Source organism: Lonchura striata, chromosome 12 (assembly GCF_050655825.1).
Source record: "Lonchura striata isolate lonStrDom1 chromosome 12, ASM5065582v1, whole genome shotgun sequence".
In the NCBI taxonomy this organism is placed as follows: Eukaryota; Metazoa; Chordata; class Aves; order Passeriformes; family Estrildidae; genus Lonchura; species Lonchura striata.
This window is the reverse complement of record NC_140714.1, coordinates 3,077,523-3,336,576: the sequence shown is the minus strand read 5'-3', so window position 1 is coordinate 3,336,576 and position 259,054 is coordinate 3,077,523. Positions and strand designations below refer to the sequence as shown.

At 43.4% G+C, this 259,054-nt stretch overlaps 1 protein-coding gene and 3 long non-coding RNA genes across 12 annotated transcripts; 2 read left to right on the top strand and 2 right to left on the bottom strand.

Moving 5' to 3' along the window:
* The first annotated feature begins 52,793 nt into the window (after window positions 1-52,793).
* Window positions 52,794-140,626, top strand: LOC146766221 (uncharacterized). Of its 3 annotated transcripts, XR_014958098.1 has the most exons (6): window positions 125,038-125,458; window positions 127,155-127,245; window positions 127,627-127,718; window positions 133,958-134,053; window positions 135,165-138,441; window positions 138,690-140,626. It is a non-coding gene; the product is annotated as an uncharacterized LOC146766221 (long non-coding RNA). The 3 variants fall into 3 exon arrangements; XR_014958099.1 differs by lacking the exon at window positions 125,038-125,458 and adding an exon at window positions 52,794-56,609 and having other exon boundaries at window positions 135,165-140,626; XR_014958097.1 differs by having other exon boundaries at window positions 125,039-125,458; window positions 135,165-140,626.
* Window positions 79,151-95,396, bottom strand: LOC146766222 (uncharacterized). Its single transcript, XR_014958096.1, has 3 exons — window positions 90,859-95,396; window positions 86,996-87,043; window positions 79,151-79,825 (listed from the first exon to the last, which is right to left on the bottom strand). It is a non-coding gene; the product is annotated as an uncharacterized LOC146766222 (long non-coding RNA).
* On the bottom strand, window positions 138,863-242,550 carry LOC110475079 (contactin-3). 5 transcript variants are annotated; one of them, XM_085590291.1, is made up of 22 exons: window positions 242,115-242,221; window positions 221,655-221,702; window positions 217,361-217,497; window positions 192,458-192,553; window positions 179,383-179,586; window positions 176,681-176,783; window positions 175,539-175,723; window positions 167,837-167,973; window positions 165,729-165,858; window positions 164,533-164,683; window positions 155,706-155,833; window positions 154,242-154,417; window positions 151,882-151,999; window positions 150,598-150,756; window positions 150,364-150,513; window positions 149,465-149,535; window positions 148,444-148,678; window positions 147,713-147,828; window positions 146,890-147,076; window positions 143,043-143,155; window positions 141,275-141,443; window positions 138,863-140,747 (listed from the first exon to the last, which is right to left on the bottom strand). In XM_085590291.1, exons 3-22 carry the CDS (start codon window positions 217,416-217,418, stop codon window positions 140,644-140,646), a joined length of 2,790 nt encoding a protein of 929 aa, XP_085446417.1. In that variant the 5' UTR covers window positions 217,419-217,497; window positions 221,655-221,702; window positions 242,115-242,221; the 3' UTR covers window positions 138,863-140,643. The 5 variants fall into 5 exon arrangements, with proteins under 5 accessions (XP_085446417.1, XP_085446416.1, XP_077642313.2 ...); XM_085590290.1 differs by lacking the exon at window positions 221,655-221,702 and adding an exon at window positions 239,729-239,807 and having other exon boundaries at window positions 242,115-242,220; XM_077786187.2 differs by lacking the exons at window positions 221,655-221,702; window positions 242,115-242,221 and adding an exon at window positions 242,438-242,550.
* LOC110475080 (uncharacterized) lies at window positions 155,829-175,543 on the top strand. 3 transcript variants are annotated; one of them, XR_002466211.4, is made up of 3 exons: window positions 155,829-156,740; window positions 169,925-170,822; window positions 171,645-175,543. It is a non-coding gene; the product is annotated as an uncharacterized LOC110475080 (long non-coding RNA). The 3 variants fall into 3 exon arrangements; XR_014958100.1 differs by having other exon boundaries at window positions 167,686-170,822; XR_014958101.1 differs by having other exon boundaries at window positions 164,160-170,822.
* Window positions 242,551-259,054: the final 16,504 nt, after the last annotated feature.

Here is a 259,054-nt window from a genome sequence, read left to right as displayed (position 1 = left end):
TGGCATTAGAATATTTCCTACAATTAACCCTCTAGCATTGCCATCTAGCTATCATAGCCATAAATCTACACTTTATAAGGATTTCAGACCAGCTGGATTCTTCCCCACTGTACATTTTGCTCCAGTTTGAATTTAAGCAAAGCCACACAGCCGTGTTGGAACAGAGGGTTCCATTTCACAGGAGTTCACTGTGCTTGCAGATCACTTTCTGTTCCAAAATGAGAGTGTAACACACTTTTGGATTCTTGTGGCATGAGATTTTGGGGGTAGGTATTATTTTAATACAGCAGCAAGTTTTCAGTTTAATATAATTTTGGTCTGAAATGGATTTTTCTCTTTTATATTGTGTAACATGAGATTAAAAGGATTGAAAACGTGCATTTCAAAGCAGAAAAGTTCCACTCAAAGGAAGTCTGAGCGTTCAATCTCAACCTAAGCCCTAGTCCAGCATTTTTCAAAACACAGTGTCACTGAAATGGACACATTTCTGCAAACATTTTGGATTCAAGGAAACCAAATTTCCTCCTGGAAGAATGTCCTGCTGGAAAACTCCTCACCATCTCCATCTCATATTACTTGGCAGATTTCACATTAGGCACTGCTTGTTTCCTTAGCCTTATTTAATACTTTTCTTGGAAGCACTGCCAATTTTTCAACCCAAATGTGGGGAACCTTAATATGTGAGGAAATTCACATCAATAAAAGCCTCCTGCCTGCAGTGAGTTTGCCTGTGGCAAGGCACAGCTGAAAGCTTGGAGCCCTGTGTGAGGATGCTGAAGGCAGAGGGCTCTTTGCATCCACCCAAGGTGTGAGCTCCTGGCACAGCAGTGTGTGCCCCAATTTATTTGGGGCACATTGGGCAAGTAGTTATTTCCAATTCGTGTGTGCAAGGACTTTTACAGGACATTTAGATTGGCATTAAACTCTGGAAAGCGCTTAGAGAAGGTTTTATTCATGTGGCTACTTCAGCTCAGGGGGTTGTAATGTGGCTGCGCTCACCCTGCAATAGCAGCAGGCTGCTGCTTGTTCCCTTCACCTGGGTTTTTTCCCTATTTCCCTTTGTCACACACAGCAATTCCCCTTCTGCCTTCCCAGTCAGGCACCAGCACAGGTGAGGCTGATCCCCATCCTTGCAGGGGAGACTTTTCTCTGCAGAGACACCCGTGCTGAAGGCAGAAATCCTCCCTCCCCATTCCTGGCACGCTGGAGGTGTGGGATGAGCTGAGGTGAAGAGGAAAACATCTCCCTGCTCTGGGACAAACCCAGCCTGCAGAAGAGATCATCCCACCCGTGTGATGGTGTCAGGACCATCCACACCCCCCTGGTCCCCTCTGCCCCAGCTCCTGTGGCCACTCTCTCCTCACAAGAATGGATCTTCTCTCACTTTGGGGCTCCCTGCCTGTCCCTTGCAAAAATCAAATCAGCTGGCACACTTCAAGCTTGCTGTTAACACACACAGGCCGTGAGAGATTAAAGGGCACTCAGTTCCTCCTCTCCACATGAAAAGGGTTTGAAAACTCTTTCAGTGCCTTTTTTTTTCTTAATACTTTTGCTAAGGAAATAAAGCTGAACCAAATCATTTTGCAAGATCCAAGGCAGAGGGCTCGAGGTTGTTTTGCACCCAGCCTGGGGTAACATAGCTAATAACTCAGATTTCACAATGCACAGGGTTGTGAGAGAGGCACAGAGAGCTGTTGCCAGGGAAGTGCAAAGAAATGCAGGAGACTTCAAGAGACACCTCAGAGCAGAACTGTGAGCTTCTCAGCTGCTTCTTAGCTGGGCTGGAAGTGGAATTCCGCTGTGAGTGTTAATGTCATCACCTCCACAGACTGTGGTATTGTAAAGTGACACTTCCTGCAGCACTGGAGGAAGTTTTCTGCCTCCATTTGGGCTTTTAGATGTTTGCTTACTCTTTTTTCTTCAGCTTTGAAGTGGTGGTTTTGATAGCTGGTACATTTTGGGGGTCTTTGGGTGAGTGGGACCGGGCAAGAAGAGCAGACCTTGTAAAGCCTCTGTAAACCCCTGGATATAAAAGAGACTCCAGTGAGGGATGTGATGGGTTTGGATGAGCATCTCTGGGGCAGACAGGCAGCAGCATCCTCTGTGCTGGGTGCTGAATGCTCCCCAGCCCACACCAGTGAGCTCTCCCCTCCAAATTAATGTGCAAATTAATGCCACAGCATCAATGCAAATGCCACCCTGGGAATCTGAAAACACCCAGAGCAGCTTTGGGGTGTGGTAATAACTTGTGCTTCTTCACTGTGACTTTCCTTATGGGCCGTGGCACACACAGGGATTTGTGGCTGAAGGGTGTCTGTTGTGAATCCTCCTCCACAGGCAAAGCTCAGGTGGGGATGTGCTCCCCAAAACTCTCTTTAGAGTCCAGCTGGAGCAAACATCTGACTTCAAAGCTAAATGTGCTCTGTCTTGTCTAAATGAAACTTTTCGAGCTGATCATTAAGCAGCATTAATCCCCCCACTTTGTCTTTCTGTGAGTTGAAACCAAAGGCTCTTGCAGCAAAAGGCTGCAGGTTTTAATCCCTTCTTAGAAAAGTAACTTTTGCAGACCAAATAAACAAAGGGAGAGGAAATGTAAGATGATTAAACAGGATTCCTCTCTGTTCCCCTATGTTCAGCATTTGCTGTTTCTCTTAGGTCATCAGCCACCATGAAACCAACATTTCAGTCACAGACTGATTGCAGCAGCTGCCTGAAGCCCTGCTCATAACCTCAAAAACCAAACTCCAAAAAATATCCAGATGAACTCAGTTTAATTTGCTCAATATATTTGTAACGGGACATGGTATTGCAGATTGGCATTGAAGTTCAACATTTCATCTGCATTAGATAAGGAAGGGAAGTGCTACTTTATACAACAGAAACTACTCTGGGTTTAATTCAATAAATTGTAATCATGTGCAGTGCACTCGTGTTCACAACAAATGTCCCACATATCCTGGAGAGAAAAACATGAAAGGCTCCATGTCTTTTAGCTTTGGAGTTGTTAATCTTTTTGAATTCATTTGTTTGGTTTCCCTTGGTGGAGCACTTAGTGCATGTAGAGCATGACAGTGGTTCAGTGAGCATGACTGGTGGGTCAGAGCACACAGTTTTAAGAACATTCCCATCTGTCTGTGGAATACAGGTTCTGCCTGGTGGAGAAGGAAAAAATCCATTTTCTTCCAGCTTGTGTTGCAAGTCTCCTACATCAGCACGTGTGTCTGCAGTGGAGTCATTCTCACTGCAGCACCTCTGTGTTTATTTGAATAAACAAATGAAAGCACTGATGGAGCAGGCAGTGGAGGGGCACTGAGGTGGAGGGGGATGTTGTGACCCACTGAGGATGTAAATCAGCCTGAGCTACTGCTCACACTGCTGGACCATTCTGTCCCTTGTGGCTGGGCAAAATCAGGTGGTGATGGGTTGTTCCTCATCTTGGAAGGGGATCAGAGCTGGAGGAGACAGATGGGAAATTTTCTCTGTATTATTCCCAGAGTATACAGGCTCTGTGTGCTGGCTGTTGGGCAAGGGCCACCAAAAAAGTCCTTAAAATGTGTCCCCGTTTTCCCAGGATTCCCAGCTAGTGAAATCAACCTTTGCCACTCAAAATCACAGAATACTTAAGACTGGAAAAGACCTCAGAGATCATCAAGTCCAACCATAACCCAGCACCACCACCATGTTCACCACTAAGCCATGCCCCCAGCTGCCACACCCACACGTTTTTTTGAACACTTCCAGAGATGGTGACTCCTCCACTTCCCTGGGCAGCCTTTACAACACTATTTGTGATTTTTTTTTTTTTTTCCCTGGTGCAACCACTTCCTCTCATCCTGCCAAACCATGCAGTGGGTGATGCTGCAGTCAGTCTGATGATGCTGCAGTCATGCTGCACGTGGGTTTTGGGAGCTGGGCAGTGCTCTGGGTCTTGCTAAAGCCAGGAATGTCCCTCTGGGGTGGTCAGAGCTGGGTGCCTGGTCCCTACTGGGACAAACAGGAGCTGCTGTGGTGCTGTCCAGTGGATCAGAGTGCATGAGAAGAGTTCCCCAAGCTCTGCTACCGAGGCTCAGCCTCCAGCAGCTGCTGCTGAAAGAGCTGCTCATTGTGAACACCCCAAATCTCTGGCAGAGAGGTGTAAGAGCTAAGCTGCTTTGGAAATCTCCTCCTAAGACTTCCTGCCCTGGCTCTGGTACAGACTGAGGTCATTGCTGGGCTGCTGGACTCTCTGGCTCTTTCCATACAGGGAAGATTTCTGTAATTAGGATGATTCCAAATATTTCTATTTGCCTCATGCGCTTTTCATTATTTGTTGTTTATTTTCCCGCATGAAATCGTTAAGCTGCTCATGGCAGGAAACATTTGCATGAACAAATATTTTGCTAGTTGTGCTCAGATCAGGCAATCCCCCAGCAGGGATAGTGCATTTAGTTGCTCTCACTCTCTCTTTTAAAAAACTAATTCAGAGCCCCATTACCCAGCATGGGGCAGCAGTCATTGGCATTTCAGTGAGAAATTTCTAATGATAACCGAGGAGCAGTTGGCTCTCCATTGAAAGTCATTGAAACGCCCCACCTGTCACAGCAAATTTACACATTCATATGCTAAAAAGCCCTGAATCAGCTGGCGTTGTGTTTCCTGTCTGAGGCAGATTGTTTGCCTGTCACCCAGGAGCAGATATTTCCTGCAGGATTTCCACTGGGCTGGAGAGCAGAGGGTGAGCTTTGGTCTGTCTGCTGTGCTGGGAGGCACAAGTTCCCCACCTGGATGTCCTGGGGTGGGAGGGAAAATTCTCAGGTTCTGAGCAAACCCTGGATCCTGTGTGGATTTTGGGACTGAGTGTGCCAAGTCAGTCTGGGCTCGGGGTTTTGGGAATACCTAAACACAGCTCAATTTGCAGTTACCAGGCTTTATTCACTCAGGAACTTGCCTCTCATTTGCTAAAGATGCTCCTGAATCTGCTGCACCCTCCACCTCGTGCGAAGGTATCTGAAGTGGTTGGGGCAGGTAGATTTTCAGTTGTGGCCAAAATAATGCATTTGGGCTAATTCCCCAATGTGGCAAGCACATTTCTCTCCCTCTCAGGATTCTTCATAGAGGTGCACAGAGAGAAATGAAAGAGAAAATAATTTCTATTTCTGCTCCTTGTATTTCCTATGTGGAATGTGTTTGGAGAATTGTTTGGATGGCTTGGTTGGATTTTGGTGAGGATTGTTTGAGCTGGTGGCCAATCCAACCCACCTGGGGCTGGACTCTCAGAGAGAGTCACCAGTTGTGTTAGAGTCAGAGAAAGTAGTATGTAGTTTTAGGATCCTCCTTTTATATAGCATATTAATGTATTTTAGCATAGTTATAATAAAGAAATCATTCAGCCTTCTGAATTGAGCCAGACATCGTCATTTCTTCCCATTGGGTTTGCCTGCATTTACAATACCCCAAGGTGAGGCCCTTTGCAGTGCTCACAAACTTCCCAGGCTCGAACTGGCGCCCAGGCAGAGCACACACACATCTGTCTGCACCCTGCAGTGTAACCAAAACTTGTCTGAGCCCTCGAGAGGCTGCAGCACTTTTGCTGTGACTGAAATTCTTCATAACTGTGAGCCCATCAGCCCTCCTCCTCCTCCTCCTGGTGCTTGGCACTCGCAGGGTCCAACACGGCATCTCCCATTTTCCACAATGTGTCCCAGGGCTGAAAACGTCCCTCTGAACATGGGCTGGGGTGGTTGTCCTGTGATTCATCAGAGTTATGCTGGAAAATCTCCACCCAGCCCAGCAGAGAGCCCGATGATGCCCAGGGCATGGGCTTTGGCACGAGCCTGTGTGTCCCTGAGTCCCCAGCTCTGCATTTGGGTACTTCCAGCAGAGCAGATTTAGGTGTTTCCAGCAAAGCAGCTATTTCTGTGGGAAGGATTTTGGCTGCAGCCACCTGACGGGCTCCCGACATGAATGATGACTAATTGAGCGGCGGATGTGTAATTTGTCTTTATTGAGGCTGCATTTGTGCTGGCAGCTGCTGCTTGGGGAGGCTGGGCTGGGGCTGGAGGCGATGGTGGATCCAACACTGCCACCTTCTGCTAAAGTGTGGGCAAGGAGAGGGTGCTCCTGCTCCTCCTGCACCTTCTGCTAAAGTGTGGGCAAGGAGAGGGTGCTCCAGCTCCTCCTGCACCTTCTGCTAAAGTGTGGGCAAGGAGAGGATGCTCCAGCTCCTCCTGCCCCTTCTGCTAAAGTGTGGGCAAGGAGAGGGTGTTCCAGCTCCTCCTGCACCTTCTGCTAAAGTGTGGGCAAGGAGAGGGTGCTCCAGCTCCTCCTGCCCCTTCTGCTAAAGTGTGGGCAAGGAGAGGATGCTCCAGCTCCTCCTGCCCCTTCTGCTAAAGTGTGGGCAAGGAGAGGATGCTCCAGCTCCTCCTGCCCCTTCTGCTAAAGTGTGGGCAAGGAGAGGATGCTCCAGCTCCTCCTGCTGTGCCAGACCCCACAGATCCATCCCATGCCAGGACATTCAAGGTCACCCTCCAACCCTGCACTCATTAGGGGAGAATTCAGTCCTCCTGCAGCTCCCCAGCTCACCTTTCCAAAGTCCTGTAGGGTGGCAGTATGTGCAGGCATTTGGGGTTAATTTGGAAATAAAAATATTAGATTTAAGCTCTAATGTAATAGGAATAGGTGTAACTTGTAATGTTGCCGTTGATGAATTGTATCAGGAGATATTACTGATAAACTAAAGTTAGTTCCACATACAAATCAGCTTGTATTGCTTGGGGAAGTCACTGAATAAAGTAAAGCAGCTCTAATGAAAATGTAATAGTTTGAAGTGGGAAGTTTTCATCAGCCTGTTGAGATAAACTGCTCTGTTATTCTAGGATGGACCGGGCAATGGCTGATACTTCTTAGGGGTGAATTTTGGCATCAAATAAAAAGACCAGATGAGAAAGATTTGTGCCTTAATAGATAATACAGCCTGGAAAGTGTTCTTGTTGCACCCAAGGTGATGTACCCCGATAAAGGGAAGAATTTTGTACTCGGTGCTGACAGGGCCTCAGAGGAGATGTCAATGATGGGATGGAGTAGGGAGCTTCTGATCTGAGCCTGACCTGGGTAAAACTGATCTCAGAGGTGTTAAGCTGCACTGGCTCCTCAGAGCTGTTTGCACAAATGTGCTTTTGCACATGCACCCAGTGCCCTAAAGACCCCAGTGCAAGTGTTAGCATTGAGAGTGTGTGTAAATTCATGACATTCCTCCAAGGATTTGGGTTCTGTAAATTTAAAATACTGCCAGGCTGGGACAAATGTAATTCCACTTCCATATGCTTCTTGCTGCATACAAAAGAAATAAAGCATATTTACTTCATGCTCACACAATGGAAACTCAAGCCATTAAAATATTTCTTTTCCATTTGAGACCAGCAGTTTGTTTGATACCTTCTGTTACCACCAGGCTTCTGGGATGAGCAGAGCCAGTACAGCATTAATTAATCCTTAAGATTGCAAGCAAGATGAGACCAGTGTGTGGCACAGGGGAGAAGAGGGGTGGTTATCTCTGTGTTGCATTGATACATTTCCAGATTTCTCTTTGCTGTGATCAAAGGATGATGCTTCCTTTCTTCCTGAGGAGAGTCCTCTTCCATGGAGTCCTTTCTTTGATTTCTCCCCTCCCTTCCTGCTCTGGGTCAGCTCCAGACCTGCTCTCATTGCACAAGGGATGGGTCCAGTCTTTTCCACTGTTGTTGTTGAGTCTAATATCCAAATATTTTACTGAGGCACAGCTTGGCTGGATGATCAGAGTTACCTTGACTGCCCTGCTGGCTTGCCTGTGTCCCTAAATTGTCTCTCATCTTGGTTTAATTGCAGCCTGCCTCGGGCTGGGTCGTGTCTTCATGTCTTTGCACAGTAGATCAAAGCACTTGACCAAAGCTCACAGGTCCTGCAGTAGCAGGATTAATGAGAACATTCTGGAGGTCTGACAGTATTCAAAAGGGTCTCTTTGGACACAAAACATCTCTAAAATTGTCTTCAGAACAGCAGGGTTTTGTCTGTCATGTTTGATTTTGTATCATTCAGTCCTTTGGAAATATTTACTGCGTTTGGGAGTGATTAAGAGAAAAGGATTTTGTTGAAGTCTGTGCTATTAAGGCCAGGTTTTGCCACAGAGGAAGGCAGTGCCAAGCCCAATTAACCCAGCAGAGCCCTCACACATCACACCTGAGCTACTCTGCAGGTGAATTTGAAGCTGGAGAACTGCTCTTGTCTTTGAGTTTTACAAAACTACCAATGGTTCACCCTCGTGGTTCCAAAAGGGCTCAGCTCCATTTCCCCACCCTGCAAAGCCTGGCTGCAGTGCCTTCCCATAAATACAGCCTGCAAAGTTTGCACAACATGAGGCAATGTTAGCAAAGCCAACGTGGTGTCCACGCTGTAATCTTGTCAGGGTTGAATTCCCCATATTGTCTGGTGTCCTGATGCTCAGAAATAGGCACTTAATGACTCTGTGGGTGTGTTGGGAGGGCTGTGGGGGCAAGAGGATGAAATGTTTATTCTAAGCTGGCTGTTTGCTGGTTTCTCTGCCATGAATTGCCCAAGCACAGGGGCTGCTCTGGTCTCTACCCAGTGGGCAGTGGCCTCAGAAGTCCTGTCTGTCTGCAGCTGCAGGGGTCTGTTGATTTTGGCTGTCGAGGTCCAGCCGTGTCACAGGGGAGCTGCTTACTGGGAGAGCATCCCTGCTTGTCTCTGTCTCCTGCCATCAGTGCTCTGAAAAGCTCCCAGGAAATTCCAGGTCTCTGAGGATGTTTCTGGTACACACAATCCTTATGAATAATTATTCCATATTTACACCACCACACTTTTTTATTTTTTTTTCTCCCCATAAGCCAAACATTTGTTCTCTTTGTGTGGAATTTTTAAGGCCTCAGTGAAGGTGCAGGCTACTGTAATCTGCTTTGCTGAGCAAGACTCCCCTGCTTCCCAGGGAGTGCAGTTAGCAGGGATCACACCACAATATTTGCAGCACAGTTCTGCCCAGCCACCCGCCGAGGGCTGCCCTCCAGCTCCTCCACAGATTTGAAATTCAAATAAATCCCTTGGAAGGCCCTTACTGCTGTTATTCATCCCCAAACCTCAAAAGCCCCAGCCAACATCTATCCATCTTTGAAAGTTTGAAGGGTCTCTGGGTGTGAGAAGGGGACAGGAACACCCTGAAACAGAGCAGAGGGGAGCTGCTACGTGCACTGGGCAGAGCCAGGATTTTTGCTGCTCACTTTCTGTCCTCAGCTCACCTCCCATCCAGGGCTCTGGACCATCATTCATGGGAAGAGGCAGCACATTTTTGAAATTATTGTGTTTTTCTGCATTGCATTTCCTAGGCCTGCTGCTCATCAGATGAGCTGCTGTGGAGAGGCACAGTATACCTATAAAAAATTTAAGATGTTTGTGTAGCTACAGCCCAAAGCACTTGCTGGTCTAAGCCAAATGCAAAAAGATATTTAAAGGCATGAGGCTTAAGCACTGAAATAGGGCCTAAATGCTGCTTTGGGACTTTGAAAATTTGACTTAATTTCTAGGGCACTTGGGAATTGTTGAAGACATTCCCTTGGAGCTATATGAATCCTGTTTCTGGCCAGCTTTGTATTTAATTTTCTGATGGTGGTTGGAGCATGTATTACTGTGACCTGGAAAAAGAGAATTGTATTAAATAATGATGGGGGCACTGGGGCTATTTTTCTTGCTGTATGCCAGAAGGTGTTTGAATAAATTGACAGTGTATTTTCTTTTTGCTCTTCATCTTGATTTATTTCCATTCTTGAACTTTCCCCCTTTGGAGAATCCAGTTATAGGTTTTCCTCCTGAGCTGTACACAGAGCCAGCCTTCTCTGAGAAGTCTCTAAACATATGTCAAGAAATTAAATCACTGGCTTTTTCCATTTGTGTGGAACAGATAAGACAAATAGGGGTTACTCTGAAACACTGGATTTTGGAAAGAGAAGGGGAGTGAATTCAGAACAAAGACCACCCAAAATATTTTCAAGCTCAAGACTCCAGCGAAAACAAACACAACAAAAACAATGTGCTTCTGATTAGCTACATAAATTAGCTGGTATTGTTCTTCTTCCCAGGGCAAATGATTTACTGGTTTATCCCACCCAACATTAAATGTAAATTGGAAATGTGTAAATGACATTTGACTGTGGAGCACACAGTGGGTGAGCAAGGCCAGCCCCACATGTTCTGTACAGGGACACAGTTCCTGAGTTGTGGCATGAGCTGCCAGCTGCTGGGCCATGGCAGGAATGATCTGCTGTCACAAGTATCAGTCTGGGACAACTGGAAAATGAACTTATTGAAGACGTGGTGACATTGCTGGACCAGCTGTGGGGTGCCCAGCTGCTCAGTGTTCCCATTTGCTGCATCATAAAAGGAAGCTGTATTCTTGAATTCGGAAAGAGCAGGGCAAGATTGAAACGTAAATTTTAAGGAATTTAGAGATTTTAGAAGAGCTAAGATTTTAGTTAGAAATAAGCCTTACTAGAGTTAATTAAAATAAATGTGTAGGCCTTGATGAAGTTAAGAGTTAGTAGTTAACTAATAATTGATTGTTTGTCAGCACAATGTTTAGTTAGCTGGGTTTATAATGAAGAATACACAAACTGACAAAGAGCTTTTAGGAACATCAGACAATTATGGGCTTGCTCTGTTCTGAAACCAACTGAAGACAAGGAATGGGAGTTCTACCAAGAGTTAATTTGTCACATTTGCATTGAAAAGGTAGAAAGGTCAGAATGAGGAAGACTTCATTGACTTCCTCATTTTGGGACCCCTCCCCATGACAGGGACACCGACCCATTTCAAGGAACAAACCACGCATGCTGAATGGCTTTTGGAATGATTAGCATATGAAGCAAGGAATGGGATGTACCAAAATGATGAATATGTATTTGTATTTTGGGTGTTCAATACTTGTATGGATAAAAAGACTCTGTAATCACCTGGAAGGCACAGTGTGGATTTGGGAGTGATCCCACACACAATAAACACACACTTCCTAACTTTACACTGTTAGAGAGCTTTTCTCCGTCACAGTTGGATATCAGTACTTAGATCAATATCCATATTTTTAATAAATCAAGATGGACCAAGGAAGGAAAACTTCTGGGATTTGGGGAACAAAATCCAAAGGGGGACCCAAAAGTGTTCACGGGCAGCCCCTCCTGCTCACCTGAGCAGCCCCAGCTTTGGCAGCTCCTCCTGCCCTGGGCTCCTGGTTCAAGGATGATCAATGCCAGCTCCTTCCCCATGCTGGGTGTGCTGGGCAGGGGTGAGAGAACAGCTCTGAGAACTGCTTGGCCAAGATAAGCCTTTTGCTGCTTGTTTTGTGAGTCCAGACTGGCCTTAGGATGCAGGGAACTTTGCCTTCAGGAGTCAGGATGTAGCCCAGCTCACGAGTTCGTGTCCCTCCCCATGTGGAACTGGATGGTCTTTAAGGTCCCTTCCTAGCCAAGCCATTCTCTGATTTTATGAGAGGCTTCAGCCAGTTCCTACTAGGGTGAAACAGGCTCTGGTATGACAGAGACCTTCACACACTACTTGAAATTACTCAAAGAGGCTTCTAGAAAAGTGCTATTCATTGCTCAGCATAATGCCATCCTGTCACACCCTTCTGGTTTAAGCTCATTTTCATTTCATATTTTAACACAAAACGCTGCCACTATGCTGGAGGAAGTCTCTTTATTCTCTTTATTTATCTCTGAGCACCAAGAGTTTGTGGTGTGCTGGCCTGTGTGTGTGTATATTCACACCTACACGTGTCCATGGGGGTGTACATTTGTCAGGGGCAGCTGAACAAGCCCTGCTTTTTTACACACCTGCCTTTATGCTGCATGTTTATTGACTGATGGAGGTTTTCAAAACATTCCTCTTTCCCATGTATTGAATTTGTGCTGGTTTTATTTATTTATTTATTTATTTGTTGTTTGATTTGTGCCTCTTCTGACTCGTTCTGCCTCGTGTTTTCCTTATCGGTGTCTGTTGTAGTCAAGTACTCTGAGTGAAAAGATTGAGGACCTAATTTATGGCATGATGACACACAGTAGATACACTGTTCCCATTAGAACCTGATGAAACCTCTCTATTAATTTTCTCAGTGTGCCAAGCTGAGTCACAGAGGGTAGACCTTTGATGAATAAAGCATATTTTCTTACTTAGCTCCATTCCTAACTAGCTCAACTTCTAGAAATAACATCGGTTGGCCAATGAAAACACTTCTTTGATAGTGGCAGGAATTTAAGATAAAAAACAGCTGGGTGAGGTTTTTTTAGACGAAAGGAAACAACTTTGAACTCTGCAGACAATGTAGTTTAAACCCAAACAGATGTGGTTTAATCTTGTTTTTGATCCTCTTGTAGATTTTCTTTTAAAATGCATGCATGTGCACAGAAATGATGACTTTCAGATGGCTGGACATAATTTGTTAGAGTATCACCTTGGTGCATAAATCTTCTCTGCCAAAGGCTCCCCGTCTTTGAACGTGGCCTGAAAGGTACCAGAGGGAATTGATGTTGTTCTTTTGGTGCTATCCTGCAACTGTGTAATAGGAAGGTAAAGTCTGTAAAATGAGAAACTCAGATGTGCTTTTGTGGTTCCCAATAAATCTTTTAACCACGAGGGCCTAAAGTAACTCCGAGACAGAGGAGACAGTGTGAGACTGACTCCAAATCAGCAGAACCCTTTGATCTGAGCCCAGCCCTATCTCACTTTGAGAGCTGTTAGTCACATCTGGCATTTTCATATGCTAATTCCCCTCTCCTTTCCCTGTGTATCAACACAAGTGGAAGTAAACATATAAACAGACTTCCCTTCAATAGAAAATCAGCTTTCCATATAAACATGGTAGTGGCACTTTCAGCACATGTTCCAGTCACCATCAAACTTCAAAGCTCTGTGCAATCAAGACCTGCTTCTTCCCCACAGCCAAATCAGAGGATTGAATACAGGAGGGCTGGCTACAGATGTGCCTCTGCACAGATGTGAGCCTTTCTTTCTCCCCATCTCTTATCTTGACTAAAATCAGGGAGGTGGGGTGAAAACCAGCATAAAGAACAACCTCTTTTCTTCTTGGCAGAGGTAAAGAGCGTTCTGGAAATAAAAAAGATGATGCATTGAGGTTTGAGAGCTGCAGCAAGGAGAGCTGGGCAGAAGAGCAGCTCACAGACAGTTTGGAAAATGGGTGCATGTTTTTGGCGAATCACATATTTAGCCCCCAGGTCTCAAACATATTTAGGCCTTCATATACTTTGAAACCAAGGGGAATTAGTAATTCAAATAAATTTTGGATGTCTGAGCCTTGCCACAGTTTTCCTAAAGTGTCTGTTTCTCAGATACTACATGAGGCTCAGTAAGGGAAAAATTGTTTTTGTAGACTTCATAGTGGAAGGTAAAACACTGAAGATGTCTTTAAAGAACAAAACAAACCAGAAAAATAATCAAGATCATTATCTTCAAACAAACAAATTAATAAGATTTCTGATTTCTGACCGTTCTCTTTGGCTGGTTGGTTGGTGATTTCAGAACAGAATGCAAGTGCTTGTTGGCTGGGATGTGTTGGTGCTGTCCTGCCAGCCCAGCTGTGAAACGAGCCAGGCTTTTCCTGCCTCACCTCCTCTGGGACAGTCACTCCAAGGCAGGGACCTGGAAGTAGATCTTTTTCAAGCTAAAGGTAAAACCATCACATGATTTCTAACAAGATTAAAAACAGAGCTTCTAGCAGAATAAACACAGCAGATATCTTGGCTTTTTACCATGACCTAAGCAGTTGTTATTTTAGCAGATAGCAGGAAATTATTAGGAACCCATTCTCAGAGCCTGGTGGAAATGGGGCTGAAGCTGCTGCAGATTTGACTCTTAAAACCTTATCTGGTCTTATCTAGACCTTGCCAGAGGAGGCATCTACTACTTCTCCATTTCTCTCCAAATCTTAAGGGTGGCACTGTATTTTATCATTATTTTCTTTTTCGTCCATCAGCAATAAAGGGTTATTTTTTATATACAAAATAGATTTATTTTACGTGACCTTTTAAGGACCATCTTGTTCCAAACCCCCTGCCATGAAAGGGACAACTTCCACTGTCTCAGGCTGCTCCAAACCCTGTCCAACCTGGCCTTGGGCATTGCCAGGGATCCAGGGGTAGGCACAGCTGCTCTGGGCACCTGTGCCAGGGCCTCAGCAACCTCACAGGGAGGAATTTCTGCCTAATATTTAGTCTAAACTTGCTTTGTGTCAGTTTGAACCCATTCCTGTGTCCTGTCCCTCCATCCCTTGGTAATTGCCTCTCTCCATGTTCCTTGCAGCCCCTTCAGGTTCTGGAAAGCCACACTGGGGTCACCCCAAAGCTTCTCCTGCCCAGGTGAACAATCCCAGCTGTGCCAGCCTTTCCTGCCAGCAGAGCTGCTCCATCCTCTGATCCCCTGGAGCCTCCTCTGGGCTCCTCCAGCAGCTCCAGTTCCTCCTTTGTTGGAATCCATGGTATTGATGATTCTGAGATTGTAGAAAGTCTCTGTCTGTCAGCCCCCTGCCAAAGCAGAAGCCAGAATTGGTCTGTGCTGGTTTCCAGGTTGTTTATTCTGTTGATCTCTCACATGTTCTGCTGCCCTGCCCAGCTCTGTCCTGCAGGGCAGCGTGTGGGGCTCTGCCCTCAGTGGGATGTGACAAACATTAAATACCAGAAACTCCCTGGGCTGCATTTACAAGAACGTGCCAATATCTGTCACCTACGTTGGACAGTGTGTCCCCAGCCTGAACCAACAGAAAAATGCCAACCCCACAGTGAGACATGGAGGGCATGAAGAAGGAGAAAAAGGACAAGGCACACCAAATTTCCTCCAGCTTGTCCCCTTTGGACCCCTCATCTAGAATCCTAAAATTTTACTTTTGCACCCATGCCACACTTAATCATTACTCGTATCAAACACTCAGAGCTTGAAATTCATCCTGTAAGACTGAAAACTCTTTTCCATGGCCAGAGATCACAGACAGTGTCTCTGGGGGCTCTGTCCAGGGGGGTTCCTGAGCCGTGCCAGGGTCCCAGACCTGCCAGGGCAGCCAGAGGGATTCCCACACTCCCTGAGCTGGGATTCATTCTTGTTTCTGACAGTCCCCGCTGGTCCTGCACAGCAGCTTCAGGTTGTGCTCCACTTTTTTCATAGCATCTCCCAAAAGTGCCCCAGCCCAGGGATGATCACACATCCCAAATATCAGCATCCTCTCCCTGGGAGCCCCTGGGCCCTCGTGGGGATTCTGCTGCCCTGGGAGCTCCATCCCTCCCCAGAGAGCAGAACACTGAAATGGGAGCTGGCATCCCCACGGGGCTGACAGACACACAGGTGGGGAAGGAGGCAGCAGTGAATGGCAAGAGCAGTCATTTGCACAGATGACTACAGCAAACCTGTAATCAATTAATGATTTGCATGTTCAGAACGGAGACGAGCTGAGCAGTAAATTATTATCTGCACTCTAATAGCTCCAGCTCGATGATAGCAGATAATTTGCTGTGCTTACATTAGCAAATAACTGAGGCAGGCAGGATACAGCAAAACCCAAAGCTGTGGAGTGGAATCAAAAACACATCTTGAACAAAATTTCCCTATTGCCATGTCTTTTGAAGAAAAAGGATGTTTTTTTTTTTCCATTAAAGAAAGCTTTAACTGATTATCTTTTACAAAAAGTTTTTTTTCTTTTTATAAAAAGGAAGAGAAGCTTGAAATCTTCAGCCTTCCTCTCTCATCTCCACTCCCTCCAAAGTAAAAAAAAAAAAAAAAAAAAAAATTGGAATTTTGATAACCCCTCTGAAATTTTATGAATAAGTTCTTTAAATCTGCATTTAGATGTTTCATCTGCATGGACATGTACAGTAAAGTGCCACTACACTCCCAGCTGCATCTGTGAAACATCCTGCCATATCCACCTGAAATTCTGAATAAACCTGCTGTGGACACCAGTGAGGCTATGCCCAGACCTCTCATTTTCTCAGAGGTGGCCAAGTTTTCAATGATCTGCACCAAATATTGTCTAGCAACACAAACACAGCCTTTGTTTGTTTGGTTTTTAAAATTTAAAGCCATGTATACATTGCAGGATGTCTAATTTCATGGCAAGTATGAGAATCAATTAAAAATATTTTCATTAAGTAAGGAATGAGATTTCAAGTAATGGATTTTCTCTTTTTATTTTACATTTCAGGACCATTTCCCTTATTCTGCTGCTTTGGGAGTAATTCAGTTTTTTAAAGCATACTGTAAAAGCATAAAAACTGGGATTGATGAAATAATGGGAAATATTTAGCTATGAAACACCTGACTCTGTGTAGCAGCATTAAGTACATGAAGGGAGCCTCTTGGTCAGTATTATGATATAAAGATTTGCTTATGGCTTGTAATTAATGTATGACTTAAAATTGGTGCTTTAAAACTTGTCCCCTCGACTGCTGGCAGCTCTTACCTTGTCCTAAAGCTTCTTAATGGCTACACAAAGTTATGTCAGTGATATTCTGAAATATTTGAGCAGCCAAATGATGAATAAAATCCTGGGACTGGGATGCAATGATCTTTTCTGATAACATGGATTTATCCTGCCTTTTTTTCCCTTTTAATTCAGCTCTTCCCTGCCAGCTGATCAGAACATGATTTCTCAGGTATAAAGGGCATCAGGAATTGCATTTCACAGGTGAAAATTTCTCTAGAGGACTTTCCAGCCCCTGCCATGCCCTCAGGAATTTTGCTGCTGCACCATGTTGTCCATACATCCTGTTGGAGCCACCTTAGGATAATTCTTGGCTTCAGGCAGAGCTGAGCAGACCTTGCTGGTTAAAAAGAGTGTGTGTGTGTATATAGGCATATCTACATCCTCATTTTCAGCTGGGTGATCATGTTCCAGAGCTCCTCCTTGCCTGTTGGAGTCCAGGGCTTCCCTCTGGCTGCCCTGGGACCCTGGCGGGGTCAGGAACACCCCTGGACAGAGCCCCAGAGACACTGGCTGTGATCTCTGGCCATGGAAAAGAGTTTTCAATCTTACAGGATGAATTACCAGCTCTGAGTGTTTGATATGAGTAATAATTAAGTGTGGCATGGGTGCAAAAGTAAAATTTTAGGATTCTAGATTAGGAGCCCAAAGGGGACAAGATGGAGGAAATTGGGTGTGCCTTGTCCTTTTTCTCCTTCTTCATGCCCTCCATGTGTCACTGTGGTGTTGGCATTTTTCTGTTGGTTCAGGCTGGGGACACACTGTCCAACGTAGGTGACAGATATTGGCACGTTCTTGTAAATGCAGCCCAGGGAGTTTCTGGTATTGAATGTTTGTCACATCCCACTGAAGGCAGAGCCCCACACGCTGCCCTGCAGGACAGAGCTGGGCAGGGCAGCAGAACATGTGAGAGATAAACAGAATAAACAACCTGGAAACCAGCACAGACCAATTATGGCTTCTGCTTTGGCAGCGGGGTGACAGACAGAGACTTTCTACAATCTCAGAATCATCTCAATACCATGGATTCTGATGGGAACAACCTTTAAATGCCAACATTTGCTACAGAACAGAAAGTTCTGACTCTCACTGCCTTAGAAGAGCCAACACCTCCATGCCATGGAGCACTGTGCCCGTGGATGAGGCTCCTGGTGTTAGCTTTGAGGAACACATAATCACAGAATATGATTATATGCAGGTGCTGTTATTGATGAAGAGCTCTGGGAATTGGGTACAGACCCAAATCTGACTCCAACATGGCTTTTGAGCTGAACGTATTTTATATTCTATTGTTCTGTAACTTACATATTAATTATTAAACTTATATTGTTCTATCGTATACATTGACTTTATTCAAGCAGGAGTTTCTTGTGATCTTTCTTAGGCCCCTTACCACAGTTTCTCATGATTATCCTTACAATTAAACAGTAATTATGTTTAATTACTAAACAATCATCACATATAAGAATTATATCATTTATCATGTACTAGCTACACAGGTGCTGTTCTAGCAAGGTACAAGGCCTTCATGTACTTAGGGTATTTATTTATTTTTTTTCAGGGCCTACTAAGCTTAATTTTCCTTTTAACCCTAAATCCCCATGATTTAAAAGCCCTTTTACTATCACTGGGGTGCCCTGGGGGCTCCATGAGATGCTTTCCACCAGGACATGCCATGATTTGGGCCAGTCTGGGGACAGGGACGTGCCCTGGGAGTGGGAAGGGTGAGATGGGGGCACAGGGGGGTGGTGGGTGATGGGGTGGTGCTGCAGGGAATAATGAAAACCTGACTGGGCAGCACCTGGGGCTCCTCTGGGCTGAGCTGCTCAGGAGTTTCTGTGTCCTTCTGAGCGCTCTGCAAGTTTAATACTTGTTTTTGCTTCCATTGTGGAAGGATTTCCTTTTTCCCTGGATGCTGGTGTCATTCTTGCCCTCCTGGCTGGTTGAGTGCAAGACATCAGCTGTGTCTTTGTTTTAAGAGAAAAAAAAAATAATCCTCAAAGGGCTACAAGTGCTAATTCTTCTGGAAACCCAGCTTTGATTCTGGCTGCACAGAGTAAAGTTTTGTGGATCTGGGAGTGAGAGAGAAGCTCAATGATCAGTGTTTAAATGCCACAAGAAGTATGAAATTGTTCTTTCAGCATGGAGAAAAGGAATAATTCCAGGATTTGATGTCTGAAGGTCTCTCAGCTCTAGGAGTAATACCAATAGGAACTATTTCCTATTCAGAGGTTTTTAAAGGGGGAAATTCCTGAGTTTAGTGCTGAGAATCTCTTATTGGTACAGGCCTGAGATCTGCTGTTGTTGGTCTTAAGCCAAGGCATTTTTTGGGGGGGAAATACCTTTTCTGTGCAATGTAAGCTAACAATTTTCTCTGGGGAAAGCAGGAATAATTTCCTTTCTGTGCTGAGCTGAACTGGAGAATTTGAGCACTAAATAAAATCAGAAAGCATTTAAAAATCTAATTTCTGTAGAACTATAATGGTCAGCTTCATAGTGGTACTTCTTACGCAGGTGGATGGGGATGGAAGTGGAAAGGACTGGTCCAGAAGAAGGGTAGATTTACTTCAGATAGTTTTAGACTTTTATGTGCTTCTGCATGACCACATAAGCTATTCTGTCACTAAAAAACTGAGTGTGGAGCAGAAACACAGGGAGTCCTACACCTGTGCTGTGATTTCTGGGGGCAGCACCTACATGAACACGGCAGGCAGAGCACAAGGAACCTTTTCCACCTGGAACAGCACAAGACTTGTTGGCTGTGTCCAGCTCAGGAGGAGGCTGCTGTGCCTGCTTTAAGCCTGAGACTGAGCTTTGCAGGTGACCTGAGCTCAGGCCAGCAGAGGAGCAGCTGGGCTGCAGGAAGGCTCTTGCAGAGGGCAGTGCCTGGTGTGGCTGGCACTGTGGGAGTCAGGGCTCTGGAGAGGTTTGGGAGAGGATTTCCTGATGTTTCCAGCTCTCACTCTGGCTGCAGCATTGCTTTCCAGCTGTGTTGCTGTTATTCTGCTCTTTCCTCCCCGTGGCAGAACTTTTGTTCTTGCAGCTCCTCAGCGTGGGAACCCTTCTCGTGGCAGGGATGTGCTCAGCACCGTTTGCTCTTTGGCTGAGCTCCCTCAAAAAGCAGCACCTGAAATGTGGTAAAAAGTCATAGAAAGCTTTTAAAGGTGGGGAGGAGCTTTCCCCTTCCTTCACAAGCTAGACTTGCTCCCTGGTAGCTCCTGTGCAAGCGATGGTTTGGTTTTTGTTCCAGAGTTCTCCCACTCTCTGCTAGGTCTGCCCTTTTCCTTGCACTGCAAGCTGCTGACTCTCCCCACTTTCTGCGCTGCTTTTTTCTTGCTTTGCTCCCTTTTTAGCATGAGAGTCCTGCCAGTGTGGAGGAGTTAACAGCACTGTGCAGCTGCCAGGAGGTTTGGGTTCTTGTGTCCTGGTTAAAGTGGAGACACTGGCTTCTAACTATTCCACCCTGAGCTATGATTATGCCTTAGACCAGGGGCTACAGACATCTTCCTGCAATATATTTTGGCAGGGCTGAGTTGATTAATGAAGCTTGAAGCATGAGAAGGCAAACCCTGGGAAACTCCTATGCAGCACTTTAAATATCTCATGTAAATTAATATTTGTGAAACATGTTGTCTGCTTTAAACTTAGACCCAGGGGAGAAAAAGTGCTGATACATATGAGAGCTCTGATTTCCTTCCCAAGCTCAATAAGAGTCTGTGCCAGTAAAGGGCAGCAAGGAGCTCCGAGCAGGGAAAATGGAAGTTTAATGTTTCTAGCTGTTGACTGAAAGAATTGGGCCGTTGTGGAGATGACAGAAGGCTGGAGCAGCAGCATCTGAAAAGCCCCTCAGCATTGTCTGATGCTGTCCCTTTAAAAAAATGCTGTATTAAAAAATGGTACTTGAGGTAATGACTTTTTAATGTATTTAAGGGAAACAAGACCACCCTGATTAACTGGAGTTTTATTTTCAGAAGAGTTGTGATTACAGAAATGCTGTCATGCCATGAATCACTTGATTCTGTGGCTGAGGTACTGCAGGCTTGCTGCAAAACCATCAATTTTAGGGGCTGGGCCCCATAATTTCTTTCCCATTTTGTGGCAGTTTGGCAGCTGAACTAAGTCTGACTATATTGATGCATTTTTTCCTATTGGAATAAATGAGCAGATAGCTTGAATGTAAAGACAGTGAGATTTTTGTGTTGGATTGTGACAGTAGGGCTGGGAAAGAGATGCTGTGAGCACTGTGGAGTGTAAAATATTTGTGGGGAAACTTATCTCTGCCTCCACAGAAGTGCAGTAGAACAGATTCTCTGTCAATTCCCTTGAGCAAGCCTGTAAAAGTTTGGACAAAAAGGTTTTTCCACTGGACAAGGATGTTCCAGGAGTTGTACTGTGCCTTGGAAAAGCTGCTGGTGAGCTTCACTGCAGGTGGAAATCCTTCATGGCTGAGCTGTAGCCTTTCAAGGCTTAAAGAAAGGTTGTCCTTTTGGTTTAGTCCTGTTTTTATGTTTGTACAACAGGCTAAAGGCAGGGAGGGGTCAGCTGAGTGTGTGTCAATGTGTAAAAAGTGTCAAAGCAGCTGTGGAAGAGTCAGCAATGCCAACACATGGATATGGGACAACAGCCCCTCCACGCTGGACTAAGCTTCAAGTGACCTGCAGAAGGCCATGATATAAATTCTGATTTTTCAGTGTGGATAAATTATTTTAAAGGTTGTTTCAAGCTGAACAAACTCAATTTAAATCCCCATAAATATTAATTTTCAGTGTGTTCCACCTGGAGGGATGACAAAAGTGACTATACCTGCATTATGTGGCAGCCTGGAAGAGGGGGTAAAATACCCTCTTAGGAGTTAAAAAAGATTATTCACTGCAAAAACTTGTCAGTGAAAGGCTATCAAGCTAAAAATGCTGGGTGGACTTTAATTCCCAGGATGGGCATTGCTTTGCTGTTTTTAGGTGTTTGCTGCTACTGTGATCAATATGAGTTGTACTTTTCATGAGTCTTCATATTCTGCAGTTCTGAGCGCAGTGCTGGTTGTGTATTTCATTGTCAGTCTCCTGTAACTCATTTTATGTTCTCCAGCATTAATCTTTCCTTGTCAATGTTTTCTAAATCTAATCCAGCACAGCCTCAGGAAAATAAAGCAATTGTTTAAATTGATGGCTTTGAACAAAATAAATCATAAATCAGTCTATGATCTTTGAAACCTCTCTTCATCTAGAAAGTGTGGGCTTTTTTTTTTGTTTGTTTGTTTTTTCTTTCTTTTTTTTTTTTTTTTCCTTGTTTTTCCCTTCTGGAATGTGATTATGGAGCATGGGTTAGAGATGTGCAGGAAGGCCATGCCACCTGCAGGTGCTGGGGAGAGGATGCAATTCTCAGCAGCATCCAGGGCTGGCTGAGCTGCCCCTGCACAGCCCTGCAGGTGACCAAAACAAACACACTCCCTTTTCCTCCCCACCCCTGCAAAGAAACAAGCTCCTATCATATTCCATGTCTTCTGAATATGATAGAAATATTCTTTTCTGAATAGAATATTTCTATTCTATCTGATAAAATATTTCTATCGTGTTCAGAAAACATGAAATATTATAGAAATATTCTATACTGAATAGATTGAAACAACAGTTTCTATCATATTCTATGTTTTCTGAATATGATAGAAATATTCTATTCTGAATAGAGTATTTCTATCCTATAAGATAAAATCTAACTATCACATTCAGAAAACATGAAACACAATAGAAATATTCTATTCTGAATAGAATATTTTTATCCTATAAGATAAAATCTTCCTATCACATTCATAAAACATGAAATATGATAGAAATACTGTATTCTGAAAAGAATATTTCTATCCTATATGATAGAATCTTCCTATCACATTCAGAAAACCTGAAATACGATAGAAATATTCTATTCTGAATAGAATATTTCTATCCTATATGATAAAATCTTCCTATCACATTCAGAAAACGCAAAATATGATAGAAATATTGTATTCTGAACAGAATATTTCTATCCTATATGATAGAATCTTCCTATCACATTCAGAAAACATGAAATACGATAGAAATATTCTATTCTGGATAGAATCGGGTAATAATATGCAATAGTTATTGTATGTGTTGAATGCTCAAAAATTATGTTTTGGCTGAAATTTATACCCAGCCAGACCCCTGGAGGGCACCAACAGCCAACGTTAGGATTTTTCACTCCCTTTTAGCTCTTGCCCACCGACATGCAGCACTGTGAAGATGGCAAATATATCCCCACGTATTGATTAAAGTGAACTTGCTTTGCCTCGCATAATTTGAAAATTCAAAAGACCAATTTCTTAGTGTAATTGAAAACGGCTACATTTCAGGCTTATTCATTGAATCAGTATTTCCAGTTAGAATTCAAATTAATCTCCCTACCTTTAAACAAGATAACGAGGGTGTAGTTATATTTACTCAGCCTTTCAACAATCAGGTTCAGCGTAGCTGCCTATGATCAGCTGCACACACACAATTGCAGGAGGTGAGTGCTCCTGCCTCGAGCCAGGAGGGGAATTCATCTCTAAAGGCTGAAAATCTGAACTGACAGTCCAACACTCAGCCTAATGCCTGAGTCCCTCTGGAAGGGAAAAAAGGAAGGAAGGTGAAATGACCAACCCAACAGAAGAGCCATGTCAGCTTCTCCAGGGTTCCCCACGGAGTTTTTTATTTTTTATTTAGCCCAGGGGCCTCTTGCTTTAAAGTTGCCTTAATGCAACTTTGCTGAATTACTTCCAACACTTGTCAGGGAGATGTGACATCCAAGAGAGCATCTGGGTGCTGGAAACACAACTCTGAGGCTTGTGCACTCCCTGCTCTGCACCACAGGACTGATGTGGGAGATAAATTGGGGGATAAAAATCCTTAATGCCTTGAAATAACAACAGATGGGTTTTAGGAGCTCAGCTCTCTAAAGAGAAGCCTAAGGGATAACTTGACCAGTCTCATCCTGAGACTTTGTGGACCTGTTTGGTCTTTGAAGGGGCTTGGACCACAGCCTTGGTGTTTCCAGCAGCATCATTCCTCTGCTGGCTGCTGATGTCAGGTGGGACTTGGCACCTTCACTGCAGTGCGTGGGTCCATCAAGGGAAATCTGACTTTTAGACGTGAGAAGATGAGGGTTGAGTTTGTTTGGGCACCCCCACAAGCAGTCCCTGTGCTACTTTTAACTTGTAGGGAGTCCCCTGTTCATAATATTTCCCCTGAATTGCTCAGCATAAACTGGAAAGAAGTTGTGCCCCAATCCATTAGTTTTGAAAGGCTGGATGTTGATCCTGCTGTGTGAAATCCTCTGTTCAGCTACCAGGGGGTTTTTATTCTGGATGGCACCTTGCATATGTTTTTCAGTCACAGACTGGAATAATTCCAAGGAAGCTATTCTGTTCTGTTGCCTAATTAATAATACATCCTTTTAAAGAATAAATAATAAAATAAATCAATGCATATTTAGCTGATAAGCTAGAGTAACTTCAAAAGCACTGGTTTGGGCCATGAGCTGCATAAAACAGTGCTGTGCTACACTGAAAACCCTGACTAGACCAAAACTTGGGATGTGTGAGTTTGCATTGTGCTTTTAAGTACTTGGATGGTTTAATGTGTTGAATGTCATGGCTTTTTTCTTCCTTCTCTTAGAGAGAAAGGATGAAAAACACAGTGTAGTGAGCTAAGTGAAGTCGTGGAGGTAAAATTGTTACTTTTCCAAAAGGGATTTGTAGCTGAGATGAAATCTGCAGCCCAAGGTGAAGTCGTAAAGCATCACCTTATCCCCAACCAGCTGTTAGTCAGCAAACTGCCCTGGAAAGCAGCTTATGATCATTCCCTTCTGGTGAGGAATGCAGGGTAAAATATGGAGTAAAACCTGGATTTGGGAGAGGATTTTTACCTACTGCTGTCACTGTCCCTGTGCAAGGCTGACCAATGCTTTTCTTTGTGCAGTTTCTTATAACAATGTGGGAGCTGAGCTTTTTGCATGAACTTTTGCCACTGTCACTTCTGCTGATCCTTGTAGCAGCCACTGACACTGGGTTTTGTGATAATTTTACTGAGGGAGAAGAAAAAGTTGTTTTTGCAAAGATTTCAAATAATTGTGAAGGTACAAGTGGGTTTTTTTTGTTTTATTCTTTAATGGCACTTATTCCTCACCAACACAGACTGGCATGGGGAGAGGAAATGAATGTGAGTCCCAGTGGGAACTTCCCCAACAGACCAAGTCTGCTTGTGCAAAAATCTTTTGGTTTGTTTCCTTCTGGAAATATGTTTCCATACTCAGAGATTTCCTTGGATTCTAGAAGAGTCTTTGGCAGAGGTGATGGGCAAACAAGCAGAACCTCTCCATCTCTGCTGTGCCCTCCTGCTCTGTGTGCATCCCCTAACGTCCTTTTCCAGAGGTTTACTCCAAAATTCCCAGGGCACAGGGCACCTCCCACTCTCTCTGTCTTTCACATGATTCAAGGAGCAGCAACCAAGACCAAAAAAAGGCAATAATTGCATTTTGTGATGCTTCAGGAGCTGCCTGCACATGGGTGAGCAACACCAGTGGCATTAGGCATTCAAGGCTGGAGCTTGCACAGGATCAAACTGCACATCCTGCAGCACAAACCAGGATTGCCTGGATGAAAGCTGAGGCTCTAATTTAGTTTGCATGGGCTGCAGATGAATGGCCTGAGTGATGAAAAGGGATGGTGCTGTCAATAGGTTGGGAGAGAGACGGGCACTGCGAGGGAAGGGAGCTCGCTCTGGGGGCTGGGGGCAGGAGCTCGTCCTGGCCTGAGCTGGGAGTGATGCTGGCAGCTTTTCCTCTCCTGCCTGTCACTCAGCAGCTCTGACAGCCAGCTCAGCTCTGGGAGAGTTCTGCTGGAGGGCAGAGGCAGTGCTGAGGTCACTTGCAGATGCAGGAATATCCTGCTGTGCCCTGTGTGCCTCTGGAGCCCCAGCACTGCTTCCATTTACAGTGCTAGGGGTGCATTTTACCCCCCAGTCAACAACCAAAACTCAGTCAGCTCGGTGGTGTTCAAAATGTGTCCTAACAGTCACAGAGGCCATTGATTTAGGAAACTTTAAGCCCCATTTCCTTCCAGTGTCTGAAAGATTCACTGGGGGAGCTCAGGCTGGAGATGGTCAGGAGAACATCTCAGGTGGTCAGTTCTGTACAAGGATCATTACAGGACAGATTCTTTAAAGTTATCACCAGCATTTCATTAAATATTTTTCTTTTGACAAATGACTTCTACAAGTGGAGATCACCTTTATTTAAAAGATGTCTTATGTTGTCTTACAGCTCTGAAATTGATCTCAGAAAGGCCAAAGATTCCATTTTTCAGTCATCTGGTTCCTGGGAACCATCTGGCTGCATTAAAGGTGAGAATTAACTTACTTAGCTAGTAAGTTAATTGATCCTAATGGGTCCCTTCCAACTTTGAGATAGTCTATATTAAGCAAGAATGATTTGGGAGCCTCGCCAGTGAATGACTTGGAGGAGATCTTGCATTTTAATTCTCAAAAATGGTGTTTAAACTCTTTATTTGTTTCCCCAATATCTCCCAGGCTGGATATCAAGCCATGTTAGTTAAACCTTTATCACTTCTGCAAAAATTAAGTCTTTCAAAGGGAAAGCTTTAAAGATTTAAAGGTCTCTGCCTTTCAAGGGTGCTTTTAACAGATGTATCTTTGCTGAAATGTTCCTTAGCACAATTGCAGTGCAGTTAATTTACCACCCTTTGGAACTGACTTCTGAACTGGATAATGGAAATTACCCCAACTTCTGTGCCTGCTCCCAGCTGCTTAAAGATGGTGATTGCAACAGCAGGGAAACAAACAGCTCTGTGCTCCCTGAAAATGAGATTTATCTTGTACCACTCCTGTCCTCCTGAGGAATCCTGGAAATTACTTTCAGTTCTCAAATCCAGCTCCTGATTTTCAGAGCAACTGTTACGAGAGAAATTCAGTGGAATAACCTGGAAGGATGTTGGGAGGTCATGTAACTCATCCATCAGCCCCAAGGCAGGATGAGCTGTGTATTAATCCTGACAGATATTTATTCAATGTGTTCTGAAAGATCTCCAATGGTCGAGAGATGCTCAGCTAATCCATTCTGTCTCCTCATCCCTGCTGTTAGAAAGGTTTTCTTGACATTTACCCTGGATGTTTCTTCTTGTAATTAGTCAGGAAAACGGAGAGGCTTGTCTTATCTGTCCTAGGTATGGAAAAAGATGATATTCTGCTCTGTGTGTGTGAAGACTTTGAGGTCCCCCATGAGTTGTCAGTTCTTCAGGGCAAACAGACCATAATGTTTTTAATCTTCCATCATGTCACATTTGCAGATCTCTGATTAGTCTCGTTGCACTCCTGGTGCTCTCTGCAGTCAGGTTGTATCTCTCCTGATCTAGAATATATTTCTCAAGTGTCTAAAATAGCCTCCATCACCCACTTTTCATTCTGGAGCAGTGTTTGGAATATGTATGCTATCAGCATTAAAGTAAATAAGTGCTATTATTTAAATATTATTTCCTCTAACTGGATCAGTCTTCCATAGTAACAGTAGTCCTGGTAAAATTAAGCATAATACCAATTATTAGTTTGGAGAGAAATATACATGTTAAGGTGAAATTGGAGTTCTGAAACAGGATTTAGCAGTGGCAAACTCAGTATTTTTGCCCGGTGATTTGGATCCACACAGCTTTTTGTCTTTTCCAAACTGATATTTCCCTCTCTTCTTTACCTGTTTGCTCAGCTCTGAACACCCAGGGTTTCACTGAATTTTGTGTGTGTTTTTATGCCTTATATCACGTTCTAGATCTCTCTTACTGTATTACTCCTCATTTGCACACGTTCCATGGTGTGACAACTTATTTAATAGCAGATGACACTTGTTGCTGATTCTGTCACATGAAACTTCTTCGGAGCCTTTTTTCTTCCTGCAATTAAATCCTGCATCTTAGTAGCTGCCTTTTGTTTCCTTTGAACTCATCAGGGGAGGAATATAATCAGATATTTGAAATTACAATCTTGGCTAAGAGGCAACATGAAGGTGATGAGTGCTTCACATCTTTGTTGAGCATTCCAAAGCTGGGAAGGAGACAGGCCAAATAATCTGCACTCATTTCTGAGCAACAATTTAGCATTTTGGGGACTTGGACGCTGCCCTAAGAAGCTTTGAGGAAATAAGATTCAGATGATCAAGGTGGGGGACTAAAGCTGCAAGAGCAGAAGCTGGAGAGATTTAATAGTCACCCCCAGCTTGGGGTGCATCTATTCTTCACCCTGCTGCAAGTTAGAGCTGTGCAGAGGTAGAGATGGCAGGGATAACATGCAGCTAAAAAATTGGGATCAGAGAAGTCAATTTGATCCCTTTAAACCAGCCCAGAAGCTCCACAGAACCTCTGGCTCTCCCCAGTGAACCTCTCCACGTCCCCATGTGGGTGCAGCAATGAACTCCAGACCCTCGGCACCAAAGTGGAAAAAGTTGTTACGTGCCAAGGGGAAATCAAGAAATAAGAAACTCTCACTGGTGCCTTGAACTAGTGAATTAGCAGCAAATTTGCTAGCTAAAAGAAGTCCAGCTGGTGCTCAGAAACGAGTTGCTTTCCCAACTTCAAAGCCTCCACCAGGCTGTCCAGGGAGGATAATTCCTTCTAGGAGCAGCTCATTTAACTCCTGAGCGCGTGAGCCAAGTGAGCTCCTGATAGAGGTTTTCTTTTTTATTATGTCTTGCAAAGAAGTGTTGAGCAGTTTGGGCTTAAGGTGAGAGAACACCTCTTTTGAAAGGTTTTTATGGAAATTGCTTCTGGAACAGAGGCAGGGAGAAACCTTTCTGCTCCAGGATTGCAGGAGAAAAGGACCCATCTGAGTTACAGCTGAGGGAAATTTCCTTTATTTTTGAAGCTGTGGTGATTTTCTTAGAAACTCAGTTTTTCAGGAAGTGTGCCAGGGGAGTTTAGGAGAGTTTTTAACTCTGAGCATTACTTGGGTTTTCCTTGTCAGATCCTTTCTGTCCTGTTGTGAGGGGGCAGTGGGGTTTAAGTGGATTATTAAAGTGTTGGTCAGTTTGGATGCTCCAGAGCAGGCAAGGAGAGGATAATTTATAGGGAGACTTTAGGCTCAGTCTGGTGTTTATTCTCCTTTTTGAATGCAATTTTTACCAATGCAGTTGATAAAATTTGGCCTAATTTTTGTAACAGTGAAACTTCCAAAATTGCTTTATCTTTATGTGAGCTGGCTTTGAGAAATGTTGGCTTCCCCTGCCATTCTGCACACTGTGCTGAACTCAGAAGGGCTTTTTTCTGTGCTGAAGTGGAGCTACAATAATTTCTGAGCTCTGTGCCTTGTTTCAATTATTTACCTCTGCAAAAGAGATTTTTATAAATCCCCCCTTCTCTTTCATATTATTAACTTTCTTGTCAAACTTTTATTTAAACCACAGAGACAAAGACGGATCTTTTCTTTATAGCTCTGCAAAGTTAGATTTACTTCTCTGACCTGTTTCAGCGTGATTGAAAGCTAATCTGTCTCCTTTTTATTGGCTTTTGGTAAAGCATGTATTTCTTTGTTTCCCTTTCTCATTTTGTATTGTCTTGTGGAAATATGTAACTTCACTTCGGGCTGTAAAAAATTATTCTCCTATGGGAAAGCAAAAAAAAAAATGACAACCCTTAATCCAGTCCATGAGAAGCTTTATGTCTTTAATTAGCTTGTTGGATTGCATTTGTGGATGATTCAAGTCAAATGAACTCTGAGCAATAATAAAGGTCCTGTGGCCACCTCTGACCTCGCAGAGACGAGTGTTAAAACCAGAAAGCTTTTTTGGCTCGACACCAGTGACAACTGCTTGAGTTTCTCTTATTTTTCCTAGGAGTTAATTCTGCCATAAAAGCCTGTGCAGTGCTCTCACTGCAGTTAACTTGCTTGGCCAAGGGCGTGATATGGCTTGTGGGCTGCTAACTGCAAAGAATGATATTTTTAATTGTTCTTCTCCCCTTTGTAATTAGTCCGTTTTATAATCAGTCCTTTAGGTGCTCTAATCCTGCAATATCTGTTTCTAACCCCTCTGCAGGTGTTATTTCCCTTTTTTTTTAAATGCACTTGAGGGTATAAAATTCCCTCGGTGTTATGTTAGAGTTTTAAAGATTATATTCCACTTCCTAGAGGCTGTTCATGTTTTGCCTCGCCCAGGTGGGTTAAATTGTGATTATACACAGCGTTCTATCAGGCAGAGAAGATTCTGCCCCAGATATTTGCAATTCCTTTTGTTTCTAAAGAGCTGAATGAGCACAAGGGTAATACCCAGGGATGTTGATCCTGGGACTTATTTTGCTGGAAGGTGCTGACTCACAGCAGCCACCCAAAACTGATCAGTTTTCCTCCTGTCCATGGTGAAGCATCTCTGTGGTGTCTCCAACACATTCCTGACCCTCTACAGCAGGGCCAGCACTTCAAAGTCATCTTGGCAGACTTAAAATCTTGCTATTTGCAAGGTGTCTGCAGAACTGGGAACGCCAATAAATTCTGCACGCTTGCAACCTGCAGTAGTTTAAATTTATCAGAGTATTTCACTTCTTTTTCTATTCAGAGGCTTCCACTGTCAGTGTGTCTATAAGTGTAAATAATACCATATATGTGCAAATAAGTGCTGTATCTAAGTGTAAATAAGTGCTATGGCTGCTTTTTCTTGTTTTTGGGGATGAAATAGCATTTTACTGGCATCCAAGGGCAGGTTCAGGTGCCTGAGAGCAGTGTAAGTATCATAGGGATAGTATATAGATAAACAGATATATTTGTGTAGCTACTGTTCACTGCTGCTCTGTTGCTGAATGTGTGAAAGCACATTAAACCCAACAAAACCCCAAACAAAGTAGAATAAATGCTGCTAAAATTAAGAGCTGTTCAACCTGCCAGTTACAGATATAAAAATCTTCAAAAGAGCTGTGCTGTGAACAGGACTGACACATTCTATGGTTTGTGTTTTTGGGCTGAAAGAGTGTGAATACAGGTTTTCATTGATGTTCCTGTTCATTCTTCAGGCATATTTTGTTCTGGTGTCCCCGAGTTATTTAATAATGCACCCTGACATTCATTAAATTTGTGCCCTTTTTATATATAGACATTAAAAAATAGTTGTAAAATGCAAGTTAATACTGCTTTTTTAGTTCTTTCACATTAATTATGAACAAATTATTTATGCTGGTAAATAATTTTGGTGCTGTTTACCTGTAGGATCTGTATTTCAGTCCCAATTCAAATACCCTACCAACAAAAAGTCTCCAGAACCAACCAAAGAACCCCAAAGCCCTTGTTTAAACCAGAAATATTGATATAGAAGGCATTTAAGTACTACAGGAACCTCCTCCCTGAAATCAGATGGGTGGATAATATAACCTGGGAAAGCTGGAGAGTGTTCTGAGCACAGATGCACATTCCTGAGGGAGAACTTGGGCTCAGGAAGGAGCTTTGACAAAGTTCAGCACCCAAAATTAATTCCTGAATATTGAGACAATTGTGGGGGAAGTGGAAGCCTCAGCTTTGTGAAGTAGAAGGCTCAGGAAATAAAGAGGAGAGGGGAACTGCTCAGAATTGGATGAGAGAGGAACACAGGTATTAAAAACTTAGAATGTGTATGGGTTAAAGTGCTGCAAAGAGAATTCAATGTTTTACTGGCTAAAAAAACCAACAGAGAATTATTTTCTACAGTCCTTGTTTAGCTCTGGAATAATGGTGGTCATCCCCGTTTTAGTCCAGGTGGTAAATTATGATCTGCCTTTCCTCAGATTTCCACCCAAAGGAAAATCTCTATGGAAAAAAATTCCCTGATTAGAAATCTGGAGAAGAAGCACCAGTGCAGAACTGGGTGTGCTGAGGAAATTTCAGCATCTGAGCATCTCCTTCCCTGGCACAGGAGTTTTGAGGAGGGGTTTGAGTTCAGGGGTTGTGTGGGGGAAGCTCTGCCCAAGCATTCAAGGCAGAGTGGAAGGAAATCCAAATAAAGGACATCACCAGTGTGACTGGGTGTGGCCTTGGCTTTCTGATTTGATGGCTTTTTTTTTTTTGGTAGGAAAACTAAATAGAAATAAAAATGTCTGACTAGGAAGGGGGAAGAAAGGAAATGAATGCAGCCAGATAGAACAAGTCTTTGATCATAGATTAGAAAGATTATTTCAGTGCATATCAATGCAAAGAGTAATGATGTCTTTGAAGAGTTTTTAACACAAAAGTCCATGTACCAAATATAAAGAATGGAGGGGGGCAAAGGATAAAGCAAGGATAAGAATTTATGCATCTCTGACTGATGAGGAATAGAAAGACAAATTAAAAACATCACTGCAGAGAATGACAACTTTGATTCGTTTACTGAGCTTAACACAAGGATTTAAAGAAGTAAAAGAGGAAAAAAAGCACAAAACTCCAGTCTGTGCATCAGAGTGTGTGGGGAGATGGTAGCAACCATTCTCCTCCAGAGAAGGAGCCAAGAGCCAATTAAGAAGTGATGCTCTGGAGGGAGCTGTGGCTAATTTGAGCAGGTGAAGCCCAGGGCACCTTGCCCAGGGGAAGGGCACAGGGGAGTCCAGGCTGGGTCTGTGCTGGCACAGCTGCCAGCTGGGCTCTTCCCAGCTTGGGAATGTGCTGGGAAGAGGATTGCTGGCAAGGTGTGAGAGGGGGAGCTCCTGGCTTCTAGAAAAATCCAATGTGTGGAGCTGGGAGCTGCTGCCAGAGCTCACCTGGTCCTGCTCCAAGGCCAGCCTTTCCCTGTTCCCATGGCACTGCATTCCCTGCCAGGAAGTTTCTAGGCAGAGTTATCTCTCCTTGTTTTCCTGCTTCCTGTAGGACTGTCAAAAGCAACAGCAAAAAATTCAAAGGCAGCAGGTCTGCCTCGTGGTTTATTAATTCAGGATATTCCCAGCACACTGGATGTTTCTACCTTGTCCTGTGATTATTTAGCCGTGCTAGGGGGATCTTCTACCATACATGATGTGCTGCCTTAGAAATATAGTTAATTTCCAGTTGTCTCAGCTGGTACTTTCCCCTCTCTGGGGCAGCTTTGTAAGCCAAGATTCAATCCATTTGCTGCCTATTTATTTCCCCCTCTCACCTTTTCTCTGAGGAGCTTTACTGTTCCTGTTGGAGCCTGGCGATGGGAGAAGCCTCTTTTAATCTCCAGCCTGTGAATCACTGGTGGGATCAATAGAGTGTAATCCCAAACTTGTGCTGAAGGTTTTAAGGAGTCTATAAAACAGGCAGGAAAATGCAGCAGGACCCCTCTGGCTGCCCGAGATGTGAACAAGGCTGGGCTGGCAGCTCCACCTGAGCTCAGGCTGCTCCAGAGTGGAGCTGAGGTGGATTTTGGGGCATCCTCCGGCTCTCCTGGACCAGAGGGAGCTGCAGCAGGGCTGTGTGAGTAACTCTGCACCCATCAGCACCTCCCAGCACGGGGAGAGGGGAGGGCAGGGCTGAGCACAGCCTGGTCCGGGCTGCTGGCAGCTTTTGGGGCTGTGTGTGAGCATCAGAGCTCCCCTTCCCACAGGCTGGGGTGCACAGCATCACAGGGGACAGCTAAAGGATTGCTTGCTGCTGTTGGTACCCAGCACCCCGAAATGTAACTCCACAGCAATGTGAGATTTCTACAGAGATCTTGAAACGTGGATGAAAAATGAAACTTCATAATTTTAATAAAGATTTGTAGGGAATGGGTATGTATGGGCACCTCTGAGAACTCTTGATTTTTTTAAATTATTCTTACTAATTTTTAAATGCATAGAATTTCACAATAGGTTCATGCATATTTATTATGCTGATTTTGCATTACACTTACAGCTAGTTACAATTGTACTCAGTTTTTGTCAGAAAATACAGAAAGAACTCCTGTGTCACTCTGCCCTGTCTGTTTCAAGGTCCGAGGAGTCTTTTTCATCTCTATCTTTTAGTGTGGGAATTTGCATTTTTTTTTCTTAGCTGAGGTAGTTTTGCTAGAGCTAGACTAAATAGCATATTTAGTAAGCTCAAAGTAGCACATTTCACTTAAATCTAAACAGATTTCTACTCTGTTAAATTTTTACTCTGTCTCATTCTCATGAATTTTAGGGATGTGAATGGCTTGTCTGTAGGCACTGAGATAAAGGGGTTGTGAAATGCCATCTGCCTGCTTGTGCTGTGTGTGCTGAGACAGCAAAGAGCTCGGGTTTGTTCAGGTTTATTTCTTGTTTGATTTTATTTATTTATTTTTTTTATTCCAGTAAGTTTTTCCAGCTTTGCTCTTGGTTGTATCTAAATGCAAACACTGAGGATTTGTGGACAAGACACAGCCAGTGTGTTGTCTATTCACACTGTATTCTTCAGAGTCCACAGTTTGAGAATAGCTCTAAATACAAAATGTAACAAGGGTTTTACTGTGAAACGTGACCAAAAATTACTCATCTTTGCACAGAAACTTTTTCTAAGTGGTACAAAAGCCTGACAACTGTGCTGCACTGCATCAGCACATATGTTTTGGTAATTAAAAAGCATTCTTTCTGTGATGCTCTCCCATCTGCTGCTACCTCTGATAAATTGAATGCTGCTTTTGAGCACTGAAGCACGGGGATTCTTTGTTCTGGCATGTGCTGGGCAAGGAGATCTTGAATCTCACAGGCTGCCTCTCTTGTGATGAAATATATAAACAATAGGAGGTTTGGTGAAGTTAAACTAGTAAAAGGAATCACGGTTTATCTATAGGTTTAAAAAAAAATCAAACCCATCAAAACAACCCAACCCTTTTCTGCTGGCCTGTGTATGAATTTTTTAGCAGTGTCATAGGCAGGTGATAAAGTTTATACTGAGTGAAGAGACCTGGCTTTTCCATTTGCTTTTAAATCACTGCAGAGCCTTCACCTACAACTGCTGAGCCCACCTGGTGAGGAAAATCTGCTCTGTGCTGCTTTCTGGGTGTCTGGTCCAGCTCCTGGTGCAGGGCTGAGAGGAGGGAAGGATGGACTGGCAAATCCCTGTGTCTCCCAGTACAGGCAAAAATTATAATCAACCCCCCCCTCCCCCCAAAAGTCAGTTGTTATTTTGAATATATAGCTTTAAAATAGTATTGTTTAGTTTTTTCCTCATTCTTAAAATGGTTAGATTGGATTCCCTTAGCTAATCCCAGCCTGCAGAAGCCCTATTGCCTTCTTTATTTTGTTTTACAGAATCTGGAATAATTCCATAGGATATATGTACAAGTTCAATCTCAGCCTGGCTTTGGATCATTAAGTAGCTTCTGCTTTGGGTTTTGCTTTGGCTGAAGTTGTGAAATGAAAAATCTGAAGCATTTTGCTGGTGGCAGAGGAGCTGCTCCAGCATTTCTCTCGCTGGGATTGGAGTGTTCTGGGGAGATTGGTGCCTCCAATCTGGGCAATGCTTCAGCCAAGAGCAGCAACTCTCCTAAAATGTCTCTGATGATCTATGAGGCCAGAAAAAAAACCCAGTGATGTTTTTCATTTGTGAAAGCTCAGCCTTTCATTCCTGCACAAGTGGTGGTGGATGGAAAAGGATGGGAAAAGGAAAAGGATAAAAGGATGGTGCTCAGGACACAGCTGGATCAAGGAGATGATTTTGCTGTTGCCTTTCTCCACTGGCATGCACTTTTGCAGTCATTTAACACCTCCTAGGCTGATTGTGGAGTGATTGCAAAATAGAACAAGCAGGTGGCTTGGAGCTCATTTTGAACTCTCTTCTTGCAGCAGCAAATGAACACAAAGCAGAGCTGAATCAGGACCCCAAACAGGTTTTATTAGAAGAGTTTATTTTTAATGTGCACCAGATGAAAAGCAATATATTCGTATTGTCATATCACTGCAAATCCCTGTAAGGAACAGCTCAGTGGCTTCTTCAGGAAGGTTCAAGATATTTGAAACCTCCCTTTTATTGTCCTGTGGCACCTTTTCTCCTCAAAATGCCTCACAGAAATACATCCAGAGGGTCTGTGCTGGCACTGGCAGACAAGTCAGAGCTAAAAAGGAATTAAATGTAATGATAGTGACAAAAAAAAACATGAGAAAAGAAGTTTTGCTATCAAATATTCCACTTGGTGTGCCTGGAAGAGGTGAAGTAGGACCTGGAGGATCAGTATGGCTCATCAGCACAAACACATGGTTCTTTTCTTGCTGCTTGGAGATGGTGGCTGGAAAAACGGGGCTGGGCAAGGCCTTAAAAGTTACTAAAATATCCAGTGGTCTTTGTTTGGTTTTGTTTTGGAAATAATTATGTTTATTTGGCAGGACTAAGCAGAGAATAAAAAGGTTCCCTTTAATCTTTCAACATATATTAACTGGAAATCATCAAGTTAAGGAAATTCCCATGAACAAGTGATGTCCTGCCTATGTCAATATCTCCAGACTGCTACAGTCCATAATTATTTGATTTGATGTGGATGCAGCAGCAGTGCAGATACCCCTGGGTGCAGAAGATTCCTTTATCTCCAGCAGCTCCAAAATCAGTAAACAGAAAATGTTAATTTGGGAACTACAGGTAAAGTGAGGCTATTGAACACGTGTGGCAAATAATTTCCAAAGGAGCTGAACACCAGGAAAGCTCTGAAGTGCCTTCCTTTCCTGAAAGTTGTGATTAGCTTAGGGCAAGCATAGAGTTAAGGGAAATTCACCTGAAGGAAGTTGTAATCCTTGGCAGCCATCAACAAAATCAGGAATTCCATGTGCTTTAAAGGAGTGAATTTAAAAAATAAATCCTCCTAATGAGCTTGTCTTGCCGTGGGATGCATTGGGCAGAGGAGACAAAGGTGTGGCTGGGGCAGGGTGGGAATGCACTTTGCTGCCTTGCAGAAGATTTGGGCTGGGCAGTTTGTGCTGCTGCATCTCCCTGCTGCGTGCCACCACAGCCACCTGATTGTCACAGCTTTCAGAGCCCGGACCAGGCTGCTGCAAAAGATGAGAAGGGAACTCAGAAAAGGTGCTGTCAGCCAGCTGTGACTGTGCCAGGGTGCCCCTGCAGTGTCTGAGCTGGTGTTAGGAGGATGGAGCAGCTCAGCCCCAGTGACCTGTGTGGGGCAGTGCCATGAACACATCTGGGACAGACACGTTCCCTATTCCCTATTCCCTACCCAAATAACGTTTCTGTGTCTTCAGTTCCCAAATAAACCCTGCAGCTGGTGACAATTACCCAGTCTTAGCAGGTGAAAATGCCCCAGATGGTTTCTGGATGCTCAGAAGAGCTGCTGGAGATGAGCTAAAAAAACGTGTTACAAATAGGATTTCAAATAAAACAAAAACTGAAAGTCCTATTAGGGAAAAAAAAAATAAAGGTGATTCTGGGTAGCCCCATGGATCATCCACCGTGGCTGGCACGGGCTGGTGTGACTGCCCAGACATGAGACATTGGGAGAGCTGGAAAGGGGCAATTATTTTAATTGAAAGGGCTTAGAAATACCTCTTGACTCAGGGGGTACCATTAGTATTACCTTTCACCACCCAAACACGTCTGGTTTCACAGATTGCACCGTTCCCTTTTCTCCCAGCCACTAATATAAGAAAAGTGAAATCTATTTTAGAAAGGCAGCCAGGAGAACTGGATGTTAATGCTAAAATGTTCTGTTACAAGTTGGTTTTCAACTGCTGCAGCACCTGCAAGAGGCTTTTAAAGGAGAGAAAAAGGAGAAAACCCCTCTGATAATTTTACTGCAAAATGGATACTTCATCTCTATAGAGAATAAAAGTGTCATTGATCTCTATGATAAATTGTATCTTGGTGTCTGAAAATATAGACCTTGTTTTTTTTTCATTATAAGGATGACCTTGCTTCTATTGTAAATCAAAAGTAACCAGGGATTTGTGGCTCTTACAAGAGCTACAGGAGGGGGGGAAAAATGACTCTGAAGCTGCAGCGCATTTTGGAGCTGGGGGAAGGTGAGGGCAGAGCTCCCAGTTCCATCAGGGATGGATTTCACTCCCTGCTGGAGGGATGCTGAGTGCTGCCCGCCTTCCAAAGCCTGGGATGAAAGCAGCAGCATGGGAGGCTTTGGGCTCTGGCCAGGAGAGGGTAGGGAAATGCTGATTCTCCCTTAATCAGAAGAATTTCCAGCAAGTTTTTCCAGTTGAGGTTCATGTGCCAGCTGTGTCCTGCTAAGGGACTCTCTGTTTATTCATAAATACTGCAGTGGTGCTGAAAGCTTGATAATTTAAAGCATTTCTCACGCTGCTCCTTTTAGAGTTTGAATTAAAAACGGAATGGCAGCACCTAGTTTTGTTTTATAAAAGTGGGGAAAAAACAATTATTTAAATATTAAATGGTTTTAAATTGTAGCAAATTCCAGAGCACAACCTCTTTTGGAGGAACCCAGAACTGGTACAGGAGAGGTCCGTGGAGATGACCTTCAAAATGGGAACCCAAATTGGAAAATCAGCCTATTATGTCTTAAATGAAATTACCTATTTTGCTTATCTCTTTCCAATTTATTTCAGATCTGAACCAAAAATGTTTTGCCTGCCCTAGAGGTGGATAATGTTAGAGCTGGGATTAAAGGCCAGTTGGTTTTGGGATGAGCTGCAGATCAATCAGACCTCCTGACTGGGGCTTGGGTTGCATGGACACTTTAGGCCTGGCTTGGAGACCCAAGGTACAGTGAGGAGTGAAAATCTTGGAAACAGTTTGCACCATTGGAAAAATTCCTCTGGTCTCAGAAAACACTGATTTTACTGACAGTAAAATCTTCACCAGTGTCAACCAGAACGTCACCCTCATTAAACTGATCATTTCCAATGGATAAGCATCAGAGCTGGGGCTTTGTTCGAGCCTGACCTTGGCATTAAATGTGTCTGTGGGGAGTTTGGGAAATGCAGATGCATGGTTTTTGTCAGGGGTACCAGAGGAATGTCTGTTCTGTGAGTCTTATGATTGTGGAGGTGAAAAAGGCTTTAATTCCCTTCTCAGGTTGAGGAGCATCTTTGCCACAAGCAGATAATCCATTTTCCTGCTTTAATGTTGCCTGCTGTGTAATCCTACAGACCTCACTCCTCAGCCCTGTGCTGATTGAGGCAGGATCTTAAAACTGGAGATGGTGTTCAGGTAATTAAAGCCCACCTCATTATGCACAGGCATGAGGGGCAAACTGAGGTTGCACAGCCAGTCTCAAGGCTGACATTTCCAGCTTGGAAGTGGTTGACTTTGCATCTCCACCACTGGCAGAGAATGTGAAAAGTTAGTTTTCTTTAATGAAATCTGAAATGGAAGTGTTTTGTAGGGAAGTTTTGTGGTAACTTTGTGACATAATGTTCATTGGAAAGAACCCTTTTCTGCTTACTTTGGGAGTTCAGTTCCAGACAGCTGGAACTGCCCCACAGTGGGACACATGCACACAGTTTACAAATCTTGCCTTTCAAACAGCACCAGCTACTTTGGTTCAATTATTTAAAATACACTTCCTGCCCGTGCCACTCTCGTTTCCCTGGAAGTTATTTTCGTGTCTCAGTGTTCTTCACAGCTACCAAAAATACTTCTGTGTAGTTTGAGTCAGAGAAGAGTGAAGATGCAGTGAACCTTGATTTATGTAACTCTCAATCAGGAACTGACAAAATGCTTCACTTAAAGGGCAAAAATACACCCCGAGCTACCCTGGAAAGCACAGAGAGCTCTGCAAGCAATTGAAGTGGTGATACTATTATTGTTATGATATTGATTCAGAGCCTGCCCTGTGCCCACAAAGGAAATGGGGTTTGCCCACTCTGGTGGTGGCAGCAGAGGGGACAATGGGCACAGGGGCATTTGGGCACTGACCATGGGACAGGGACAGGCCATCCCTCCTGCTCCAGGCACATCCTGCATTTGGTTTGGGCACAGACCTGGAATGCAAGATGTCATAAAGAGGAAGAAAAACCTCTGCAATAGGTGGTTTTATTTCTTTTTCAATTTGTTTCTGAGCTGGAAGGATGGGCTGTACCAAAAACCATGGTGAAGACCTAAAGGCAGGAATGGCTCCTTGTTTTATGGAGCCTGAGAGCAGCAAGGGTGGGAGAAGTGCTGTTAAAGGAGCTCCAATCAATAACTCTATTTACAAAGAAAGATAAATCACTGTTCGTTGAGAGTGGTGTCATGTATCATAATAAAAAGAATAACAGTCCAAGAAGAAGTCCCTTTCTAGACAGTTAATGGTGTGTTCTGGGAAAGTGGACGTGTTCATCCCTAGATTCCACTAGAGAGGCTGGATTTTTCCTGCAGGAGCTGGTCTGTTACTGAGCTGAGTGATGTTAACAAGACATTCAGGCACAGGTCACAGGCTCTTGTGCTGAACGAGAAGACAATCAGCCAATTCTCCTCTGCTCTTCTCATATTTCAAGGACCCTTGGCTCCTCGGGAATGATCCAGGTTCTTTCACCCGCAGTTGACTCTGAACAGAGTGACTTCCCTGCTCCAGCCAGGATGCAGCACTGGGGGATTGAGTGCATCTTTTTTTGTTTAGTGTTTCTGAGGTGCTGAAATTGGTGGAAAATGCAAAGCTCTTTGAAGTTTCTCCCTGAACCTGTTCTGACAGAGCATCCAGACATGGAGGGGAGTTTCCCTGACACCCTTGTGCCTGGCTGAGGAAATGAGTCGTGTTTAGGGCTTGAGCACTAAAGAAATGTCAGGAGGCCAACACAGATGAAACACTTTAAGAAGATAATTCCAGCAGTTCAGCGCTAGTTTGCATTTATGATGACATCGTGTCAAAACCTACTTTGAAAATTTATTAACTCATGGCTAAGCAAATGAATATTTTACAAGGCTTGCTTTTAACACTTTTGTTTTTTAGAGGAGGATTTTTTGTTGTTGAATAGCAGTGTTTCTTCTGACTTGTTCCTGAAATGTTGGTGGTTTAAACAATTTCTTTGAAAAATGCAGCAAAGAAACAGGGTTCCTCTTCTTACTGGGAAAAATACCTTAGTGGGTGTTGGAAAATTTATCTGTATAAGCTAATCAGTTAGGCATTGTAAATTTGGTTGATGATTATGGCAGCTTCATCATAATATAATTTTATTACTTTTTTTTTTTTTATCTGAGGGATTATATGCTTGAGTAGCTGTCTTTGAAATACCTGTCACACGGAGCAGCCACTGCACCTGTGACAGTTTGTTGTTCAGAGCCTTTGAGGAATATCAGCATGGATTTTTAGAAGCCAATTGAATAGCCAAACCCCAGAGTACAGTGAAATAACTTTATTAGGCACTCTAAGTAGTGTCATTGAGTTTGTTTTGTGTCTCTTATTAAATCAGCTCGGTTAGCTGTTGTCCCTGTAGCTATTAAGTTGTCATTCTAGAGCAGAACCCATCTTGGATTAGCAAGGCTGATGAAGTTCCAGGGGTCTGTTGGCTGAGCCAAGGGATAATCAGGCTCCTTTGGGGTCTGGTTTGCTGTCCTGGAGGGATGCAGAGAATTCCTGTTCCAGCCCTGATCCTGGCACCATCCACTGCTGCCTGCACAGGCTGGGGTGGGCTGAGGGGGCCAGTAGGAGATTTCTGAAATGATCCAGGTAATCATCAGCAGCAACGCCCTTCAGAACAGGGATAGACCCTTTTAAACTCCAAAGACTCACCAGGTGAACAGCCCGGGGTGTCTCTGCTGTTCTTCACCTATGAGACACCTTCTGGGGACTCCTGCATGTGACTTGCAATCCAAATTTTGGGCATCTCGACTGAGAACTTTGGTTTGGGCCTGTTCTTTGCTGGGGTCCGAGCTTGGTTTGAGGTGGGTGGTGGGAAATGAGGGAAGGGAGCAGGCTGGAGGATCCCAGATCAATCCATCAGGAGCTCCCTCCAGCCCCTCTCCTGCACTGCAGGTGATTTCACATGTGGGATGCTTGTGCAGTGGATGTGGGGATGCTGAAGGGTTTTGAATATTCAGAACATCCCTTTAATGAGGCAGTAACATTATGAAGCTTGGACCAGTTATTTCTTCCATTTTTCAGAATAACTTTAAATTCCATGTTTTTTAGGAAAGTATTATAGAGCGAATTGAATTTCCTTTATTGAATGAAATAATTTTTTCCCTTGAAAACCAAATGTAACAAGAATTTAATAATTCATGAATTGAGCTTCAACATCTTTTAAATAATAGATGGACTGTCATGCCAAGTTCAGCTGAAAACTTACAGAGCATACGTTTTTATGTTTTTATTTGACATTTCGAGGAATTACAGAACTGCAAACATTTATTTTGTATTTTTGCTCATTGCAATATTTTATTCCTTTCAGGTTGATTTAAGAAATAAAAACAACACTTTTAAAAAAAAAAGTAACTAGCTTCAGGCTCTAATGGGAAAAGAGAATAGAAGGGAAAGAAGCTCTAGGTACACATTCATAAATGATTCACTGGACTTTTGGCTGACAGATAGAGAGCTTTCATAATAACTTTGTTTATTATTTTTCTTATCAGTGGAATCAAATGTTAAATAGCTCCACTGGAAAGTGCTGTAAGGTTGACTAACAATTACACCTCTGTCACCTTTGCTGTCTTTGTCCTTTTCAAAATAATCAGACTGGATTTATTTTATTGGTTATTTCTCCCCCCTCCATGAAACAGAAATGATTTTCAGATGTGGCGAGCTGCAGGAGCAGTCTGTCTTTTTCTGGTATTTTTGGAGAGGAGGAGGATGGGGCAGCCTTTTGCTTAAAGCAATAGGAACCCAAAAGTTGCTGTGCTGTGCCACAGCCCTGGGTGTGAGGTGTCCAGGAGAGGTGGAGCTGAGGCTGTCCCTGTGCCCTGTGTCCCAGCTCTGTGCTGGCCCTGCTTTCAGGGACCCAGTCAGGCTCTTTGGGGTGCCAGGGCATCACAGTGTGTGACCAGTGGGTGCTCTGCTCCTGACCAGCTCTGAGCCCCAGGGTCAGCTCTGGCCAGCAGGAGCAGGACACGGAGCTCTGAGACAACGCAAGTTCCTCCAGCTTTTCAGCAATTAGGATTTTAAGTTGTTGGTGTTTAAGATTTCCCTGCTCTTGCCCATCCCAGTCAGACAGAACCCCGACTCAGCCTGTTAAACAACAAATAATCTACAGCTGTAAATGTCCCAGTGTTGGAATCCAGAGCATCCCTCTGGTGTCCTGGCAGGTCTGGGACCCTGGCGGGGTCAGGAACCCCCCTGGACAGAGCCCCCAGAGACACTGGTTGTGATCTCTGGCCATGAAAAAGAGTTTGCAATCTTACAGGATCAATTACCAGGTCTCACTGTTTGATATAAGTAAGAATTGAATGTGGCATGGGTGCAAAAGTAAAATTTTAGGATTCTAGATGAGGGGTCCAAAGGGGACAAGCTGGAGGAAATTGGGTGTGCCTTGTCCTTTTTCTCCTTCTTCATGCCCTCCATGTCTCACTGTGGTGTTGGCATTTTTCTGTTGGTTCAGGCTGGGGACACACTGTCCAACGTAGGTGACAGATATTGGCACGTTCTTGTAAATCCAGCCCAGGGAGTTTCTGGTATTTAATGTTTGTCACATCCCACTGAGGGCAGAGCCCCACACGCTGCCCTGCAGGACAGAGCTGGGCAGGGCAGCAGAACATGTGAGAGATAAACAGAATAAACAACCTGGAAACCAGCACAGACCAATTATGGCTTCTGCTTTGGCAGGGGGCTGACAGACAGAGACTTTCCACAATCTCAGGATCATCAATAGCTCAATTCTGACATCCCAGGAGCTGCAATCCCAAGCCCAACCCAGATCACAGCACTCGTTAGGAGCACCCAAGGCCATGTCCCAAACCCTCTGCTGCTCCTGCCATTCGTGTCCCTCCTTGTAATATCAATTCCAGAGAGCAGCCACTGGCTCTGAGGTGATGGATTGCCTCATCTGTCTTGGCAAGACCTTTCTGAAAGCCACAGAATACTCCTGCAGATTTCATGAATAGGTAGCCTGTTCTCTGTTGGTTTGGAAAGTTCTTCAAGGGCTGGAAGTGAAAAGAATATTTTCTTCTTTTATTCCCATGAAAGTGCATATTTCTTTCCAACTCCTCCTCCTTCTGTGCAGTGGAACTTGAGGCTGCAGTTGGTGAAAATGAAAAGATGTTATTTTTGCAGGTATTTTTTAGTGTGTCCTATTGTGAGCAGGGCCCAGTTAGAGGTTTGAAGATTTTGAAATTAATGATGTTGCTCTGCTCCCTTGCACCAAATGAGGCAAGGGCAGCTTGTTTGAACAGATGTAGTTGCCCTTCTGTCTGTAAGAGACTTTCGATATCTCTAGTAACAATTTGGGTTGATTATTTCAGCATTACTGTTTCAATTGTCCTGCTCTGCAGAACAGAGGAGCAGAGGGGGATGAAGTATTTAAGAACCTGGTGCAGATGATTTAAGTGGCAGCACTGTGCCTGTGCCTTTGTCTCATACTATTTACAAACTACAAACTTCTCTTATTAGTCAAAGGGGAACAATCAATTTTACAGGAATCATTATCTTTCCACCAGATATTACAAGCATTGAAAGAGAACATTGGCACTTACAGGGTATTAACAGGCAAAAATAATTCACAGCTTCTCTGTGATAAATGTTCCCACTTGTGAAATTACAGGGAATCTGTATTCAGTTCCAGCTTGTTCTACCCCAAGGAAATACTTTGGTAATTTAGGTGGTTACTTACAATAACTCATCAAGCTGATAATAGTGTTTATTGCACCATATGTTATCACTTAAGACTTGAACTGTAACTTTTACAATTCCATTGAAGGGGAACTAGGTGAATATGGAAATCAGAGGAGCTTGGGGTTCCTTTCTTTTCTTTTAGATTCCTATTTCTAGGAGCCTCCAAATATGTAAAAGTATTAGGAGAAATCCTATTAGCTGCTTTTTGCACCAAGCTGAGCTGATTTCACTTAGGTCGTTTTGTAGAGAAAGGACAGAAAAATTGATTTTGATTTCTTTTAAATTTGGAGTTAATAAATAAGACTTTTCTTTCCATGGCTCATAGGCTGGAGCCCTGAGAGAAGAGACAGCTCAGTTTAGTTTCCAGCTCCATCCCAGCTGGGGCTCTTATTCCCTGGAGAACCTCACATAGGGAAGAAGACGGAGTTTGCCCTGGCTGGGTATTTTCAGAACAGATTCACCCAAATGTTCAGATTTTCATTGATGGGCTTGTAGCATGAGTATAATTTCCAGCAATGATTCCTTGAACAAGAAGCCATACAAGTTGCTTAGTAAAAGGTGGTCTCTGTCCCAAAACTTTTCTAGCTGTGTCGTTTGAGAAGCAAATTGTGCTATCTGGCATGAAACCATTTTATTCTTTGTAATACCATTTAAAGCTGTGCCCCTGTGTCCACTTCTGATCAGGGTTTTTTGGTTCTTTTTTTGGTAAGAAAACTTGTTAAAATTAAAGTTTTTCCTTACTCAATCTTTTACCGAGCACCTTTTCACCCAGGATGTTTCTTTTTTCTCTTTGGGAACATTGCAAGCAACTCCATCCCAAGGGGAAGAGAGTGCTAATATGCAGTGGGGGAAGAAAATAATTTGAGTGCGAGCAGGAACATTTTTATTAAAAATGCAAGAATATTCAATCATTCTATCTCGCAGACCATATGTACATGAAAAGCCTATCTTCATTCTGATCATTTGGGTGCTTGTTCTCAACAGGATGATTGATTGGTAAGATTCCTATTCCTACACCTTTCATCTATCTTCAGTACTTTCATAAATGTTGAATTAAGCAGTTTTTATGGAACTTATCATAAAATGGAGTGTTCATTGAAAGTGACTGTGACAAAGTGGATTCCCTTACTCTTGAACTTGAGCAGCAATGTTACACAATACATTTATTTCTGGCTGCTTAAAAGCACAGGGTGTATTTTTTTTTTTATTTAAGCATCTTTCACCCTGATGAAAATTATAGAGAGTGGAAGACTGAAGGGCTTTTGAGAAGAGCAACAGTGTCTTGGAATAAAAATGTTGCTCTTTCTGTCAGCACTTGGAAAGCAAGACCATTGACTCTGTGGAGCTGACCTCTTTCTTTTGTTCTTAGCAAAGTTTTGTTTTGGTGTGTGATTGCCTTTTTGGGGAGGTGATACCTTGAAGCCTCTGTCTGTCTTGGATTATTTCATGTCCTTGGAATGGGTACAGCCTTCTGATTCATGCAGATTTTCTCTGATTAAAAGTAAATTATGTTATATTAACTCTTGCCTTGCAGGTATCCTGTATCAACACAAAACAATTGCTGAATCAAGTTAATTTTTTTTGTTACTGGCATCAGATTTTGGGCTTTAGGAAGGGAAGATATTCTGAGGAGATTTGTAGCTGAACAGATCCGCTGACAACTTACTGCAGCTGACAAATTTCCTCTTGGGTGACCCTCATGAGTCTTCCCAAGTTAGAACTGGATAGGATAAATTTCCCACTCCCCCTACAATGATGCAAATCCAGTCATGTTCAAATGCCCAGTGTTTTTGGGAGTTTTTTTCCTCTGGAGATGTCAGAGCTGCATCACATCTGCTGGTACTTCTGGTACTCTGATGTTCCATTAAGTACCTTCCAAATTGGGTTTATGGTTTTCCCAGAAAAAAAAATAAAAGAGATATAAATACTTGATTTATGGGAACACATGGCATTTGCAGATGTGTCAGTGTCACGGTTTCCCCCAGTAACTGAATTAAATGGCTGGAAAAGGACAGTCAAGGTGGCTGTCACATGCCATTGCATGGAAGTTAGCACAACATCTGCTTTGCCTGCTGTTTCAGGAATCACTGGTGCATGGCAGAATCGGGAGCAGAATCTCGAGCACTTTTTTCCTTGTTGGTGCAGACCATGCATGGGAAATGTTTTCAGTTCTGCTGAGAGGAGCCTTTTGTGAGTTTGTGGCTGCAAGTTGATATTTTTATCCAGTTCAGCACTAAAGTTACAAGAAGCTCAGAAAAAAGAGCATTTCTGTCTTTCTGTGCTCTCTCTTTTATCTTTCCATCACCTTCTCTTCAGATCTTGCCCCTGGGAGTGCCTCCATTCATTGAGACCCAATGAGGATTTTTTTATTCATACAGCAAATTAATTGTAGCTCTAATCACTGGCAGCGGTTGATGTTTTGCTGTTCCAATTTGGTATTTTCCCCCGGAACCATTAGAGGAGGATGTGATATAAAGTGCTGGTTAAAAGCTCTGTGATTCATGGCCTTTCTGGAGGCAGGAGGGAAAACGAGCTGTTGGTAGCAGAACCTCCAGTTAGAAACATTTATGGGGCTTCCCTTGGGGACTATGATGGGAGAGTAAAACTTTTATACTCTCAGATGCTTGTAAGCAATTCTCCATCTGGGACTTTAGATTGGAATAGCTCCATTATTCATTTGTACCCCAGAACTCCTTGGGTAATAATCTGCATCATCTTCTAGCTGTGAGTGGCCACAGTCCCACGTGCTGCTGGGGGAAGCACAAATGAAATGCTGCTTGCTGGCCTTGGAAACCACAAACTGTATTTCTTGCACTACCAGATGCTTCCTGCAGCATCTTGGGCAGTCTCTTGCTGATAAAATCACTTTAGATGCAATTAACTCTCTGCACACATCACGAATATTTAAGTGACTCGTTATTGAGGTGATTTCTGTACCTGACTCTGCACCTGTGATTTGGGACGTGACTGAGGTGGAGGGAAGGTGTCAGACCTCATTGCCCCTGCTCTGGATGTAGAGCTCTGAAATTAAATTATGGTGTAGAAGCAGGAGCACAATTCCCATCTCTTTTTTCCATGGTTGTGCATGAACTGGTGTGTGAAGGCACCTGGTGTGTGCATTTTCCAGCCTGCCCTGCCTTCAGCTGGGGTTTAGCACCCAAATGATGAGAATGAAGATAGGCTTTTCATGTACGTATGGTCTGCGAGATAGAATGATTGAATATTCTTGCATTTTTAATAAAAATGTTCCTGCTCACACTCAAATTATTTTCTTCCCCTATTGCATATTATCACTCTCTTCCCCTTGGGATGGAGTTGCTTGCAATGTTCCCAAAGAGAAAAAAAACATCCTGGGTGAAAAAGGTGCTTAGTAAAAGATTGAGTGAGGAAAAACTTTAATTTTAACAAGTTTTCTTACCAAAAAAAGAACCAAAAAACCCTGATCAGAAGTGGACACAGAGGCACAGCTTTAAATGGCATTACAGGAGAGGAGGTTCATGGAGAGTTTCAGGGCCAAATCCCGCTGCACAAGAGAAAACATACTTGAAGGGGAGTTTATGGTGTGTATTGTAAATGCAGGCGAACCCAATGGGAAGAAATGATGATGTCTGACTCAATTCAGAAGGCTGAATTATTTCTTTATTATAACTATGCTAAAATACATTAATATACTATATAAAAGGAGGATACTAAAACTACATACTACTTTCTCTGACTCTAACACAACTCATGGCCCTCTCTGAGAGTCCAGCCCCAGTGGGTTGGATTGGCCACCAGCTCAAACAATCCTCACCAGAACACAACCAAGCCATCACCCCAGGTAAACAATTCTCCAAACACATTCCACATGGGAAAACAAGGAGCAGAAATAGAAATTGTTTTCTCTTTCATTTCCCTCTGTGCACCTCTATGAAAAATCCTGAGAAGGAGAGAAACGTGCTTGCCACAGTTGTGTTCCATAGTTTGAGCAGCAAGGCAGTGAAGGAATAGGCACAGAGCATTTTTGGCTCCAGGAGCACCAGAAATCCTGCTGTTAGTGAGTGCATCTATTTACCAGCTCTTGGCTGTGACCTACTGCAGCCTGGCTGGCTGTTTGCTCATTACCCCAAATTGGATTAACAGATCAAGGAGCAGCTACTGGAAAAAGCAGCAGGATTCAGGGTTGGGTTTGGCAGCTCTGACCACCCCGAGGCTCCAGCCATGGGGACAGAGGTCTGGGTGTGGCCACAAGGTCCCCAAATTGTCAGCCAGGCCAAGGGGACATCAAAGAGCCACATCCACTCTCGCTGGGGAGAGCTGACTCCAACAAACCAGAGACTGAGGACCCCAAGGGTTTGAGAAAAAGGAGTTTTGGGAGATTTAAACTGTGCTCAGCTGGTCAGTGCCACAATTTCTGGTTTTCTGAGGGCATTGCTCGTGACTGCACATAAGGTCTGTCGCAGCAAACACCTCTGAATTATTCATAAGTGACTCGATTTTGCAGTCCTAGAAAATGAGTGTTTTCCCACCTAAAGCCTGTCTCTCATGGGGTCTTTCCTGGTTATTAGAAGCTGTTGCTGATCACCAGTCCCAGGGGATTATCCAGGGGCTGCTACAGCTTCTCCAACTCCCCCAAACTCAGCACACCTCGCTGCAGGCTCCCAAATTCTGTCCAGTTTCGTGCTGGGGGTTGGAATGAGATGATCTTGAAGGTCCCTTCCAAGCCAAGCCATCCTGGGATCTATTTACTGCTCTGGTGGATTGCACTGGGCTGGAGAGGGTCCTTGAATGCACCAAAAAAAAGAAAAAAAAAAGAAATTTTTTGTGTTGAACAATTGGTTTACTCCAGAAGCACCGACTCAATTGAAATTTTTACTTACCTCGTGGTTGAGGAGGCATCTCTGAACCTGTTAGCGTAGGAACTGAAATTAATTTGTGAGTTTATCTTTTAATGAGTTTAGTGCAGCAACATCAAATAATTTCTCTCACAATTTAGCTCAACATTGATTCCTCATTTAGTTAAAAATTCAGAATCTTACAGGCTACACAAGAAATTAGGTTCTTAATGACTGTTTTATTCAATTATTACAGAGATACTCGTCCTATCACGGTTAATGTTCCATTGTGAAATTGGTTTGAGAGCCACTGTAAAATGTTACTTTTCTCCCCAATATCCTCATGAGTAATATCCTCACGTGACAATTTAATGAACTTTTCAACCATAGTGGATCTCCTTTGTGTGGTTCTGTTTCAGAATTTTAACCAAGATATTATTGAAATGCAGTTTCAATTGCAATTTAAAAGCTTTTTGTCTCAACAAAGATTATTTCTTACCAAGTTTTTATCACTTTTTCCAAAAATTCATTTAAAATAACCCATTCAGTGCTGCTTGTCTTAGGATAAAAGTCTCCCAATTCTTTATTTCTCAAGTAGCACTAACTTTCTTTTTCTTTTTCCTGCTTGATTTTATTTTGGATGGAAGTTGAGTGATTCTGTCCACCTCTTCCTCTGTTATTTCTTTGCCATGCATCATAGGTATCCCTTTGAAGGGAAAGATAATGCAGGAGTTGGCTACTGCCTGCAAATACCCAGCAGAAATGTACATGCATATTTGATTATGTATTTCTTCCCATCTCTACAGGGCAAAATAGAGGTAATAAATGTCAGAACTGCAAGAAAGCAGAGTTCTATTTTAAGAAGAGGTGTTGGGTTGCTTCTCTGGATGAGATGTGGCACAGGGAAAAGGTGGAGAAGAGGTGGGAATGGCTGTGGAAGTGAAAAACACCTCCAGAGTAAACACTGAACATCTGCCAGATGTGATCATCAGGGGAAGTCACGATTCTTTTAGTGACAATGATTCTTGGTGGTTTATATCCATTTCCCAAATCTTAACACAGAAACAGCAGCTGCATTTCGTGAGTGCTGGGGCTGCTCCATGGACCTGCCCCTTCTGAGCTCCTTGCAGCTGGCTTTGGGTGACCTGGCAGAGCACTGGAGAAACTCTTTGTTCAGATTCGTGTGGTTCCTCTGCTGCTCTGAGTAAATCAGAATAAATCAGCTTAGTGGGAGTTCACTCTTTTGTACCCAGAGCTCTCAGGCTGGCAGATGAGTTTAAATATGAGGCCTGAAATTAATCTGAGTGCTCTGCTCTGTGTCCTGTGAAGAGTAATAAGATGCTTATAGATTTGCCAGCACCAAACATGGTACACAAGAATACAATAATCAATATGTGCTGTAGGAATACCAACTCTTTAATTTACTACTTATTACATTGAATTGGATTACAGTCTGCTTTGTCTTTTCCTTTGCTTTAGCGCAATAACCTTTAAACCCTGGCTTATTTGTTCAAAATAAACCCAAATCTCCCTTTCTTTATTTTTTTCCCCCCTCAGTAACCTGCTTTATTTTGCAGACACTTCCCATTTCTATCTCTTTTCTGGCATTTATCTGCTTGCAGATGGATTTATCATGGAATAATCCCAGTTTTGAACAAAATGTGGTTTGCTATCTCAAAGCCCCAGGCTCTACTCTGTTTGCTGGGCTCCGAATTAAGTCGAGTGAGTCAATGAGAGCCTTTTCCAGAGCATCACCCAAGGAGGTTGTGCAGAAGGAAATCCTCATGGCTGCTCTGGAGCTGAAGCAGGTGCTGCACACAGGGGTTGGGAGAGGCAGGGAGGATGGATAGTTCTGGCAGCAGATTCCTTAATTCTTCCTGCCTCTTTTCCAAGGAGCTATTCCATGCCATGCATGTCTGGAGTGCTGCAGTGAAGGATTTCTGAAAATGAGGGGGAAATGTAATAGCCAGCTGAAGCAGACCCAGGGCCACCATGATGCCATCACCACTGTGGCAGCACAGAAAATGGTGTTTGCTTTCTGTGTTCCCATTCAGAAAGGGGAAAATGTCTTAAATGCGGTAATAAAACATGAATAAAATGGTTTTTTATAGGTATGATAGGGAGTTCTGTGGTTAGTATGCTCTGGCAAAGGAAAGGGGATGGGGATTACTGGAGAGGGGAGTGCCAGGGCTGCCCTTTTCAGCAGTAACCTCATCTTAGTTTAGCTTAATCCAAGAAAATTGCTATGGTGAATTTGCATTTTTTTGTCAGTGGCTCTGTTTTATGACACGTCTGCAAGTCCTGCTTTGTGTTTCTGTGCTGGGAAGTGTTTCAGGTCCCTGTGATTAGGGCAGGGCTTGGACCCAGTCCCTGCCACAGTGGAAAAAAAGTTCTGCTGACTTCACTGCATGGTGCACTGGGCAATGTTAAGACTGTAGGGACTTTAATTTTGCCTTTCACATTTAACTGTGGCCTTCTTCAGCCACACAGGATCCATCACTATTCACAGAGATGAAAGTGTCCCACCTCCACAACAACATCCTTCCCCATGTAGGAGGTGTTGATATTTACACTACAAATTGCTGTAACAACTGAATTATTGTAAACAGGAGGAAGCAGATAAGAAAGCTGCCAGCCATTTATTCAGACACTGGTCAAAGGAACTGCATTTTATCCCAGGATAATTGCAAAAGTAATCCCATCCTGATAACTCTGATACTGCAGGTCTTTCTGTTTAAGGGTTTGGAGCAAGGGACAGAGGATAAACTCATCTGTAATCCTCAAATTTAACAAAAATCCAAGACCCCTAGGAGAATCTCTACTTATACTCCAGTTTTAGCAAACCTGGACTAATATTTGTCTTGGCGAGGATGGTGAGAGGACTTTCACCACATTAAAGAGAGAAATTTGAAACCAATGAGAGAACCCCACACTAATCTAGGGCCAGCAGCTTCGAGATCACCACAGGTATAGGGGGAAGACAAATGTGCAGTAAGCACAGCTGAATTTGGGTCTGTTCATTGGGAATGAAAGCAGGTAAAGCCCAACTTATCTCTGCCCTGCAGTGCTGTGAGCACACTCATTTCCCAGCACAATCAATTTCCATAGGGTGAGAAGCCCTTGTCACATGGAGGGATGCAAGGAAGGTGTGTCCAGGAGGTGTTTGGGATCCTGCAGAGCAGTGATCAATAATCTGGAGCCCTTGTGCCACAATCTGCTGCTGCAGCAGATGCTGGGTCGGTGTCACAGCTCCAGGCAGCACAGCCCCTGCAGAGGGCTCAGGGTGGCTCTGCAGCAGTTCTGGGTGACCCTGCCTTGGGAGGGTTTGTTTTCAGTGGGGTCTGGGGACTGCCCAAACCTGCAGTGAAATGTGGTGCTGCCCATCGAGGAGTTCTGTGGCTCTGGAGCTGGGAAGGTGCCCAGTGACAGCAATTTCAGAGAGCAGCTGATGGCCCCATGTGGGAACCCAAAATGTCCCTCAGACATTTTTGGAGGTTCCAGGCCCAGGTCAGAAGCATTTGAGACCCTGGCAGGCAGCTGCAAACAGCTGTGATTTTGGGTTTGAACCATGGAATGATTTACCAGCCTTGCAGGAAGAACAAGAAGTCACAAAAGTTTAGATATTAGAGTAGAAGTAGTCACAAAGTAGAGGGAAGAATTTTTGAGTGCTGTACAGGGGGTTTTAGTTTTGTACATGGGGGTCAGAGGTTTTAAGATGGATTTGGGATTTGGGCTTGCCCTGTCCTCCCTCTTTCTCCTTCCTTACCTCCATGTTCTTGGTGATGTTGGCACTCCCAGATTGGTTTAGAGTGGAAAATCATAATTTAATATAGGTAATAGGCATTGGGGAAAAACTGTGAACATGTAACACGTAATGTACCATATAAAAGACAGCAGCAGCCCTGGGTGGGAGAGAAGAAGCAGTTGGGGTCAGAGAGGATGTCAGGGTGTGTGTGTGCCTCTGCCTGAGCTGTGAGCAAACCACAGCAGCCCCAGAAGAAAATCTTTTAGATAACTTGCAATAAACAACTTTGAGACCAAGCAACAAAAGACTTCTGAGCTTTTTTTTTGAAAGCTCAGGTTGGAGGAGAGACTTTTCCACCACACAGAGCCACCCCTGACCCAGGGTGAGCTCCGGCAGCCCCAGGGAACCCCCAGGGCCGCCTCACTCCTGCTGCTCCTCGCCCAGGCTGAGCTGTGCCCCTGCACAGCTGAGAGCTTTCCAGTAGTCTCAGTCAAAATTCCTGAACAAATCCCAGCCCAGTAAGATCACATAATGAGCTGTAAGAGGTGATGACTTGGATGACATTGTGCTCCTGAAGTCAGAGGAGGGGTGGGAAGGAGAGGATGCTTCTGGCATCTCCTCACACCCCTGCAACCCAGCCAGACCAAATCCAGCAGCACTTAAATAGCTCTGAAAAAATCTCCCTGCTCTGTAGTGCAGGAGGAGAAGTCAGATGAGGGGATGCAGGCTGGAAGGATCTGCCAAAAAAGTAGCAGGTGGGGCAATAAAGAAGAGGGGATGAGGTCAGAGTGCTGGTCCAGGGCCTGGAGAATTACCTGATGAGGAGAGAAATGAATATTTTATCACTACTCATCACCATTATGGCAGCATGAAAAGGCAAAGAAAGAAGTGGGGAGAGGTAGGCTGGGCCACAAAATGTTCCTTTAGTGGTGCTGTGGGCTTGCTCTGACAAATGTGCCTCGTGTCTCACCCAGGGAAAAGGAGCTGGCTAACGATGTGCTCTGCAGATGGATCCCTGCTGGCACAGAAACCCTTCCACAGCCCGAGCACAGGTGCTGGATTTTGTTTTTGTTAACGAGCCAGTCGCAGGCAGATCCAGGGAAAATGGACCTCAGTTACTGCGCAGAGACAGCGTTTCTGTGGCTGCTTGGAATCCAGCTCCACCATATGTTCAGTGGGAGCCCAAGCCACGTCCTCCAGTGGGGCACCACCCCTGCATCTGCTGAGGGACAGGGATGGAGCTGCACCTCCCCGTGTTCTTCTTCACCCTCCATGTCCTGCCTCTGACGAGCCTCCCTGATTGTTTGTCTTGTCACAGACTCCTCTGGCTTTTTGTTGTTGCTTGCATCCCTTCCAGAAATCACTTCACAGCAGATGTTGGCTAATGCAGGAAGTGCTGGAGGAATACTTGTGAAAAGTAGATTTCAAGGGTTTTTTTATATATACGTACGCCAGGTGCAGTTATTCAATAAGGATGAAGTAAAGTTGCTAGAACTGGCAAAGTCTTCAAGTCTATTTGAAATTAACTGTGAATTTTCTCTAAGAAAATGAGGGAATCAAGACAGTCTGCCCACAAACCTAACAGAGGAAATGCAAGGAATGGTCCTGATGGACAATTGAAGAAACATATAGGTGCTCCACTGGATCAAGAATATATAAACTCAGAAATCTTTGCTGAAACATCCATGAGACTTAAGGAGGGATATTGGTAAAAACTCTTGTGCCTTTTAAGGTTAGTTTGTGAAGAGAACAGGAAAACAAAGTGAAAAATGTAATACGAAATGAGTAGTAGGTAAAATGTCCTCTCCCATACCTATGGATACTTGCAGGTAGAATTGGTTAAAATTATCACAGTGACATTGAGTTTTCCCAACCATAATCCAGATCATGGTGAACTGCATGTTCTCTTTACAGGAACTTTTTATGTCACAGCAAAAATTATTGCTGGAGAGAAGACAGGGAGCCATCCTTGCTACTCACCCTCCTCTTCTCAGGTTCTCTTTTATTTTATAAAAAAAACTTCCTGCCTTCCCCCCACCTTTTTTTTTTTTTTTTTTCTTTTTAATTTTAGTTGTTTGCCCTTTAGAAGGAAAGGCTCTTTCTCGGTCAGTTTGTCACAACTGGAAATGAAACCATGGCAATACCCTTTATCTGCAGTGTTACAGAGACTGTTCCAGAGTTGATGGGAGTCACTCCTTGCTTTGCTTGTTATCTTCCATCCCTGACTGATTTAGAATGCAGCTAATGCCTCTCCCCGGGCTGCTGACTCACTATTAAAGTACATGCTAAACCCCACACATGCAGCTTGAGTCACAGGGGAATATATTGTCAGAAAATAGTGCTTTGATTCTTTTCTTTGCTGGTGTAAACAGGGTGAACAAATAAATCTGGGTACTTTGAAGTCACACAGTGCTCCAGGGAGAATGGAGAGGGGGTGCAGTAACATGTCTGGGTAAAGTCTTTTAAGGATGACCAAAATACCCTGAGAAATTCAGAATTCAACAGTTCTTCAACTCTCACTTTTAACTCGCTACCATCATTTTATCTTGGATCATCACAGTTTATTGTGAAAATATTGTAGTGTGGCAGTCAAGGAATGTGTGGTCTGTATTAATCATATTTATGATCATGTTGTGAACTAATACCTTAAATTTTTATGGCACAAAGTGGCATTTATGAATAATTCATTGATGATATGGTAAACTGAACTGTAGCAATTCCTTCACATGGGTTATTTGGAAGAGCTATTGACAGTAAGGAAAACAGGCACTTGAAATCCTTCTGAAAACTCTCTGGAAGTGTTGAAATGGGATGTGCAGGCTGTGCCTGGGCTGACCTTGAGCTGGAAGAGCTGCCTGTGGATCTAGCCAGGAATAGGGAAAGGGCTTTGCCAGGTGCTGGTGCCACTCAGGGTTGGGAGGGGGAAAAAAAGATTTTATTTTCTCTCTTTTCTCTATAAACACAAATTCACATTATTCTTAGCCAGCCTGCTGACAGGAACTTGCTTTGCCCACTCTCTGCACTGCATCTGCTGCAAACCCTGCACGAGCAGCCTTGCAGGGGCAGGGGGAGGAAGCTGTGCTGGAAATCCCTGTTTCCCTGCATGGGAGCAGAGCCAGGCTCCTGCCAGCCCTGTAAATAACCCCTGGGATATTGTAAATGCAGGCGAACCCAATGGAAAGAAATGACAATGTCTGACTCAGTTCAGAAGGCTGAATTATTTCTTTATTATAACTATGCTAAAATACATTAATGTACTATATAAAATGAGGATACTAAAACTACATACTACTTTTTCTATCTCTAACTCTAACACAACTCGTGACCTTTTCTCAAGAGTCTAGACACAGGTGGGTTGGATTGGCCACCAGCTCAAACAATCCTCACCAGAACCCAACCAAGCATCACCCCAGGTAAACAATTCTCCAAACACATTCCACATGGGAAAAACAAGGAGCAGGAATAGAAATTGTTTTCTCTTTCATTTCTCTCTGTGCACCTCTATGAAAAATCCTGAGAGGGAGAGAAATGTGCTGCCACACTGGGAGGCAGAGCAGGCGCTGTCACCCTGCATTTCCCTGCCACCCGCTTCCCCCGTGCTGAACACGCTCCAAATCCTGCCCCAGTGTTTTCCTTCTGCTCGACAGTTGTTTCCTTCACTGTGTGGCTGCTCACGAGGGAGCTGTTTCATGGGGATTTCAAATGTGCTCCTTGTAAAATCTGCAACTCCTCCCGCGTGCAGCAGATCGGGCGTTTTATTCCTCTCGCGCCGGTTCGTTTTTCCTAAACTAAGCACTTTGCTTCAGAAGGGTGTCCTTGTAAATCTTTGTCCTTTTAAATCCAAAGGTCAATGATACTTTCTATATGCAAATTCAGTTGTTAAATGTATTGCACATTACTACTCCTGGCAGATGGGGGAAAACTGCAAATTTATCATGGTGATGGCTTCAGGAACAAAGTAAGTAATTATAGACACAGTATGACAACTAACAACAGTGTCTTTTATTCTCTAGTGTTCTCAGTAGCCTCTCAAATGAAAGAAGAGAATTGGAAGGTTACCCTAGCTATGTGCTTGAATCTAGGACTGTATTACCAGAAACTGCAGTGTATTGCCTTTATTATTACCCATTCGAATGCAATTTAACTTCTGGCCCCTTAATAAAACCCTTCCCATAGATACATTAATAAACAGAAGTTTATTTGGTGTTCAGCTTTGCTTTTGTTTCTTGTGCAGCATAAGGAGGTCTAGGCAGTTGGAAGGAGACTATTCTGCTAAGAGGTTTTTTTTTTTTCCCTAGTTATATTTTATGTTTGGATAATCCAGGCTAATACTCAAAAATATGAGAACTTTTGTAGAGTAGCTGCTTTGTTTTTATGATGGTGATGGTGGCCGTGAGTTCTGTGTGACCACAGGTGTCAGCTCAGGTGTCACTGGAAGTGCAGCACCCAAAATCCAAAATACAGGTGGCTGTAAGGAAGGGAAATGCAGGCTTGTGAGCCTCTTGGTGCAGGTGGGATTTTGGAAGAGCTGCTCCCCATTTCTGGGGGAACAGAGAGGGGCAGCACAGCCAAACTGCCCCTTGGGAATGTGGGATTCCTGTCTGGCCAGGCTGGGTCCCCTGGCACCCCAGGGCTGAGCTGGGCTGGGCTGGGATGGGCTGGGTTTGGCTGGGCTGGGCTGGGATGGGTTTGGCCGGGCTGGGTTTGGCTGGGCTGGGCTGGGCTGGGCTGGGCTGGGTTTGGCCGGGCTGGGTTTGGCTGGGCTGGGCTGGGCTGGGCTGGGTTTGGCTGGGATGGGCTGGGCTGACCTGACCTGACCTTACCTGGGCTGGGTTTGACTGGGCTGGGCTGGCTGCCTCCCCTCGAGCCAGCAGCAGATGCCTGGGGGCAGATCATGTTCCCATGTCTGCCATCTGCACCCTCTCAGCTTAGATTTAGGCTTTGTCTATCCTGATAAACTCAACCATATTTCCTTACCAGCTTGCTGTCAGTTGCTATATATTGATCCTCAGTGAATGCAGTGATCTGCACTCCAAATGACTAATTAAATATGCCATAAATCTGCAAGAGAATGAGTGCTTCAAGCACCAGAAGTCCTTTTTTGTGTAATAAAAAAAAAAAAAACTCGTTAAAAAATCATGCTATCCACAAGTGATTAAAACCTAGTTTGAAGTTATTTTACCAGAGACAGAACTTTATAGATTATTGCACAATGATGTTTACAGAGCTGCAGACATTGCACAGAAATCCAGAGGTCAAAAGTCCAGTGGATAATAGCCATAAAAGTAAAAAGGAAAAGATGTAATCAGGCTAGCATCTTGTGTACCTCAGATGTCACTTCTCTGATGTTTTGGGAAAACCAAATTAATTCCCTTGGTACTGATGGTTTTGGAGAAGACATCAGTTTGTGATTTCTTGGATGTAGCTGAACAGCCCAATCCAAATAGGAATTTTTGGCATAAAGACCTGCGGGTGCTGTGTTACCTTGTGCTGACAGGTGCAGCAGTCACAGGGAAATATCAGTGTGCTGTGACCTGTCCTGGCACAGAGAATTCGGGTGTTTCACCTCCTCCCCTGTAACCCTGCACCAGTTTAATTATCACTGGCAAGCAAAATGCCTTGTCCCTCCCCAGACAGAGGGAAGGATTTTCATGGGAATAAATTTGATGGCTGCAGGTTGCCAAAATATCCACTGCAAGCCAGAGACTCCTTTAGTGCTGATCTAGGTCTGATTTTTTTGCATGGTCTGTATCTTGTGTCTGCAGTGAGCGTTTTCTTAAAAAAAACCCAAAATACTGCTCTCATCACATGGAGTTAGCTTGGATTCTCCTCCTCCTCCTTTTCCTCCTCCTGACCTCTGGCAGCAGAATAATGTGTGTCTTGACTGAAACAAAATTCAATTCTTGTGCTTAAACAGATGCTCTTACAGTGCTGACTCCCTGTCTCTTCCATGTGAATCTCCATCTATAAAATGATACTGATCATTCTAAAACTCTTTGAACATTGCTGTCAATCAGCAGGAACATTTAAGAAAACAAAATGTGTGTTTATAAGGAATAATTTAATAATCTTTATACAACTTCGTAGATAAGAAAATGGCTAAAAATTGAAATTCACTGGTTCTGCAAAAGTGCAGGCCTGGAAGAACTTGTATATGGAAAAATTTATTAAAGTTTTGTTGCGGCAATGTAACAGTAACTGCAACAGAATTTTAGTCAAAACCAGTTGGCTTTAGTTTGCAGAGGTTGTTGTGGGCTCTGCAGATACAGCTCTGTTGTATCTGTCAGCAAATACATTCAGAAATGTCTTTAAATAGTACAGGTAAATGAATTCTAACAAATATAATAAATGTACAGGAAATAATATAAATTATGCAAAATATGCATTTGTAAGTATGTGGCAAACACAGATGTATGAGATAAATAATTAAAGCAGTTATGAATACATATTTATTTTGTATTTTTTTTAATATTTGAGACAGTCCCTGATATTCCCTGACGTTTTGGCTATTCTATTCCCTTCATTACACTGTGGTGTTTTTATCCAGGTTGAAGGGCAGTAGAGTTGAGACCAAAATATTTCTGCTGCAATATCAATTGTTAAAATCTGTGATCTTTTTGCTGTCCTCTTTTGGCTTGGGATCTTGAGGAAAAGATTTCTGTTTTTTCAGTGATATTTCAGGGCCCATTTCTGTTCATCAAAAACGAGGAATTCCCAGTGATTGACAAACTTTTGTTCCAAAATGCCACAGCTTCAGTGGGAGTTTGCTGAGTATCGACCACAGGATTGGGATTTCTAAAGCCTAACACATTCCCATAAATATTTACTGCACAGTGGAGACTCCTGGGGTGCAGGATGTGGATGCCAGCACTGCTGAATAGAAGCGTCATGTCATGGAAAATGTCCTACAAATGCAGAATTATAGAACCCCAGAGTTAAGGCTGGAAAAGATCTCCAAGATAACGTTGAGTCCCACCATGACCCAGCACCACCGAGTCACATCCCCAGGTGCCACATCCACACATTTTTTGGTCACTTCTAGGAATTGTGACTCCACAACTGCCCTGGGAATCTGTTCCAATGCTTGAACACCCTTTCAGTGTCGGAACTCAAAATGTCCCTCAGACATTTTTGGAGGTTCCGGGCCCAGGTCAGAAGCATTTGAGACCCTGGCAGGCAGCTGGAAACAGCTGTGATTTTGGGTTTGAGCCATGGAATGATTTAGCAACCTTGCAGGAAGAACAAGAAGTCACAAAAGTTTAGATATTAGACTAAAAGTAGTCACAAAGTAGAGGGAAGAATTTTTGAGTGCTGTACAGGGGGTTTTGGTTTTGTACATGGGGGTCAGAGGTTTTAAGATGGATTTGGGATTTGGGCCTGCCCTGTCCTCCCTCTTTCTTCTTCCTTACCTCCATGTTCTTGGTGATGTTGGCACTCACAGATTGGTTTAGAGTAGAAAAGCACCATTTAATATAGGTAATAGGCATTGGGGAAAAACTGTAACCATGTAACACGTAATGTACCATATAAAAGATAGAAAAGCACCATTTAATATAGGTAATAGGCATTAGGAAAAACTGTAACCATGTAACACGTAATGTACCATATAAAAGATAGAAAATCACCATTTAATATAGGTAATGGGCATTGGGAAAAACTGTAACCATGTCACACGTAATGTACCATATAAAAGACAGCAGCAGCCCTGGGTGGGAGAGAAGAAGCAGTCGGGGTCAGAGAGGATGTCAGGGTGTGTGTGTGCCTCTGCCTGAGCTCTGAGCAAACCACAGCAGCCCCAGGAGAAAATCTTTGAGATAACTTGCAATAAACTGCCTTGAGACCAACAGCAGAGACTGCTGAGCCTTTCCTTGGAAGCTCGGGTTGGAGGAGAGACTTTTCCACCACACGGAGCCACCCTGACCCAGGGTGAGCTCTGGCATTTCAGTGAAGGAATTTTCTCTAATATCCAACCTAAACCTCCCTGGCACGACCTGGGGCCACATTCTCTCATCCTGGCAGTTATTAACTGGAGAAGAGCCCATTCCCCAGAATTTGAAGCCTTGGCTGTCAATACAGAGGTTGCAAAGCTGTGAACAGGCCCTCGCTTCCTACTTGGAATTCCTTTGGCAAGTGAAATAATGGTGGAAGGAAGTGTCACATTTTAAAAAGTGAAATTCAGATGCTGCGCAGCCACAGCGGCTTTGATTTGAATCACAAAGATTCTCAGATGAAAACAGAGCTTTGAAGTTTCAGGGAAATGTTAAAATTTTTTCTCCTGTTTCTCTACCAGCGTGACTTTGTCTGGATGTCCAGACTTAAAAGCTGTTATTGACACACACAAATCTCCTTTCAAGTGGGTGATCAGCACTGGAGCTGTGCTCTTGTGCTAAGCAGATTGGAATATCGCTTTTAAAAAATGACCATACATGAAAGGCTGTTTTCCCCCTTCAAACCCATCCTGAACAAAGTGAAGTTGTTCCATCTCATAAAGACAGATGATTGACATTATATAGTGCATGAAATTTTCCTTTTCAGAATCATGACATTTTTTAATAGAAGTGGAGATAATGCTGGGAGCTAGTAATTACACTATATCCACCCCCAACAAAAAAAGATCCATCGGGGGAAGAAATGAAACAATATGTCTTTACAGAGAATGCAATTAAGTAAAGCCAGATTAGAGTAAGCACTGAGGGTAAGCGACATGCCTTATTATCTCCAATGTGTAAATTTAATTTTCTTTTTTCCTCATAATTCTTCTTTCCCCAGCAATTTTTCCTCACTCCACGGAGATCAACTTGCAACAGCTTCATTTTCCTATTGATCTATTTAATATTTTTCCATTGTGCATAATAAAACACCAAACAGGATTTGCTATCAATGCCTGAGCAGCCTTTCTGTCTCAGAAAAGAAAGAGATAATATTGTTGCAAAACTGTTCTCCCTGAGGTAGATGATGACATTAACATTTTTGTTAGGGAAGGAGTGGCTCAAAATTAAATCTTGAAGTTGTCAATGTTTATCAGAGCTACTCACAGAAGAGGAGGGGAAAGGTAAAATGGCTGAGTAAATATCATCTTCTCTGCATCTCTGAAGGCGATGCTAAAAAGGCTTTAAAATAAGGATAGAAAGACTTCCCTCAGGAATATTTATCAGAGGTGCTTCATCTTGATGACAAATCTAAGACATGACGTGCATGGCAATGTCTGTTGGTGTGAAGAGTTTGTTAACAGCAGGTTTGGTTTTCTAAAAGTGAGATTTTTGTCCCCGGGACAAAGAAAATCTGGTTTTGTAAAGGCCAGGATGTGTTGTAGATTAGTTCTGCACAACTGGACAAGGAAAGGAGTGGCACCATCTGCTGAAGAAACCACTTGGAGGTTAGAATTCTGTGAATGCCTTCTCCTTGATAAAAAGGAACTTGTGTGAAAATTTGGTTTGTGTAAGTGGGGATGTGTAAGGAATTATGGTCACACCTGATAGTAGGAAGGTTGGAAGATTCTGTCCCATTTTATTCAAAGATCTGCATGTGTGTTATAATTTCTGAGCTCTCACAAACACAAATAAAACATTGACTGTAAGCATTTGTAATTTAAAATTTATCAGTGGATCAAAACTCACTGTTGCCGAAATAACGAAATATTTTGAATGATGAGTCCCTCTGAGACTGTGGCAACCTGAGCGTGGGCAATTTGTGAGCAGGAAAGGGGAAATTACTGGTTGTGAGTTCCTCCCTGATTGGTATTTGATATTATTGTCCTTGAAAAAGCTCCTGCCCTGAAGCAGTGATGATGAAAGGTGATGACTTCTTGCCATTAATGTCCTTTTATCGTAAAAATGTCCGAGTTCATTGCCACGGAGTGGATAATGGCAGCAAAACAACACAAATTTCATCCCTGCCGTGAGCTCCAACTGCTCAAGGTGCATTTCCCTGCTGCTCAGTTGGTGTAGGAATTGTTCTGGTGTGGGGAGTTGTGCTAATTATGGATGCTGCACACTGAGGCGTGCCAGTCGTGAATCTTGGCTTGGAGAGGAGAAGACAAGACTTTATAAATGAGATTCGTTTAGGCAGCATGTCATCAAATGACCTGATAAGTAGGGCCTCATCTGGGTAATGATTAGGTTTTATGTACTATTACAAGGATTGATTTCCTAGAAAGGCAATGAGCAAAAAAAAAACCCCGTATCTACAGCAGATTTTATCTGGCTCAGCAAATTACCTGACAAGATAGGCAGACCCAAACCAGGCTTTTAATTCCTGAAAGGGCAGGATTTTGACACCTTATCCAAAATACTCTGTGTTCTTTATTGTGGATCAGTAGATTTATTTGGAATAAGTTATTTTGAGAGGAAAATAATATCAGTTTCCACAGAAGTATCTAACTGCCTTCAGTGCCCAGCTGAAGGGATTTCTTCCACACTGGCACAAATGTGGAAATGGTCTTGGAGTGGCTTTATTGAATGTTTTTAGAGTACAATCTGATGCTTGTGAAAGTCAAAAATTTCGCTGGTAGATAGAGAGAGATAATAGATCTATCATAGATTCTTTGTGGTGTGGACTTTCACCTACAACCTCAGGAAAGTTTCCATGAAAGTATGAATTGAGTGTTATCATAATGCAGGTGTTTTGGATGAAAAGTTTATTTCAGTGTAGGAGAGGCACAGAGTTGTTGCTAATCATCTTTCACTTGCTTCAACTCCGTAACAGAGTAAGTAGAAATTTCCCTGTTTTTTTTTTTTTGTTTTTTTTTTTTGTTTTTTTGTTTTTTTTTTTTTTTTTTTTTTTTTGGTGGATTTAAATTTTTGTTCCAGAGCCAGAGAAAAACAGGCAATGATTCCTTTAAATTGACTTTGACAAAGTTTATAAACTTTTTTCTTTCATGTTGGCCCCTCCATTATGCAAAAAAAATACTGAAATATGACTGTAAAAAAGAGCTGAGTGAGACTCAACTACTTTTTGTGTTTGAGATTAGTAAAAATAAAAGGAAACACCCATAAATTTTAATTCAGCTCAAATTAGAGCAAAATGGCACATCCTTCAGATTCCCCTCTTTAATGGTTGTTAATGGACAGCTGGACCATGGTTTTGTCTTCAGGAATCCTGAAGAAAAAAATTCAGTTGGATATAAATATGAATCCCATGCAGGAAACCCCATATAACCCTCTGCAAATATTCAACTGGCTGCTGCATGGCTGCTCTCTGATCCAAAAATAAGGAGTATTTTATTGAACCAGCTCCTAGAAATCCAGAGTTCCTTTTTACATTGTTTTATTTTGGAAGATATGGATACATGAGCTCTGGGATTTGTAGATTTATGGTTGGGCTTGGCAGAATTACACAAGGCATTATTTCAGCAGTGGAGATGTTGTGATGAATCATATTCCTAAAAACTTCTGGGCAGTCTCTTTAAAACAGAAGCCAGATCTGAGGCTGGAGGTTGTCTTTCAATTCATCCATGTAAATAGAAGTTAGAAATTAAATCTTCTGAATTATTCACATAGGATAGAGGACTTCTATTTCCACTGCTGCTGACCTCTCCATCTTGCTCTCCCTTTTTAATTTCCTGCTTTTCTCCCTAAATTTACCCAACTAACAGGACTCTTTGCAGGCAGGGTGATTTCCTCCCCATTTCCCACACCAGGTCTGGAGCTGGAGTGCATCACAAGCAGCCCAGCTGTGTGACACATTTTATGGTCCTGGGCATCCCCCCTGCAGGCAGAGGGATTTCTCATCACACTCAGGGATTCCTGAGCAGTTTTATGGGGTTTTTCTGGCTGCTGAGGCTGTGGAATGTGCTGACACAGAAGAAGGAAGCTCCCTGTTGTGAGTGCTTTCCCTCAGCTACTGGTGTTTTCTTCAATCCTCCCAGCAGGAAGGAAACCCTGAGGGATGAAAACAGGACTGTGCTCCCTGGGCTACAGAGGTGGGGTAAAGGTTTCAACTGGGGCTGGAGGAAAAGGGGGAGCAAAGTTTTAGGCTTGAAAATCATTGTGTTTTGTTATTTTTTAAAATTTATTTTATTATTTATTGTTTAATTTTTTTTTTATTCTAACCCAAGATTTGAACTTTTTTGTGGTAGTGAGGGCCATTCAGTAACATTTTATCCATGTTAAAAGCCTTAATTCAATAAATACAAATTGAAATGGTTGGTAATGAAGTTTTTCAAAAGCTCCAGAATAGGAGCTCAGTGCCTGAATTTCTCTTTCTGTTGGATTCAGTATTGATTTGCTATCTCATTTGCCTCAGTTCAACTTGAGTTCTGGAAAGGCTGCCTTGTGTTATGATAGTGTTCTTTTGCCTCTTTTTATTTTTTTCCTTGCAAAAAGCTGAAACGAGCATGATTAATTTGAAAGGATGAGATTTATTTCAACTTAGCAGATGTATTTGAGACCACTTGTAAAATAACTTCGAAGCCTTGAACATAAATGGCTGTTACAAAGATTCTTTGTATTTAAAATAGAAGACTAGACACATATTAATAATGAAAAAGGCCAATAAATGACCTTTTCTTCACTTTTATAGAGTAAATGCAGTATTGAATTTTTCATCTGTTGTTTTCTTTTGAAATGTGAAAGATCACAAGAATGAAAGCAGGTGAATTAGATTGTATTCTCCACAGATACAACCTTGATGCTGTAGCAGTATTTGGATACAAAAGAATAATTTTTTTCATTTATTCTGTATATTTTCTTGATCTCCATGCAGTATTACTGTTCCACATTTTCATGATCTAATTTTATTCATTTTTACAAATTTAATAGCATTTCTTTTGTTGTTTTCTCTGAGCTTTTTGTGTTGTCACCCTTCAACTCTGAGCAAGTTTATTCCTCAGGTAGTCAATGGGGCATTGTTCTCTGAGATAAATCAGGACAACCCTGAGCAACCCTAGAAGAGAAATAAGTTTATGGCTAGCAAAGAATGGCTTCTATTATGCTATCACCTTATAGTTAAAAATCCTGACTCTGTGCATTAGGAGTGGTGAAATGTGAAATGTGGAATGTCAGTGCTGGGAGATGCGGGCTGGGATCCTGAGCAGGATGAGAAGGAACAGGCAGAAGGGAAAAGGATTTGCCTGGGTCAAACCCCAGAGTGGTTTGGGTTGGAAGGGACCTTAAATCCCATCCAGTGCCACCCTGCCACGGCAGGGACACCTTTCATTATCCCAGGCTGCTCCAAGCCCTGTCCAGCCTGGCCTTGGCACTGCCAGGGATCCAGGGGCAGCCACAGCTGCTCTGGGCACCCATGCCAGGGCTGCCCACCCTCACTCTAAGCAATTTCTTCCTTAAATGTCATTTGAATCTCCCTTCTTTTAGATATCCACGGGGCTCCTTTTGGTCAGGCAGCTTTACACTTCCTTGAATTGTTGGCCTTGGTGATTTATTTCTGGAAGTTGCATTGTTGCTGCTGCTCCCAAACCCCCAGCACTGCTTTGGAGCATCCTTGGGAGCAGCCCCAGCCAGGAGGGGCTCATCTCTGAGGCACTGCTGAGGAGGAATGAATGCAGAGGAGTGCCAGAGCTCACCCTGGGTCAGGGTGGCTCCGTGTGGTGGAAAAGTCTCTCCTCCAGCCCGAGCTTCCACAGAAAGGCTCAGCAGTCTCTGTTGTTCAGTCTCAAGGTAGTTTATTGCAAGTTATCTAAAAGATTTTCTTCTGGGGCTGCTGTGGTTTGCTCACAGCTCAGGCAGAGGCACACACACACCCTGACATCCTGAACAACAGGAGCATTGTGGCCCATGTTTAGGAATGCAGTGATGCACAGTGGTGGCCCCAGGAGCAGCAACTCAGCCCGGAGAGCTGGGCTTGGGCAGAGCAGTGGTGCTCAGGAGGTACCAGCACCATTGCAGGAATGTGGACTAGCATGAGGGGACAATTTCTTGTTTATTTGAAATTTAAACCTTGTGTCTGTAGTGCTGTCTGGGTTGGGGAAGTGGAAAGTAGCAGAGAAATTTAACAGGAAAAATGTCAGGGAGAAGCAACAGAACCTTCAAGTCTTGTGCATCTTGTAGGACTTGGCTTGGCTCTCAGATGGGTGTGAGGGACTCTGCACTTGATTTATTCTGCACTCAAAGAAAACAAGCCTCTAGTCATGGATGGGAAAATCCTTAGAAAGATATACAATCCAAATAACAGGATGCAAAGTACTTATTGCAGTTGAATATGCATGTTCATGAATCCAAACCCAAATGAAGCCAATGAAATTATTCCCTAAGCTTTTGGGTTTTTTTATTTTTGGTTGATTTTTTTCCATACCTAAGACTACATAGTAGCTTCCCAGATTTTAATGGATGGATTCCAGTATCTCTGTTTACAGCAGCTGATTACATTCCCTGCTGCAAGCTCCACTGTCAGGGATAAGTCTGCAGAGACCTGCATTTGCAAATTTATTGCCTCTCTTTTTATTTGTAGGTAAAATATTCTCCAGTGATTCATCTCATCACTGGAGAATGCTTTTCCAAACAAATTGCATTGCTTCCTAAAATTTAATTCCTGTTTCATATGCCTATTGTTTGCTTAGTTTATATCCTTTATCAAATGGCTTTGGGCAGGTTTCTTACAGCTTTATAACTCTGACGGCTCTGATTTCACTCCTGCATTTCCATCAGGGTGAGTGTTTTGTATTTCCTGTGCTTCTCTGTGGGTTGAATCCAAGGATGGGGTTCCATGTGCTGCCATGCACATTGCATTTTTTGGAAGATGCTCTCAGAAAGCCAAGGCTTGAACATTGCAAGTGGTACTGAGATAGAAGCAGAGTCGATAGATCTGGTTTTGTGTTAAACCTCGCTCCCAGCACAACTTGAACTCGTTGGAATTCAGCTGATTCAGCTCATTTACAGCATCTGGGAGATGCTGGAAGACAAGAGGTTTCCTCTTAAAAGTTGTGGTTTTATTTGTATTACTGTGGTATTTGGAGTTCCAGTCACAGACCTTTCGTTCTAAGGCACTTCAAAGAGAGACCAAAATAGACCTTCTTGCTTCAGAAAGTTTGAAGTTTTTATCAGAAGACAGAAGAGTGTACAGATTACAGTGCACAGGGGGCCCCATGAAGTAATTCCAGTCAGCATGAGCTCTGCAGCTTCACAACTGTGAAGTATTTTAATGAAAGCTCTGTATGCACACAGATATGTTGTGCTTAGAGAATGGCTTTTGTTTCTTTACAACTTAAACCAGACTTCTTCCTTGGAAAGGAGGTAGATTAAAAAAAAAAAAAAAATTAATTTTGGGGTTATTAGCTTGAAAGGAGAGCTCATTTCTCATGGTTGTGCTTAAAATTTCTCTAGCCAAGAAATAAAGTGTTTCTATTGCATTATGCTTTATCAAATCTCCATTTTATGTGATTACAAATGCTGTGCACGATTCTGAATATCAGCAAAGTACTGTTGTGATATTTATCCTGGGGTAACAGCCCAAACCTGCTGCTGGAGTGTAACCCAGAGGTGGGGGAGGCTCAGCCCTGCAGCAGCTCCAAGAGTTTGCCTGTTCCAAGTGAAGCCCTCCTCCCCCTGCCATCAGAAATAAATTGCCAGACCCCATAGAGAACTCCTGGCACCTCAGTGGAAAAGCAAAGCTCTCCATTGTCCATTAGTTCCTACTGCTTTGAACTTTAAAAAAGATGTAAGCAAGTCCATCCCGGTGATAAACGACCTCGTGCCTGCTTTTATGATGACTAAATTATTGGAGGAGAACAAAATGCTGGGAGGATTCCCAGCAGACCTTGTCCAAACGACTGCCCTTCTGTTTTCCTGTGGTATTCCTATTTGCTGTGGGTGGGAGCTGCCCCTCCTAATTAAAAATTATGAGTAGAAGAACTTCTGTTATTTCAGAATATGGGAAGTGGTTTTTTTTGTGAAGCCAAGACCTCCTCTTAATCGAAGGGATTGGATAATGATTTGCAAAAGTATTCAAGAATTCATTGAGAATATATTGCCCAGGTCTAGTGGAAAGGTTAGTGCACATAAAACACATTAATGCCCCCGGTGTTTATTTGGCTTTCTGTACCAGGATTAATCCCATTAGCTCTGGTGAGGTAAGTGGGAAAGCATATGGAGAATCGGTGTCTCAGCTGGAATCAAATGAGTTTATGAGTGTTTGTGGTCTCAGCAATGGGACTTGACTTTTAGTTTTGCTGTGCCTTATTTATACTGTCCCATCTGTAAAGAGAAAGCAGAGACAGAGAGGGAGCCTTTGCCTGTCTGTGGTACAGCTGCTGTGAGTTCCTGCTGCTGTCCCCTGGACCCTGAGTTTGAGTTGGCTGTTCGGAATGTTTGTGGTGAGTTAAAAACTTTCACGACTCTCACCAAAAAGAGAGAATAAAAAAAAGATCTTTAAGCTCGTAGCAGCCAATTCTGTCTCTCTTTCCTCCATTCACTTAATGCTGCAAGATAAAAGTGTGCTTTAACAGCAGCATTAGCATACTCCTCCACGCTCTGTTATCTCATACATAATCAATCCACTTAGGCACCAATAGCAGAAATGAAAAAGCAAAAGCTTTGACTTCAGTGAGCTCCAGCCCCAGCTGTAATCACATCAAGGCACTGATTGGTGCCAATAATGGTATTCCCCACCTTGCCCAGAGCAAACTCCCTTCACTTGGAATCACACTCTCCCTGCTCCACCAGCAGTAATTGAATGTCCAAATGTTTTGTCAGCAGTACAGCTGCAAAGAGACCGACTGGAAAGGGCTGGGAGTGTTTCCCCCTCTGATGGAACTTCATCAACCATCAGAAAAATAAACCCAAAACACAACCCCCACCCCTTCTGGACGTGCAGCTGCTGTGTCACAGAGACAAAAGCAGGCTTGGGGGACGTTGTGCCTCTTGGCAGGATATCCCTGGGAGGACACAACTGTCTGGGGACACCAGCCAACATTGTGACATTTCCTTTCACTGGGAGCATCTGCTCTCGAGGTGGTACCCAGCCTGCATGTGTTGTTTTCTGTGTGGCTTGGAGTGGCTCAGCAGATTCTTGGGATCTGAGCCAAGTTTTTCAAAGTTTAAATCAGGTAAGTTAAGAGTCCAAGGCTAAAATGTTGACATCAATTTCTCACGCAACACCTTTGATATTATTATGCTTGCTGGAGTGTGGAATGGCAGTGGGAGAAAAGGGCTCTGCATATTTTCGTTGTTACTAGAGTTAAGCTGAACACAGAGGGTCCAAAGTGTCTTTTCTGGGATTACTTCTAAGAAGAGAAGACTGAAATGAACAAAATTGGTAGCTGTTTACAGCTTTTCATGTTATTATGGTCATTTTGATGCCTAAGAAAATGGTGATGTTGTTTATTCACAGCATTTGTCTTCAAGTATTCATGTTTTTTGATGAGATATCCCAATGGGGAACTAATACTCTTATGAGGAGCAATTTAAAACCTCAAGAATAACTAGAAGTTGAGCCCCACAGTACAGATGTGTTGCTACACTTTAGTAGGAATAGGAAATAGCTCCAAGGATCTTTATTGTGATCCAGCTGGAAGCAAGCCAGTGACTTGTGTGCTGGGTAATTGAACCTGCCAGTCACAGCATCCAAACCAGGGTGCCTGACCCAAATGCAGCTCTGGTCTTGGTGGGGTGGAAAAGGTTCTGTATTCTGAGAAGATTTTGAGCTAATAAAGCCCTTACCTCAGCATTTTGGTTTGCAGCTCTTCTTTTCCGTAGGAAATGCATTTCTCAAAAATTACACTGCAGCATCCATGCTCCAAGATCTGTTGGGGATGAAAAGATGCTGGGGTGTCTGTGGTTCCAGGTGCAGGAGCTGTTTGCTGTCTAACAAGAAGCTGGGAGAAGGGGGGGAACAGAAGGATGCTGATAGCACCCTGCTATTCTTTCACTCTGTGTTCTTGTGAGATTGTCTCCAAGGAGGAAGGAGCTGCAGGAAGGCCAAAGGACTGATTTGTTACTGCCCTCCTCACACTGCCATCTGTTGCTGTCTTTTTCCAGCATGAAAGGGAAGCATTCACAGTTCTTTTTCCATATAAAAACTGCAGTACATCTACCAAGAGAATAATTCAGGTGTCTGGATATGCTGCCTGCATACTGCAGAGTGAGACCACTCTGCAAACAAAGCAGGCAGAACTCTCCTGCTTGAGGTGCAAGATGAAACCACTCCTGGGGTTTCTACTGGAATGAAAATTTGGATAAGGACTCACAGCTGCTGCTAATTCTTGATAGTTTCTCAATATTGTATTGTGGAGAGAGCCATGGGGCATGAGGCATTTTGCATAAAGGAGAATTTATTGTGTCTTATTGCTGATGCTGTCATACCTGCTCTGTGTCCAGTTGCTTCTGGCACAGTGGCCCCTCAGAGTCCCTGCAATGCTCCTGTTTGTCCTGGCACAGGAGTCACTTGGTGTTGCTTATCTCCCTTGGCTGAGTGTCCTGAGCCATAACAGCAAACAATCCTGTGTGGCATAAACGTGTCTGCCCTGGCCTCGTTTGCAGGTGGAGCTGCTAATTGCAGAGAAGTCCTTCAGGGCTGGTTTGATTCCAGTTGTGCTCACCCCAGCCCTTCTTAATTTTTCAAGGCAAACAAAGAACAGGGGCTGAAAGTATTTTACATTTATTTTTTACACTTGTTAATCTAAATGGCATTAGGGAAGTGCTTCATCTGATGCTGTTCTCCTTCTGGTAGAGCAGCTTCCATGTGTGCTTTTGGCAGGCAAAGCTGCTCCAGCTATCAGGAAAACTGCAGGTGCTATCAGAGAATGTTTTTATCCAACTGTTGACTGACATCCAGGGGTTTCATGCAGAGATCCTTCCCTGTGCACCGTGTGGTTGTGGCTCTGAGGGAGAGTGCACTGCCAGGGGTGAGAGGCTGAAGGGAGAAGGTTCTGTGTTTATTGTACACCCTCATCCTCATTTCAGCATTCAGCAGGGCCACAGAGGGGGCACTGGCCTAAAGAAAATCTTCAGAGTTATCATTAAATTGTGAGGTGGGTGTTCTCTCCAGCCTGCACCTCCCTACGACTTAACAACAGCCTTTCCTTTTCCAGGGATCTTCTCTTCTCCTTGGTGCTCGTCGTGTTGAAAATGAGCAATATTTTTGTGCAACAATAAAACCAAGTGTAGGACTGAACAACAACATTGGCAAGTAGCACTGCTGGATGTAGAACTCCTGAATAAAGCCTCACATGTTATCATGTTTTCCATGGGGATGGAAAACAGGGAAGGAGCTGTTTGCCTGCCACAGGTCTTTGTCCTTCCCAAGCAAATTGGATTTTTCCCAGCAGGAGCTGTGCCTGGACAGGGAGTGCAGCATCCAGGCACAAGGGCAAGGCTACAAAAGCTGCAGCTGCCTCTCGCCACAGCACACAAACACACAATAGCTGCTCCTGTGTGCTTTAATTTAGTTTGTTCATAATTGAACAACACTTTATGGTAGCTCCAAACACTTCAAATCTCCCCATCGTGTGAAATGCCCAAGTTCCCTGAGTTGGGGTTGAAATTGGTGGTGTGGGGAGAGCACAGCTGCATTTGGCACAGCTCTCCTGGTAGAATCCTTGGAAAATACAGTGTGGCTGGACAGTGCCCAGGCAGAAAGGGACCTGGGGTGCTGTTGACAGCCGGTTGGATATGAGCCAGCATTGTGCCTTGATGTCCAAGAAGTCCAGTGGCATCCTGGCCTGGATCAGGAATGGTGTGGCCAGCAGGAGCAGGGAGGTCATTGTCCCCCTGTGCTCGGTGCTGGTGAGGTCAGACCTCGAGTGTCGTGTCCAGTTCTGGCCCCTCAGTTTGGGAAGGACCTTGAGATGCTTGAGGACATCCAGAGTAGGCAACGAGGCTGGAGAGGGGCTGGGAGCACAAACCCTGTGAGGAATGTCTGAAGGAACTGGGGTTGTTCAGCCTGGAGAAGAGAAGGCTCAGGGGTGCCCTCATTGCTCTCCAAAGCTCCTGAAGGGAGGCTGCAGACAGGTGGGGTTGATCTCTTCCACCAGGCAGCACTGACAGAACAAGAGGGCACAGCCTCAGCTATGTCAGAAAAGGTACAGGTTGGGTATTAGGGAAAAAATTTTCACCCAAAGAATAATAAAGTACTGGAATTGTCTTCCCAGGGAGGTGGTGGAATCACCATCCCTGGATGTGTTTAAATAAAGACTGGACATGGCACTTGGTGCTATGGTCTAGTTGAGGTGTGAGGGCATGGGTTGGACTTGATGATCTCAGAGGTCTCTTCCAACCTCATTATTCTGTGATTCTGTGAAAATCACCCTTCAGGACGGCCTGTGGCTTTAGACAGCTCAGGCTGTGCCAAGCAGGCTGTGCTGGAGCAGCCCCCGTGTCAGAGCTGGTGGGTGTGCCCAGGGCAGGGGGGGGACGCTCTGCCTTCCCTGCTGAGATCCTCGCCCTGGGACACCCTGCTCCTGCTGCTTTGACAGATGAGGAGGTTTCCAGAATGATCCTGCACAAGGCCAGGTTGGACAGGGCTTGGGGAAGGGGTCCCTGCCCATGGCAGGGGGCTGGAGCTGTAGGTTCCTTAATGTCCTTTCCAACACAAACCATTCTGGGATTCTGTGGCTGCTCTTTATCAGGCTGTGCCAAACAGGCATGACAAGAATTGCATAATAAATGTGATGACAACAGTTCCATGGACAAGTGGTCATAACCTGATCTGCCCATAATTTCTTTACAGCACTTATGCCCTGGGTTTTGCATACATTTTGTAATCAGATAATAATTTGAGCTCTACAAAGCTGATTCTGATATACCTGAAAAGTCTGGCAGTTGGTGATTTCCCACAGCATTAAACCATAGAAACAAATTGGTGTTTAATGTAGATTTTAGTTTTATTAGCTTCCTTCCACACTTCAAGAAACAAGTGTATTGACTACCATAAATCAGGAGTTTGAGACCTAAAATATATCTGTTCTCTGGTGAGACGAAAGAAATAAAAGACAATTTCTTGCAAAGAAGAGCTGGTAGAAAATGAGGGAAATAAATGTGAGGATCTTCAAGTCTGTGGGAAAGGTTCACAGCATTAATGATGCTGTTCTTCCTGGAGACACCCTGGTGGTATCCCCCTCTCCTTCTGCACAGTGTCCACTGCAGCTGTTAAATGTTGTCTGTGCTCTCCATCCCAAAGGGTTTCCAGGGGTGGAGCTTTCTGTACCAATGATAACATCATTCATCTTCCTGATTTTTGGGAAAAGTTGAGCAAAAAACCTTTGTGCAACAGCCCTGGATTGGTATCATTAATCAGTGATCATTTCAAGGTGTTAATTAAAGCACTGGGCTTTTCGCCTAGAAAACAAACTTCAAGGCAGTTTTTTGCACCAATGAAGTAAGTGGTTTTCATTAAATGCAATTAGCAGAGATACAAAGGCAGGGAACTGCTCCATCTGATTCAACAACCCCATGAACAAGGTGCTGCCACCAGATCTTCAGCCTTAGATGAAAAAAAAAAAGGCTTATGAATGTCTCTATTATCTGTATCATCAGTTATGGAAATCTGGAGATGCTTTTCCTGTTGTAGTTTAGATATTTGCTGTTTTTTTTTTCCTGTATTCCAGTTGCATGCCATAAGAAAAAAAGCCCTTTGTGTTGTTTATTCAGAGTTTCTAAAAACACTTTAATGATGTGAATAGAGAGGGGGTTTTAAGGAAATGCAGAGTTCACAGTTAAACAATCCCACTGAAGTCTCTTTGGTGCTATTAGAGAGGAACTGCTGTTCATTTTAATGGTGTTCACCAAACTAACAAACCTGGCTTTCTTCTAAAGCAAGTCGTGGCAGCACTTTTTGTCAGCCAAGCCTCCAAAGGCCTTTAGAGATCTGTTTGAATTCAATTATTTTCTTCTGGATTAGGAAGAACTAACACCCAATAGCTCAGAGGCCTCAGAGGTTGTTTCAAACAGAATTTTATTTGGTTTCTAAGTGTTTGTCGAGTTTGTCCTGGATAAAATAGATATTCCAGCTTTAAAAAAAAAAAAAAAAAAAAGGCAGAAACTTGAGAGATGGGGAAAACCAGGGGTGAGGATGATGTTTCTGTTCTCCCACCCTGTTCCCTGATGGTGCATCTCAATCCTCCATGGAAACCTAGGCACAGAGGGACAGCACTGCATTGCAGAACCATTTTATCCACTCTGTTTTATCCAGGTTTTTTGGCAGCTGAGAAGGTGTTCATTTGAGCCTGACGTTTCTCTGCTCCTCAGGTGACTCCCCTCAGGCTGACTCAGTTTGTTGTTAGGTAGACATTGAGCTGCACTCAATGTCAGCAAAAAAGCCAGGCAGGAAGGGAGGGTGGTGTGGGTTTATGGGTTGTTTTTTACCTTTGGGAAGCCCTGTGCATGAGCTACTTCAGGATAACTTATATTAAAAAGCAAATTAACTGTGCTGAGAAGTGAACAGGATCTTCAGCCTGGGCTGGAACTCAGCATTTCCCCCAAGGACAGGGGCAGGTCTGGAGCAGGGGTGAAACAGGCTCCTCAGCACTGGGATTTATCTGGGGAGCTTTGGTGCACAGGAGCAGCCAAATTCTACAGGTGCCCTGGTTTTGGTCTGTAATCTCCTGCTTTTCTTCTTGAGCATCAGCTTCTCTGCATGTGTTGGAAGTGCTTCTACCTAGACAGGGTTGAATTGGCCAGTGCTGGCTCCCTGACACTCCTAATTAGATCTAAATTAGCGTGGCTGTGATTTAGCACTCTGCTCCTTCTCAGTGGCTGCCTATTGATTTACTGGATTTGATTCTGCAGCTCCTCACTCTGACTCTGCAGTGGGTGAAGAGCCTGGCTCTAAAGCAGCACTGGGAATCACTCCCTGGAAACCAAGCAGTGTCCAAGGGTGTGGGAATCCAGAGCTTCCTTCTGGCTGCCCTGGCAGGTCTGGGACCCTGGCAGGGGTCAGGAACCTCCCTGGACAGAGCCCCCAGAGACACTGGCTGTGATCTCTGCCCATGGAAAAGAGTTTTCAATCTTACAGGATGAATTACCAGCTCTGAGTTTTTGATATCAGTAATAATTAAGTGTGGCATGGGTGCAAAAGTAAAATTTTAGGATTCTAGATGAGGGGTCCAAAGGGGACAAGCTGGAGGAAATTGGGTGTGCCTTGTCCTTTTTCTCCTTCTTCATGCCCTCCATGTTTCACTGTGGTGTTGGCATTTTTCTGTTGGTTCAGGCTGGGGACACACTGTCCAACGTAGGTGACAGATATTGGCACGTTCTTGTAAATCCAGCCCAGGGAGTTTCTGGTATTTAATGTTTGTCACATCCCACTGAGGGCAGAGCCCCACACGCTGCCCTGCAGGACAGAGCTGGGCAGGGCAGCAGAACATGTGAGAGATAAACAGAATAAACAACCTGGAAACCAGCACAGACCAATGATGGCTTCTGCTTTGGCAGTGGGGCTGAATTGCAGACTTTCTACAATCTCAGAATCATCAATACCATGGATTCTGACACAAGGGGTCCTTTTTGGCTGTTCAGGTTTTGCCCTAGTCCAAAAGGGAGCAGGAAAGCCCTTGTGAAGATCTTTGGACAGTCCCCACATGCTGTGGTTGGCTCACGTTGCACAGCTTTTTGCAAGTGCCAAACCTCTGGGTTCCTTGAAGCAAAGCCAGAACTTTAACTCTGGGGCTGTGGGATCACACTGGGAACAGCTCCTGATGCACTGTCCCTGCAGCTGGGGATGAGGGGCATGCAGCCCCTGAGACCCTGACAAGAACCCTTTTCTAGGGGGTGTGACAGAGCACTGAGTGTCCCCTGAGGAACTGGGGACAGCAGTTTAGATGTGAGACTGAATTAGACCTGGTTTAGTGGTGAATTAGACCTGGCAGTGCTGGCTTAATGCTGGACTCAACCAAAGGATTCTGATTCACTGAACACAAACGAAGAGTTCATGCTTTGTGCCATGGGCCCAGAGCAGACTCAAATCCTCTGTTTGGTGGCACGAGTGTCATTCTGCATGATGGCAGCACCTCACAGCAACCCCAGGTGTGGTTTCAAGCCCTGCTAGCCCAGAAAAAAACCCTCAGACCTCTCTGCAGCCCTCAGGGAGCTGCAGCAGCACCAAAGCTCCGTGGTGCATGTTCTTAAGGGATCATTTTTCTTCTAACAAGATTTACTTCCCACAGAATGAAGCTGGGTATTTCTCATTACTGGAAAATGACTGCTGTGTTTGGGATGAATCATCTTGGCTGTTATCTGACAGGTGCCAATCATTTATTTGTCCTTGTTCACATGAAGTAGAGAGGGAGCCGAGGCAGTGATTTGTCTCTTTCAAAAGAGGAAACGTCTGCCTGAACCTCATTTCCCTCAGAGCCAGGGGCTGTTGGGGTGATCATCCCGAGGAGGCTGGGGGAATATTTGGGTCCCTCTTCCCCGAACTCAAAGCAATTTTCATCCCTCATCTATTTTACTCAATTTTACATGTTCAAATCTCAGCCCATGGAACTGAGGGGAGGAAGGGCAGGTTAAGGAGTGACAGAGCTGCTGGGACTCTGAATGGCCTGAAAGATGCATTAGAATGTTGAGGATTTCCCCTAATTTATCACAGTCCCCCTCATACTGTTTGCTCAGCGTAATTAAGGTTGTGATTATTCAATCAGGCTCATGGCAGCTTTCTTCTTTTACAGAATAAAATTGATGGGAGGGTTTTCTTGTCTTCAGGAGAAAAAAAAAATGGTTGGATACAGCATGTCATATTGATTCCATAATGCATGGTTTGCCTCGTAGTCATTTTTTCCCCCTCTTGATCTCCAGTACATGCTGCAAGGATCTGATGTCAGTAAAATTGGCTGTCTGTCATACAAGAGTTATTAGAGGGGGCAAAAAAAGTAATTTTCTGATAATAAGATTAAATTTTAATGGAGAAAAGAAAATGGAGTCATGGGTAACAATATAGGACATTTTTAGGGAAAAAAAAACTGTTCAAAAATATTTAATAATAAATAACAGTATAAAGAGGTACATAGGCTACTTCTCAGAGAGAGCAAATTCACTGAAATTATGTGTGGCAGGAGGGAAGGGGGATCACATAGCCAGAAACCCACCTGAACATCTCCCAGTGAATCGAATTTTCTCCTCCATCCCATTCCATTGACATTTCTGGAAGTACCTTTCCAATAGGCAGAGAAGTTTTATCCAGCAGGAAGTCTCGGGGTGTTTAATGGCAGCAAACCAGAGTTGGGAGTTTTGTACCGCGAGTCGGAGCTTTGACAAACATCAGCTTTATTTATAAATGGTTCTCTGGGACAATAATGATGGCCCCTGCTTGGAAAAGTGTCTGAAATTGCCAGGATGTGCAGTGGTGAGCAGTGCAGAGCACGGCGCTTTCTGCAAGATCCTTCTCCAGATAAAGCTGCGGCAGACAATGGATCACTGCGGCTCTTCCCCAAAGGGCCCGGGATTTGCTCTCTAATCTCTTCCTCCAGGACTATTTTCTAGATGCTTCCTCACAAAATAGATTAATAAGTCCACAGCAGAGCTGCCTTTTGTGCCTGTGTCCCGTATTCAAAATACATTCGCTAACATGGGTGAGAAAATTGATGTTAAATCATCCCCGTGCTACCATTCAGACTACCGCTGCATTTTGGGCATTTTTAAAGCATCCCTCCTGTTCTTCTTTCCTCATCCCTGCTGGAAGTTTTTTTTTTTTTGTTAAACTAAGGTTTTGCAATCTGTCTCAGGGCTTTAGAAAGCTGTAGATTACTTGCTGTCGGGATGTGAAGGCTGTGGCTGCAGAAGGAATTGCTTTTTTAGGCGAACACAAATACCGGCCCTGTTTTCTGTTCTTTGTAGGAATTGTGTAGAATAGACAGAAGCAGGGAGAGGAGCTCAGCGTGTCAGGAAGGTGACAGTGAAGGCAGCCAAAATGCAAATGGATGGGAAGAAATGGAAGTGAGATGCCCAAAATCACGCTGAGAGATCAAACAGGGACTGAAGCGGGCATGAGAAAGTGAAGTTTAGCCGCAGAACAAACAAACTGATTGGCAACAAGGCATTGCTTAGAAACACAAAGAAAATAACCCAGCCAAGAGCAGCGAGCCCTGATCCAGTGAAAGGCTCTTAAGGGCTGCTTTTTGCATGAATGAGAGGGGAAGTTGTACAGTGGCTGCGTGGGTGGCTGGAGCTGGTGTGCAATGGTCCCTGCTGGCTGGAGCAGATAGAGGAAATTATTGATTGTTGTTTTGGTCTGCGGAGCTGGCAGAAATCCCTTTCCCTGTGAGAAGCATCTTTGCTGAGTGAAAGGTGGTCTCTGTCTCCAGGGCACTGCTCTGTGTGTTCTGTGGGGGTGAAAGGTGGTCTCTGTCTCCAGGGCACTGCTCTGTGTGTTCTGTGGGGGTGAAAGGTGGTCTCTGTCTCCAGGGCACTGCTCTGTGTGTTCTGTGGGGTGGGTGAGGGGGCTGGCTTTGCACAGGGGTCACGTAAATACAGAGTCTGGGTGAAATTCAGGCATCCATCATTCCATCCATCATGCACGTCCTGCAGACCGCTCCAGGAGAATCCAAACCTATTCCTTAAAGCCGGGGACCTCGTAAAACGGGAAAGCTGGACAGGACAGAATGCACATCCAACCAACATGGTTAATGCAACGTTTTCTCTTTATTCCAGAGAAGATGGCAGTTTTTATACACTTCCATATAGTTTACAGTTTACAAGGCACTCTGATTGGCACACTAACATTGTTTACCTTTGCCTTAAGGTGGTCAGGCTTTTCACACTGCAGCTCTACTCTAATTCACACTCAGCTTATTACTTTGTATTTACCTTAACATAATTTCTGACTGCGCCACTACTGAATTCTCACTGCATCAAAGGCTTCAAGGCCCCATCAAGGCACTTATCAGGGGTAGCTCAATTCTCACTCCAGACATAAATCCTGCCCTCTCTCTCTCAGAAATTCTCTAACAGTTCCTGATGGGTGTGTGCAAGTCCTTAGCTTGGGCAGGGGCTGCTGCTGCTGTGTTGATTGAGATATGGCTGGGCTGATGCTTGGAATGGAAATTAATTCCTTATCTCTCCCCACTGACTCCTTACAGAATTCCCAGTCCAGCCCCCTGGATTAGGGTGTGTATGGAAGTGGGTACCACCAGACAGAACTTTGCACTTCAGAAGTGTTTGCACATAAGGTGAAGACTTCTGTTTGAACAAATGTCTTTGATCACTTGCTTGGAGTTGTGTTTGCCTCTTCCTTGGTGCTTCCCAGCCCGTCCTGTCCATAGGCAGCTTCCTCCCTGTCTTCCAAAGGTGTCTGAGGCTGTAAGAAATGCAAAATGAAGTAAATCTGAGGCAAACAAAATAACTAAGTTTGGTGTTACCCACACCACGTTATCATTCACTCAGGGGAGGCTGAAGAATGATGTGGAAGTATTTAATTTTAAAAATAATTTAAAAGTCCTGAGGGAGGAAAAAGTGAGATTAACTCCTTTCCTTTAAAGAAGGAGGGGAGCTGCATAATCATTCTTTAAATGTAGGTCCCTCTTTATACTCTTGCTTACTGTGAACTTTCTTCTGAAGGCTGTCTTTGGGCTAAAAAGAGAATTTTTGCTTCTGTGCTACTTCCCTGCACAGATTCTGAAAGACCTTTATAGTTTCCTTGAGCACAAAATATCAGAAGTTTTTATTAATAGAAACATTTGGGAGCATCCAGCAAGTATAGATCTTGTTTTGAAACACTTTTAGAATGATATCTTTACTTTTTCTGTGCCTGGTAATGAAATTCCAAATGGACTGGAGCACTTCAAAGCTTGTAGTGCATCCCCTTGGATGCTGCAATTTTGCTCAGAGATGTCTCTAAATCCAGTGGCCTCCACGATGCTTTTGGTTCTTTGGTGATGAGCTCCAGCAGTATAAAAACTCTCCAGAAAAATCCCTGAAGGACTTGGCTTCTGTGCAGGCCTCCAGTGCCTCCTCTCTTCTTGTGTCAGCATTTAAATGGCTCAAAATTCCTGATCGTTCTTAAAGGCAGGAGTGACCTGCTTTGCTTCCCTGCAATGCTCATTATTTCTGTTCTGAAGTATTTACAAAGCAAATCACATCAGCTTTGGCTGCTGTCAATCAATAGCTGATGAGAGAGAGATCATTGCACCTATTTATGAAGAACTAATTGCAGGGCAATTTGGATTTCTCGGGTTTTTCACCTGTGCTTGTACTGTTTAAAAAACATCCTCTGGCTCTTAAATCTTAACACACAACAGAAGAAAAGCCTTAGGAAAAAAGATGAGGGCTTCCTGCTAGGTTTTGTTTTCTGTTTTGCTGCGTTATATTTGTGTTATCACACCCCTCCTGGATGTTCAAGTTGTGATGCTCCGAGGAAAATGCCATATGAATGGCTCAAAGGAGCAGGGACTGAAAAGCTGGGCTGTGACTGTCCCTGGCTCAGGGCTGGGGAAGCTGAGGCACAGAGGGAAGGATGAGCTAAGCCTCAGTGGGGTCTGTGTGGTAATTTCTCAGTGCTGCACTCAAATGAGCCCTGATTTGGGGCCTCCCATCAGCTCCATGTGCACACCCGGGCAGATCAGTTCAGCTCCTGGAGCAGCCTGGAGCTTTCCCAGCTGGCTGCTCCTCCTCAGAGGTTTGTGGGTTGGTGCTGAGGCAGCTCCAGCTGGGTTCCATCTCTCTGGGGTGCTGCTGGTGCTTTTTTTGTCTCATGCAGGCCCAGCAGGTGCTCAGCTCAGATCCCAGGTGAGGAGCACCAGGCTGACCCTAGAACGGAGCCCAAGCCCACCTCCCTGCTGGTGCAATCCCAGCTGGGGCTCTGGGCATTGCAGAGGGACACCAGCCCCAAATCTGGCTCCTCTGGCTCAGACAAGGGGACAACAAACATTTTTTGCAGCAGAAATTAACTCTTTGTGCTGGCAAGTGACTGAAACACCCATCAGCAAGTCTGATGTCTGCATTCCCATAAAAACCATGGAATCACCAGGATTCTGGTTGTTCTCTGGGCTTGCCTGACCCTGCAGCTTTTTCCATTTCTATCTCCAGATCAGCCCCACACTGCCTTTTCCCAGGTATTCCAAGTTACAAGCTGGCATTCAGGCTGTGATTAGCCACCCCAACTGCATGCTGATTTTTCCTGCTTTGTAATCGGATTACTGTAATATTAGCAAATAAAAAGCAGGAGCTGAACAACAATGAAGCTCTAACACAAAACGTGCCAGAGGGAAGGGAACATCAGCAGGCAGGAGATTTAAAAATATAAAAATGCTAAAGTGATTTGTTTCTCCCTTCCAGCTGGAGCACTGTGCAAACCCACGTTCACACATCACAAGTCTCACGGTGCAGCTCCTGTGTGAACAAGGCAGGAAAGCAGAAACTCAGGAGTCAGGGAAGGTTACACTTGATGGGCTGTAATTTCAACTTCATGCACAAAAAGGGAAGATTTCTGTGTTTTTTTCCCTTAATGCATTGACATTTTTCTACGCACAAGTTCTTGATTTATCCAGAAGATAATATCATTTGCAAGTTTCATTTGTGGCTTTAAACTGGAAAAGGGCAGGTTTAGCTTGGATATTAGGAAAAAAATTCTTCTCTGTGAGGATGGGGGGGCTCAGCCAGAAGCTGTGGCTGCCTCTGGATCCCTGGAAGTGCCAGGCTGGACAGGGCTTGGAGAAGCTTGGGGTAGTGGAAGGTGTCTGTCCATGGCAGGGGTGGCACTGGATGGGATTTAAGTTTATTTCCAAATCATTCCATGATTCTCTGAAAATTCTCTTGATTAACCTGCCCTGGAATACCCATTTGCTTGAGAGAAAAGACTCGACAGGCCTTGAATTTCCATCTCTACAGCTGTTCATGGTCACACAAGCATCCTTAAAATGGATAAAAGAACCCTCAAAAGTGAATGCAAGTATTTAGTGAAAAGAAGCAGATTATCAAATGGGATTTAACATGTGGCAGCAATTTTTGGCTGCTCTTTCCCTCTGTGGGATCAATCAGAGCTGACCACCAGGCTGAAACATTGTAAAGACACCAAAATTATCATCTTGCCCCCAAAATCTGGCAGTCCAATGGCAGTGGACCTAAAACCTCTTGCTTTAAGTGTGGCTGAAGCCTTACTGCTCATAAGTTGTCAGTCTTGGAGCAAAGCTGCTGAGATTGTGTTTTTGGTGGGATTTTTATGGGCTCCCAAGGAACCTGCTCTTTCCACCATGGGAGTGAGTGAATGATGGTGCTGGCAAATTGCTCCCATTTTTTAGGGGTGAGCAGCTTCCCATCCAGCAATTCCTGAATTAGCCTGGCCATAATTCGAGCCTTGAAAACAATAAGCAGATACCCAAAAGGAGGAAATCTGTCTGTGTGTCCCCTGCCCAGGCCATGTCAACATTTAGGGGTGCTGGTTTTAGCAATCACCTCACGTCACTTTATTCAAAACTCTTTTCCTATTCCTGCTGGACAAAACTTCAGCAGAACTGAAGAGGGCTGAGAGCTGAAGAGTTCTGATGGAATATCAGAGATGTAACAAGAAGGGAAAGCAGGAGAAATCCCAAACCCTGCCATGTAGATCAGTGTGGCTGCAGGAAGTGACATTTTTGTCAACTTCATGGGCACACAGCAATTTTACAGATTATTTTGCCCAAATCCTGTGTATCAATTATTCAAATCTCTCTGGCTGAGGTTGCTTTGGTGCCTCTCTGGTAGAGATTATTTTCCAGAGGCAACAGAAGGTAATAGATCACTTAGAGGGGGTCTGGCATTATCATCTCTTAATGAGATAACAGAACAAAATATTGATCTCACATTGTTAACTTATTGTGGCCTATCGAGTAGGGAGGCCTGGAAAGCTGTAATTTAGTTGGAGAATTCTCCAAACACACTATAATTTCTTCTGTGTTCCTGATGAGCTCAATAGAAGTATTTCCACCCTGGACTGTGCAGACTGATGGCTTACAGGCCATCAATCCTGGTCTTATTTTAGATTTCTAGACGATAAAACATGAGAATTCCAATATTTTTATATTATAATATATAAATTATATATAACACAATATAAATCAATATAAATATATAAGAATAGAATAGAATAGAATAGAATAGAATAGAATAGAATAGAAATTATAATATAATACAATAGACAATTTTTATAATATAATATAATATATAAAATATATTATATGGATTAATAGATTAATAGATTATTAATAATAGATTAATAGATTAATAATAATATATTAACTTTACAGCAGCATTGCCATTTTCTCTGTTATTATGAAGTTCTTATATTTAAATTTGAGGAGGTTTCAAACCTTTACCTCCAGAAGAATCTTTCCTGTAGTGTTGTGAGTGCTGGGTTACTGTTTATACACTAAGACCACTGCATGGTTAATTTCCTTTAAATGAAATTTTAAAGAATTCAGTTGATTAGTCTTGCTTTTTACTGTAAAGATATTTTATAGAATAACAGATAATTTATCACCACTGTAGCAGATTGCTGGAATGTGTCTGCTTTTTATCTTTGAAGATTTTACTCATTTTTGGTTTAAAACATTTTTCCAATCCCCCCTCCCCATGCACAGAAATCCAATTCCTATTTTTGTCACCAGAGCACAGTTTTAATGGGTAGAACTATCGAGAAATTAGGAAACATTTTCACTATTTTTTTTTTTAAACCCAATTTTCGTCCAGAGAAATCATGTCTGGTCTTTTATTTCTCCAAAAGTCACATGTTGGAGGATTGTGATCAAAATAAATCTTAAATAGATGAGAGAGGAAAAGATAATTCATGCTTTCCTTAAAGGCTGATTTGGATAAATAAGAATTTGTTCTCTCTGATGAAAAAAATACCGTGTAAAAAGATCTCTAAACTTCTAAAACGGCCTCTAGGAAAAGTAGCAGAGATGCAATTTGAAAGTCTTCAAACTATAAATACATTTCTAATTATATTTTAATACATTACAGAACAACAAAGAAGAAAGCTTTATTTTTAATCTTACCTGAGACATCTAATTAGGATTTTGTCAGTTGTAAAGACAACTTCTTTAATTATGCAAATTTAAATAGAAGAATCTGCTAATTGAGAAATGGAGCTGTAGATGGAATAAGTAATTTTTGAGGTACTCTGACTAAATTCTATCTCATGGTGACTCTTCAACTCCTTTATTTGGCAACATTTCTTGCATTTCAGGGCATTTACTGCTAATTTCAAAAACTTGGTGATGCTCTGAAAATTCTCAGGGCCGTGTGTGTGGGTAAGGTTTTTATTCAGCAATTCCTGAATTAACTTTGAGCTTATTTACAGTATTTAATGAGAATTGGTTGTTGAACCAGGGGAAGGGGCTTCCTCCTTCTACCATGACATAACAGGAGTCATGAAAATATAAAATATACATATGGATATTAATTAGGATGTCCTCATTTTGAGTTGATGTAGAAATAAATGCCAAACTCCAGATTTTACTATTCCCCAACAATTCTGCTGCTTCTGGAAACTAATCTCTACTAGATAGGCACTAAACCACCTAAACCAGAGAGATTTTAATACTACTACTACTACTACTAATAGTAATAATAGTAATAATAGTAGTAATAATAATAGGACTGAGGGGAAAATAATCTGTAATGTTATGCAATGCTCATTATATTAACAGAAATCTTCAGTCCTGAAGCATCTGGTTTGGTCACGCCAGCTCTGCTAATTCAGAAAAAAGCAAGAATTTAGCCATGACTCCCACAAGTACTCCAGAATGAAAACTGTGTTTATGCACAAAGCTGGAAATGACCAGTTAATTTGTAGTTGTTGCTTTGATTTAATTGTCAATCCTGCACCCACACGATGAAAAGCTGTTTGGTCTTTGTGCTGGGGTTGGGCTCTCCAGTGGTGATGCCCTGTGCAGGCTGGCCTGGAGCAGAGGCTGGGCAGAGTCACAGAATAAAGCAGGGATTTATTCAAGGATCTCCTCCATGGATCCACCTTGGGCAGCACCAGAGCCCAGCCAGGGCTGCACCCAAATGAACCAAAATGGTCCCAAAATGAACCCAAGATGAACCAAAATGGTCCCAAAATGAACCCAAATGACCCAAAATGGTCCCAAAATGCACGAGTGCTCCCGGGGGCTCTCCCTGGGATCAGTTCTGCTCCATTGGCACCTTGGAGTTCATTGTCCCATTCCAGCTCCAGCCCATCAGTCCCACCCTGCTTGTTTTTCTCTCTCCAGCCCACGGTGTTTGTGCTCCTGGGCTGAGGTTTGGATCATTTGTCCTTGGTGCCCAGCTGGAGCAGGAATTGTTTTGTGTCCCTGCTCTGTGCACAGAGCTCAGCATCCCCTGGTATAAATCCCAGACCCACACTCTAAAGCAGCACAGAACCTGAAAAATATAAATGCTAAAACCTGAGGCATCACTGGGAGCAGCTGCATTCCCAAAGGGAATGAGGTGATCCCAAGCAGTCCAATCTTGCTGATAATTTCTGTCTCAGAGACAGGAGGATCAGGAGATACGGACCTGGTGGAATGTCCATTATTGGCTCACCAGGATGGCCCTGGGAGCCACAGGAGAGGTGGAAGGAGCAAATCTGCAATCAGCAGGATGTGGGAAAGACACCTCAGGCCCCACAGCCCTGCCCCAGGCAGGGAATGGGATTTCAGCCCCTGGTCCCAGCAGGAATGGGTCACGTTATGTGCTGTGATTCCAGAGGCTCCAGAGCTTTCCATTCCAGGATATTTGTGTGCAGTGATAGATGGGGATGGATGGGACATCATCACCTACAACTGCTTTAGCTCAGTTTACCTGGGTCTCTTTCCCCAGCTGATGTGGCCATATCTAATTCCTGGCTCTGTTCTCGATTTCTACCCACTAATTCTTTTTTCTGAGGACAGAAAGGAGTTGTTACCCCTTGAAAGTGAGAACTGATTGCCTCCCGTTCCACGGCTCCTCGAGGCGTTCTGCACCTTTGCTCACGGCAAAATGAGGGAGGAAAAGACAACAAAAATCTATTTGGAACAGCATAAGGAAAACTGTCTGCATGACCCCTGTGAAGATGGCAATGTTTCAATCTGAAATGGATTGCAGACCATAAAAATCATGAACAGGTGAACTCTGCCTGTAGGACTGAGTGCTGCCTGGGCATGCAGCAGTAAATGCTGACCTCCTTACTCTATAAAGATAAGAATTTCAGCTGCATCTGTGGATGCTGAGGAATGATGTGCTCATAACCAAATCCCTGTAATAGGGAGCACGCAGTTCACACCGAGCCCACTGCTGGGAGCTCTCAGATGCTGTCGGAGCAGCAGCCACCCTTTTACAGGTGTGAACTGCAGAAATGGGAGTCAGACTTGGTGGGAAGCAGTAATAAAAGGCAAATAAACCCAAGATGGGAGCTATTCACCCATTTATTCAGCTCGGGTAATTCCCAGAGCTGAAGATAAGATCTATAGCTGGCATGAAGTGAGAACCCTCTTGACTTGTTGACTTACCAAGGAAATTTAACTCTTACCTAGGCTAGGAGCTGAAAATCAGGAGCTTGATTGTTATGTAGCTTCATCTAGAAAAAAAAAAAAAACATATTTGATTTGGTTTAAATTAAGGAGGCTTTTTTGGGAGGAAATTTGGCTGAATGGCAGTCAGGGTGTTCCACAAGGAGCTGAGCTCAGCAACCTCCTGGGAGAGCAAATATGGACCATGGTACTTCAGCCTTTCTGTTAGCATTGAAGGAGGTGATTGGTGTCACAGTGTACTGCTCACCAATAATAAAGGTCTTGTAAAATAGATGCTGGTAGGCAGAATATTAGAATATTTAGAGAAAATGAAGGTCTGGTGAGAGCCTGCTAAAGTAACAAATATTCATAATTTGTTTTCCCCACTGTCACTAATGTTCCATTGGCTGGTTATAAATATCCAGGTAATAATAATTTCCTGCATCTGAGGAGGGAGTAATTAGCAGCCTGAAGGCAGCTTGCAGGACTCAGAATAATGGGAGCTGGCTCCTAGGCCAGGACAGGCAGCGTGGAAGGGATTGTTCCAGATTGTTTGCAGAGGGAAATACATCCCAGTGGGATCCACACTCAGGCACTGCTTGTGCCACGGGTGCCCCAAACATTTGTGAGCTACTCCTAGAGCTGGGAATTACCCCAGTGTGTGTGTTTGGCAATAAGATTATCCATCTACTGTTAATCTCATTATTTTGGGACATTAGTGCACTATAAGAGAATCTTTCCAGCTAACTCAAAAATACCAAGTAAATTCTAGGCAAGGAGCAAGTTGTGGGTGTTCTGTAGCTCTGACATTTTCTGTGGTCTCTGGCATTTTGTCCATTTCTATATATCATCACCATGACTACAGTGGGGAATGTCTAAGAGAACTCCAGGATAAAACTGACAGCACCTCCTTAGAAGTACTTAAAATCATGTAATTAAGTAAGAAAATGCAGCTGATTGAGGAGGTTAGAGCTGCCTCGAAGAAGATTACAGCACATTTCATGATTAACAATCAGAACATTCTTTTCCAAACCTCTGCCTAATTTAGCAGACCAAGGTTTCAGCTGAGGCTCTGCTCTTAATGCTGCAAAGAAGGAGGGAGAAGGGTAATTTCCCACCATTTTCACTGTTTTCCTTGTGTTTACTCCACTGTCAGTCTTGGTTCTAATTTTGCTGCCTGGGTTAACTGACTTAACAGAAGTAGTGAAAAGGCAAAAAGGTCAATGCTGCTGATCACAGCTCAGTAATTCCCTTCAGTCCCTTGGCAGATGATAATTAGGATGGAGGAATAGGATAAAAACAAATCATTTTAGTGACAAAAACTTTGCACCCATCAGTTAACGTGCCAAAATCAGTCTTTTCTCTACAATTATAGGTTGGTTTCAGAGATAAACTTGTGTTTATTTACTGGTGAAGACACTTCTGTGGAACTCTGCAGGTAAACTGTTGGAGAAAAAGAAAAGTGCTTAAAGGATGGAATAGAGGGGTATTATTTAGAGTTTTAAATAGAAAATGTTGTTTTGGTATTAAAAAAAAAATCATAGAATGGATAGGGTTGGAAGGGATCTTAGGGATCAGAAGGGATCAAAGTGTGAATGACTGGAGGGAGGTGACAGCAGGGAAGGGATCCTGAGAGAATTCCTGGGTTAAACTGCAGGAGTTTGCTGTGAAACCTGCTGGGTTTGAGGCTGCTCTCAGTGGGAGGACAATGCTCTGCTGAAGTGTCAGAACTCAGAATGTCCCTCAGACATTTTTGGAGGTTCCGGGCCCAGGTCAGAAGCATTTGAGACCCTGGCAGGCAGCTGCAAACAGCTGTGATTTTGGGTTTGAACCATGGAACAATTTACCAACCTTGCAGGAAGAACAAGAAGTCATAAGAGTTTAGATATTATAGTAGAAGTAGTCACAAAGTAAAGGGAAGAATTTTTGAGTGCTGTACAAGGGGGTTTTGGTTTTGTACATGGGGGTCAGAGGTTTTAAGATGGATTTGGGATTTGGGCCTGCCCTGTCCTCCCTCTTTCTCCTTCCTTACCTCCATGTTCTTGGTGATGTTGGCACTCCCAGATTGGTTTAGAGTAGAAAATCACCATTTAATATAGGTAATAGGCATTGGGGAAAACTGTAACCATGTAACACGAAATGTCCCATATAAAAGATAGAAAATCACCATTTAATATAGGTAATAGGCATTAGGAAAAACTGTAACTATGTAACACGTAATGTCCCATATAAAAGACAGCAGCAGCCCTGGGTGGGAGAGAAGAAGCAGTCGGGGTCAGAGAGGATGTCAGGGTGTGTGTGTGCCTCTGCCTGAGCTGTGAGCAAACCACAGCAGCCCCAGGAGAAAATCTTTGAGATAACTTGCAATAAACTGCCCTGAGACCAACAACAGAGACTGCTGAGCCTTTCTTTGGAAGCTCGGGGTGGAGGAGAGACTTTTCCACCACCCTGACCTTGGGTGGTCTTTGACACTGAAGCAGCTCCATTTCTCTTTGCCCTGCACAGACATTTACAGCTGGCAGCATTAGGGAAATCTCTGCAATTTGGTGACAAAATGTGGTTTTTCAGATGCCTAATGTGACATTGTGGCAGGGGGAAGAAAGGTCCTTAAATACATCTTAGCTCTGGGCCAGGTGTTTTATCTTCCTTCTGTCAGTTTTTGATGTATTATTGTCCATGGTGATCTAGCCATGTTCCCTAGGCTTTGTTGTCTTTTTTAAAAAATAAAAATATATACATAAATGAATATGTAAATTTCCACCTATTTGCTTGGTGCCCTTCAAAAAATTTGCTCATTTTGCCTTCCATGGTAACTGAGTCCATGTTTTTCCGGGAAAGGTATTAAACTTTTCCTCCATCACTTGGTTGAGTGCCCATGTTGTGAATTACAAAATAAAGAAAATATTCCTGTTGTTTAGTTCCTTGTTCTACACCCCCACTAAAAATGAGTTGTTTTTTTTTTTTTTTGCTAAATATATTATTTACAAGTGTGTTAAAGGTGGGAGAGAAACTGGAAGTGCTGCAAGAAGGTTTAAAAAGGAAAGAACTTCTTATTTTCTATGAATATTATTTCACAAAATAAATACCAACTGCATGCAAGGGCAGGAGCCCTGAGAATAAGGAGTCAACACTTGCAACCATGAAATTGGGAATTTTTGCACTCAGATCCTTTGAGGGCATAGGTTTTTTTATCTTAAAATTTGTGGTGAATACTGATTTCAATCGCACCTCCTTTTGGATCTATTATGCAGAGTTTTTGCAATATTTTAAAGATATTTTTGCTTTCACATAGATAGCAGGAATTGGAGCAATCATGGGGAAAACCAGCAAGTTTTTCTCCCCACAATACAGTACAGACTTAAATTTCCAAGCCCTTTAAATATGGGTAATTCACTGTGTTTCTATCTTTATTCTCCTATTGCAAAATTCAGCGTGATTTCTGGAGGGAATTAAAATTAAAAAACACATCCCTGATCCTAGAGTGTAAATACAGCTGGAAAAGTGCTGTGCCTATGTCTGCATGTCCCAGGTGTGGAAAAACTGATGACGAGTCTGACTTTTCTCCTTAAAAACTCTCGAGGAAGCGCCAGCACAGATATCATTATTAGCATATGTTAAAGCAGAGCAAAAAACACTCTTTACACAAGAGCTGCCGCTGGAGTGATCAAATATCTCCATTGCTGCAGGTCAGAATGTGCAAATTAACAGGAATATTCAAGTATTAAACCACTGGCAGGGAATGCCAAAAGGTTTCCAGCAAACAGGAGTTTTTATCCAGCAGCCTGGCTGCGTGACAGGATGATGTGCAGTCCGCAAGAATTATTGACTCAAAGGAGAAGAACATGAAGCAGGCATTTAAAATTCAAGTCTGTAATTAACTTACCTCAAAATGATCCTGCAGGATTTATATTGCCAAGGGTTGTGGGGCTGGAAAGCTGAGATTTTCCTACTGAGCGGGCATGGCTCAGGTACAGAGTTAATCTGAAGGGGAGAACACTTCAGTGTTTGGAATTTGTGGTGCTTGTAATAAAATAAAGGAAAAGAAGCTGGAAACAGGGCGTGTGACAGACATTATCTAACTCTGTGTGTGCTAAGAGGGGGAGAGGAATCAGCATTTATTGTCAAGTTGAAGCAACAAATGGAGAATTTTGCAGAAAGTTCCTCGCTGAGAACAAGCCTGCACCTTTGAGATAAAAATAGGTAGAGCTGTGGATGTAACTCCGAATTATGTAAGCTCCTTTAGAGCAAGGATTTCAGCCCTTTTTCAGGCAGAGAAGCTTGATGCTTATAACAAGTTTTGATATTGGGTTGGTGCTGTTGAGGTTGTCCTGTGACTCTGTTCCTTCTCGTGATACAGTCTTTAATTTAAGCATATTTATCCTTTTTCCAGCCATGCAGCCAAATGCCAGGAAATCTGAATGTCCAAGAGGGGCTGGCTCCATCCAAGGCCAGGTTGGCTGGGCAGCATGGGTGGCTGGAATTGGATGATCATTAAAGTCCATTCCAACATCAGGAATTCCATATTTCTATGAAGAGATGCTTTGCTTGCTCAAGGCATTAATGCAAATAAGAAAAAAAGAATTTTGACAACATATTTTGTTCTTGCTCAGGGCATCTCCTTTCTGTGAATTGCATCCTGTACCTGAGAAGTGCTGGGTGGAAATTGGCTATTCAGGAAGATGTGAAAAGCTATAACTTTGCATGGTTTTCCCCTACAATAACCCCATTTTCCTCCTGGAGAACAAATTATCTTCCAGCTCTACCTTCATTTCAGACCACTGAAGATGCATGAACTTGTAATGTTTTTCCCAGTGTTGCCTCTTTAGCTGATATTATCCCAGAGTGTTGTAAAAATCTCAAGAATATATTTTCAGATTGGAAAATTGCAGCGCTCTGCTTCAGATGTGTTGAAATGTTGAGTTCCAGCACTAGTAAATGGCTCTTTGCAGTTTTTAAACAAGATGTGAATCCTGACAGATTTCTGGTACTTCTGTTTTGATTAGTCAGAATTACCCAACAACAACAACCCAAAAAAATACTCTGCCAGGGAGGTTTTGGTTGTCCTGTTCTGCTTTTTTTACAAGTGTAATTTTTCATCCATCTGGCTGCTGCTAGCCTTATCCTTGAATTTTTGCATCTCCTACAAGAGTGACTGATTTGAAGCATTTTTATTTTCAGCCCAGCTGCCCTGCAGTTCCTGGGTCAATTGGTGAGAAATGCCATTCCTGACCTAGAGGTGTGGCTCTCAGAAGAATTGCCTGGGGATCACAGAGGGAGGGAGTGTGATTTAAAGCTATTTTTAGGCTTCCAGATGTATTTTGCTGAATAGAATAACCCTGAATATGGTGATTCCAGTCCTCATCATGCTTCATCCTTCCTCTCTTTCTTTCCAAATATTTGGGAGGGGGTGGATGGACATGATCATTTCACAGAATCCCAGAAATTTTGGGCTGGGAGGGACCTTAAAGCCCATCCAGTGCCACCCCTGCCATGGTCAGGGACACCTTCCACTGTCCCACTCGCTCCCAGTCCCATCCAGCCTTGCCTTAGACACTTCCAGGGATGGGACATCACCAGCCCCATCCCTCTGTGGTATTTTATTTATGGCAAAATGAACCCTGAGATCAAATGAAGCTGTTGTCACAGCCAGTGTATGGAAACTTTGCTGGAAACCTGAGGCCCACATCATCCTCCTCATTTAATCTGATATTTTCCAGATCTGCATCTTAGTTGTGTTCTGAATTATTTCCTTAAGTGCTTCCTTAATCAGTATTGCTACAGGTAGTGCTGGAATGGGGATGAAATAATTCTTGTGGAATAGATGAGAAACTTTGAATTTGGGGTGCCTGTTTCACTCATGATGCCTGTTTCACTCACAATTTTATGAGAACAGCTTGTGGGATTCTTTTGAGTTTCTCTAATTGTTCCCAGCAACTTTCCAGTGTGCATTTGTGTAAGGAGTAGGTGGGATAGCACATTCCAGAAAAAATGAGTGCACCTGGACACTTGTTCAAAAAAAGCTTTTGAAAATATCCAAAAAATCCAAATTCTTTGAAAGGCAGAGTCAGAAATGAGAACAAGCAACCCGACAGTGCTTCCATGGTCTTCGCTGCAACAGGAAAGGGAAGATGAGGGATGAGTTAATCAGCCAGTTGCTAATTTCCCTCTAATCAATAACATCCTTAATAAGTCCATGTTATCAAAGCCTAAAGCATAAATTCCTCTGCTGCCTCCTATTACTGCGCACAGCAATCAGCGCTCACACTATTAATAAAACAGATCTAAATTTCATTGTCATCTCTCGAAATGAGCTTGTGTTCACCTCTGGCTCATTGTCCTCAATTGTCACAGCAATGGGGACCCTCTCCAAGGCCTCCCCACTGGGATTGGATTTCGGGCTCGGAGGGGAATTTAATTGATGCTTTCCTGATCCTCAGACTTGCCTCATCCACGTGGCACACACGTGAATTTCCAATTCAATTTTACCCCCAAATGGGAACAGACACAAATCCAAACGCCTTGCTGAAGCTGCACAAAATGAATTATGTGGATAACAATATTTCATCGGGCTTGGAAAGTGGCTGTGTTTTGTCCAAAGTAGTAAAATTGTGTAAATGAATCTCTAAGTCACTGTAATATTCATGACTTGGATCTCATCCTTTAAAAGCAGGGGGACAGAGGAGGGAATTGCCTCTTACCTTGATGGAATTCTTTTATTTAAGCCTGCAAATAATATTTATGAAAAAAATAAAATCCTTCACAGGTTTAAGTAATTTCAAATATTTTCTGTCAAAGCTGCTGAGGGCCAGTTCTCTCTGGCCTTCTGCTCCTCAGACTTTCTATTCTTCATGGGTTTCATTCAAACCTTGGCATTATCTTGGCCTCAGTGGGCTTTGGGTCATCATTTGGGGTCTCTTGCAACCTTTGGTCAGCTGTGCCACAGTTGGATGTCCTGGCATGGTTGCCAACTCTCTTTTTCTGTCTTTATTATCCTTTAACTCCTGTTGCTCCATCCATTAGTGCTCCCATTAATGCTACAATTCTTCCCTATTTTGAGCAGCTTTGAAGAATAAGCCTAAGAAACAGGCTAAGTACAAAAATGAAAAGAAAATAATAAAATAAACCTACCTCCACAATACCTTAAACCATATTTTCTTTAATTGCATTTCAGTTAACAGATCAATAAGAAGCTCTCTCAGTTATGTCTGACTTGCTCCATGGGTAACATTGTGGAATAAATAAGAATAGGGTTTCCTTTAAATGTTTCAAAGCCTTGTGTCATCAATAATAATTTTTTCCTGCTTTTTCTCAGCAGCCCTAAATTCAATAAGGCTTTAGTGGGAGCCAGTCTGGCCAGCACGTGATGCTTTATCAGAGACATCTCAGTTCTCTGTGCATCCCTTTTCCAAAGGATTTCCTGAAATAGCTCTGGGTTTACAGAATGCAGCTTCATATATTTTCTAGGAATTCCTACCAATGTTTTTGTGATACTTGATGGAAATATTTCACCTCTAAATTCCCAGGTTTCTCAGGCCCATGCACCCTGAGTGCTGCGATGTAACAGCAACAGAGACTTTTGAATGTTTGATGCAAATTCTGGGCTTCTAATGGGCAAAAAGTGATATTACTAATAATTGTTAAATACCAAATACTTTCAGCTCCTGCACTGTGAACTTCCATTGGCAGCTAAGTGGATTGCAGCTGTGAAAATTCAGATGTGCTCAGCCCAAGTTTATTTCTGTCAGCTCACTCACCAAACAACCTTAGGGCATAGATGAATGTTCAAATATGATCCAGGGGATGTCATTCCAAATCTGGAATTTGTGGTGGGAATCCTGCTGCCACCTGCTGTCAGACAAGAAATTGGGTGTTTCCCTGCAGAATCCTGTGATTCTGACCAATTTTTAAAAAGTTACAACTTTTAATTTCCACATTTTTTACTTATTGAATTTCAAGCACTTTGCATTTCCTCCCTTAAGAAGACATTAGTTTCATAACTTCTAATTTGTTTTCTTATCATAGCAGGTCTGTTGAACATCTGTTTGGCATTTCATTTTTAATATTTCCATAAACTGCAAGTGTGAGTAAATTGCAGGGTGTGATGTTGACAGCTTGCATTTATTGCAGGTGGGATGTGGGGAAGTGGAGGGCTCATCAGCAAGGGAATTTGTGCCTATGATTTTGTATCCCAAAGCATTAAAACACAGACTTTAAGAATGCCAGATGTTGGTTTAGATGGAGCGTTTCCTACATGACTCAGGAATATTTCTGACTGCCTTTTGTGTTCTGGGCTGGAGCATTGGCAGAGGAGGGGGAGAAGGAAGAGGACATAATTTCAGGAGATGAAAAGGGCATGTGAAAACAAGGTAGAGTCAGCACCGGCTTTGTCCTTGGGATGGATGGATGGATGGATGGATGGATGGATCGATGGATCGATGGATCCATGGATCCATGGATCCATGGATGGATGGATCCATGGATGAGGGATGGTGGATGATGGACGGATCCATGGATGGATGGTGGATGAAATGGTCACAATACAAAGCAACACACTCCATTTTCAGAAGGCTTCAAACCTGGTTTTATTATAGCATGCATGCTTTTTATACATTCTTACGAAACTCTTAAGTTCACTCATTGGTCACGAGAGACAAACTAAGTGCTCCCTGGAACAGGCAGTTGCAGGTTTCTCTTATTTATCCTTTCTTGGTTTCTGTGTCAATGACCTTGGTAGAAAATTCTTTCAGGGGTAAACATGGATCCTCTTCTCTAACTTCTCTCTGGCTCACAGAAGTCACTGTAAATCCTCTTCCACATGGATAGATGGATGGATGGATGGATGGATGGATGGATGGATGGATGGATGGATGGATGACCCATTCTCCTCAAGGCATCAGTCACTGCTGCAGCAGGACATCAGCATATTCCTACACTGAGGGGTTTAAGCTAAAACAAACTGCCAAGTGCTGCAAATCTGTATTGAATTAGTCTTTGAGGCAATACAGGCATGATCTAGAGCTCCTTGAAGCCATTGAAAATGCTGCCTTTGGCCTCAGCAGATTTGGATGAGACCCTGAAAGCTGGAGGAGCTCAGCTCCTTTGTGTGGTTATCTTAACAAGTAAAGCTGAAACGAGAGAATCTGCCGGAGTTAGAGATGGAAGGTGCTATTTAAACAGAGAAAGAATCTCCTTTCTCTTTGCCTTTTAGGCTCTGATTTCTGATGGTCACTATAGCAACAGGAACCAAAGAGATGAAGAACTGGAAAACATGCACTTCACTATGACAAGTTCAATTTGCAGCCAGCTCAGCAACATAACAAATCTGTGTCATATTTAATGAGAAGCTGTGCACAGGTAACAGAGCAGGGAAGGTTGGGATGTGCTCCGAGGTGGGGAAACCTGAGTTTGACTACATGCTAATGAGTCTTCCTCATTAAAGACCTCGGGATGAATGAAACGTTGTGATGGAGCCTGGACTTCTGTCAAAACAGCTCGAATCGGGCAGGGAGAGCATAAATTTTACATTTTGGGTTTTTAACTCGGCGTTTTTGATGCTCTGGGTGTGGCAGCAGCGGGGCTGGGGGCTCTGGGCTGCAGCAGTGCCTTGGCACAGAGCTGGGCTCACACTCCGTGCCAGGGGATCCCAGAGGCACCAGGGCATCTCAAAAAGCAATTCACTTGTACAAACAACTAATCTGTGAAAACGTGGCCCAAAGGCAGCTCTTGCTTTGGGGAAAAGGCACTTAAATCTTCCACCCCCGAGTGCTGGGGCTGCTGTGAACTCCCTGGGAACAGGACAGGACTTCTCAAGCAGCAGGATAAAGAGCTTGGAAAATCTGCCTTAAATACATTTTGTATCTGTCACAACTGGATTTTTTGGGCTGTCTTATACCATGAGCTGTCGTGGGCTTTGTTGGAGAATGGTTCTGCTCACAGAAATTGAGGTGTGTGGGTTGCAAGGGGGGCATAGGATCTGTGTCCATGAGTGTGGGGTTCTGGTTATTGTGTCTCACCCAACAAAATTTTCTTCTTTTGTTTTTTTGCTTCATTTCTCTTTCCCCCTCCTGCCAACAGCCTGATTTTCTCTCTGCTGATTAGGCCATTCTGTGCATTTTTGACTGTTCTCTCCAGCACATCTCTCCTGCCTGTCCAACTCCCTTTTCGTGTGCTCCCTGCTGTGATATGAGCACTACAGATCAAGAGGACAATCAGCTGGAGAACAATATGACAGCAGGTGGGGATTATTCTCTCCCTTCTGATGTGACTCAAATATGTGTCAGTCACCAAACAAAACCCTCTTTCAGTTTAGAGGCAAAAATAGATTGGTACATGGGTAAATCAGCAACAATAGATTTTTTTTTCCTCTCCACAAATCTGCATTTTTTCCCCCTAATGCTGCTTTTATGCATCTGACTTTTAGCAGCTGTGATTTCTGTTCCTGGTGAATGTACATGGACTTTATTCAGCTAGATCAAGCACTTTTGTGTCAGTAATTACTGTGATGGAGCAGTTCAGTACTGGGCAAGGTTGTGCATGCTGTTAATATTATGCCTTACTACTAGGACTGTACTTGTGCAGAGTCTTTATAGGCTAAGGAGTATAATCAGAAGATAAAGTGGATTCTGTGTGAACAAGATTAGACAAAAAAGAGGTTTAAAAGGCTTGCAGGAATGCAAGCTTGCCTTCAAACCATCAGTCCAGCAGATGTGAGAACCTGGGTGAACTGGATCAGCCTAAGCTCGTGTATAACCTCTCCCTTGCTGTCTTAGCACTGCCAGAACTTCGCAGCACTGAGCTCTCTCTGGAGCTGAGGGAACTCTCTCTGTGGGTCAGAAGATGCACAGTGTGCATTTGGCCTTGGATTCTGGAGGAGGGAGGAGGCAGCAGCATCCCAGCATCCCATCATTTCATCATCCTAGAATCCCATACATCCCATACATCCCAGCTGTTGATGTCTCGGGGTTCAGAAGGTCAGGGTGACCTCGAGACTGTAAAGAGTGTTTGCTTCCTAGCCCAAAGCAGAAGGAGCCTGTTCTTGCCCTGTGTTTGGGTGAGTGGCCCTTGCTGAGGGGCACTCCTGGTGTCACCTCCCTGTCCCACTCACCAGAGCTGCCCAGGTGCTTCTGGCTCTGCCTGACTTCGCCGCTTCGACTCTGCTCACTCACATTTTCCACTCCATCACGCTCAGATTCCTCATTCTCCCTTTTATTTCTTTCCATGTCTTCTCCTTTCTATTTTAGTCACAGAAATTTTCACATCTCCTGCTTCCTTTTTGTTCCTCTTCATCAGTGCTGCTGCCTTTCTCTCACAGAGAGAAAGGTCTCTCTTTATACCTTGTTCAGAAATGCCCCTTTTAATTAATAATTTGATTTCCTTCCTCCTCTCTAGCCCATGCCCTGGTGAATATTCGTTGATTTTTCCTTACCTAATGAGCATTTAATATACTTAAATAATCACTGGAGCACTGGTTGGGACCCCGTGTATTCTCTTTCCTGGGTGAATGCTCTGAGGGGCCAGATGAAGACGATAAGAAAAAAAGCAAAATAAATTCACTCTAGGTGGCACAACAAATCTTTAGTCGTCCTCTCCAAAGTGGAACAGCTTCAGCACAGCCTGCAGGCTGGCAGCCAGGGCTGTCTTTTGGGAAACGGGAGATATTTTGAGCCCAGCAGCAGAGAGAACAGAACCCAAATTGCTGAGCTATTAGCTGAAGGCAGCTCTGCTGTAACACACCACTGATCCTCCCTCCCTCTTTTTGTCTCTCAAGAAAAGGTCTTGGCTCCGTGATGTGAGGAGCAGTGAGCTCCCTGCACTCTGCATCCACCCTTTCATCCCCTTTCCCTGCTCAGGGCTGGCTGCTGGCCCCGCAGCAGCTCCTCAGGTCACACTTGGTGTCCCAGCTGGCCCAACCCAGCCCTGCTGTCCCCAGGACCATCCTGGATCCAGCCCGGGGAGGATGCTGAGCTCAGGTTTGGTGTCAGGGCAGGCTCAGCGCTGTCTGGACCTGGTGGGTTTGGGTTTGGATGTTCCTTGGGTGAACTGGCTGGTGGCTCCCAGCTCCTGGAGCACCAGGCTGGACATCCCAAGCCTTGTCCATGTTCCAGCCCCATCAGTGCTCAGGAAAGGCAGTGCTGCCTCCGCCTGCTCCCCCCAGCCTCGGGACAGCTCTGTGCTCTTTGCCACTGTCCCTTCTCCCTGTCAGGACCAAACATGTGACTCCTTTACATCTGCAAGGATGGGGGCAGATCCCAGGGCATTAAGGCAGCAGCTCCTGGGGCTGAAATCCATGTTCCTCTATCAGTGTCTGCTCTGCTTTTATCTCTGCTTGACATTTTCTCTTTCCCACATTGTGATCCTCAGCCTGAAATAATTGAGAAGCAATACAAAATGTCTTATTTATCTTTGTTCAAGATAGCAGCTTGTTCTACCCTTAAATTCTCCGAGGACTCGGGAGCAGATTTTTTCCAAGCACTGCTTTATTTTTGGATGAGCAGTACAAAGTTTTCTAATGTCCATAAAACTTGGCATTGCTTTCTGCACACTCCAAACAGGTGATTGTGCAGCCCTCCAATCCTTCATTTATTTATGGGTTATCATTTTATGGCTCTCCAATTTTAAGGATTTTTTAAGTGCTGCTTCTCTGCTGTACTTTCATTTTGCCAAGATCTCACATCTTTGCTGCAGGTTCAGGACTTGGCAGACCTTGTCTTACTGCCATCACTTTTTAGGATCAAAGAAGATTTGTCTTTAAAAATGCAATTGATATCGAATTATTTTATTTTTATTAAGAGTGTTGAAAAAATAATCATCCCGGCAATAATCTAAATGGAACACTGCAGCTCAGTTATGTAAATACTTTAAAATCTTGTGTCAATTTAGGTAGAGAGAATCCAAAATGTTAAATTCTTCTGGAATGAGGACAGCTTTTAGGTATTTGCTCCTGAAAAACCACATTACTAATTAGTTGTGTGTTTTACTTTCCTTTATCTTTCTTTTAATATCAGTAATAGATTAACAAAAACCCGTGACATTTTTTTGGTTGCTCTTGAGCCTTGTCTCGTCTAGTTTTAGCAAGATACTTTACATCATACACACACACACACACATATACATATATATATACATATATATATATATATATGTGTGTGTGTGTGTGTGTGTGTGTATATATATATTTGGATCTGGTGTCTGTAATTTTATAATATTTACCAAAATAAGTTGCCTTCTTACTAAAAATGAGACAAAGAATTTGGGGTGTCATGCCTCAAGGTTTATGTGGTCTGTAGGGTTTTTTTGTTAGGCCCTAAAAATGTATGTATGCCTCTGATCTCTTATAGGCTGCTGCTTTTTCCTGTTTTTCTTTAGAAGTTTTATTTGGATTTGGCTAAGCAGGATCCTTGCCCCATAAAGTTCACGTAAGGTAGAGAAGTTGAAAAGGAGCTGAGGAGCCGTGAAGTGGAATCGCAAAATGGTGAGGTTTGTTAATCCCAAATAAAAGCCCTCAGCCATGCAGGGGGAAGACAACTGTGTAAAATCAATCATTCAATCAACCACAGCCCCACGTGCTTTGATGGCATCACTTAATGCAGCCATAAAATTAACAGCTCAAATAATGAGCACGTCAACTGCAGTGGGGGAGGCAGGGCAGGAACAGGGCTGGTGGAGGAACCTCAGCACCACGTGAACATCTGTCAGAATCTGAGCTATTGATGATTCTGAGATTGTAGAGAGTCTCTGTCTTTCAGCCCCCTGCCAAAGCAGAAGCCATCATTGGTCTGTGCTGGTTTCCAGGTTGTTTATTCTGTTTATCTCTCACATGTTCTGCTGCCCTGCCCAGCTCTGTCCTGCAGGGCAGCGTGTGGGGCTCTGCCCTCAGTGGGATGTGACAAACATTAAATACCAGAAACTCCCTGGGCTGCATTTACAAGAACGTGCCAATATCTGTCACCTACGTTGGACAGTGTGTCCCCAGCCTGAACCAACAGAAAAATGCCAACACCACAGTGAGACATGGAGGGCATGAAGAAGGAGAAAAAGGACAAGGCACACCCAATTTCCTCCAGCTTGTCCCCTTTGGGCCCCTAAACTAGAATCCTAAAATTTTACTTTTGCACCCGTGCCACACTTAATTATTACTGATACCAAACACTCAGAGCTGGTAATTCCTCCTGTAAGATTGAAAACTCTTTTCCATGGACAGAGATCACAGCCAGTGTCTCTGGGGGCTCTGTCCAGGGGGGTTCCTGACCCCTGCCAGGGTCCCAGACCTGCCAGGGCAGCCAGAGGGAAGCCCTGGATTCCCACAATCATCCATCCCTGAGCTGCTGGGAATTGGGTGCTGGAATGGTCTGCACAGAGCCTTGCAGTCCTGGGATGGAAATTTGAGATCATAAAACTCTAAAGAAATGTCCAAGGAAAGGGCTGGAGGGCCCTGAGCAAACCAGGAGGTGCAGAGCCAAGTCCTTGAAGATGTTCCATGGTGCAGGTGTGGCCCCAGTCCTGTGTGGGACTGGGATGTGGAGCAAGGATGGGTTTGGTGAGGGAAAGCAATGGGCATGGAGGATCTGCCCCTCCATCTGGCTGCTCCATGCTGTGTGTGTTCAAAACCAGCTCAAAAAGGTCTCAGATTCAAGAAGAGAGGAAAAGTACTTTGGCTGTTCTTGTTGGCATGAGTTCCTGCAAGGGGAGATGAAAAGCCATGAGCTTTGGCAGAAAGAGGATGTGATGATTTAAAGCAAGGGCTTAAAAAAGAGAAGAGGGAAGAAGGGAGGGCTTTTGGCAGAAAATCAGTGGATTTGGTCAATGTGTAGATAGCAGTGGACATGAACAAGGAGAGGTGGGGATCACCCTTGGTGACAGCTCTTTGGAGCAGGGGAGCCTGTCAAAATGTCCATAGGGTTGTGCTGCCAATTTCCATAATGCAAATCTGAGCCATGTGACACCTTGCACATTCTCACTGCCTGTGTTCTCTGTCTCCTGTGATCTGGAGAGGAACTCAGCATCATTTTAAGCACATTTTTAAGTCTCCTAATAAGCAAAAATCTGAATGAGGCAGTCTAAAGCCAGGAGGCAAAGACACTCAAAAGCTTTTAGCTAAAATCCTCATAATTCAGGGGTTTCATAAATGTTTTTTTGTTTTTTTTTATTCTTCTCTCAAGTATTTAATTTCACCCTTTGGTGTTCCTGCAGCCATCATGTTTCAGCCATGCAGCATCCATTTGCCTGTAATTACAGTCGTGTCATTCAGCTTTCAAACACCCCCTCAGACACTCTTATGGCAAGTGGAATTTTAAATATAAAGCGAGAGTTAATCAGCAGCCAGATTGAAGCATTGCAGAAAGATAGCGAAGCTGCTTGATATTCTTAAGAACTCTGGTGGCTGTTTTATGTGTGTTTTAAACCACGCTGTGCTTGATGACCTTGTAATGATGAAGTCTGAGGGGAAACAGAGACTGAATGATCACTTCTGAGACTGATGGCTTCAGCAGAGGCTGATGCTCTGCGCACGGTCATGGGAAAAAAAATCTGTTTTCAAAGGTCAGGACGTGGATTTGGCACCGGGCCCAGCTACCTAAAAACATCTGCAGAGCTGCTGTTGGTGGGTGCTGATGAGCAGGGCCAGCAGGAGGTGGAGATCCAGGGCCAGATGTGCTCCTTAGCAGCTGCTTTGCCCCAGTGCCTTCATTTCCCAGAGCTTTGCCATCCCCCAGTGCTCTGGGGTGTCCCAGGAATGACATTAGCACAAATCCAGTGTGGATTTGGCTGGTCAGAGCTGAGACTGCTGCAGAAATGGAAATTGGTGGTGGGGGCATTGTGTTAGTTGGGGAACAGAGTCCCACATCTTCAGGGGTTCAGACCCCAGCAGGTCCCATCTCCTGGGTGTTTCACCTGCCCTTGCTCAAGAGCAGACAACATCCAGCACTGCTCAAGTGGCAGAGCAACTGGGGGAGCTCAATCCCAAAATCCAGCCCTTGGTTCTGGCACCTTTGGTTGCCCCACTGCCCTGCACCAGGAGAAAGAGCTCCCTTATCCCGGGCTGCAGGTGCCAGCCTCGTCCTTTCCTGGCATCTCCCGTGTTCCTGGCAGTGTCCAGCTCTTCCCCTGGAGCTGCCAGACTTGCCTGATGGCACCAGGCTGGCTCCAGGCTCTGTGCCATGCCCGAGGGGTTGCCAGCTCCCAGGTGTCTGCCTCAAGGCTGTGCTGTCCCTCCTGCTGCTGCTGCCTTAGGATTTTATCTTTGATGTTTTCCATCAGTTTGTCACCCTGCAGTTCTTCAGTGTGTAACTCCAAACTCCACACACAGTGTGAGCTGCTGCTTCCCCATTTGGGGCAGACACAACAATTCCTCTCCAGGCCTGGCAGTCAAGGACACCTCACTGCCTCAGGCCAGAGAGATGGGAACAAAAGTGAGTTGGGGGAGCAAACCTGGGGTCAGTGACTTCATTACCTGCAGCTGGAATTGGCAGATTCACTGTCAATATGCAAATGGACCAAACTTATCAAAGTGTGAAAATCTGTGACCCATCATCCATTTTTGGGTGTAGCCCCTGGGGGCTTTGTCTGCTCTAAATGTACCTGAAACCCTTCAATAAATAGAACAGCTTTTATTCCCTTAATTCTGCCTGGCCTCTGTTTTTAGGTAGCCCCAAAAGGCTTCACTGCCAACTCCTCCATCCCAGCCCCTGCACTCCAAACAGCTGTAGCTTCCTAAAACCAGTGCAGGGGAAGCTCTGATCCCTCTGTGTCTGCACCTGGCACCCCCATGAGCAGGTATTTGGGCAGGGGATGATTGCTGCCATGCTGAGGCAGAGCTGGCAGCATCCCAGGGAAAAGTGAGGGCAGGGAATTGGGAGCAGAGTCCCCCCAGCTGCCAGGAACATGCCTGGAGGGAGAGCAGCTGCTCCAGTGGGCAGCCAGGGCCTCCAGGGAAGGAGTCCAAGTCCCAGCCAGCCACTGGGAAAGGCAAAGATGCATCACCTTGAAGGCTTGTCCTTGGAGATGCTGGCTGCTCGCTGGTCTCGAAATGAAACAACCTGGTTTTTCTGTTTTTCAAAAGAAAGCTGAAATATTTTGGATGCTTGATTATATAATTAGCTTTTAGCTGCTCTGAATACCGTGGCTTAATTATTCTGGGTTCCACTGTTAAATAATTAGAGCTGTCTTGTTTACTAGGAAATGTTCTGTTTGTTGCTCCAGGGTGATTTGTTTTATATTAATTTAAGTTCCCAGGGCAAGTAGCATTTAAGTGTCCCAAATGCCAGCAGAGAAGTGGGTTGGTTTGTTTTGCCTCTGGGCAGGTTTGAGATGTTCCCAGCATGGACATAACTAACAAACTGTCTCTTGCTTTAAGATCCCTCTCTTTCCCAAAACCAAATCTTTCTTCTGTTTTTTACATTTTTATTTTTAAAATGTTTTCTCTTGAATTCTGTGCTGCCTGAATTGTACTTGGAGTTACTTCCAAGCTGAGGATTGACATAAAAACTTTGATTTTGTCCCTGCACCACTTGGATAACTTGGGATGAGACTCTCTTCCCCCTTGGGAAATGTGCTGTCAGCTCTTTGCACAGGTTACTGAGTTGACAATTTCTTTGTGTTTTGGGATCACCATTGCAGCCCCAGCTGTTCTGACACTCTGAGAAAACTTGTAGGGAAAAGAGGAGGATAAAGGGAGGGTCAGGATTCAAACTGTAAGGAGTACAATAATTTTTTATGAAGGTTGTGGGTGAGAGGAAAGTCTGTTGAGCTGATTGTTGACCAGCACCCCCAGGCCCTTTCCCAGAGGAGAATCACAGTCATTAAAATATGAGTGTGTTTTGGAGAGCCCAGTTTTGTCACCCAGCCAGCTCTAACTATGGCTCTCTGTTTGCAAAACCTGTACAAATGCACTTCATCAAGAACATCTTTTATCTTAGATGAGGAGGAAAACAAAGCAAGAGAAGGAATTGTCTGAAGAAAAGCCTCATTCCCTCATTTATGAATGTCTGTGCAGAAAACAGGGTGAGAATAAAGCAGCCACCCTGCTCAGGTCAGGGGCTAGGTCTTGTACCAGGTGCAATAAATGAATCAAAGGTAGAATATTGACATATTTTCAGGAACAAACCCATTGCAATGCCAGCTAAGACCTCCCTTCCCTCACAGTAGTCAGCACCAGTGGCTTCTGAGAAAACCAGGGAAATCTATAGGGAATTTATATTTTTCTCCTCCTACGTGGAAATTTATGTGTCACCTATTCATTTGGGGATTTTTCCAAGCCTCTGCAAGATCTATTTAGATGCCTGGGAAGGGGGAGGAGTGCGTGTCCTGTGAGGCTTGGCAGGCAGTTTGGAGTTGTACAGGCAATGTGCTCACTCAGTTATTTTTAGCCTTTTATTACTGGGCTGCTTTGGATTATTTAATGTGTGATATCGACTCCTTCCTCCCCCTGCAGGCTGGACTTGCTGGCAGGAGCTGCCAGATGGGAAGAGCATCACCCATCCCTTGCCTTTTGCAGAGCCTGAATTCACAGAATTCACAGAACCACTGGGTTGGAAGAGACCTTCAAGAGCATCGAGTCCAACCCAGCCCCAACACCTCAACTCAGCCCTGGCACCCAGAGCCACATCCAGGCTTTGTTAAACACACCCAGGGATGGGGACTCCACCACCTCCCTGGGCAGAACATTCCAGAACTTTATCACCCTTTCTGTAAAAAACCTTTTCCTGATATCCAACCTAAATTTCCCTTGGTGCAGCTCAAGGCTGTGTGCTCTGGTTCTGTCAATTCCTGGAGAAAGAGCCCAGCCCCAACTGAGCACAGCCAATTTCAGGAGCTGTGGAGGGTGATAAGGTTACCCCTGAGTCTCCTTTTCTCCAGGCTGGGCACCCCCAGACTCTCCTCACAGGACTTGTACTCCAGACCCCTCACCAGCCTTGTTGCCCTTCTCTGGATACATTCCAGCCCTCCATGTCCTTCCTAAATTTGGGAGCCCAGAACTGGACACAGCACTCGAGGTGCTGCCCAAACAGCACTGAGCACAGGGAAAGAATCAGTGCCCTGCTCCTGCTGGCCACACCATTCCTGATCCAGGCAAGGAACCTTCCTGGCCACCAGGGCACACAGGTGACTTGTCTTTGCTCACTTGAAAGAATTCTGCCACTCTCTGGTTTCTGGATCCCCAAGTCGGGGAGTGCTGTGGCTCTGCTGAGCTGCAGTGAGTGAGGGCTGGTGTCCCCTGCCTGTGACAAACACAAGCTCACACCCTCCTGAAATACACGTATGGGAACACATTCTTCTTCATTTGCATGGGGATAAGGGTTAGTACAGCCAGCTTAGTGAAATGGAGCTGCTTGTTAATCCCTGGAACTCAATCACAGGCTGGGCTGGGGGGGTAATTTGCCAGGGCAGGTTGTTGTTGCATTGATGGTTTTCAGACAACTGATTCTATTTACCTGGGAGATAAACTCCCCACAGCCACACAATGATTTAGGAGCTGTGGGCAAAATGTACGGGAGCTGGGTATTGAGCTCATTTAAACACTTTGCTGCATATTCTCATTCCTAAATTGGAGCAGTGAGACAGGTTTCATAGATATTTAAATACTGACAGAAGCACCAAGAATTAAAACCCTACTAGGTGACTATCTGCATCCTTAAACTTTTAAATTCTTCTATATATCTAATATTTAAAGGCTTACTTTTCAAGTCCCATTTGTTTGAAATTATTTAATGAGTCCACATGGCTTTCAACAAGTGAAGACCTTATTTCAGACAGGTATTTTTTGCAAAAAGGTTAAGTAACTTTATCCTCTACAGCTCCTGAAATTGGCTGTGCTCAGCTGGGGTTGGGCTCTTTCTCCAGGAACTGACAGCACCAGAGCACACAGCCTCAAGCTGCACCAAGGGAAATTTAGGTTGGATATCAGGAAAAGGTTTTTTACAGAAAGGGTGATAAAGTTCTGGAATGTTCTGCCCAGGGAGGTGGTGGAGTCACCATCCCTGGGTGTGTTTAACAAAGCCTGGATGTGGCTCTGGGTGCCAGGGTTGAGTTGAGGTGTCGGGCCTGGGTTGGATTTGATGATCCTGAAGGTTTCTTCCAACCCAATGATTCCATGATTTTCTGGTTCTTATCACTATGAAAAGACCCTAAATGTGAATTTATTTGAATGAAATTAGTTTGAATTCTCTTAGGACTCTCCAGTGCCAATGGACCCATCCCTGGAGGGCTGCCATGGGAAGAGGGGGATGCACCTGTGGGATGCTCGTGGTGGAGGAGCACCACAAGGCCCTGACCCTGCCAAGGTAGGACCTGCTCCTGCAAAAAGGGGTCTTTGTGTTTGGTGCCAAGAGAAGGATTCTCCCCTGAGAGGGGAAAAGGCTCAGGTAGGAAAACCCAAGTGTTTGGGTAGTTTTACGTATTTTCTGACCTGTGGGGTAGGTGAAGGGCTCTCTCTCACTGCAGGCTATAAACTTCTGCTCAGTTGTGCCTGTGAATTCCCATAAATTGTTACCAACACTAAGTAGAGAGAAATGTGACTTTTTTATTGTTGTTTATTTTTCAATCAACCCTGTGTAAGCCTGTGCACACATGTGCCATCAGAGACCCTCTTCCTTTTGCCCTTAGTGACATTTCTGCTGCCAGCCTGAAGACTGACTGTCCTGGGCTGGCATTTTTCCCGTGTCACTTTTTCATCTTGTCAGCTTTTCTCTTCTTTCTTTCCTTTTTTCTTTTTCTCTCCTTGGTGACAGTATTTCTCTGTTCAGCCTCATTCCACGCTAGACTCTTCCCCACCACAAACCCCATGCTGGGATTTGGCTGCACGTGCTAAGGAGAGATAGCAAAGCCTGCTTGGAAGTGGCTTGAAATGCTCAAACACATGGGAGATGTCTGCTAGAAAAGAAAATGTTTAACTGCAGAGCAATGTACAGTTCAGTGGATTTATGGAAATAAATTTGACTGCTAGTCAGGTCTGGGAGGTATAAAAGTGTGCTGGAAGCAGAGATTTGTCAGAGGGGACGTGCATGAAATGGCCGTGCAGGAGAAGGAAGAACAGGGCACAAGGACGTGGATTTGGGGCTTTGTTTTGTTGTGCATTCATCCATCAGGGTCTGGACTCATTATTTTTCCCTGTCTTACATGAATAGCAGTGTTTGCTCCTGGCCTGGCAGCCCAAATCCCCAGCTCTGAGCCACTCCTGCCTTGACCAGGAGCTTGACTTGTGCTTGCACATCCTGCAGCCCTTCCTGCTGTCTGCTGTGATGCTCGTAGGGCAGGCCTGGGACATGGAACAGCTCCACACAGAGGATCTGTTGCCTAAGTGCTGGATGTGGGAATTTTTTAGGGTATTTTGAGTGCACAGGGCTGGAGTGTGTCTGTCTTTCCTGCAGCCCCAATCTGCCATGGCCTGGCACAGGCTTTGCAATATCTGGAGGAGGAGAAACCTGCTGTGCTCACCCTGCAGAGCACACTGATGGTCAGGACAGCAGCTAGGAATGATCACAAGGCATCCAGGGACATGCAGAGTGGGAGCACCTTTCAGCTGTGAGGATGAAAGCTCAGAACATCTCAGCTAGCCAAGATTTTACCTGCGTCAGGCACGGCGGCCAGCGGGCAGCGGCCGGAGCTCAGGGTGCACCATGAGCTCTCAGCACCTTCATTCCCTCACACCAAAGAAAACCTGGCTTGGCCATTTGCTTCAGACCTTCCTGCCTTTGCTTTATTCCACAGGGCAGCCTGCAGGGACCCAGCCCTGCCTGTGCCAGCCCTGCTGAGTGGGAGCAGATGTGGCTGCACTGCCTTGGCAGAGTTTTGTGTTTTCTGTGCTCACATTTCAGCCCAGCTCCAGCCCCGTGCTGGGTGGGAGCTGCAGGCAGGAGCTGTGGGAATCTGGCTGCCCTGGCAGGGGTCAGGAACCCCCCTGGACAGAGCCCCCAGAGACACTGGCTGTGATCTCTTCCCATGGAAAAGAGTTTTCAATCTTACAGGATGAATTACCAGCTCTGAGCGTTTGATATGAGTAATAATTATTGTGGCATGGGTGCAAAAGTAAAATTTTAGGATTCTAGATTAGGAGCCCAAAGGGGACAAGATGGAGGAAATTGGGTGTGCCTTGTCCTTTTTCTCCTTCTTCATGCCCTCCATGTCTCACTGTGGTGTTGGCATTTTTCTGTTGGTTCAGGCTGGGGACACACTGTCCAATGTAGGTGACAGATATTGGCACGTTCTTGTAAATGCAGCCCAGGGAGTTTCTGGTATTGAATGTTTGTCACATCCCACTGAGGGCAGAGCCCCACACGCTGCCCTGCAGGACAGAGCTGGGCAGGGCAGCAGAACATGTGAGAGATAAACAGAATAAACAACCTGGAAACCAGCACAGACCAATTATGGCTTCTGCTTTGGCAGGGGGCTGACAGACAGAGACTTTTACAATCTCAGAATCATCAATACCTCAGATTCTGACAAGGAACCACACTGCCCCAGTGACACTGAGATGTTTTCTAGGAAAAGCACTGTAAAAAGTGCTAGCAGCTTACGTGCATGAAATTCAGTGTATATTGTCTTAAATAATGAGGGTTTGTAGAGGTTTGCTTGGGCACATCATGGAATTTATGGGGTGTAAAACAGACTCAGAACTGGCAGTGCAGAGATCAGAAAACATTGGTGTGCATCTGGAAATGCAAAGCAATGGGTGAGTTTTGTGCTGGGAGAGGCGTTGTGCTGTCAATCCCTTCCCCAGCTAAAAGCAGAATTATGCCAAAGAGTGACAGTCATGAAATCATCATAGAGTGGGTGGGAAGGACCTTAAAGTTCATCCCATTTCCATGGGCAGGGACACCTCCAGCTATCCCAGGTGCTCCAAGCCCCAGTGTCCAACATGGCCTTGGACAATCCAGGGATCCAGGGGCAGCCACAGCTTCTCTGGGCACCCTGTGCCAGGGCCTCAGCACCCTCATGGTGAAGAATTTCTTCCTAAAACCTGATCTAAATCTCTTTCCCAGTGCTCCAATTGGAGCAGCCTGGTCAGTGGCTGTGAATTTTCCAGTGGATGAAGCCCTTTAATTGAGTTCAAATGCTTAATCACATCTATGGAAATACCAGGTAAACAAAACAGAATTGCAGTAATCACAGGTGGCAGCAGCAGCTCTTGCTTTTTCAGATTCTTTCCTGGCTTGGTAATTTAGGGGAGAAAATCAATTATAAGCTGATGGAGATGATTTGAGTTTGGCCTTTGGAGGATGAGGTCTCTGCTGCAGGTGTTCTGGACAGTGGGAGTTTCTCTGTCTTCTCTTGGTTCAGTTGATAAAGCAATGATTCCTCCTTGTAGTAACCTTTTTTACACAACATGAGTGATAAAATACTTGAAGTCTGGCAATTTAGGGGAAAATGTGCCTGTTTAATCCAGGCAATGAGAACTGGCAGCAGCATACTGAGATATTGGACTGGTATTTTCTTGCAGGTAAGGCTGTAGGTAAGAACAAAGATAAATGTGTGACTGTTGCAGTAAAATCTCTTTTCTCTAGAAGACTTTCTTGCACTTTCAGAGCAGTAACTCTGCAGAGATTCAGAGCTGCACCCCCAGCCCCAGCAGATGGGAATGGGTGCTGGTAGGTCCGGGAAGAAGGGTGGATGTGGCAGAATGGGAATGCCTGATTTGGGAATGCCTGTGGGGTAATGATGTGAACATTTTGCCATTAATAGGGAATTCAAAGACTGTTGCTGGCAGAAAGAAACTTAAAATAGCCCAAACAGGTGAAATTAGCAACAGCAGGGGAAGCAGCAGAGATTTCCAAAGCAGGCACTTGGGAAGCAGGGACAATAAAAATCAGTAAACAAAATGCAAAGCTGTTTGGAAGGTGGATGCACTCCTGAGAGGTTTCCACAGTGGAAAGGCTCATTCTGCATCTGTTTGTGCATTTAAGATGGCCCAGGGCAAGATTCAGAGCAGGATTTAAGTGTTGCAGCTTTGTTGAGTACAGCAGAATTAAGGAAGCTCATCCTCACCTTGAGCCTGCTGGGTGCAGGGTAAGAGTTCTCTTTGATTAATTACCTGTAATTGTCATTCAGTGAATGAGCAGATCTCATGTTTTCCTTGGCTGAGTTGCAGAACACCTCCAGCCTTCCAATCTCAGTGGCAGAGAGTCTGGAATATAGAAATACTCATTTATTGTTCAGGGTTACCTCTCCTTCAACACAGCCCCTGTTGGTGAGAGCAGCCCTGCAGGAGCTTTTCCTGAGGGAAATTTCAGCTCAGAGTTTTATTTCTTCAGAATAACCATTACTGCAAGGATTTACCTTGCAGAAGAAGCTGAAGAACAGCTTTTTTTAGCTTTTGGTAGTCAATAGAGTCCTACATGCAGATCTTAAATGAAAACAAATTATTCTAGTAGAAGATCCTGTCAGAAATTAAGTTGGTGTTAAATGTGGATGAATTATTATCTTTTTTGAATCCTTGTTTAGGCTATGTAGGGAGGAGACACTGACCAAATGTGCAAAATCACATATTTTTCATGTAAATATTCTTCCTGATGGGCTTTAGCTGCTGCTCCCTTTTATAGGATGGAAGCTTTCACCGTCTCCACCCCAATATCTGCAGTTGTGTTGGGTTTCCCAGGGCCATCTACCCAAGCATACCCCAGACCTTGCAACCCTCAGTCATGCAGAATAGAGTCTGAATTCCTGAACTATCCCATCCATTCCACTGGGGCTGTTTACAGATGCATTGCTATAAGAAAAGTTGGTATTTTCCCTGTCCATCTAATTACTATGTGGAAAAAAAATACCCATTTTTTTTTAATTATTCCACTGAATCCAGGTTATGGATGGGTCCAGTGAAGTTCCCAGCAAACGTGTGCTGTAAATCTTACTTTACCTACAGCCAGAAATCCACAGTTTACAGTTTCATTACGTGTTATTATGATGTTAAGAATTAGTTAAGTTGCTTGAGAATGATGTCCTTAAATTGTGCTACAAGTGTGGTTTTGGCACTGGTTCTGAGGTCTTTATTTCTGTAGCTGAGGAGTTTCCTCAATCAATGAGCACAAAGCTGAGTGTTGCAGAATGCAGCCCCATATTTTTGTCACCACTCTGGAGCAGTGACATTGCTGTAGGAGCTGCACGGCAGCTGCCAGGCTGATGATATTGATGGTGCAATCTATGGAGGGCTTTGCTAGAAACGCTGTAATCGTTTTTAATTATATATTAAATTAAATATTAAAATAATTGTGTTTGTGTCCAAGGATTGCAGCCCTTGCTGCTGAGAGGCTCAGCACCGCTCTGAGCAGTTCTCCAACATCCCCATTTATTTCTCCCACTCTCGTGTTTACCTCTTACCCCTCAGCCTGATTTGGGTCATCTGACTAAACCCAAAATCCTGGGTGGAAGAGAGGGCTGTGCTGGTGCTGCTTCTAAATCTAAGTGGCTTCAGTCCTGATTTTCCTGATGCTGTGCCAAAGGATATTTCAAAATGGCTTTAAATAAGTATTCTCAAGCAATTTATTTCTTGTGACAGCTGTATCTGGTGTCTTGGCAGGGGCTGTGTGGGGCAGAGCTGAGGGGTGCAGGCTGCCAGGGAAGTGGTGGTGTCTTGGTGGAGTGGCAGGAAGGTGAGCTCTGGGTGGGACACAACACACTGATCCCGTTTTAAGGGCAGTGGAGAGTGGATTGGCGGGCCTGATGCCTTTTTCTCTGGTCCTAGAATCCCAAACCAGAGAGAGTTGGGATGCTAAAAAGGGGTTACCTTTATTTGAACATCCTTAGGTGCACAATGGGTCAGGTGGAAAATGCCAAAGATGCACACGCTGGATAATGTGTATAAAATTTTTATAGATTTTGCAAATTAGCATATCTGACAAGAGCCCCCAGTTAGAAGCACATCTGGGGAATTCACCCCCAGTTCCATCCAGTACCTTCTAGATCCTCCCCCCTCAAATGAGGACTAAACTTTGTTTAGGAAAAAAATTCAGTCTATAAGAGCCCGTCTCAACCTTGGTTTCTAAGGAGAACCAAGACAGCGTAGGGGTCTTGGAATGTGTTTTGTTTTTCTGCCTTGGAAAATACTGAAATGCCAATAATAGACTACAGAGCTACAAATATATGTGTAAAGGACACAGAGAATATATAATAGCAAAAAAAGCAAAAATCAGCACGGCATCAGGGAAAGCAGGGTCAGGGATGAGAACACGGCTTTTGCTGTGGTTGCAGCTCATGTCTGGCCTCTGTTTTTAGGCAGCCCAAAAAGGCATCAATGGCTTTTGGAGGATTCAGATGAGCTGAACACCACAGAATCCATTTGGGTGTAGGCTGAGGATGTGGGTTTAGGGTGCAGGTTTGAAATGTGGGTTTAGTGTGCAGGTTTAGGATTTGGGTTTAGGGTGCAGGTTTAGAATTTGGGTTTAAACTCGTTTTCCATGCCCATTTCCCACAGGTGCCTCTGTGGGGTCTCTCTCCAAGCTGGTGGATTCTGTGGTGTTCAGGTCATCTGAATCCTTCAAAGGTAATTGATGCATTTTGGGGCTACCTAAAAACAGAGGCCAGGCAGAATTAAGGGAATAAAAAGCTGTTCTATTTATTGAAGGCTTTCAGGTACATTTAGGGCAGACAAAGCCCCCCAGCTACACCCAAAAATACATGATGGGTCACAGTTTTCACACTTTGATAAGTTTGGTCCATTTGCATATTGGGGGTTAATTTTCCAATTCTAGCTACAGGTAATGAAGTCACTGACCCCAGGTTTGCTCCCCCAACTCACTTTTGTTCCCATCTCTCTGGCCTGAGGCAGTGAGGGGTCCTTGACTGCCAGGCCTGGAGAGGAATTGTTGTGTCTGCCCCAAATGGGGAAGCAGCAGCTCACACTGTGTGTGGAGTTTGGAGTTACACCCTGAAGAACTGCAGGGTGACAAATAGATTGAAAATATCAAAGATAAAATCCTGAGGCATCACAATTAGCTCCCCAGCCAGCCTTGGCCACAGCGAGCAGGGGAGGTGACAGCTCTGCTGGCTGTCCCTGCCCTCGGGCTGGCACCAGGCTGGCCAGGAGGGGCTGTGGCACGCTGCCACCCTGCCCTGCTCCTGCCCTGCTCCTGCCAGCATCCCTCCTCCCCTGAGTGCACTGTGGCCAGGAGGAGCAGGAATGTGTGTGCAGGCTGAACAGGACATGACTTCCCAAACCCAGCAGTGCTGTGGCTGAGCTCGGCTCTGCCGGGTGTGTGTGCAGCCCCTGGCACTACCCCAAAGCTCTCACTCTGTGCCACCATCTGTTGGGAAGGGCACTGGCTCCTTCTGCATGCCCTCAAGCCTAATTTGCACATGAAAAATAGTAACCCAGCTGCCCATATGCTCCTGCAGGTGAGAGGCTGCCTTGAAGTTTCTGAAAACAAATCCACAAATTCTGGTGGCTCTCCAAAAGCTGTGCACTGATTGTGCCACCTCGGTGCTGGGACTGTGGAGCACTCCTGGTGCTGGGAATGCTGCTGGGATCATCACCCTGACCCCAAATGTTGTGGGAATGCTGCTGCAGCCAGCCTGGTCCTACACAGCATCACTGTGATCCCAAATGTTCTGGGAATGCTGCTGGGATCATCACCCTGACCTCAAATGTTGTGGGAATGCTGCTGCAGCCAGCCTGGTCCTACACAGCATCACTGTGATCCCAAATGTTCTGGGAATGCTGCTGGGATCATCACCCTGATCCCAAATGTTCTGGGAATGCTGCTGCAGCCAGCCTGGCCCTACATAGCATCAGTGTGATCCCAAATGTTGTGGGAATGCTGCTGGGATCCTCACCCTGATCCCAAATGTTCTGGGAATGCTGCTGCAGCCAGCCTCACCCCAGCCCCAAAAGTGTGATTGGTGTTGAAAGCAGTGTCAATCAAAATGGGTTTCTGCAATATTGTGATCTACTTGGAAATAACCTCTCCTAACTCAGAAGGGAGCAAAAGGAGGAGCAGAAAATTGCCTTTGTGCTGGATTTAATATTTACATCTCAGACTTTGCCAAATAGGTTTGTTATTTATAGCAGGAGCAGCAGGAATATTCATCAGTTGCCATGGACATATTAAGCTCCCCAAGTACAAGAGTGAACCACAATCTGTACTGGAGTAATTTTAAAATGCTTTCATGCCGAGCGAAATAGTTTGTATTAAATTTAAGAGTTAAACGCTGGGTTCCTCCAGTGCTGTTTCTGGGGTTTCAGATATAAAAATGGAAATGCTTTATTGGAAATTTAATGGGAAGAGCAGTGTTGTATACAGGAGCCCTAAAGAACTCCCTGTCACTAGGCAGCGTTCAGGATCTCAGTTTACGGGGCTTAAAAAGCAGAATATGCAATGAGGGTGCTTAGAATCCCATTAATAGGGATATATTTTTGATGAGTTGAAATGCTAAATGTAAAATAACATTGTGTAATTTAAATGGAAGCGCATTTAAGGGCTGGGTACTGCCTTATTGCTGTTGGCATCTGTATTTGAAATGTTGGTTGGTGTGTCTGACCTGGGGCAGTAATCACACATGAGCAAATCCTCCTGTTCTGCTTTTGGGCAAGCAATCCTCATTTCTGAAATGCCAGGCTTCCAAAATATTGCTGGAGATGCAGGTTTTTCTTTCCTGGGCTAATTTAAGGAAAGAAAAAACAGAGAAATTATCCAAGGCTTTGTAGTCAGAGTCTGTGCAAGGGGTTAAAGCTGGGCAGGGAGATCTCAGCAGATCTCTGGTTTTCCACTGAACCTGCCCTTCCCCAGCCCAAAGAACAAATGCAGCAGTAAAAGAACAGCTGAAAGCTGTCAGGCTTTAATACCCATAGATAAGGTCATTCCTTAGGGGAGACCTGCTCAAATGCATAATAATATGACCAGGCACTGTAGAAGACACCGAGCTATATTAAAAGGTAAAATAAAGCAGACTGAAGTTCAAACGTAGAGAAATCTAAGTTTTATGTGGTGAAAGGTAAAATATTCTCACAGATAAGTGGAGGCTCTTGAGAGAGGAAGTGCTTGAAAGGCCTGGGAGGCTGGAGAAATCCTTGGGGATGAGAGTTTGAGGACTTCCATGATCCAGAAAACGCAGGAGGCGGGTTGGGAGGAGGCTGAGCTCACAGAGGCCAGGGGGTCTGGCAGCACAGCAGGGACTGGAGCATCGCTCTGGCCAGCTGGGGAGCAGCAGGTAACTGGGGAGAGCACCCAGTTACAGAATAATAACCCTAAAACCCAAGGAGTGAGCCTTGCTCCTGCTGTGGCACAAGCACTGGAGGCCAAGGCTCCCTCCAGGGCTCTGGGATTTCCTTCTCCATTGTAGTTTGCAATTTTTTTGTGTTAAAACTGAGCGAGTCTGAATTGGATTTTGGGTATCTCTTCTGAAGGGATTCCTCTCCTGAGCCATTTTGGATTAATGTTGGCACTTTTTTGTTGTTGCTTTTTGTCTTTAACTTGCAGGGTTTTTTTTCATGCAGCATCATCCTGTAAATCCTCTCCGTGGGGCTCTGGGCTGGTCTGGAAGTTCCAGCTCAGAACACGTTTGCTAAGGTGTCAATATTCCATCTGCCCTGGGAAAGGAGCCTGCTGCTCCCTGGTTTTAAACCCCTTCCCACCACACACCTGAGAGGCAGCCCAGGGCGGGATGCTCCTGCCTTCTGGGGGCTTCAGTGCTCACCTGGGCTGTGCTCTGGAACATTTTCCACCTGCTATTTGTGCAGGGAGCAAGAATCTGGTGGTGGGACAGGGCTGGGAGCGATGGCTTTTGTGGGGATGGCACCTTGGGGGTGGTGAGGGACAGTGCCAGCAGTTTGGGGGGAATCCTCTGGTTTCTGAGAGAGCTGAAGGCTGCCAGGATGCCTCAGCACCAGCACTGGAGCAGGTTATGCTTTGGGAGTGCAGCACAGGAAGGATTCAAGAATCAGTTTTGCCAAAGAAATTACCTGCACTTGGTCCAGCACTGTGGCATTTAATAGTTCTATGGTTGAAGATACAAAAGTGATTATGAGCTGGACGTGGGGAAAACGAGCTTTTTGAAAGTGATATTGCAAGTGGAATTGCAGAGTCGGGAGTGTTACACCTTGTTGATTAAACTTTTGGTCCTTATTAATTAAACTTTTGGTCCTTGTTGATTAAAGGAAAAGAACCTAAAGAACTTCTGGTCCTGGCTAAGTGGTGCCCTGGTCCTTGCAGGATGCAGGTTGCTCAAGTCTCTCTCGAAACCCTTCCCTCCTGCCAGAACAGCCTGGAACCTTCCCCATCAGGTTTCCCTTTTCTTTGTCAAACAGACCAAGATATACTGCAGCTATTTTATAGTTTTAGCATGGATTGTTGTGCTCAATGTGCAGTTGTTATTTCCTTGCCAGCAATACATTGGAATGAGCAAGCCTCCACTGCTGCTGGGTTCTCTTCCCTCCCATACAGGGTGTGTGGGAGGGATTGCTTCCCTGACATAGACATGAAATCCCACACTGAGCTCTTCAATGTGTTTTTCTTACAAAGAAAACAAATACGAAGAAGAATGTGAAAAAAAAAAATCAATGTTTCTGTTGTTCAGTTTTGTATTTTCTTAGTGAGGTTTTCATCTACCAGCTTTTGTCAAGCAAAAGGGGTGTGCAAAGTGAAAGTAGAGGGAGAACTCTTTAAAAAACCTACTTATAAAACACAGCATGTCTTGATCCCTCAAATACTATTCCTCCTCCCTGAAGTGCAGGGCAAAGGGGCTGAATTAACTCTCCAGATTATTAGGACAAAATGATAAAACACAGTGCAAATGATCCCTCCTGGGTGTGCTCACTGCATCTCCTGAACACCTCCTGCTGCCCTTCAGGGCCTCTCTGTGCAGCAGAGAACTCCAGCAGGACCAGTTTCCCCCCCGGATTCTGCCTTTAACTATTCTCCCCAAATATGAGGGCATTTTGTCTAGACAGCTCACTTTTGACTCTAATTTTAGAGTTCACCTGATTTCAGCTATCCTGCCATATTAAGCATGTCTTCCTGAAGTCTGGGAAATCCCAGCTGTGTGTGATTCAGTTAAAATGGCTCTTGTTTAAGCAGGAATGTTCTGAATAGAAAAAAAAAAAATATAAATTTTCCCTGGAAGTAGGGAAGTAGTCAATGAGGTCTGTGTGTGTGTTCAATGTTTCCATTTTGTATTCATAAGGCTTAGCACAAGCTACTGCAGAAAAGTTGGGGAATTACCACTTGCAGATAAATCTTGTGCCTAAATTGTACTTCTTGGTTGCTAATTTTGCTAATTAAAATATCTATCACCCATGCACGGCCTCAGACGGATTTAAGATAGGAGCATCACTGTCTGTAATTTAATGAGGAGCTGTACATGATCCTCAGGTTCTGTGCTGGATTTTATCCCTGTGCTGAGGATGTGGAACGTGTGCTGGGTGGATTTGGACAATAATCCACATTTTCTTGGAAGGGTTTAGTGGTGCCATCCCTGAGCCACAGGTTGGTGTTCTACATTGCAGGGACCACTGACAACAGGGCAAGGTTAATGGTTTTAAATTAAAACAGGGTAGATTTAAACTGGGTTTAAGGAAGAATTGTTGTTGGAGTCTAGAACATCCCTCTGGCTGCTCTGGCTGGCTCCAGACCCTGGCAGGGGCTCAGAGACCTTGGCACGAACTCAAAAACACCTGTGGCTTTGATTTTAGCCCGTGGAAAAAGCTGCCAACTCTGTGTGAGGAATTACAAGCCACAAGGGTTTGAGTGGTGTGGTAGTTCAATTAAAACGGGGTGGAAAAGTAAAATTTTGGGGTTTTTAGAATGAGGTTCAAGGGGACAAGATGGAGGGGTTTGGGCATGTTCTGACTTTCTTCTCCTTCTTCATGCCCTCCATGCCTTGCTGTGCTGGTGACATTTTCTGTTGGTTTAAGGCACAGACACACTGCCCAACAGAAATGGCAGATATTGGCACGTTATTGCAAACATGGCACAGGCAGTTTTTGGTATAAAATGCAAACACCCCCTGAGGGCAGACAGAATGCCATGGCCGAGCTGCTGGCCAGAGCTCAGCAGGGCAGAGAGAGAATGTTCTGGAGAAGGGAAAATAAACAGCTTGAGAAGCTGATCCTGCACACTCAGACTGCTCCTCTGGCTGCAGGGCTGGGAGAAAAGACTTTTACATCCTTGGGGTCATTCCAGCACACAGACCCAGAGAAATTGTTTTACAATGAGGGTTGTGAGGCAGTTTCCCAGAATGGTGGTGGATGCCCCATCGCTGGAAGATGAAGCTGGACACCAAACCTGATCTGGCTGAAGCTGTCCCTGCCCATGGTGTGGGTGTTGGACTCAATGGCCATTAAAGTTCCTTCCCAACCCAAACCATTCTAAGATTCTCTGGTTCTGGCTCATGCTTTGGAGCTGCCAACAGGGAGACACCAAAACCTACAAAGCTCTGCTTGCCCACGGCCTGGAGCTTCAGAATAATGGTTTTTGTGGAAGTTGTCATCAGATTCTGGTTGGCTTGTCTCCTGAGGGAGGAGGGCTGGATCCTGCTCCTGTGCAGGATGCTGTTCACCTCAGGGACACTCTGGGACACCCCTTCTCCCACGGGGAGTTTCCACACTGGATCCCCACCCTCTCACCCTCACTGGCCTGAGGCACCAGGAAATGTTTTCTGCTCTTCCCCTGCATTCAAATGGGAACCAGCGTTCCCTGTGCACTAATGTGCATCATCAGTCTTTCAGAGATGCTTGATTTCTGTTTGATTCTTAATTATTATAATAGTTAAGGCACTTAACATGCTTTAGTGATTTACTTCACTTAATTGGATGTAGTGATTAGAATATCTTTTATATTGCCCTCACTGTGGTTTTAATTTAAGATTATAATCTCATGGTTCTTTTTAGTTCCTCTGGCTTTCATTTAGATACTGCTTTTCTTTTCTGATTTCATTTTGTTTATTTGTTTTTCCTGCTGATTCAGTAAACATGCTGCTAGGATGATTTCTTGGGAAACCTGAGTGTGGTTATAAATTCTTTCATTCAGTGCAGACATTAATTAATTAAAAAAAGATATGAAAATAATGCATGAGCCTGTGTTCAGCCTGAGGAGTTGTCTGTTGTTTTTTGCAGTAATGTGCTAGAATTAAAAAATAAATAAATAAAAGAGAAATTTTTCTCTTGATGGGGCATATGAAATAAGGAGATGGAAAGTGGTAATGTGAGAGACACACTGTGTGTGTGTCAGGGAGGCATGCCCTGACAGGGCAGGTTATGACCCAGTGTCTGAGATTTTGCTATTGGTCCCCAGAGGAGGAGCTGCTCTGGTGAAGAAAATTCAAGTCTGAGGCTTTAGGTTCAGTCACCACTGCCCTGTGCTGAGGACACCAGCACAGGCACTGGGGAGGAGGGAGGAGAGGGGAGGAGGGAGTGCTGAACAAGCTCATTCCGTGTGATTTGAGGAACAAACAAGCATTTCTCTGCAGGGACAGTGGCAGATTCTCCAAATTAGTCTGACACGTACAAAAGCATGTTCTTTTTTCCTCTTGGTGCTGCACAAAATCACACAGATAATCCAGCTGGTTTGTCACTGTACAAATATATAGTAACTGTATTTTTTTTTTTTTTCTCTCTGCTCCAATGCCAAATTCCAGGAGTCCTCCGTGGCTGTGGTGCTCCTTTCAGAGGGGAAGGACCAACACATATTCAGGCACACACAGGAAGACCAGCAGGAGAGGAGTGGCTGCTTTGTGAGAAATTCCACTTGCAATTAGGCTGAGAAAGCTGAGACATCCATTTTAAGGGCTGCTCAGTGCTTGGGGCTTTGTCCAGCTGAAATCCATGGAGGTAGAAAAGTGTTTTATCTCCTTTCTCTCCTGGCAGCACTGATACTGCAGCAGGAGCAAGAGGGTTTGCTTGAATCCTAACACAGAACTCAAATTACAAAACCCCCAGTCTTCATCTTTAAAACGTACCAGGGATCCTGTTCAAACAGAATAAAGGATGGGGTTCCCTGTGCAGGTCCTGCCCAGCAGTGGCCACTCCAAGAAGGGAAGTTCCTCATCCCCAGCATCCCTCTGGGACTGGGGGCAGCTGGAAACACAGAGCTCCTTTTTCTGCCAGGCCACCTGATGAGGTGAGATGAAGCCTTTGATGAATTAGTGATTCAGCCTGGCTCATCACACGTGTGTGCCCTGGCACAGAACCCCCTCCCGGGCTGTGGGAATGCCAGCCAGAGCCCCATGCTTTCATCCCTGAGAGATGAGCTTTGCTCTGGGAAGGTTCCCAGTGAAATCAAATAGGTTTTGTGCAGATCAACATGATTTCAGGTACCTGAGCCTGGCCCTGGGCTACCACAGCATCTGCTCTGACCACGCTGGAGCATCCCGGTCACTGCATTGCCATGAAGCATCTCCTGTGCTTGGAGCTGCCAGCTGTCAGGCCTGTGATACACATCCTAAAGCACTTAAAGTGTTGTTATGAGTGCAAAAATATTAACAAATCGTTGGTTATTTAAAGGGACTCATTTAGGCTAATGAGGAAAGAAAAACGGAGCTGAGCCCTTGCTCTGAGTTGCAAGGAGACGTCTGAGATCAGCTGTGGTAGGAAACTATCAGGGAGCACACCTCGTTAGCTCCCTTGTGGAAAACTCCTTATCTGCCTCTTATTAGTCTTTCATTAATTAAAGCTCCAGAATAGAGTATTTTTTTTGTTAACTGTTCTATCAGCATGAAATTTTGCTAATTCTTCTCCTATTGGAAACAAAGCTCCCAGAATGAAGTTTATTCTTACAGTATTCTTGCAGTTATTTATTTCATAGTGCTGTCATGCATGGATGAATTTATATGATGCTCTGATGACCTTTAGAAATTCTTCTGATTAAATGCTGTTCTACTTCATTATGACACTTCTGTACTTGTAGTACCCGATTTGATGTGTACAGCTTAATAACACAACTAGACATGAATGCTAATAACTTTACAATTCATTGCATTGCTATTTTTTAATGTAGATGAATTTTAAAACAAGTTTCTCTTGCTGCGGGCTTACATGAATCATATAAATTAGAAGGTAACAAAAGAACATATTAGCATTTGTTAGCCTGGATGCACAAATTTTGTAGTAACCATTTTAATATGTACTACAACTTTTCCAGCCTCAAGTTTAATATGTACTACAACTTTTCACCCTCGATTTTTCAACCAACATCATAATTGAATTGGTTTCCTTCTTGCCTAAGGATAATGATTTTACACTGATGGAATCATTATTAGATTCTAAGGATTATACTGATGATGCCTGTTTTACATAGAGCTAAAAAAATTAAAATTATTCAGCCGTAAAACACTTTTCTATACAAAGGCTACTGTAAGTTGGAGATAAATGAATTAATTATTGTGTTTAGAGTTGTTGTTAATATCCAGCATCCATAACTGGAGCCAACTCCTTGCTGCAGCTCCGTGCAGGGGGTGGGGAGGATTTTTGAAAGCCTCATCCCAGGGCGTGCCCTTGAAGTGCTGCAGGTGGGAAGTGGCTGCGGTGGAGCTGCTGCTGGGCGAGCTTGTGTTCATCGAGGCAGGAAGGGCTCCTGCAGCCCTGCAGGGCAGTCAGGAAAATCCTCACCCACAGCAGCAGCTCCAGCAGTGGGAGGAGAAGTGCCAGAGCTCACCCTGGGTCAGGGTGGATCCGTGTGCTGGAAAAGTCTCTCCTCCAACCCGAGCTTCCAAGGAAAGGCTCAGCAGTCTCTGGTGTTGGTCTCAAGGCAGTTTATTGCAAGTTATCTAAAAGATTTTCTCCTGGGGCTGCTGTGGTTTGCTCAGAGCTCAGGCAGAGGCACACACACACCCTGACATCCTCTCTGACCCCGACTGCTTCTTCTCTCCCACCCAGGGCTGCTGCTGTCTTTTATATGGTACATTACGTGTGACATGGTTACAGTTTATCCCAATGCCTATTACCTATATTAAATGGTGCTTTTCTATCTTTTATATGGTACATTACGTGTTACATGGTTACAGTTTTTCCCAATGCCTATTACCTATATTAAATGGTGCTTTTCTACTCTAAACCAATCTGTGTGTGCCAACATCACCAAGAACATGGAGGTAAGGAAGGAGAAAGAGGGAGGACAGGGCAGGCCCAAATCCCAAATCCATCTTCAAACCTCTGACCCCCATGTACAAAACCAGAACCCCCTGTACAGCACTCAGAAATCCTTCCCTTTACTTTGTGACTACTTCTACTCTAATATCTAAACTTTTGTGACTTCTTGTTCTCCCTGCAAGGTTGGTAAATCGTTCCATGGCTCAAACCCAAAATCACAGCTGTGTCCAGCTGTCTGCCAGGGTCTCAAATGCTTCTGACCTGGGCCCGGAACCTCCAAAAATGTCTGAGGGACATTTTAGGTTCTGACAGAGAAGCAGAGGAAAGGTGTGAGAGGGGGAAGGAGAAGGCTTTGCCAAGGTGTTTGACTGGGAGGGAGCTGGGGGTTGGTTCAGTTGGGGTTTGGAAGAGCTGCCCCTGTTCCACCTCACCTTGCTCAGGGGTAAAATGGTTTGAATTGGTCCAGAGTGGGTGAGACTCAACTCAGCTGCATCCATCGCTTGTCCCTGAGCATCCAAGCACTCCTTCTGGGATGGAGGGAGGGGAAAACAAGCCAGGTTAAGCATAAATGATGAATTTCTGCTATCCTGAAACCCATCAACATTTCATGGGTAATTACACTTCAGGCTGCAGAAATAGCTGTTGAATTAATTGATTTTGCAGTTATATCCTGATGTGCTGAGTGGGTGTTGGTCTGTGTGGACGTGTCAAAATAACATCTTCAAAAGTCTCAGGGGTGAAAGACATTTACCTCTCTCTATTGAGTAATCAGCAATTAGAATACAATATGAATATCTGAACAAGAGGAAGAAAAGCCTTTAAATGCATGAAATATTTTTTGCAATTTTTTCCCTGTCAAATATAAAAGTGCCTGGAACTGTAATTCAGCAAGTAGTCCTCTTCCTCTGGCTTATTAAAGCTGGAGGTTAACCTCAATTAAAAAAAAATATATATTTTAAAATCATAGTTTTTTAAGCATCTATTTAAAATAATTTTAAATCACAAGTGAGAAAGCAGTCAGCATAACTCCAACAGCTGCATGGTTTTAAAAAGCCTTTGTGCTTCATGACTGCTGCTGGATGTCACTGCTGAGGTCAGGGAACATGATTGCTTCCCCTGACTTCACTTCAGTCAGTTTTATTCACTCCAAAAACAAGAAGAAGGAGCTGCATCAGCTGTAAACTTGCACTTACTCTACTAATTGTGTACAGAGTGATCAATATATAAATCAAATGCTATGTCTGTGCTGCATTAAAACATTATCAAACTCCTGTGCTCCTCAGCTCCTTAACGGGGCTCCGGGAGCAGCACGGAGCTCCTGTTGTGCCTGGTTCAATAGTTTCCCTAAGCTGAGCTGTAAACTTGTCTCTAAAAGAAAAAATAAGCTGACCTACAGGTAACAGAGCTGCATTGAATTCATCTCGAGCACATGTTAAATTTTCTTGACACCATTACCCTTTTCCTTAGGAAACTTCAGAGTGGTTTTGATTAATAATGAAAAGAAGGAAAACAACCTGTAAAAGCAAACCAGGGCAACTCAGTGGCCCATCTGCTTTCAACCTTTTGCTCTTTGTATTCTCAGCAAAAAGAACAAAATCTCATCAAGCTTTCTTTTCAGCATTGCACAGGACTTTAGACTATTTCCTATGCTCAGCTCTTTGGAACAACAAAACAAAATAATTAAGGTAATTGTTTGCAGCAATGTTAAATCAAGTCGATAACAGGAGACAAGATCTCCAGATCCAACCCAGGCTCTGCAAAGCATTTATTGAACAACCTGGGCTAAATTGTTTAACCTATTTGTGCTGCTCCCCTGTCTTTAAAGTGAAGGCACAGAAACCTTCCCTGCCCTGGCATCTGTCAGGGGGAGTGTTGGTTTTTGTTTTGGGGGCTTTTGGAAGCCCAGGGCCAGAAACATCCCTAGAAAATCCTGGGGTTACTCCAGCTGATTGATGGTGTTGAGGCTCTGTGGCACCTCAGTGCCAAGGCACAGGTGAGACATCGCTGAGCCTCAGCTGGGTGTGAATTCACTCCTTTTAGGTGTGAATTCAGGTGTAAATCCCACCCGCCTGGCTGCTGGGAGCAGAGCAGCTCAGAGGGCACTGCCCATAGCACTGAGGTCTCTGCTGCTTCACCAGCTCCACCATCAGCATTGACTTTGGGGTTTCCTTGCTCCCTAGAGCTTGAATTAATCTAAAAATTGGCCATATTTCTGTAGATCTCTAGAGGAAGAGTAAAATCTGTTGCTGCAGTAAAGCCTCATTATAGGCATGGTGTTATGTTTCAGAAGGGATCAGTTTGGGAACATCTGTCATTGCTCTGTCACAGAAGGTGAAGAGTGGAGCTGCAGAGAAGCTTCAAGTTGAGTTTGGGGAATTGGGCATGATCAGGGACTTGCTGAAAACTTGCTGTAATTAAAGGGCTGCTCTCAGAGGCCAAGCAGGCAGAAAAAATGTTCCTTCCTCAGCTGCTGTGCCCTCTGGTGAGTTCTTCCTGACTTCCAACCTTTGATGGAGAATTAAATTTGGAGAAGGAAAAGGGGATGTCTTGTCTCAGGGACACTGTGGTGACTCGTGAGGGTGTCCAGTGTGCACAGGAATGGAGGAAAGGAGTGGGGTCCCTGGTCTACCACCCAATCCCCCAAATTATCCCAAAGGCTCTGCAGGGAGTGTGCTGTACCCCAGCTGCCTGACAGGAACAACCAAATCTGCTGCACTACCAAAGAAATCCTGGCCCACAGGCTTGGAGAAGACCTTTTCCTTGGCACAGGTGATCCCAGTGGGGCTCTGTATGAGGAATGTCCAAAGGCAGGAGGTGTCCCTGAAGGTTTTGGGCAGAGCAGCTCCTGAGCTGTGTCTGTGTTCCAGGGCTGGGGTTGGGATGTGTGGGACTGGCCTGGATCCTGCAGCTCTTGCAGAGTTCCTCTGAGGAGATGGCAGCAGTGGCCACATTTCAGCAATTTCTGCACCCTGCAGCTGCCTGAGAGAGCCATCACCACCAAAATATCCCAAACTGTGCAGAGCTGGCCCTGATTGCCCTCACGGAGTGACCACAGGACAGAGATCTCCTGTCCCTCTCACACCATGCCTTGAATAATTCGGGTGCATTCTGCTGGGCTTGTTGCCTCCTTCTTTGCAAAGAGTAAGATTCTGCATTCTCAGGAGAAGATACTCATTCTTCTGTTGTTTCCTTTCCAAACATTTCCTTTGGTGAAAGTGTGAATGTTACCAAGTGTGTCTTGGAGTGTGGGAGCCCACGTTAGGCTGAGATGGTTCCTTTAATGTACAGTGCATATAGCTTGGATGGATGCATTAATCATATTCCTATTGCCTTTGTTATGGTAATGGCAGAAACAGGCTCTTGGGGTTTTTTTAATTAAAAAAAAAAGGAAAATGGGTTTGGGTTTTTTTTAAGATGCGTTATATTTCAGCAGCTAATGAAGAGGAAATAATGATGACTGTGCACTGTAATCTGTATTAGAGCTCTAATTAGACTATAGCAGAACTGCTTACAGATATCTTTTAAACACCTGCTTGGTAATTTTAAACCCCACGTGCTCCTCCATTCACCAGAGCAGGAGTGGTGGGAGGACTGAGGTAACACTGAATCATGAAACAGAGCACACATCAGCCTCCAGGTGTGTCTCTTGTTTGCCCTGCTCCATGTGTCTGTAAGAAAAGGATCCTGTGGATGGTCCTTGAAGGGCTCTTTGTGTGGGCTGGGATCTCTGTTGCCCGTGGCAGATGTTGGGAAAGGAGTCAGATACATTTTCTGACTCCCTTGTGACCACCCAAAGGCAATGTCACCACATTCAGGACAAGAATTCCCAGTTCAGACTCTGGTCCTGCTTGTCTTAGACCAGAATGTTCTGTATTGTGCCTCCAACATTCACTTATTGATTTAGTGTGAGTGTGTGTTTTGGAGACCATAAAAAGCTCTAAATCTGGAAATAATGCTGGCCTCCATTTGTAAAGCTGCTTTGAAGTTGTCTTTTACTACCATAAGAAACAACAAATATTTTCATTCTGTCGTCTCATTTGCTTTCACATTTCTGTTAATTATGTAAATAATTTAATTCTAAACATGAATTACAAATGTGCCCCAAATCAAGCAGACATTAGAGTTCCTAACTCAACCCTACCTGTGATCCAGCTTGTTTCTCTCAATTCTTCCCAAAGGAAACCTTCCCTGACTTCACGTTCAGGTGTTGGAGGATGTGAAGCTGTTGGGGCCTGAGATCTGAGCACAGCCCAAATGAGGGTGCTACAGGTAAGCAACTCTCATTCAAAGCCTTTATTTGTTTTTTTAATCTTTGCAATGAAAATTTGCAATGGATGCACTAAATCCTGAGACAGTGACATGTTTAAATGGAGTATGACCACATTTTTTCATGGGGTAATGCATTTAAATGTAAACAGCAATATTTTTGCTCATAGATATGTCAGACTTATTTTCTGTATTTTGAAATTTTTGGTAACTACCTGCAATTTCATAAAACCCAGTTTCAGGTGGCAATTGGGAGCTACAACTGGTCTCATCCCCTCCGAGGGATCAGTTCTTCCTTGCAGAGCTGCTGTTGCTTTATGTAACTTCTGCTCTGAAACCTGAAGGCAGCAGTAAAATTTGGGTAACTTAATGCAACCCCCACAGACAGGACAGAGCTGAGGAGGAGAAGAGTTCTGGGGAGTTCAGCTGTCCTTAGGAGGATTAGAATCCCAGAAGAGGAAAGATAAAAGGACCAGGTAAGTGGTGAATCCAAGTAGCATCATATGCCATGGGAAGGTGTGAAGGCAGGGAGAGAAAAGGACAATCTCCTTTCCTCTTCCTCCCTCTGTCCAGGCTCTGTGGTAGATGTACACATTTATATATATGTTCATTTATAATGTGTATAAATGTACACATTTATACCTGCTGCAGTGGCACTCTGGGAGGCAGACACATGGAATTCCTCAAAGTGTTTTGGGGCTGGTGGCAGAGAAAATCCCTGAGATTTCACAATATTGGTTGACCTGAAGGGATATACCAGGGACTGAAGTAGTGAAAGGTGCTGCCCTTGGATGGGAGGCAGCAAGTAACAAAAAACTGACTCCAAAAATAAGACAAGGGACTTATTTGGATTCAGCAAGCAACTAAAAATCCCAGAACAAAGCCCCAGCAATTTTTGTCATGTTCCTCACTGGGATAAACGATGCTCTCAGCACCAGCAGTGCTGGTGGAGGCAGCAGAGCAAAGAACAAACGCACTCATGCAAGGGGCCTGGGAGGCCAGAGCTGAGTCTGGCAGAGCCCCAGGTGGCTGCTGTGCCTTGCTGAGCCTTGCTGGTGGCTTGGTGACAGCAGCTGCTTGTCCCCAGTGCCCCGTGTGGCACGGCTGGCACCGGGAGCCGCGGCTGTCAGAGCCACGCTCGCCCATCAGTGATGCGCTGAGCAGGGACCTCGAGGGCTCCTGAGAAACCCAAACTCATCTTTCATGATGCTGCTGGGCTGGTGCTTCCCTTCAGTTCAGTGGGAAATCAGCCCACTGCTGCTGTTCAAGGGAGGAAATTAGAAATTGGCCTTTTAAATTCCGCTGTGTGCAGCTGGGCTGGGAAATCCGAGGGGGTTTTGTTGCCGCTCTCAGTGCTGGGGTGTCACTGCCTGGTGTATGTGAGACAAGTCTGTGCCCTCCTCTCCCTCACTTGTGGCTTCAGAAGTTGTGTCCCCTCTCCGGAGGAGATGGAACCATGTGCCGCCTCACCAGCATGAGATAAATGGCCAGTGCAGAAGAGCTGGAATAAAAACCCTCTGGAGGGTGTGCACTGCTTTCTGGGGTCAGATCAGTCCCTCCAGGGGCTCTGCCCTGCCAGCTCCCCAGTGCATTTCAGGTGAATCCAAGGATCTTGGCTTGTGTTGCTGTTTAATTGCTCACCTGTATCAGCAGCATTCTAAGACATGAGCCACATCTAATCACAAACCCAAACAAAGCAGCAGTCACTCAAGTCCTTTATCTATTGGCAGGCAACACCAAGCCCTCATTTTTATCCATTCTGCATACACACAATTTTTCTGCAGCCTTCATCAGCACCAGGAATTCATCATCTGAGACTAACATTTATTTCAGTAAATCCAGTATGTGTCTGCCCCTGCCCTGACTGCTCAAACACACAGCCACATCAGAGCTGCTCGTTCGGAAGGCGATGACAAGGGTCATCATTTTATTCTTTATCTCTCGCTCTTGGAAGCCAAAGCAAGGCAGGAAACAGCATCCTGGGGAGCTCGAGGGTGTGGATGACAACCTTTCCATGCCTGGCTGTTCATCAGGGTGTCACAGGAGGATGAGGAGCAGCGGGAGGCAGAGCTGAGCATCGGTGCCCGCAGCCTCGCTGCCAGCCCTGTCAGCCCCTCCAGCCACGTGGGGAGAAGCCAAAGGGCAGAATTGCCATGTCAGGTAGGAAAGCTTCAGCCTGGTCAAAAATCAGCTTATTTTCTGAAGATGAGGCAGGTTTGAATTGAGTTTGAATGTTTCATGCTTCTCCCCTCAGGGCTGTGTTTTTGGGAAGAAGGTTTTGTTCGGCTACTTTCCACTTACGCGGCATTTACGTGCCTAAAAGGATTCAGCTGTCAGAGCCTGACAAGCACTGAAAAGCTCTTGTTAAGGTCACTGGTATCAGAGAAATGTCTCTCCTACAACATCCCAGCGAGTCAGGGCCACTGGCACTGGGAGACAGGGGCTGATGTCAAGGCACTGTGCTGCAGCAGGACCGTGCCCTGCTGTCCTGGCGCGGTGTCTCCTCCCGAGGAGAGCCGTGGAACTCTGCCCCAGCTAAGTGCAAAAAAAACCCCAGCTCTAAACATCCCTGACCTTTAAATTCAGGCTGCAGTGAACAGATCTGCTGCTAACCAAAAATCCAGGCTTGCTTTCATGTGCCTGAGTGTTCAGGGAATAGATGTAGCTTAACATGCAAATGCTGTGGCTTCCTGCAGCACGCCACTGCTTTTCAAGCTCTCTCATTTCATGCTGTTACCTCCATCCCTGCTGTGTCTGTGAAAAGAGCCTCTCTGAGGAAAAGTTTCCCACAGACACAAAACCCAACTGATGCTGTAAAAAAGCCCAACAACCAGTGACTTACAATTTAATTTCTAAATGCAGTGTCCATCTGCAACCTGGCAATCAGCAGCATCTGTGCTGCTGGCGTGTGGAGAAACCAGCCCCTCACTCCCTCAGGTTTCTGGCTGTGTGTTTTATATATTTGTCCTCATGTTTAAGTGAAGAAGTCCTGAATTTGTGAGCCAGGAGTCCTGTCCTGCCATAGGTGTGCAAGGGAAGGTTTTCCCTCTGGAGCAGCGATGCTCTAGTGCCCTTTGATCATCTGAGCATCTCTGTGTCTGAGTTCCCTTGCTCACAAAATTCAGTGTTCTACACAGAGAAGGAAATAGATATCTCTTGTCCCAGGTAACGAGCCATAAGAGAGGGAAAATGGCCTCAAGTTGTGCCAGGGGAGGTTTAGATTGGATATTACAAAGAATTTCTTCCCTGAAAGGGTTGTTAAGCCCTGGAAAAGGTTGCCCAGGGCAGCAGTGGGGTCACCACCCTGGAGGGATTTAACAGAGCTGTGGATGTGGTGTCTGGGGATGTGGTTTAGTGGTGACCTTGGCAGTGCTGGGTTAATGGTTGGACTTGATGATCTTAAAAGTCTTTTCTATCCTAAATGATTCTGTGGTTCTCTGTTCAAATGCCTTTTTTCTTATCACCACTGAAAAATGCTCTTCAAGCCCATGTACATCAGCTGCTGGGCAGGTGGGACTCATCAACAAATAATATTTTCTTGGCACTTTAAATATCTTCCTTGAACCTTTCTTGGATCCTTAAAGCAACACATGAGGCATTATTGACAGGTGAAATAGACAAAATGTTCTATGTTTCTCTAATTCTCTTTTTATTCTCTTCTAATTTCAATTTTCCCATTCTACGCCACTGCCATATTATCCAACATTTAAAGCATATTGTCCCTCATAGTGTCTGCTTAAATTTATAAGCTTGTCTGGTTGTTTTGGCCGCAGGAGACATCATGAATTCCATCAACAATTGCTCTCCTTGGGAGCTGGTCCCAGCCATGTGTGGCCCCAGCAGGAGCAGTGGGTCAGGAGCTGCTTTGGGAATGGCAGGACTCATGTGGCTGCACCTCAGCTGGGCTGGGACTGGAGAAAAGAGCACATGGAATATTGGAAGTTAATTCAAACTCCATAGAAATGGGGTAAAAAATGAGATTTAAAACTGATTTTCAGCAATTCAGTCCTGAAGTTGTGGCTATATGTAAGGGAGCCCGTTAGCAGATGATCCAGGCCAAGAAATCAAAGCATGGTCTCTAAAATCTGGGCTTTCATCCCAATATGCAGCTGGGTGTCCATGCTGCCCGGGTGTCAGGGAGAATTCTGATCCACGAGGCATCAAGAAAATCAAGAGATATTTGGTTAAAAGCCCTGAGGAGGGGCCTGACCCTGTCCCACACAAACTCCAATGAAGCAGGGAAGTGGCCCCACGCAGCAGAATCTCTTCTCTTGAGCTCCAAGAGCAGGAATGAGTTGCTCATAGGAAAAGGAGGTGCTGGGAGCAGTGCCTGGCTCTCAGCTGGGCTTTTCTCAGGCTCCACCACGGTGTTCATGCTCACATGGCATCACTCTGACCCCTCAGGCACCTTTTCCCTCTGAACTATCATGGACCACTCCTGAATTCTGGCAGCACTCACCCAGGACAGATGGGCTCTGCCTCTGACAGCTCCAAAACATCACAGAACTCTCATCTTCTGAAGAAAGCCTTCCCCAGATGGGTCTCATTTAAAGCATGGCCTTTCTCATTTCTTCCCAGAGGACAGCTAATTAAGTGCAGAAGGGACAGCTCTGCTCCTCCCAGGGCAGACACAAGTGGGTGTTTGATATCAAAACATTTATGGTTTGGTTTGGTTCCAGCACATCAGAGAGGAGAGATGATGAACTCAGTAGAATAAATATCAATAGATGTTTTGAACTCTCCATTTTGTCTGAGTTTACCAGAGCTGGCCAGAAAGAGGTGAATTCTTGAGAAATACCTTGTGGAAGAAAATGTGTCTAATTTTTTTACTGCAGTGGCCAAACCCAGTTCAATCTGTGTTATCTCTCGTGAGTTCTATTAATAGCCTGCTGCCAAAATTGGTGGTTGCAGCTGAGGAGCTCAGAGGAGGTTGAAACCAAGCTCTTCTCTTGCTTTCCAAGCTCTGCCTGCCCCAATCCAGTTGTTTCTGGCTGCCATCTCCCAGTCAGTTGTCTGTGGTGGGAAACTTTATTCCCTTTTCCTCTTGTGCATCAAAATGTCTCCAAGAGGAGATTCTCCTCCAGGCAGGAATCCCTGGAAACTCTGGATCTTTTCAATCTTTTCACAAACTGATTCCCAGCCTCATCTCTCTTCTCTTACATGAGCAATAAAATCCCTTCTCTCCTCCCCTTTAGCTGAACTAAAGTGGCCAATTTTTAACCTGCTTTTTCCAAGCGTGTCTGCATGGTACAAATGAGGAGTTCTGGCTTATCTTCTGTTATGTAAATATATTTTTGTGCTTCCCAAACAAAGTTTTTCTTTCCTTTTGATCTGGCTTTCTTGTAGCCAGTTTAACCTCCAGAAAGAGTCAGAACATTCACAGAGATTGTCCCCGGCATTAGTCCTGAGGAAAACTGGAGAGAGAAAAGAAAACTCCAAATTACTGCTGAAAGCAGCTTGTTTAGAATGGATGCTCACCAAAGGAAAAAGTCGTCTTTCAGTGTCCTTTTTAAAGCAAATTTTTGCTTAAAATAGCTGGGACCAATATAAAAATAGCATTTGCTCAGTGTGATATAAGATGAAAGTGGTGCTTTTCCAGGGAGGTGGCTGTGCCCCAGACTTGTGCTGTGGGCAAATCTCAGAATTGCTGGAGTTATTTTTACCCCTCTGCACTTTTTGTGCCTAAATTTTTCACTGATTGCTTTGGGCTGTGATGGCAGGGCAGGTGTAGCATTCCCAAAAGAAACTTCAAACTTCTACAAGAAGAGGCTGATTTCAGTTTTACTGATTTCACAGCATTAATTTTTATTAGAGTTATTTCACAGTGTCACCATATAGAGTTACATTTCCTAATTCTAAAACTAGCACCAAAGCACCAGTACTAGAGGGAAGAAAAAGAGCGCATGCAGTCTGTAGATAAAAATGTTTAATTCCACTTAAATTTGTTATTATACAGAAGATGTAACAGTAAATATTTTGGCAGCATTTTGGGTAGAATGACAGCAGAAGGTCTGGCCAAACTCATGGTTTTGTTCCAGTGGTCAGGGCTACCAGAATGGTTTTTATCTGGCAAAAATACATACAAATAAATAAATATAACAATATATATACATTATATATATAAGTACCTAAAATTAATATTTTCTATACTATATATTATATATGTTATTATATTTAATAAAGAAATTGTATATCTAGAAATACATTAAAATATATAAAGATACATATATATGTAGATATATAAATTATAAACAGAAATATATAAATATATATATATAAATATAAATAAATATATATATATATGTATATAAAATTTTATATATGGAATTTATATAGGGCTTACATATGTGTTTTCCTGGATGCTTCCCAGGTCTGCTGCTGGTACCTCCTTGAGGAAAAAGTGCCTTTATTGTAAAAACCAACCAGCTGAAGATGTTACTGAGGTCATGGATGTGAAGGCAGGAGGAAGCCCTGCCCTGGGAGGCTCTGCCTGGAGCCTCCTGGTGACACTCTGGAATTGCAGCCAGCAGGAAAACTTGGCAGAGCTTTGCTGTGCCTCAGCCCTGCCCTGCTTCAGCAGGGCTGATTGATCAGCCCAAGGCTGCAGAAATTGGGGTGAGGGATTCATTAGCCTGGGATCAGGCCCTCAGCACTGGATACTCTGCTTGCTTGAAAATAGGTAATTAATGGTGCTTTATTTTTTCACGTTTCCCAGGCAACACAAACCCCCAAGACATTGTTTTCCAGACCATGAACTGATGCTTTTGGCTGCTGCAGAAGCTGTCCCATCTCGTCTGAAGCTGCTGAAAAGGTACCAAAGCCATATTTTTTGTCATTATAGTCTATTTACATCCTATATCCAAAAAGCAATGATGATCAGATGCTGCTGCTGAAATGATCTGCTCTCACCACAGAACTCATTCAATCAGCAGCAGAGTGCTCTGCTATTCAAATAGATAATTAGTGTTGTGACAAGGGTGACTGTAAATGCCTCAGTTTGCTGGCAATGTTAGGAAGTGTGACAAAAATTAAATTATTTGTCTGCCTTAAGCATGGCCCTCCTTGGATTGTTAATGAGGGAAATTCTTGTTAAACACTTGTCCTGTTCAGACTCCTTTACAGGTGCTGGGAGAATGATTTATTCTTTGTATCAACAGGGCTTTCCCCTGTTTTCCCTGACTCCTTTTTTGTGCTTTTCCCTGATGTGAGAGATCATTGCTTGTGTTCCAGCACGACAGAGAGATTTTCCCCAGGGACAGCAATCCCTCTCCTGCCCATCCTGGGAAGGAACTGGCTCAGGGGAAGCCTTTGGGTGCTCTAATCTCAGGGGAAGTCACAGCAAAAAAAAACAAAACAAAAAACCAAAAAACCTGCAGTTCTCTCTGGGGCTGCAGGGTCAGGGCTGCCTCAGGGTTGGTGTTCCTGGCTGTCCCTGCCTCACTTTGCAGGATCAGGAGGCTCCAAGACTCCTGAGCAGGAGGATGCTCTGGAAGCAGGGAGCCCCTCTGGAGCTGCCCATGGCTTCTGTGCAAAGGAATCACATTAAATGTGTATTTTCATCCATGGCCACGTGCTTTGGCAGCTGGGCTTAGGTCCCACCTTTTCCCAAGGGGATGCAAACCCTCCCTGTGTCCTGGGACACTCCAGTCCTGCAGCCTTGGCTCCTGATGGAGCAAATCCCTGTCCCTGCTCTGCAGTTCTGCATCTCGAGGAGTGCAGGATTTGGGAGGGTCAGGGCTGAGCAAGCAGCAAGGAGCTGGGCTCCCCCAGAAGTTTCTCCTTCCTGATGGACAATTTTGGCTGTCCCACTGTCCTAGGAGCTGGGTTGAGTTTAAATTGTCACGGGCTGGATGAATGAACATCCTGAAGTTGCATCCTTTCACAGGCTCCTAACGGGATGCTGTTGATTCTTCTTTTTTCAGCCTCTGCCAGTGCCTTGATGTTCTCCCCACCAAGGGAATTAATGTCTGGGAAGGAATGGAGAGCACAGCACAAAGAGCAGGCATGGTCCAGACCTCACAGGACTAATTATGCTCTTAAAGGGTGAGAAAATAATCTCGGGTACATTGGGAAGAAAGCATCTCAGTAATGGTGCACGGGGTTACAGGCATGTCTCCTATATTTGGGCATTTGAAAAAAAAAAATAAAAAGGGTTTCAAAGACACTTTTTGACCTCAAAAAGATCAGTGAGCAGTTCAAAAAAAGAAATTTAATTCCAAGTTGAGTTTATCATGTTTTCTTGACCCTTAAGGATGGAAAAAGCAAAGGAAGGATGCACATGAAGGTCCTGTGAAATTCTAATATCAAAAAACTCTCATGCACAAACTGCGAAGTCTGAAAACAGAGTTCAAACCCACAGCAAGCGAAGAGCAGGGGATGAATTCCAACGAGGGCACTGCAGACACTGCAGCCTGGCAGCTCAGGCTCTGCAGGAGCAACCAAAGTGTTGGAATCTGTGCTATTGAGATGATTCTGAGATTGTAAAAGTCTCTGTCTGTCAGCCCCCTGCCAAAGCAGAAGCCATAATTGGTCTGTGCTGGTTTCCAGGTTGTTTATTCTGTTGATCTCTCACATGTTCTGCTGCCCTGCCCAGCTCTGTCCTGCAGGGCAGCGTGTGGGGCTCTGCCCTCAGTGGGATGTGACAAACATTAAATACCAGAAACTCCCTGGGCTGGATTTACAAGAACGTGCCAATATCTGTCACCTACGTTGGACAGTGTGTCCCCAGCCTGAACCAACAGAAAAATGCCAACACCACAGTGAGACATGGAGGGCATGAAGAAGGAGAAAAAGGACAAGGCACACCCAATTTCCTCCATCTTGTCCCCATTTGGACCCCTCATCTAGAATCCTAAAATTTTACTTTTGCACCCGTGCCACACTTAATTATTACTGATATCAAACACTCAGAGCTTGTAATTGATCCTGTAAGATTGAAAACTCTTTTCCATGGGCAGAGATCACAGCCAGTGTCTCTGGGGCTCTGTCCAGGGGGGTTCCTGACCCCTGCCAGGGTCCCAGACCTGCCAGGGCAGCCAGAGGGAAGCTCTGGATTCCCACACCAAAGGAAAGGTGAGAGTCTCTTTATTGAAACACCAAATTCTGGGGGCAGCTCTGAGAGGCAGGACAGAGGACAGCCACTGGCACAAGAGGAAAACAGGGAAATGGATCCCAAATGGGTGCCAGGGTTATTTGAGAGTGACAGTGGGCTGTATTTGTCGCAAATACTCGTGCACAAACACACTGGTGCCTTCTGAGGGCATCTCCTAGGGACAGTCCCTTGCTCTGGCACCACCTGCCAGCAGGAGGAAGTGGCAGAGCTGGCACAGGACTGTCCTGGAGGGGATGTCCCAGGGGTGACAGTGGGGTGTTCCACCCTCAGCCACCTTGGGAAATACTTCCGAGCCAAAGGTAAGACTCTGAAAGCTGTGCAACAGAGCTTGCTGAGGCTGCTGAGTTCACAGGATTCACAGAATGAGATCTTCAACATCATCCAGCCCAACCCAGCCCCAACACCTCAGCTGAAAGGTGGCTGTGCTCAGCTGGGGCTGGGCTCTTTCTCCAGGAACTGACAGCACCAGAGCACACAGCCTCGAGCTGCACCAAGGGAAATTTAGGTTGGATATTAGGAAAATGTTTTTTACAGAAGGGGTGATAAAGTTTCTGGAATGGCTGCCTGGGGAGGTGGTGGAGTCCCCATCCCTGGGTGTGTTTAACAAAGCCTGGATGTGGCTCTGGCTGCCAGGGTTGAGTTGAGGTGTTGGGACTGGGTTGGACTCGATGTTCTTGAAGGTCTTTTCCAACCCAGTGATTCTGTGAGTTCAGCCTGGAAAATGAGCAATTCTCCCTCCTGGGCTGCTCCCTCCTCCTCAGAGCCCCAGGCTCTGTGGGATTGCCAGGAAATCCCTTTTCCCAGGGACACGGCTGCTCCCCAGAGCTGCTGAAGGTGCTCCACATCCCCCAGCCCTGGCAGCTCCAGGCTCCCAGGGCCTCTCTCCATCCATCAGCCCTGACAAAGCAGCAGAAGGTGCACTCAGGTCTGTCTCTGCTAAACACATCCCTTTTTATTGATTTGCAGGAGTTCACAGCATTAGCATAAAACAATCGAGGCGGCTGTTTCCCCTAAGAGAGCCAGGGCTTGTTTACAAACTCATTTTATTTTCACAATATTCCTCTGTTATTTATTTCAGACAGAGCTGCCAGATGAATGCACTCCCTCATGCTGGACAGCTTGCTTTATTGCCTGTTATTAAGACATAACAGATATAACCTGACAGGCACTGCCCACATCTGCCTGCCACCACTGAAAGGCAAATTAAGTAGAAAATAAGAGATCTCCAATATTTCCTTGGCCTGAAGTGATATTAGTTTTTAACTCATTTTGTATTCATAGAGAATCCTGCATGTTTGTAACATATCCCGCAGTGAACTGTTCAAAGGAAAAGTTGGGTTTTAAAAAATTCTTACTCCAAGTACCTCTGAGAAATTCAGGCTTTAGAATGCAGCTCTGATGTTGGATGAGGAATTGAAAATAATGCAATTTTTAAAACTATGACTGAAGCCTACCATTCTTCCTTATGAGATTTCAAATATTAGATGTGACAAAGTGATGGTTATTCTGGGGAAGCCTAAGCCCAATGGAATGGCAGAACCACCTTCCCCACCACCTGTAGTTGTTAAGTAATTGTATAAGTTGTATAAGTAATTACTTATACTTGTTGTATAAGTAATTCTAGTCACATTTTTCATTATTATTTTTTTCTTCCCTTTTTTTTTTTTTTTTTCACCCTAGGACTGAGTTTCTAATTTGGGATAGTCACAGGAGCTGCTCTGGAAATGCCTGCAAGATGCAGGATTATCCCTTGCTGCCTCTCCAGCTTTTCCTCCTGCACTTTCCCAATGCCAGCTTGTTTTTTATCAACTCACTGGAGAAACAAGACAATTCTATTAATGCAAATAACCCTGAGCTGCATTAACATGACAGGAGGAAGAAAGAGAGCTCAGTTTAAAGGAAGAGTAATCTGGACACTGGAGGAGGCAGAGCAAGGCAGGAGTGCCCACCTACAACCACCTGACAGGAAAAATCTGATTTACTCAAGAAAAATTACTCCACTCTTTGTGTGTAAGCACACACTTGAGATTTGTTGGGATCATTATTAACCCTTATTGCAGTGCCTGGATCAGCTCCCTATTATGCAGGTAGGATCCAAAACTTAAAATAAATAGTTGTGCTGTGCCTGTGTTCCCCAAAAAAATTGGTTTTAGTGCTGGAAAATCTCAGGTTTTATGGGAAGCTGCAGGGTGTAAGGAACAGGCAACTGCAGCAGCAAACAGGGCCTGCAATTTAATGCTAAATAGTGATACACTGAATAAATTATTATAAAAAATGAACTCTTCCTCAGTATAATTACAGTGGTTGTGTTTTTTTTTTTTTTTTTCCACTTTAGGGAAGAGGAAACAGTCTCATTGGATAGATGGGAAATGGAGGTGGATTTTTGCCCATCCTGATGCAAACCCAGGCAGAGGAGGCACTCAGAAGCTTGAGCACAACCATTTTTAGATGTATTAAACCCCCAACGTGTGCAAACATGTAATAGAAACAAGCAATAACACTTTGAGATTTTCTATTATCCCTCAATGTAATAAATATTTTATTACAGCAATAGAAAAGAATGCATACAGATAACCATAGGATACACACACAACTGGAAGTTCAAGGATAAATTTCAACCTTTTCAATATGAAACAAGGTACTGGGTACATATCTCATGGAGATATAGAACTAGAAATCAAGTAATAATACAATGTAAGCGCATGAAAAATGGGCAGTACAGGAACCCGGACTAGAATTTTGTGAAACAAGAGCAAGAGTCACCCTTTGTTGCATGAAATATAACTATTTACTCACTAGGAACACCTGGATTTCCATGTCCCACCCACCCCCCTGTTTGCAAGTGTCTGAAAACAACACTGGTCAGCCACATGGAAAAGCAACTAATTTTTAACTCTTTTATGCTCTCTATGTACAGTATATACAGCTCCTGCTTTCCTCAGCAGCACTTTGTCTCATCTGCCAGCTGAATGCATATCAAGGTATTTTTTTCTACTGTGCTACCATAATTTTATGGATCCTGGTTCTCCCTTTGTAGCTGTGTGTATTGTAATAGTATTGTGAAATGAAAAAAAAACCCCAGTCTTTGAGAGGAGATGCTTTATGTCATGTGAACATGTGCTGAACAGGGATGCTGTGACCTCTCTAAAAGGTGTCTAAAAGGCTGATGTGACTGAAGCCACAACTCTTAAAAGTCAAATGGAGCAGGATTAATTTATCTTTAATTTACTGCCATGAAAGAAAGCACAGATTTCTCTTCAACAGCAAGCCTGAAGTGTTGTTGTACCATTTTTTTTAATATCCTATGAACTTCCCAGACTGATGTGACAGCAGGTGGGACAGAGCAGAACTGGCTCCAGGGCAGCAGGAGGGAGAGGTCTGCCTGCAGGTCTGAATTCAGGGTGTTTGCAGTGCAGGGGGCAGGGAGAGGAGCAGGAGGATTTGGGGATGCAGCTCTGGGAGGGAGGGAGGGAGGGAGGGGGTGGCTGTCCCTCTTCCTAAGGCCGTGGTGCCCCTGCAGCTCACCAGGGCTGCCAGCTGGGCAGGAGGACAAGAAATCACCCTCCAGGTGGGAGAATCTGGTTTTGAAGGAAGCACCTGGTTAGGGAAAGGTGAGGTGGGATGAGCACATGGATTTCAGAATTTGCTGGGTATTTGAGAGGTGCACAAGAACATCCTCAATCACAGCTGGGAGATAATTCCTCAGGAGCAGCAGTGGAGGCCCTGCCTTTGCCCTGCTCCAGATGGGATTTCTTTGGAGATTTCTCTTGGGATTTTTTTTTCCATTTAGAGCAACTCCCACAAAGGGCAGCAGGAAAATGATCCGAACTGCTGGGTGATGGCACTGCCTTGGGAGCAGCCACGGGGTGCTCGTGTTACCCTCCAGCTGGTAACAGCCACAGCTCTGATTTCACCCCTTCCACGTCAAATGCTATTTTAGCAATGCAGGACAGACCCAGAACAATTCAGGGCTGCTGCAAAAATGGGGTTTCTCACTCTCCCTCACAGCCCTGACCTCACAGTGCCATCCCTCCCCGTCTATCTCAGACTGTATCTGAAGTATGTAACATGTAAACTCCTTTGGTTCAAGTATTAAGGCATTTTAGATTCCTTTCTAAAGGATTTGCTAAACTTTACATGGTATTTTTACTTCAACTTACAGTGAAATATAAAGAATTTAAAAACACGCCAGGATAGAAGAAAAAAACATGCATTAACCACTGCAGTGTTTTTAAAAAAATGCACTTTAGTAACCAATTTTTTTTTTTTTCCCAGCAAATGCAAATATATCAGCACAACACAGAATTAAGGGTCAAGGAAAATATTGTTGCTAAGAAGCTGGAGACACTGAAGATACTCAAGACAGATGGGCCAGAACCTCTTGCATCCATACCTGTGACAAAGGAAAAAATGAATTCAGGATTAAATGAAAGCATAAGTACGTGCTGTGCCACATTATTACTCTTCCTAGATGCTAAGCAAAAATTACTGTAAATTTTTTCTTAGAAGTAGTAGAGATGTATAAAAATAAGAGTAAATATTTAAAAAATTCAGAGATGCTGTGATCATGAATGGTTTTAGTTCTCTGGTGGTGTTTGGTCAAATGTTGGACTCGATGATCTTGGAGGTCTTTTCCAACCTTAATGATTCTGTGCATCCACTTTCAAGGTAATTGTTTTTAATTTGTTTAAAAAAAGGATAAAGAGTAAAAAAAGTAACATTTTTAATACCAATCTCCATGGCAATTTACCAGTTCAGCAGAATGGAGTTTGCCATGCATAAGGGCAGGAAGACTTTAAATGCTTTCCTTTTTATTACCTTATTACCACAAAAACGTCTAAGCGTTAATTTTAAGAATTTTCCCCCCATCAACAAAGGAAGCAAAGACAAGCTGGGACAAAATGAAGTGGTTCAACCTACTGGCTAGTCTGGGGATGAGGATCTGCTCGCTGCTGCTGCCATCTCCCCCCTCCGTGGTGGCCCTGACCTCGATGAAATAATCGTCCTTGAGCTGCAGCCACAGCTCGGCCGTGGTCGTGGCCGTGGTCAGCTCCTCCACCCGGCTCTGGCTGCTGGTCCTGTACAGAACCTGCAACACAGCACACCCTCAGCCCCTGCCCTGCCCCCAGCAAACAAGCTTTCAGCTTTTGGAAGCGATGGGATGAAAGGAAAGATCTGATTTTTGGTTAATATTCCAGGGCGGAATTGTATTTAAGGGAAGAAGGGAACATCAATCAAGTGTTCTCTTTTGAACACTGATTCAAAAATGTTCAAAGATTTGAACATTTTGAGATGTTCAAAACCATTTTTTTGAATGTTTTTTTGTTAAAAAAAAAAAGAATTAATTTCTCATTCATTTTAAAACCTTTTTCACCTTTTATTCCAGATATGATTTAAAATGGCACAACGGATGCCAATACATATTATGTACTATTTTTTTTACAAGATGAAATAATGGGTGGTGGGACACTGGAACAAGCTGTAAACATGTACTTCTTGCCAATAAAACTCGGTGAGTGATGAGATCTTCAGCCTAAATCTTTTATTCAGGAATATATCATGCGGATTCAGCTGTACAGAGCTTAGCAGGAGCATCCTCAGCTGCTCTTTTGCACACACTTTGCATGACATTTTAAAGCACTTCTACATTTGTGTGCTGATCAGATTTAGAGCAGGTGTAACTGGGTAATTTCTATCAGAGAAATGAACATGGCCCACAGCAGGTAAGAGAAGAAAGGTTTAATAGTATCAGTTTAATATATGTGATAATATATAATAAATGTAATAAATACACCTGGCCAGCAATGGAAGCTGCATCCATCAGGCTGTATGTTATTTATTTCTTTCAAAGTTTTATCCATTACACATTTAAATTAAGAGTTATGGATTGGTAAGTGTTTAAATGTTCTCAGATCCAGGTGTGGGTGGCATCCCACGAGCTGAGCAATGCCAGCACGGGCAGGAAAAGGGATTAGAGGACATTAATGGTGAGACACTGTCAGAATACCATTTAAAATCCCTAAAAAGGAGACCCCAGTGAAATGCTTTAGGGGTGGGATTGTGCATGCAAACAGACAAGTGCTGGAATTCTAGATGCTGAGAATTTGAAACTTTCCGTGCTTAAAAACACAGACCTACAAGAGAACACTACATTTGACCTGAGGTCATGGAACAGGCTTTTAAAATTGATTAATAGCACTGGGATTATGGGTGTGGAGTTGGTTAAAAGTCTGTAACATCACAGGGTGGAAAACTTAAGAGTTTGGGATTTTAGAATCTAGAAATAAATATGAAGCAAGATGAAGGTTTTAGGGTGGAGGCAGGTTGTTCTTCTTCACCTTCTTCTTCCTTCTTCTCCATGGGTTTGGGTGATGTTTTGTGATTGGACAGAAAAGTCCACAGTGCAGGCTTCGAGGGATTAATTATTGGGTTAAAAGGGAAAGTAATCTAGGTGTTCTTTCTTAACTGGATATTTTAGTTTTAGAAGACCCTGTAACAAGAGTTAGTTAGCCATTCTGTGCCTTGCTGATGAAAACGCAAGGCAGTGAGGCTGTAACATAGACAAGGAATAAGAAACACCCGAGTCCAAACATGGAATACTGTCTGAAATGACTTCAGTCCCGACCTCGAGAAATGGACAGACAAGAAATCCCAGCTCTGGGCTGTTCCCAGCTCTGTCCCCACTGACCTTGTACCCCGTGACCTCGGACTCGTTGTCCATGGCTCTGACCTCCTCCCAGCTCAGCACAACCCTGGAGTCGGTGACGTTCCACACCACGTTCCCTGGAGGTTGGCTGGGGGCTTCAAGCACACGACAAAAGCAGGACTTTAATTGAATTGCCATTGGTGACTGATTCAGCTGCTCAGGTAATTGGCTGCCACTGCACTTGGGATGCAAAACCAACCCCAGTGCAGGCTCCTCTCTGTGCACGTTATGGTTCAGAGGCTAAATTCGAAAAACAAGGAAGGAAAAAGCCAAAACGGCACACAAATGTTGTTTCTGAAGTTGAAATATCTGTTGCTGGTCCTTCATTCAATACAGCCAGACAGAAGCATGTGCCTTAGGACATGGGTGATTAATCACAAACTATTTTGTACAAACTATTTTATTACAAACAATGGGTGATGAAGAACAAACTCTAATGATGGTAACAGATAATTTCTAGGTTTAGTACAGTGCCAAGATTAAGAAAATTCTTCACAATAGAGTTTTAGACAAATTTAGTCTCAGTGATTATTCAAATTTACCCACTATGTTGATTTACTTTAAGATGTTTGTTATGGAAAATATTTGCAGGTCTTTTTTGTCTGTTGGCTCTTCCAACTCGAGTTGTGGTTCTGAAGTGAGCCTGTGCCAAAAGTGGGCTTTGGCCACGGAAATCTGCAGGGATTTTTGGTTCATTAGCAACCCAAGCCTGTTATTTGCAAAGCAGCTGCATGCTTTGGGCTCTGCCCCCTCGTGCACCTTGGAGCTGCCAAACCTCCTCAAACACCTCAGGTTGGTTTCCCAGAAAATGGGTCCTGCAGTGACACAAATCAATGATTAAAATCTTTCCTAAATGTGTTAAGGAAAACAATTTACTGCTGCTGTCACCTAGTGGAGGCAACTGCTGCTTAGATGGACTGAGCTGTGATTTGAGAGTAGGTTCCAGTTTTACACTCAGAGTGGTTTTGAACACTTGTATCCATGTACTTATGGGTTTTTTCCTTTATCCCCCCCCTCCTCTTTTCAATTCTCTCACACAGGAAGTTCTCTGTCTTCTTCCCATAAGCACTCAGATCAAAACCCACCTGATTATACTCAAAAAACAGAAAAAAACTCCTGACACTTAAAAAAAAAATATTTCAAAGTCAACCAACCACCCACAGCTATTTTTTCCACTATTTGTCGTGTTCTGTGTACTGAGGAAGATTTAACCTGATGTTCTAATAATAACCACTTCTTGTAAATGTAAGAGGAGATTGTTTCACTCCTTAGAATGAAGTGTTACAGCATGTATGAATCGTTTTCACACTGAGATATTACAGCTGAATTTCAAAGGAAATGAGTCATCCCTGAAATCCACAACAAAATATTAAGATGACAAGTGGAAAAAAAAAAAAAAAAGAAGAGTAATTATCTATAAAAACTGTAAGCCTCTGTCTGTGGGATTCAGAAGCTCCATTTGCTGCAGAGACCAAAATCTCCAGCAATCGTCAGTGCTCAGAACTTCATTTGTGGCAGGTCCTGATCCATCAAGTCACATCAGGACATGTCCAAGGAGCTGCAGGGATTTCTGAGCTGCTCAGGAGCTGAAAGCTGCTCCCAGGCAGGAACTCCTCCCAGAATTAGGAGATGATGGACAGAACATTGGGTTTTATTTTAAGACTTTCGAAATATGAAATAATTGTTACAACTTAGCCAAGTCTTCCCCACCCACTTGGCATTTTGCATAGCAATATTTAAACCTCCACTTGTTATTCTGGGCTGTAAATATGCATATTTCAAATTTTAAAGCAAAGGTATACTTTCAATTTTGAAATCCACCGCCAGTAGAACTGTTTGTGTTTGATATGGGAAAGAGTTTCTGAGATGTACCTGGCAGGTCCTGTGGGAGAATGCAAACCCTTCACAGTGAAAACCACACCGATCACGAATATTCAAATTAAATCACAAACTGGGATTGATTAAAAATTACACATTTGAATGAAAAATCACTTTTTTCTACTGCAGTAGCATGGAGAATTATTTCTCTCAGCAATTCAACTAATTTATCAAAATCTTCACACTGACATTACATGCTTTTGCTCTCCTTACTCACCAGAAAGATCCATGGACATAATGCCATTAATTTTCCTTTTTAATTATTCCAAACAGCAGCATCTTGCCCAAGGGCCTGATCCAGATCCTGCTCACACCACTGGCATCAGGGGCTTGTCCAGCTCTCAGTCACACATCCCAAAAGCAGGGGGCACACTAAAAAAGGACTGAAAATCCCTGAGCTAACCAGCCTGGCACCACCTCTAGTGAGCAGCCACAAAGATGATTAATTAGAAAAAAATTCCTTTTCCCATGTCCTGTCCAGGCTGCAGGCAGTGAGTCACTTCAGATCAGCCAGTTCATGGTAATTGTGCATATAATATATTAAAACTCTGGCAAATCTGAGTTGGTTTAGTCCTCAGTGACAGACTGACACTCATTTTTGCATAGAATAATTTCTGATAAACTAGCTTATTTCATAATATTAATGCTACAACTCTGTCTGCTCGGGGGATGTTAATGAATATTGCAGGGAATTTGACCCTTCAGACAGATTTAATTGTATGTTCTTGTGCCTCTGACAGAAACACTTTGAGACTGATGACCCTGATTTCGAGCTGTATTACCACGGAGGAGCACACTAAAAATATTTCCACTTGTAGAAAAATTAGTGCAGCCTTTGACACGCTGTTCTCCAGCTTAATTTTGCAGTAGCAGCAGCAGAGTGGCCTCTTGTGCAATTTGTTCAAGGGGAAACAGTGGACATGAAGGATTGTTTTGCATGAACTCCATGAGGTTCATTGCATTTCAAAACCCATGCCCTAGAGAACTTATAAATATGTTATAGAACGCTGAAAAATTCAACAAGTCTCTCTTTTTTTTTTTTTTTCCTTCTAAATAACAGAGATTTTTCTTTTCAATTTCTTCCAGTCATTAGCAGCATAACAAAGGCTCAGTGCAGAAATTACAGATCTTCCTTGGCCTCCCCTGGCATGGCTGGGATTTACCCACCCTGCTGAAGAGGAATGTGGAAGCTCTGTGCTTGGTGGAAATTTAGGTCACTCAGGCTGTGATTCCCAGGAATTCCACTGCTTTTTTTTACCCTCTAAATGCTTGAAAGGCAAGATATATTCCATTTGCCATCTGTAGGGTAGTTATCTTGTGTTAATTAGGCAGTTTTTCCTTATCTCTTCCACAACTCAGGGCAGACACGTGCTGATAATGAGCTATTGAATGTCACTGGTGACTGATAAGAACTGTAACATCCCATTGTGGGATGCTCTGCCCAGAGGGAGGAGACAAGCATTCCTACCTGGATATAATCTGGGTTTTTGGGACAGCAGCACGGCTTTTCCTGCACTGGATTTCCCAAAGGAACAGCTGCTTCTTCCACTGCATCTTCAGAGGAAAACTGCACCCTGTTCTACAGGATAACTGCTCCAAGAGAACCACACCTGACACTCCTGGAGGACTCCAGCCACAATTCCCAATTAAACTGCCACCAACACCCTGACCAACAGGGTGTCAGGTTGTATTCCGACTCTGTCAGTGTTGTTTTGGTTCACTGCATTGTTTATTTTATATTTTATTTCCTTCCCTAATAAAGAACTGTTATTCCTGCTCCCATATTTTTGCCTGAGAGCCCCCCTTAATTTCAAATTTTTAACAATTCAGAGGGAGGGTGTCTACATTTTTTTTTCCCCATTTAGGGGAGGCTCCTGCCTTCCTTAGCAGACACCTAGACAGTGCTGCCACTCCATCTATGCCTCTGGCCACTCCAAAGTGGGGTACTCACGTGGCTTTTTGGTGGTGGCATTGACAGTGGCACTGAAGGGCCCTGCTCCAGCGCTGTTGTAGGCACGCACAGCTGTGTAATAAGCCAAGTTGCTCCTCAACCCCGTAATTTTTATTGATGTCTCATTCCCTGCTGCTTTTACTCTGTTTGAAGATTCTTCTTTTTGGCCTTTATTCCAGTACCTAACCTAGGAGATGAAAACCAAAGCATTTAAAACTTGCATGGAAGGGGCTGTTCACCCACGGTGTTGTGCTAGACTTTTTTAAGTGCATTTTTTTTTCACTTCAGCTGAAAAAGGTAGAAATACATTAAAGTTTCAGAAATATGTTTACTGTGCAAAAAACCCAAAAAACTCTTATCCATCTGCTTCTCACGCTTGCTGCTCTTTTCAGTTGTGACTGCAGGAAAAAGGCAATTGAAATATTAGATCTTGCTTGAACTAAAGAATGACAAGAAGAAAACCATTACTTCATTAAGAAGGAAACAAGCTCAGAAAAATGTACCTTATAAAGAAGTTTCTTTGAAAGTAAATCTAATTCTGAAAAAAATGTTAGCTTGGAGTTATGCCAGACATGTGACTATCTATCAGCACAAGAAGCAAAACCCCACAGAACAAAGTTGGGTTTTTCTAACAAAGATAGAAAAAAAATTGTCCTTCTCCTGGCTGTAGGTGGGGCAGGAAGAGCAAGATTTGGGGTGAATCTGTGTGGGTGTGCTGCAGCCTGCACGACCCTTCTGCCCCATGGCCCTTTACAAAGAGGAGTGGATTTTACCTAATAAATAGGGTTGATCGACTGAAATATTTTTATGTCCACAGACTCACCTCATAGCCCAGCAGCCTCCCATTGCTCATCTTCCAGGGGATGGCTGTCCAGGACACCTGGATGGCCGAGGAGGACAGGCTGGTGGCAGACACTCCCGAGGGGGCTGTGCTGGGCTCTGTGTTGGGAAATCAACACGGGACAGGTGACAGCAGGAATAAACCTGAAACCTGTCCTCATCCCACCCCACCTCCCTTCCCTGAGCTGCTGCTGGAACTGATTTTGAATTCCTGCTGGAATTGATTTTGAATTTTCATATTTCCCAGTCCTGCACTGTACTGGTGTGACTCTGAACTCCACACAAAGTGTCAGCAGCTCTGCTCACAGCTCAGGCACACAGAACAATCCTTTTCCAGCCCAGAACCAGCTCAGGCACACAGAACAATCCTTTTCCAGCCCAGAACCAGGGACACCGCTGTAGCTTCAGCCCAAGAAGTGCAAACAGGGAATGGAGGGGGGCAACCTGGGAGGGTGGGACTGCATCACCCGGAGCTGGAATTGGACAATGAACCCCAATGTGGAAACGGACTAAAATTTATAAAAGTGTGAGAATTCGTGGGGTCCATCTGGGGTGTAGCCCTGGCTGGGCTCTTGCACTGCCCAAGGTATGTCCTGTGAAGGTTTTTTAACAAATCTCCACTTTATTCCTTTAGCTCTGCCCCTTCTCTGCTCCAGGCAGCCTCTCCAGGTGCTGAGGGAGCCGGGGGAATTTTGGGGCAGCCCAAGGCTGTACCTTCCTCAGCTGAGAACACGGTGGCCACGGCGCTGAAGGGCCCCTCGCCCTTGTTGTTGTAGACGCCGACTTTGACCTCGTAGGGCGAGAAGGGCAGGATGCTCTCGTTCCTGAAGACGTATCTGGGCGCGTCAGGAGAGGTCACCACGGTCTGGATCCACGTCGTGGTGCCCGAGGGGCGGAAGGCCACCACGTACCCGAACCCCTCCCCGTTCTGCAGCTCCTCAGGGACGGGCTGGGACAGAACAACACGGAGCCGTGAGGCCACGGGGCAGGCTGGCAGGAGGAAACTCAGGGACATGATGACAGGATGCACACAGCATGAAACCCTCAGCCAATTAACTCTGGTACAGAACAGCAAAATGTGATCCCTACAACCCGCTTTAAGGTTTGCCTTTCAAGAAGAGAACAACTTTCAGGTATAATCTCTGTTTTTCACTAAGTATTCTGCTTCAAGATGCTCTTCAGTAAATACAGCTTTTCTTCCATCAATCCACAGTTCATAAAAAATAAATAATTGCTTGGTCAGCTGTTAAAGAATCCAATACCACCTTCATAGAGTGGATGAAACCTTCTTCTGATGTCATTATGATTAGATAACCACACAGAGTAGTCAATGCTAGGAACAGAATATTAAAAGAAAGGGATACATAATATAAATGGAAAATGGTTAGCATGTGCATCCAGATTTAATGATGGGAAAGCAAGAATTGCAAACCTGCACTGCAAAGCCCAACTCTTTGGCTTGGCCCTCTTGCCCTGCCCTCCTGCCTCCTTTTCAGCATCAACATTTGTCTGAGAACAGAAGCAACCCCAGCCAAACTGAATTCCCTGGGGATTTCCACCCAGCCCAGGGACACATGCAGGAACGAAGGCCAGTGTGCAGGGCTCAGATCACACAGGGCCCAGAGCACGTGCACATCCCAGGGCAGAAGCTGCTGCTGCAGCCAGGGAAATTCAGAGACAGCAGAAAGGAAAAAAAGGACGTTCTGAGAAGGGAACTCCTCCCCAGCACACTTACATCCCACGTTATGACCAGCTCAGACCTGCTGCCGCCTCCCCCGCTGACCTCAGACGGGGGAATTTCGGGAACTGTGGGAGGAAATGCAGAGATGTCAGCACAAGGCAGAGACAGGAGAACACACCACATCACCCTCATGCCCTGAATTTAACCCACATTCATACTCCTTCTGCAATCAGGGGGAGTGGTTTAGGGGTAGGAAGCACTGGAGAGCCCCACTGATCCTTTCCTGGGCCAGGCTGGGGCTCCTCTGAGTTGTGAAGAACCTCAGCAGCTCGCAGGTCACACCACTGCTGCTGTGGTTAGGAACTACCAAAAACTGGAGACAAGCTTCATTTTTCCAGAGTTAACTCAGAGAATGGCTTGGGTTGGAACAGACCCCAAAGATCATTTTGTTCCAGGACACCTTCCAGTGGACCATGTTGCTCTGAATTCCACACCCTCGAACACTTCCAGGGATGTTATGTAGATAAATTGGGGAACAGCCTCATTCCAAGTGAACTGGGCTTATAACTGATGGGTTCTTCTGGGCCACATGCTTGTCACATGGAAGGTTTTCACTCATCAAACACCAGGAATGAAAAATCCCTGTCAAAATTAACCTCTTTCCATCCATTAATACCTTCAGACTCTGCAGCACTGCCTGAACTGGCAGATTCTGCCACAGTAAATGGATTTAAATGGATTTAAATGGATTTAGATGTTATGCTTCTGTGGTTCAGTAATGCAACACAAACTGTCCCACAGCTAAATGGAAAAATATGAACAAACTTGTTTCAGGTTTTTATATCCAATGGCAATTCCAAGCTTGTTTGCAAAGAGCCAAAGATACCAACACTCCTTTTCCTTGTTAACATTCAAGATTCTTGAATTAAAAACAAATAGAAGGACCCACTAACCTGCCTCTTCAGTTCTTACTTTTTCTGAGGGCAAACTAGGCTCTCCACCTCCTATTTTGTTACTGGCAACTACACGAAATTCATATTCAACCCAAGGATTTAAATCCACTACTGTGCTTGTGAAGGTTTTCCCGTCGATCACATCCGGAACTGGGGGAGAGAAAGGGAAAAGGGAGCTCAGGAAGATGATGCCAGAGCCATTCCCACAGAGCCTGGGCTGGGAACTGTGCCCACCTGTGGTGGCTCGCTGCCAGCCCACGGAGAAGGGAGTCCTGGCCTGGATGCTGTAGGTGGTCACGGGGCTGTGGTTGTCCGTGCCCTCCTGCCAGGAGATCTGGGCAGTGGTGTCCGTGACCTCGACCACCCTCACGTGCTCGGGGGGCCCAGGAGAGCCTGGAACGGGATGGGAAACCAGGCAGAGGTTGGTGAACCCCTGGGAATCACTTCCAGCAGGATGGATTCCCATTTTTTTTCTTCCTCAGGGGGGAGGAGAACAATGCAGACCAAAATCAGAACACTCATAATTATAGTTTTACATTCACTAAGCTTAACTTTGATAATTTCAAGCTGAAATACTGCCAATGGCAGAACAGATGACTGGATTTTGGTTTTTTACCAAGAACCTTTGTTCAGTACATCCCTCTGTCTTTCCAATGTCTTTTCCTTTAGTCCTAAATGCCCTCTTTAACCTACAGACACATCTCTGTAGTCTGGAAGTGTTTTACCTACAGCTTCTTTACTGTACAAGGCACTGGAACGATTTTTCAGCACATCTGACCAGCACCCCAAGCAGCAATTCAGACAAACTTCCTGCTGCCTTCTGGAAAATCCTCATTCTGGGCATTTCCTGGCCAAAATGTTGGGTTTTGTCTCACCTGCATCAGCAAAGGGGGTTGAAGTGAGCAACACTGCATTAACAGTGAGAAAATATCTGAAATATTTTAAAATATATTGAGTAAGTGCTGATCACATCATGTGCTTTTCTAGATCCAAGCTTTTAGCTTGCAAAAAAATGTAGCTGTAGCATCAGCAAAGAAAGCCACAGTTGTGGCTCAACTGTGAGCATTCCAGCTTGGAATGAAAATGAATAATCCTGCATTATAGGCTTTAAAGCCTGGGACAAAGGCTCTCCTGGGCTCTGGCAGAATTGCCCGTTTCAAAGGAAGGATTCTGGAGTCCCCAGCAGCTCAGTCTGCAGAGGCAGCAACCCCAGCTGCCTCAGAGCTGCCAGCGTGTTCCCTCTTGGCAGTGACCTGAAGGACTGGCAGTGAAAAAAGATGTGAAGTCACTATTACAACCTCCAGCTCCTCATTTCTCTGGGAAAAATCAGGCTTCACCCAAAACCTGAGCTGTAATTCTCCCTAGCTGCAGGTCAGAATGAAATAATTCAACTCACAGCCATTCATCACCCCATTCACACCATGCATTGGTTCTGTAACCTCCACCATCAGTTATTTCTATAGCCTGTAATTTAAAAAGAGGTGGAAAACATGATGCTGGGGCTGGGATGGAATGTACCTCGCACGATGAGGTCGGCAGCAGAGGCCACACTGTCCACCTCTGTCTTCACCATGCACACGTACTTCCCACTGTGCTTCAGCTGGATGTTCCTGATCATTAAATCCCCTGATGCACTCTGGGGAACACAGAACATTTATTAGTGCCAACACTCCTCCCTTGCAGTTCAGTATTTCCTTTGGAAAGGGAAAAGAAATCCAACAAAAATGTGAGGTTGCTCAAAAGCTGCACTGCAGGACTGTGGCAAGCACATTTCTCTCCCTCTCAGGATTTTTCATAGAGGTGCACGATAGAAATGAAAGAGAAAACAATTTCTATTCCTGCTCCTTGTTTTTCCTATGTGGAACGTGTTTGGAGAATTGTTAACCTGGGGTGATGCTTGGTTGGATTCTGGTGAGGATTGTTTGAGCTGGTGGCCAATCCAACCCACTGGGGCTGGACTCTCAGAGAGGGTCACGAGTTGTGTTAGAGATAAGAGTCAGAAAAAATAGTATGTAGTTTTAGTATCCTCCTTTTATATAGTATATTAATGTATTTTAGCATAGTTATAATAAAGAAATCATTCAGCCTTCTGAACTGAGTCAGACATCAGCATTTCTTCCCATTGTGTTCACCTGCATCTACAATACAGGACAGCAAATTCCTGCCCATCAGCAGCTCCGTGCCTGTTGTCTGGGAGCATTTTCCCAAAAAACCAGGAGGTGATGTCCCTTTTTTGGGAGAAATGAGCTCCAATGTGGGGAGCTCATACTGGGAAGGCAGCTCCTGCCTGGAACCCTCAGTTAACCCCAGTGCCCTGTGACCATTTGTGTCAAAGCCCTAAAAAGAGAAAAATGTGTTTTCTGTGGCCATTACCAATTTGATTTCTAGAGAGAATTAATGGAGTTTTTATCTGGAACTTGTAAGTCAAGTCATGACAGATTTTTAAGGAGTTTAAATGTGTAAAAGACAAAGTTGAATTAAGTCCATCCTCCAGGTTATTGTGAGCACTTTCATTTAAAGGTTGCACATTCTAGGCTACATTTCCCATTTTACAAGCCCCAGTTCTGTTCTTTGCTATTCACTGAGTATTTATTTAATCTTTAGTCTTTTTTCCTCATTGTTCTCTCTCAGATCACAGCATGTGGTTATTTCCTGGATCATGGGAAAAGAAATAAAACCTGAATGAAACTGTAACTTCCTATCACGTTAGGGCTCCTTGTGCAATGTTTGTTTTCTGCACCACTGAACAGAGAACTTGATATTAAACCTTTGCTAAACAGTGTCCCTTTAAAAAACATCTCTTTGTGTCAGCTCAATTACTGCCTTAACTCTGTTCCAGTCAAATTTTCCAGGTGAAAAACGCCTCGGTCAGATTTTAATTTTTAAATTATATATATTTTTCTGGACAATCAGCATTTTCTTCAAGGACAGAACCCTAATTTGTAGGTATTTTCAGCTATTTTGGCCACTAATTCATAGGCAAACAGTAGTTTGGGAGAAAGGCAAAGACATGACTCTGAAGTTTATTTCAGTCTTGGAAAAAAACCATGAACCTTTCAAAACATTTGATTATTTTTCTTTGTTTCAGCATTACAACGTGTCGATTCTTTATTCAACACAAGCTGAAGCCAATTCTGCCTGTGCCTGGTCTCCTGTGAAAGCACAGATGGAAGCTGTTTGCAGGACAATTCAGTGCTGATTGCTTACAATAAATTAAAAGTTGAGTCAAAAGCAATCTAAAATCCATCTCTTTGATTGGGAGTGGATATTCAGGGAATGCCCAACGCCAGCAGAGAATGCAATCACATCCTACACAAATTTCAGCAAACTCAATTTGAGACCTCTCACCAAAGGGGAGGTGGGCTTCAAATAGAAGAGTTTAGCTTGAAATAAACCTCAGGAAAGTGTTAACTCTGCATTTCAGTTATTTGTGGGGGTTTGGGAAGAGTCTCAAGGGACTGGGGGAGCAGCAGGAGGCGGTAAAGGAGATGGGAATGAGTTTGTTCATGGAGGGGAGGGAAGGGAAGGGAGGGGAGGGGAGGGGAGGGAAGAGAAGGGAAGGGAAGGGAAGGGAAGGGAAGGGAAGGGAAGGGAAGGGAAGGGAAGGGAAGGGAAGGGAAGGGAAGGGAAGGGAAGGGAAGGGAAGGGAAGGGAAGGGAAGGGAAGGGAAGGGAAGGGAAGGGAAGGGAAGGGAAGGGAAGGGAAGGGAAGGGAAGAGAAGGGAAGAGAAGAGAAGAGAAGAGAAGAGAAGAGAAGAGAAGAGAAGAGAAGAGAAGAGAAGAGAAGAGAAGAGAAGAGAAGAGAAGAGAAGAGAAGAGAAGAGAAGAGAAGAGAAGAGAAGAGAAGAGAAGAGAAGAGAAGAAGAGGTTTCAGCTCACCCCTCCAACCTTCTCGAAGTGCGAGGCGTCCCTCTGGAAGTCCGTGAGGGTCCCGTTGAAGTACCAGGTGAAGCTGATGTCCAGCAGGGGATCGTGCTGCACCTGGCAGGGCAGCACCACGCTCTCCCCCACGGTGACATCCATGTTGGAAGGTGCCAGGGTGATCCTGGTTGGCTCTGCAGGGAGCACAGACATTGGTTTTTGGACTTTTCTGCACTGAGATCCCCGCAGGTTCCTCGGGTGGGATCAGTGACAGCCACCTCCAAAGGTGCAGCTGGGCTGGGAATGCTGCCTGGAGCTTTGTGTCCTGGCCTTTCCCAGCAGGAGCTGCTGGGCACTGCAAAGGTGAATTTGAGCCAATCCCCAAGCTGAACCACAGGCAGGAATTGCTCCCAAAAACCCCACTGGGTTTTGAAGCAGCAGCAGCCACTGGGCAGGTGAAAAGGTGGCAGTAAGGGAATAAACCTAATAAACCTAATAAACCCCAGAAACTGCAGGAAATCCACTTAAGGAGGAGCACACTGCATATTTGAGTCCAAACATCACACAGAACATATATAGTGTCATTAAGAACAGCTGTTGGTTATTCCAGAATCACATTAACGGAGAAAAATTTCAGCTGCTGTAAATACTATAACAATACTGTAACAATAAAATTTAATTCTAGGAATTCTCTGTATATAATTTTATTATTTGTATATAAAGGGATATGAATCATTTAGGAGCACAGGCTGAAAAGATGAAGTTGTTAATTCACTGAACAAAATAATTCTGTTTGGACCTATGAGATATATAGGATATGTAATGCAGTGGCATATTAGATAATTCCGAGTTTGGGAAATCTTTTAGTTATTAAGATCTTTGAAAAATAGCACTATGAGAGAAGACATTCTTCAGATAAACTTCACAAACTCTTGGCTCTTTTCATCCAGTATCTCAACCAGCAGCCAGAAATGGATGACTTGGAGGAAGGATCCCTCTGAACAACAATTCTGCATAAAATTTGCTTTTCAAAGACTCTGTTCTACTGCCCGTGGAGTCCCTGAATGCTCCCCTGCAGCTGGAGTTTCCACCACATCTTTTACCATAAGCAAACAGCATTTAAACCTCTTTTGGGCAAAACAGATTTTCGACTGGAATATAAAATTACCTCAAAGATTTTTTCTGATTGACATGTTTTTTTATAACAAATTAAAAACCCCCACGAACTTAAAAGCATAATTGCACTATTTAGTGTTTAGAGGAGTGAGAGGAGGGAGGGAAGTGCTCAGAACTCCCTCACATCTGAGAAATATCTTTGTCAAAGACAGAAAAATCCCTCGGTGTCTTTTACACTAATGAAAGAGCTGTAACAGCTATCATCTTTATACATTAAATAAATAACTTCTCACACTCTTTACACTCCACTGCAGGCTCCCAGAGGCTGCAATTCCACTCCCAGCGCCCGTGTCCCAGCTCACCCACCTGTAACTACCAAGCTGGTGGAGCCCCTGGCTGTTCCAAACTGGTTTGTGGCCAGGCAGGTGTAGCTGCCAGCATCCCCCTTGGTGACGTTGGCTATCCTCAGTCCTCCATCCTTTAACAGACTGACCCTGAAAAATTACGGGGAGATTCTGAAAGTCACAGCATTTGTAGACAAAATGCTTTCAGGCTTCACTGTTGATCTCTCATGTATTAAACTCTATCAACAGTTAGGATGAAAATGAACTCTGCCAGCTGAAAGCAGGGCAATCACCAAGCTGGGGTTTGAAAATGTTGTGGCCATCCACTGATAATGCGCAACAAATTTGAACCTGTCGCCCTGATTCTTAAGATTTTCTAAAGCCTTCTGAGTTTACATTCTGTTAGAAAACTTTCCCACACATTTTCTATAAACAACATATTGTTTTGCATGCCTTCGTGGGGGTGGAGGAAGTTGATGTACTGGTGGTTTGTCCAATGTCTTTGGAGAGGTGGCCCATTCACTCTCCAATCCACTGTCACCTTTGGAAAAGTATAAAAGTTGGAGTCAGAAAATAAACCTTCTTCTTTTTTACCTTGCCATTGCAGTGGCTCGTGTTGTGCTTTCTCGTGTCCTATAGTGACAGAACCCAACCATGTATTACTTTGGACAACAGTAGAACCAATTTTTTAAGAGATGTGGGCACATGTATGGGTGTGAAAGAGAGAAATCCCATGTGAGCTCCATCTTTTTTAGCTGCACCAATGGGAACTGGAATAATTTTCAGCTCTTTTGTTGTTTACCTCAAGCAATCTTGCACAGCAACTTTGAAATAACTGTGATTACCATGACAACTCCATGGGGTTGTTCACGAACTTCCTTTGTGGAAGGACTTGCAGGACAGCAAATTCCCTTCACCCCACACAACCTCCCACAGTGAGAGCATGGAAAAGCAGGAAGGTGCTTATAAAAGATGTGGAGAGAAGAAAATTCATAGAGGGACAGAGGAGCAGGAATGTCCCCACAGCTGAGGTGACAGCAGCACTGCTGATGCACAGGTAAGGCTGATTTGACTCCCTTTTTCCCTATTTCTTGTCCTCCCATCTGCTCTGTCCACAGCTGCAGGGACTTCTGCCCTAAGACAACCTGCAGCAGCAAAATAACTGAATATATATTAAAATGTCCACAGTAATTAACAGATTTTAGAAAATGCCCATTTTCCTGATATGCCCAAGTCAAAAGAGCTGCAGAGCTTTTCTCTCACATCCCGTCAACCCATCTGAGAGGTACCAAACTGGAGCACAGCACCCTGGTTGGGTGGTGATTTGGAAATTTGGAAACTGAGCTGCAGAATGAAGAGAGCAGCAAACAAACCCTCTCCAGGCAAAGCTCTGCCTGCACTGCCTGAGTCCTGCTCACTTTCAGGGGCAGTGCCAGCTGAAAAGGCAGAAAATGCCACCAAAATTGACACTGCCACCTTCCCTCCCTCAGAAGAGCTGGGAGGGTTTTGTCTGCTCACGTCCACCTGCTGCTTCATTCAGTGCAAAAGTGTTGGAATCTTGGATGCTGAGAGTTTTAAACTGATTTTTAAAAGCGTTAAGTTTTCTTTTATGGTTCTTTGGAAAGTTTTAAAGTTCTCATAAAACTTTTTAGCCTTCTGATAATGTTTACATATTTGAAAGTCACGAGTTTCCACACAATTTCATGTATAAATAGAATAGTTTACATATTTCTCTGTGGGTGGAGAGAAACGATTGATTGATCTTTGGACCAGTGTGGTTGGAGAGGTGGTAATTCCATCCTCCAATCCACTGTCACCTTTGGAATTCTATAAATACCAGATGTTTGAATAAAACTGTGTCTTTTTCTCTTTTGAATTTACCAAGCTTCTGTGTATTCATTTAGTATCCAATAGTGACAGACTTCCAAAATTGATTAATAGCACTGGGATTATGGGTGTGGAGTTGGTTAGAAGTGTGTGATATCACAGGGTGGAAAATTTAAGAGTTTAGGTTTTTAGAATATAGGAATGGATATGAAGCAAGGTGGAGGTTTTAGGGCAGAGGCAGGTTGTTCTTCTTTGCCTTCTTCTTCCTTCTTCTCCATGGGTTTGGGTGGCATCTTGCAATTGGGCAGAAAAATCTGCACTGCAGGCATTGAGTGATCAGTTATTGGGTTAAAAGGGAAAATAATCTAGGTGTCATTCCTCAGTTGGCTAGCTTTGTTTCACTTCAGCCTCAGAAGACCTTGGAACTGAACTTCTGGGACCATTTTTGTGCTGGTTTTCCAGAGTCTGGTGCAGAGAGCGTGCTGAAGTTTTGATAAGATAACAATAAACAGAAGCTGAAGACTGGATTTTGGGGCAAATTTCTTCATGAAAGGGTCAATCAATGATCCTATCCTGCACACTTAACTCCTCTGACCCAAACCCACATTCCCTAAATGCAAATCCCAGCAGTGGGAGAACACCAGGGCTCTGGAATTCCACTGCCCCACTCAGCAGCAAACCCAAAGCTCCCTGGAGGCTGATTTCACCCTCTGAAAGCAGCAGTGCGTACAAGGAAAAGGGAATTTTTGGAATTGCAACACAGAAATAAATACAACTTTTAAAGGCTTTTCTCTTAATGAGTTCAAATTGCGTTTTGTATTTCCCTAAAAAGGGTGTTTCGGCTCTCAGTGCTGGAGCTGAGCTACTCTTCCTCTGGGCAGAGGTGGTGCAATAATGAAATTAGCAGATGCAAATTACAAGAGATAACAAGTCACCCTGTTAGAACAACAGACAGAAGCAGAAAGAGAGGAAGTTTAATCCATTTATCACCACAAAGCATCCTGAGGCTCCTCAGCTGATGGGGTGGCATTTGAGGTGCTTTTTCAAGGGAGGATGTGCCTCACCAGTGACTTCCCTGAGGTTCATTAACTTGTTTTGGAAAATTCCTCAGTCATATTTGGCTGCACTTCGTGTTAGATGGAACATTTGAAATTAATTAAACCGTGCCATATGGTTTATAGGTATTTTAAATGTGTTAAAGACATGAGTGATACATTTTAGAGGTAATTAGAATGACATCAAAAAAAGGTGTTAAAATATATCAATTGTGGTTACAAGCAAGTGCTGGTGCACTTTCTAGCTGAGGCTTCATCTACTTTGATGCAATTTCCAACAGAAAAAATACAAAATTAAAGAAACCCCAAGTGTTGACAAAGGCCAAGATCAAAATAAAGGAAAAAGCAAGATCATGGAATAAACATGAAAAATGTCTATTGTTTAATTAAAACAAATCACTTTTAGAGTGCTCTGAGCTACCTGCAAGCCTAGCTTGACTAAAATAATTAAACAGAAAGCTTATTAAAACCCTGATATATAATTAAGAATAATTTTTTTCTAGAATTAAAAACAAAAAGCATACAATACATGAAAAATAAAATCAATTAGAGAAAAATAATATAGTCGAAATAAAATCTTTACTGGTAAATTAGAAAAAGAGCAATGCTCCACTTTTTCCAATTACAAAACACTAAATGCAGCTCAGAGCCTATGGAAACTCCCAAACTCAAAAATAACTCTGCCCCTCCTGCTGGAACGGGAGACAAACAACAAACAACAGCTTTTAGTTTAAATAGAATTATTCAATATTCACACACGGTGCTGGAATACTGTCAGGGAGAGACCCAGACCTGTTACACACACAAACAACAATCCAGCCTTTGGCATTCCTATATCTACAGGTGTTTTTCCAAAACATTTTATTTAAGGCCAACAATTTTCCATGGAAATTCCATTTTCCACAACCTGCACCCTTCTGGTACCCTGGCAAATAGCACAAAAATTTCAAAAGGGACCATGGTGGGGAGTGATGGTTCTAAATCCACCTCAATTCCAGCTGGAGATGGATTTAGGACCTGTTTGGTCATCAGATCGAAGCATCACTGACAAACTCATCATCTCTCACTAATTCCTGAGAAAAACTGGGGGAAATTGATGTTTGGGAAGATTCTTTTTCTCTACAGTCAAATAAAACTCACACCCTGAAAATGAGGTTAGCAGGATGGGGAGAAGGAATAAACAGCTTCAGGACTTAGGGCTTCCTGACTTGAGAGAAATTGTATCTCTTTATACAATTATTTAAAAATTATACCTCTTTCTATATTGATATTTAGAGAGAGAAGACAGAATGGGTCTCCACTGAGAGTTGGTGTCACTAATGCAGCTGTTAATGACTGCAGACCTGTTCATCTTCCCAAGGCAATGAACTATCAAACACCAGCAAACTCAGGAATCACTGCCTGCTTCATTTCTCAGATTATTCAGAAAAAAAAAAAAACACCAAAAAAAAACCCCATCAAAAAAACCCTCAAAAAACAACAACAAAAAAAACCAATACCACACACAACTATTTTAGATCCTTATTGATATGGTAATAAACACAAACACATTCCTTCTCATTTCATAACGCTTCAATGCAAAGGAACAGTGGAAAAGTGGGTCAAAACTGTCTTTTAATGTAGCAATCAAATTCCAGCTAAATTAAAGCAGATTAATTAACAGGCAAGTCAGCAAAATAAAATCCTATGCAAGTGCTGGTAAGTAAATGCATTACTTTTCACATCACAGCACTTCAAACTGTAACACAAAATGAATAAAAATATTGAATTCAAATTGCAAGGAAGCTAAAACCATTAACTAATACTTTTAAGTGTAGTGCCATTTTTTATCAGGAATTATTTCTTTCCTCCTTTAATTTGCCATCACTTGGCCACAATGAAAGCTGCTAAAACTGGAGTTTTCCTAAGGGAATTCCACTGAGAAGTCTTTCAGTGAAGTTTTTACAGCATCTTCTCATCTTTTTCAAGTCCTAGTAAATGTAGAAATATCTAGGAAAAAAGGTGAACTTGTTTATAGGTGAATTATTTTTAAAAGCTGGTTTTTAGCCCTCTTCTAGTCAAGTGTTTGAGCCAGGACTTCAGACCCATTTCAGCCCACAGGCAGTGGCTATAAGTACAAAGTGAAAATTAAAATTTATGTACAAGCATAAAACATTTAGATCTTGGAGGGGTTATGTCTGGACAGAAGCTGTTTTAGTATTTATTCTGGTTTTGGTGAGTTAAAACAACATCAGGGACATTTAACCTCAGTTAAGCATCTAATCCTCCTTTTCTGGAGGATAAAAAGACAACAAAAATTCATCCATCTGGAGGTGGAAGTGTCTCAGGCACCTGATAAATTTAATTCCCATTTTCTGTCTTTCCTTCTGCATGTTATCCTATGCTTTCACTGCTCTCTGCACTCCACTGCTCTTTAATGTTTAGCTCTCTTTATTAAAGATATTCTAGAAAAAAAAATAAATCACATACTTCGCAAAATTAACAAGGAACAAGATTGCTTTCTTCAATGCTGAGTGATTTCTCAGCCCAGAGCTCATGAATCCATTTTGAATTATATTTTCTCCCCTCCACAAGACACACTATATTCAGCTCATTTAATTAAAATTTACTGAGTCATTATCCAAATCTTCTACATACGGAAAAAGCAGCACCATTTAAAAATAAATTAAGAACAAGAGCAACAGTGCCATCAAAATGAAACTCTCTCAGGCTTTACTAAAGCACTGTGGTCAGTACCTCAGTGAAACCCAAGTTCGCTGGTGACAAGAAATTCAAGTATTTGTGCTTTATCTTTATTATTCAAATAGGAGTTTTCTTAATAAATACAAATTCTAGCCAAGCTGCTGCAAATGGAATTAAAATTCAGCTCCTTTTGCCTCCCCATCTCTCCCAGGTGTTGTCTATGCTGGACCTCCCTTGTGGAAGGAATTCATTCCTCCTGCTTGCTGCAATTAAAGAAGAGAAAACCCTCCCCAGCAGATTTCTCCACTGGAATTGGAGTTCAGGGCTGAAAAATGTACTGCTAATTTGAAACCCTTTCCAGAATTGCAGGAATTTGTAGAACTGCATGAAATTCACGAATTGCAATTATTCACAGCAGACAGTAATGAACTCCAGGGTTTTCTGCAAAGAACCTCACTCTGCTCTTCTCCAAAGGCAAGTTTATTTCATTTAGATTAATTCAGGATTACTGCCTGGTTATTGTGCTTCCTCTGGAAGCCATTTACGGTATATTGTCAAAAATGCACGTTCTGGGTCATATTTTGGAATTACCTGCACTTGGCAGAAGAAACAGCTGTAATTTATGTTCATAAACCTAAAGCAGGCAGCATCATATTCAATTCGTTTTTGGAAACTGAGTGTTGATTTCTTCAGCCTGGTACTATCACCCCAAATTAAACTGATACCATTCTTCTTTTTATGGAAATGGAACTGGGACAAAAGCTGGGAATTTTCCTGAACAGACAAAATCAGGTGCTGTGTGTTTTGTACACACGCTTTACAAAAGCAGTGACAAAACTGATTGAGATCCATCAAAAGGCAACAAGTTTCACAGGAATTTTAGAGGTCACTGTTTAATTTAACACATTAATATTGTTAAATTAAAGGCTGGAAGTATTCAATAACCCGGCAGTGCTATTTTGAAAGGGATTTTGCTGGCCTGCTTGCAGGCAGGCAGCCAGCGAGGCTGTGGCACCACGTCCAGCTCTGCAGCAGCAGATGCCCCAACTTCTGCCAAATTGTCACATTTGACAACACTTAACACCAGAACACATAAAAACTCCTGAGGCCCCTGTGAACAAAGAGCCAGGGCAAAGCTGGCAGTGCCCAAAGCTTCTGGGTACAAGGAGACAGCTCCAGCCTTACGATGGCACAAATTAAAGTCTCCACTGAAGCCTCTTCCAGGTTTTATCTATCTGGGAAAAAACTTCTGTGTTTAAAAACTGCAGAAGAAAAGCACAACACGGTGTTTTACAGGAGTAGGATGTGGCAAGCACATTTCTTTCCCTCTCAGGATTTTTCATAGAGGTGCACAAAGAGAAATGAAAGAGAAAACAATTTCTATTTCTGCTCCTTGTTTTTCCTATTGGAATATGTTTGGAGAATTGTTTACCTGGGGTGATTTCTTTGGATTCTGGTGAGGATTGTTTGAGCTGATGGCCAATCCAACCCACCTGGGGCTGGGCTCTCGGAGAGGGTCACCAGTTGTGTTAGAGTCAGAGAAAGCAGTATGTAGTTTTAGTATCCTCCTTTTATATAGTACATTAATGTATTTTAGCATAGTTATAATAAAGAAATAATTCATCCTTCTGAATTGAGTCAGACATCATTCATTTCTTACCATTGGGTTCGCCTGCATTTACAATAGTAGGACTGACACTGTTGAGACAGGATGGGAATGAAATGACTCCACTCAGAAGGTGAGAGTATAACTGATTTATTTTAAAATATATCTCTCTTTTATACAGAGCTTCATGTAGACTAATTCTACTGGTCTTGAAGTGAAAACATTTCAAACTATTGGTGTGCAGTGAATGACATACAGTAGTAAAACTTAACTATAAACAATGTGAACAATAAGAGAGATAAAGAACTTGTTTACATTCTCTTTCAGCACTTTCTCAGGCTTCTGCCTAGTTAGAAATTTTCTGTTTTCTCTTTGACTGAATCTGAGGCCTAAATAGGACCAGAAGAATTTTGTCTAACCCAGACTGAGCTCCCAAAAACCACTTCTGGCTCCCCTGTCGCTATTGGACACGAAATGAGTACACAGAAGGCTGGCAAGTTCAAAGACAAAAAAGAGGAAGTTTTATTCGGACATCTGGTATTTAGAATTCCAAAAGTGACAGTGGATTGGAGGATGGAATTGCCACCTCTCCAACCACACTGGTCAAACCACCAGTCCATCAATTCTCTCCTCTCATAAAGAAGAATGCAAAACAATCATTATTTACATAAACAGTGCGTGAGAACTGCAGTAGAAATATGCAAACATTATCAGAAGGCTGAAGAAGTTTTATGAGAACTTAAAAACTTTCCTAGAACTATAAAAGGAAACTTAATGCTTTTAAAAATCAGGGCAACACGCTGCAGCTGGCATGCCCAAAGTGCCACACTGACTGCAGCCATCCCCATCACCCCTCTCCTCCAAGGAGCTCCTGTGCCACCCCAGCTCACTCCCTGGAGCTCCCAGGCTCTGTAAATACTGAAATGTAGGACAGAAAGGCTGGGAAGTCAGCAACACCCAGTGTGGGAGCACCCTGCATTATCTTTTTACACAATTTAACCAGCACACGTGCACTTTCAGTTTATGACTAATTCAATAATGCTTGAATGGGTATTGCTGGAAAAAATCCATTTATATGCTGTTGGAAATCAATAGCTGGGGGCATGGGTGAATCCCAAACTCTCCCCTGAGAATTACAACCCCAAAACACATCCACTATCACCCTAACCCTCACAAATAAACATAAACAATGATGGCATCTGTTATCCCTGGTAGGATCTTGGAAAGGACCTGGAAGTGCATTTTCCTTTTCATGTTTTCATCTGCTACTCTTGACCTCCAAATTAACTTTTCTTTCTTTTCTCAGCTATATCACCCACATGGCTGTAACACACCTCAAATGCTCCTTTGCCAACATTTCCAGAGCATTTTGCTGAAGCCTTTTAGTATTTTTGTACAGGCATTGAATTCACAGTTTTCTATCAGTACCTCTTTTTCTCTAAATCATGCTCAATTCTACATTAAACTGAAAACAAATGTGACCCTTGACCTCAGAGAAAGCAGCAGACTTGCACTCTCAAAAAAACAACAAAAAAAAAAACCCAAGCAAAAATCTCCAGGCCAGCCAGACTTCAGAGAGACTTTACAAGTGTTTGGATCTACAGCTGACACTACTGCATAAAAGGACACACAAAAGCTTCTTGTAAGATTAAAACAAATAAACCAATGTAACGTGGTACCTTTCATTTTCCTGTAGCTGCTCACCTCCCTTCTTCCAGGAACGTTTGGCCTTAGGGAAAGCTTTGGGTTTGCACTCAAAATCAACTGTGCTGCCTCTCTGAACCTGGATCAGTTTCTTCATTGGACTCTTGGAAAAATCTGGAGCAGAAGCTAAAACAGAACGGGGAGTAGCAGTGAAATAAAGCACTTTTAATGATATTAATGATACTACTAGTTAGCACTTACATGAGCATTCTGAGATTCCAAAGATAATTAACACCATTAGTTAGTTCAGACAGATCTTCTATTGGGCAATTATGCATTTTCTCCTCCTTTTTTGTACCTCATCCTGCCACCAAAGGTGTCAGCTGTGCAGGTGAGCACCCAACAAGGCAAGAACAGAACCACCAAAGCTCAACAAACCCAGTTTCATGTTCAGCTCCTGCCCAAGAGGATGCTCTGCTGAAGGGAGCAGATTTATCTGATCAATCTAATCAATGTTTGATTAGAGGCTCACTGAACCCCAGGGAACTGGAAGGTTCCCAGTTCCAGGTGCCAGATGACAGGAATTCACAGGGCAGCTCGTTCTGAGTGAGGTTTCCATGAATCCAGTTCCGAGGAGGCTCTCCCTACAGGAACACTGAACTTGGAAAGGAAATTCAGTGTTTGAGCCTTGTGTGATCATCCAGAGCACAAAGGAAATATCCTGTGTCCCCAAAAAAACCAGCTACAGCTCAGTTTGGATGTGCTGGAGGGGGAATTGGCACAGGGGTGTGAGTCCCAAGACACTCAAACAGAGAGCTGTGACTACTCCAGCCCCAGGCTGGGTGGGTGAATGTCACCCCTGTCCCTGCTCCTGGAGGGCTGCACACAGAGGTTTTTAACCCCATGGTGTCCCTGAGCCTCCCACAGAGGTGAGAGCAGCTCAGGAACCAGAATCAGCACATCACACCAGAGGTTTCAATCCCAAACCTCCATCCTCACTCTTCCCCTCGTGAATAATTTATCCTGCTCCCTTTTAAATGAATGACTGGCCTGAAAATGCTCTGGCAGCTGATGACTCAACTCCTCAGCTCTGCAGATAAAGACATCAGGGTGACAAAAACGTTTTATTTCAGTGGCAGCAGCTGAGTGAGTTAAATCTGAGGTGCAATTATGGGGGGGTGTGGAGAGAGATAATGAGGTTTGTGTTTTAGTGAAAAAAGGAACATCTTACCTACAACCCTGAGCTCTGCACTCGAAGAGATGACACCATGTTTATTTTCAGCTATGCACTGGTATCTGCCAGAATCTGTCAGATTTAGATTTGATATTGTAAGTGCACCATTTTCAATTTGGATCCTTCCCTGAATATTAAGAAAAATATCTTTATTGATGATATATTTCCTGTGAAAAATTTAAAATAAGTAAGGAATAGAAATAGGACAGCATAAATACAACAAATAGCGTAAATGCAAAAGCATAATCATGAGAACAGTTCTAAAAGAAGTAACAGAGCTGCAGCATGGTACAACAGTGGTGACCAGATATGGAGATTGATGCAGTGTATGAAGTAATTCTTCAAATTTGCCCAGCTACACCAAGGTCTGGCAATCTCAAATGCCCTTTTATTTCTCCAGCAAGACTGACAGAATCCTACCAGCCCCTCAGAGTATCCAAACAGTGCAGATGGCCCTGGCATTTCACACTATTTAAGAGATTTCACATGTGCCACTTGCTAATGAGCTCGAACACTGCAGAAAAAATTCCAGCAGCCATTACACCAAAGACGCAAAAAAGTGCCTTGGAGCCAGCACAGCTATTCCAGTATCTGGGACTTCTCACCTTGCTTATCCTCGGAAAGCTCAATTACAGCAGAAGTGACTAATCTGAGTGGCAGAATGGTGACAAAAAGAACCAGAACCGAAGGAGCAGCAGCTTTGGGGAACAACCTTTGGGGGAAAACAGAGGCACAGAAATGCACAAAACCCCAAAGGGCCTGCCCAGAAGTATTTTCCAAGGGCTGTTTTTGGGACAGGGGGACTCCAGGACAGCTCAGCTCCTTCCCTGACAGGACAGGCGCACACCCAGACAGACAGAAAAAAATCCCAAAGGGGAAAAAAGCTGAGCACCCATGTCTTGATCTCCTCTGGGGCATCCCAAGCTGCTGCTCTTAGGGAAGTTTTGTCCATGGAGAAGGGGAGGGCTGAGTGGAACAACCCCAGAGGTGTCTGTGAAGGAGACAGGAGGGAGCAGAGGACACCTGATTCCTGCACACACAGAATTCCTCTGGTGCTGCCAGTGCTGGCTCTCAAAGAGCTCCCTTGTTGTTTCCAGAAGAAGCCACAGCCAAAAGGCTGGACAGCAACACTCTGAACTGGAGGAAGGGGAAGACTGAATGATTCCAAGGTATTTTTGTACTTCCTGAGGTAAAAAAAGCCCATTACCTCAGTGACTCTGTATGACACAGCAGCAAAGCTCTTAAATCACCCAGAGGAGATCTGTGCTCCCTCATCTAACCTGCCCACAAAACACCACCACTCCTATCAGCCAGCACGGATGTAAGAAATGCTTTCCAGTGCTCTGCTCATTCCTCAGAACCATCCAGTGAATTCACCTGAGCAGGTCCTCTCTCCCCAAAAGTCAGTGCTGAGCACAAGGCACTGGCCAAGGGCAGAAGTGCCTGGCGTTCATACTCCTGACAACCTGAGAGGGGCTGTTTTCCAATGAAGCAGTGAGATTTAAAATCAATAAATAAGGGGTATCAGGTCCTGTTCTGCATTTCTGACCTTTCCCCTTCTAAGTTCAACCTCTCTTCCCTGTTAACAAATGTATTACTTTCAATTAATTTATGATGACAACTGCATTAAAGCAAATATCTAGGTTATGTTGCTGCTTGTATTCCATTCTTTGCAACATGTAGTGGTAAACCCTTAAATCTTCAGGAGTTTTGTCAAGAAGTTGGAAAAATATTTTCTTACTGCCTTTAATGAAACGCCAGCACAAATATAGTAAAATAATTCAAGCTCTCCATCTTCAAGCTCTCCATCCCTTATTTATAGTTCTTTATTTACAACATTATTAAATTTCCTCCTCCAGTCATTCCTTACATCTTTCTTTCTGTGGTTCTATTGTTTTTGAATCTGCTTTTAGCTGGAATATTTCTGCACAACATAATTTATTTGTCTTTGCAGCTATAGAGGTTTCATCGGGACGCTCTCATCAAAAAATACAAACCCTGGATCAAAGACTTCCCTTGACCAATACCAGGAAACTCTGGGTTCTCTTATTTGCAGGGATATTGTTAATTTTACACAGCACCACTTCTTCCCAAGAGATTGTTACCTCTATTGCCAGCTGCTCCCCATTCTTCAGCCACCTGTAGGATGGTTTGGGCTTCCCACTTGCTCTGCAGTCCCAGTACAAGGTGTCCTCCACAGCAACCTCCACATCCTTTATGGTCTGGACCCAGTGAGGCTTTGCTGCAGGCAGAACACACAACAAAGACCCTCACGAGCCACTGCTCCAGATCAGAACCAAATTAACCAAAGGGTTAATTAATGGGCACAGACCTCATCCATCTCCTGCACCAACAGAGCCTCCCCCTGGCCCTGCTTCAATCCCCCCTGATGACACAAATCACTTATTATTCCCCTTGCACATTTTTATTATGAGCACTAAACCAGAAGAAAACAGAGAGTACAGATCACTAAAGCTGGACTAGTGAAACCAGTATTAAAATCACAAATGATTAAAGGACATCATTTTGCAATCGAGGCAAATGTAAGAGAAAGACATTAATGGCAACACTGAAATTAAATAAGTGATGTGGCTAAATCATCAAATTAATGCTGAAGAGAATCCTTTAAGTCCTAAAAAAAAAATAATGGTATGTCAGCCTTAGTGCTAAATACCATCTAAATTGCTTTCTAATGCAAGGCAGCACTTAACTGGATGAAAACATGGATATATGAGATTGTTTTTGAAAGCAGAAGTCTTGGCACAGAATTTGGGTAATTCAAACCAGTAGAATAAAGTCCATAAAAATCACTATTATTTTAAGCCAAAATTTGAAGCAATAATACCAGACATCCTTCAGAATTACCCAAAATACAGTTAAAACTGCACAGATATTTAAAACATCCATTACAGCTTTCACAAGAAGGAGAAAGCTCACTTGGCAAATAAACATCAATGCATGAAAGACAACAGTAATTTATTTTTATTCCTTTAGTGCTGTTTCACACATCAGTTCAATGCTATCTTATAGGTAATTTGTGAATTTTCTTTGAATTTATTTAATTTACTAGAAAGTTTATCATCTCAGCCTATGCTATTTCTCCAAGAAAAGAAAAATACTGGACATGGCCTATGGAAAAAACAGATGAAAGAGCAGGATGAAACTTGGCTGCAAACTCTTAGCTATGGGCGAAGAATTTTCCAGAGTCAATTTGCTTATCTTAAGTCAGTAATTCAGGAAAATCTCTTACCACCCTCATATGTAAACAACAGGGAGAAAACAAGTCCCTGGTGATGTAGGAAAACATTATTTAATACCTGAGTGTAGGAAGGACAGAAGGTCAAATTAATTCTCAGTGAACTTCCCACTACAATGGAATTAATTCAGGCCAGAGAATTAATAATTTGCCCATGGGCACAGCTGGGAGCTGAACCTTTCCTCTGCCACAGCACCAGCTCTGGACCAGGGCTGGCACTAATTCCATTTTAAAATATTCTTCATTTCCTAGCATGGAAATTTCCTTTCAATCCCAGTTCTGCAATGCAGTGGAAAGACCTCAACAGGACCATGTACAGCACCAGGCTTGTATGATAATGATTATTAATCTATTCATGATTTATATATCCATATTTGGGGTTAACTTCTTACAGAAGAGCTTCCTACGATGTATTCACTGAGGTTTTAACTACTAACAAATACTGGAATTCAACCAATATTTGCTGACACCCTCTGAATATTACTTTTTTTTCCCCACGCCTTTCAGTGACTTGGGGATAATTTATTTTTTGCACCCTCTTTGTCAAGGTCAGCTGCAAAAGACAGGATGATCTTTGTGTCACATGGATGTACAATTTCACTGGGAATTAATTAATTAATCCCAAGACCATGTTACAACACTGGAGTTCAAGACAGCCCTTGCTTCACCCCACATTGTCATTGGGAGTGTTTGCCCCACATGTGCCAAGGCAATGAAACCTCAGGGCTCCACACAATGAGAACTTTGCACACCTGAATATTTATGCAACGTTCAGCAGTGCTTGAATTACTGATGGATCCATACATGTGGAATATTTAACATCTGCTGCCTATCTCCACTTGAAAGTAGATTAAATATATAATCTATTTTCAAGCCTAAAGGCCCTGGATTCAATTCTACCAATAAAAAAATGATGGTCTATCTAATCTTGTTTCAGGACTGTGTCAGGCACTCTGCATAGGAGGGTTCCCACACAACACAATAAAGCAGAAATGCACAGAACAGCTTCCCAAGGCACAGGGTGAGAAATTCCTGCTGCTTGTCCATCCCCAAGACAGTGCTGATGGGGACTTCAGTGATTTCCTGGAGGAAGGCTCTTTTTCTCTTCCAATTCCTGATGGAGGAGTTGAGCAGGAAGAAAAGCACCATTTTCAGTGTCTTTGAAAGAGAACAATTTGACCAACCAGCTCAAAACTGATCAGGCAGCTCAGCAGGGGCAATTCCAGCTGGGAAAACTCTGACTCCTGGCCAGGATAAAAGTTCTTCATGTGCAGAGGAAGAAAGTCAGGTATCAGCAGCTCTGACACTGCTCTGATGCTTTGACACCTCCCAAAAACAGGACCAAGCCCAGCACTGCCTCTCTTTGTTCAGCTCTGCCTGAGGACACCTGAAGGACCCTGAATAAAAAGCTTTATTCTTCTCAAGGTTCAGTCACTGCCAGGCAACTTTTACTGCCCAAAAAATCTGATTCCACCACCACTGCCACATCCGTGCTCCTGAAGGAAGACTTGCTAATAAAACCTCATTTTCTCCTGGAACTACTGCAGAGTTATTGTGAAACCTGGATCTTCCTGAGGAGAGGAGTCACTTCTTCCTAAAGCAAGGAACAGGCAAGCAGGCAGCACATCATTGCTGAGATTAAAGAAAAAAACAAAAATAGGTATTGTCCTGTAAGCCAAGAGGTTGGAAGTTAATTTTAAAGGAGTTCACAGTGCAGGATTTGAGGCTGTGACAAGAATCTGTATTTTGGGATAATATCAAGAATTCTTGGGAACTTGCTGTGCAATCTTCATGAAAGATTCATCTGGAGCTCCCCCAGGACGAAATGCTTGTAGGTAAGTGATTTCCTAAAGCAGGTTAGCCGTCAGCTCCATGGCCAGTCACTTGGAAAAGCACCAGCCTGCATTTTGCTTCAGTTGTTTGAGCCTAAAATATTCCTTGCAGTGCTCGTGGTCCCAGAGGCAAGGAGAGAACAAGTGTGTAACTTCATCAGAAGCATCCCAGCGAGAGGCCTCTCATCTTTTTTTTGGTGGTTATGATGACCCTGCTCTTCCAGCCAGTTAAGCCTGCAGGAAACAATTGCTTCAGTACACCCCAGGCCTTCCCTGTAGGTCAAAAAGGGAGGAAAAACCATTTTTTCAGATTTTCAAAATCCTCCGTGACATCCTGGGGGTTGATGTGAAGGAAGATCATCTGCAGGGATGCTTTTGGGTGAAGAAGTGGCACTTCCAGAGGCTGTGTTAGGATTTGTGAATTATTTGTGGGCTAACCACGCATAATGCATTGAAACAGGTATTTTTATGTGTTATCTCCTTCAGAGAGAATCCAGCAAAAATCTGCTTTTAATCCTACAGGCCAGGGGAATGGAGTGAAGGGAAGGCAGAAGTTCAGGGCCATGACTCCTGCAGGGAATTCTGTGCTCTCTTGGGAGCTCCTCCAGAACAGGGATTCACACAAAATCTTCCTTTTTACACTTTTACTCTGACATTTCCACTAGGAAAGCTGGGCGGGAAATCTCTGAAACACCTCTGGGGAGCTCAGCAGTTGGGCAAGAAAAGAGCAAAAGGAACTTGCCTGAGCACAAGAGGGGAAGTTGTGAAGCAAAGTGGGGGAAAAACCCAGCCCAAAAGTGTAACCTGCAGTTTTCCTGTCTCTAGGTCAGGCTCTGACACTCCACTGATGCCTGCAGCAGGGATGAACCCTTATTTCACCTCAAAACTCCAAGGGAATTCAAGCAAAAATCACTTTTGTTCTGCTGAGACAGCTGTACCTGGAGAAGCAACTGGCACATCTCTGAAAATGTCCATTTTTTGGCTCCCATTCGAAAATAAGAATGCCCCCAAGCAACAGGTAATTCCAAATCACTGGGAAAAGCTTTAGTATGTAAAAGAAGAGAAACTATTTGTCTGGGCAGCGAGAAAATGATATTATTAGACAGAATTAACAATTAAACTCTAGGTGATCAAACTCAGTAGTCATTTGTAACTTTGCTGTCAATGTTTTGAAGACATGCCAAGCACAGGACAGAGCCAGGCTATCAGATAAAACCTTTAAACAGAGATATTCTTCCACCTACACAAATAACAGTTTCAGTTTGATTTTGCTGATTATTAAAAAAAAAACTCCCACAAATATACCAGTATTTTTTAAAACACTAAAAAAAAAAAAAGAAAAAAAAAATTGTGGCAGATTCTACTTATTCCTGAGGGATTTTGTCTTCGCTATCACAGCCCAGCACTGCAGAGCAAAAGGAGAACAGCAGCAGAATTTCTTTCTCCCTGTCAAATATTTTACCTTGTACTGCCAAGCAGGACTTCTGGTGTATCAGCATGGGCTAATTAAGAATATATTTTCTTCAATTATACTTTAAATTAATTGCTTTACCTATCTTTACCCTGCTTCGTGTTTAATTGCATCCTAAACCACAAAAATGCAATTGTTTCATCTCCTCTCATTTTTCTGTGCCATGAAACATCTCTGTGGATTCTTTTTTTATTTCTGTTATCTCTTTATGGCAAGCTAAAAGCAATGACAAATGAACACGCTAATAAAGGGAAAGCAAATTATTTAAATCTTCAGGTTCTACATTCAATCGAAGTTGGATAATCTTGTCCTATTTTTAGCACAATCTGAACTCCCCTGAGTAGAAAACTGGCATTTAACAAATGTTGGAACTCTAAAAAGGATAAAAAGCTGAACATTTGATGTCAGGCTTTTCTTGATAAAATCCTTCAGGAGAAAAAAAGGAAGATTAATAGTCTGTGAGTATTATAATGAACCTAGAATATCTGGTTTAGAATATCTATTTTAATTATCAACACCAACTATGGGTCGAGAGCTATATTTAAAAAACACCTTAATTATAGTAAAACGGACTAATTTCATTTCTTTCAGACTAATTTCATTTCTTTCAGGAGTTACAGATGTGACAGATTTACAGGAATTCTTGGGAAACTGACAATGGACAGGAGTAAAGTTGAGCCTGTGTTCAAGGGCTTTGAAGCTTCAAGGCTGTAATTCATTATTGGATAAAAAAATAAGGCTTTTAACCAAACTATTTATGAACTGGAAAACCTGATTTACAGATTTTAAACTTTGCAGTTTCAGGTCATAAAACAAATCAGAATAGGAGTGTTTCACTTCGTAGCAGAGCAATGAATGTTTCAAGCTTTGGTTTAGGACCAGCTTTATGTTACATTTACAAAGAATCCTTAAACTTTGCAAAGAAAGAAAAACCCAATTTTCAGGTACACGAACGATTTTTATCAATAGTTTTTCTGCCTAAAGATTTATTTTTCATTTTTATTTCACCACGACAACTTGCAAAACATTAACCCCAGTCCTTTTTATACTGTTTTTTTTTCTTCTGGGTCAGGCAGAAATGTGCTTTGTTTTGCCAAGAGGAAAATGAACCTTGTCACTATTGAAATAAAAAGATATGTGTACCTTTATAATGTTTCTATTTTTCTATGTTTGATAAGCAGACATGCCTTAAACTTCCACCAGTAAAGTGTTCTAACAGCAGCCACCACTCCCTAAAAACAGATTTGTGGATTTTTGACAGCATTGGTACTTTCTGGCAGATGGGTAATTCTTTATGTCTTTGGTTTATTGCATTAGTTACCCCCAAATCCTCATCTGCTTTTAGAACAACTTCCTTAAATATTGATCTTTTATTGGAAGGCTGAGTGGGACGGATTTCTGGGCTTTGGCACCAGATGAGGTGAATATCCATGAGAAGATATTATCTCCAGTTATAAAACTTCAAATTATCAACAGAAGCTATAAATGCTCCTATCCCGAAAACAAACTTGTTGGAATTCTAACTGCAACAACAAAGCAAGCACCAAAATAAGAAAGATTACTTAAATCTATTTAATTCTGCAGAATGGGTTCCATGAAGCAGAACAAATGAAATGAAACAGTTGGAGTGCCATTACTGCCATTACAGCTCTCATTATTCTTCCTAAGATAAACATCCATATCAGGGATGACTCCCACCATGGGCAGCCATTCCTACTGGAATGTGAACTCCATCCGAGGGTTCAAATCCCTGCCTGGATTTGCAGTGAAAACATTCACACTGATTCCATTGTTACACAACTGCAGCTGGGCTGCTTTTGCTCATTGGCAACATCCTTTATTTCAGCTCTGTGGCCTTTTAATGAGCAAAGAAGAATTTGAGGCAGGATCCCTACAATTACAAGGACTAATGAACAAATCCACTCTATTTTATATCTAATTTCTGCATTTATTTTTTATCTGCTCTAATTTATATCTAATTTCCAATGATGTATCTCACAACTGTCTTGATTTAACACTGCCATAGGAATGTTGAGCCAAAATGATGCACAAACCCCAACTCTGGAACTTTCAAGCAGAAAATAAGGTCATTTAATAAAACCAAATGCACAGTGCCAGGTTTGACATGGCAGAGGGCACTGGCAGGTGAAGCAGCTTGGATTTATTGCCCTATGTCAACTGTAGGATTTCCCAAAAAGTCAAAATTGCAATCAGTGCATGGAAAACTTGTGTTGCTTCAAGTCCTCTGTCCAATCTGACCTTGAACATTTCCAACAACATAAAAAATTCAGTGTAAAGATTAATCTGGAAGTTAGCAAGGAGCAAAATTTTCCTTTCCTTCCTCCTTATAAAGTGTCTTGTGCCTCAAACTAAAATCTTCATGGACCAAAATCCGTGTGTTCTAGCAGGCAGCAGCTCCCCACGGAGAGGCACTGAAGAACTTGCTCCCAGCTGCAGAGGAGCTGTGCTCTGTGCCTTTATCCAACTCAAAACCCATCTCCTTCCTCAAATATTCCTCCATGAGGGAAACATTCCAAGGCAGAGTCAGAATCACTGTTTAAATTGCCATTGAAGTAAAGAAAATTATATTTGCTGAGATCTGGCTTTAACAAAAATTGTCAATTACCACTTTGTTGCAAATCACTCTCGCTTTACACCACCACCAGTGTGCTTTGCTGATACTCATTTCACTCTATAGCCTCAAATGCACAAGAGACTGCTTTTTTTCCAGCTATAAAATTTCATATTATTTCATTTCCTATACTGGATTATATCCTCCCATTTATTTACTCATTTTAAAATAAAATTGGCTGTTTTGAAAGCACAGGATTGAGAATATCCATCGGTAATCTTTTCACAAAGCAAGAAAAAATTTGTACTTCCCATAAATGGGAGGCCTAAATGATCCCCCAAATAAATCCAATTGACTGAAAATTGAAGGTTTCGCCAATGGACCAAGAAGAAATGTTAAAAAAAAAAAAAGTCTTTCCATCATGGACAAAACCAAGCACGAGCACACTGTACTTTACTCTCAGCAATCCTTGTGAGCTTTTAAGCCATTTCTTAGAGACCTTACTAAGAAACTCCTGCAGAAATTCTCATTTTCTGGTAGCCCTTAAAACGCCATGGATTTTTAAGCCCAAATGCCTGATGGAACTGCAGAAAGTGGAAATTCCAGAGTACCCCAGAGCAGTTTGTGTTTCATGAGTAAAGAAAGATGGGAGAGGGGCAGAACAGAGGTTTCCTACCATAATAAGTGAGACGTCCTCTGGCAATGTTTTTGCCTCTGGAGTTTTCAGTGATGCATTCATAGAGCCCTGCGTCCTCCTGTTGGAAATTAGGGATTTCAATCATGCCATTGGATTTCCTCAGCTTTATTTTACTTGGAAATGGCAGCCCGTCAGTTCTTCTCCAGTTAATCTGAGGCACGGGGCTAAAGAGAGAGTAATGAGATTTTAAACAGTTTTGCTTAAAGTCCTTGATTGTCATAATGAGATACTTAAAGCAAAGTAAATTCAGCAGTGACTTCCAGGCTGTGTTAAAAGCAGTAACCACACTGTACATGACAGATGGTCAGACACTCAAGCACCTGATTTGCATTCCCTGCTGATTCCTACGCTGCATTTGTGGGCCCAAATTTGTCAGGAATAACTCTGTGAATGCCCAATAATTGCAACATTTCTTGTAAATCAGCACTGGACTCCCCAGAAGATGGGTGAGATTTACCAGTGGCTTCTTCCATGGAGAAAGAATGCAGGCAAGTCTTTTGGAATTCCCATCTTCCAGCAGCCTTTAATTCTCTGATTTGCAAAATTTCCATCCCCTCACCAGGGAGCCAAAGCAATAGTGTGTGATCAAGTTATCAATCTGATATGGGCACCTGACAAACTGCCTGCAAACAAACCCTACACGGGTAAATAAATACATTTACAGAAACACAAATGCATTCTCAGATCATCTGGGAAAGAGAAAAGATATCAACTGTGAGTGAAGCATCATTCAGAGGAGAAATGCATTTCAATCTTTATTTTGGCTATAAAGAAAGAACAATATTATGAAAACATGAAGTACATTTAAGGGGAAAATTCAGACAAACATTCTCACACACTTCAGCACCATTTCCTTGCACACAGAAAAGAGACTTAGCTCAAAGGTCATACACAAAACCACACTGGAGTTAATTTGAAATGAAATGTAAATTCCTGTGCTGCCAACATAGACATCTTAATTCTAAACAAAATCAAAATACACTCCAAGAGTCTTTGCCCTCACATTTCAAGCCAGGAGCTGTGATGACCAAAATCAGGTGTTGGGGAAACACCAGAACCCCACAGCTCTTGTGCAGGTGAGCTCAAAGGTGCTTCAGTTTTCAGGGAAGAGGAACACTTACTTTCCTAGTGCAAAGCATTCCAGCTTCACAGTGGAGCCTTTGGCTGCTGCCAGTGTCTCAGGGAACTGAACTTCTATTTTGGGCTCGTATTCCCCCATCACACCTGTGGGAGACAATTGAGAAGGTCAAATTTTGAAGGTGATTTTCAAAGGGTTTTCTTTCTCTCTTTTGCAATTCAAGATTATTTCTCTGACACTCTGCTTATAAAGGGAAGCAGAGTGGTATCAGAGGAAGAGTTAGGATGCAACAGAGTTTATCTTAGAACAGTTTGACTGTGGGAATTGGAAAAACAGAAATTTCCACAGACACTGAAGGATTTATCTGCAGCCTTGAGAGAAGTTTGGGTTGATGCAAAAATACAACATACAGAGATTAAGCAGAAAAATCATAAACTTATGCTTCTATAGTTGTAGGTGAGAATATGCCTTAAGTAAGTGAGAAACTAAGATGGTGAAGGGTTTATAAAGTAAGGGTGGGGTTGTGTGGAATAGGCTGAGAGCTTACAAGTTATGGTAGAAGCATGTGTGTACATGAGTTAGAAACCCACTGGATAAAAGCATCCACAGTGCAGCAGAATGAAGTAAAGGTGATAGGTCAGAAAAGCAAAATGAACCCTGTGGCAACTGTCCATTGGGTTAGAAAATTCTATATTGCCTTGTGACAAAGAACTTGTGACAATTCTGAGCTATGGCCGAATGGCTGCTCCTCCAAAACGTCACAGCCCCTGAGACTGGCATTTATCTGAGCAACAAATAATCCTCGGCACAACAGTAATCCCACCCCTTCATTCCAAACAGCGACAACGGCAGCACTGTAGGAATATAAAAAGGTAAAATACTAGAAAGTGCAAAAAAAGGCCTCAGAAAGTAGACATAAAGCTAAGAAAGGCTGGGAAATTTCTAAACCTTCTCATGGGAAGCTAGGAAGTTAAGAACCAAGTGAATGCATATGTATTTATCATAAGGAACAAGAAAGAGCAAGAACTTACTGATAGTTCAAGATGTGAAAAGTCCTAGATATATGCTTTGCAAAGATAGAAAAGTTTCAATCTTAAATAATGAATTATTGTGTATTGTTTGAGGTTCATAGAAGACCTTTTGTTAATGTTAAACCTATGTGGGTCCTTCTGTTATCGGTTAGAGTATAATGACTTTGCACCTTTTGTTTCATGCTATTGGTTCAAAGAATATGTAGAAAAGGCTTTGCTCAAGCTGCCACCTTGTCTCTGATCTGGATTTGCCTGGATGTTGTTATTTTCCCTGTGTATCTTGCTTTTTGCTTGTATGATACAGACAGATAATAAATCCTGAGTCTGCAATCACTCAGGGTCCCATCCCATTTGTGAGACACGGAGCGATCCGGCACAGGACAACACGTGAGGATTTACACAAGAGCCAAGAGCTCTGGGAATGGTGTGGAGCTGGGAATGCCCCAGACTGGGAATGCCTCAGGCTGGGAATGACCCCAAGCTGGGAATGACCCCAGGCTGAAAATACCCCCAGGCTCCTGGTGCGGATCTCAGGCTGGGAATGACCCCAGGCTGGGAATGATCCCAAGCTTCCAGTGATGACCCAGGCAGGGAATGGCATGAAGCTGGGAATGACCCCAGGCTCCCAGTGATGACCCCAGGCTGGGAATGCCCCAGGCTGGAAATGGCCCAGGCTCCCAGTGATGATCCTGGGCTGGGAATGACCCCAGGCTCCTGGTGATGACCCCAGGCTGGGAATGACCGCAGGACGGGAATGACCCCAGGATGAGAATGACCCCAGGCTCCTGGTGATGACCCCAGGCAGGGAATGCCCCAGGCTGGGAATGGAGTGAAGCTGGGAATGACCCCAGGCTCCCAGTGATGACCCCGCGCTGGGAATGCCCCAGGCTGGGAATGTCCCAGGCTGGGAATGAAGTGAAGCTGGGAATGTCCCAAGCTCCCGGTGATGACCCCAGGCTGGGAATTACCCCAGGCTCCTGGTGATGACCCCAGGCAGGGAATGCCCCAGGCTGGGAATGTCCCAGGCTGGGAATGAAGTGAAATTGGGGATGCCCCAGGCTGGGAATATCCCAGGCTCCCAGTGCTGACCCCAAGCTGGGAACGCCCCAGGCTGGGAATGAAGCTGGGAATGCCCCAGGCTGGGAATGCCCCAGGCTCCCAGTGCTGACCCCAAGCTGGGAACGCCCCAGGCTGGGAATGACCCCAGCTCCCAGTGATGACCCCAGGCTGGGAATGCCCCAGGCTGGGAATGAAGCTGGGAATGCCCCAGGCTAGGAATGCCCCAGGCTGGGAATGGAATGAAGCTGGGAATGCCCCAGGCTGGGAATGCCCCAGGCTCCCAGTGCTGACCCAAGCTGGGAACACCCCAGGCTGGGAATGAAGCTGGGAATGCCCCAGGCTGGGAATGAAGCTGGGAATGCCCCAGGCTCCCAGTGCTGACCCAAGCTGGGAACGCCCCAGGCTGGGAATGAAGCTGGGAATGCCCCAGGCTGGGAATGCCCCAGGCTGGGAATGGAATGAAGCTGGGAATGCCCCAGGCTGGGAATGCCCCAGGCTCCCAGTGCTGACCCAAGCTGGGAACACCCCAGGCTGGGAATGAAGCTGGGAATGCCCCAGGCTGGGAATGAAGCTGGGAATGCCCCAGGCTCCCAGTGCTGACCCAAGCTGGGAACGCCCCGCGCTGGGAATGCCCCCCTGGCTGCCCCGGCCGTACCGTCGGTGCGCAGCACCAGGGGCGTGGGGGAGCCCAGCGTGGGGCTGCTGCTGGCCCTGCTGGTCACCACGCAGGTGTAGTTGCCCACGTCCGAGGGCTCCACCTTGGCGATGTACAGGTGCCCCGTCTCCTGCGACACGAAGCGCCGGCTGTCCTCCTGCACGAACGACGGGTACTCGTTGAAGATCCAGGCAAAGGACACGTCTGGGAGGGGAAAAACACACAGGAAAAAGTGTTTGATAGGGTTTTCCTCACCTTTTTTACCTTCAAAAACCGATTTATTGCTGTATTTGACAGCATTGCGTTATTTACAGTACTTTGCTGTGCAACAAACAGAGAAAAATACATTTAAAAATTAGCAAACTCCCCCCCCCCCATTTTTTCTTCACCGAAAGAAAAAAAAGGCAAAAGAAATCCAGAATATTAGCAGGTTTGTTTAAATCTCCTTATTTTCTCTCTTTTTTTAATTTTTTTTTTTTTTATTTAATATGCACAGAAATAGGAGCAGACAGCAAAAAAAACGAGAGCAAACTTTGCTAAAATGGAAATATTACTCATTCAGTAGCTACTTAACTCCTTAGCCAGATGATTAGCAGGTAGAAACAGGACAGTAGTATCCATGTGATATGAATGTCAGAAAAAGCCTAAATTCCCAGTAGGGCTCATCACACAGCAAAACTTATTTTTTTCATTAAAAAATCCGTAAAAACTCCATTAAGAACACTTCTGTGTGATGTGGTGAAGAAGTCCTTGCTACCATTCGTTATGATTATTTGAAAGGAAAAAAAAAACAAACCCACACCTCAAAAGAGAAACTAAGAGATTTGGTAAAAAAAATAAAAAATTGTTTTGTTTCCTCAGCATCACTCTGAGCCTTGTGTGGCCAATTTTAATTGGCAAAAGCCCCTTCCTGTGCGAGGCCACGTGTTTGTCTCATTCATTTCCTACAGGATCAAAGGTAAATAAATTTTTAATGGTGTTCTAGGCAAGGAATAATTTTTTTCACCCACGTGGCACTTATACAAAGATTACAGCTTCTGGAAGTGCTAATTAGCAGTGATTACAGCCTGACTGACCTCGCTGGTGCTGCAGTGTCTGCAGCACTGGCACTACCCCACGGAATGGAGATCAGCCCTTGCTGCACAGCTTTAATTTGAGGGTGCACAAATTTGGGTGCACCAGGAAATGCAAAGGTGACACATCCTGAACCCTCAACACCTCCCCAGGCTGCCAAAGCCAACAGGACAATTTAGAACAAGGTGAGACGGTGCAGGTGAAAAAAAAAAAACCACTCAATAAATGAAATTATTAAGATATTTATAGGCTGCCTAATGCAAAAAAAAAAAAAAAATAAAGGCATCAAATGAAATGGACCATTAAACTGCATTTAATTTTCTTCTATCAATATTTAAACCTCTTCCATTATGATAATTTTGCAGCGGAGGCAGGTGCCAACCATTAATGGGCTCAGGAGTTAAACTTCTGTCATATTTAGAAAAATATTAGAAGTAATAAAAAATAGGAGCAATATTATAAAAAAAATAAACAAATTTTAGAAATATTTGTTGTCAAAACCACAACCATAAGGAGGAAAAGACCTGCAAGATCATCACCCCTGTGGGCCTGCAGCATCTCCTCAGGAGCATCGATGGGTTTCACCACAATTCCTTCCTCCAGAACTCAGATGTGCAACTCATTTATGGAAAGGAAGGCAGCAAGGATTTGTCAGGAAACAATGGGGGAATTAGTGCAGTGGGAAGCATTAAATAATGATAAAAAATAAAATTAAAAAGAGACTACACCTGAGGAGTTTGAAGGGGTTTTAGGGAGCAAGGAATCCCTTTCTAAATGGGAAAGGTAGGAAATAGAGGAAAACTCTTTCTGCAGAAGAGCTGGGTGGAGAGAGTGATCTCTGGGACCAAAAAAACCCAATTTTCGGCTCCACACCAAACTCAGACACCCACAAGGCAGCAGTGGTGACATCAAGCTTTACTGCTTCTGGTATTTATTGAACCACCTGTGTTTCCTTGCTCAAAATATTATTTTGTGCTTTAAAAAAAAAAAAAAAAAAAAAAGAGAAAATCAAAGGAAAAAAGATGTCCAGGACATTGTGGAGATCTGGAGATGCAGCAGGAAAAGAAGCAGCTTCATTTCATTGCTATGATATTGGGTTCAGATAGAGTGAACCCAGTGAAATCAGTCACTGGAATTATGGGAGCCAGGCAAAGTTTAATTGGGTCCTTCAACCCATGAATAAACACTCCTGGAAACCCAATTCCCCATTCAACACTTATTTTCATTGAATCCCTTAAAAAAGGCTGGGGGAATTCCATCCCCCATGCCCCACCACCTCATTTTATATTTATTGTCCTTTATAAAATTGCACTCTTAGTTTCAAAAAGAAAAAGGAAAAAAAAAAAGAAAGAAAAAGAAAAAAAATCATATTAAACAACTTGTGGTGTGATTTATTATGTTTACACCATTTGCCTGTTGCTGATCTTGGGGCACCTCCAGGGACACAAACTCACTCCCTTCCTGTCAATTACAAGTTTTCAGTTGATTTTCTGTTATAAATGGAAGTAATATGTCTCTCCTGGGCTTCCTCTGAGTTCTAAGCCTTTGCTTTCCAATGCATTTTTTTCCTTATTTGGTGACTATACATGGATAAGGTATTGGAAATTACAGTTATTACTCAATTTTTATTTGTTTACTACGTCTTGGTTGGCGGCTTCTCTTTATTTTGCATTATTTGATTATTATTTACTGTGCAGTTTCCAACATACTCAGCATGTTCACACTGTTCCAGGCCTTTTGTGCTCAATTAAAAAAATGCTTATAAAATTACCTGTCATTTTAAAACCTGAATTCTTTATGAAATTCAACAATTAAATCACCATTGCCTTTGAGGTTTACCAGGGTCATTTCCTCCTTAAAAAAAACCCAAATTACTGTTTCTAAAGGAACATAATGGGGTAAAACCCACACATTAATTGTTTTTTAACTATGTTTGAAGTCAAGCCTTAAGCTTATGCATGTCTTCTTGGAAATATGGCTTTAAATCATGTTTAAAGAATTTTAGAAATATAGAACTTAAAGTAATGGCACATTTCTTCTAAGTGAGGTGGAAACACTTCCCTGGGAGATCATTTACAGAAGCAGGGTGATTTTACTTCTTGTAAACAGAATTTAAGTGACAACAGCAGTGATGGAAATCCCAGACTGTAATTAAATTCAGGAAGCTGGAAAAGCAGAAGTTTAGGGGGGGAAAAAAGGCACACAGACTTATGATCAAAAGGAGTAGGAGAATTCACAAAGTTATGTTTATCCACTATTTGCATAAATAATGCCAGCTCTTGCTCCTTGTCTTCTGGCCCATCATTTTTTTACATCTGCTTAATATCTACCTGCCAGCCCCATAATTCACGCCTAAATGAGACTTCTAAAATAGCCACAAGTAAGTGATGTGAACAATGTTCTTCTGAACCAGATTTAAAATGTTCCAAACTGACTGGATTTGAATTAGCCAAGTGGATGTTTCCAGAAATAAAGTTGGTAAGAAATGAACATTCTTGATTTTGGGGAGCATGGAGCTGACTGAACAATACTTCAAGGTTTAAAAAAAAACCCCAAAAATAAAAAAAAACCCAAATAGAAAAAAACAACCATCAAAACATAAAGAACTTTCATGTCAATCACTGATATCCCAAATCCCACTTATTTCATGCACTTCTCAAACTCTGATTTTACAATGTTCTGTAGCAGAGACACAAGGAGAAGCTGAAATATCCTGGAATTTTGTGTCTCCAAATGGCTCTTTGCCTATCCCACACGATGGCACGTGGCTCCTGGAAAACTGATTCCAAGAAACTAATCAGACAGAATTTAGCAATGACAGAAACTGCAATTAAAAACATGGAAATCTGCAGCAAACAGCTATTTTGAATGATCTACCTTAGGTTAAAAGTGATGGGAAAGTAACACAGATTTTGAGAGGATAATAACAGATTCCCTAATTAAGGCAGAAACCAATTAGTTCATCATTTGGCCCAATTTCAGCTCCAAGTGTGATGAAATGGCAGAAGAGGATGAGCATCACTCACTCAGGAGGGAGGAGCTCTGAGAGCTCACACTGAGCATTCAGGCTGGGTTTGGTGGGACAACCACCCACAAAAATATCCATTTATCACTGCTACAGCTCTGGCCCTCTGCACAGGAACCTCTGGGAAAGTGCAAATAAATTACCTAAAAGCAGGAAATTAATTAATGAGGTAAAAGTGCATTAAGGTCCCAGAGGATGCTCTGGGGTGCAAACTGCCCTCACTCACCTCCCTGCAGGCAAATCCTTGGATTATATTGCTGTGGGACTGGGATAACAGAATGTGAGTGCTCCCAGGGGTAGAATTTGTTTTGTTCTACCTGAATTACTTCAAGCTTCTCCTTAATACTTTTCCTTTCTCACTTGGGCCAATTTTCCTGCACTTAAATCATCACCTTGAGCACCCCATCCTCCCCTGGGCCAGCCCCACCACCAGCTGCTCTTGCTGTTACCTCCCCTGTGCCAAAAACCAAGCAGCATCTCCCTCATTTCTTCTGGCAAACGTTAAAGGTTGCTTTAAAAATAAAAATCTGCTGCCCTGGAGGCGTAGGACAAGGTGTTTATGTGCTCCCATAACATATGTGTAACCTGGAGCTTAAAATGTCACGAGGTGCCTCTGTCAGATATGGCAGCATTTTGGCAATGAAAAACCAGGTTAGAGTATTATTTGAGGTAAATTGTACATAATTTCAAGGGTTTAGGGGATGTTCTTGCACATATTCAATACTTAGAGATTAAAAACTACCCTTGGTAAGTGCAGCTGGGAAAAACAAACCAAACCAAGGCTCGGACTGCATTTCCAAGGGGATCCTGAGCTGCTGGCATCCAAGTAGTTCCATCACTGATAATGAAGAAGTCTTTAGCTGCAGTCACACTTCAGAGAACAAACCGGGCTGATATTTACTTTTTGTTCATGTTCTCTATATCAAAATAATGACAATTACAAAACCTCTATAGCAGGGCTTGAACTGTGGCCTCCAGGAGTGATGTGAGACCATGAGATCTGCTTAAAATAGGTGCAGTGTTTTCCCAACCACTGAAATTTCATCTAAGCTCTGCAGAAGAACTCTTTTTGGCTGAATTTTTGTTTATACCAAATGTAAACTGCATGATGGGAATGCAAGTCCAGCTAATGGACAAAAAAATGAAGAATGTATCCCCAGAAATTAATTTTATTCCAGAGTATAATGGCAACACTCTGATTTGAAACTAATGTATAACATTAATTGTTTTGGCATGAAAGGTGAATTATTTTATAGCTAAAATGTACCAGATCAATTTTCAGCCTGCTGTGCAGGTAATCAGGCATGCAACTTGTGTGTATGGAACAGCCCAGAACAATGAGAGCAGCGAGACACAAACACACACAATATCTTGCAATTCCAATCTACTCACTTAATGAGAATACTGAAATGCTTCAGCTGAAGCTGCAAGCTTCCTACTTCAGGCTGAAACCCGACATTCATTTTTAAATGGAATGGGGTAAGAGTCTGCTTGTTATTTTGATTTTGGAATGAGCTTTAGTTTGATGTAAAAGCAGATGTAGCTTTTCAAAAATAATGAATAGTTTTTTTTTTTTTTTTTTTGCTGTCCCCCAGCCCAGAGCACAGCCACAGAACTGGCCAAGAGGTAACTGCACACAAGGGGTGCCAAACAGCCACTGAAGGTCCCTTGTTCCCTACACTAAATAATTCCTGGAGCTTTCCTAAACCATCCCAAGCGGCGGCACAAGCAAAGTTCAGCAATTACAGCACCAGCATTTCTCAGCTCATCCTTGGGAAACTGATGCTCCAGGCTGGCAGCTGATTTCTTTATTAACACCAACCCCCTCCTCCTGGTCAGTCCAGCCCCAAAAATTCCCTGGAGAAGGGCTCAGCACATGGCCAAGAGCAGCTCTGAGCCTGAGCGTGCCTCTCCATCCCAAACTCAGGGTTTGGGGTTTGCCTCTCCATCCCAGACTCAGGGGTTTGGGGTTTTCCTTTCCATCCCAAACTCAGGGGTTTGGGGTTTGCCTCTCCATCCCAGACTCAGGGGTTTGGGGTTTTCCTTTCCATCCCAAACTCAGGGGTTTGGGGTTTGCCTCTCCATCCCAAACTCAGGGGTTTGGGGTTTTCCTTTCCATCCCAAACTCAGGGTTTGGGGTTTGCCTCTCCATCCCAGACTCAGGGGTTTGGGGTTTGCCTCTCCATCCCAAACTCAGGGGTTTGGGGTTTGCCTCTCCATCCCAAACTCAGGGGTTTGGGGTTTGCCTCTCCATCCCAGACTCAGGGGTTTGGGGTTTGCCTCTCCATCCCAAACTCAGGGGTTTGGGGTTTGCCTCTCCATCCCAAACTCAGGGGTTTGGGGTTTGCCTCTCCATCCCAGACTCAGGGGTTTGGGGTTTGCCTCTCCATCCCAGACTCAGGGGTTTGGGGTTTGCCTCTCCATCCCAAACTCATGGGTTTGGGGTTTGCCTCTCCATCCCAAACTCAGGGGTTTGGGGTTTGCCTCTCCATCCCAAACTCAGGGTTTGGGATTTGCCTCTCTATCCCAGACTCAGGGGTTTGGGGTTTGCCTCTCCATCCCAAACTCAGGGTTTGGGATTTGCCTCTTCATCCCAAACTCAGGGGTTTGGGGTTTGCCTCTCCATCCCAAACTGCTCCTCAGCTGGCAGCTGGAGCACCCCTGGGTGCTGCCAGGGCAGCCCAGATGTTCATGAGAGCCTGACAGAACAGCTCTGCTGCACTTGGCTGCCAGGGCTGAAGCAAAATCCTCGTTCTGGCTCCCCTGGAGCTGCGCAGGACACGGGCTGGTTTCTCCTCATCACATTTCTGCACTAATTGTTCCAGACTGGCTGTGTCATTCCAAGAGCCCTGGCTCTGAGCACTGCTGCTCCCACTCTGGAGGCAGGCAGAAAAAAGTAAGAAAGTGCTTTAGGAAGCAATATGTAAATACATCCCCATTAGCCACATCCATTTCAAGTGACAAACTGTTCTTTTAATCACCTCCCTAGAACTTTACATTTAATTGCTGAGAGCATTTCCAGAACTCTGTTGTGCTTTTTCAATAGCTGGAAGTATTTTAAATTGCTTCCTGCCTATAATAATTTTGAGGATAAAATAGGCGATAGTTTAGTTTATTGCTGAGCTAAAATAAATCTGATTTCTTGTGAATGTTAAATATTAGGGACATAAACCAAAGCAAATTAATAGAAATAACCAGAAGTCAATTTTCAAAAAAAAAAAACCCACCAATAATTATATGTGGAAGCAGTACTTAGTGACACTTTTATTTGGTACTCTTGCACTCTTTTTAAGAGAAGGTACTTGATAAAACCCTTGTGAAAAACAAAAATTCCTTTCAGCACTCTTGTTCCGAGTGCTGGGATCAGCTGGGGCTGTGTGCTGTGTGCTGTGTGTGGGCCACCTCCCTCCTGCCTCCTCCTAATCAATTATCCTGTTTGCAAAGAAAAACCCAAATATTTTAGTAGAGAAGATAATAAAGAGCTGGAGGAGAAACATTCCACAGTCACAATTTAGGGATAAAAATAAACTTGGTGGAGAGCCAAAGGCAGTTACTGTCACCCATTTTCTCCTTTTTTCTCCTTTTTTCCCAATGCAGTTAGTGTCACCCGTTTTCTCCTTTTTTCCCCAAGGCAGAGCTGAGATATCTGGGACCATCTACATGAAAAGGTTCAACCTGAATTTTTTTTTCTGGCAGTTTGATTCTTCCTAATCTACTTCTCCCTTTTTCTTTCCATCTCCCCATTCTTCCAAGAGATATCCCACAATGGAATGTGGAGTTAAAGAGCTCTGTAAGATTTTGGGGTTAGAAACTGCTAAAAGCTTCTAAGGTCGTTTATCCACCTCTTGTGTCAGCTTAAAAACATGCAGTATAAAGCAACTGAAGATGGTGCACAGATATATAAATAAGATATATTAATTTCAGCCTGGAACACAGGTTTATCAAAAGAAAAAATGCTTCAGAAAGACTGAATTTGACAAAGTGCACAGCAGAGTGTCTCTGCAGCACTGGTTTGGTACTGGTGGTGAAAATAATGCTCGGGCAGATAGAAATCACTGGAAGATCCAGCTGTGAACATCTATTATTTCCCCTCATACGGACAAACATAAGTGTCTCTCAGGTACCATTTGATTTCAAACTGTCAGCTGAAATTTGTGCAGATGATGATGATGACACCAGCAGGACTATTGAAAAATATGTTTTTAAATAAAAATGCCATTTCTCCTTGGCAGATTGAAACAGCACAGAAACACCATGGAACCATTTTCAAGGCCAATGCTCTTACAATATTCAAGGTGCCACTCTCCTCAAAATACATTTTTGTGCAAGAGGCCCTGCAAGTGTGATTGATCACTGATGCCCAGACGTGTGTCACCCACAGCCTGCAATGACAGCAGGAAGCAAAGGGGCAAATCCAGGATGGGGAAAGGCAGGTTTAGGTGGGATATCAGGAATTCCTCCTGGAAGGGTGGCACAGGTGCCCAGAGCAGCCGGGACTGCCCCTGGATCCCTGGCAGTGCCCAAGGCCAAGTTAGACATTGGGAACAGCCTGGGACAGTGGAAGGTGTCCCTGCCCATGGGGTGGAATCAGATCTGTGAGAATTTAGGGCTTTACTCTGGTTACCCTGGAAGGCTTGGGACCTTGGCAGAGGGTCAGGAACACCCCTGGACAGAGCCCCAGAGACACTGTCTGTGATCTCTGGCCATGGAAGAGTTTTCAATCTTACAGGATGAATTACAAGCTCTGAGTGTTTGATATAAGCCATAATTAAGTGTGGCACGGGTGCAAAAGTAAAATTTTAGGATTCTAGATGAGGGGTCCAAAGGGGACAAGATGGAGGAAATTGGGTGTGCCGTGTCCTTTTTCTCCTTCTTCATGCCCTCCATGTCTCACTGTGGTGTTGGCATTTTTCTGTTGGTTCAGGCTGGGGACACACTGTCCAACGTAGGTGACAGATATTGGCACGTTATTGTAAATGCAGCCCAGGGAGTTTCTGGTATTTAATGTTTGTCACATCCCACTGAGGGCAGAGCCCCACACGCTGCCCTGCAGGACAGAGCTGGGCAGGGCAGCAGAACATGTGAGAGAGAAACAGAATAAACAACCTGGAAACAGCACAGACCAATTCTGGCTTCTGCTTTGGCAGGGGGCAGAAAGACAGAGACTTTCTACAATCTCAGAATCATCAATACCACAGATTCCAGCAAGATCCTTAAGGTCTCTTCCAACCCAAACCACTGATCTGCAGTAGGACAAAAATCTAATTTTGGTGTTGCACTTGTTTAACTTTGCTTTGCTTTGAAGGTATAAAACGCTTCCCAAGCCAAATACGTAAAATTAATTCTTACAGTTCCCTGAAAAAATGGCATGTTGCTATTCAAGAGCTGCAGAAGAGAAGCAATCACAGCATCCAAATATTTCTGGCATCTGAGACTCTCCCCATGCCATGTTATTTATGAAGCAGAGCCCTGCTGGAACTTGCAGGTCTCCAAATGGCAATACAAGAGACACGAGCGAAAATTTGCAAGTCTAAACACTCATGACATTATTCGGTGAAGGATTTGTCACAGCCAACACCGAGCAATAACTTGGGATCTATTTTTCCATGATCTAATATTATTTCCTATCAGCATGTCAAAACTCTGACACAATATGCTGTGAGCTGAATTGATCCGTGCCCTTCAAATCCTGCCTCATTCAGGGATTAAACCCACATTTATCAGGGAGTTGTATGAAGAGGGAGGACAAATCCTTGCTGCTTTATCCATGTAGGGACATCCCTGCCATACTGCATGAAACAGGAACACAGAGCACACAAGGCTAATTAGGAATAAAGCAGATTTTCCTTGCAATTTCCAAGCAACAGCTCATCAGCTCCACAAAATTCTTGTTATTTATTTAAGTTCTCTTGGGTTATGGTCACATTCCCCATGGGAATAATGCAGCAGCAAGTACACCAATGTAAAACTAATGCTGTGTTTTTTCAGGCAAACTAAAATTTGTTGAAACGTTCAAATAACCATCAAGCAAATCTTCACTTCTACCATTAAAAATCGTCTTTTTCTCTGCGTATAAAGCAGTTTTAAACCACCCCAGACAACAAAAAAGGGCCATGCCTCATTGCCTGCTCCTCTCTCAAAGAGCAGAAATACCTCATAAATCCAAAATCAATGTCAGCTGAGGAAAACTGACTACTAAACAAATATAAATCACAATATACAGGAACAGAAATAACGGCTGAAGACAAGCTACACAATAATCACAATACAGTACAGTAGTAACAGGAGGTAAAACCCTACAGGAACTCAGATTTGCTTTACTGAGGGCTTTGTCACTCGTTAGATACCAATTTTGGAACAAAATCAGTAGCAGAGAAAAATCATTTTTAGATCTCCATATGTCTAGCTTTTCCCATTCTTGGCAGAATGGGCAAAAATTAGCATCACATGAATGTTTTTTAACCAGCTGCACATTAACTGTGTCCAACATTAAGTCTGGGATATTGAGATGTTTGTTGGATCGACAGCCCTTTAAAACCATTAAAGACATCACAGTAACACAGTAAAAAGTCGAAATAGCTGTAGATTTTAGTGCAATTTAAAGGTTGCAACAACTGGAAAACTAGCAGGAGAGCTACATAAATTTTTATTTTATTTTAGTGGGTGAGGTGATTTACTGATTTTTGGTGGCAAAAAAAGGGGTATTTTAACAGGTTCCCTGCAACAGAATTCAAAGATCCAGAAACATGGCCATGCAGAACGATGACAGATGACTATCTTAATTATCCAAACATCACTGCTCAATTATGATACAACTTAGGGTATTTAACATAAAACCGGCCTGGATCAGAAAAACATTTGGGGGAAAATTCTTCACACTCAAATCCAATCATTTTTCAAACCTTCCACTCAGTAAATCCCAAACAAGACTGCTAAAAAAGGGAGTTTTATTTAAATTCCAGAAAGGGGAAATGTGGTAACTCTAAAGGAAGTATTGGAGTGCTTTGAGATTTGTAAATGGAGTTTCAGTGTTGGTTTAATGCTGGATGTCCACAGCCCACAGGAGCTGGAACTGCACACTCAAAGGACAAAACCACTGCAGGAATAATCTGCTCCCCTTTGAAAAGGGACATTCATACAACTCATGTAAATATCTGTGCCCAAGATAAGCAATGAAAAAAATACGATAAATTGCAGAAGGGAAGCAATTTTCTTTTGCCATACTATGAGCTGGCATTTCTTTGGGGATGAGCATTGGTTTCTATTGTAACTGGGATGCTGTACAGGGAGGAATAATAACTATTTAATCAAGTCTCTTCTTGCAAACTCTTTACAGAGAATGCAAGAAATAAGTGCAATTAAGTTAGCAAGCTCTTAGAAACTGCACAACACACCAGAAAACAAAAGCAGAGTATTTTGGGGGCTACAGGGGGAGAGGAAACAAGCTGGTGGAGGAAGTTTTTAGAATTAGCACTGTCTGGAATTATTTGATAGCTCAGCGCAATAAATACAGACTCCAAGTTAAAAAAAAAAAAAAAGTCAGATCACTGATCTGGAAAGGGCTGAACATCCCTCAGGCCAGGTCAGCTGGTCCTAAACCATCTCTGCTCTTCCTAACAAACCACTTCTGCTTCCTGGCTGGATGTTTTATCCCAGACTTCCTGCCCTGCATCCCACCCTGCGTGTTTGATGTCACCCTGCTGCAGCTTTATTTCAGTAAAGAAAGGAGAGGGGTGTTTTTCTACCTTGCCCCACGTCTCCAGTAAACTTTCAACAGTTAATCCTCCAATTCTCAGACAGATTAAACGATCTGAAGTAATTCTGGTACCAGTCCTCAATCCCATTTGGTAATTCTGGGAGGGCTCAGTTCTGTTTTTGCATGAATACCACAATTACTGTGGGGGTGTCAATCATCTCCCATCTGCTGACTGCAAGAGGAATTCTCACCTCTTCCAACCACTGTTCTCAGCACCACGAGCACGTCTGGCATCACCTCCTGTTCCACACCTCAAACTTAAACCTTGCCAGAGTCAGGCAGCGTTGCCTCAGCTTGGCCATCACCTCTGGGTGTAAACCCACACACAGGACACAGCTGGAGGGCAGAGAAGGAAGATGTGATCATTCTAATTCTTACACATAGCTGGGAGAATGACCCATTTCCTCAGCTGCTGAAAGACAAAGCTGTTGCAAGGCTATAAAGATGATTTAAGTGTACGTATCAGTTTGGAGGGGAAAAAATTCTGCAAGCTCAGACAGTTGTAAAATTGCCACTTTATGGCTGTGTCTGCTTGGACTCTGCCAAATTTATGAGGCCACAACACCTATATTATTGAATATAATGTCTAGCTTTTATTACCTTGTCTTTGCAATCAGATCTAATGTTGAACATCACAGCCCTTCAATAATGAAACTCCGTATCAATTAAAAACAATAAAACCAGTTCCTTTCAGATATTACTTGAGGCTCAATAGCAATTAGTCAAAAACTGAAGATGTAGAACGAGGTAAGAAATGCACTTGCAACTTTTGGTCCACCAAGAATCCATATATCCACTTTTCTCACCCCCTCAGTGCAGCAGTGGTTTAAATTACACAGCATCATTCCATCCCACCACAGAATGTCTTGATTGCAAGAACACAGGCAGACAGCAGCAATGCTCAAGACAACCATTTACTTACTCTCTGCTATTCTCTGCTCACAGGGAAAACTGGATTCATCGAGGCTCAGCAATTGTGAAATTGGGCAGAATGTAACTCCAGAAGATACTCCATTAATTATAGGAAATCCCATAAAAATCAGACACATTAAGTGCCCAGAAATTACTAGGAATGAGAAAGGCATTTCAAGATAGAAGTAAATCCTCTTAAACACTTCCCCCCTCCTTTGTTTTTGGTTTCTTTCTTTCATTATAATTGTGATTTTAGCCTCTCCAGGGATGCTGCCCAGCCCTACCACCCACCCCGAGGTCCCCCTTACCTCCAGCCCGGGGCGGGGTCCCACAGAGCAGCACGACGCCCTGGCCTTCGCGCACCGACACCGCGCTCCTCATCCTCGTCCTGGAGCTCTCCACATCTGCAGGGAACAGCAGCGAGCAGGACATCAGGAAACATCAACAGGCAGGACACTGACACTCTGAAATCCTGGCACTCTGAAATCCTGACACTTTCAAATCCTGAAACTCCCAAATCCCGACACTCTGAAAATCCTGGCACTCCAAAATCCTGACATTCCCAAATCCTGACACTCCCAAATCATGACACTCTCCAATCCTGAAACTCCCAAATCCTGACACTCTGAAATCCTGACACTCCAAAATCCTGACACTCCCAAATCCTGACACTCCCAAATCCCAACACTCTGAAAATCCTGACACTCTGAAACCCTGGCACTCCCAAATCCTGGCACTCCCAAATCTTGACACTCTCAAATCCTACACTCCCAAATCCTGACACTCCCAAATCCTGACACTTCCAAATCCTGACACTCTCAAATCCTGCACTTCCAGATCCTGACACTCCCAAATCCTGACACTTCCAAATCCTGGCACTCCCAAATCCTAGCACTTCCAAATCCTGGCACTTCCAAATCCTGACACTCTGAAATCCTGACACTGAAATCCTGACACTCTGAAATCCTGACACTTCCAGATCCTGACACTCCCAAATCCTGGCACTCCCAAATCCTGACTCCCATCTCTTGGTCTCAGCTGGACTCGGTGCAGCCCCTGCAGAAGAAAAGGCTGCCTGGCACGAGGGAGGATGACAGAAGTAGGGCTGAAGGGACCTAATCTGCACTGAGATAATTGATCAGATCCTGTGGCTAATTTTGGTTTTATGCCTGGCTTCTGCTACCCTGACTTTGATAACCAAAAGCGGGCCAATGACTTAATAATACATCCTTAATCCGCTGTTTCTTTGGAGATGAAGGCTATGACAAACAAAGCATCAAGCTCCCATGTCCAATGCAAAATAACAGTAATAACAGCTATTCAGAAAACAGATATGGATCTTTCCCAAGAGCAAGGAAGCTCCTGGAAAATTCCTGCAGGAGAATCCCCTGGAGCATCACTAAGTCAGAGCTTTGCACCTCGCTGCTGACCCAGCGCTCTGCTCTGACTGGCCTCGGGTCTCTGGGATTATTTTAAACTGTGTAAGGATCACAGGACACCCTGAGGTGGAAGGGATTATTGAGTCCATTCCCTGGCCTTGCACAGGATACCCCAAAAACCACACACAGAATGGAACAGCACTTCTTGGGGTGGGGGGAAGCAAACACTTCAGTTTCTGTAAATGTAGATATTTTATTAGAAATTTATGATAGGAAAACCAATAGGTTTTCCCTCTACCTGGTGAGTCAAGACCGAAAGAAAATTGGGCCCCATTACACCCTTAAACTAAGCTAAATGAAACATGTAATACAAGCCAAGATCAAAGTTCTATAGTAACAAAAGCTTTTCCATAAATAAGCCATACATTTTTTTCCATAACAGAACAGATGACAATTAAAAAAAATTAATTGTTTATAACCTTGTATAAGATGCTAAACTAACACAGTCTTTAAATAAGGTTGTCTTTGTTACTAAGAATAGTAGAAGCAGTGAGTTGACCAACAGCAGCTACTTCCCCAAAATACAGCATTTTTTATTACTGCAAAGCAACAGCTGCTACAGGGAGAACACTGAATAAGAGCGAGCAGAATTTCAATGCTTCCTTTAAAAAAGGCTGCAGTAAGAGAGCGATGTACAATCCCTTGTTAGTGCACATAAAGTTCACAGGAATGTTTCTTAGCCTGTTTTCAGCTTTCCAAGTGAATTTCCACGCAGGTATCCTCAGAATAAACTCAGATCCTTTTGCTGGACATGACAGAGAAGTCACATACAACCCCAGCCAAACTGATTTCACTCAGGGATCAAAACAGCACAGCCTTAAATTATCATTTCAGGCCTTTCCAGCACCTTGCTCTTTCTCCCATAACATTATACATTCATCAGCTGTCCCAACACCATTCCTCAGAGCCAGGGAAGGAAAAGCCAGGAGCTGGCAGCACCTCAGAGAACACTCTGTTTCAGGATGAATCACACCCATAGAACTAATATTTTACATAAAAAATCCATTTAGATTACATTTTGCCCTCTTACATCACAACCATGAGAAGTTATAAATCTTCAATACCATTTCCATAAGGGAAATGGGGGTTTTAAGCCCATGTGTTCATTTATTGCAACTAAAGACCTTCAGAACTTTCCTTGTCTTTGTGCTGTCCAACAAATCCTATGGGCAGGATGGGACTGGGCTGGGAGCACCTTGGGAAGGGATGTGGGATGTGCTGGAGGACTGGGAAGGCAATCATCCCAGAGGCACCCAGCGAGGACCCACCACAGCTCTGCAGTTCGGGCTGTTGCAATGTTGCAAAAATTAGAATTATTAAACACTGATTGCAGGTGAAGGCTGTTATCACAGAAAACCAGTTTTTGGAGGAACAAGAAGCAATGCATATCCATCGAAAAATGCAGAACACAAGCCATGCTGCAATAAAAGAATAATTTCCCACAAATTAGGAAGCTCCCCATCCCAACTTCCAGAGCAGCTCAACTACCAGACTCATCACACAGCTGCCAAAACACCAGTACTTAACTTCTCTACAAACTTCTGTCTTCTCTTGTCTGGCAGGGCTTTTTGAACATAATGAAAAATCAGCATGCAAAACAGGAGCTGGGCTCTTCATTAGCATTACACAGTGGAGCCCCAGTCTCTGACCTTGGAGAGCACTGGCTGCTCCTGAACACGATGCTGGGCTGATTTTCAGGTTCCTGCAGCACATTCAGAGGACTGAAGGTCAAATCCAGGTATGTTTGGAAGTGTATCAAGAGTGATTGTTTATCCTTGAGCTTCTTTGTTGGGTTTTTGTTTGATTTTTAATAAAGCCACTATCCTAAGCACAATAACACCAGGGAGGAGAGCTGTGTCTTCTAATAAAACTTATTATTACATGAACTCATTGGGAAGGGACATGAAGTCCTCAGAGTACATAAAATACCTTAAAAGGTGGGCTAACAATGGCAAAGCTTGTTTACTTTTACAGATTGAATTTATCCCTCTGAAATCTCATCCTGCTGAAATGTCTCAACAGATAAAATATAACTGAAAACAAAGAGCAGAGATCAGGACAGAAGATGCTTTTGAGGAGTGGTGGGTCAGAGCAGGAGATGCTTTCCAGCACCCACGGGATGACAATATCCCACTGAACATGAAAAAAAAGGCCAGAAACACATGAAGTGTTTCTGCATTTTATCTGCTGGCCTAAAGACTGGTTTATTCATCAGCAGATCTTTTAAAACTCTCTCAAACTGGTCACCAAACTGAAGTGTTCTCATTAGTTTCTCTTGCCTTAATCTTTTCACCTCTTCCTTGCATTTATTACACCTCACTTTTCATCTGAAAAGCAACTATTCATGGATAAAATTAACAATTAAATTACTTAACCCTACCAGGAAAAGGCTCTAATCCTGCCACTGAAAATATCTTAGTAAAAATGTTACAAAAATCCTGACTACAAGGGAAAAAAAATCCAACATAAAAACCAAGCTGGAACTGTAATTTGCAAATTAAATGTTTTTATTGCTTGTTTATAGTTTGCCATATAGAAGGAAGTTTAAAATTAGCAGCTGAGGCTTTCTGACTCCTGAAACAGCATTTTCTTCTCCTTTCCCCTGCTAATACATGTATTTGCCTCACTGCTTTAGAACCAAGTCCATAAAGTTGTATCAACTGAAATATACACACCACTGCAATAAAATGGAGAAAAAAACCACAATTCAGCTTTGTTGAAAAGTCTTTGATTCTGTCCAAAATGAGAACAACAAAACGAGTTCCTACCCATACAAAAAGGATGTAAAATCTGCATATCCCACTGGGTTCCCTCCTTTTGTTTAGTAAGCCAAGTTTTCAGCCTCAAGCATTGAGACTCCAAGTGGCTGAACAGATTCCAGAATGTGGAGTGACAGAGATGTGAGTGTCAAACCTGGAACAGCTGCACTGAACACTCCTGTGATACTCAGAACAATGAGAGACATGGATGTGTGGATTCAGGAGGGGAAAACACGACCTGGAACGCCTCTGAAAGGTGAACGAGACTGAAAACAGTGACATTTTAATAAAAGAATAAATCAGAACGAGACTGAGAACAGAGACATTTAAATAAAAGAATAAATCAGAACTCATCTGAGAGCCTGCTGGCCACGTTCCCTGAGAGCATCTCCTGGATGGTTCTGATTCGTGATCTCGTGTAACAGAGAAGGGAGAGATCACATCAGACAGCACAGCCATGCCTTGGAAAGACACAGAGCATCCTAGGAATGAAAAACTCGGAGCATTTCTGATGACAAAGCTGCTCCACACACACAGCTGCTGGCGTGTGGCAGCGCTGAGTTATGTGGTGTTTTGTCATAAACCTGTGTGATATTTCACCCCCAGACACCAGTTCTGTACACAGGAACTTTGTACGATTTGCAGGCAGTGCTGGAACTTACACCAAATCTTATTTATTTTTTTAAGTAATACAAAAAACACATTCACTGTGAGAGGAACAGGATTTAGTTTTCCAACTGTTTTTTTTTTTTTTAATTCAGGTTTCCGACTCACCCAAGCATCTCATCACACTTACATCAACTGCTCTTTATTATCAACACATGTTTGTTAGCAATTCTACCATGTTTCCAAAACTGCAGAACAAGGATTCAAGCTCTACAAACATAATTGTCCCTTAATAGCCATGAAAATATTTATTGTATTGCTGCACCAGACCCACTGTTATTCAAAGGAGCAGAACTTGTTAAATATACTTTAGGTATAATTCTGTATTGGTAGGATGTTCAAGTGCCTAAATGAGTCAGACAACCAAATCTAAGCTGTTTTCTTGAGTGGGTAATTCTGAAGTGGGGACTCTGTTTGATGTCAGCCCATAATGAAGCACTAATTCACAGCCCACTCGCCCTGGTAAAAGTCACATTATTAAAAAGAACAGAAATTCCACTCTCTCAACTCTTGTGGGCAAATAACAGCCTCAGCACGTTGTAATAGCTATGTTGGTAATGAGAACTGCTGGAGAAAACACAGTAACACCAATTTGTTTCTTTAAAAAGAAAAAACAAACACAAGCAGCAACAAAACCCAACAACCTTCACAGCACCCCCTAACTCACCCGTGTGCATGAACAAACCTTCTTCCCCAGCACCCTCTACCCCAAAATTGGCTATACCCAGGCACTGCTGTGATCATGAACTTTGTATTTCTTTAGACAGACACCCAAAACTAAATGTGCACTTTGCATAATTAATTTCCACCAGGATATTTGGGATACACAGCCTGTTAAGCCCAACAGAAAAACACCACACCAGGGCTGAACGTGAGCCAGTGAAAAACTTTCTGCTGCCATCCCAGGGCATGGATGGAGCCTGGCAGAATCCCACTGAGCTAGGAGTGAGGAATGAGACCAAAAATTATCTCTGTAATCATTTCTGCTGGGCAGAGAGAGAGAGAACAAAAATATTCACAGTGCAGGAGTGAACATCACTCAAAGCAGGCAGGGTGGGGGTGATTTGTCACTTGAGGAGAGATTTAGAGGCTGCTGGGGAAGCATCTCCAGGGTTTCACTTGGTCAGGCTGGTGCTACAGGGAAATCACAGAATTCCACACCAGCCTCTACAAAATCCCTTTCTTCCGTGCCACATGGCTGAACTTGCATTTTATGCCCCGAAAGCTCCACGACAGCAAAACAACCTCCCACCCTTCAAGGCTCATTTTACACCCAAAATGCTGCCCAGACAATTTGTGAGTTTGAAATATTGTCCCCATCTCTGCTCACGTCAGTCCCACCAGCAGGGCCCATCTGAGTCCACAGCACACCACAGAAATCCACTGAGTTTGAAAGAGAGAAATCCATGGAAATACTGCCAATAAAATGCTGCAGAACTCAGTGCAGAACAGACCCTGCAGGTTGTTTCCATCCCACGAAATGCTGAATATCTCACAGGTGAGTCCTGCTGGGGTGAACAGGCTGCTGGAACCAGGTGCAGTGAACAACAAGCAGCAAAAAAACCCTACAGATCTTTGAAACCTTCCCCTTCCCCCAAATCAACTTGAGGTGCAGGAACATATGAAATAGGAGACAATTAAATGCTCTTACACCCATTAAAGGAGAATAATTCAAAACTCTGTTCTATAAACACAAGGAAACGCTAAAAAATAAATTGGCACAGATGTGTCAGAGTGTGGTGAACAGGAGATGCCAGCACGGGAAGAGGCAGAAGAGTTTGCAATAATGAGGGGAAAGATGGACAGAGAAGGATGAGGAGATCTGTGGGATCCGTGGAACTGAAGGAAAGGACCAGAGACAGGAGAGAGCATAAAAGTTGAGTCAACATCTGATAAGCAAGGAGTATTTTTTCAAAACATGTTTTGCTCTGGCAAAAATGCACTGAAAGAACTGGAAAAAAAAAAACCCAAACCAAGCCCTAACAGCGTTACTAGGGAAATGCATGTTTTGAAAGAAAAATGTTCTCCAATATCTATTTCCAAAAATATGCCTTTCATAAATTCGTATTATCTGGGAATTACCACTCAACTCCAGGCAAACACAGCGCTGAACAAAGCAATTCAAGCAATTTGAGAAATATCTCAGGAGGCAAGGATGTTTGCTCAAGGATTATCCTATAGTCGACTTCTCAGATGCAACACAGATTTTTTTTTTTTCCCTTCTAACACTTCCCCAAAACAAGCCCTAAGAACATCCTGGCAGTCTACTAGAGCACCAGCCTCGCAAGCACAAAGCAGGTTTAGTGCTGAAGAACACCAGGCTATTCACATTTTAATAGTTAAACAGATGGCTAAAGCCCTGCCAGATCTAGCTCTAATTATCTGAAGGTTTGTTTATTTATTAAATATGCAGCAATGTTCCCAAAAAGCCTTTCCTCAATAAATAAATCAATGAAAACCATCCTACAACAGCTCAGTTTTAAAACACTGGGAACATGCTGACGACCGTGGGATTTATTTTTTTTTCCCCTGCCACTGACTTCAGTCCTTTATGTTTCCAGAGATGGCACCTTGCACACAGAGAAATGCACAGATTCTGCCCCAAGCATGGCAAAATATCACCAGAAAATGTTCCTGGGACAGGGGTGTCCTGTCTTGTAAGATCAGCATGGATTCTATTTGCCATCTGTTGGAGGTGGGGCAGTTTTCTTATCTCTTCCAAGAACAATGTCTCCCTCCGGGGAGATATCTTCTGTTAATGGGCCATGGAATGACTCAGTGCATGACTGGGAAAGTTCCATCATCCCATGGTGAGATGCTCCGCCCAGAGGGAGGAGCCAAGCATTCCTACCTGCATAAAATCAGCATTTTTGGGACACCAGGGCAACCCTTTGCTGGATTCCCAGAGGAGCAGCTTCTTCCCTGCTGGATCCCCAGAGGAAGACCAGGCCCACCTACTCCATCCCCAGACCTTCAGAGAAAACTCCACCCTTCTCCAGATCCCTGCTCCAGCAGCATTTCATCTGCCCCTCCAGGAGGAGCAGCCACCATTTCACTGGACTATTCCCAACACCCTGGCTCCTCAGGGTGTCAGCTTTCTGACTCTATCAGTACTTTTGTTTGTACTAATTACATTTTTTTAAATTTTTATTTAGTTTTTTTCCTAGTAAAGAACTGTTAATCCCATTCCCATATCTTTGCCTGAGAGCCTTTTAATTTTGAAATCGTGGTACTTCAGAGGGAGGGGGTTTACCTTTTCCATTTCACAGGAGGCTCCTGCCTTCCTTCACAGACTCCTGTCCTTTCAAACCAAGACAAGAAACAACCAGGATCTGTCATCTCCTCGCTGCACAAGGCAGGAGCAGCTGGCACAGACCCAGATTCCCACCTGGGCCAGCACAGGCGTGACAGTGACCAAGAACAGACACAGCAGAGGGACAAGTGTCTTGCCCACAGATGTCCCAGCCTGGCTGCTCTCCACACCCCAAACCTGTGAGGCAGCAGAAAAATCCGATGTTCACAGGCCTTGCATTTGGTTGTGTTCTCATCCAAATGTGTGGCCTTACCTGGGCTGAGCAAAAGAACGTGAAATATTTTGTTGTATGTGCAGTGAAATGCATCATCTCCCCATCCATCAACAGTGCAATAATATAATTTAATTTATATTATATCTAAATTAAAATACAATATAATATGTATTACATTAATGTATATTTATATATTATTGCTATTAATATATAACAGTGGAATAATATTATTTAATGTATATTATATCTAAATTAACATACTATATAATATATGCTACATTATTATATATTTATTTATTATTGCTATTAATATATAGCAGTTGAATAATATTATTTAATTTATATTATATCTAAATTAATACATACTATCTTACATTATTGTATTTTATATACTATTACTATGAATACATTACAGTGGAACAATAATTCTTTCACAACAGTGAAATAATAAGCCAAAAATAAGACATCCAACCTTGACCCATTACTCACCCTGCCAGAATCACCTGTGCCATTTTCTGTTCCAAAATCAGCTGGGCATTATTTCCAGGTCTAGCTGCTATTTTTAATTGGATATGTTAAACACAAATTGACTTTTATTTTTTATATTTATTTTAATAATTTTCTTCTTTACTGGTTCTCAACCTCAGGTATGTTATGCCTCAACTCTTTAATAAAAGAAAGACAAGGGAACCTGGAGAAGGTGACTATTTCTACATAACTGAATTCAATATCCCACTTGAAGTAAGCTGCAGAGAGGGTAAGGTGCAAGGACTGATTCATACCGTAACAAAAATAATATTTACAGAGGAATTTAGGAGAAATTTAAACTTTTAATTCTATTACTGAAGATGAAAAAGAGTCAGAAATAAAAGTAATATGCTTTCAGAGTACATTTGCCTGGCTGATGCAGAGGAAGAAGTGTTATTTCACTGCATTCACTATTCACATCACAATTTGAAGGAAGAGGTGGGCGAATTTCCACGTCTGACAAATGAAGCACCTCAGCCTCAGTATCCTGAGCACAGCATTTGGGACTGACATTAATTGCTCCTGTGGAGTTCAAACCCACCATTTCTGCATCAGGGATGGAATGTGCTCTTCCCTGGACTCCTCTCCAGCCCCAGCAGGATCTGAGTGAGCACCAAGACGTCACCACAGCACAAAACAGGTTCTGCAGAATTGCTGCAAACATTTCTGGCTGTAAATCTCTGGGGTTCCTCGCTGGGATTAGACTACATTAACAGGCTCAGAAGGACAGCCGAGATAAGAAAAATGATCTATTTCTATCCCAGCATCGTACAGCAACGCTGAAGTTGTAGCTTAATGGATGTTCAGGAGCACATCAAAGCAAACCAGAAGAGATTTTGTTCCCTTCCTTCACAGCTGCAAAAAGTGGCTACAGCAGACAGTCTGGAGTTATATCCTTACAGACTTCAGGGAGCAGGAATGCAGGGAAAGGCATTTCTTACCCTGATGTATGTCATTTGCAGCTGACAAGCAAAACAGTATTTTCTGTGGCAGATAAGGCAGAAAAATGGAAAGAAACCCTGCGTTACTGTGATGTGGACAGTGGAGGAGTTTAAAACAATAAAAATTTGCCAGGTTCACATAAAAATGCAAAAAATTAAAATTAGAACTTTATCTCCAGGAGACAGACCATAGAAGAGTCCATGAGGCAAAATCATTTCTTCAGAGCTGAAGATGAAAGCCAAATGATGAACCTTCCCAATGAAGACACATCTCCAACCTGTGCACAAGCACCTAATTCACTATTGTGCAAACTTATTTCTCTCTAGTCCCTAATAAAATTAAAAGAACACACTGAGGCTGCAAACTCAATTATTTGGAGGTAAAAAAATCCCAGAATTAAGGTTGCCTAAGAACACAAATATTGCCAGAGGAACAACCAACAGCCCCATCAGTGAGATTCCAGCACCACTGGTGGTGGTGATGGCTGATGGTTCACACCAGGGCTTCCTGCCATTAAAGCAGCCACTCTCCTGTCTTACCTGGAAACCTCTGAAGTGCTGCTGAGTGTGTTTAATTAGTTTTCAAGAGCCTGAGTGCTCAGGGGAAGGTGTGAGGTTGTTCTGCACCCAGGGTGAGCTGCAGCAGGCTCTGAGCCCTGGCTCCTGGTGGGATGTTTGGGGAAACCAGAGGAGCAGTGGCCACTTGGAATTGCTCCAACAGGCAGAGCAGGACCTGTGGTCGCTGTTCTGCTGATGTAGAGCTGTGTAAAGAACTTTCTCACAGCTGTACTTGCCATCAGCAGCTCCCAGCAGGCAGCAAAGCTCCGTGGTGTGGGACAAAGGGATTCGGGAGCAGCTCCAGAAGATGCCCAGAGTGGCTCCTTGCAGGGTGCTCCCATCACAAGGTCAAAGCACTCGATCCTGGTGGCATTTCTGAGGCAGGGCAGACCCAAAGGCTGCAGCCAGGCCAACTCAAGTCAGAATGACAAGCCCAGGTCAGTTCTGCAAAGTGGGGAAGGGCTAACAGCAGGATCACGCAGTAAAACCCTGCTGGGACACCTGTGAGACCAACACAGACCTCTCACAGCTCCTCCTGACCTCTCATCAGAGGGACACATGAATAACCTCTTATTTTGTCCAGTCTAAGCACTGTCAGCACTGCCTTCCATCCCACCAGAGCACTGCTCCTGCCACTGACAAGCCCAGGCTGATCAGCCCAACCAGGGTGACAAATTCCACCTGCTTGTAATCAAGCACAAATCCCACTTGCTCTGCCACACATCCACTTCTGCCCCTCACAGCCTCTCTAAAAATCACAGCAGCCTTTTCAGGACACGTGCTAGAGCTTCAGCCTGGTTACAAAAGCTCTCTTTCAATATTAATCATTGCTGTGACCCAGATGTAACAGAGGCACGTTGAAAACCCAATCAGCGTAATCCCCATGCAGATAACAAACCCCATGTTCTGCTTTATGAAGGCAGGAACGATAATCATTACACAATTAAACAAAAGGGTGAATAGATGAGAAAGCTGCATCTGGCCTGGCTCAGACTGAGCTGGGATCTGCAGTGTCTGGAGCAAGAGCAGGAGACCCTTGCAGGCACGACTTGGAATAAATTAAATTAACTCCACAAAGCTTTTGTGGTGAGAAGTCGGTGCCTTGGCCGCCTGGGTCACCTTGCACAGCGACAGATCAGTGGCAGCCAGGGCGTGTGGCACTGGAGGACCTCGCTGTGCCCACGTGCCAGGCTCTCAGCTGGGAGCAGAGCAGGGTCTGCCAGCCTCTCCTGGCACACGGCAAACCAATTCCACCCTGCCACAGAGTCAGCAAACAGCAGGGTCTGCAAGGATGTGCAGGTCCCACACGTTTAGATACAAAGCTCAGACCTAAAATCACAAGACGAGTCGATTTTTTTTCCCCCTCCTCCACAAAAGAAGGATTTGTTATGAGGTTTCTTTAAAAACTAAGACAGTAATTCCACTGAATCCTCATCAGGAAAGACAGGAGAAAAATAAGGGATGGATAAGATGCAATTGGCTTAAATAGATGCTGAAGTTACTTTTAAATGGAAGCAAAAAAGAGATACACAGAAAGATGAAAGAGTAAGTTAGAGCAGCATGTGTTATTAAGAGCTGAAGTTATAAAATACTAAGGCGGAATAGGCTACATATTGCTAACCAAAGCAGCATAAAAATACTTCTGAAAAGAAACTGAAATAAAATCAGAAAGAGAGATGTAGTAGGAAATCAGAGGTTCAAAACCAGCTGAATGCAAAGGAGTTTTAAAAACAGATAAGGAAATGCAAAATTCCATGGTTAATATCAGATTATTAAAAATCAAAAGCATCATATCACACACTCATACACTCATTTGGTACCCAGGGAAGCCTCTGGCAAATCACACACAAGATCAGCCAGCAGATCTGAGGCTGTGGCAGTGCAGAGCCAGCCCCTACACCCAACAAATCACTGGCTCATTTGATTTTTTAACTTAATTAGTGGCTAAAACAGAAATGTGTACAGTGGAGGCAATCAATGCCATTCCAAGTCATTAGATGTGGCAATGACAGTAAGTTCATCCAGAGAAGCTGCACTCAGGGACAGGACTCCTGCTGGGGCTGCCTCATTTCTGAGCATCCTCTCCCAGCTCTCACTCCCAAAATCAGGAATCACTGTGAGCACAGGCTGCAAAGCACTGCCACTGCAGACATTCCCTGCAGGCTGGGGCTTTCTGCAGTGGTACCACTTGGCAGAGACAAATGGCTGTGGACAAAACATGGCTTCAACTTCAGACTGAAGCGATTCCCACACGGCATTAATATTTAAACCTGGCTTAGCTTGTTTTGGGTAAAGAGGTTTTGACTCAGTTACTTCTATTTCAGGAAAACATCTGTACAACGTTTTTGCAAAGAGCTGTAGAAATAAAAAGTGCTAAGAAAACAAATGAAGGCATTTGAAGCACAAGTGGTAAAGAGAGCTTCTACCCAGCTGGTGAGTTCATCTTCCCAGCCTGCTCCATCCCAAAAAGCCAGTCCAAACTGATTATCCAGGAGCACTATTTTTTTGCTCTTCTTGCAGCAAGAGAGCAAAAAGAAAAGGCAGGGATCATCTGAGCACATTAACCTCCCTAGAAGAGAAGGGAATGAGACAAGATCTTTAGAGAATTGCATTCTGTCTGCCTCTGCAGTAATGGCATTACACTTGAATGAAAGCAAAATTATGTGGAAGACTGTTAGTTTACTGCGGGGTCAAAGAGATGACAGCTGTGCCAGGAGGAGGCAAACCTTTAATATGCCATGATGGACCAATGTGCACATCCTTCAGTGGATGAATAAATGTGGCTGAACAAGGGATTACACCTGAGCAAGCAACAGCATAAGATTAATAAATTCAGCATCAGACCATTCAACAACAGAGGCTGCAGAAGTCGGAAAAAAAAAACAACTCCTGAGAAATAGCTGAGTTCTGCTATTCCATTTAGAGAAACAAATACAATCCCAGTGTTGCTGAGGAGAGTTTAATAGATTGAGACATGTAAATAAGGAGCAAACCCCCAAAAGACAGGGGGGACCTCAAATCTTTTTGCTGGTATCTGAGCAGAATTGTTCCATGGCAGATGCTCCATGTGCAGCCTGATCCCCAGCCAAAGCCACACTGCTCCTTGCAGGGTGATGTAATCCTCAGAAATACATCCTTAACTACAACTGAATAAAAAGTCATGGGCTGAAAAAATACAGTTTCATAAAAAAAAAAAAAAAGAGAGAGAAGATGTCTCGCTGTACAGGGCTGAGAAAGGCAATAACAGGAAAATAAAATCAGGTACTGCATCTCTTCTCATAAGTACAGAGAATTTCCTTGGTTATTAAATGAGACTCTCCACAAGTCCCAGCCCGTGCTCTCTGTAACTACTCAGTGCCAGAGTGGATGAGAAACAAGACATAAATACATAATCAATACAAGAATAAAGACACAAGTAATGAATGCAGTGTAATAGGAGCAGCTCTCTAACTTCCACTGCTTCGGTTTTAAGATGCCTACTTTGCTTTGTAATGAACATCAGAAAGCAAAATATGCAGGCTGGCAGCAAACTGGAGCTCTGAAAAAGTATCTTTAAGGTAAGGTGATACCCAGTGAAGGCACTGAAATTGTTATTTGCAGTCTGTCCACATTTATTGGGCTGCAGCCAGGGGTTAATTCAGTCAAACTCTGCTGTGTATTTCTTATAAATTCACTGAATGTCAGAGTAATTTTGTACATCACAAGATACTGTGCTTGTTATGGAATGATAGCATCATTTAGGCTGGGAAAGATCTCCAAGAGCCTTGAGTCCAACCATTCCCCAGCACTGCCAAGTCCCACTAAACCACTTCCCTAAATCCCCCTCTGCACGTCTTCCAAGTGACCTCAAAAGAAAAGGACATCTCCTCTACATTATTTGAAGAACACCTTCAATAAGATAATATTGTCTAAAACCATGCCAGGGCACTCTATATATAAAAAAAACCAAAAAACAAAAAACAAAAAACAAAAAAACAAACAAAAAAAACCCACCAAACAACACAAACAAAAAAACCCCAACATCTACTTAATGAAGTCAAACTCTCTCGGCCACCCAGCCAAGCCTTCCCTTATTTCAGCTCCTTATCCTTTTAGCAACACCCTTTTTCCTACATCACAGCTTGGTGCTGTAAAACACGTTCCAAATTGATATTCTAAATCTTTATTTCAGTTTGAGGAGGCTCCAAGTCCAATGTGAGCCATGAAGGGTGGGGTAGGACACAGCACAGCCCTGTTTCTGTTGACTGGAACAATTTTCATGTTTGATTTTTTTTTTTTAAACTTGCAGGAACTACAGTTGAAAGATCAAAGCATTCAGTTCCTACTGAACGTTTCTATTAACTTCAATGGGCTTCAGATCAGGCCCCTAATGGGGTACTAATGTAAAACATAAATATTTTTAAGTATTATCTTAATATTATCAGGAGCATGTTAAATGGGCTAACAAGACCCACTAGGGTAATTCTGACAAATCAAAAGCTGTAATACTTTCCCTAGCAAGGATTGTTTTGGTTTTTTTTAGTGAAGATAAGCTCTGTTTTCCCAAATAACCTATATTTCAAAGTTTTAAGAACAGTCCTGCAATGCATAATCCCAAGCAATGTCACTGCTTTTCTTAAACAAAGAAACCAAGCACATGCACACAAAAGAATTAAAGTATTTCTGAGTTAGAGCTTTACTAGGTGAGGGGAGCTGCACAGGAAATGTCAAAATTTTTAGTTATTTATAAACATTTTATAAATGTTTATATTTATAAAATAAATGAGAAATGAAGTCAGCATGTCAAAAGGCTCCTGTTAAAAAGATTTCAGAATTTAGGCATAAAGTGTAAAAATGTAAAATCATATTTGTGTCCATTGTCTCCCTTGCACTTCAGACACATCTTATATTAAGCAAATCCAATCAAGGGAAGTATTTAATAGGAGAAAAAGATGTAGGGAGACAAAGCAACAGCTGTGATTTTCAACTTCATTTAATGCCTGAAGCCGACTGGCAGCTGCCCCTTGGTGCCCTGATTTTTAAAAGCATTATTTCTTTTATAGTTCTTTTAAAAGTTTTAAAGTTCCCATAGAATTTCTTTAGCCTTCTGATAATGCTTACATATTTAAGAGGCAGAGTTCCCACACAATTTCATGTATAAATAGAATAGTTCACATATTTCTCTGTAATTAGAATGATTGATTAATATTTGGACCAGTGTGGTTGGAGAGGTGGTAATTCCATCCTCCAATCCATGGTCACCTTTGGAATTCTATAAATACCAGATGTTTAACTAAAACAGAGTCTTTTTCTCTTTGAACTTTCTCTTTTGAACATACCAAGCTTATATACTCATTTTGTGTCCGACAGCAACAGCCCCTGAGTGAGGATGTGCAGCCTTTTGGAGGAACACCCTTTTGGAGGAACATCCTTTTGGAGGAACACCCTTTTGGAGGAACATCCTTTTGGAGGAACAGAGTTTGTGCTGTGATCTGGAGCCTCATCCCTGGCACTCTGAGCATTCCAACACCAGGATTTTCCCCAGGCTGGACACAAAGCTGGGGGTCCTGCCCAAAATTCAACCTTCCCCTAAGAGATTCCACATTCCATGAGGAGCAAAAGTCGTGGCAAAGCAAGGTTTACCTTTGCTCAGAGTGCCACTCTTCCCAAGTTATAAAAACCATAACGCTACAGAGGATTAAATCTGTATTTCTGGCTGAGCACGTGGGCTGGCCTAAACGTTTTGGAGGAGTTAAGCTCACACAACATCCTAAAACAGCACTAAAGCTTTAGCCTTCATGAAAAAACCACATGGGAAAATGATGATGAGCAATAGCTTTGGGAGGAAAAAAAAAAGTATTTTTTAAGCTCTCTGTTTTTTGCTCCAAAATATTCTTTCCCTTATTTTTCTGTGCCAGAAAAGTCTCTGCTCTCTCCTTGCCACACTCCTCTCCTTCACAAGCTATTCATGCACAAGCTTTGAAAGATAGTAAGAGACAAGCAGATTTACATCAAAAAAAATAAAGAGAGATAAGGTTGCTATGGGAATAAGAAGACAAAAACTGTTACTTAATCCAACATAAAAAGGATGAGAACTGGAGAGAACTCAGATGGAATTGAAACTGTCACCCCAACCAATGAGGTTATGATCTGAAACAACTGCTTTTTCTCCCTCATTTCCTCTATGCTTTTATGTAATTTCATTTTCTCGTCAGAATCTCTTTATAGAACACAATATTTCACGTTAAGATTCAAAAAACTTTAAAAAATGAATTAGAAGTAATATTTTCCAATATGTTGCTCACTACTGTCACTCACTAGGCAAACTCTTGCAAAAGCTGAAATACGTCCCCTCTGCATCAATGCTATGGATGTAGATGTGAAATTGGAGATGAATCTTTAGGTTTTGTCTATAAATTATGTATATAAAAATAGATTCAGCCATGTAGTTGTCTCACTTTTAACTACAGTCTGTGGTCTACAATAAAATTTTACATAGGCTAGCAAGCAAATTCAGATTTTGGGTTTTTCTACAGCTGCAATCTAAGGCAATTCTTGTGAAGTCTGAAGGCAGAAAGAACTGTCACACACCCCCTCTCCCCTAAAAGCCAAGGCACCATTACTGTCAGTAGTTTATCTCAGAAAACACTGTCTCTTATCAGTGCTTGCTGGAATCGTCTCCCAGCCAGCACAAAACATCGTGGCAAGGAATGAATCTGTCCTATTTTCAAGTTGTTGATATGGGATAAATGTCTCTTCTCATTTTGAAGAGCGCAGGGAAAATGTCTTTCCTCCCATTCCACAACCCCAGAGCTGCCCTGACTTGATAAACCCAGGGCCAGGTGATCTCCTTACACAAAAAAAAAAAAAAAAAACAACCCTAAAAATGAGAAATAATGGGATGAAACCTTAAAATACCCAATTCATAAAGTCCCTGCCAGGGTGTGATCTCTGACAACATCAATTCTGGAAATAATCTGGAATAACCAAGCTAAAAGCTTTTCCTGGACATGCAGCAGAGCTTTAGGAGAGGAACTCTTATTTGCACCTTAACTATGCCCACCATCTCCAGTATCAAAATTTGCCACTCAGGTGTTTACCAACAGTGAGATCTTTATGTGCCACCCCTGAGCTACAGGAGAATCTTTAACTGAAGCAAACATCAAACTACCTGAGGATTTTCTTTATTGCTTTCAGAGTTATAAATAGCTGTACGAGGATAAAATACACACTAATTACCCTTGACTATGCAAATGAAGCTGTTTTTAATTCAGGTTTAAACCATTTTCAAGTGCTCATTGCACAACAACTGCCAAAGGCAAGGGAATGCCACACTTCTCTTTGCAGTCCTTTGCTTCTTGCTGCATGCCAGGGTCTCAAATGCTTCTGACCTGGACCCAGAACATCCAAAAATGTCTGAGGGACATTTTGGGTTCTGACACTGCACAAGCTCACAGGCAGCACAATCAAACCCAGGTCCCCTCAAAGCTGCTTGCATTGTGCTATTATTCCATATTTCTGTGTCCCTGCCTGTGAAAGGAGGTGGAACTGCATCATCTTTAGGTCTCTTCCAACCCAAACCATTCTGTCATTCTCATTTTACACCACAGGGAAACACCCAGTTGGCTTCAGTATGGAATTCCCTAATTTATATCACTGCACACAGTCACTCTGTCCCTCCCCTTCATCACTAAGGTTTTCTGGTCCCACCTATTGAGTAAAATACTACAAAAACTTGTGGTGGCTGCTTCAAAAAGGACTGGTTCCTACCTTGAAATGTTCCTGAACATCTGACCCCCAACTGTGCAGAAATAAAGAACAGCCAAGCATAAACACATTTACCTACACATCATCTTCTGCTTTCTATTCCAAACATTTCCCTGGAAAATGTTCTGCTTCCCTGCCCAAAGGCCTGGCTTTGAAATGCCTTTGATTTTCTTGAAAGACCCTAAAATTCACCAAGAAAGTCGTAACTCCATGTTCCATCCAAGGAGGGGAAAAGCATCACAACTCTGCTAGTCAACTGTATTTTAATATTCTGTTTATAGTTATGGAAATCTGGCTCATTTTAGCATCAATAAGTTCTGATTGTGCTAATCAGACAGGAATATAAATGAGCTTTTATTCGCTTAGGTTTTCAAACACGTTTAGTAAAAATATGGTTGGGGTTAAGCTTAATACTTTACAATATTGTGTTATTTTGTTACTGAAAAAACAGTGTGTAAATTGTGTTTTAATCCCTGATAACTACTGATCCCTGAAATCTCACTGCTGATATGTACATCCTGTATTGGAGGAGCTAAAGGCTACTATTAACACATTTGTTATTACACAAAAAAATGAGAGGTTAATTATGGCACAAATAAAGCTTTTGTCCAAGGCACTGGCAGCCACGTATTTAAAATCAGCAAAAATTAAAAAGCTAAAGCATTCATTTTGAACATCATCATTAAGAACAACAAGAAAAATCAGAACAGTTTCTGCTGAAGAGCTTTTTTTAAATACAAACTGAATTATTGTCAGTTCTGCTGTTTTGCTGAACATCTGCCAAATTATTCAGCTTTAGATTTCAACCCAGTGTACCTCCCCTGTTTTGCAACTGTCAGTCACAGCCTCTTTAATCTGATTTTTTTAACTCCACAGTGTCCTGAGATTCCCAAGTAAAGGGCTGGAAGCTGAGAGTTTTCCAACAACTTTCAGGACCTCACTCCTGAAACTCTTGACTGTGTTATTCCACACTAAAACCCAAAAAACACCCATGGAGAGGCTCCTGTGCTGTCCTTGTCACAAGGCAGGCAAGCTGGGAATCTTCAAAAGTCACTTTCTCCAAGGTGTCTGGGAAAAAAAGGCTGAAGTCACACAGCAAATAGGCAGCCATAACCAAAATACCAGGCAATGATCTAGCTACCAAAAAAATTCAGCAAACAGAAGCCCTAAGGCATTGGGATTTACCATAATTCCCACTAAATCAATATTTATTTGTGGATTGGAGCAAGCATTCCAGGAGGGGTTACCATTCAGTGTGACCGAGCTCCAGAACCTTTTACAATAAATATATTGGAATTATTTGCTCTATTGTAGTGCACTTCAAACTGCAGCAGGCAGAAGAACTGTGGAAGTACAAATGTACAGCCTTCATGCTCAGTAGTATGTGCAGTAACAAAATTTTATTGCGGGATAAACGGCTTGGAAATTCCTTCTTGGTAATTTATGTGAAAATCAGAATTGCCACCAGTCAAAATTTCTCCATTTAAATGTCATCAAATCTGCAGTGAGCTTAATTAATGAAGATAAAGGCAGCATTTGTCTCGTTAAAATGAAGCACTGATTGTCTGGAGGTGAGGATTCAGCTTTAAGGTTAGACAGTATCTGCAGCACGAGGGAGCTGCTTTTCAAAAGGCTTTTCTCAGTGTCGGAATCTGAGGTATTGATGATTCTGAGATTGTGGAAAGTCTCTGTCTGTCAGTCCCCTGCCAAAGCAGAAGCCATAATTGGTCTGTGCTGGTTTCCAGGTTGTTTATTCTGTTTATCTCTCACATGTTCTGCTGCCCTGCCCAGCTCTGTCCTGCAGGGCAGCGTGTGGGGCTCTGCCCTCAGTGGGATGTGACAAACATTAAATACCAGAAACTCCCTGGGCTGCATTTACAAGAACGTGCCAATATCTGTCACCTACGTTGGACAGTGTGTCCCCAGCCTGAACCAACAGAAAAATGCCAACACCACAGTGAGACATGGAGGGCATGAAGAAAGAGAAAAAGGACAAGGCACACCCAATTTCCTCCAGCTTGTCCCCTTTGGACCCCTTATCTAGAATCCTAAAATTTTACTTTTGCACCTGTGCCACACTTAATTATTACTGATATCAAACACTCAGAGCTGGTAATTCATCCTGTAAGATTGAAAACTTATTTCCATGGCCAGAGATCACAGCCAGTGTCTCTGGGGGCTCTGTCCAGGGGGTTCCTGAGCCCTGCCAGGGTCCCAGGGCAGCCAGAGGGAACTCCTGGATTCCCACACTTCAGCTCGAAAGAGAAAGCAGAGACCAAGGAGACTCTCCAAAAGCTGTTAAAGGTCTCTCTTCAAAAAGAATTTGAATGGAACAGCATCTTCTGCACTTATGGAATTCAATATTGTGACTGGTAAGTGCACGCCCACCATGGAAACCCAGACTCCTGGAAATCCATGAACTTGGAGAAAGGCTGGGATGTCAACAAAGGTGCTTCCATGGGCTTTGGATTTCAATTTATATCCAGCTCCAAGTTAATATTTAGCTGACCAAAAAACCCAGATGCTCATGAAGGAGATGCTCTTTTCCCCTCACCTGATTGCAGGTGAATGGATTAAATGAATGGATTAAATAAAGGAGCTGCAGAGGAAGGTGAGATTTACCCTGGGCCACAGCAAGGGGTGAAGGACCTACAGGAATCAAAACCTGCAAGAAGTTACACCCAGAATTAATTCATGACTTCACCATGGCACTTTCACTGTTTGTCTTGTTCTGCATATTTCACTCATTTTTATCTTTGAAGTTGCTCTTCGGAGTAATTTAAAGATAATAATGGGAAAGTGTGTGTTTTGAAATCTTGAACAAAGTAGAAATTTTAAATATATGTATTTTATATATACAAATATTTATGAAATATAAAAATATATTTATATATAAAATCTATTTATATGTGCAAATATATTTTTATATAAAATATATTTATATGTTAAATATATTTATAAGTACAAATATTTATATGTAAAATATATTTATGTATAAAATATATTTATAGATATAAAATATTTATTTATATATAATTTTTAATATTTATATATAAAATATTATAATTTTTAATATATATATTTTTTATTGCTCACTAAATCACCTTTTTGCTCCTCAAACACTCTAGCAAAAAGCACAACTCTCAAGACTGGCTCCTCATTTTGTAACTAACTGAACCCAAACTTTCTGGCAGTGCCCTGAATGCTGGTAGTGCTGCACAAGCCATCCCAGCTAAACAATTCTGACAGTCACTACTGGCATAGCTCCACTTGAACATGATGGCTGGATGTGCAAAATGCACAAAAAGGAGATTATTATTAATATGCAAAAGCATTATGCATCAAAAACCAGGCTGGCTCTGTCTGAAGGCTGTAACTCTTAATGAAAACTGAATTTGAACAAGAGTAGTAAATGATACTATTTAATTTTTTTTTTCTTACAAACGGGCTTTTACCCATAAAGAAACTCCCCAGCAAAGACTAAATCTGAAGGGGATATTTCTGCTCTGCTTGTGGCATGATTTAATCACAACATCAGAGCGGTAAGAACACAGAAGGTTTGTTTTCATGCTCTTTGGAAAATAAAGAAGGAATCATGCTTTCCAATTTCATAAGTCTCCTAAACTTGATACTCAAGAAGAGAAGTGGGATCCAATACATGACATTGCTGTGCCTGAGGGCTTAGCAGTTTATTTCTGTATTAGCCTGAGAAAACGAAATGAGAAAATGAAAATGAAAGCAATAAAAACACCTGAATTGACATAAAGAAATATAAAGAATATGATCTGGTTTTAAACTCAAATGGACTGCTGAATAAGGAATTAAAAGTAAAACCTGCCTATTGGCAAATTTTAGTATAAAGTGACACAACAGAAATCAGGCTTCAATGTCCAAATAATTTCTATATATGACAGGAGTGCATTGGCTGGGTTTTTTTTTTGTGGATTTGTGGTTTTGTTTGTTTGTTTTTCTGCCGAGGCTTGCAATGGCTGGAAGAAAAAATATAATTATTTTTGTTTTTCTCTATTTAAATAAAGTGCAGCAAGGCCAGTGTTAGGATACACTGCGATGGCAAGGAGTCAGAATTTCAGGAGACTAAAGTTAATCCAAGTGGAGTCTCCAGGTCTCACCCTGGATACCATGGTTGAAACATGCCCCTTCATCTCCTGAAGGAGAAAAATTGTATGCATTTACACACAGAGTCCTCCTTGTTCCATTTCTTTGAACTCCCTCTTTATTCACAGCTTTCCTTCCCCTTCAACCACCCTTCAGAAGTTGTTTTTCCTGTTAAATCTCAGGAGGAGCTTTAAGAACATCCTTTTCTGGGGAGGAGGGAGCAGCTGGTTTGGGCAGGGGAGAACAGCAGAGCAGAGTGAGGAGTGAGGAAAGCAGTGCCTGTGCTCTGCAGCCCCAGCACTGCCCTCCCTGCCTTCCCCTCCTCTCCAGGAGCACGAAAACCAACCCAAAATTCATCAGAATTTGAAAAAAAACCAAAAAAAAATTCACAAAACCCATCAGAAAATGCAGTTGCCTCACAAACTGCAGGGAAGTTTTTACACACTCGTGTGATAGCGGATCACAAATTCATGACACTGCTCACCAAACTGCTCCTCACACTTCCAAACAGGAATTCTACCCCAGTTCCCCAAAGGACCAAGTGCAATCAGCACACTCTGGAGGGGTGAAGGCCTTACAAGAATCAGAAGTTGCAAGAAGTTACACCTGGAATTAATTCATGACTTCACCACTGCTTAGTTTGGCACTTTCACTGCTGATGTTGTTCTGCATATTTTACTAATTTTTATCTTTGAAGTTGGTCTTCAGAGTAATTTAAGGACAATAATGCTAAAGTGTGTGTTTTGAAATGCCTCTCCTAACAAGGCAGACATTTGGGAACCCCACATATACATATATATATATATATATATATATATACATATATATATATATGTATTTAAGACTCAGTAACCACCTTTTTGCTCCCCAAGGTAAGTGGACAAAAAAACCCACGGGATCATAAGTCATACAGATATAATCATACTTCAATAAACAAAAACCCAAGGGCCACTTTTTTTTTTCATTACATCCTCTCACATTCTCTTTGATGAACTATGAAGATTCACAACAGATAAAGGAAAAGCAATTCAGTATAGGACACTGCAATAAGGGGCTTAGCTTGAAATACATGATCTGCAAAGACAGACAATGTCAGGGTTCATAAGCCAAGATCAGCATCATCTCCTTTTCTGCAGCTGTGATGTTCTTTCACAACGCTGAACTGCACACAGCTCTTTCAACAACTATCTTTTTGCTTATAGGCAAAGCAAAAAAAGAATGATTCTCTATGGGCAGACAGAATACCTGCTTATCTGTCTTAGTAAGAGGCTAAATTAACATTCTGCAAAGTGTTTGATAACTTGTTTCCACATTTACAGTGTGCTCTTACTAAAATCTGATTTGAAATCAATTCAGCTCCAGGATTCCCAAGTGGATTTTAGCAGCCTGCTGCTCCAAAGGTCCACTGGAGAGATTCATGCAATTGAAGCAAACAGGTCATGTTAGCATGGAACACATGCCCAAAGAACAGATTTTTATGTCAGGACTGAGCCCTTCTGCAGAGTTTTGAGGGAGATGGGTCAGGCAGCTGGAAATGCTCAGCTCCTCAAATTCCATCTGGCTCAACTCTTGTCTCTGCAGGTGCTGACTCCACACAACCTCCTCAGTGACAGCAACCCAACATTAAACCTGGGATGTGCATCCCTGATGGGTGCTCCAGGCTCCCAAGTGTGCCAGCTGCCTTTTGGAAATAGGAAAAGCAGCTTTTTTTACTTGGTTTCTTCCTGATTCTCCAATCAACTCCCCATAGCCACTAAACTGACATTTGGCAAGTACCCAGCTGCAGGGAGTGACCTGAAATAGGTGCAGAGAAGGGCTGGGAGGATGGACACTGGTTTAACCATGTCACTTCTCTTTCTTTGAAGTTTTTGACTAAGCCAAAAACAAATCTTGGCCCTCTGAGCCTCCATGAGAAGGTAAATCCAGGACTCCAGCCCTGCTGAGCACAGCCAGGACACAAGCAGTGCTCAGGGCAGGACAGGGATGGAAGGAGAGGCTGGCACAGCACAGGATCAGGAGAGATCCCAGCCAGGGGATGCCCAGGGCAGCCACAGCATTTCCCCCCATTTCCCCTGGAGTTCTTGGAAAGCAAAATGATCTATGCACAGCAGAGCTGGGGGACAAACCTCTCCATTTTCAGGGTACATGAAGTGCAGGAGCTGCTCCCCAGAGCTGTGGTGACCTTCCTGATGAGGATGCACCGGGGGATCAGGCACTGCCCAGCTCTTGGCACGCCTGGCACAGCCAGGGGGGCACAGAATCCACCAGAGCCCAGCCCAAGGACAGGGCAGGAGCTGCTCCTCTGCCCTCACACCCCTGGCATCAGAAGAAGCTGAGCAGAGGGCTCACCACGGAGAACCTTGTGCTGCTGAGCAGGGACTGAGCTCCATAAGGGACAGAAAAATGACCCTGCAGAGCTGATGTGGCAGCAGAGATGAGACCTCAGCAGCAGCACCAGCCCCAAACCCTGAGAGTTGCCTGGCACAGCAAGAAAAGAAAATCTCAGCACCAATTCAGCAGCTCAGCAACAACCCAGGGCTGCTCCTCAGGAATAAACCCTGCTCCAAAACAGAGTTTTGAGAAAAGCTGCAGCAATCAGCCACAGCAAGAATCTGGAGTGCCCAGGTAAAGACAAACACATATTGCAGCTCTTCAATCAGCACAGCCACCATGCACTGCTACCAACAGCATCCTTATTGCATCCAAGTATCTTCTGCTTGCTTAAAAAGCACATCCCTTGGTAGCAAAGGCTCTTTTCATTCACTCTTAATATTTTGCATTATTTAACACATCTGTTGCATGCTTGGTTTCTAAACTCTACATAACTTGTGCATTTCAAAGCCTCTGGGTTCTGCTCCTCAAGTGCAGCTGAAACCTTGAATCTGGGAACTCAGGCACAGCTCTAAAAAAGAAATTAGACATTATTGTTACCTGCAAGGCAGCCAACAAATGACAGCAGGAACAGCTGCTCCCACAGCAGCAGCAGCATCTTCAGTCTCCTGAATTCAGTAATTCTGGTTGTCTCACAAGAACTGTGTGTCGGAGTCTCTCAGGTGGCAAGGTTTAACCTGTTAAAAGAACACACATAAGACTGAATCCCTTGATGGTTATTAAGAACAGGCTTCCTTGATAATGCACTTTTTAAATAAATACAAAGTTGGCCTATCCTTTAATGTTCCTCTTTTTTTCCAGGACTTAATCCCCCAACAGAAGTGTACATTCATATTCCACATTCTTTTCATGTACATGAGGTGCTGGAAGTTTTATTTTCCAGCAGGAGCAGAGCTGACAGCACAGTTGATTTTGCAGTTCCCACTTCTCACCAAGCTCCAGCACTGATTTATTGGTGAGATACAGTGGATTTAAAGGAAGGGTGCAACCACACAGAGTTCAGCAGCTGAACACATCTGGGAGGAGCGGCTTGTGCTGCACTTGCCTTGTGCCAGCCCTGCTGGCAACACCACAAACCTGTAACTGATTTCATTAAAGCCATGCCCAACCCATCCTTTTTTGATGTACTGGAGTGTGATGAGCTCGCTGGTGGCTTTTTTAGTTTTTAATTCCTCTCTGGACTTCTGCACCAGGTGCAATGAACCAATTTACTGCAATTTCTACCTCTGTCACTGGCCAGATGATAAATCCTGTGCTGAGGTTTACCAACCTGGCTATGACATGATTTCACTTGTATTTTTTTCCTAAAGCAGTCATTTTTCTTTAGTTGCAAGACAACTCTGGCCTATGTATTTTCTGGCTGTCACTTCCACAGCATCCTCTTTCTTCAGAGGAAGGGGAGACAGGCAGGACACAGCCCAGACTAAATAATTCCTTCTGGAATTGGCCTACAGATCACTGCATGGCCATATTAAGGTCAAGAAAGCAACTACAAACTCTGAGGAGCCAAATCTGAGCTGTCTGAACTCGATGTTTCCACATGAACTACCTTTTTTTTTTTTTTTTTTTTTACATTAGAATTGAGGGTTTAATATTGCTGTGGAACAAGTGTTTGCATTTCCAGCTAAGCTTCCTAGAAAAATAATTCAAACAGAGGGTTCTCTCTCTGATACATCCCCAGCCTGTGATTAGCTAGGAGAATTTACTTTCCTCCACAACACATCACCCTTTGCCACAAGGAGATTATTTTTTTCCTCATCCTGCCAACCCTGGCTCCTGTGGGATCCACACAGAGCTGGCAGTGCCATCCTCCATCCAGTGTTGAAGTTCTTGCCTTCTTCAGTTCTTGCCTTCTCAGTTTTCCCACATGCTTATAAATCAGAAAATAAGCCAATCCAAGCCCTCACATTTCTATAAAATAATAATAATAAAAAAAAATATATATATATAAAATAAGGTATTGATCCCCCAGCAAAGCTGGCACAGAGGAAGGCTCACAGCAGTGTTGCAGAAATTCCCAGGCACCTCAAATGGGAATATCCCACCCCAGGGCACCTCCCTGGGTATAATTTTAGGAGCCTCACCCAGGTTCTGACAGATCTCAGATGGAAAAATGTTGGTGATACACAACTAAAATGTTATTGGTTTCCAAAAGGAGCAATGGGAGTACAATGAATTCTGCTCACTTTGCATGGTAAAAACCTCAGAACAGTGCTTTGGCAACAGGTTAATTCTTCACAGAATATCCTGAGCTGGAAGGGACCCACAAAAATCCCAAATCCAACTCTTAGCCCTGCATGGGACAGCCTGAGGGTCACACCCTGTGCCTCAGAGAGTTGCTCAAAATTCTCTTTGAGCCCAATAAAAAGTGAAGTCACAAAGAAACCTATTCTGTGGCAGATGTGCAGCTCAAGGCTTTACTTTTCTCCTTTTCTGTTTGGGTTTTTTATTTTGCTTTTTTCTTTCCTTGGCAAAGCAAATCCACAAAAAAAAACTAAAAAAAAAACCCAAAACCCAAAAAGAACCTCCCAAAAACCCCAAAAAACCAAACTAACAGAATAAAAACAAAACCTCACAAAAAAAGGGGCAAACTGAAACAATAATAAAATAAACCAAACAATATAAAAAACTTATTGTTGAAGCTGTAAACTTGGAGTTGGCCATTCCTCACCCTGTGTTTCCAAGGGGCACCCACAAAGCCTTCCCAAAATATTCATCCCCATCCCAGCCCTGGAATTCCAGGAATTCTACAGCTGCCCAGAGCAAAGGGCAAGGAGGGGAGAGGGGAGGAGGTGAAGCATCAATATTAAAGTAGGTCACTCCTGTGTGTCAGCTTTTTTGCAGTCTTGCAAAGGAAAAAAATTATGGAGAAGATAAATTAATTTGGTTTTGTTCTCCAAGTGCTTCTGGGCAAAGCAGAACGCAATAGATCCATTTCAGGCCAGAAAAAAAACTGCTTTGGTAAAAGCTAAAAAAATGGAAAAATTGAAAGCTTTGTATGTGGGTATAAAATCATAAAAATACATTTCAACCTCTGGCTGCATTATATTTTAATAAATTTTAATATCTAAAGAGAGAACAGTAGCTACCAGCCAACATTTTAAGACTTAAATTACTTTAAACACTTCATTTTCCCTGTGTTCTGTGAGTTTGTGCCAATCTAGGATCTATTCCTGAACGCCACTGCTTCATTTTAAAAGCACCACACTTAGGAGTGCTGAAATTTCCAGCTTTAAGCCAGATAAATGCATCCTTATGCTCAATAATACCTGTTTTTTGCCAAGATGCAAACCCAGGTGCACACCCAAAGTATGAACTTATTGAAGTTTCTCCTCAGTTCATTGCTTTCCTCTAAAGAAAAGGAGCCCAAAGAAGTTTTTTTTCTCTGCAGAGAGGTGCATGAATGTCGCAGGGACATTCTTCTGTCTTTCAGGATTTTCATAGAGGAGCACAGAGGGAAGAAAGAGAAAACAATTTCTATTTCTGCTCCTTGTTTTTCCCATGTGGAATGTGTTTGAAGAATTGTTTACCTGGGGTGGTTGCTGGGTTCTCAGAGAGGGTCATGAGTTGTGAGTTAGATTTGGTAGTTAGAAAAAGTAGGTTTGTAGTTTTAGTATCTCCTTTAAATAGTATATTAATGTATTATAGTATAGTTATAATAAAGAAATCATTCAGCCTCTGAACTGGGGTCAGACATCAGCATTTCTTCCCACTGGGTTCACCTGATTTCCAACACATGAAGGGCTGCAAAGCAGAGCTGCCCCCGGCCAGGTCAGTGGGATCAGGCTGTTCATAGAGCCTTGGTCAATGCCTGGCACTGGAGAAAGCTTCTGTCTTGGAAATGGCTCCAAAAAAGAGAAAAAAAATTCAAATACTGGACACCACAGCAGCTCAGCTGCGCTGTAACCTTTTCTTTCTTACCCCGATGATCTAAAAAAGAAGATGTTAAAATCCCCAAAACATTGTATTAGAAAGGCTGCAGTGAGTTGCTTTTTGTAATATACATATTCCAGTTATTTCTGAGCTAGAAATAACCTGCATCAAAGAAATCCACTGCCAAAGCAGGAATCCAAAATCCAAGGACAATGCTGAGCATTTGTGTCACCTTCCCAGCTCCTCCATAATCCCAGCTGTTTCTCAGGTCCCAGCCCTTTGCCTCTGGATTTTGTGTTCTAAATGTTCCCTTTCACAAATTAAATTTTAATGTAATATTAAAATATCCACATTAAAATAATAATATTAATAAAGTATCAATTATTATTACTTTTAATATTAAGAGTCATTTCATGTCTCCTTTTACAGCAGCAAAGGGGCAGATTCACATCATCTGTGAGGGGGGTTCTGGAAACAAGATTTAAACTGGCTCCCCCAAAATTCAGCACTTTGTATGTAAAGGCCAGGAAGAATAAAGACAAACAGCATCTGATGTGGTTGGAAAGGCTTGTAAAGAAATAGCCACAGAATATGCAAAAGGAAATAGAACTTTATTTTTAAATCAGAAAGATTCCTATTATTAGTAGTGCTCTGGTTTTAGAAGCCAAAGTTATTTCAAGGCAGTAAAAAAGCAAAGCTGTGAAGTGGTGAAAAAAAAAACTAACCAAGAAAAATTAACAGATTACATTTCTTTATTATTAATATCTTCAACTTTCAGAAAAAGTCAATTCTCATTAGTTGCTCCAAACATTTTTTTGATGGAAACAACCGGTTATCCAGGAAAAAAAAAAAAAAAACAAACCCAAACAAACTACCAGCCAAACAAATTAAGTAGGATGGGAGCACACCCATGTAAAAAAATTCAGCTTCATTTTCTTCCTTTAAAAATAGCCTTCCATACCTTTGAACTTTCAGATCATATAATATGGCAAGTGATGCACATGAACATCTGAAAGAAATAAAAAGTTTGGGAAAGGTTCAGGAGTCAGTAATTTTATTCAGTGACCTTAATTTTTACTATATAGAGTCAAACATAAAAACCAGCAGTTCCCTAAAGGTGGAATTTTTATTTCTCTCTATATATATAGAAATGGAACTTGTCAGAGCTGGCTGGCAAGTTCATTTTAAACTTGGAGTTTGAGCAGGAGGAATTTGTAGAGTCATCAAGTCTAAATTATTCAGAATTTCCTGGAACTCAGGAGAGCTGTGGAGACCCAGAACTTAAATTTTTCTGTATTTATCCCAAAGCACAACACAGAAAATCAAGTGATGTCCTGACAGGAGAGGGGAGTGATATCCATTTCTGATTGCCCTCCAAATGGAATCAGCAGTGGTGAGAAGTGACCTAACCCACCTGGTTTCCATGAGGGAACGCTGAGCTGGGAATTTCCTCATCACTGATCAAACCTCTGCCTCTCACTTGACCAAGCTAAAGGCACCAGTGCCACGATGAAAATATTCCAGTTTTCCATGGGAGCTCCACATCTACCTCTCCATGGTCAATGAAAAACAATTAGAGAAATGCTACAGTCACAGGCTTTTGAAAACCCAAAGGAAAGAGAACTAAACCCCTGTGGTAATTCTCCATTTGGACCTGATTTATTGAGCCAATCTTTCTTCAACACCAAGTAATCCCCAGATTTTGGTTTGATACCAACACAGCCCAGCTCACTTGGATCTGTGTTAGGATGAATCCAACTCCAAAACACTAAAGGTATCTGCAAATATCCAGACAAGGTTAAACTGTCCAATGCCACAGCTGACCACTAATAATTTGCTAAAATCAAACTGGTATCTGTCATTTCTTGCACTGAAGCAGAGATGGTGCCAGTTTAAAGAAGAGAATTTAGAGGGGACTTTTGTCAGTGGAAGGAAGGAGTTAATTCAATTTGACATCATCCACCAGGCAGGTCTAGAGAGTAAATTCATGGGAGAGATTGGAAAGGCTTTGGAAAACAAAACACAGAGGCAATATTGACCAGCACGGAGCCAGCAGTGGCAGCATACTTCTGAAAGAAACAAAAATGCATTCACTTCACCTGCAAGGCTGTAAATAAAAAAGGATTGACCCGTTAAAAGCCACAGCACCAAGACAAAGAAGAGAGCTACAAAACCTGCTAAGGAACACTGTGCCCTGCTCCTGAGATGAGTTTAAAATGGTGCTCTAAGGAAAAATGGGATGGCTCCAACTCCTTTGGGGTCTCATTAGATCCCTGTTCCAGGGCAGCAGCACTCATTAGGAAGCTGCTTGCCAGGCAGTCCCTGTGAGGTGCCCCTGGCCCTTCTTCAGCCTCCTGCCCCTGCAGGGCTCTGGCAGCATCCCAGCCCTCCTGACCCAGCTGCAAGCACAAAACCAGCCAGGAATTCCCACAGAAACTCCTCCATTCCCCAGCAGGATTAAAGCTCTCTCCACCTGCCGTTAGCAAAAAGCGTAATTTTATACAAAATTAATTTACAACAGCTTAATAAGGAAGAAGCAGCAACTGTTCTGTGGAGAGTTTTATTCCAACTTCTCCTGCCTGGCATCATTTATGGACACTCGGGCATGGTCTCCTGCCTTCCCAGCCCATCCATCCTCTGCACTTGACCCAAAGCTCCCTGGAGCTCAGCTCACACAGGTGGTTGTGCTCTGCAGAACTGATTTCAGCCCCTCCTTCTCCCAGCACAGCAGAGAACATTTGTAGTGCCTGAATGGGCACAGCGAGTGCCACAGAACAGCTCTGCTCTTCATCCCTCAGCAGCAGGGTGTGCTGAGCTCCCTTCTGCAGCTCTGCCACCACCAAAACACCTTCAGCTCAGCCTTTACCACGGGGAGTTATTCCACCTCAACAAAAGCACCACGGTAGCAAGAAAAAAAAATCATCTTAAAAAAATTATTTATCTTAAAGTCCTCAGGAATCCTGCTCTGCTTAAAGCCCATCACTCCCACAGCTCTGTGCATCAAGCACTCAAGAGCCTCTTCACGTCCTGCCCGAGGTTTGAGCTCTGCAGCACAGCTCAGCTCCATCCATCCCGGCACACCCACGGGAACACTTCACCAAAAACCAGCTCTGCGTGCTTCCCCAAGTTTTCTGGGAAATGTTTACCAGACCCCCTTTAAACTCTTGCCATTTTATCAGTTATTGTCAGAACTCAAAATGTCCCTCAGACATTTTTGGATGTTCCAGGCCCAGGTCAGAAGCATTTGAGACCCTGGCAGGCAGCTGCAAACAGCTGTGATTTTGGGTTTGAGCCATGGAATGATTTACCAACCTTGCAGGAAGAACAAGAAGTCACAAAAGTTTAGATATTAGAGTAGAAGTAGTCACAAAGTAGAGGGAAGAATTTTTGAGTGCTGTACAGGGGGTTTGGTTTTGTACATGGGGGTCAGAGGATTTAAGATGGATTTGGGATTTGGGCCTGCCCTGTCCTCCCTCTTTCTCCTTCCTCACCTCCATGTTCTTGGTGATGTTGGCACTCACAGATTGGTTTAGAGTAGAAAAACACCATTTAATATAGGTAATGGGTATTGGGGAAAAACTGTGAACATGTAACACATAATGTGCCATATAAAAGTTAGAAAAATCACCATTTAATATAGGTAATAGGCATTGGGGAAAAACTGTAACCATGTCACACGTAATGTCCCATATAAAAGACAGCAGCAGCCCTGGGTGGGAGAGAAGAAGCAGTCGGGGTCAGAGAGGATGTCAGGGTGTGTGTGTGCCTCTGCCTGAGCTGTGAGCAAACCACAGCAGCCCCAGGAGAAAATCTTTGAGATAACTTGCAATAAACTGCCTTGAGACCAACAACAGAGACTGCTGAGCCTTTCTTGGGAAGCTCGGGATGGAGGAGAGACTTTTCCACCCACGGAGCCACCCTGACCCAGGGTGAGCTCTGGCAAGTTATGAGATGCAATTTAAAATTATTAAGTCTGAAGCAACAGCAACTCAAAACCCAACAAACAGCAAAGACCAATTCCCACACAGTGACCCAAATCTCATGGCACGTAGAGTTCCTGGAAACTACTTTTGGTGTTGGTGCAGTGAAGGTGTTACACTGCTGGAGCAGATTAATTTTTCATGCAGTTATTAAATCAGAATTATATTGCTCTTTCTGCATCACTTAGTGAAACATGCACACACTGAACTGCTGTGGGAATCTGCTTTCTCTTATCTGCACACAGATTTTGTGTTTAACACCAAACTCACTCCCCGGCTCCAACCAAAACCTTCACTCAGTGCCAAATTGTACTTCCCAAACATACAGGAGAGAAGGATGTTAAAAACCAAATACTTGCAGGAACAATTCTTTACTTGTGGTAACCCAGAATTTTACATATTTAGCACAAAGTTTGAGAGTCTGTACAAGTGTTAATAAAATTGAAAAGTAGTTATTCATATTCACCACTCACTGCCAAAAGCCAACTTCAGCTGCTACTTTAAATATTTCCATCTATTACCCTGTACAGATACATTTTTCTATATTTCAGTAATTATTAAATGCCTTCCCAACCACTGACAGCACAAACTTTTGCATTTAAACCAATGCTGATGAACACAATAATGTTAAAATTGCAATACACGCTTGATGACATGACCGGTGCTCTGCCCACTAATTCTTCCTTTCTTAGAATATTTTAAACCAATAATCAACTTGAGAAATTCTTTTTTTTTCCCAGAAGAGTGACCTGTCAAAAATCAAGTATTTGCTCTGTTATTTTCAGGCTCCTGTTGTTGTAATTTGTATGCCTGAGGCTTTTCCCCTGTGACCTACCAATTCCAGACACCCTTTTGATAATATTTATGGGTCAACACCTTCAACCAAGCATCCCAAAGCAGGTACATCCAGAGGTCAGGAATTCTGTGAACCCACATAACAGCATGTCACAAATCACTTCAAAATAATGTAAGGCTGGAGAATTATAATAAATAAATCAGAGCTGTTGGAATTCTTTTAAAAAAATCAAATATGAAGTTGGGTGAACTCTGGCTTGTGCAGCTGCAGTGGGGGAAAGGGTGAGACCTGATTTTTATTTCCATAAGAGGAATGACTCCCATGTCTGCATTTGGGTTCCAAACTCTCCAGGACTCATTGCTAGGAGAACAGGGAGCCTTGAGATGGAGGAGATGATCCTGCTGGGTCAATTCTTAGTCCCTGAAAAGAAGGGTGACCATTGGAATCACAGTGGTTTGGGTTGGGTGGGACATTAAAGACCATCACAAATCCACCCCTGCCATGGCAGGGACACCTCCCACTGTCCCAGCTGCTCCAGCCCCAGTGTCCAACCTGGCCTTGGGCACTGCCAGGGATCCAGGGGCAGCCACAGCTGCTCTGGCACCCTGTGCCACCCTCCCGGGGAAGGATTTATTCCCAATATCCCATCCAGCCCTGCCCTCTGGCAGTTTAAACCCATTCCCTGTCCCTCATCCCTTGTCATTTGTCTCTCTCTGTGTTCCTTGCAGCCCCTTCAGGTTCTGGAAAGCCACACTGGGGTCACCCCAGAGCTTCTCCTGCCCAGGTGAACAATCCCAGCTGTGCCAGCCTTTCCTGCCAGCAGAGCTGCTCCATCCTCTGATCCCCTGGAGCCTCCTCTGGGCTCCTCCAGCAGCTCCAGCTCCTCCCTGGGCTGGGCAGGGCTGGGGGAGCTCTGCAGGTGGGGCTCACCTGGGAGGGGCAGAATTCCCTTTTTTTCCTGCTGGGACCAACCCAGGGTATTTGCATAACCCATTCCTCATTCCTGAGTCCGGAGTCTTGACCAGCACACAGAGCTGTCCCTGGTGGGGCACAAAAATCAGCATTTCTCTGCAAGCACCTTCCATGCCATCCACCACAAATCACAGCTTCAAAAGCCTCTTTCATCCTGCACGGCTGCCCCAATAAAAACTCAGCACTTTCCACTGGATACATAATTCCACTTTGATATTCCTTGGCCAGAACAAAGTTGATCTGTGCCTCTCTGGTGTCCAGCTGGAATTAAACACCCACATCCCACACGGATCCCCAGGAATGCTGATCCATGCTGCCTGCCCTGGCTCCAAGGGTCACCTGCAGCAATTTGTCAACAGTTTCCTCCTCATCAAAAATTTACAGGCTGCTGAATTTCCAATGATGCCACAGCCCACAGTAAAATTGTCTTCCTCAAATATATTTTTTTAACAGAATGTGCTGTTCTCCCTCATATCTCTACTCAAAATCACAGGGTAGGACAAGATCCTACATCTGAGCAAATCCCAGGATGTGGAATTCAAGCAGATCCTGAACTGAGGCATCCAAGGAGCAAAATGACAACAGGCCAGCAAGCACTTGAATAAACAGAACAAAAAATCCAACACAAACGTGAAGCCTGTCCTCAATTCCCTCCCAACAAAAAGATTTAAAACAAATGAAAAAATGAGACAACAAAAACCAACCGTAGACAGCCCATTAAACACCACAAAACAGCAACACAGACACTCCACTTAGAAAGTGATGACAGTATTACTCTGCAAATTAAAATAATGCAAAATTCAACACAAAGATACTCTCAACATCCAAATGTACCAAAATTGACATCAGCAGTGCCCTGTGTTTAACTTCTAAGAAGTTACTTTGATTTTCAGAGCCCCCTTTTAGTGCCAAAAATCCTCATCCAAATGAGCACTCCAGCCTGCCTGGTCCCTCTCATTGCAGGAGAGGCTCCAACTCGATCAGAGCAGACAGAAACAACATTTCCAACCCACTAAACTTCCCTTACACTGACAATTTAAACTGCAACACATGAGAAAATCATTCTGTGCTGAATACCTTTAAAACTGACAAATTAAGCAGTCAGACACTTTGGGACTGAAAAACTCCAGAGGCTTTTTAGGTTAAACAGTAAAATGTGTAGCTACCTACACATACATATATATATTTACAAATATATATATATATCAGCTTAATAATATGTACTAAAGAGAGAATGGCAGAAAAGCCTCTTCCTTCTCAGCCTCTTTTTCTTCCTCCCAAGTCTCATTAATGCTCAAATATCTACAAGAAATTTTATTCCATTTAAATGTCATTTCTGTCCTACGACCAACCCAATATAGGAAGAGATCCCCCAATACACCACCACATCTTTAAAACACTCAATCCAACCTTAAAACATGATCTGTGCACTGCATTAGCCAGGAATTTTCTAGAAAAAGTAGTACAGTTATTTGTTTTTCTTAACAGAAATTAAAAACAATTCCTAACAGACGTGCAGATGAGAACCTGCACCTCTCCCACCCAAATGCCACCATGTAAACTGGGGCTTCCCACAAAGCCCTGGCCTCAACTTGGCTTTTAAATAGAAAATGCCTCCAAGATAGCAGATTTTAAACTCTTAAATAATGAATTTTAATGCAGCCTTTTCTGGCCAATTTACTCAGAACAAGACAGGACAGCCTTTTCCCACTGCCCTGCAGACGATGTCTGATGGCTGGGTTGGTTTTATTTGGGGTTTTTAACATTAGGAAGTCTAATCCATCAGAAACTCAAACAAATAAATGCACTACATGACACAAAAGCAGATGATTGCCCCCTAAATGGATCCTACATATGGTGTGAATTTGGTATTTTATTATTTTTATATTACACATTTGTTTCTTCCTGACCAACATCAGTGAAACTCTCCAGACCAAAGCTGACACATGAAGTTGGTGCTCCAGCATCACATCTGTTTACAACCCAACATGCAACAGGTAAGATGTATTGTCTCTTGTTTAATCACAAAAGAACAATTAATTCCCAAGAAGTAATCAAGCAAGAGAGAAAAATGGGATAGATGCTTCAAGCAGGGAAGCAAATTAGAGGAATAAAGGAAAAAATGTGAAGTTTATTTTATATACAGGTCTGCCAGTTTTTTCTTATTCTTTTCAAATATATATATATAGAGAGAGAGTGGGAATGGAGGAGCTTGATAGAAATATTCACCAATTTCAGCAAGAACTGAGCTTTGGGAGATAGGGCCACAGGTACCCTTAATCTATCCTGTCTGTGATTATCTCCCTCCGAGTCACATGCAGGAAAATAATCCCCTGCAGCATAGAGCACTGATGTGAAAGGAGAGAAAAGCTCAAAGTCACAGCTGAATGGTTAGAGCTGAACCCATTTCTGCAAAATTTTTTTCCCCTCCCTTCTACTTCTTCCTTGAGACCAAGGCAGCTTAATCTGCATTGATGTCTATGAAGTTTCACTCGAAAAGTTCTTCAGCCTGAGAGAGTTTCCTCTCTTTTATGAATAGGAATAAAATGCTCAAATATTTTTGTGAAAAAGTTTCTTTTCTTTTTTTACAAAGGAAACGATGAGACATTGCCTGAGAACTTCAATACTGCATTTCAGCCACATTTCAAACCAGCACAGATATTAATCAAAAAGTGAGATTGGAAGAGAAGAAACACCCAACCAGGAGGCAGAACAAAACCCACAGGAGACCATGAAAATCCCACTAGAGATGTTCAGGGGATGAGCGTGGCTGATTTGAGGGCACATGACAGGAGAGAAAGACAATCAAACCATTTTATGGTTATTATTAGTAACACAGAATATGTTTTTTTTTTTCAATTATTATTTTCATTTTAACGAACACTGCCACCTCCTCCCACCCCTCACTTTCTCTGTGCTTTGCTGCTCACATCCCTGCTCCCCTTCATTAATCCACTTAATTCCAGCATTTGTTTAGATACACATTTGCTTCATTAACTCACTGCTGGAAGAGGCCAGCAGCCTGAGATGGAAAGGAAAGGAAGTTTATCTCAGTTTTGTACAATCTAGATATTATAGTTATTATTATTTGGGGATCTCTGTTCCTTGTGTCTTTGGGAAAATGAGTCTCAGCATAAGACAATAATTTGGAAAAAGCAGAAATTAGATGTTAAATTCCAGATCACTAAAAGATAAATGTTACAGCCCATCCCAAGATTAATGCATGCAAATATATGGATGATCTACTAAAAGTAGTAAAGAAAACCAGCTTTTTTAGCCAAACAGCTGTGGATCAGCTCTTTTATCCTTCCCATGTAATGAGGCCTCACTTTCAGGGAGGGAAAAAAACCCAACCAAGTATTTAAATTACTTAACAAGATCTCTTTAAAGATCAGTACAAAGTTAGATGTGATAAAGACTCCACTGGCTTTACTGGGCAAGTTTGACAGCTTTGGTTTAAAAAAAAAAACACCAAAAACCCAAACAAAACTGGAAGGAGCAGAGAGCTACACTGAGATAACATTCAGTGGTGATGAACCTTAGAGTATCTAAAGAACTAAAAAAAAAAAAAAATCAATTTCTTGACTTAGGAACTAAATTCAAATGAGGAAATCTCTGTCTGACAAAGGTCTGAAACACATGGAAGGAAAAGACAATGGGGAGAGAGGTTAATTGGTTTGTAAAGTATTGAAAGTACCAAGACAGAAAATGCCCTGGCATTTTGCCCTGGCAGGAAAACAAATCTGCAGAAGGGTGATGCAGAGAGAGCCCATGCAGGGGGATGGAGAAACAAGCACAAATTCAGATTTTGAGGTCCAGGAGCTTTATCTCATAATAATGATGATAATATTGTTGTGAGGTTAATTATAGCACCAAACTGAGTTTGAGGCACAACTCCAGGACAGTTCCACTGGGAGCTTTACCAACCAAAAAGCTCTACTTCCCAAATATCACTTTCCTTCAGAGAATAACAACTCTTTTGCACCATGTCTAACAGGAAAGCAGCAGCAAGCCCCAGGCCTGAGGAGATGCTGTTTTTCTCTCAGATCTCCAAGGTTCACTTCATGTCTTAATGCACTTGGCGTTGCTCTCACCATTAATCGTGTACTGCAGACCAAGAGAAAGTGCTTTTCCAGAAATGACCTCAAACTAAATTCATAATTCTTTAAAAACCAATAAAGCCACTGAACCAGAGAGCTCAGCCCTTCTGCACTGGGCTACAGGCACACAAAGCTGCTTTATTTCCTTTAGCAGGATCCACCAGCACCTTGATTTAAAGCACAGAGTGGAAACTGTTTATATGGTTTAACAGCAGGGCTGTGTTTTGAGCCAGCAAAGGAAGGAAGAGGCCAGAAGATATCCTTTAGAAACATAGACTAGAGATGTGCCACATGAATTCAATCCACCACTAAATCTATATTTTTCTGTGCTAAGGCACAGTCCTACCTAATACTTCTTCCTAAACCTCTCAGATCTAGGGGCAGCAGCACCCCTTAACTCCTTCCAGATGTTCCCAGAGAACTCCAGATCTTCTGCATTTCATTTTGCTGGAGTTACCACCAAGATCCTCTCTGAAGAATGGATATTTGTGTGTGTCACATATATTGCATGGGTTCTCATCCTGCTCACAGGGAAAAATTACTCTAAGCTGAATATGGAATTTGAGGAGTCACATCTTTTTGACATGGCCTGGAAGAGGCTGCAGCTCCTAAAATATTTGGGACACCTCTGAATCCTTCACTGTAGAGGAGTGAAGGTGAAAATCAGAGCCTTGAAGAACACATTGTGCCTGGCTTGAAGTGATGCCATTAACACAAGAACAAAGTATAAACTCATCTACACAAAAACCTTGCACAAGAGTACTTGAAGCTGTGCCTGCAATGTGTGTTTTTAACTCATAAAAAGAATTTTAATTCTACAAAGGCTTTTAGAGCCTTTAGCTTTTTTTCTTTTTTTGACTAAGCAGACCATTAAATTCACCTGACCACAATGAATCAGAGAAGCAGGATTTTTCAAAGCCTAATATTAAAGGAGACTTTCAAGACTTCTTTCACTTTCCTATAATACTAATTGGATCTCCATATACTGGACATTGTGGAGAGGAAGAGCACATTCAGAGAGCTTTGCCAATTGATGATAAAGCCTTGCTGGGATTTTGTTTCTAGAAGTACCAAACCCTTTTTAGAAGTACCAAACCCTTTTAGTCAGGAAACTCTCAGATATATAAAACAAAGGGCTGGATTTTTTAGAAATCCTCCACATAATATAAAGAGAAATCGTGGAATTTATCAGAATAATGCATCCCACAGGAGAGTTTGCAGAAAACCAGATAAATAACAAGTGTGCCCAGAACTGCACTGAAATATAAATTTTTAAGAATTTAGAGATTTTAGAGGAGATAAGATTTTAGTTAGAGATAAGCCTTACTAGAGTTAATTAAAATAAATGAGTAGGCCTTGATGAAGTTAAGAGTTAGTAGTTAACTAATAATTGATTGCTTGTCAGCACCATGTTTAGTTAGCTGGGTTTATAGAAACTGCCAAATAGCTTTTAGGAACATAAGACAATTGTGGGGCTCCTCTGTTCTGAAACCAATTGAAGACAAGGAATGGGAGTTCCACCAAGAGTTCATTTGTCAGATTGGCATTGAAAAGGTAGAAAGGTCAGAAGGAGGAAGACTTCATTGACTTCCTCATTTTGGGACCCCTCCCCATGGAAGGGACACCGACCCATTTCAAGGAACAAACCACACATGCTGAATAGATTTTGGAGTGATTAGCATACGATGTGGGGAATGGGATGTACCAAAATGATAAATATGGATTTGTATTTTGTGTATTCAATACTTGTATGGATAAAAAGACTCTGTAATCACCTGGAAGGCACGGTGTGGATTTGGGAGCTATCCCACACACAATAAACACACACTTTTCTAACTTTAAACTGTTAGAGAGTTTTTGTCCGTCACAGTTGGATATTGGTACTAGATCAATATCCATATTTTTTTAATAAATCAGCATCGGGACAGGTGCCCAGAGCAGCTGTGGCTGCCCCTGGATCCCTGGCAGTGCCCAAGGCCAGGCTGGACAGGGCTTGGAGCAGCCTGGCACAGTGGAAAGTTTCTCATGGATGGGTGTGGAATGACCTTTAAGGTCCCTTCCAACCCAAACCATCCTGGGATTCTCTGTAAGTTCACTGTGAGTTAAACTTTACAAAAGGAAAGAGTAAATGTGTTTTCCACCAGCGCAACATTAACGTTTCTTTTGTGAAAGTAAGAAAACCACACCAGCTCTCTGCTGCCATCCCTGCTTGTATGTCAACCCCTCTGCACAGGTGCCATTTAAGCAGTTAAAATCACTTTGCATAGGAATAAATCAATCTGAGAATGGAATGTCCATTACCACCTTTAATTAGGTTTATTGGACAAGCTGCTGAGCCTTTTGGAAAAGAAAAATGTGGATCTTTACCAATCTAGAATTAAAAGAAATTTGCATTAGAATTACAGGCACTTAACTGTCTCCAGTGCTTATTCTGGGAAATAATGCACTTCAAATTTTTCTGAAAATACAGAGGAACTGCTGATTCCTCTCTCCCTGCTGCAGGGAGCCAAGGGCTGGAGAAGATGGCCCTTCTTACAATAGTGTAAAGAGGCATCAGGACAGAGGAGACTTTTTTTCTTCTGCTTGTTTTGCTAGGTTAACTGCAGGGAAAAAAAAATCATTTTTATGTTCAGGGTGTTGTTGTATGCTCCAAATAAAAACTCCAAGCCCAGTTATCTTAAAAAAAGTCACTCTGGACTATTTTCTCCTGGACAGAGAACACCCTTGGGCACTAGAAGTATGTCTATGTCATTAGGGATTTATAAGTATGGGACATGTAATTTTTCAGGCTGGGAACACCTACTGTGACAATGCCCAAGCTTCTCAAAAAGGCAGCAGGTACCAGGTGAGGAATTAAAGACATTCAATGACCCAGATCAGAACTGATGCCTATTCTGCATGAAGTAATCAAGAATCCATCCCAGAAGGAGAACAGACTGGAGAAAACTCCAGATTTCATCCCAAACTCCAGCACAGTTTTCTATCTGTTTCACACATTTTACTCCTGTGTTTTTATTCTGTATCCACAACTACACAAAGGTCTGGGAGCTTTTTGTTCTCTCAGGATGCAGAGGCAGGAGGAGATGACTGAGCAGGTTATCAAAATCTGCACCATCAGGATGCTCAGATGCTGGTGGAAGAGAGGACTGTGTTAAAACAGATCAACAGGAGAAGCACAAGGTGGTGGAGCTCTGCAACTTCCTTAAGCTGCTCAGCTCCTGATAAGGAGCTTATGCAACTTTCTCAACTCTGGAGAACATCCAGCAAGTGATGGCAAACAGTGCTCAGGTTAAGTTACGCCTGGGACAGACACTCCAGAAGTCATTCTGCCCTCTGACCAAGGAAAGAAGCAAAAAATCCAAGTCCCCATCCAAAGAAAATCTGTCCAGGAAACGTCAGGTATGGTTTAGTAGAGGAGATGAGTTCCATGTTTACTTTCCTTGATGTTTCCCTTGCATGACTTGGAAATGGCACAGAAGCTCCAAACCAGCTTCTGAGACAGAGATTATTTCACATTTCTGAGTGGAGCCTGACTATGAAGAAGCTGCTTTGGGGAGGTACTTTTGAAAGCAGAAGAGCTTTAGAAAGGATTTTAAGCTCTGCAGCCATTCCAGTCACCAAACACACCTCCTGAGGGTTGTTCAGGTTCTTCATCTGGAAATAAACCTGGAAAGAAACCTATCACCCCACAATGGGCCTCATCAAGGGTATTTATGGGACAGGACAGGGACCAGGTTAAAGCCTTAAGGACTTCCAACAGGCTTGATTAAATTCCATCCAAGCTGGGAACTGAGTGAGTAACAAACAGGAGAGAGATGTTCCAGTCCTCTTTGGCAGGTGTTGAAGAGAGCGAGGTAAAAAGCTTGGAGAAGTCCTTTTTTCACCTCAGTGCCTTCTGGAGGGGCACCAAATGCCATCACCAACCTGCAGGGTGTCACTCAGCAGTCAGGGCTCAGCAAACACCCCAGGGCTGGCATCACTCCTCTCTGCAGGGCTCTGCCTCTGAAGAGGATGGGGCCTTCCTCACCAAGGTCCAGCTTATTGCAGATGTTTTGTAGGAGGACAGATCTGCAGAGTGACTTTCCAGTCTCCAAGTGCACCTGGTGGAAGGCTGGGACTGTCTCATCTCAGGATTTCAGTGTGTGAATCACAGCTCTGTGGCAGGGAAGAATGTGCTGCAGAAAAAAGTGCCAAGCAAAATCCACAATCTCCTATCCCAGGAGCAGAGGGCATGAAACTCTAATTATCCTTCATTTAACAGTTGCAGAAGAACAGCACTGTTAGATGTAACACCTCCTCTGTTTGCATTTTAAGCTTATTGAGGAAAAGAGATGTTCCAAGAGACTACAAACTACAGCTTTTAAAGCATTAGAAACACTGCTCTTCACCAGGGCCACAGCAATTTTTATTTTCTTCAGCAATACAATAGCGAAAAATAGTCAATGCGAGATTCAAAATCAAATAGCTACAAAAATTATAGTGAGAAATTGAAAAACTGCAAGATCTGTAACCAGATTAAGCTCCACCACTAAAAGGAAAACTACCATGTGTATGCAGCCAATTCAACAGCTGCATTTGATTCTACAAAGAGTTTGCCAGCTCTGTGTAAGGCTTCACTGCTTTTTCCACTATAATTTCAACAGGATTTTTAGACCAGGAAAGATGTGACAATCAACGAGAGGAAAAGTGCTGTGAGAGCCCCTCAAAAATGGGGGGGAAGAGGAAAACAACTCTGGTTTATATTAATTTAGCTCCTTCTAGGATGAAAGCTAAGTCAAGAGTAGGAAAGAAGTCAATGCCCAAGAATGGGAAAGGGTTACACATGAGCAGCTGCTGCCCCTCATCTTGTCCAGAAGGATGAAAACCCATTTAAGTGCATTTCCCCACAGGCAGGCAGGCATGGCACACAACTCCTGGGGGCTGTGAATGCAGCCCTGCACTAACACAAGTCCAGGAAAACTGGAATTCAACTCCAACACACAAAACTAAAAGTTTTCAGCATGAATTTAGCCAGCCTACCTCTACCTTTTTTTTCAGAAAGTCATTAGGGACAAGTAAATCAAAGTAAATCAAGGTAAATCTTCCTTCTCTTAGGATCAATGACAAGATCTTGAGTCTAAAACAACAAAACATTTTCTGTGGGGTGGAAAGCTCAGAGTGCAAACAGATGCTTTTCATACACCACTAACAAACACACAAACATAACAGCTCTGCAGCATCAATAAATCTTTATCCAAAGGAAGTGCACACTGCTAAAAACATGCTCTTAAATGCTCAACTGATGCACTTGAAGGACTGCAAACCATAGAAACCTGGGGTCTTCTACTGACCTTAAGTCAGAGAAAACTGAATTAAGAACTGATTTAGCAGTGCAAAGGAAAGCACCTATGTCAGGGTAGATGCTAATGGTCCTTCATCCTGTTTCCTTAGAGCATTTGTTTTTAGAAAGTGTAAAAAAGGTCACTGTTATTATTTAATTGTCCTGCAGCCTGTGCTTGAGCACACAAACTTCAGAGGTAAAGAGGTGCTGGTGGTCAAGCAGTGACCTGGCAGAAATGTTCCCAATTACACCCTGCTTTATAAATTACCCTGGCAAAGCAAACATGCATATACAGCCTTTTCTTTTTATTGTCATTTACAACCTACACCAGCACACTGGGCTGAGATGTTAAATTACCCAGGGTGCTGCAGAGAGCTCTCCTCCCACTCTGCTTTGCCCACACAACAACCTGCACCACATTTGCAGCAGCAGGCACCAAAAAATTCCCATTAAACAAAGAAAAAGTCATCACAGCAGTGCTGATATTTTAGTGATGAGATTTTGGTGTGAAAACTGCACCACACCAAGGGCTACTACCTGCTCCAGCATCTCACAAAAATCAAGTATCTCCCCCCGTCTGGCAAAACCAGACCCTGCTTTTATGGGTTTACAGTCCAACTATCCTCAAGCAGCAGGACAAGTGGGACAGACACATCCAGGTGACTGCACAGAGCTTTAAGGAGGCAAGATAAAATTAAAGTATTTTGCAATATCCAGGGGAATAAACAGTGGTTCCTGCAACAACCGTACCAGCTGAATTTGCTGGTTTCCCCCTGTAAAACACTCCACAGTAATAAGTCATTAGAACAATATTTTTCATCTTGCACATTTCACCAGGAATGCTAAGAGATGCCAACTTCAACAAATGGAATGTCTTCAAATGCAGAGATGCGTGATCCTTCTGCAAATGAACTATGAAAATCTGTATGCTTGCAAGCTAAACAGAATTTATCATTTACTGATCCACCCTGGATTGGATTAGACAGGAATTGCTCCTTATGTAGTCAAGTACTGCAGTACACTGGAAATTACTGTCCTGACCTCAGCACAAGCAAAAGGAATGCTGGACATGCTTCACATTAAGCCAGCCTGTGGAAAACCAGTTGATTTTCCCCACTAGTTTACTCCAATGAGAGGTTTACATCGACAAACAGCTGTAATTTATTATATTTTACATTTCACAAAAGGCCTGAGCATGTTGAGCAGTAATACTCTTCAGAATTGTCAAGGCCTATTGAAGTGAAATATGCTTCCCACATCAGGAGCATGGCACTGTGATTTCAGCAGCGCTAGGAAAGCAGTAGGATGTTTTTTTTTTTTACAGAGTCAGTAAAAAAAACAGGAATAGTGAGAGTTTTTAGAATAGTTAATACCAGGGTAGCTCATTACTACTTGTAAATGTTGGTGGAAAAAGAATCTGGATTTAACCTTAATGTTTCAACAAGGCTCAAACCACTTTTTCAAAGCTACAGTCAAATTCAAGATTTCTCACTTCTCTGTTTAAATTGAGTGCACAAATGTGTCTTTCCTCAACCACGTATCTCAAAACCAAGGGGAAAGGATAGAGAAATAGATCTATAGGGATAGATCTATAGGGATAGATCTATAGGAATGGTAGCTTGCAGTGCTGTGTCCATCACCCCTCAGACAGAACAGCTCTGGACTGCAAAGCTTCCTTTGTGCACTACACAAGGGACTTACAAGGGTTAAAAACTACTTTATTTCATTTTCTTCCTTTAAACCCAGTGTGGAGGGACTAATCTGTGACAGATGAACCAGTTTAGCTGGACTGGTTCTGCAATAAGCTGGGCTCAGGAAAGCTGAGAGCTGCTCAGACCCCTGCTGAGCCCTGCTCCACCCTGGAACTGCAGATTTCGGGGAGCACAAGGGTCCCCAGGGTCTCAGGGAGGTTGGTGCCACTGTCTTTAAGTCAGATTTCCCTTGCACAGAGATTTTTTTTCCAGCTCCTTCCATCACAGGCAGCGCTTCCCCTTCAAACTGCAGCTCAGAAATGCATTATTTGTATTTGCCAGCAACCAAGAACTGCCTGACAAAAAGAACCCCCAGGACAAGTCTGGTCACTCTGCTTTTCTCCTCCTATTACCACTCACTCCAAAGCCTTTCACAGCTCACAGTTCATTTTCTGGGAGCTCCCCCCCAGCCTGGCAGCTCTGCAGTCCAGATTTTAAGCGTTTCATGAGTCAGCCAAACACAGATAAAGTTCCCTCTGTGTGCAATCAGGATTAAGAAAACACTAAAATACATGTCCAGGTTTCAAATCCTGGCTGTTCCCATTAAATGGGTTTCTCCAGAAGAGCACGGGCTGAGCACAACTTCAGTAGCTCCCACTGCTGCTTCCCCCAGCTGGAAGTGCAACACCTCTGCCAGCTAATTAATTATACTTTACATTAATTAAAAGATAAATTTTTCAAGAGAAAAATACCTGGATGTTATAATCTGGGGAAAATTCCCACATCAGCTGTGCCAAATGAAAGTATTACTTACTTTAAGGAATATTATTATACTTTATTACACTTAAAAAGTGAAACTTTAGGGGTATAAAACTATCTGCTCTTTAAAAATAAAGCCAGTTCTGTAAACACTATGACCTGCATTTTAATTGGTATTTTCTCACACCAAATTTCAACATGCAGATTTTAACTTTACACTAATAAAATACCAACTAACTCCATTATTTCATCAGCTGCCCACCATCTTTCAATCAAGAAGACTGAGAATCCATAAGATTTTTGAACTCCTGCCACTTCCTCTCACTCTGTATTAAGTCTTTTCTTTGTATTAGACAGCACACTAAAAAAAATAAATCAATATATAGTAAATTTCAGTTGACTGTAGTCAAAGCTCAAAGGTTTTCCCACCCCTTCCAACTCTTGTTTCCCCAACAGTGCTCTCCTGGGTACACTTCTGTTTAAAAGGCCATCAGCTCTCATCTGGTTTTCATCTGTCTCAGCAGACCAGAGAACTGTGTGGCTTTTTGAGGTCTGGATCAGAAAATCAGAAATTTCTCAGCTTATGCCAACCTCCAGCCTTTACCTAATCCTTCCCTGGGTCAAAGCACATTACAAGGTATCACTGATAATTATTTAATTTTTTTTTTTCCCCTGCAATTTATTTTCCTACACCACATGCTACAAAATGTGGACCATCAAATCTCCACTGAAAAGTTTGGGCTACAATTCTAAACAGCTTCCCTAAATCAAAGGTGGAGATGTTGCACAGGAGGGAACTACAGCTCTTCCCATTGCATTTTTCTGCATTCCAGTTGTTTTTCAATGGGCTAATCTCTGACTGAACTATTCCTGGTTTGGCTGAGAGAGGGAAACTTCAGCTGTAGAGCTTCAAAACCAACCAAAAAATACCTGAAGCAGGTATTGCTGTCACTGCAGATATATTTTAAAGACAGCAGCAACAGAGCACCAAGAGAAGTTCATTCTTCAAAGTTTTGAAGAACCAAAGCATTAGGTTCCTAAGCTTCTTCAAACAAAGTTAATTTCTGAGTATCCTGCCTTTTAAACCATTTGGACAGCTCCCATGCACAACAGGAGCTCAAGCAATGCTTGCATCACACAGGTCCCTTGAAAAAGGCATTTCTCATCAGTCGTAACTCCAGTAGTGCTCAATGTGTGCATGCATCCCAGGGGACTCTAATCCTTTGCTCCCAACATGAACTGGGAGTTTATGGATCTGACAGCACAACAAGACAGACCTAGCTCCAAGCTGAGCACCAAGAAGGACTAATTTTTACTTTACAGATGAACAAACTTCCCATTTTCCTTGATTTTCTAGTAAACCAAGACCAGGCTTTTAATTATTTCCCAGGTCATCCAAAGCCAGGGGGATGCTCACCTCCAGCCCCAGTCACTCCTCATCAATGATCACTTCCCGGTCTCTGCAGGTTTGCTGGCTCCTCAAACTCCTCACAGCACTGTGAATACACAAAAAATCTTCTTTGCAGACTGCAGTTAATCTGTGTCTTCTGGTATCAGAGTAAATCCTGATGATCCCTTCCATACATATAAAACCACTGGCTTGTGTCACTTGCAAGACTCAGCCTCTTCCAGGAAGAACAGTAAAAAGATTGAATCTATTTGCAGAAACCTCCCGCTGCTGTATCACAACAACATTAAGATAGTTCTTATGGTATTGCAATGGGAAAATTCCCACAAGAAACACCACAAAGAACATAAACATAAACAACATCAAAGACAGTGAAGCTAGCTCAGAAAAAAACAAACAACCAAAAACCACCACCCCTGCACAAGTGGTTGGAAGCATTTGTTTGTGGGTGGAAACTTCAGAAGCGTTATAGGAAAGTGACAGGAAAATATGGCATTGCTCCTTAGCTACGGTGATGTGATTTTAGGGATTTAAAGAACAAGTTGTGTTTAGGTAAGTTTGTATTTCACATCCAGCTCAGGGGTTTGCAGCCAGCTGCGTGCATGCTCAGATTTCTGGACAAGACCCCAACTTAGGGCACCAGCACCACAGGAGTCACCACCAGAGCTTGCCACCACCCCACAGCAGCTCCAAACGCCCCCAAAATCCAGTGGTTTAACTTTCTTAACACAGAAAAAATAAACAAGCAGCAAGATCAGCTAGACAGCCCCTACCTGTTCCATTCACTGAGGCGACATCCACGAAAACCCACTCTGGAAAAACCCCACAGCCATTGGCAGCTCGCAGACCCTGTGCAGCACCTCCCACTGCTTTATTCCAGAAAACAGCACTGCTTCCAGCGCCAAGCCTGCAGCCCAAGCATCCCCTGCCGTGCAAGGACTAAGAGACAGAAGCAGGAGTCCCACGGATCTTTGGGAGCCCTGGGAAGAGCCAGGGAGGCAGGACAGAGCTCACAGTGCCCTGTGCCTTTAGTGCAGCCCCAACACCAAGTGGGTTTTGGCAAGAGTTAAGCACCTTCACCAATCCTTCCCCCCCAAATGCTTCCACAAATGCATTTGCCAGATTACTATGGGAAGTCTCTTGCATGATAAACAACTTTCTGGAACAATTCCACACGGGTAGTAACACGCTTCCACAAGTTCAGTGTTTCCATTCCTGATTTTAGTATTTTGCTCATAATTTCCCATATACATCTAAAAATTACACCACTGAACAAGCCTAGCATGCAGCTTAAGCTGGAGCTCAAGTTTCTCTTTCCAAATACAGCGGTCAATACTTTGGAGAGTTTCTTGTCCTTATGGGCTTGGTTTTGATTTTTGCACTCCATACTGACATTATTCCCCCCGTGTAAAACACGACAGCTAAAAATCAGTATTGATTCCTGTATTGTGTCAATGGCAGCAATAAGGTAAACCTAACTAACCAGTTCCCACCCAAGGCTATTCCCGCATCCCCAGCGGGAACGGGCTGATCTCCCTCCGACGCATCCAACAAGACGGTGCTTGGATTTGGGTTAATCCCAGCAGGCACACCGCTGGGCTGCCAGCAAGGTGACACACCACGGCACGCTGGGGACACCAGCGGCTCGCCCCCAGCCAGGCAGGAGCTATCCAGTCCCGGAGAAGGCAGCTGAGCGGCGGGGAAGGACAGCGGAGCGGGCGAGCGCCGCTGCGGGAGCGGCTGTGCCCAGCCCCGCTGCGCTCGGCCGCGGCTCTCCGCGAAGTTCCGCCGTGCCCACGACTCGCTCAAAGCCGAACGGCCGCGGGGGACGTGCAGAAAGAGCGAGATTCTCATTGGAGACGGAAAGGAAAAAGCTTTTCGGCGAGCGGGCACCGGCGTGGTGCGCTGTTTCAAAGCAGCGGTACCAGAGATGGGGGCGAGCTGCCGTGCGCGCCTTCGCTCATTCGAGACAATTAGCGCTTAATTAAAAGCAAACCCAGAGCCGCCCAGCTTTACAACTTGAGCAACTCCAGGCTCAAGAAGGATCCTACGGGGGAAGAAAAGCGCAAACCCCGCGGCACGGCTCAGACGGGCGGCAGCCGCACGCTCCGGCACCGCCGGACCCGGAGCGCATCCCCGGCCCTGGCGGAGCCACGGGCGGAGCCCCGGGGACAGGCGGGCTGGGGGGACAGCAGCTCCCTGCAGGTGGCCGAGGAACCCCGCAAATGCCACCTGCCAGCATCACCCGAGCGGGCAGCGGCTGTACCGAGCGCCCGTGCCTGTCGCTGCATCCCCGAGCGGTCTCCGCGTCCCCGGTGCCGCTCGCCCGCTCCATCCCCCGCGAGGGATGCGTGGGGCTCGGCGCTGCCCAACTTTGTTGCCCGAAGTTGCCCACCTGCAGCCGAGCCGTTCCAGCCGCCGCAGCGCCGTCCTCGCCCGCGGTGCCAGCGCCGTAATCCTGCGGCTCCCGGCGCCTCTGCCGGAGCGGCGCTGGCCGCGCTCCCGGCGGCGGGGCGGGCCCGGCCGATCTCCCGCCCACCGCTCGGAACAGCCCAGCCCGGCACAGCCCGGCACAGCCCAGCCCGGTACAGCCCCTCCGGACCCAGCCCGGTACAGCCCAGCCCGGTACAGCCCCTCCGGACCCAGCCCGGCCCGCCGGCGCCGGGGATGCTCCGCCGGCGGCGGCCGCGGCTCCCCCGAGAGCCCCGCTGGACGCACCCGCTCAGGGTGGATGCGCTGCCGGGGAAAGTTGAGGCGTTATGGCTCAAATAAAAACTGCATCCCGTTTCTGGGCTGGAAGCCCAGGGAAAGAGTCAGGTTCGCGTAGGTCGCTGTGCAGGAGCCGGATGGAGGTTTTATTGGATCTGGCTCCAGCTGATGGCAGCATTAGAGATGTGTGGTGTAATTAAGGCTGAGCAGAATTCCTCTAAGTTCCTTTTTTACCTGTATTATCTTTCAGCATCCCAAAGAACACTGAAGTGTTTGTTATAATAAAGTGTGCATTAGGTCCCTGTGTCTCAAAGTTGAAGACAGATTTTACCAGAGATGACTTTGTCTCAGAGCCACAGTGGAGTGTTGATTTAAGAGTCAATCATAGCACCACAGACTGATTTGGGTGGAAAGGGATCTTAAATACCACCCAGTGCCACCCTTGCTATGGTAAGTACACCTCCCACCATCCCAGGCTGCTCCAGCCCCAGTATCCAACCTTGGGCACTGCCAGGGATCCAGGGGCAGCCCCAGATGTTCTGGGCAGCCCAGATGTTCTGGGCACCCTGTGCCACCCTCCCAGGGAATGATTTATTCCCAATCTCGCATCCAGCCCTGCCCTCTGGCAGTTTAAACCCATTCCCTGTCCCTCATCCCTTGGCAATTGTCTCTCTCCATGTTTCCTGCAGCCCCTTCCGGCCCTGCAAGGCCACCCTGAGCTCCCCTCAAAGCTTCTCCTGCCCAGGTGAACAATCCCAGCTGTGCCAGCCTTTCCTGCCAGCAGAGCTGCTCCATCCTCTGATCCCCTGGAGCCTCCTCTGGGCTCCTCCAGCAGCTCCAGCTCCTCCCTGAGCTGGGATCTTCCCAGAAGGGAAAAAAGACTTCATGGCTGTCGTTTTGTACACAGAGGAATTCTGGACAGGGTGCTGATGCTTTGCTGTCATGGCATAAGGACGAAGGATGTGAGGAGAACAATTTGCTTCTTCAGCAAATAAGATTTAAGTCACTGTCACCTCCGTTTCCCTTCCTGTCCAGTTGTGTCATGAATTATTGAAATGTGCTGGCTGAGAAACAATGACATCTCCTCTGGGGATAGCAGAGACTTGACACAGCATCTGTTGACCCAGACTTGGTGCAGGAGCCCTGACCTGAAGAGATATCCTTACTTTTCCATGCATCTACAGTTTTATAACCAAGAAATGTCCAGCACAGAAGTGTAGCCACTTCTGTAATCAAATGTGGCACTGGTCTGAGGAAGGGATGTCAAAAAATGAATTATCTCAGGAAAACAAGATGCATTTTTAATTGGCAGAGTGTGATCACATCGGACTCGTGGAGATGATGGAATTACAGGGATTTAATGACCTGCCATGGGCTGAGCTGAGGTTTGTAGCAGCGAGGTCCAGCTCAGCCCTGGCATGGGGCAGGAGGATGCTCCAGCCTGTTTGGGCTGGTGCAGCCCAGTCTGAAAACTCCACCACATCCCTGCAACTCCACTTTGGGCTTTTGCCTGGAAGATATCACAAATTCCAGTTATTATTGCACTAATCCTTAGCTAGGACTGGGGCCAAGCCTTAGTTCCCCAGCAAGCTCCAGCTCACAGCGTGGTGGCTGTGGACTCCTCGTGGGGCAGTGGCTGAGCACGGGGCAGGAGCAAATCCCAGATGCAGATTTGGGGTTTCCTCAGTTTCCTCAGCTTCCTCAGAGCTGTGCTGCTCACGTATGCACAGCCCCCGAGTCTTATGAGAGCTGACAAGGTCGGGGACCTGTGGCACAGCTCTCCACGTGGAAATAGCAGCTTTAGCTGTGAAGGCCATCCTGAGAAGGATAGACTGTATTTTTATGCTTGACCAACCACACAGGCCATTCAAATTTTAAAAATGCATCCTGCAGCTTGCCTTGCCTGGTGTCCTTTGTCACCTCCAGCCCAGCCCCATCTTTAGACTCCTTTGGCCAACTAATATATTTTTTCAATTTCAGCTAAGTCAAGGGCTTCAAATTCCAGTCATAGGCATCAAGTTTGGCCACATAAAAGATACTTTTATTTTAAGTTTGTCAGACAGGCGCTTTATGAGATTGTGAGGTTGAAAAGATGACTCTAATCTTTAGGATGACAAGTTAAAAAGGACAAAACTCTTTCTTCCCCTCACTTATTTTCCAACAACCCAGGCATGCAGAAATAGTGGGTTTGTAAGTGCTTTTCCTGTATTCATTTCAGAAAACACAGCAAAGGTGCAGTATCACCATATACTTGCTGAAGGGAAGCAATTTGCAGACAGCAAATTCTCTGAGGTTACCTGGAATGTTTTCACACAGCCCCTGAGCCTGTGCTGCCCTTCTGCCACCTGAGGCTTCTGAACCCACTGCAATATTCACCTTCCATAATAACAACTGAATTACCAGTCTCACGCTCCTTCCAGCTAATGATTTTTTTTTTTTTCATTTCCACTTGTCATTCAGACATCTCTCTGAAATTACATGTGAAGAACAGCAATGCTTCTACTCTAGTGTTGTCTAATTAAGGCTTCCTAAGAATCAAAGTGGGAAAAAAAACCCCTGCACAGGTGTAAGTAAGTACATGAAGATCATATTTAAGCTTCCCAATTAATAATTTCTTTTGAAGACCTGGCTTAACCCTGTCCATCCTGATGTCAGCTGTAGACCTAAAATATTAATTGAGCTTTTGCTCCTATTAACTACACCCTCTGACTGTTCTCTGCTTTAGTTGGTGTGTCCATTTCCAAGCATTTTTTTCATGTTCATCTTTTCACCACACGGATTGCCCACATAACTTTTGTGTCCTGCTTTGACAAACTTTGTTTTTTTTCAAATTTGAGATGGGAATTTAGCCATCAGTAACTAGCAGACTCAGATACACGGTAAATTCCTCCAGAAAAAAAAAAAAAAAATCAATCAGTGTTTTTGTCCCAGCTGCTTTAGCTTTTGAAGAGTTTCTTTCACCACTGGCAGAAATACCAAGAAATTCACCTCAAGCCTAAGCAGAACTTGGTTTGCACAACATCTCTAGGATATTACCAAAGTGAGATCTTGCCAATGGGGCTCAATGGATCATTAGTCTGGTCTTACCACTGACAATCACTATCAGTTTCAATTAACTGAAACAGCCTAGAAAGTAGAATATTAAAAATAAATTTAAAACCTGATGAAAATTTCGTTTTCAGTCCTTTTAGGTATAAAGATTAGAGCAGCCCACCTTTTCCAATCACACTTTCAGGCACAATAGTGTCAATGGCAAAAATATATGGACAAAATATAGATGCAGTTAAATGAGTAGAAAATCAACTCGTTCCAGTAATACCTATGGGATTCTTATTTAAAGAAAACTCTTTAATGTCAATTTAATCTTCCTAATTTTTAAGTGATGCTTCCCTCTGATACCAACTAATCTGAGGCCTTGATCTGCAGGCACAGTTAAGAGGTTGTGCATTTCTATCAAGATCGAGGTCAGCTGTAAAAACTATTTTGGATTTTTTTTTGGAATATCTGTATCACAAGCCCAGAGGAGATTCCTTGGTGTGGTGGTGCTACAGGAGAAGCTGAATTCACTCCCTTGCCTGGTCCATGGTCACTAACACTGACCCCAGCATCCTCGTGCCCATGGCCAGCTGGTTTTTGGATAATCCTGCTCTCCACAGGCCTGGGAGGCGTTATCTTAAAATAATTCTTTTTTTAGAAACAGCCAGCACAGCTCTGATCCAATTTCACTGAATTCAGTGGTAACACTTCTTTTGGCATCGAACCCAATTGATTAAATCACCAAGCATCTTAAAATTCCCATTTCATTGCCTCCATGAGCTGCTGCTCGTGCTAATAAATGGAGAGTGCAACTGGTGTTGGGAGCAGCAGGAGGGAAGGGCCGGAATGGGGAGGTTTAATGAGTGGCTCTGGCTGTATGAAGGAAATTAATTCTGTGGCTGGATTAAAGAGCAGCACTGGAAGGCTCCATTTGTCCTGACAGAATCTGCATTTCAGGGTTTACATCTCTGTAATAACCCCAGTGGTGTTCTGTGGATGCAAATGTCCTCAATGCAGGCAGGACATATTCCAAAAGCCATCTGAGAAAGTGGATTATTTGCAATTGTGCTGGAGAGCATCTCACAGAAAGGAAATGATAATAGGAAGGTTAAGTGCCCAGCAAGTGCAAACTGATATACAATATCTTGAAATCACAGAGAAAGAAAATTAAAACGGGGAAATGATTTCACATATAGGTAGATGGAGGCATAAAAGCAATCTATGGACTCTGGGAGGGAGAGCAATGAGAGTGGTGCTGTCAGATGCGCAGCCTCTTGCCCATTAGAAAGAAGTGATTGAAGGCTAATTCCAATAAATGGGCAATTTTAGTTTTGTCATTATTTCAGGCTTGTTTTTTTTTTTTTTTTGACTCGGCTTTTGTGTGTCGTTGAAATATTTGTGTATTAATAGCTACTGATTTTAATAGCATTACAGTAATTTGAACATCTGCAGCTACCAGGCATTAAAATACGATCACTCCCCTGTATTTCAAGTTATTTTTGCAGTACTTCTGCCTGAGTTTGTCACACCCATTAAAATGCAAGGGATCAGTTCTTATCATTGCCCATTAACTGGCAACCTTGAGCTGAAGTGTTCAGCAGGAACCAGCCTGATGCCTGGAGGCCTGGCCAGCAATTCAGTGGAAGGCAAAGATATTTTATGGCTGTCCTGGAAGCTGAGTGATGGGCTGTGTAACTCTCCTAATCAAATCCAATTAAACACAAAACTGTATTCCCACCACCCCTGCCATCCTTTGTTCCAACAAATTGCCTGATGGACTATTCCAGTTTGCTAAATATGGAACATTTTATTAATGAGAGGTTTTAATTCCAACAAAAGCTCAGCTTAGTTTATTAAGGAAATGAGATATTTTGTTTAGTCTTGAGGAGCTCTCACAGGGCAGGAGGCTCTCTCTGGAGGAGAAATGACTCCTCTCCTGGGCTCAAACTGACTTTTGAGAAGGGGAACCCACAGAGGATAAATGAATCCAGAAAATGACTCTGAATTTGCTGCTCGGGGGTGAAGACAGAAGCCAAAGGAAGCCATTGCCAATGAAATGTGGTTAGGAAATACTTGACCAGCAAAGAAATTCTCCTGAAAAGTGCTCTGAAATGTGATCACTGGCACTGTGAGGAGAGGAGGAAACAGCAGCTCCTCCTCCTTCTCAGCCTCAAAGGGATTTTTCATTCTACTCCAAAGAGCTTAACTCATACTTTTAAAGTGATTTCTGTAATGGGACAATATTTGCTTGCAAATGTGATGCAGGATTTTCCAAAGCTTTTCCTCCTTGCTGGGGAATTCTTGGCAGCCAAACATCAGCAGCTGTCTTCATCCCTTCAGCCATTTCCTACACAGCACCTTCCATGCAGCCAAGGAATAATTCTGTACAACTTTAAAAAAATCATCTGACACTTTACATGTTAATATAATAAAGTAGGTTCAGGCTTCAGCATTATGCAGTTTCATTCATGAGTTAGCTCAGGCATCCCAAACATGTCTGAGGGAATGAGAAGGTAAATGCATTTAATCCTTTGCCAGCAGGATCAGATGCAGCCAGATAAAACAAGGAGCATAAATAACAGTGACCTGGAAAGGAACAAAATGAAAACCAGTCTCCCTGAAGGATAAATAAGGCAAAAAAGGGCCTCAGAAGTTTGGATTTGGGGAAGTATTTCAGCCACTATTTACATTTGTCTCCATAAAAACACATGCCTTAATGCCTGTCCATGTTAAAAATACTTCTCTAAATCAAATATTAATAATTCTGAGATCTATAAATACCCTGATGGGAAAACTCTGCATTAGTAATGAATACAAATGACCCTGTGCAAATGTCTTTGAGCAGGAAAAATAAGGAAAACAACGTGTCAGTGACCTCCAGCCAGAATGCCAGAATGTTCCTGCAGCTCAGAGCGAGGGCACTTGTGAACCTTAACACATTGAAATCAGACTTTAAAATGCTCGTAGAATGTTAAAATAAAAGGAAGATACTGAGAGAATTCAAGTTGATAATATATTATTTTCCCAGTTCCTGCTGTTGATTCTTCTCGTGCCCCTCTCCCAAACACCAATTCCATCTGTGGCTGGCAGTTTTCCACGTTCTTCAATAATTCTGTCAAACTTTCCTTGACAGCAGAGTGCTGCTTGGCTGGAAGATAACATCTCTAATTTCAGCATTATAATCAATCCAATATCAGGTTTTCTACTCACTGAAACCCTGCACGGAGCTGGCTCCAAAAATTTAGAGATGTTGGCCAGAAAGTGGAAGAAAACAAGTTACTGGTTTTTTCTGTGTTTTATTAAACTTTGTCCCACTGGATGCTCTTTCTGTTAATTAATTTTTCCTTTACAATTCCAGGTAAGCTATTAATCTATTGACTTGAGGATTTTTCAAAGCCTTTCCAGAAATAAACTCTGGGATGAAAGGATTCTAAGCTATGCATGAAAAGTAGAACTGCTGTTTTGTCATTTGCAAGCCCATGGTTTATCCCGAGCCTCTCTAATTCCCTTTACATGGATGTCAGGTGGAATAATACAATGAAAAATTACCTCAAGATTTTGTTTCCCATTGCAGAGGTGATTTGTACAGAAAGTTTGCCAAGTTTTTATATACAATTTAACTAAAAAGTCACAAACATTCCAACTCCTCTTATTTAAAAGCAGCAAATTAATGGGGGTTTGGGTTTAAATTAATACTGGTTTTAATTTCATTCATGCAATTCCATCTCATTATCTTTCGTTCCCTTAATCTCATTGCCCAAAAATTTGCTTTCTGATAGTGAACTCGACAGAAACACTCAAACACTCTTGCAGTTGTGGAATGCAAAATAATTTAAATAACATTCCTTTTGCTATTAGCAGTTTCTGGATAATACAGGCAAATGCCACAAAATTTTCATTATTGGAAATAGATGGGGTTTTTTTTTCCTATGAATTTTTAAATTGCCTCTATTATGTCCCACTGTGTATGAAATAAATGTGATTTAAACAGTTGTGCCCTCTACTGGCATAAAGAAAGTCATGAAAAAAGAGAAAGAAATCCCTTGTTTCCAGATGTTGTACCAAAACAGTGCCTGAATAGAGTTTTTGTTGTTCCTTGGGGTTTTTTAAATTATGTTTTAGTCATATTTGAAGACTGGATTATATTCATCATTAAATCTCAGCACATTAAATGCTTACAGATATTATTTTTAAAATAAAAAATCTGTTTACACTGTTAAGAGAGTATAAAAAGGCTTTGCCATAGAAAAATATGATTGTGGGGAGGATGTGTTTACAGAGTTAAGAATAACTACATTTATATGAGACTTTTAAGAGCTGTGCTGTCAGAGACCATGAAAAAAAAGCTGTGTGACAAAGTCCTTCATGAAGTTCAGAGCAGCTTTGCAGCATTCATTTTAAGGAAAATCTGGAGCATTCATTTTAAAGCAAATCTGTACAATTTGATATATAATGTGAATTTGAATGTAGAATTTCATGTGATACAGGACAATCAAGACCTCATCCTCTGCTGAAACCTTTCTAATCAACCCTTCACCTCCCATTTAAAAGAAAACTTGATTTTCTCTCTGACCCCCCACTGTTGCAGTTGTCAACTGGCATTAAAATGGAATAATGAAGAAACAATACCAACCCCTTTGGTGAGGAACTCGCATGCTGCAACTTCCCAGCATGGGCAGGATTAGTCAGGGATGCTAATTGCAATCCTAATTGACAAACTTATGCCATAATATGAAAGGCATTCAGCACAGTGGCAATAATGTTCATATCTAAACGAGCTGTGGGGAGCAGCCCTGCGCTGGGAGTCAGCTCCACACTTTTATCCAGCCTGTAGGAACACATCAGATCCCTCATTTTTCACCTTTTGTAAAATGTAGTTACAAGCTGCAGATTAAATGGATACCAGACCACATGGATCAGAGGAAAAAAAAAAAACAAACCAAAAACCAAACAATTATATCCCAGAAAACTTAACAGTCAGCAGATGAAGGGGGCAGTGTAGTCTTGCCCCTTTCTTTGGCTCCAGCATTGTCTCTCTGTAGTGGAAAGAGTTTGTTTGCCAGCAGAATCCAAATCATTCATTGTCGCTGTCAAGGCAGGATGGGAATGAAGAGACTCTGACCAGAAGGCTGCTGAGAGTAAAACTCTGATTTATTCAAAATACACTGCTCTTTTATAAAGAGCTTCATGAGGACCAACTCCATTGGTTCTGAAGTGAAAACAACGCATAGCATTGGTGTACAGTGCTTGATGCACAGTGATAGAACTTAACTATAAACAATGTGAAAAGCAAGAGAGATAGAGAATTATTTACATTCTTTTCCAACACTTTCCCAGGATTCTGTCTGGCTCGAAACTCCTGTTTCTTTGACTGAATCTGAGACCCACAATTCATTACAGAATTAAGTTATAATGTCCCCTCTAAGTGGTTTTATTCATGAGGACCTGTATCTGGAGGTGAGGTGGGTACAGAGAGCACGGGGTCAGCCTTCAGAAATCTCAGGCTGCTATTAAGGGCTTCATTGCCAGGGAAAACTTCACTGCCCGAAAGAGCTGTAATCACATGGGAAAGCAGAGGATGCCCTTGTGCTTACAGCACAATTCTTTCTGCCAACTTCTCTGTGCTGAACTGTGTCGCAGCAGAGGTAAATATTAGTGTCTCAGGTAGCACTGTTGCTTTGTGTTTCAAACATGTTTAGCTTTATGGCAGAACCTTTTTCTGGACCAAAAATAAAAAAATCCCTTAATATTCCAAGTTAGGAATCTACTGTGCGTCTTTGCTGAATCAGTGGAAAGCAGAATATTTTTTTAAATATCACAGGAGTATCTCAGAGAAGAAAAGCAATTCTATTGCCATGATCACCTCCACCCCTGAGCCTGGTAACCAAACTCTCGACCTTCAGGAAGTGTTGCAGACAAGTTCATTCCTTGCTCCTGCAAAGAGCTGCATGGGGCAGCTTGGGCTTCACTAAGTGGACTCCAACTTATTAATTAACAATTAGCCAGAGTGCCCAGGGCTTGATGGCCCTTGGTTATCTGTGTTTCAGTCAGGATCTCATGGATTATTCATTCCACTTTATCCATACACCAGAGCTGCTGCCCCATTCCTCTGCCCAGCTCCTTGTATCTGGCACAGTCCCAGCCCTCTATGAGGCAAGAGTGGAAAGATTTTCCCTTCCTTCCATATTTGTTGAAATCAGGCATTTTCTGTGGCCATAACTCCCATGGAGGGAATGCAGGTAAAGGACATCTGAGAAGGAAATGCTGAAGTGGTCTTGTCCTGAGAGGGAAAGAGGATCGAGATGGATCCTTCCCTGAAATTCCCTGGTGTAATAAATTAACCACTTTAAGTGCTTTACTCTTCTGACTTCACAGAAGCATCTGTCACTCCCAGACTCAGAGAGAACAGGCTCACCCCACAGAGCCACCATAAGGGGACTTTTCCATTTCCTTCATAACTTATCTCTGATTTGAGCTCACCCTGTGGTGAAGCTGCAGCTGAACCAGCGCCAGCCCCACTCCCATGGTCAGTGAGGGCAGTGCTGGGCTGTGACTGCTGCTCTGACAAACCCCTCAGGGGAGCTCAGATAAGCCCAAACCTACAAGCAAACCCATCTCCCACATTCTGTGAGCAGCCAGAGCTCAGTGATGGCCGTGGAGAGCAGAGCTGTGATTACCTGAGCAGCGTGGGGCAGTGACCTGGGCTTTGGGTGAGCTTCGAGGCTCTCGGGGGAGCACCCAGGATGGCAAATCCTGGGATGTGCCACAGCTTCTTTGGGCATGCTGTCATCTGTGACCGGTCAAACTTGATCTCTGAGAACTTCATTCAGCTGCTCACCTCTCTGCAGCTTGCTTTCTCCTCTTTTGTCTGCCTCTTGGTTTATAATTCTTTCCCTTTCTGCTGCTGTGATTTTGCTGTTATGGGAACTTTGCAGAAGAGAAAAACAAACAGATCAGTGTTTGATGTTGCGCTTTCTGTTTAGAAGTTTGTTTTCCTTTCTTCTTCCATTGCATCAATATTAACATGTTGATTCATAAGCCAAATAAATAAAGGCTATAAATACATTCTTTCTATTTTATCTTTTAAACTGTGAAACCTCAAAGTTACAGTTCCCACAGCAACTGCACAATGTGCACATATATTAAAGGCAGGGATATTGCCACCCAAGGCAGCAATCAAATATGCATGAGGGACTTATTTACACATGAGGACTGTGCAAGTTTGAAATCCCAGAATCAAGAAGCATCTTGGATCCATCCCTGATGCTCTGTTGGGAAGAAAAATCTGAACATGTTGGTCCTTGTGGCCACAGGGGAACTCGAACTTGCCCTGAGCAGAAGTGCTCATGGATAATGGCATGGTGCTGTCTTTATCAGAGCTAAAGATGCTGTGGATAAAGTAATTACTGTAATTAGCTGAAATCCACAGCCAGAAGGTGTCATAACAACCAAAGCATTATGAACAGAAATCATTGTTCACAGTCCTGACAATCCTTGAATGCTGTGCAAGAATCTCTCCCAGTTTGGTTGAACAGGAGTGAAGGGAGCTCCGTGTGCTGGAGAAGTCCATGCTGTCCAAATGCTGTTACCTTTTGCCATCTGTGAGTTGATTTAATCCTGGTTTCTGGTCCTCCACCAACTACTGGTTAATCAAAATTTATTTTTTAGGTCATGAATTCAGCATTTCAGCCCCTTCCCATGCCCAGTACTGGGATCTCAGTTTGCAACTGATGTTCTTCTCTGGGCCTTGCCATTTAAAGCCCAGGTTTTCTAGCAGTGCTGGCATTGCACCCCAAGGCAGAAATTTGCGATCTCCCTCAGCAAGTGCAGTATTGCTTGGTAATCCAACATGTGCCTCCTGCTAATGAGGAACAGCCCAGAGAGCCCAGCTCTCTGTGAGGTGCCCTGAGAGGAGAGAGAATTCATATTTTAAAATGTAATAGTATAGATTATCTTCTTTTCCATGGTCTATTATCACAAATAGTAGAGGCTGTAGGCATCAGATTTCAGTGATAAAAAGAGATGCAGCATCTCAACAAGTGACTGAGTTCTTGGTGCCATTAATCTCTTACAATCTAGTAATTAAAAGGAACTGGAGGATTCCAGAATTTAAGGGAAGAGCCATTAGCTGGATATTTTATAGGCAAAAATGGGTGAGTTTTTAGGCCTTTGCAGCCTGTCTCAGCTGCTCTGGCAGTTCTCCTCCAGAACACAAACCAGAGAGAGGATTTATGACCCAGAGGAGAGCACTGTCACCTTGAACCTGCTGGTATGGATGGGTTTCCGCATTATCATCCGTATCCCTTACATCCAGCACCAACATGTGCCACGTTCTGGGAGGATACAAGAGCCTGGTGTCTGTTTCTGTAGAGAATGCATCAGATTTGTTTTGACAGAAATAAGAGTGATTAGCATAAATTTACCTTACCACAGAGACAGCATTTGAAAGCAGTTGTATCAAAGCACCATCATTTCTGTGGAGCAAGTTTGTGCTGCACTGTGAAAGATGCCTTTTAAAATGCTTTTATTTCTCTGAAAAGCAGCAGGAATTGCCAGGCAGATAATTTTTCAAAAATGTTCCAGGATTTCTTATGGATATTAATTTCTGTTTAAGCCTCTCCAAACTTTGGCAGGAAGACAAGTTTCATTTTTCTCTAACAATTCCTTTAGTTCTGCAGATGTTGTATCCAGATTGGCAATAAATTTTGCTAGAACAGTTAACTCAACTTAGGGAAAGGTGCTGTTATTTAATATTCGGTTTCTGTGTCACCTTTTGAACCTTAATTTATAGGTGGTGTCTTTTATAGCTACCATTCCATATAAATCTGCAAAACTTATTATATTATTATGTTCACTGCCAATGAGAATTTGATTGGTTTTCTAAATAAATATCTTCAGAAGCATGAGCATTAAACATGGTGTAAAGGGAAAAGTCCATTTTATGTCCCATTTCCAAATGGATACACGTGTTTTGATTACACCTCTCTAATTTCCACCAGTCTGTTTCTGTCTCCCCTTTATTGGCCTGATTAAAAGCTTACTGGAACGAGTGGGAAATCAAACCTCTCATTGACTTAAGTGGCTTTGAAGCAATTTTCAAACAGTCGCTTCACATTTGTTCCTTATTGCACTTGAGAAAAGCTCTGTTTTCCTCTATTCTCTGTTTTGCCTTGCCTAAAGATCAGGAATCTATCTTTGCTCTTTCATAACCCCAGACATCTGCACTAGTAACCATCCATGAAGTGCAACAGTTCACTCTCAGCTCAGAAAAAGACCTGACTGCCAAACATGTTTGATATTCCTGTGAAATGGAGTGTGGCCTTCACCCTGGGCAGCAGCCCGGCTCTGCAGGGTCACTTTTGGCTCTTTTGGGAGCACTGCACAGGAATTGCCTTTTTTTTTTCCTCCTCCTCCTCAGTCAGCAGAAAATCTAATCAGACATTTTGGTCCTGTGTTCCACTGACTGGCAGGGGTTTGTGTGTGACTTCTCAAAGCAGTCAAGGAAACCCAGCCTGCTCCCAGTTATTCCCAGTTCCCTGTACTGGGCTCTGCACCTGGACTGGGATGTATTCAGGAGCCCCACAGATCCCCAAAGCTCTGCCCTGTTCCTGTGCTGTTCCTGTCTGGCCCTGCAGGAGCATTTCCTTGGCATTTCCCCTTGGATGGTGCCCAGCTGATGGAGTGATGGTATTTAAGCTGCCAGTTTTGGCAGCTGTTTTCTGTAATCCAGAGACAGGCTCTGAGTTTGGGGTTACAGGTATTTGACCAACAGCAATTCAAGATGACAGGAGATGACTGGAATTGTACTGTAATGCCCATGACAACTAACATTTTCAAACAGACAGCAGAATCTCACCTGCAAAATGTGCTCAGCTTCAGTGGCTGGGTTTGATGCAGCACCTGGACTTGCCATGAGCTCAGGGAATTTCGTTTTGCTTCAGTACCTTGGGAAGTACAGAATATATTCCAAACATCGAGAAAGACCATTCTTTCTGCAGGCAAAGCAATCCCTTTGCATCCCAGACCAATCTCTGCTGGCTGAGGAAATCCCTGGGAATTTCCCTGTCATGTGAAGGATGCAGAGTGAGGATCATGTTGGAGGTTATACACAACCAGGTGTTACAACCTGGCTGACAACCCCATGAAAGCTGTCTCTGCCTTGCTTTCCTGGGTGGGTACTTCATTTTATCCAGCTGAGGAGCTTTTTCTCCCTTCCCTTCCCTCTACGCAGACCTGGGCCATCTCTGTGATCCCCAAGTGCTCTGCAGATGACTCTTCCATGATAGACTGGCCATTAGAGTGCAGCTTTATCTATTCTGAGCATCTCTTTTTCCTGCAGCTCTGCTCCTTCTGTTGGACATCCCAGGTGATTGTACCACCCCAGGGCACAGTGGTCAGTTGTAATTCAACCCAATTTTGCCCGAAGGTAAGGTGTATCCAATGCTCAGGATATTAAGATTGTGGGCATTCTTGGGAAGAATATGGCTAGGAGTGAGTTTGGAGGTTTATATTCAGAGTTGCTAGCAAAAGCTCACTCAAGGAGAAACAGCACATACCAATAAGTGAAAACAAATAAACTCCAGCCCTTGGAAATGAGGGGAAAGTGTTGCTGCATCCCCAGCAAACCTGACTTCTGAGGCTCAAAAAATAGCAGCTTCTCACCTGAAATACCCCTTTGGTTTTGCAGGGAGTTAGGGAAGCTTCCATGCAGATTCTGCACTGGCACCACTGTTCATCCTTGCAAATTTTATAAAATCCTTTTACAAAAGGCAAGAGATGAATAGGGCAAGTTTTCTTCCATGAGCAGATCGTTTTCTGTTGCACTGCAGTGAAATGGTTGGCACGCAGTTGGAGCTGAATTAATAAACTTCTTTATGATGGCTTGAAGTTACAGCTACTGTATTGTGGAGCAGGCAGATAATTGGAGTGGTCAGAGTTGTATCTGCAGTGCTGGGAAATTGATGTAATAATTCTGGACCAGAAATTGTCTGAATAGAGAAGAAAGCAGGAGCATATGCATAATATATCTTCTAGAATTCTGCCAAGACCTCTGGTGAATTGGACTGGGAGTTAATAAACTGTTAAATAAAATGTCCATGACAAGGAAAAAAAAATTCATTAACTAGATCTATTGACAGCTTCCCTGATAAGGTAAACTAGAGTCTATAATCATTAACAGCTCGTGCAGAGATCTGCATGGGTTAGCTGATAGGAGTTCTAATAGAGCCATTGAGAAGGAATTACAAACACAGGTAGAAAGGACATCGTTCTCATGTGTCACTTTTTATGGTGTTGATTTGTATTTTGATTCCTTTCACAGTGAAGGTTGCTAGGAGTTATAGCTGTCTGAGGGTCAACAAATTTCACAAGGAGCTGGTCCCTTCCATGGGCCTGAAACAATCCCAGAACCTTGAGCTCTGAAATTCATGACACCCACATGGAAAAGTATCATTTTCTGTGATTTATTCTGGCAGGTGCATTATTGGGTGCGTGTTTACCAGGACAGATGGCTGTGCAGGAAGGAGCACAAGGAGCTCCAAATCACACTTTGGGAAACTTTTCTCGGTGTGGTGTATCAGGAGCAGAGAAGAGCAGAGCCTTTCGTGGGGTGAGGTACACCAGCCAACATGACTCCATCACTGCTGGCTGTCCCAACACCCTCTGCCAAACCTGTGTGCCAGGCTCTCCATCGGGTTCCCAAAGGCCTTAACAACATAATAATAAGTGTGAGTGCACAGAGAGCAGGAATACCAAATATTAATGTGGTGTCACTGCAGCCTCTTCTCTTTCATTACTTTGCCCTGTGAGGCTGCTGTGTAATCTGGCAACAGCACAATCCAGTGCTCTACATTTCCTCTCAATGAAGCATCCCTTGATGTCAGATTTGGTTTGCAGACTTGCACTCGTGGAGCAATCCCTCTCAGCCACAGAAGCAGCAGCAGAGTGTGAGGTTGTTGGCGTGTCTCCAGTACCATTGTTAATAATTATGACATGACTGTCAAACCAGATTATCAGCTTTTAGGGATCTTTGTGAGATCCCTTGGCTTTTTCTTCAAACACTTGGAAGGCAAGAGAAGTGGGAATGGGCTTGGCCTTTAGGAGGAATCACTGGGTGCTTGCAAGAGGCCATGGCAAACAGGATTTTTTGGGGTCCTCTCTACCTGTGGTTATGTGGAGGTTTGAGAAGTTCATCCCCAAGAGCTTGGTTGCTCTTCAGAGCCCTCGGAGAGATATTTTGGCAAGTGGCCATAGCAGCAAGCCAAGTAAGGATGCTGCTCCAACTGAAATGTCTAAATTGGAAAGGAGAAGGTATGGAAGAGGGGGAGAGTTGGTTCCTCTCAGGTGAAAATAAACTGGAAACTGTCCCCACAGGAGCACAGCCAAGGCACACCTTCAGGAAATTCATCCCAGGGGGTGAGACCAGCCCTGTTCTGCAGTTAAAAGCCCCAGGAATTGTAGAGCCAACACCAGCTTCCCACAGCAGAGGATCTGCCCTATTAACTGGTGGTGACAGGGCCCCACCAGTACCTGTGTCCTTGGCATGGCACAAGAAAGACCAGAGTGGTGAAAGAATAAGAAACCAGTGGCCCTGGTGTTAAATGATGAAGGGAAATCAGCTATCATCTGTTACTTTACCTAGTGAGGGGTTTTTCATTGCATTTTACCCAAAGGAAGCTCTGACAGGGGGTTCCAAAGGCTGCAAGGAAGGAGCATCTCAGTTACCTGCTGGGTGGGGAAGCAAATGTCTGCAGACATTGCTGGAAGATGGAGAATCATTATCCCATGCAGGTGTAAACTCTGCTTATTTGCTTTGCATCACCACCCCTAATCTGCCACAGGAGACAGAGGCTGGAGTTTTGAGGTAAGATGTTCAGCAGGCTTCTGTCTCACACCCTAATGGCACAAAAAATAACAGATATTACATTTCACATGCTACTTTTTCAAGTCTGGAACATCCCTCTCCTGCTGGCCTTATCAAAACTCCCATTGTAATTGGCAAGTTTTCATTTCAGTGGGAATCTTGGGGGGGGATGTTGGAGGGAGGTCATTGATTTCTCACAACCGATTCAATCTTTTTATATGCCTGACTGCTCTAAATCACTACAAGTAGGAAACTATTTTCAAAATTTCTCAAGAGCCCTGAATGTATTGATTGAGTCTAACTTTGACTTCAGACATTAAATTCTCTCTTTTCCTTGAGAAAAACAACCCCTAGCCTTCTATAAGGCCACTTGGTTTTAGTTGTCTCTCTGTTCTTGCTCCATCTATTTATGCTCTTCTCAATGGCAGTCAGATTAAGCCTTTGACAGTTTTTTCAAAATTTCCTTATTATTGTTTTCCCATTTTCCAATGAAAGTTAATTTTATTCGAATTTTCTCCCATTGTGTTGGTTCAATTACTAGCCCCAAAGAAACAGTTGTTGTATTTTGTGCTTAATGGCAGCATATTGCCTGTGTAGTCATGTTTATAATTATTTCTCCTAAATTCCACTATCTCCAATTAAACTGCAAGAACTCTGAAACTTAGAAGTTGGTTAATGGGGAAAAAATCCTTCACTGTTGGATAAATCTTTTTGCTAATATCCTCCCT

Bases quoted from the DNA above. Each gene is read 5' to 3' on its own strand.
- LOC110475079 (XM_077786187.2), bottom strand. From the start codon at position 217,418: ATGCTGCTGCTGCTGTGGGAGCAGCTGTTCCTGCTGTCATTTGTTGGC. The intron at 175,724-176,680 runs GTAAGTGTTCCT...CTCTCTCTTTAG, and splicing joins GAATGCTTTGCACTAGGAAA to CCCCGTGCCTCAGATTAACT. The intron at 165,859-167,836 runs GTAACAATCTCT...CTTAATATTCAG, and splicing joins GGGAGCAGCTGGCAATAGAG to GGAAGGATCCAAATTGAAAA.